Source organism: Muscardinus avellanarius, assembly GCF_963383645.1.
Source record: "Muscardinus avellanarius genome assembly, chromosome: 3".
NCBI classification, from domain to species: Eukaryota; Metazoa; Chordata; class Mammalia; order Rodentia; family Gliridae; genus Muscardinus; species Muscardinus avellanarius.
Window position 1 is genome coordinate 83,623,854 of NC_137788.1, and position 288,358 is coordinate 83,912,211.

Here is a 288,358-nt window from a genome sequence, read left to right on the forward strand (position 1 = left end):
TGTGAGACAGAAGCAGCCAGAGGAGAACCGGATTGGGGCCTGCAAGGAAAGCTGGATGGCCAGCCAAGGAATTAAATTTTTCTGGGATGTGGTTTCCGTATTCATTAAAACAATGCAAAAAGATAATTGTACAGGGCTTAGTTTTTGAACACAGTTCTGCAAGTGTGTGGTTTTAAGAGTCTGAGCCTTCTAGTACCTAGGCTTTCCCAAACTTGACAATCACCTTGGATAAAATATGATAAGTATATTTTTACCATAAATATTAGGAGTCATGAACTGTTAATCTCAGGAAAAGCTGAGGCATTGAATCATCACATTGAGAAAACCAAGTATCAAAACACCTGGGACCGGGAAGCTGTGTCCTTCTGATGCTAGAAACAGCTATCCTTCAAGGTCAACGCCACTGTGTCTCTAGGGGAAACATTCTCCCTTCTGCCCAGGCCCTCCAGGCCTCCTGGTGCAGATCTGCCTCCTCAAAGGCCACAGTGCAAGTGTCCAGGACGTCACAGAGAGCCTTTCCTCCAAGCCCAGGGCTTTGCTGCCCCACTTTTTCCTTCCTGTCTCTTAGATGAACCTCAGCAGATGGGCAGAAATGAAGCTCTGTGAGATTTTTCTGTAGCGTGCAAGAGAGTTCTCTTTTGATCCCAACTATTCCAAAATCTCAGTTCCTCAAAGAAAACCCAGAAGATTTGAAAATCTGATAGTCGTATACCTCGAACATCACTTCAGTGCTCTTATTTTCTGAACTGACTCTTTCCATTTCCTGTTCCTTCTTCCTTTTGTTTACTAACCCAGGCTGGCGGGTCTTCCACTACATGCACACATTCTCAGGAGATTTAGGTCAAGCTTCCAACTTCAATACTCCTAAAACCTAAGCCCACGATGGGTGTGGACGCTGCAAAGCCCATCTGTAGGTTGTGGAGGGGAGAATGCTTTGGTAAAGACCATTTGCTTTCCTTATCCACAGTCTTGAAATTATTTGGTGTAAAGCTGTTATTTTCTTATTCTTGGTACACTTTTATGTGACCTACAATGTGCTCTGGGAGCTACTCCCTTCCAAGGCCCCTGCAGAAGACGCACTCCGTGGAGGGGGCTCAGCACTGTATGAACAAGGCCTCGACTTCATTACATATTTACAGGGGCATGTCAGGTCTCATATCCAACCAATGATCCACTCCTCCCTGCCCATGCCTCTTTGTTTCCTGCCCTAATTATACTGTGAGGTAGGCACTCAAATAAGCTGGGCAAACCGACATGAAATGTAGATTCAGGTAATACCCACTGACAATGGGTATCATTGACATGCATTACCAGTTGGGTGTTTGCCTCAAATCCCATAAAGACTCGACATGCAACATTAAGACTAGTCCATTTATTTCCATCCTTATTGCAGGATCTTGCCATGACAAGCACACCTGTGGCAACAACTCTCATGGAGGCTTACGGCAACAACAGGGAGTTGCGCACACCCCCAGGGAACATCTGAAACTATACCAGATGGTGCACACTGGGAGATCAGTGAATAGGGAAGTTTGTGATGAGACTGCATTTTATTTCTCCTTGAAAGTAACACTTCCACCCACATCCACACCCACACCTGCACACACAAGAGCAGATCCACTTGAAATAAGAGCGATTCTGAGGCCGAAGGTACTAGTGGGCTGGACTGGGGTTCCTACTCCGGTGGTCTCGGTGAGAAAATCATTGTATCTGTTTGGCTGGGTCGGCTCCGCCATCAGATGTCTTGACTGAGCTGGTCAGTTTTGGTTTCCTACTCCTTTTGAGTTCGCAGTGTGCTCCTCGTGTGTTTGTTTTCTGCTGCAGCAGGATAGTTCATGCTGGCCAGCTGTTCGGATGATCATGCCAGAGAAAGCTCCTGTATATCAGAGTTCTTTCCCAACTATAGGAAATGAGCCATGTGGAAGGAGATCAGACCTGCAGAAGATCAGATGGGCTCTCATCATTTTGGTTTTCTGAAGAGATGGATTTTCAGATTTTAAAAGTTAAACAGTTGGCACTCTGCTCTCTGGAGGAAGCTCAGTGGAGGGCACCCTGCTTCTGTCAGGTCCTCTCCTGTGAAGTAGTCAGACCAGATGACCGCTCGGGTTGCCTGGCTCTAAGATCTGGCTGTCTGTCAGGATGCACACCCCCATGTGCAGGTGCTGCCCCCTCAGAGGGAAGCCCACCCTTCCAAAGGTGGTCTTCAGGCTTATTCTCTAGCCTAAGAAAGTCACTATGTCTTCACTGTTGTAAAAGCCAAGAAATCACAGTTCAGGTTAGTCCTGAGCCCAGAATCCCCTTTGTCTACTTCCTACAGAGGTGGCTTCTGGGAAGCACAAACATTTTTTTTTTTTTTTTTTTTTTTTTTTTTTTTGGTGGTACTGGGTTTCCTGGAAGTCCTTCTACCTCTGGGCTACACTCCCAGACCTACTTTTACTTTTTTTTTTTTTTTTGGAAACAGGGTCTCCTAAGCCAGCGTGCTCGGCTGGCTTTGAACCTGCGCGATCCTCCTGTCTCTGCCTCCCAAGCGCGGGGATTACAAGCGTGCGCCACCATGCCCGGCTCCAAGCATGAACATTTGACTGGGGATGGGGGGAGACCTGACTGGACTTGAGGATGTCAGGATTCACACTGAACTTGGGAACTATGTCCATGCTCCTTGAGAAGTGGATGCCAAGGTGACCTTCCTAACTGAAGAGACACCATCTCTAGTCATAAAGCATAGGTAGAATTCCTGAGCCAATTCCCATTATGTGTTTGAGGAGTGTGTGAAGAAAGGAGTGGGGGGCAGGCCTGCCCACTCTGTACACAATGTGGTTTATTCAATTACCTGGTTTAAAATAACACATCCTCTTAAGAAGATGACTAATGCAGTATTTAGGGTTCAGCTCACACTTTGAGGTGGCTCAAGGATCCCAATAGGGATGCAGGAGCTTCTAAATACTTATGAAACTAGCTGAAAATAAGCATCAGAAATTGACCTGAGCTGTTCTTGTTTTGGAAAGCACATGTGATGGTTGCATGATTATAACCCATGTCGGATATTTCCAAATCGACCGATCATCTGGTGTCTAGTCACCTATCAAAAGTTGAACCCTCACCTGTTTTCAAAAAACAGATGGTAGAGATCACATAAAAGTGAATCCCAAAACATCTTTTCCTAGACTGAGTGCTCTGAAGAACTTCAACATGTTCTTGATAAGCAGATCTCTAGAGAAGGAATTATCTCTGCAGTCCTTGCTCACAACCTGGGGTTGTGAGGCCCTCAGTCTGTTGCGCTTCCGGAGGCTCAGCACTCAGGTTGGTTCACCATGTGGGGAAATGCTATGAGCAGAGCCCTCTGCAGGGGGTATGCGTGAGCCTTGGGTCCCCTGGCCAACTGGGCCCAGAAGCCAAGGATGTGCCTCCAGCAGGGGGCTGAGAAAGGGCAGCATCAGTACCTTGGCTTGTTGGCTGGCTCCAGCAGCTCGAGGGTGCAAAGGGAGATCGTAAGACTCAGTCTGCTGTTTAGCAAAGTTCACAAATACCTGGAGACAGAAGAAGAGCAAGAGTAAGGAGACGTCTCCAGAAACACAGCGCCCTACACCCACCTTCCCACTTCACTCTAGATTTCCTAGTTAACATACAGCCTTGCCGAGGTGGCTCGTGTCCTGCCTAAATGGGGCTGGCACACCCGCAGAAGCCCAGTCACCAGCGCCCTGGACAGGGCTTCCTGCTTAGACTCCAAGCTAGGCCAAGGGGATTCCTGCTGGAGGAGTCAAGGGGCTTTGGATTCAAGGGGCATCAGATGTTGGAGTAACCAAGGCAAGGCAGGTTCTCAGCTAGCATGATCTAAATCTGTAAAGAAGAAACTGAAAACAAAGGTAGTTGTCTCTTTTCTGTTTTTCATTCAGTGTGCAGAGCAGCCACAACTCCTGCCTAAGGAGTCCAGTTTGGCCTTCACCTCCTTCAGGATGACAAAAATGTACACGTGAGCAGGCACGCCTAATCCTCATCCAGGAGGAAAGGGGACTGGCCTGTTTCTACTGCTTTGTATTGCGGGTCTGGGGATGTAACCCAGGGGCATTCAACATCTGAGCTACACCCCCTGACCTATTTTTTATTCTTTATTTTGAAACAGGGTCTCACGAAGTTGCAGAGGGCCTCACTAAATAGCGGAGGCTGTCCACAAACCACGATCCTCCGGTCTCAGACTCCCGAATGCTGGGATTACAAGCGTGCACCACCACGCCCGGCTTATTTTATGTAAATTATACATCAATAAAGTTGGTTTAAAAGGAAAAAAAGAGTGATCACCACAAACTAACAAGAATGGAATAACATATAAGGGAAGAGTGATGTAAAAAAAAAAAAAAATCAATGAGAACCGGGCGTGGTGGCGCACGCTTGTCATCCCAGCATTTGGGAGGCTGAGACAGGAGGATTGCGGTTCGCAGCAAGCCCTCAGCTTAGTGAGGTCCTTTGCAACTTAGTGAGACCCTGTTTCAAAACAAAGAATAAAAAATAGGGCTGGGAGCATAGCTTAGAGGCAGAATGCCCCTGGGTTCCATCTCCAGCACCACAAAAAAAAAAAAAAAAAAAAAAAATTAGGGCTGGGGTGTAGCTTGGAGGCTGAATGCCCTTGGGTTTCATCCCCAGTACCGGAAAAAAAAAAAAAAAAAAAAAAAAGAAATCAATGAAGTTTGCTGGTGACTACAATATCATTAGAAAACAATTTCTTTTTTCTTTTTTCTTTTTCTTTCTTTTTTTTTTTTTTTTTGCGGATCTGGGGATGGAACCCAGGGGCATTTGACCTCCGAGCTATACCCCCTGCCCTACTTTTTATTCTTTCTTTTGAAACTGGGTCTCACTGAGTTGCAGAGGGCCTCACTAAGTAGCTGAGGCTGTCCGCGAACCGCGATCCTCCAGGTCTCAGCCTTCCAAATGCTGGGATTACAAGCGTGCACCACCACGCCCAGCAGAAAACAATTTCTGATTTACCAAATTTTACCCTATTGGATGAGGGACAAGAGTGTGCTAAAAATTGGGATGTCACACCTGCCTCTCAAGTTAGCTGTGCCCTGTGCTGGGTTTCTGGCCCATCTCTGCACAGCCCGCTCTTGCACACCTGGTGCCCTGGTGGACTTGCCTGGTCCAGCGTGGTCTGAGTGACCGAGTACTCCTCGATGAGCAGGCTCTCCTTGTGGGAGATGAGCAGCTGGAAGATCCTGGCCAGGGAGGAGGAGGAGACCTGGAACTGGAGCATGTTGTAGTGCCTCTCCCTCTGCACGCTGCCTGGGAAGTTCCCCTGGAAGAACTGCTCCACGGGATTCAGGTCGGGAAGCAGGTCGTCCTTCGGGGATTTGATTTTCATCGTGACGATGTAGCCGTCTCCAAACCTGGGGATGCATGATGTGGTTAAGGCCTCTTAGTGGGTAGGTCTAAGACCATCCAAAATAATTACACTCATCATGCCTATTGGTGATTAAGGGCCTAATACCAGTGGCCATCTTGGTATGTTTAAAACTAGGTGAAAGCTGGGTGTGGTGACACACGCTTGTAATCCCAGTGCTTGGGAGGCTGAGACAGGAGGATCGCACAGGTTCGAAGCCAGCCTCAGCTACTTAGTGAGGCTCTCGGCAACTTAGTGAGACCCTGTTTCCAAATAAAGTATAAAATAGGTCTGGGAGTATAGCCTGGAGGTAGAAAATCCCCTGGGTTCCATCCCTAGTACCACAACAAACAAACAAACAAACAAAACTAGGTGAAAGCCAGGCGTAATGGCACACGTTTGTAATCTCAGTACTTGGGGGACTGAGGCAGGAGGATCGTAGGTTCGAGGACCATCTCAGCAAGCAGTGAGACTGTCATCAACCTAGCAAGACCCTATCTCTAAATAAAAATAAAATAGGACTGGGGGTGTAGCTCAGAGTTAGAATGCCCCTGGAGTTCAATCCCCAGTGCCACACACACACAAAAAAAATTAGGTGAAAAAAACCATGATAGTCCTTGGAGAAACTGTTTGGTACCAGTTTTTAGAGTATGTGGTAGAGTAGGACAGATGTACTTGCTAAAGTCAAAGGTGGCTTCAGTACACCCAGGCCCACTCAAAGAGACAAGTGGCTGGTACATACTGAGGCTGGACAGGGTGGACCAAAGGCTTGGGAAGACAGCACTTCCCCAAGGAAGCTTCCAGAAGCAAATTGAACTACCAGGGCCAGGGCCATTGTTGCTTCCCTCCTCCCTTTAGCAGGTGTGCTGGTCACCCTCTTGTGGATGAAGGATGGGCCAGCAGCGTGTATGTGTGGCTGTCTGGCATCTGTATATGGCTACATAAGGGTGTATCATCGCCATTTAACTTCAAAGCGCCCTCATGACCTAGGGTGTCCTCTAAAGTAAGATGCCTTTCACCTTTCAGGCCCAGAAAATGGACCGTCTTCCCTATAGGAACACCCTCCTCTCCTCCTCTATCATGGGGATCTTGAGGAATAAAAGGGAAACTGCAGCAGGTGGGCACAGGGAGTTATTGACACAGGCCTGATAACCTCATAGTCTACTGTCGCCCTGTAGATATCTATGTAGTCTCCAAGCCGTCGTTGCTCAGGAAATCAGGGTCAAATATCCATTTTCCAAATCCAGCTAATATACAAAAACTTTCTGCCCTGATATTTTCTGTGTAAGATACTTCAGTGGATTCTTAAGATAAAGCAACTCAGTATGGGTAAGTTCTGTGATTTTCTTTTCAACAACTAGCTCAGTGGCTTGTATTTTGGACTCTTGATAAATGTGTTAAATAAATGAGGGACAACTACAAATCCATTCTTTCCTATGTTATAAGGCATGCCAGAATACAGAGGAGCATGATAATATTATGATAATTTTATTCTGATTGTTAGCTTTGGCATACTAACTACGAATAATAAAAAAATTACAACAGTCTACAATTAATGGGTACAGAAAGATCCTGCTCAAGATTATTGGCATTGTTTGTTGGTTATATAACACATGGTCATTTTTTTTCAAACTCAAAAGCATAGCATATTCTAGAGAGAAAAACTGGTTCTTTTTTTTTTTTTTTTTTTTTTTTGGTGGTGGTACTGGGGGTGGAACCTAGAGGCTTTCTACTTCCGGGCTATACTCCCAGCCCTATTTTATATTTTATTTGGAAACAGGGTCTCGCTAAGTTGCTGAGAGCCTCACTAAGTAGCTGAGGCTGGCTTCGAATCTGTGCAATCCTCCTGTCTCAGCCTCCCAAGTGCGGAGATTACAAGCATGCGCCACCACACCCAGTGAAAAACTGGTTCTTAAGCCCTTTGGTCTCTTTCATTGGTTGTGGCCTTGTATCTTACACTGGTTGTGGCCTTATGTAAAATAGGCCAGGGGTCCCAGATCTGTTACTATAAACAGGGTCACGCAGCAGTAGTGCCCTTCCTCATTCCAGCCAGGCTCTGCAAATGACCTGATCTGAATCCCTCATCCAAGCCAGGCATAGAATCACAGACTTGTAATCCCAGTACTTGGGAGACTGAGACAGGAGTATTGCAGGCTCAAGGCTAGCTTCAGTTACTTAGTGAGGCTCTCAGCAATTTAGCAAGATCCTATTTTAAAAATAAAACAAAACATGGGGTTATGGTAGTTCTGAGGTAGAAAGTCCCTGGGTTTAATCCTCAGCATCATACACACACAAAAAAGAACCTCCACTTCATCCAGAGGTGGAGGAAAGCCTTCATTCAACCACAACTGATAATCCCAATAGAGGAGCTTCTTGTCAGCACAAAGGCTTTTCCGTTTGCTGGCAGAGGAGGAGGCCCAGCGGCCACTAGCCCCGCCCCCACTTGCTTACTTGTACTTGAGGTGCTGAATGGTGCCCAGACACTGAAAGGCGCCCCTCACCATGATGGCCAGCCGGGTACACAGCGCCTCACACTCTTCCATGCTAGGGGGCAGGAGGAAGGAGATGAGCGGTGGGCGGGGACTGCCCCCACCTCCCCACCCCCGGGCATCTCTTGCCTGTGGGAGGTGAGGACCACGGCTCTGCCCTCCCTGATGATGTTCACAATGGTGTTCCACAGCATGCGGCGCGCCTGGGGGTCCATGCCTGTGGTGGGCTCATCCTGTGGGGGGGTAGGGAGAGAGCGGGTCGTGGACTTGGAGTTAGCTTTTCTTGGTCCCTGGGCTGACTTGCTCTGAGCAGCTCTGGTCTCTGAGAAGAATCAGCTGACAGACACCTACATGGCTGCTCCCTAGCTGGGGAGACAAGAAGCGCCCAGGTGCCCAGTGTGGAAGGCGGGAGGTCAGAGTGCAGAAGCATGATGCCCACCTGTGGACTCATATCAGCTTGTGTGTGGACTAAGGTTGATTAAAGCAATGGAAAAATTATCCTTAAAAAAAAAAAAAAAAGCAAAAGCCCCTGCAAGTGTGTTTGTAAGGAGGCAAGCAGATGACCTATATATCTTCCGGTTTCCTCCATGTCCTGTGGCCCTGGCCGTGACAAGCCTCAGACTGCATGGTGTGTGTGTGTGTGTATGTGTGTAAGCCTCAGACTGCATGGCATGCGTGCGTGTGTGCGTGTGTAAGCCTCAGACTGCATGGTGTGCGTGTGTGTGTGTGTGTGTGTGTGTGTGTAAGCCTCAGACTGCATGGTGTGCGTGTGTGTGTGTAAGCCTCAGACTGCATGGCGGGTGTGTGTGTGTGTGTGTGTGTGTGTGTGTGTGTGTAAGCCTCAGACTGCATGGGGTGTGTGTGTGTGTAAGCCTCAGACTGTATGGCGTGCGTGCGTGCGTGTGTGTGTGTGTGTGTGTGTGTGTGTGTGTCTCCAGGCCTAGCCCAGCTCAGATGAGAGTCACAGGAGCCTTGGATCCAGGTCAGTGCTCCTGCCCACTTGGGCCCGCACAGTCCTCTCAGGTAGTGGTAATGACCCGATGCCAGCCTCCCCCAGAGTGAGCTGAGCTTCCCTGTGGTGCTCTTGTCCCACGCAAGAGGTTCTGAGGAACTCAGTCAGACTGAGCTATGACTCGTTTCCCCAAGTGCTACAAACCACACACTGGGCTGATTTGCTCAAAAGGTCTCACCCAGGGAGCAAGCTGGACCAAACCAAACTCCTGCATCATTTTCTTTTTTTTTCTTTTTCTTTCTTTTTTTTTTTTTTTTGGTGGTACTGGGGTTCCTGGAAGCCCTTCTACCTCCGGGCTACACTCCCAGACCTATTTTTTACATTTTCATTTTGGAAACAGGGTCTCCTAAGCCAGCGCGCGCGGCTGGGTCGAACCTGCGCGATCCTCCTGTCTCTGCCTCCCAAGCGCGGGGATTACAAGCGTGCGCCACCACGCCCGGCAGACTCCTGCATTTTCTAAAGCTGATGATGCAGAACACATTTCCCCGGCCTGAGAGGCAGACTTGCTCCAGTTCTTAGGGCTCTTGCCCCAGCCGGTCATGGGGCACTCACCAGCAGCACCAGTGGCGGGCAGCCGATGAGCGCGATGGCCGTGGACAGCTTCCGTTTGTTGCCCCCACTGTAGGTGCCGACCAGACGGTCTGCATAGAGAGACAGGCCTAGGCTCTGGATACTCCAGTCTGCAACCTGGGGAAGAGAAAGAATCCCATTAGGGAAGACAAGAAAGAAGGCAAACTTCCACAAGTCAGAGCTGTGGGCTCCCAGACCTCACAGCTCCAAGACAACACTGGCTGGGCTGAAACAGGGCCACCTGCTGGCTCCTGTCCTCTGGCACAGGCTTTAGGGCCAGGCAGTCTCCTCTCCACTTTCCCTTCCATCCCACCATGGTCAGGGCAGCTCAGCACTGTCAGGTGTGGCCCCCTGGGCAATGGCCTTGGGGCCAGAGATTGAGACAGTATTTCTCACCCAGTATCCCGGTGGTGGTAAGGACTGGAAGAGTAAGAGTCTCAGGGTCTCTTTGATAAGATAGTGAATCCAAGACCGATTGGTTCCACCCCTCAACAGGGTCACACCTAAAGTCTGTGTGTTTAATGCACATTTAGGGACCACCTGTCATGAACCTAGAGAATAATGGTGAACACAGCCATTGCTGCTGTACTTAGATGGTGTGTATATGTATGTGTGTGTGTGTGTGTGTGTGTGTGTGTGTGTGTGTATAAGTGGATGTCAGACAGTCATCTGATATAATAAAAACAATGACAGCTTGTGCTTGTAGCAGTGGAATTCAATAGAGAACAACAAAGTGAGGGGTTGCGTGTGCAAGCACACTCACACACAGGTTAATCCTAGGAAGCCACTGGAGAGAAGCCCGCCATGCTTCTGCCCTCTGCAGTTGCTGGGCTCTCTGTCTGGAATGTTCTTCCCCTATAGATCTACATGGCCTACTCTCCTGCTTCAGATCTTCACGTGGAAGCCAGCCCGCCTGCGAGGCGTTCCCTGGGCCTGCGTACCTGCGTCCAAACCATACCCTGGTAATTCTTCCCTGCTATGTTTTCTCCTCAGGACTTTTTACTCTCTAATACACTGGATATTTTTTTTTTACTGATTTATCTACTGTCTGTCCCTCCTTCTAGAATATAAGCTCTATTTAAACATTTAACTTGGAAATAGTTTCAAACTTACAGAAATGTGTAAGAATAAAAATAGTATGAAGAATACTAACAAGCCTCTCTCTCTCACACACACGTCATGGTCCTTTGCTTCTAAAGACTTAGGTGTATATCTTCTAAAGACTTAGGTGTATATTTTCTAAGAATAAAGATATTCTCTCTCTCTCTCTCTCTCTCTCTCTCTCTCTCTCTCTACACACACACACACACACACACACACACACACACACACACACACGTGTCATGGTCCTTTGCTTCTAAAGACTAAGGTGTATATTTTCTAAGAATAAAGATTCTCATATTCTCTCTCTCTCTCTCTCTCTCTCTCTCTCTCTCTCTCTCTCTCTCTCTTAATGGTACTGAGGCTTGAACCCAGGGACATTCTTTATTCTTTATTTTGAAACAGGGTCTCACTAAGTTGTGGAGGGCCTCACTAAGTAGCTGAGGCTGGCTGCGAACCTGGATCGTTCTGTCTCAGACGCTCAAGTACTGGGGTGATAAGCGTGCACCACCACACCTGGCTCAGGATATTCTCCTCTACAACTGCAGCTCAGTTATCAGTGTCACCACATTTAACATTGCTATGATTTTTCTTATCTACTGTTCATAGTTCAGTTTTGTCAACTGGCCCAATAAGGTCCATTTTCCCCGCCATCACAAGCTGCAGCCTAATGTCTTATTATTCATTCATGTCTCTTTAGTTTCCTCTTATCAGATAGTTTCACAGCCTTTTCTTTATCATTATAATTTTGATAAATATTTTAGAATTTTGTTGGTGCAATATATATATATATATTTTATTACATATATACATATACACATATAAATATATACATACATACATTTATTACATATACATATATACATATACACACATATATACATATTTATATATCTATATATATTTTATTACATATACATATATATTTTAATACACATACATATATACACACATACACATAAACATATATACACACAGATACATATATAATATATACATATATACATACAGATATACATATACACACATGCATATATGCATACATATATATATATATACATACATATATACATATATTTGCGGTATTAGGGATGGAACCCAGAAGCACTCTGCCTCCGAATGACACCCCCAGCCTTATCTTTTTATTCTTTATTTTGAAACAGGGTCTCAATGAGTTGCGGAGGGCCTCAGTAAGTAGCCGAGGCTGTCCTTGAACTGCGATCTTCCTGTCTCAGCCTCCCGAATGCTGGGATTACAAGCGTGTGCCTCCACACTGGCTCTTGTTGGTGCAATGTAATTATGCATCATAGTAAGATTCAGTGTGATACGTTCATACATGCACACAACATCTCTTGGTGTGAGTCCCTCCTAACCCCATTCTATTTTTTTTTTTTTTCAGTACGGGGAATGGAACCCAGGGGTATTCTGCCTCTGAGCTATACCCCAGCCCCCATTTTGTTATTTTGAAACAGGGGCTCACTGAGTTGCAAAGGGCCTCACTAAGTAGCCAAGGCTGTCTGTGAACTCGGATCCCCTGGTCTCAGCCTCCCAAATGCTGGGATTACAAGCGTGCGTACCACATCCAGCTTACCCCATCCTTTTTTTTTGTTTTGTTTTTTTGGTACTGGGGATAGAACCCTTCTACCTCTGTGCTCACTCCCAGACCTATTTCATATTTTATTTGGAAAGAGGGTCTCTTAAGCCAGCTGAGGCTGGCTTTGAACCTGCATTGATCCTCTGGTCTCAGCCTCCCAAGCACGGGGATTACAAGCGTGCGCCACCACGCCGGCACCCCATCCTATTTTTGAAGAATTCTTTCTTTTTTCTTTTCTTTCTTTTTTCTTCTCTTCTTTCCTTTCCTTTCCTTTCCTTTTTTTTCCTATTTGTTTTAAATAGAATGCTCCTTCTTTGGAGTTTGGTGTTTCTTCATGATAAGATTCAGATTACCCACTTTAGGTCAGGATTCTATATATGTAAAGGTGTATCCTTCTCAGGCTATTCCAACTCAGGGCATGGATTTCTATTTGCCTCTTATAGATTATATTAATTTTGATCACCCAGTTAATATTTTTTTCATTGTAAAGTGTTTTCTTCTTGTAACCAATAAGAAATCTGTGCAGATGTCCTTTCAAAACATTCAAAACTATTATTTATTGATGGTATTTTTATGCGATTTATCATTGCAAGATGATTTTCCAATTTTAGAACTTCACACTAAGAACTTTATGCTCTTAGCACTTGACTGTAAGCAAGATCTTTCCTTCCTCTCCTATTTATTATTACTTTTATCTATAGACATAAATTCCTACTCCCCCTACAATGTTTTATAATCTATTATGGCATATAATTTTTTTTTGTGGTACTGGGAATCGAACCAAGGGGATTTCTACCTCTGGGTTATACCTCCCTCCGTATTTTATTTTTTACTTTGAAACAGAGTCTAAGATGCTGAGGCTGGCTGGCCTGGTACCTCCTGTTTCAGTCTCCCAAGAAGCGGGATTAGAGGCATGCACCACCACACCCAGTGTATTTATTTTTGATGCTCAAATTGTCCCATATTTGGCCTTTGAGAGTCCCTTCAAGACAGTGCCTATATTCGTGTGACATGCCTCATCATTTTGTTTAAAATACATCCTTTCTTTCTGGCACAATAGATGTTCCAGACATGGAATTTGTTGCTTATTTGAAGAGTCATGGTTTCCTTTAGTGGAGCATATTATGAAGACCGAAATCTGGGCAGTAGGTGTGCTCATTGCTATGAAGAATTTTTGCTTCTTGGCCCTTTCAGAGGATAGATACATATACACAAATGTGTATGTGTATGCATATGTATGTATATGCTTACTCTAAATAAACATATCTATATGTATGCACACACACATACATATAAATATTTCATGAATTCAGTGGCCTCTTTAATGGCAGTCCATCCCCAGAGTTCTTTCTTGTTTTCCTCTTTCTATATTTGTAGTTCACTTCTTCCAGGGTGAGGCTCTAGTTCCCCCAAACATAAAGGTATTTATTGATTTATTTAATCCTGTAACACATCTAAAATTGTTTCAGAATTGCTTTGCCTATACCAGTCTAAAAAAAAAATAAACTAAAAAGATCCCAGAACTTGCTTACAAGTTCTTTGGCCCCACTCCACCCTGCCCAACACTACGGATAGTCAAATACTATGTTCCTCAGTTCTTTTATGTCTGTATGATTATGATATTTATTTGAAATAGAGCTGGTTTAATCTGTTTTAGTTTATATTTAGCATTAGGTTTTCTTTTTGTTTTCACTTAAACCCCATTCTTGTTCCCACTGATTTAGTTTTATTTTTGAATATGTAGATTCTAAAAGTCAGGGCTATATAAAAGGATACAGAGAATTGCTTTCCTTCTACCTTCCTTCCACCCTAATTCTGCTTTCTGCTTCTTATGTTCTATTTATAAAGGTAAGCAGACATATGTGTGCTTTCTTGCTTTTCCTATTTCTTTACACAAAAAGGAACATTCTACATGTTTACATGTTCTCTTTTGCACTTTGCTTTTTTTTATTACTTAGCAATATTGGAAATAAGAACTTATTGGTTCATAGTGATCTTCCTTTTTAAGAATTCATTGTGCTGGGTGTGGTGGCACACGCTTGAAATCCTTGCTCTTGGGAGGCGGAGATAGGAGGATCATGCAGGTTTGAAGCCAGCCGCACTGGCTTAAGAGAACCTGTTTCCAAAAATAAAATAGGTCTGGGAGTGTAGCCCGGAGGTAGAAGGGCTTCCAGGAACCCCAGAACCACCAAAAAAAAAAAAAAAAAAAAAGAATTCCTTGCATGTATATAGCATAAATTCTTCAACCAATCTATGTCTAAATATTTAGGTCATATTCATTACTTTTCACAAAAGCAATGAATAATCTTGTACACAACCTTGTGTATCTTCAGGGTAAACACCCAGAAAAGTAATTACCTGGTTAAAAGGTAAATACATACATCTTATTAGATATGAGACCAAGGATGTTTGCCTGTTTTGTTCACTGGTATATCCTTTGTTTCTAGGACAGTGCTTGGCACAAAGTAGACAAGATTGAATATTTGATGGAATTAATGAATGAATAATGTGCTTTAGTTTCTCACCTTTAATAAAGACATTCCATGAAATAGGCTAATGGTTTACCACATACCCATGTAGCCTCAACAAACCATTTCTTACCTTCCCAATTTCCTCTGCTGGTATACCCCGAAGCCGGGCATAAAGGTAAAGATGTTCTCGGCCTGTGAGTAGTTCATCAAGTGCATCAAACTGAGGACAGTAACCCATACTTTGATGGACCTCAGAAATATTGGTTAAAATACTGCAAGAAGAAACAGCACTCAGTGAGCTTACTTCATAGAGGGGGTAACCAGAGCCGGAGAGGCTTCTGCCAGTGGGTAAGGAGGCTCTTCTCTTTCCCACTTTGCTTTAGAAATGCACATGGCATCTGGAAGTTAAAGCAGGGACCCAGCAAAGAAGGAAACAAGTGTGAGCTCATCCTCTGTCCCATCCTGCCCATAAAGACCAGAAGCCAAGGGCAAGGGCCAGTTTTCCCTTTATGCTCTTAGCCTGGCAAAGCCAAACATCAATATACATATAGCCAATGCAGATTAAGGGGCTCCAAGAGTCCTTTAACAAACCGTTATCTAAGGAATTCAACCTGAAGAAAGGATACTTTATCACAATGGTGTTTAACCTGGGACTCAGGGGCTCCAGCAGGAACACAAATGTGCTTTAGGGCTCAGTAAACTCCCTGAAACTTTTTCCAAAAACGTGTGGAGAGAGGCAACGGGAAGCAATAGCCTATTCCTATATAGGAAGAGGGTACAGGGGTTACCAGATGCTCAAAGGAGTCTATGACCCCCAAAGAGATAAAGAACCACTGAGTTAGTGCTTCCCAGATTTTTTCAAGAATCCCTACTGATTAGGGATTCTATTGAGCAGTCTTTTAACAATCACAATTCAATTCAAATTTCCAGCGGGTGTGTCTACATCTTTGTGACTTGAGGGAAGGCCCCTACAAGGTCTCAGGATCACCCTCTCTACACTGGGACAGGGACAGGGCCCAGGGCTTGTAGGGCAGGGCACGCACCTCTTGCCTGCGACAGTGGCATCACCTGAGGTCACTGTGGTGTCCCCAGTGAGCATCTTGAATGTGGTTGTCTTGCCGGCACCGTTTACTCCCAGGAGGCCAAAGCACTAGGGGAAAACACAGAACTGGCCTTGCACTAGAGACGAAGAAGCCTGGAATACCAGGCCCAGGGCTGGTGTGTGAGCTGGGGGAGGGGCGGGTGTCTTTTAGACCTGGGCAGCCATCACAGAGGCTGCTAGCCAGGTGTGGCTACTGACACAAATGCATCTAGTCCCAACTGACATGGACCCTAAGTGTAAAACACTAGATTTTGAAGGCTTAGAATGAAAAAATTCAAGCCAGGCGTGGTGGCACATGCTTATAATCCCAGCATTTGGGAGGCTGAGACCGGAGGATCGTGGTTCGCAGACAGCCTCAGCCACTTAGTGAGGCCCTTTGCAACTCAGTGAGACCCGGTTTCAAAATAAAGAATAAAAAAAAATTGGGCAGGGGGTGTAGCTTGGAGGTCAAATGCCTCTGGGTTCCATCCCAAGACCCGCAAAAAAAAGAAAAAAGAAAAAAGAAAAAATTCAACAAAAGGTCTCATGAATAATATGTTATATTAATTACATCTTGCAAAGATAACATTTTAAATATACTGAGTAAAATTAAAAATATTGTTAAAATTAATTTTGCTGTTTCTATGTTTTTCACATGGCTACTAGAAAATTAAAAATTATACATGTAGCTTGTATTAGCTTTCTACTGGATAACTCTGTGTTAGAGGGGAGCAGGGTTAAGCATAAGAGCTGATTTTCTTTTTCTTTCTTTCCTTTTTTTTTTTGGTACTGGGGATTGAACCCATGGGCATTCTAACTCTGAGCTACACCCCCAGTCCTACTGTATATTTTTTATTTTGAAATAGGGTCTCACTAATTTGTAGAGGGCCTCACTAAGTTGCTAAGGCTGTCTGTGAACCTGTGATCCTCCTGTCTTAGCCTTCTAAGTACTGGTGTTACAAGTGTGCACCACCATGCCTGGCTAAGAGCTGATTTTCTGAAGCCCTTTCACACTGGTGTGCAGTGTACCCACCTCTCCGGGGCGGACACCAACACACAGCCTGTCCACCGCTGGGCTGGAGGAGCTTGAGTAAACCTGCAAGACCCAGAGAAGCTGAGCTGAGGACTGGGACAGGTGAGAGCAGGGAGGACAAGAGGGACAGAGAGCAAAGGATGGGTTGGGAGAAACCACGGACACTAGGCGGCTGTAGATTGGCATGGGTGCTGAGTGAGGAGCCGCGAGCACCGAGGAGGCAGAGATGGAATGAGAAAGACTGGTGATGCTCAGCCAGTGGCTTGTGCTGAAGCCAACACCCAGGGACGACGCGTGAGAACTAGATGCCCCTGGAAGATAGTTGACGGCACGGAGATGATGACTTCATAGAACATTAGGAAGACAGAGCACGGCACAGGCAAGTGGCTTGGTCTACAGAAGGAACGTGACAACACTCTGCATCTGGGGGTCCAACCAGCACCTGCCAACCCGTGCCTACATCTACCCGTTACCTTGGTCAATTCATTTAGCCTTAAGATATCAGTTTTATTTCCACCACTGGCAATTCTTTGTCTTTCTTCAGCCACATCATCATCTTCATCAACAATGGGCTCCTTCATGGGCTCAGCAACCCTGGAGGAAGGAGAAGTGACTGCATCGGTCTAGGTGCAGCATCCGTGGCCCTGTTCTTTTCCTCTGACCTTCCTCCTACTCCTTCAAGGCTCCCCTTGGGCCTCCAGCCCCTAAGGCTTAAATTCTAGAGCGGCTCCAAACAGGAAGAGCACTGAGGTGAAGGGCCCACAGCTGCAGTCAGGCCGCGGTTGCAGACCTGCCTCCCCATGCAGGGTCTTGTGCAGCTCAGTGGACCTCTCTGAGCTTTGCTTCCTCCAATATCTACCCCATAGGGCTGTGTGAGGATGATCTTGGCACAGTGCCTAGAACACAGCAAGGATGCAGGACCTGGGAACTGTTATTACTAAAACTCTTTCTTGATGGCAAGAGCTCAGTGAAGCTCAGTTAGTATCTACTAAGCTTCCTATGCCCTCCTGCCCGTAGCTGTCAATGCAATCTTTTAGAGCAGTCGTCTGATCACTGCACATCCCCACACCTTCCACCATTTTTCATCAGTCCCAATCCCTCAGCTGGAGTATCAGGCCCCACCTGCCCTTCACACTTGCTCATCTTTTGCACTCCCTCCTCCGTCACCAGTGGCATCTAGCCCTGGTCCCAGCCCACGCCGGCCATTGCTACCTCCTAGCTTTGGCATGTCTTCTCCCACTCATCCTGCTCAGGAAATCTACCCCCATCTTTAAAGATACACCTTATTTTGTGAAATCCTCCCTGACCAACTAAGTCTCCAGTCTTTCCTTCCTCCCTCACTGGCCTATACCAACCTATACATCCAGTCTATCACCAAGTTTTGTCTAACAAACTTCCTACTTTTTATCCAATGAATGTATTTTTCTCCACCTTCCAATGCCCCCATCCCTATGCAGCCCACTTTTGTCTCTTCCTGGGTACCATTATGGCTTCCTGTCTGGCCTCCCTGCTCTGGTAGGATCATGTCACCCCCCACCCCCCAAGAAAACACTACAGGGGATATCTCATGACCCAGCTCTGCCTGTGCCTCCTGACCCAGCCCCTGTCTCCCTTTACCTACCATAGCTGTCCTGGATTCCCTCCATCCCACACATCAGTCTTACCCTATGAGGCTGCTGAACCTGTGTGCTGTACCTGGACCTCTACCGAGAGCAGCCTTTCTTCCTCTGTTCTGGTTACCTCTCAGCCCACATGGCTATGAGCTTCTGGAAGTCAGAGTGTCCTTCCCTGTTCTTTTTTAGGGCTGAAGGCAGGCAGGACACACTCAATTCTGTTGGCCTCAGAGTTTGAAGCTAATGAGTTGTTTCAGTAAAAAGACCCCTTGCCCTCCACGAAGGACTCAAAAGATTTGGCCAAAGCTGTAGAGGGGCCTGCGAGGGCTGAGTTTCCCAAGGACAATCATTCCTCACACTGTCTCCATCACTAGAACCACTTCCTGATGTTCAAAGTGTGTTGATTTATTATCTCATTCAATCTTTGCAGCCCTTTGAGTAAGACAGTAGATTCATTTCTCTCTTTCTTTCTTTCTTTCTTTCTTTCTTTCTTTCTGTACTGAGGGTGGAACCCAGGGGCCTTCTACCTCTGGGTTATACCCTCAGACTTATTTTTATATTATATTTGGAAACAGGATCTCACTAAGTTGCTGAGAGCCTCACTAAGCTGCTGAGGCTGGCTCTGAACCTGCAATCCTCCTGTCTCAGCCTCCCAAGTACTGGGATTAAAAGCGTGCGCCACCATGTCTGACTAGATTCATTTCTAATAAGTCAATTCCCTGTGGTTCAAAGTGAATTAAAAAACAAAAACCTAAACCAAACCAAAAACAAATCTTAGGCATTTAAAGTTCCATATGAGAAAAAAAAAAAAAAGATTAAGAAACAAAACACTGTCAGGAAAGCTTATTAGACAGGGCCCAGTGACTGCAACTCGGGGTCCTGGGGGAGGGCACAGAAGGTCTGGATGGCAGAAGGGCTACACCCTGGAGTCCCAGGCCCAGCTTAAAATGAGGGGGCAGGGGAGTCCTGGGGGAAAAGCCTAGGGGAGAAGGGCTGGGCTGGGGCCCCAGCTGGCTGACTGCCATTGAGAGGCCCTGGTAAAGTTAGGGTTGGCAGCTTCTACCCCGCCTCCAGGGATGGAGGGTGGGTCACTGTCCCCATCCTTTCGTAGGTGCCTTGCATACACCTGGCACATGTCCCCCTGTGCTGCCCCAACTCAGATCTCTAATTAGCCAAGGGGCCCACCTTGTCTCTTTTCTCATGAACATATATGCCTTTTCCTAGCACCTTGGATACTCCTTAACCATTATTAAATAACCACTGTAATTTGCAGTGCTATCATCCAATTTTAAATGAGTATGTTGGTAATGAAATGAGAAGGTTAAAATTAAGAATCGAAACCAATAATGTTGTATTTAAATAGTTCAAAGTTGAGACTTGTCCCAAATTCTAACATTCCTTTTTTAATCTGCCTCTCCTTGTGTTGTTCAGAACAAGCCAGGCCTTGAGAATGTAAAAGCCGTCATGGAGTGGGGCTCCTGAGGAAGGAGGTGACCACGTCAGTGTGAAGGCCACTCCCGGACACACCCAGCTGCCCATTGGCACCGTCGGGGTAGAGTGAGTACTTACCATCGGGTGAGGAAGAAGTGTTGCTGGATGAGGAGGGTCAAGAGGAAGTACACCACCCCTTCTACTGCCATGGCAACCAAGTTCTTCCCAATCAGGTCCCACTGGAATGGATTTGTGGAGTGCTCCTCACCTGGGGATGGAGACCACTCTAGCTCAACAGGAATCACATCCATGCCAGCTGCCCCAGCTCATCCCTAACGACCTGGCCATTACACCAGACCCAGCTGGACTGCCCCTGTGGAAAGGGGTTAGGTAAGGGCCAAACACAAGGCTCCTCTTGGGTCCCAAGTCAGAGTAGGGAGAGGACAGCTCGCCCTTGACTGTGGAAGCAGAGGTGCCTTAATCCCTTCTAGGAGGTAGAAGGATACCAGAACAACACGGCGCCCTCCAGCCCCAGCCCAGGGTGCAGGTCTGACGCAGGAACCTCGCTGCAACCCTCCTTGTCTGGATGGATCCAGGGCCCGTGCTGCACCCACCAAACCGAGCATAGACGTCTGTCACGGCCTGGCTCAGTGCCAGGTCGATGAGGCCTCGGCCCAGGCAGAAGTGGGGGAAGACAATGAGCAGCTTCCTCAGCATGGCGTTGAACCTGAGCAGCGTCTAAAGCAGAGAGGCATGATGGTCAGAAGTGGGGGTGGCTGAGCAGGGGGCCCAGATCCCCCCAGGGCAAGGCCAGGGTAGGGGTCGCAGACAAAGGCACCCTTGGGGCTAGACTGGTGGTAAAGGATTTGTCAGACAGAACACAGTGGACTTGATGGGGATGTCCTGAAGCACTCCAGGAGGGGCCTTGGGACTAGGCCACCAGTCATCAGTTATGACTAATCTATGACTACAGCTCCCTGCGCATTACCTTTATCTAGGAGGACAACATCTTCTAAACATTTACTGTGCCTGGCACTGTGAAGAACATGCACGTTGCTGTCTAGAACCCTCAGTGCCTGCATGGACAAAGGCAGTCATCCTTGGAGAAGCAGCGGCTGTCCCGCTGTCTGTGTGGGTGGCTGTCCTGCAGACTCACGTGGCCATTGCCGGAGCCCTCTGAGGTGGCCATTAACAGGAGACACAGCAGCTGCCGGGAACGTGGTGAGGGCCTGCCTCCCTCCCTCCCCCCGCCCTCTTGCGGTACTGGGGATGGAACCCAGAGGCATTCTACCTTTGAGCTACACCCCCAGCCCTATTTTTTATTCTTTATTTTGAAATAGGGTCTCACTGAGTTGCAAAGGGCCTCACTAAGTAGCTGAGGCTGGCCATGAACACGGATCCTCTTGTCTCAGCCTCCCGAATCCTGAGGTTACAAGCGTGCGACACCACGCCCGGCTGAGGATTTCTCTTTTGGTACAGCTGTGGGCTATTTCTCTAACCCGCTCTATCTTAGCCCAGCATGAACCAAAGGGCCCTGAGCCACCTCCTGGCTCTGCTTCTCAGCTCTGCACAGGGCCGCTGCCATTGTGTAGGGGGTGTTGGGCACAGTCTCCCTCTAAAAGGTAAGTGGGACAAGCTGGGCACGGTGGCACATTAGTGTAATGACAGCCACTTAGGAGGCTGAGGCAGGATGATCACAAGTTGGAGGTCAGTCCAGGCAACTTAGCAAAACCCTGTCTCATGATTTAAAATTTATACAAGATCTGGGGATGTAGCTCAGGGAGCACCCCTGGCTTCAATCCCTAGTACCATAAATAAATAAATAAGTAAATAAATAAATAAATAAATAAATGTAAATCAATCAGTGAAAGGTAATCCTAGTACTTGGGAGCCTGAGATAGGAGGATTGCAGGCTCAAGGCCAGCCTCAGCAACTTTGCAAGGCCCTGTTTCAAAAATAAAAAATAAGCTGGGCCAGGCGTAGTGGCGCATGCTTATAATTCCCGTGCTTGGGAGGCGGAGACAGGATGATCGTACAGATTCGAAGCCAGCCTTGCTGGCTTAAGAGACCCTGTTTCCAAATAAAAATATAAAAAATAGGTGTCTGGGAGTGTAGCCTGGAGGTAGAAGGGTTTCCAGGAACCCCAGTACCACCAACAAAACAAAACAAAACAAAACAAAACAAACAAAAAAGCTGGGCTTGGTGGTGTATGCTTGTAATCTCAGCATTTGGGAGGCTGAGACAGGAGGATTGCGGTTCGTAGATAGCCTTGGCTACTACTTAGTGAGGCCCTTTGCAACTCAGTGAGACCCTGTTTCAAAATAAAGAATAAAAAATAGGGCTAGAGGTATAGCTCAGAGATAGAATGCTTCTGGGTTTCATCCCCAGTACCACAAAAAAAAAAAAAAAAAAAAAAAAAAGAAAGAAAGAAAAAAAAAGAAAGGCCTAGGTGTGTAGCTCAGGGAGATAGACTGCCCTGGGTTCCATCCCAAGGACCAAAATTAAATTAAATTAAATAAATAAAATGTAGAAGGGACACCAAGAAGGTGAAGCTGGCAGAGCTTGCTGGGCCACTGCTGTCCACCTTTCTGGCTCCTGCCTCCCCAGCCTTTGCTCCTCTGCTCAGGTTCCCTCGTCCTTCTGTGCCCTCCCCCTTCCCACATACATTTTATCTCTGGGCCTTTGCATTTGCAGTTTCTAGTACCTATTGCTCTGAGCAGGAAAAGATGTTCTTTTCCATTATGCTTTTGGATAGGTTCCTGCCCTTTTTTTTTTTTTTTTTTTTTTTTGGTCCTGGGGATAAAACTCAAAGCCATTCTATCTCAAAGATATACCCTTGGCTCTTCCTTTTTAAACAATTTTTATCTTTTTAACTGTGTCTAGCTGGGTTCTTAAGAGGCTCACAAAGTTGCTGAGGCTATCCTCAAACCTGCAATCCTCTTGTCCCAGCCTCCCAAGTACTGGGATTATAGTTGTGTACCGCCATGCTCTGCAGGTTTCTGATCTTCATACAAACTTATTTAAGCAGTCCCTTCCCTCTTAAGCCTCAGATTCTCATGGTTAAATATCCATTCCTGTTTAACAGTAACACATTCCCGTGATTATTTATTTTTAACCTGTCTACTTTCTCCACCAGGACAGAGCAAGGACTGGGTCCTAACTATTTTTGTGTCTTTCCTAAATACCTCACACAGTGTTAGCTCACTGTAGGTACTTTGTTATTTATTAAATAGGCTACTACAATTCTACTCACTCCAACCCGGACTCAAGTTGAATTTCCTCCCCTAAGAGTGTCTTAACTTCTGCAGCACAGCTCTCTGGCCCACCCTGATTGTAACCTTTTTCCTGTCTTGTTCCTTTGCTGTTCTATCCTGCACCATCTTATGGACAGTACTATACCATGGCTCCTGTCAGTTCCCAACTTGGTGTGCAGGTCATTTTCTGACTGGAACAGGAGCTCCCGGGGGCATGATGAGTGGGTCTCACTTGTTTATTTTTGCACATCTATCACACGATGTTCACTTAGTAAACAGCCTCCGTGGGATACTGGAAATTTCTATAGTGTCTGTTAATCTGATAATGTCCTCAAGTAAGGAGCCTTTCTGGGAGGAAGAATCTTCAACAAATGGTTAAATGCTCAGTAAGTGTCTGAGTGTGCCTGGGGGCGGGAGAATGTTCTGAGTTTCTTTAGGCTTGCAATTTAACTGTTCTGAAGCAACAAGCTCTCCTAAGATTTAGTGGGCTGTGAGCCTGTGATAAAAAACAGCTCTGGAGACAGCCCTTCCACCCGCCAGGATGCTCGGGCCATCAGCTGGGTCTGTGTTCTTGCCTGTGCTGCTGCAGGGATCTGATTGTGATGAGTGCACATCGCATCATGTGATGTGGGCAGGTGTGTTTCATTTCTTGCTTAGCAGCTACTGAAAGCCTGGCTAGGTCTGGGGACAACTGGCCGTCAGGGGGCCCTGGTGCTGGGTGGTGCCTGTGAGGCCTCAGGATGAATTTGTCGTCTGTTCTCCCAGCAGAGTTCAGTGCAGCTGGTGCCCACCCTCTTACCTGGGATGAGCTAGTGAGGAAAGGAAGGCTAGGAGGCACATGGGGCCGTGGGCACATGTGTGAGCCTGAATGTTTAGGACAGCTGTGGCAAGACTCAGACACAGCAGCTGGGAGTGGGAGTGTGGAGGAAAGCTGGCCCCGCAGCTCTGCCACTTTTTATTTTTGGTGGTACTGGGGGCGGAACCCAGAGGCTTTCTACCTCCAGGCTGTACTCCCAAACCTATTATATATATACATATTTTTTTTTATTTGGAAACAGGGACTCACAAAGTTTCTGAGAGCCTTACTCAGTAGTGAGGTTGGCTTCAAACCTGTGCGATGCCCCTGTCTCAGCCTCCCAAGTGTGGAGATTACAAGTGTGCGCCACCACGCCCAGCTTCTGCCACTGTTTTTAGGATTCAGTACGGCCACCTCTTTCTGGACAAGAAGTTAGAGGGTATGGACAGGACAACTGGACTTTATAGTTCATAAATTTGTACAATTGGCATTATGATTTCCTAATCCTGTCCTAGGGATTAGCAGATATAAAACAATATATGCTAGCATGTTACAATTTGCATAAGTGGAAGAATGGATATTTTTCTATTTGTTCGTATGTCTCCAGAACACATTAGAAACTGGAATAATGCTTCCTCTGGAGAAGGGAACTGGGTGAATCAGAAATAGGGGTAGGAAGGAGATTTTTCATTGTATGCTTTCTTGTTCCTTTTACATTCAGAAATCACCTAACCTACCGTGTGTGTGTGTGTGTGTGTGTGTGTGTGTGTGTGTGTGTGTGTGTGTTTAGAAAACTTGATATCCAAAGTTTCCAAGGAAATTTTCTTGAAGGAATATGAAAAGCTAAAAAGTTAGGATCATGGAGGCACGCGCTTGTAATCCCAGCATTCGGGAGGCAGAGACAGGAGGATCACAGGTTTGCAGCCAGCCTCAGCTACTTAGTGAGGCCCTCTACAACTCAGTGAGACCCTGTTTCAAAATAAAGAATAAAAAATAGCAGCTCAGTACCGGAAAAAAAAAAAAAAAGTTAGGATCATGGACGGTCACTATGGCTTGCAAAATAGGCTCAGAGCACAAAAATCAGCAAGAAGGAAAGGGCGAGAAGGATAGATGGAGGAGGAAGGAGCAAGGCTTGCCTCTGCTCTGAGCATCTACATGTACATTACCTGCCGTGGTCCTGCTTGACCAATACGTGCTCCCTAGTACCCTACGAATCCAACATGGAGGCTGAGAGAGCCACACTCACCCGGTTATTCTCAAATAATTCCAAGACAAAGGTGATGGCGCTGCTGTTGATGCCGATGAAGAGATTAGCACAAGATAAAGCCACATAGGCTGTGCTGGGGACATCAAACAGGAAGGATGCTGGGTACATCATGGGAATGACCGCCCATCTGTGAAAGATGACACAGCTCCATGGGACAGGTTCCAACTCCATCCATGAGCTCTACCTCTACATAGAATGCATTCTCCTCATGGATGAGGTCATCTGTTTGAACTGGCCAGAGTCCCAAAGGGAAAAACAGATCTTCATTCCTAGGTCTCTGTGCCTCATCTTTAAGTGGAGATAATAATGCATTTCTGATCAACTCATGGGTTTTGTGAAGAGCAGTTGAGACAGTAGCTGGGCGTGTATTTTGTGAATTATAAAGCTTGATACAACACACACACATCCCTGCAATGCTTCCCATTCTAGGCTGGATCCGTGAAGCAAAGCCAAAGATCCCAACAGGCTCAGCATCACAGGGAAGTTCACAATCACACCAGCTTCTGGCAAGACTCTACTGGCCCCCACAGGAAGGGCCAGGCATCACTATTTCCATTTTACAGACAAGGAAACAGGAGCCTAAGTGGGTGAATTGCATGTCCACAGTTATCCTGCAGCAAGATATAGACCTGAGATAGAAAGGTGATACCTTGTTCCAGAATTCAACTGGACTTATTAATCTCTGTCATCCTTTAGCCTGACTCAGGAGCAACTTTCCAGTTGGAATTTTCTATTGTGTGTAGATGACTCCTGGCCAGTACAAATAGAGACACCAGAGCTGGGAAGAAACTGAGGAGTCTTCAACCTTCAGACTTTGGTGGAGGCCACCTCTAGAGTGGAGCCCCTTCCATGGCCCCTGAACGGACAGGTCTCAGAAATACCTCCAGCAGTGGAGTCAGGAGCCAGGCAGAAGATGCTGCCCGGGCTGGATGCTAAGCTTGTGCATGCCACAACCCCTGGAAGGCCCAGGTTTACCATCAGAAGGTATCACCCACCCCGGGCTTCCCTTTGGTGGCATTACCTCGTGGCCCAAACGACTTACCCATACAGCATGAGCAATGCAATAAGGGCAGGAAGGTTAGTTGGAGAAGTGTAGGCTTCCTTCTGAAACCCGATGAAGATGCCCACCACCAGTCCTGCACTCACGGTGTAATTCATCTTAAGAGAGAAGAGGACAGCATGGAACCATTAAAACCTGTTTCATGGTCTGTAAAATGAAGGGTGGGGCCAGGCTCCTCCAGCTCCTAGGGTCTGGGATTGATCTCATTTGTTTAAACAATTCCTGGTTAGTAAACATGGTAAACTGCTCCTCGTCCTCCCACTGTCTCCTCCCTCCACTCAGGGCCCTTCAGTCTGTGTCTTTTGAAAAAAATGAATTACAAAATCCCATCAGACCTCTCACTCTCTAATTGGTCAGATTGATACTACTTTAAGCATGTCTTCAGAATTCAGAAACCTTTATTTTATTTTTATTTTTGGTGGTACTGGGGGTGGAACCCGGAGGCTTTCTACCCCCGGGCTACACTCCCAGACCTATTTTACTTTATTTGGAAACAGGGTCTCACTAAGTTGCTGAGAGCCTCACTAAGTAGCTGAGGCTGGCTTTGAACCTGTGCGATCCTCCTGTCTCAGTCTCCCAAGTGCAGGGATTACAAGCGTGCGCCACTATGCCTGGCTTCAGAAACCTTTAAAACACAGTCCTAGGCCCCGTGAAGCTCAAATAGATATGACACCCTTTCTAAACAGTGTAGTTCTGAAGCCAACAGGTCAGGCACTGAAGGGTAGGCAGCCACAGGAGGGTTAAGGCAAAGACAAGATGAAAAGTGAGGAGGCATCCCACAGAGGATGTGTGTGTAGGGTGCTGGGCCCAGGGGGATGAGGAAAATTCCTTATAGGGGCTGATCCAGTGTGGAGTATTGGAGCCAGAGGGAGGAGGACCTCCATGCAGCAGCTACAGCACGGAGGAGGGGTGTCCACACAGGGAGAGGGCAGGGTGGGGGGAAATAAGGCACTTAACACACACAGGTGTACAGCTCGAGTAGGTGGATGTTTGGGGTGGGTGATAGAAGCCAGTTTCTCACTCTTGAGTAGTTAAATGGAGCATGTTCTCATTTGCAATTGGTATTCCTTGGAGGTGCTAGTGTCTCTGTCTCTGTCTCTGTCTCTGTCTCTGTCTCTGTCTCTCTCTCTCTCTCTCTGTGTGTGTGTGTGTGTGTGTGTGTGTGTGTGATAGAGAGAATCTTGTCAAGAAGTTACTCTCAAATGACTCAGATAAAAGTTTTACACTGTACTTTCCACAATTGTTTCAAAATTAAAAACAGATGACATATAAAAAAGGAAAAATTTAAAACATCACGGATGTGCTAAATGAATGATATAAGTTGTCTTTTTGCCACTGGTTAATGAGCGTGATGTGTTCCAGGACTATAGACCCTAGACTTCAAATTCTAGGCAGGCTTTAAAATACTGTAGTATCAAGAAGCCTGCCGAGGCCACACCCACCGTCTTAAGCCCTTCACAGCCCAGTGCTGCCCGAGGTCTACTCTGCCAGTATTGCTTCTACCCCAGGTGGTCACTCTATCTTTCCAGCCATATCTCTCCACAGGTTCAGACCTCTCTCTCTGCAGCCACATACACAGATGGGTCAGTACCAAGTGGAAGTTCTATTCCTCTTCTTTAGAAAAAATAAAATGAAAAAATTAATAATAAGAGTTGAGCCTAGCTCCTTTCATGTTTAAGTCACAGGCCTGCTGTGGCCTCTGTCCAAGGAGACACTGGCAGTTTCTGACTTCACCATGCTTGTGAATGTATTTTCGTGCAGATAGAAGAGAGGGGAAAGAATTTAGTCGCCACTGGAAATTTCCAGCTTTGTAGTGGTAAGTGATAGCTCTTAATAAGTTGAGTAAGATATAAGAAATCATGTCTTTGGGAATCCCAATATTCGGTATCATTCCTAAAAGCCACATGAAGAGGGTCATCTGTGGGGGTCTCCACGTGAGCCTGACCCTTGGTGCCAGACCTAGAAAGTTCCTACTCACCAGTTATGCTGTGTTTCACAGCCTCCCCCAGCGTTGGGCTCCTAGCACCTTTCTAAGAAGATGCCAAGGGCAGCAGACACATGAGGCCATTGGCTCAGCACCTTCCGGCAGCCCCAGCAGCACGAGGGTCCCTCCCCACTATGTCCCTTCTGTCAGAGCACACACACACGCGCTGGGCCCAAGGAGGTGAGGGAAGAACAGACACTCACAATGTCCCAGAGGAAGTTGGTCATCCAGTAGGTGGTGGAGCTCACTCCACTCACAAACTGGAGGTGCTTGGCTTTATTCACTCTCTCCTGGATCAAGTAAAGGACAAAGCTGGCCGGGACAAAGGACATGGCGAAAATCACGCAGATGGCAACCACGGCATCGACTGAAGTGGTCAGCCTGTAGCAGGGCCAGGGATACGGGGAGAGAGGACGAAGAAAGAGGAGCATTAGCAGGAGATACAATTCAAGCTCTGGGAGCCCTTACCCACCTGGGTTTGGGCCTCCAGACGCCAAGCCTGCAGCTTGTCATTCCACAAAACCAGCCTGAGCAACCTGGCTCATGGGGAAGTGGGTATCTGTGGGTTACATTCCTGTTTCACGTGAACATTTCTAGACAGCCTTTCTTTCTGTTTATTTTTTTAATGATTCGTTATGGTTGTAGCATCATTCCAGATGCTTAATCTCATATATGACAATGCTCTTATAATCACTAATAATTTTTTTTTTTTTTGGTGGTACTGGGGATGGAACCCAGAGGCCTTCTACACTCCCGCACCTATTTTGTATTTTATTTGGAAACAGGGTCTCTTAAGCCAGCTGAGGCTGGCTTCGAACCTGCATGATCCTCCTGTCTCAGCCTCCCAAGCGCAGGGATTACAAGCGTGCACCACCACGCCCAGCTATATGGCTTTATTCACTCTCTCCTGGATCAAGTATGAAAGAAATTCTCTCTATTTTCTATATAGATAGTCACAGGAACTTTTAACAAAAGAAGTAAGTTATCTTGTTAAATCATATTCTTTGGGAAATGTTTCTAATGCAGATGTGGAAAAGAGAGCAGACAAACTATACAGAAGCTGGGCTCCAACCATCCTCTCTTGGATCAAATAGAAGGCATCTGATTAAGGAGTAGGTGAGGGCTGAAATCCAGCCTGAGCTTTATGTACATGCCATAGCTCTGGTGTGGAGTAGTGTCCCCCCCCAGAAAGAAGCACTGCTTCTGATCCCACAAACACACCATATGCTGCAGCCACTGCCCTAATATGACTCCAGACAGCATCATCCACATGCAGTGAGCCCAGTCCCTCAGCTTGAAGGAAACATAAAAATGTTTGGGACATAGTCTCAACTATGTAGGGTTATAGATAATAAGTTCTTGAAACCCTGTTACATAAATTTTATTTAATAAACATATACTTCTTTTTTTTGGTGGTACTGGGGGTGGAACCCAGGGGCTTTCTACCTCCAGGCTATACTCCCAGACCTATTTTATATTTTATTTGGAAACAGGGTCTCACTGAGTTGCTGAGAGCCTCACTAAGTAGCTGAGGCTGGCTTTGAACCTGGCGATCCTCCTGTCTCAGCCTCCCAAGAGCGGGGATTACAAGTGTGCACCACCACGCCTGGCTCTAAACATATATTTCTTTTTATAATCATAGACGACTTGTCTTCCCATATTTCGTATTCAAAAGGCCTGGCAGGAGGTACTGGAATTGTTAGGCTGAGTGAGAATTAACTCAGGACAATTGAGAGCCCCAGAGGGTGTCCAGCAGGAGGCTTCAAGGCCCACAGGTATACTGGGATAGTAAAACGAGGGCTCTGCAGCCTTCTAGAAGCATGCACTAATAAAGACACTCCTGCCAACTCCTCCTTCAGATAGGCTTCAACTAGAACAAACCACACCAAATGCACAAGATTGATGTCTTTACTGCCTAAAGCTGTGTGGTTAGAGCCTCAGTTTGTGGAACGCCAAGATCTGTCAAGAGCTCAAAAAAGTATGAGCATGAGAGGGAAATTACCAGAATCTAGGATGATCATGCCACCTCTGGGTCCCTGGCACCCACTTTGCATAATAGCAAAGAGAGCGTTTGCATAAGGTTCAGGAGCAATTTGTTATCAGGAGCCCGAAGGAAGAGGAGTAAAATAAAAGCTTACTTTCCAAATAAATGTGGGAGGGAAAGAATGGCCAAGCAGTTTGGGCCAGGAAGCATTTGAAAGTCTACATTCCTGTGCATCTGAGTGTGAAAACATCCCACCCAGTAGTAAAAATCCTCTTGGGTTTCCAGGGTGGTGGCAGTGCCAAGAAAGCTGGGGGCTGCGGCCTGGTGGCTTACACTGTGATCTCTGAGAGCTGCTCCTTCGTCAGGTTCAGGGGCTGGCTGATGGCTGTGATTCCGTGCTCCTCCGGGTCCCTGTCCTTGTGCAGGCTAGCCCGCAAGATGGCGTTGTGGGCCACATTCAGAAAGCTGACCAGAGCGTGCCAGCCTTTGTTGTTAAACCACACCTAGAGGCGGAGGTGGGCTTTGTTAGGCCGTGCTACCGCCTGACACCTGAGAAATGCACTAACAACAGCTATTAAGAAAAAAAAAAAAAAATAGCAACAGGAAAAAGAACAGAAGAAGGAGGAAAGGTTTGGCAGGGGGAAACCATTTCTCACTAGGTCTCAGCAGGGAGGGGGCGGGGACTTAATTAAGCTGGGAAAACAAGAATAAAACAACCAATTCATCTGAATTGTTAGCTCTAAGGCAGATTATGTAGTTAAGTACCTTAATGTTGTCTTTGGTTTCCAGATGTTTAAGGAAATCAGACATTTCTTTAGAAGCCTCTCTGGTGACAGGGCCCTAAAATACACACACACATATTAAACAAAGGGTTTTCCTTTTCTGGGGCATTCATGATAATTTCCATTAAGCAAGTAAGAAATCCTGCCCAAATGTTCAATCTGTTTACATACCCCGCTCACATTCATTATTTGGCCAAGGTCACTTAAAAAACCAACAAGTGCTTCCCCAGTAATGGGGAGAACTGGAAGCTTTCCTCCGATGGAGATTCCTCCATACCTACAAGGCAAAAAGAATTCCTCATATCCATGAGGTGAACCTCACGCCTACCAGCGGCTCTCTCAGTTTCTGAAGGAAAAGTACTTTGGGACTACTGAGCACTACCCTCCTTTTGTGTGTGTGTGTGTGTGTGTGTGTGTGTGTGTGTGTGTGTGTGTGGTGGGGATGTAACCCAGAGGCTTTCTACCTTCAGGCTACACTCCCAGACATATTTTTGTATTTTATTTGGAAACAGGGTCTCACTAAGTAGCTGAGGCTGGCTTCAAACCTATCTCAGCCTCCCAAGTACTGCGATTACAAGTGTGCACCACCACGCCTGGCTTAGTATCTCTTTCTTTCTTTCTCTCTCTCTTTCTTTCTTTCTTTCTCTCTTTTTTTTTTTTTTTTTTTTTTTGAGACAAGGGCTCACTACATTGCCCGGGCAGGTCTCGAACTCCTGGGCTCGAGATCCTCTTGCCTCAGCCTCCTGATACTGACTGAGACTGTAGGCTCCAGCCATCAAAGCAGTTATAATCCAGATTTTAAGTCTTGCTGCTCCAGGTCAAGGTCTGGACCTTCATTCGGCACACAAGCCCTTCTGAGTCTGGTCTTTGCTCCTGTCTAACATCATCCTTCCTTGGGGCTTCCCTCAAGGGACATGCTCTGGCCATGTTGAATCACTGTTTGGGCTCCAAGTGGTCCAGGCTGCCTTTGTGCCTCTGCCTGGCCAGGATCCTGGTATCTGGTCAACTCTAACATGGGCAGGTACTGGAGATTAAACCCAGAGGTATTCTACCTTTGAGCTAGAGTCCCAGCCCTTCTCATTTTTTATTTTGAAATAAAGTCTTGCTATTGTGCGCTGCTGGCCTTAAACCAGCAATCCTCCTGTTTCAGCCTCCTAAGGATTGGGATTATAGGTATGTGCCACCATGCCCTGGTTGTCATCCTTCTTTGATGTTGTGGCGGAATCTCTCCCACCTACTGATGATTCCTCCTCTGTGCCACCTCCATACTTTGGAGGTACATCTGCCCCATTCAATGACCTTCCTCTTGAACCTGGGTGCACCTCTTTTGGTGCCTTTCAGCTTGCCTGGGTTCGGCTGCCTCACCCTCACTATTTCCTGCAGCCCTCAATATCTCCTATCTTGACTCTGTGTGTGTGTGTGTGTGTGTGTGTGTGTGTGTGTGTGTGTGTGTGTGAGATACTAGGAATTGAACTCAGGAGCATTCTATCTCTGAGCTACTCCCCCAGCCCATTTAATTTTGAAACAGTCCTGCTAAATTACCATGCCTTAGCCTCAGACCTGCAACCCTGCTGCCTCACCCTCTCAAGTCCTGAGATTACAGGCACCTGTCACACCGTGCACAGCCTGCCTTGACTCTTGCTCAAGCTTCTTCACTGCGATCCTGGCTTTTCGATCATCTTCCGCACTGCTGTGAAGTCTAAAGTGATCGTGTTGAAAACACGAATCTGAGTATGACACTCTCTGGCTTAAAACTCTACGATGTAGAATAAAAGCCAAACTCTCCAAGAGAACAAAGTTAATTTGCTGGTAAAGCAAACAGAAAAGAAGGAAGCCTTCATTTCTGAGGGCCCGGAATTGCCCCTGTGTGCCTACTTTCTGCTTCAGGTCCCTCTAGAAGGCATTTCTAAAAGCTGGATTTCACTTGTGCTGTCTGGAAGCCACCCAGGAAAGCCAGTCAACATCAGCCTTGCCCCGATTCTGGAGGACCAGTCCCTGTGGGAGCCTGGGTGACAGCTCACTCCTAGAATCCTCCTCAGATCATCTCCAAGCCTCTGGACCACTTGAGCCTCCGGGATGCTCCAAGAATGAGGTAAGTTTTGGGGTGGGTCAGACCCCCTGAAGCTTAAAAGGAATGGGCTAAGGCATGTATAGACTTACAATCTGAGATTATAATTTCTTAAAAAATAGTCTCTTACCTCTGTTCGTTGACCCAGAATTTGCTCTTTAAGCTGAAAGCCAAAATAAAACCAGGCAATAAATATCACAAGCATGACAGTAACTTTCCTTCCCACTCACTGAGATGTCTAAGTCTTTTTTTTTTTTTTTTTTTTTTTTTTCCCCGTCTGGGGATGGAACCCAGGGCCATTCTAACTCCAAGCTATACTCCCCGCCCTATTTTTATTCTTTATTTTGTTTTCTTTTTCTTTTTTAAACTTTTTTATTGGTGCATTGTATTCATACATCATAATGGGGTAAAAATCTTGTGTGGACATACATGTACACATTGCCCATTTAGCCCCTATCCAATTCCTACCCCGTTCTCTCCCCATCTCTCCTTCCCATGCTTGGCTTAGTGGTTGATTTTGATATGTTTAAGTATGTTGTGTGTTTTAGAGAATTTCCTTCTTCCCCCCTCCCATCCCCTCATTTAGATTGTCTTGTTTGCTCCTCTATAGGATTTCCTTTTTCATCTAGAGTTCCTCCTATGACCCATTTCTCCTTAGCTTTCACATATTAGGGAAAGTATCCGATTTCTTATGTTTTGTGACTGACTAATCTCACTTAGCATAATGTCTTCCAGTTCCATGCATTTCCCTGAAAATGATGTAATTGAGTTTTTTTTTTTAATGGCTGAGTAAAATTCTATTGTGTACATATCCCACAGTTTTGTAATCCATTCATCTGTTGATGGACATCTTGGCTGGTTCCATAGTTTGGCTATGGTGAATTGTGCAGCTATGAACATAGATACACATGCATTAGCTTAGTAGTTTGGTTTCCTATCTTTTGGGTAGATACCCAGAAGTGGTATTGCTGGGTCGAATGGTAGATTTGTTCCCATTCTTCTGGGGATTCTCCATACTGTTTTCCAAAGTGGTTGCACTAATTTACAATCCCACCAACAATGTTTTAGAGTTCCCACTTCTCCACATTCTCGCCAGCATCTGTTGTTTGTGTTTTGAATGATTGCCATTCTAGTTGGAGTTAGGTGAAATCTCAGGGTAGTTTTGATTTGCATCTCTCTGATTGCCAATGATGTTGAGCATTTTTCATGCATTTATTGGCCATTTGAATTTCTTCTTTCATGAAGTGTCTATTTAGTTCACTTGCCCATTTTGTTATTGGATGCTTTGTTTTCTTAGTGTTGAGTTTCTTGAGTTCTCTGTATATTCTAGATATTAGTCCTCTAACGGAGGTGTAGGTGGCAAAAATCTTCTCCCATTCTGTTGGCTCTTGGTTGAGGTTCTTGACAGTTTCCTTTGCTGAACAGAAACTCTTCAGTTTCATGCAATCCCACGTATTGATTCGCCTTTTAGATTGTTGTGCCTTTGGGATCTTGTTGAGAAAACTTTTATCTGTGCCTATGTGTTGCAGTGTGGGACCTATGCCCTCTTCAAGGAGCCTCAAGGTTTCTGGTCTAATTTCCAAGTCTTTGATCCATCTTGAATTGACTCTTGTTCAGGGTGAGAAAGTGGGATTAATTTCCAATTTTCTGCATATGGTTAACCAGTTTTGCCAACACTATTTATTCTTTATTTTGAAACAGGGTGTCATTAAGTTGCAGGGGGGCCTCCCTAAGTAGCTGAGGCTGTTTGCGAACCATGATCCTCTGGTCTCAGCCTCCTGAATGCTAGTATTACAAGTGTGCACCACCATGCCCGGCAAGATGTCTAAGTCTTTAGGGACATTTTTGCATCTCCTGATATCCAAGCAATGTGGAAGCCAGCCAGTCCCGAGGCTAAGCCTGAATACCACGCAGAGAAAGGACTGGTGTTTTCCACCACTGGCTCTCCCAGTCCTACCATGCACGCTGGACTCTGAGTGGCCCTGTAGCCACTCACATGTCAGACTGGTGTGCCCAGTCTACACCCAGAAAACATGGCAACGATCAAGGCAGTGAGAGGTGAGGGCTGCCGTTCTCCCTCTTTTACCCCATACCAGTGAGACTTTGTCACCTGCACACCTGGGGAAGTTCTGACTTACTCCTCATCCCAAAGCTAACACATTGACTCTTAGACAATCAGCAGTAAGATGACAAGACGGAGATGGGCAGAAGCCAATCCTAGACCCCAGAGTTCAGACCCCTGAACTGCTATCATCATGAGCCATTAAGCAGAACATCTAAAACTCCATGTTGCAAAGCCGGGCGTGGTGGCGCACGCTTGCAATCCCAGCATTCGGGAGGCTGAAACCGGAGGATCGCAGTTTGCGGACAGCCTCAGCTACTTAGTGAGGCCCTCTGCAACTCAGTGAGATCCTGTTTCAAAATAAAGAATAAAAAATAGGTCAGGGGGTGTAGCTCGGAGGTCAAATGCCTCTGGATTTCATCCCCTGACCCGTTACAAACAAACAAACAAACAAACAAACACAAACCTCCATGTTGCAAATTTAGTTAAGAATGAGGTTTAGCGAGACTGTGGTCTCTTGCCTTACTGAGTAAGTATTCTGCACTCCGCGTATATCTTGGGTGGCAATCATTCACTTGCTAACAGCTGGCATGGCCCTGCGCTCCCAGCAGTTGTGGTCACCATCTGCAGTGCATTGTAGTCATTCTGAGGCTGTTTATCCTTTCTTTAGGGTTCTAGTGTGGGAAGCAACTGAAAGTACTACTAAAACTAGACTGTATATTTTATTTTCAAGCCTTGGAGCATGTGGGGTGGATCACACTTGCTTAGGATATGTCTTGGTAGTGTGCTTTCATCAAGCTGCCCGCTCTGATAGGGGATGCTGAGGGTCTTCCATCCCAGAGGTGGGGCTGAGAGAACCAGATACTTGCTCAAGAGTCCATGGGCATGTTCAAGGGCAGAGGTAGCAGATGACAATTTGCGCAGTGAGAGTATGAGGACTACAGCCAACAGGTCGCCCTTGCCTGGCCACGCATGTGGACCCTATCAGGAGCACCCTATCAGGGTGCTCTCCCTATCACTCTGCCTTCTTCTCTCTGTATGATATTTTTCTTTCTCTTTTTGGCTTCTTTCTTTTCCTTCTTGCTTCTCTCTTTCCCTTTTACTCCTGCCTCTCCAAACTTTGTTTTTCTTAACCAGTTAAAATACAAGGCTGCATTATTAAATAAGTGCTATGCATTTCTGCTAATACTTTTAATAGTGCCTGGGTTACACTTGCTCTAAATGTAAAAACACAAAAGGACATTCATCTCAAGTTGTACTTTACTTGTATACACTTCAATTACTTTTTCTGTTGGATGAGTCCCTCACATTAGAAAATTTTTTTTTCACCATCCAGATCATAGACACAACTATAAGAATAAATGTTCCCTCACCAACGCTGTGTATGGGAGCTGGGATGAAAAGTATCAAAGACTCTTTTCTTACCTGCTTCTTATGAGAGCAGGGTATGTTTTTACCAGGTAGTCAGAAATGTTCCTGTTCGTAAGGTCCTGTAGGATTTCGGTGCTGCGCTGCATTCTCTGAGCCAACGAGACATTCATGTTAATTACTTAGGAAGTTGAGACCTTACAATTTGTGAAACTGTTGTGCTCCAAAAATTAATTATGGACTCAGATGCTGGTAAAATACTAAATAAGCCACTGGCATCTCCCTCGTCCCCACAGTGGTGTGGGAGTCACCTTTGATCCCTCTTTTTTTTCTCCAATCCATTGACAAGGTAAGATGGTTTAGCTCCGAAATAAACCTCCCACCCACCTGCATCTCCCCAGTGCCAGTCTTGCTAGCCTGGTCCAAGCCACTACATACACCTCAGCAGGCCTGCAGAGAAACTTCATACTGCTTCCCCGGCTCCACCACATTCCATTCTTCACCCAGCTGCCATATCGAGCTTTAAAAGTACAAGCCATACACCTCAGTCACCTGGTGACCACTCTCCAATAAAGCCTAGGGTCAAACCCAATCTCACGATCGAGGCGCCATGGCCCTGGTACTCTGGCCCTGCCTCCTTCTCGGAGCAGCTGCTGCCTTCCCCTGACCTCCACTATGCCCCCGTTTCTCTCATTCCTGATATAGTTTTGTACGTGGGGGTTCACTCTGCCTGTGGAACCTCCGTGGCTACTGCTCGCTCAGTCCAGAATGGAATTTAACCATTTCCAGTCCTTCTCTACCATCACATACAGTTGTGTTATCCTCATAGCGAGCGTCTTTCCACCAGCGATTTCCTTTCTGGTGGGCCTGAATACTGGATCTATTTATTGCTATCATACTGTTATGTCTCCAGCTTCCAGAATAGTCTCTGGTATATAGCAATCATGCAAAAAAACTTTGTGAGATATTGAAAGAATTTTAACAGTGCCTTACCATTTGAAAATCTTTTTTTTTTTTTTTTTGTGGTACTGGGGATGGAACCCAGGGGCCTTCTACCTCCTACCTATACCCCCAGACCCATTTTATTTTTTATTTGGAAACAAGGTCTCCCCAAGTTGTGGAAGGCCTCACTGAGTAGCTGAGGCTGGCCACAAATCTGTGATCCTCCTGTCTCAGCCTCCACAGTACTAGGATTACAAGCATGCACCACCATGCCCGACTACAAATCACTTTCAAAATACAGCTAGGACTAGATGGTAGTTAATCAAAAGATTTTGGAGAATTCAAAAGTGCATAAACTTGGCCACCAGGGGGCAATATTACTTTCCTGTTTCATTTTTTCCTCTTTAGTTCACTTTCTTCATCTTATTCCACTCCCTGATAGAAGAGCTAGAGCCTGCTGAATGCTTGCTGTGTGCCACAAGCTATGTTAAATTCCCTACATACCCAATTTCACTTAATCCCGATACTTTTATGAAAGAGAATTTCATGTGTGTGTAGGGGGGTGGAAGTGGGTACTGGGGACTGAACCTAAGAGTGCTCTACCTCTGAGCTACACCCCTAGCCCTTTTACTTTTTTTTTTTTTTACTGAGTTGCCCAGCCTGGCTTCAAAAGAGGGCTTCTCACTTTATTTTACAGATAGAGAAACAGATTGAGAGAGGCTAACCGGTGCCAGGTCACAGAGGTGCCGTGGTCTGCCTAGCGTTGGAACCCGCATCCGTGTCACCCCCAGCCCTTGCTCTTGCTGCTCACTCTATCACCTGCTGGATCTATCTCCGTCACGCTGACAGGGCACCAGGAAGTGCCCAGCTGTCCTGGTGGAACCCAGGTGTAGGCCACTGTTGCTGTATTGGACAGTTTGTAGTAAATTGTTTTCTTAAAAGCATGTTAAAGCCGGGCGTGGTGGTGCACGCTTGTAATCCCAGCATTCTGGAGGCCTGAGACTGGAGGATTGTGGTTCGTGGACAGCCTCAGCTACTTAGTAAGGCCCTCTGCAACTTAGTGAAACCTTGTCTTAAAATAAAGAATAAAAAATAGGGTGGGGGTGTAGCTCAAAGGTCGAATACCCCTGGGTTCCATACCCAGACCTGAAAAAAAAAAAAAGCATGTTTTATCCTTGTGTGCACTAGAGGTTAGGGATGGAGCCCTCTCTCCTCAGGACCCATGATCATTAAAAAAAGGCTAGAGGCCGGGCTTGGTGGCGCACGCTTGTAATCCCAGTACTTGGGAGGCTGAGACAGGAGGATTGCACAGGTTTGAAGCCAGCCTAGGCTACTTAGTGAGGCTCTCAGCAACTTACGGAGACCCTGTTTTAAAATAAAATATAAAATAGGTTCCATCTTCTGGTTCCATCCCCAAGACTACCAAAAAAAAAAAAAAAAAAAAAAAAAAAGCCAGAGAAGGAAGGGACCCTGGAAAGCACCCTCCAGCACCATGTTCCAGATGGGGATAACCTGTGACCTGTAAACCAGGTCCATTCCCCCTGCTCTTATTCCAGGCTGAGCGGAGAGTGTGCTCGAGTGAGTAAGGTGAGGGTGTGGCTACACATGTGTGTGTGCACATGTATGTGTGAGAGACAGCAGCACCTAGCAGATGTGTGACATCCAGCTTTGCTCCAAAGAGGAAATGCAGGAGTAAAAGAAAGCAGAAACTGGCTTTTCTAGGACTTTGGCTGTAGGGGCCTATTAAATTTCTCCCCAAGGACCAAAGACCAACAATACTGAAGATAAGCTTCTAAGTTAGACAGGCAGCTTTGCAAGTGTGGTTCATTCAGGAACCAAATCACATAGAGCTAGGCTTGGCTTTCCTCCTAGCCAAGTGTGTGTGTGTGTGTGTGTGTGTGTGTGTGTGTGGTGTGTGTGTGTGTGTGTGTGTGTGTGTGTGTGTGTGTGTTACTGGGGACGGCTCAAGGGCATTCTACCAGCAAGCTACACCCCCATCCTATTTTTATTTTGAAACAAGGTCATGCTATGTTGATGAGAGTTTCATTAAGGTATGGAGACTGGCCTTGAACCTGTGATCCTTCTGACTCAGCCTCACAAGTGCTTGGATTACAAGTGTGCGCCACCACACCCAGCTCCTAGCCAGGAATTTAGGTGCAGTGGCAGCCTTGGGGGTCTTGTCCCGGGCTGTGTCTGAGCAACTGCAGCCACAGGGGCCTCAGCACTTGACCACTGCCCAGTTAAACAGGAGCAAGGCTTCCTTTTGGAGTACAGAGAACTGGGACAACCTCCTGAAGTCCTTCTGGGGTCCCTATGATGCTGCAGGGGCAGAGTTGTGACTCAGAGAGAGAATACACTCCCTGAGAAACATAAAGGTATGTGTTTTAGAATATTAAAATAGAGAGAGTGGGTGCTCATTAACATAGACTCCTTTACAGGCCAGCGACTGTGATACATGTTATGACAAAATTTAGTTGTCCACCATGATATGTTCTTCCTGCTGTCACTGGAATAGGTGTGTGTGTGTGTGTGTGTGTGTTACTGGGAATTAGATCCAGTGGTGTTCTACCTCTGAGCTACATCCCCAGACCTATTTAACTTTTATTTATTTATTTATTTATTTATTTATTTATTTATTATTATTTTTAAATTATTTTTTGGTGCTACTGGGGTTCCTGGAAGCCCTTCTACCTCCGGGATACACTCCCAGACCTATTTTTACATTTTTTTTTTGGAAACAGGGTCTCCTAAGCCAGCGCGTGCTGCTGGCTTCGAACCTGTACGATCCTCCTGTCTCCGCCTCCCAAGTACGGGGATTACAAGTGTGCGCCACCATGCCCGGCTAACATTTAAAAAAAAAATTTGAAACAGGCTCTTTCTAAGTTACTTCTCTTGTCCTTGAATTGGCAATTTTTCTTTTCTTTCTTTCTTTTCTTTTTTTTTTTTTTTTTTTTGGTGGTACTGTGGGTGGAACCCAGGGGCTTTTCTACCTCTGGGCTATACTCCCAGACCTATTTTATATTTTATTTGGAAACAGGGTCTCACTAAGTTGCTGGGAGCCTCACTAAGCAGCTGAGGCTGGCTTCGAACCTGTGCGATCCTCCTGTCCCAGCCTCCCCAGCATGGGGATTACAAGCGTGCGCCACCATGCGTGGCCAATTGGCGATTCTTCTATCTCAGCCTACTAAATTCTGGGATTACAGGTGTATGTTACTGCATCCAGGTAGAGTAGACTCCTTAGTTGGGTCTGGACCACCCAGAATGAAGGCTAGAGCCCCTGCCTCCCTGGCCAGTCACAGGAAAGTGGACATGCTATGTGGAGGCCTCTGGAAATGTTCCTTGCACACTTTTGCACACTTTTGCATACTCTGCTCTCTCTTTTTTTCCATCCCTTCTTCCATTCTCTGCCTGGAAAGTAGGCCCCATCATGTTGGCTGGCAAGGTGGAGGCTCACTTAGCATAGAGGAGCAACAGAACCTCATGGGCCACCCACATTAACTTTCACCTGGGAGAGGAACAAGTCGTGTCTTGCTTTATCTACTGTTGGTTTGGGGCTGTCATCACTTGAGCCGAATCTAATCCTAAATACTTCTTTCCCCACATCATTTCACTGAATCCTCTTAATAATACTACAGAATAAGTGCAGTTATCTCTGGTTTCTAGGTGAGGACACAAAGGCTCTGGGAGGCCCCTCTCCCCCACGCCTGTGCTTTTCCAACACTGTCTTCACTGCCTCCAGGGAATCGTTCATCCATTGACAAGTCACAAGAGGGGCTGTCTAAGGCCGCTCTGTGCAAGGCTGCTAGGAGGCCATTATCAAACTGAGCCAGGGCTTCTCTGGCCCTTTTGCTCTCTCTGAAACCTTCAGAAGAGACTCATTGTGCTCCAGGGTGCAGAGCTGCTAGAGGGGGTGCTGCTCAGGGGACCATCAGCAGCACCCTGCAAAAGATGTGCTGCTAGCTGTGCCCCACATGGCAAGCCCCCCAATTAAGACAACTAATAAGCTTGTGAATGCACTGGCATTTGGACACATTATCACTGTTTATGATGGAGAAAAATGGAAAATCCAAATACCCAACAATGGGAGATTAAATAATTTAAAATAAATCAAAACAGTGAAATTGTATGCAAGCTTTAAATGGTGTGGATGTATATTTATCAACATGGCTGTATGTTCCTAAGATGCTATTAAGTGAAAAAGGACAGGTTTCAAGATAACATTTTTAGTATAATCCTATTTGAGTGAATAAAAACCAAGTGTTAGCTTGATGTGGTGGCATGTGCTTGTAATCTCAGTACTTGGGAGGCTGAGACAGGAGGATAGTGTAGGTTTGAAGCTGGCCTCAGCTACTTAGTGAGGCTCTCAGCAACTTAGTGAGATTCTGTTTCCAAATAAAATATAAAATAGGTCTGGGAGTGTAGCCCAGAGGTAGAAAGCCCCTGGGTTCCATCCCCAGTACCACAAGTGCTATTGATGGTTTATTTCTAAGTGATAACTTTTTTATCCTAACTTATCTGTGTTTACTAATTTTCCCCATCATGAGCTTATATGACTTATATAATTTTTAAAACATTTAAAAACATCTTTTTAAAATTATTATTACTGAGGGTAGAACCCAAGGGCCTTCTAACTCCGGGCTATACCCCAGACCTATTTTTATATTTTATTTGGAAACAGGGTCTCACTAAGTTGCCGAGAGCCTCACTAAGCTGCTGAGGCTGGCTTCGAACCTATGTGATCCTCCTGTCCCCGCCTACCGAGTACTGGAATTACAAGGGTGCGCCACCACACCCGGCCTAAAAGCATCTTTTTGCTGGATGGAGTAGTACGTGTTTGGCGGACAGTGCAGGAGCTGGCCAACGACCTCCTCAATTCCAGGTGATGATGGCCCTCTCGGGAGCCCTCTGAGGGACACGGGGAGCCTAGCTGAGCCCCTCATTCATCTGTCAGTTTGAAGTGTGGTTGGCTAAAGGCTCAAGAGGCACACACACACCCCCCCCCATCTGTGACTACAGGAAGGCGGGGCCTGGCTCCCTTGGGTTCCAGGTACCTGTGGGGGCGGGAGGCCCCCTGCGCCCTCGGGGCACTCGGGCAGCATGGTGAGCTTCTCTCTGGTGCTGCACCTGCAGGAGGGTGAGGGGTTGGCTGGTGTCCATTTTTGCTTCTGGAACAAGTGGGTGACGTTCGGGGACACAGAGGGAGTCTTCCAAGGGGTTGAGTTGCCGCAGGGGTACTCCCTCAAAGAAAGCAAGAACATAGTCCACAATTGATTCCAAAGTTGATTCCAGAAAGAAGAAATCATGCCCAGCCCTCCCCTCCTCAGCCCATCCTCTACCTCAGAGCCAGGCATTTTTTTCTTATCCTCCTGGAGGTTAGTTTCTGCTCAAGAAATATGACTAGTGTCCTGTTGATTGACTACGTGTGGGGCGAGAGAATAACTCTCTAGTTTGTGAACTCTTATTTATTTATTTATTTATTTATTTATTTATTTTGGTGGTGCTGGGCATGGAACCCAGAGGGTTTCTACCTCTGGGCTATACTCCCAGACCTATTTTTTTATTAATTAATTAATTAATTTATTTATTTATTTATTTTGGTGGTACTGGGGATGAAACCCAGGGGCCTTCTACCTCTGGGCTATACTCCCAGACCTATTTTATTTTATATTTTTTATTTGGAAACAGGGTCTCTTAAGCCAGCGGAGGCTGGCTTCGAACCTTTGTGATCCTCCTATTTTAGCCTCTCAAGTGCGGGGATTACAAGTGTGTACTACCACGCCTGGCTCTCTCCCTTTAAAAAAAAAATTGTAGCAGCTCTAGCTGTTGAGAGATAGAAGAGATAAAAGAAGAATTTAAAATTAATTTCTTTTGGTTGTTCATATATTTATTACACTGGGGACAGAACCCAGAGGCATTCTACCTCTGAGCTACATCCCCAGACTTTTTATTATTTTTTGTTTTGAAACGGTCTTGTTAGGATTTTGAGAGTCTTGTTAGATTGCTGAGACTGCCTGTGAACCTATAATCCTCCTGCTTTAGCCTTTGAAGTAGTGGGATTATAGGTATGTGTCACCATGCCTGGTTTGTTTAGTTCCTTACTGATACTCTGGATGATAGAAGTGAAAATTATACGGAAGCTTTAGGATTCCTGGTAGATTTCAACTCTCCTCTCCATTCTCTATCCTTTTTTTTTTTTTTTTTTTTGTGGTACTGGGGATGGAACCCTTCTACCGCCGTGCTACACTCCCAGACCTATTTTATATTTTATTTGGAAATAGGGTCTCTTAAGCCAGGAGGCTGGCTTCGAACCATGTGATCCTCCTGTCTCCGCCTCCCAAGTGCGGGGATTACAAGCGTGCGTCACCACGCCTGGCCCTTCTCTATACTTCTAACAGTAGTTGAGAACTTGCCCTAGAAGTAATTAATGTCATTCAAGGCCCAATTGCACAACAGCATGTCACCTCTCTCCCTCCTGCCCGGGGGTTCAGAGGCCTTTCAAATAAGTTACATGGAATCACAGGTCAACTTGATATAGATTTTTTTTTTCAGTACTGGGGATTGAACCCAGGGGCATTCTACCTCTGAGCTATAACCCCAGCCCTATTTTTTTTATTATTTTGAAACAAGGTCTAACTAAGTTGTGGAGGGGCTCACTAAATAGCTGAGGCTGGCTGCGAACCTGTGATCTTCCTGTCTCAGCCTCCCAAGTACTAGGATTACAAGCATGCACCACCACACCCGGCTTTGATATAGAATTTTTATAATAAGAAACAGAGAGCTGTCCAGTGATGCAGGGGCTTCCTAGGAGGCAGGAAGGCGGGGTCTCTCCTAGCCCTGCCAACCCACACTCCACCATCAGGGTTTCTGGGGGTTCCTGTGGTATCAGGACAAGGGCACGAAGGTACTTACTGAAGCCACTCTTCCTTCAGGCAGCGGTTGCCAAAGCCTGGCTTGTTGAGGAGGACATCTGCCAGCACCTCCAGGTGCTCGCTGCCCGGCTCGTCCATGCTAGACAGAGCGAGAGAGGCTTACCTAGTGCTCATGTGGTGGACATGACCAACTTTAGAACATTCAAAAAATGGCTCCTGCATGCTTGGCCTGTACGTGGGGCACGGGATGCTGCCCTGGGACGGCATGGGTCTCCTGGGAAGGGCTGGGCTGCCCGAATATGCCCAGAGGTCTGAGAGCATACTGTCCACACCCCAGAAAGATGGAGCCTCACCTGCTTTCCCTCGCTCCACACCCTCTTTCCTTACTTCCTTTCCACTTTTGGACACCTTTCTGGGTAATGGTGATACATTAACTTCTCTTCTTAGGGCAACTCGAGGGCACCTGCCACATTGGTGGAGGTCCCAGGGATGTGGGGAGTCAGAGCCCTTCCAAGCGGCATGTGGTCCAGGATCCCCAAACCATGGAAGATAATGTGGGCCCCCTGAGACAAGTTTACGCACCTGAAGAAGGTATACTGCTGCCCATACATCCAGGGGTGAAGGGTCAAGGCAGGGAATTCACCAAAAGGCGGCACAATGATGGAAAGCATCAGAGCCAAAAACACAAAGGTGGCCGGGAGCACAATCTGCGGGGCAGAGGAGGGAGCAGGGCTGCAGCACGAGAGGCGTCCGCACAGGCTGCACGTAAGCGCATTCCTTCACAGGGCCATCCTGCCGCCTCCTATCTGGCCCTGCGGTGGTGGACAGGCTTCTGGGGAACGTCACAGGCAGAGGTGTGTGTGTGTGTGTGTGTGTGTGTGTGTGTGTGTGTGTACACAAAGGCGAGATATGCAGGACAAAACAAAGGTGGACAGGCTTCGGGGGAACATCACAGGCAGGTGTGTGTGTGTGTGTGTATGCGCGCGCATGTGCACGTGCAAAGGCGAGATATGCAGGAGAAAACAAAATGTTCTCATAGCCGCCAGAGGAACTGGATACAGGCCGTGCTTGGCCAGAGGGGAGAAGGCAATTCAAAGAGCAAGTCACACCACTCACTGCTCTTTGATCCAGAGTTTCTTTTTCTGAATGAAACACATTAAAAGAAGAAAAAGAAAAGGAAAGAGAACAGTGACCTTGATTTGTAGGGTCACGGCAAAGAAATGAATGAGAACATGACCTTACCTTTCACTGTTAAAATGAAAACATCATTGCTGCATGCCTGCAATTCCAGTACTAGGGAAGCAGAGACAGGAGGATCACAGCTTTGAGTCCAGCCTCAGCAACATAGAGACACCCTCAGCAACTTGATAAAACCCTATTTCAAGATAAATCATAAAATAGGGCTGCAGGGTCTAGCTCAGAGGTAGAAGGACCCTGGATTCAATTCCTAGTACCATAAAATAATATATAGATATAATAAAAAAGGTTTTTCTGCTGTACTAGGGATGGGCATTTTACTTCCGAACTACACCCCCAGCCCTATTTTTTATTCTTAATTTTTTTGTGTGTGTGGTTCTGAGGATGGAACCCAGGGGCATTCAACCTCTAAGCTACACCCCCTGCCCTATTTTTTATTCTTTTTTTTTTTTTTTTTGGTGGTACTGGGGTTCCTGGAAGCCCTTCTACCTCCGGGCTACACTCCCAGACCTATTTTTACATTTTTTTTTTTTGAAACAGGGTCTCCTAAACCAGCGCACGCGCGGCTGGCTTCGAACCTGTGCGATCCTCCTGTCTCTGCCTCCCAAGCGCGGGGATTACAAGCCTGCGCCACCACGCCCGGCTTTTGTTCTTTATTTTTATTTTGAAACAAGGTCTCACTGAGTTGTAGAGGGCCTCACTAAGTAGCTGAGGCTGTCCATGAACTGCAATCCTCCAGTCTCAGCCTCCGGTCTCAGCCTCCCGAATGCTGGGATTACAAGCGTGCGCCACCGCGCCCAGCTCTATTTTTTTATTTTGAAACAGAGTCTCACTGAGTTACAAAAGACCTCATTAAGTAGCTGAGGCTGGTCTCGAACCCCGATCCTCCTGTCTCAGCCTCCCAAATGCTGGGATTACAAGCGGGCACCACCATACCCAGCTTAAAAATATATTTTCAAAAAGCAATATTAACATATTCCCTACTATTCTATTTTCTCTGAGAAGTGAGATTCAATTCTTGCAAAGGTTTTTATCACCTCCTTTGGCAGGGAGGAAGCAAAGATGACTGGATCTAAGGGTGCGCTGAGGGCCTGCATGACCCCACGCGTGCGTGGAGAAGCTCAGGAGAGGATGGAGAGGGCCGGGCGCGTGCGTGGGTCAGGGCGGGTGAAGGCCCACAGCCCCGGCTCTAGCATACCTGGGCCAGGAAGTCCTTGCGGCTGCGGACAGCATGGTGGAATCGCTTGACCAGCAATGCCTGCGTGTGTTGGAGCAGCAGGCGCGAGCCGGTGTTGAGTGGGGCGCCTTTGTCCTCCGGCTCCGGAGGAGGCTGGCCCTGCTGGGGAGCTGCCTGCTCTGGGGAGCAGGTGTTGGGGGCCTGGGCAGGCTGCCTGGCCTTCTCACTAGGACCCAAACAGGGGTGTCTGAGGCTGGTGTGCTCCCTTTTCTGCTGAATGTCACCTGTTTGGAGATATTGAATCAATAATTTGGGAAAAAACACGCATAAGATCTGAATCTGATAAGCCATTTTTCTTATAGCATTGACTTCTCTTCGTTTAGAGCAGCAGCAAAATACCAGGACAGGCAGGTTAATGATCTTTCTGAAAATGTATTTTCCAGTGTAAATTCTTTCTAGGTAGAATCACCTGAAATTGCTTAAAAGTTGTCTATTGGCATTAAAGGGAACAAGATAGCTCTGAATGCACTGACATAGAGAGGGGTCTAAAACAACTAATATAAAAAATAAGGTGCAGAGCAGTCTGGGCAGTGGGTCACTTATGTTAGAAGGCTCAGGTGTCACACACACAAATGACATCTTAAGTACATACACTGGTAACTGCAAATCTCTGAAAAAATGCCACTAACTGTCAACCAAGGCACTGCCGGGTGGATGCAGTCGGGGTGGGGAGGGGACTTCAGCCTTTGAGTATCTGGATTGTTAAAACAAAAGTAATCACTATTACTTGTGTACTTCATTCAAAATCAGAGTCAGCTAGGTTCTTTCTGAATTCTTAAAGACTACTGAGAAGCAGGAGAAAGACTAGTGAACTAAGAAATAAAAGACCTGGGTTGAATCTTGATTCTTCCAAGATGTATAACTTTGGGGAAGCAACCCAAACTGCCTGAATCTAAGTTTTCTCATTTGTAAAATAAAACAAAGCCAGTCACGCTTGTAATCTCAGTACTTGGGAGGCTGAGACAGGAGGATTGCCATTCGCTACTTAGTGAGACCCTTTGCAACTCACTGAAACCCTATTTCAAAATAAATAATAAAAAAAATAGGGCTGGGGGTATAGCTCAGGGGTGGAATGCTCCTGGGTACCATTCCTAGTACTGCAAAATAATAATAAGCTGGGCGTGGTGGCGCACGCTTGTAATCCCAGCATTCTGGAGGAAGAGACTGGAAGATCGTGGTTCGTGGACAGCCTCAGCTACTTAGTGAGATCCTGTGCAATCAGTGAGACCCTGTTTCAAAAACTAAAAAGATTAAAAAATAGGGATGGGGGTGTAGCTGAAAGGTACAATGTTCCTGGGTTTCATCCCCAGTACTGCATAAATAAATAAATAAATAAATAAATAAAATTTAAAAAAGAACTTGTCACAGTATTGCTTAGAAAATTAAATGAGATAACACACACAAGTCACCAGTTACTATGTGGTCACTTACTGATGCTTGATAAAGAACTTCTGTTGTGGACATAGAGAGAGAGCACAGGAGATATCTGCATAGTCTCTACCTGCTTTCTTAATTTCCAATCCCCCAGGCAAGGGTGGCTGTATAGGGAAGTGGGTCAGCTACACTGTCCTTTTAACTAATAGCCATGGCAGCTCTGATGCACCAGGCCTGGGATGCAGAGGCCTGGTGACAGGAAGCTCCCGCCCTGCGCTCAGAGAGGTGTTCTGTGGATTCTCTGAGCACCAGGCACAAGGTCTCAGTTCTCCAGCCTCCTCTTCCTGATCTGGCCTCAGATTTGACGTCTGTGGCTGGATCTCTCCCTGAAGCTTCTCCCTTTGCTGGCTGACCAGTAAAGGGAGTCCTCTGATACCCCCGTCCACATGGAGCCCTTTTCCTGCCAGAGCCGAGGGCTCCAGGCCTGTGGCGCATCTCTGGGCTATCCCCGGCTTCTGCCTGCTCTCTACTGCTAGCTCTAGCCCTCCGTCAGTGGCACTGACCTCTTGGTGCCCAATGGACACCTACAGGTTACTTCGGACTCTGGAGACAAGGTCAGAAAATGCCATCTTCTAAGATTGACTTATCAAAACAAGTGTACTCAGCCGTCTGAAAAGTGGGAAACAGCGAGAGGGGAGAGTGGTGGACCTTGTCCTAAGACCCAGAAGCCTGTGTGGCTGTAGGCAAGTCACCCAACCTCTCTGGGCTTGGCTTCCCCCAGATAGAGTGGATCCTGCCCTACGTGCCTCACGAGGTTATGGTGACCATCCAACCACACATTGGCTGTTAGGCGCTTTGTCAAGTATGAAAATCTACACAGTCTGAGGGAGGAGGTGATTTACAAATGTGGAGGTGACAGTGTTACTAAGTCTTGATCAGAGATGACACGCATCGCTGAGACTTGGCATGCATCGTCTCAGCTAATTTCTCAAGAACTCTAAAAGGGAGCTGCTAGTACTATCCCCCATGTTGCAGATGAGGAAACACAGGTTCAGAGAAGTCCTTACCCAAATCTATTCAGTTAGCAAATTATGGTGCTCAGGTCTGATGTGTGTCCTGCCTTACTCTAAGGCTAAACTTAACCTCCACCCTTAACAATTCCTTCCAAATATCCTACTCACTGCCCATTCTGACCAAACAGTCCTGAAGGCTCAATTTATTCTCCAAAGGGGAGCTAATTATTAAAAAGGGATATAAGAGCCGGGCATGGTGGTGCATGCTTGTAATCCCAGTATTTGGGAGGCTGAGACTGGAGGATCGCAGTTCGCGGACAGCCTCAGCTACTACTTAGTGAGGCCCTCTGCAGCTCAGTGAGACTCGGTTTCAAAATAAAGAATAAAAAATAGGGCAGGGGGTATGGCTTGGAGGTCGAATGCCCCTGGGGTTCCATCCCCAAATAAATAAATAAATAAATAAATAAATAAATAAATAAATAAATAAAAATATAAGGCCCTAACTCTTAAATACAGCATGACTTCTAAGATAAATGAGCATGTTTTCATTCTGGTGATGGTTAATGTTAAGTCTTTGGCTTTGGGGAAGCTGAGGGAATTCAACTTCTGTGTTCCCAAGACTCAGAAGGAAACTCAAGCCCTGTGGTGAGTTGCTCCTACCCTCTCCCACACACACTCTGCCAGGATGATGGCCTCTTGGCCACCACACAGCCTACCTGGGTGGGCTGCAGCACATATGTGCTGGTATGTTTGGCCATTGGTGGGCATAGCTGATAAACACTTGGGAGCGCTTAGAAGCTGGATGAAAACCATATTACCTTATAAGCCGCTTGCAGAACTCCATAGGGAGGAACACCCTGCATAGGAAAGCACCACTACATGCCTCCCTGGGCAGGAGATGTAGGCAGCGGCAGGGGTGGTATAGGAACCCAAAGCAGCAAGCAGGGATTCACTGCACATCTTTGCCTATGCCAGGAGAGAGAGCGCAGCGAGGGGGTCCTATCAGTGTGGCGGATGCCTCTTGGTCTATTGGAAATGATTTGGGTTGTGGCAAATGAGCTCTTCTGCTCTTCCTTCTCTCCACCTTCCCTCTCTACAGAAAAGTCTATGGCACTCGCAATGCCTGGTGTGGCCGTGGAGTTCGGGGGGAAATCCTGGAAGGGGCCCAGGCTGACACATATAAAGAAGTGACTCCCAGAATCCACAGCAGTTTTGGTCCCCCTGGTTTTAAAGTCTATGGGCCACTAAATGAGGGTTTACGATGATTTTATCTTGATCTCAGAGGGACAGGAGACTCTGGCTGGCATCTGGGCTGTATTAATTGTCACCATTATCTCTATGCACTCTGCAGCTGCCGCACGTGTTTACAGGAATGGAGCAGAGGCTCGGTGGGGATGAGAGGAGATGAGGATGGTGACCCGGCAGGGAGAAGAGACTGGGGAGAAAGGGCGAGAAGTTGGGGAGAATGCTACCCATCTGACTTCCGTAACAATTCTAATTCATCCAGAATGTTCCTACCCAGACCTAATTCAATTTCTCATTTTTCTGATATCTTAAGCACCAAGCATGCAAAATCCCAGTTACTTGGGGATCAGACACTATGGAGAACTAGTCTGCTTTGTTGTTTTGTAACTTTTCCTGTAGAATTTCAAGTTAGAGTGTGGGGCCACACACTTGCGTACCAGCAAACAGAGGTCCCGACTCAGAATCTTCCGTGACCTTCAGAAAAATCTGTCAAGTGATAAAAAAAAAAAAGAGAGAATTTGGTTTAGGCGTTTCTGCTCTCTGAAAAAAATCTAACCCTAGTTCCATTTTGTTGGGCGTTGCTTCATCATGGGAAGAAAATGCATTATGGCTCTTTAAGAACATAATCTTCTATAAATGCAAAAATGTAAGCACACAGTGACCACAACTACGTAAAGTATGTACGTGTGTAGACAGAGGCAGGAGGAAGCAAGCCAAAACTGAAGATGGTTGCTATGCCTGGCTGGGGAAATTATGGCTTTTTCCTATTATAAAACTTCACTCTAGTGTTAGACTTTCTCAAAGGACTGCCTCCTCCGGCACCTGACAGAAACCAGCCTCCCTCTCTGCTTTACCTCTTCCAGGGGAGTGTCAGAAATTCCAAAACTGCTGAGCCCCAGGTCAGCCAGCGTCTCCTCCAGCTCCCTGAAGAGGCTGGCATATGCTCTCTGCTTGAAATTCTTATTTGGAAGTAGGAAGATAAGTTCTTGACCAATGCATTCCACCAGCTTTGCCTCAGGAACATGGTGGCAAACCACATCTACCAGCTCGTTCACATTGCCTGGGACAAGAGAAAAGACTGTGACAGCAACCCTACTTTCCAGAACACAGAAGAGTGTGATTGCCCTGGTCTTCTCTTGAGGAGGGAGCACTGTGTCATTCAGCAGTGACTCTTTCGGGGACTCATACTCCCTAAGTCTGTTTTGTTTGTTTGTTTTTAGCTAGTTGGCTCCATGATGGCCACAGGTGGAAGGAGACAGATATAAAAACACTCCCCGCTGGTAGCTGTGCAACCCTGGGAGGCCATGCAATGTTCCTGGGCCAGGTCTCTTCCTTCAATCAAATGTTCTGTTGCCTGAAGCCATGTTCTTTCGGGCAGGTCCTCTGCCAGCTTTGTCATCTGGGAAAGGGGGGGGGAATAATAGTACCCGCATTGCTGGTGCTTGTGAGAATCGAGTGAGTTGGCACAGGCAAAGCACCAACAGTGCCAGTAGGTGAGTGTTGGCTGCTACGGCAATCACCAACATCGTCCTAGGAATGAAAGCGCTTTGTCATTATTGCTGCTTATTCCCTGAAAACTTTTAAGAGTTAAGTCAAAGTTGTTTCCATTTTCTTGGTCTGGCCCAAGTAAGCTATAGGGCACTTCCCAAGACAAGTGCCTGGAACAGGTGACCCAGTGACTGAGAAGCTCCCTTTCTAAATGATACACCCATATTGGGCGTGGTGGTGCATGTTTGTAATCCTGGTGCTTTGGAGGCTGAGACAGGAGGATGTGGCTTCAAAGCCAGCCTCAGCAACTTAGTGAGGCTGTCAATAACTTAGTGAGACCCTATTTATTATTTTATTTCCAAATAATAAAATAAAAAGGACTGGGGGTATGGCTCAGAGGTAGAATGCCCGAGTTCAATCCCTAGTACATACACACATGTACACATGTACACACACACACACACACACACACACACACACACACACAAATTACATGCCCATGCCTGGTCTAACTTCTTGGAGAGCTGATCCACTTCCCTAAGGGTTGCTCTGGTTTCCTTAAACAAAACAATCTTTACACCAGCTCCCAGGAAACACAAAAGGTTGGGAACCCATGGGGAGAGGCTATTGGCGGGGTGGGGAGTGGTGTATGTAGTGGGGACCAGGGGCATATGTCAGTTATCAAGTATTGACCTAGTATTCTTATACTGTTGGAATTTTTAAAAAGTATGTGTTACTTTAAAGTTAAAAGGTTAATTTAAATAACTTCAAAACATGTACCTGAAGAGAGATAGTTTCCTAGCTCTTTCTTTCTTTCTTTCTTTCTTTCTTTCTTTCTTTCTTTCTTTCTTTCTTTCTTTCTTTCTTTCTTTCTTTCTTTCTGGTACTGGTGGAACCCAGGGGCCTTTCTACCTCTAGGCTATACTCCCAGACCTATTTTATACCTTTTTTTTTTTTTTTGGTGGTACTGGGGTTCTTGGAAGCCCTTCTACCTCCAGGCTACACTCCCAGACCTACTTTTTTCTTTTTTTTGGAAACAGGGTCTCTTAAACCAGTGCGGCTGGCTTCGAACCTGTGCAATCCTCCTGTCTCAGACTCCCAAGCGTGGGGATTACAAGTGTGCACCACCACGCCCAGCCCTATTTTATACTTTATTTGGAAACAGGGTCTCCCTAAGTTGCTAAGAGCCTCACTTAAGTAGCCGAGGCTGGCTTCGAACCTGTGCAATCCTCCTGTCTCAGCCTTCCAAGCACTAGGATTACAAGCATGTGCCACCATGCTTGGCACCTAGCACATTATTTTTGAAAGACAGATCAAAGGCAAAGGGATTCTGGGAACTTAGCACTTGACTCTTTATGCCAAGCGTGGTAGCGCATGCTTGTAATCCCAGCATTTGGGAGGCTGAGACCAGAGGATCACAGTTCGTGGACAGCTTCAGCTACTTAAAGTGAGGCCCTATACCAATTAGTGAGACCCTGTTTCAAGATAAAGAATAAAAAATAGGGCAGGGGGTATAGCTCAGAGTCAAATGCCCCTGGGTTCCATCCCCAGACTCCCCAAAAAAGAACTTGATTCTTTAGAAAACATCTTAGAAAGTTGGGAGCCGGGCGTGGTGGCGTACGCTTGTAATCCCAGCATTCGGGAGGCTGAGACCTGGAGGATTGTGGTTTGCGGACAGCCTCAGCTACTTAGTGAGGCCCTCTGCAACTCAGTGAGACCTGGTTTCAAAATAAAGAATAAAAAATAGGGCAGGGGGTGTAGCTCGGAGGTCAAATGCCCCTGGGTTCCATCCCCAGACCCGCAAAAAAAAAAAAAAAAAAAAAAAAAAAAAAAAAAAAGTTGGGAACACCAGTAAATTATTTAATTTGTTCTATTTATTTATTTTTTTGCACTGGGGACATTCTACCTCCAAGCTACACCCCCAGCCTTTTTTTATTATTTATTTTGAAGCAGTGTCTTGCTATGTTGCTGGGGCTAGCTCAAACCTGCAATCCTCCCGTCTCAGCCTCTCAAAGCACTTGGATTATAGGCATGTGCCACTGCACACGGCAAATTTCCTTGTTTCACAAGACCCATATGAAGGGATTTCATGGCTTTTACCAAAGTCCTTCTGCTTACATCTATGTAATGGGAAGGCTTATTTCATATCTGACTTGCAAGCTGGATTTGATTGTCTTTAGCTCTGGGGTGATTTCATCCTGGGGCTGGGAGTTCTCTCATGAGGAAGCAGCTCTGCCCTAGTAGCTATGTGGGGTCACGGCCATTGTTCTCTTAGGAAGGAAATGGCAGCTGAAGCCACTGGATTCCCAAGAACTGTGTCTCAGATGTGTGTCAGCCTTCCAGAAGTTAGCTCTGGCAGGGAGGTCTGTGAGTGTGTGTGCATATGGGCTAGTGCGAGAGAAAGGCCGACCCAGAAGCCAACTGGCGACTGAAGTCATCTTCCCTCCCTCTTTGGGTCACGATTTCTTACTGCAATTCCTATCATTTGCAGCATCCCTAGTCTATACAAAGAACACTTTTACTTAGAAATAAAGGAATAATTTCAAAAATCATCCCAGTTAAACAAGCCTGTTTCCAACTTGATTTTGGTGGGTTACAGTAGTTAAACATATTTGTATTTTTTAAAATAACAATTTATTGAACAAGATCCCAAGGAGGAATCTTCAGAAAGCCAGGAGAGACCCACGGCGAGGCACAAGAAACAAGAATCACCCTAAACAGATGTTTTCTGTTCCCGGGTATTGTCTGCACAGGGGGAGGGGAGGGAATCCTGGTAATGAAACTCTGGGTATTTCCCCTCGAGCTATAAACATAGTACAGAAGTACTGTCTGGTTTTCTTGTTTCACCAGATTTCACTTAGTGAATTCCTCAGGTTTAGGAAGAATCTGTGCTAAGTAGGAAACTTTTCCATGATAAGCAGACACTTTCCTTCCTTCATACCCTGGATCGGTACATAAGTTTAGTTTTGCCTGTAACCTAGGATTATAGGGCGTGTGTTATTTCATTTGCAACGATGTCTCCAAGGGAGGCTAGGGGTGGGAATCAGCAGAGAATGGGAACACTTGTTGGCAAGCTCGCTGAGTCTCCAAGCTCAGATCTCCTGGGTGTGGGATCTACAGTGGTAGTCTCTTTACTGCCTCTCTCTGGAGATGGGGGTCCCTGTGGTCTTCAATACACCCTAATTCAAAGGAGACTCACTGGAAAGTTGGAGGCTCAGGGGAGAGCAAGAGTGTCACAGGGTGTGTGATATTACAGACTTGCCGTCCCCACCTGTCAGTCTCAAAGTTCACGGTAAGAGCTGTGTGTCGCTGTGGTTCCACCAGAGGGCGCTCTGGTTTGTCTTTAGAAGCGAGGCTCTCCAGGCACTAGGGGATGTTCATGGAGAGCCTGGGTAGGAGGCCCCCAGGAGTGGAGGCTCAACATGGGTAAGGGAACAACAGTATAAATAAAGACTGGATTCTTCATTAAAGCGAGAGGGCCCTTCAGTGCGCCAATGGAGGGAGTTGAGGGAGAAAGAAAAGGAGAAAAGCTTAAAAAAAAAAAAAAGAGCAATTGCATGATTGTCTCCCACCCCCAATACACAGAGCGTCCTCTCGCTCCCATTCAAACGCATCAGGACAGGACACACTCAGCAACATCACCAGGTGAGGACCCCTGGGCCAGAAGCAGGGGGGGCCCGCCCAGCCCTTACCATCCAGGACTTGTTCTGGAGTTATCGCGTCCAGACGGGCTGGACATCTGGCGGAGAAGCCCTTAGACGCACAGCTGCAGGTTCCCTACAACAGATGGACAGGGATGACTGACAAGAGACACACTGCCTCCACGAGAGCACCTCCCGATGCTAACCGCCGTCACCACCTACCTCGTTTTTCACTGCCAAGTGTGCTCAACACAGTTTTTCTTCACTGTTTAATCTACTAACTCATCTGAGCATTTTGAGGGTGTAGCCACTTGATGTTATCCTGGGGAGTGGAGTGAGTCAGGCACAGAGACAAGCAGAACCTCAAAGGATCCTTCGGCTTATCATAAATCAAGCGACAGCCTGAGGTTCTGTCTACGTTTTGCTCCTTCCTCTCCCTGGATGTGCACTGGGCTGTGGAAATCTACCCGGGACCGCAAACCCCGCAGCATCTGGACACTTAGGCACCATATAAAGCTTGTGACAACTTGCAGGTGAGCAGGGCCTGTTTCCCAGGAGCCCAGCACACATTCATAACAAGTTATCTTGTTATCTCTACCACAGCCCTAGAAGCAGAAGCCGAGACCACTGGTTTCATTTTCCATGCGGGGGAAAAAAACTTCAGCAAGGAATTAGTTATTTGCCCAGGATGACACAGTTTGCATACTCAGCCACCCAGACCTGAGTGTGTGTCTCCTGAGATGCTGAGTGGTCTTTGCTGTCTGACATTTTGGGCTTTGTCATGTTTAGGTTATAGCTCCAAAGAATGCCTTTTCTTAGTTTTCATTTACCACTAGAATTCAGGTTTAGTTAGGGAACATGAATTTTTGGAATAATAAAAGGAAACTGAAACAAACTACGTGTGTGTGTGTGTGTGTGTGTGTGTGTGTGTGTGTGTACAGAACTGAGACTCAAACCCAGGGTCTTACACATGCTAGTAAGTGCTGTACCACTGAATCACATCCCCCAACTATTCTGAAAGCAGTCCAACTTTGCAGGATAGGACGCTCACTTCTACGCTGAACCAGACCACATGTGCAGCATGTCACAGTGGTGCGTAATAATTTCAGGGCTTATTTTTGTGGTACTGGGGATGGAACCCAGGGACATTCTACCTCTGACCTACACCCCCAGCCCTACTTTTTATTCTTTATTCTGAAACAGGGTCTCACTGAGTTGCAAAGGACCTCACTAAGTAGCCGAGACTGGCCACAAACTGTGATCCTCCTGTCTCAGCCTCCCGAATACACCACCACGCCCAGCTGTTTTTTTTTTTTTAACTAGTTGTTTCATTTTGGGTGAACAGTCTCTGTAGAAGGGTTTATCAGAAGGTATCTATCAAAATCTCCTGCAAATGGTCTCAGAAGCCAAGAAGCTGATGCTGATGGTAGGAGCTGGTGTGGGCAGCGGTGCCTGGAGAGGTGGCCCCCACCTATGCTCCTTCTCACCCAGGACCCCTCCCCGGGCAGGCACCCACCTCACAGCCACTTCTTTGGCTCTGGATGTTTTTCATCTTACGGACCAAGGTCAAGTAGAAGCCTGTGCCAAAGCAGTTTTTCAGGAAGAGCGGGGTGCCCGAGCAGTAAAGCCTTCCCTGGGAGATGATGGCGATGCGGTCGCCCAGGAGGTCGGCCTCATCCATGTGGTGAGTGGACATGATGATGGTCCTGCCTGCAGGGTGGGAGTTGAGGGAATCACCAGGTGCCTCGGGCAGGGTGTGGGTGGTGGAGGATGCACACAACCTCCTAGTTATATGGTGGCAAAGATGGGGAGATAAAGGGAAAAAAAGGGATCGATTCTGCAGCATATTCCAGGAAGCTGGAATAATAACCACAGCAGCCAACATCTCAGCTTCACGCATACTGTAAACCATGTACGCACACCGTGTCTTCATCCAGCATGGGCCTGATCCAAATAAATCACCGTGGATGAGGCATGCCTGTTACCGTCAGCACCTGTTGAGTTTCACATGCACGTTCTCTGGATCACTCAAGCTCTTATTTTTTTGTTTTTAAAGAACACACGCAAACACACCATTACCAACTGGAGATGGCATTTAAAGAAAAGAGTGAGCCGGGCGTGGTGGCGCACGCTTGTGATCCCAGCATTAGGGAGGCGGAGACAGGAGGATCGCAGCTGGAGGACGGCCGCAGCTACTGAGTGAGGTCCTTGCAACTCAGTGAGACCGTTTCAAAATAAAGAATAAAATATAGGGCTGGGGGTGTAGCTGAAAGGTAGAATGCCCCTGGGTTCCATCCCCAGACCTGCAAAAAACAAAACAAAATAAAAAGAAAAAAGTAGAGGGGATTTCAGGAAGGCGACCCTTCGGTAAAAGGCGTGGGGGAAGTCTCTGGTCTGCACAGGATCGGACCATGCTGTCCCTTTTATGGGCACTCTGAGCTCTGCCTGTGGCCTCTCCTGGATCTGAGCCTCTGGCAGGTTCCAGGGGAGAGGAGAAAGGTCCCGTTCTGAGACGTTTCCCTCTGTGGAGGTCACTCTGTGGCACATCTAGCACATCGCCCTCATTCCTGGTCCCCAACTAGGAGCTTCTTGATATGTCTGGAGGTGATCCCAGTCCCTTGAGTTGGGTGGGAATTTCATTCAGAGCTGCACCCATTACTCCTGACTGAGGGGCCGAGAGAAGTTTCTACAATCTTTTGGGAAGTAGGTGGCCCCCAGTGACTCCCTGATTATCTTTACATAAAACTCTCAGGAGAGGCCGGGCATGGTGGCGCACGCTTGTAATCCCCGCGCTTGGGAGGTGGAGACAGAAGGATCGCACAGGTTCGAAGCCAGCTGCACACGCTGGCTTAGGAGACCCTGTTTCTAAATAAAAATATAAAATAGGTCTGGGAGTGTAGCCCGGAGGTAGAAGGGCGTCCAGGAACCCCAGTACCACAAAAACAAAAACAAAAACAAAAAACCTCTCAGGAGGCTCTAACTCGAACTCAGATTCACAGACAGAGTTCCATCCGAATGTCGTCACGGCCGATGCAAAGCACCAGGCGTGAGGAAGCCCCGGGAGACACAGGACCCTGAGCAGTGGCCACTACCTGAGCGGTACTTGAGGAGCAGGTCCCAGATGGAGCGTCTGGAGTAGGGGTCCACCCCAGAGGTGGGCTCATCCAGAATGACCACCTTGGCATCTCCCACAAAGGCAATGGCGACAGACAGCTTCCTCTGCATGCCACCTAGAGGCACAAGGACGGTGGGGGTCACCACAGATGCTTATACAGAGTTCAAAACCCTACTATTGTAGATGCAGAAAAGATGAGCCTTGCAGGCTGTTCTCACATTTTAATTCAAACATCCAGACACCAATACAAGTAAAGCCCAGGCTGCTGCAAGACAGAATTCCATATGGGAAATGATTCTACGGCAGCCAGCTCGTGGATTCTCAGGGTAACGTCACAGAAGGGCTCCAATGCTTAGGCGCTCTCCGGTTACCAGCACCCAACCCAGCCACCTTCTGGGCTTGCTTGCCACCCAGGCCCTGAGCTTTCCAACCCTGAGCACCTGATAGATCCTGAGCTTCTTCATTCCTCTTGTGATGGAGGCCTGTGTCCTCCAACATGGCTTCTGTCTCCAGCTGGGCCTCCTCCCGCGACTTCCCTTTCAGCTGTGCATAGAACAGGATGTGCTCAGCCACTGTGAGGCTGCAGGGACAGGACGAGCAAAGCAGCGGGCTTAGTAATTCCATCTCTAGCACTTAATTTACAGAAATAATTAAGGATGACTACAAAGATTTAGCAATCAAGATGTTCATTGGGATATTATTTATGATACAAAAGCAAAACAAAACAAAACAACAAAAACATCTTGTCTAAATATCTAACAAGAGAGCATGGCTTATATAGTTTTTCATACAATAGAATAGTATGTAAACATTAAAATTATTTTATAAATGAATATGTAATGACATGAAAAGACATTCGTGATACCTGGAATTTAAAAAAAGCAATCTCATTTTTTAAAAATCAGGTTATAAAACTGAATGGATAATTTTATTCTTATATATATATTAAAAAAAAATTTTGCGGTACCGGATTTGGAACCCCAGGCATTCTACATCTGAGCTACACACCCCCAATCCTATTTTTTATTCTTTATTTTGAAACAGGGTCTCACTGAGTTGCAAAGGACCTAACTAAGTAACTGAGGCTGTCTAAAAACTGCAATACTCCTGTCTCAGCCTCCCAGGTATTAGGATGACAAGCATGTGCCACAACACCTGGCTCCTTTATAATTTTAAAGTGTATGCATATAGCTATACATGCTTAGGAGAAAGTTTTAAAAATTATATACTAAGGTATTATTAACAATGGTTAACATCTCTGGATGGTGACTTTTATTTTCTTCTTTTCATTTAGCTATCTTTTCTTCCTTCCACAATGACTATATATAGACTTAGGTAAGAGTAAAAATATTTTAATTGGATAAAAAAAAATTGAAAAGTCAACCCTTCATGCTATGGCTTAAAAGAGAAAAAGGAAGCATGGCTCTCCTCTCTCTTTGGTGCCTGACAGGAAGTGTTTCAGGGCTGAGTGTGGGGATCATGGGGCCCAGGAGTCAGAGAGAAGAAAGTGTCACTCTCCCTGGGGTTGGGGTCCCTCAGCTCTGAGCACTAGAGAGGTAAAGTCCCACATCCAGGGGAACAATTTTTACTGCACATTGGACAAGGACCTGGACCATGGGGGACACCAGGAAGGAGCCTCTCCTCTGTGCCCAGGCCAGGCAGCCTGAGGGGCTCTAGAGGACACCGAGCTGGGGATGGGAGAGGGGAGGCACCGCGCTTTCTGTGTGGCTTACTGATGGAACAGGATGTTGTGCTGTGGACACATGCCGAGGCTCTGCCGGATCACATCCAGGCTGGTTTCAATGTCCTTTCCCCCGATGAGCACAGTTCCTGCTGTTGGAGGCAGTAGGCCTGTCAGGATGGACCTGCAGAACACAGAAATATGGCAGAGGAGATAGCCACTAGGAACTTGTGTCAGGAGGGCAGCCCCACACCAGGGTGAGAACATCCACAGTGATTTCTGCCTGTGGCTCTGAATCAAACCCACACCCTCGTTCACCCACACCCTTGTCCAACCATACAGGTATTAGCACCAGTGTGTGCACCAAGGGCCTAATGCAGAGAAGCAGAGAAGGAAGGCAGATGGGTTCTCTGCTTCTATTGATTGCTCAGGACTCCCCGGCAAGCACCAGTGGGCCATGGGAGTCCCAGTCTCAGAACAGCGACCTGTAGCTACAGGCCCCCCAACTCCGCCACATAGCACCTGGGGCTAGAGGGACTCCATATAAGGTGTTCAGTGCATGGCTTGCTGCCTGTCTGCCGGGTGAGCTTTAAAAGACACTGAAAAGACAGACACTGAAAAGTCAGGTGTCAGCATTCCAAAGCCCAGGTAAGGCCTCGATGCTGCTGAGGAGCCCGAGTACACACAGGCATTCAGCATGCATCTGCTGACCAATGACTGATTGGAGCCAGGTATGGAATTACCAACCAATGATATAATGTTTGGATCCAAACCACAGAAAGCCCAATAGCAATGCTGTACTTATGGAACTAATGGCTTCCACCTGCTTGGGCGGTTGAATGGATTACAGTCAGTATATGTAATGCACTTAGAAAAACCCCAGAGTAAAGTAAAACTCAAAAACACTATTACCATTATTACGAAGCATTGTGTTTCAACCCCAGGGGAAGCTGCATTTTCTGCAGTCGATGAAGTCATGTGTTTGCCTGTGAGAAGCCCTGGGGTCCTGGATGGAGCTTCCAGCTCTCAGACCATATTAGTTAACAAGGAGAGAGATCAGATGGATGCAGTGCCACCACACCCAGCTCTGTCCCTGAGTGCTGATAAAATCGCAGGCTCTCTGAACTGGTACACTGAAGCTGAAATCTCTGTCAATCAGCCACTAGAGGGAAACAGACCCAAATGCTATGGCACCGGTCCACATTCCATTCACACTGAACCGCCCAAGAGCACATTCCGACGCAGGGTGTACACTGCTGTTCCTTCCTGGGGCTCCAGAGAAGCCAAGGACTTGGAGACTGCGTCATAAGAGTTGTTGTCCCCGAGAGGCCTGCATGGGAAACCTCGGCAGCCACGTTCTCTTTGGCAGATGGTGCTCAGGCCCCTTAGAGAAGTGTGGGGAGCCCCTCCCTCCAGCAGAGAGGCCCACACAGGCCCTGCATCTTTCCTGCACTTGGCCTTCAGATGCCAGGCTTACCCCACGGGCTCACATAATGACTGCCTCTTCTGTACTTTCTCCAGAAGCGTGGCCAACTTTCACCCGGCACCCTGTGCTGATGTTGAAAGCTACTTGATAATTGGCAGGGAAAGGAATGCTCTTTGAAAACCAGCAGTGCTGTGCAGACCCTAGGCACGGGGTGATGGCCATGGCTCTCACCATGGATGGGAGTGATGCAGAAATGGTTGGGAATGGGGGAAGGGTTATTAGAAACAAGAGGCCGTTTGTGGTGGGAAGACCTGGCTCATGTGCCCAGTGAGCTATTAAAGTCAGTGGCTTCAGGAAGGCCACTTACACTCTGAGAATGTCAGTTCCGGGGCACACAAAGGGGACAATAATTTACTCCACCTTCCTCTTGTTTCTTGTGAAGTCAAGCATTAAAATATATGAGTGGGCACTGAAAACCACAGGATGCTTCATAAGTTCTTGGGAATCACAACTAGAGAGTTTTATCACTAGGATCCAGTGAGAAAGAGTTAGCGCGATGGCAAGACGGCATGGTGAGCCATCCTCTTTGCCAAAAGACTCACAGGGTGGTGGTTTTCCCTGCTCCGTTGTGACCCAAGAATGCGGTGATCTGGCTCTCGTAGAAGGTAATGTTAAGACGGTCCACAGCCGGCCGGGCGCCGGCTTCATAAACCTTTACCAGATTCTTCACACACACCCCGGGAACCAACCCTGGAAGCTCCCTCTCAAAGAAGGAGTCTGAGGAAAAGAAACAGCATGATATAAATACAGCGCTTTAATGTACACACGCCATTGTTTTTGCCTCCAGTGTTACCCCCCCCCTCCCCAGGGCTTCAGCTATGAATTTGTAAGGAAGGCTAGAATAGCGATGGTAATAATAGTACTGAACATTTACTTAGCACTGACTATGTGCCAGTACCGTCCCAACTGCATTCCATGCATTTCCTCATTTCACACTTGGAACAGTCCCACAGGTAGATATCACTGGGCTCATTTCAGACACAGACACGGCGTCGCATCAGGGTCACAGGGTTCATGCGGCAGAGTTGCTCATCATAGAGCACAACTGCTTATGCACACAGCCCCAAGTTCCATCTTTGGTCCCAGGTCCTGGTTTCTAACAGTCTGTAGGATTCCAAGTGGATTTCTTGTAGCAGCTCAGGCTCCTTGTATTCTTCCTCAAACAATATTTTCCTTCAGACTCCCCCACATCCATTCCTGGAACCCCATCCTCCTTGCCAACCCTGGCTTCCATCTTTGAGTCAACTCTGACTTTGGCTGACTTCCCACTCCTCAGACCTCCGGAACAGCTCACTCCTCCTCATCCCTGTCCCTCATTTCTTTCCTACCCCTTTCTTCCCTTCAGCACAAACCCTCATTATGCTCTCTACCTCTCCCTCACCCCCAGTCTCTCTCTTCTTCAGTTCACTCTAAATAGCACAGTTTAATTGCTGTCTGAATATTATGGTTCTAAACATTTGCACCTCTGCAAAAGAAAGAGAGGAAAAAGAAAAAGAAAAAGAAAAAGAAAAACAAAACAACTTCCATTGCTTCCTGTATCTGTTTCTCCTGGTCTTATCTGTAACTAAGATGGAACTAGTCTCCCCAGTCCCCAACTGAGGCCTGTTGTACCACTTTAGGACAAGGGCTTCTAGAAGCCCAGCCCCTGCAAGCCAGCCTGTAAGGAGCTCTAGGCTCTGACTTCAGCTTTGTTAAATGGTACCTGGGCGGGGGTGGGAGGAAGCTGGATCCTTCTGTGTAAGGTCAGGCAAAGTCAGAGACAAAAGCACCTCTCCAAACCTAGCACATTAGCAGCACAAGTGCATACTCCTTAGGGGCTGAAAACCCTTGGGAAGGAAAGATGTAGCTGCAAAAGCCTGGGACACAGGCTTGTGAACCTGGTCCATTGGGGCGGCACGATTAGGTAACTTCCACTGTCAGGAAAGGCTTTTGATGGTTTGAATGAATGGGCTTCTAGATTTGTCAACCACGAGTGCAGAGAAGTCAGCTCCGCTAGACTCCTTCCCCTTACACACAGAAGCATTTATTTTTGTCTTTCCTTATAGCTCATATCCGCTTAGAGTCCCAGTGACCCAAGTCATTGTTCTTGGTAAATCCTCGGAAGTCAGCACATTCGTGCAACCCACTTGGGATTTGCTTAACAAGGACACAAATACACGACATACTTGGGATTTGCTTTCTCCAGGAAATATGCGTTAATGTCTAGGTCGGACCATGCATTCTCCATACACCAGCTGCCCCTGGGTTCCTTCTGGTTGGCAGAAGGAGGCAGCTTCCTTGGCTTCGTCGTGCCCTCATGGGCTGCTTTGCTCTGGCCCTTTCCTGGGGGAGGGGTGGGTTCTGTACCTCGTTCTGCTCTTTATTGGGGTTTTACCGTTCATTTCTCCTGGGTGTTCCGGGTCCTCCATTTCCTCTGTCAGGGGCTCAGTCTTTTCCAGGGCCCTTTCTTCTCTGGTTGAACAACCTGCACCAACCAACGAGAGTTGAGATCAGCAGAGGCCAGAAAGGTGGGGAGAAGCACCCTTGAAAGCCAAGCCAGCTTCCCCTGAGACCAGCCCCCCACCTGCCTCCTACTGGGACCCACTGCCCAGCTGTGAAGTGCTCAATCCTGATTGTGCAATCTTTGCCAAGCCCAGGGGCAGTTTTGCAATTGGAATTTCAGAATTAGAGTTTCATCTAATTCTCTTGTTATTTCTTTTTCTGTGGTGCTGGGGAGTGAACTCAGGACTTCAATCATTCTAAGCAAGGGCTCTACCACTGAGTTACCCCCAGGCCTTGCTGAATCATCTTAATGTGCTAGGAGGGACCCACTGTGTTAGAAAGTATGATTCAAACAAACAAACAAACAAACAAACAAACAAACAAACCCAAGATTGATTTGGAATCGGTTTTCTAAGCCCACCATGGGTCACTTTTCACTCCAATCCAAAAAGCATCAAAGCCGTGGTGAACCTTTGGGTAAAAGCCCATTCAAGGCGATATGGTGGGCAATCAGTTAAATTAGCTTGAGAAACAGCTCTCCTAAGAAACCCACCTATCTGGGCATTCAAGTATTTGGGGATTATGCTGGGTATGGTGGAGCACACCTGTACTCCGAGTAGTTGGGAGGCTGAAACAAAAAGATCGCAGGTTCAGCCTGTGTAATTTCATGAGACCCTCTGCAACTTAGTGAGATCCTGTTTCAAGTGAAAAATAAAATGAGCTGGGGAGTAAATCGTGTACACTGGAGGTAGATTGCCTCTGGATCTAATTCCCAGTACCCCCCCCCCAAAAAAAAAGTATCTTGGGATTAGTACCAGGTGAGGGTTCAGAGCTAGACAAGTTTTGAAGTATATATATCCCCCCAAACACATGCACACAGTGACTTTTTTTTGTGAATTTGGCATTTGGTCTAAAAGGATGTCAGGATATCCTGGAAGGGGAAGGGGAGCAGAAGGGCCAGTCACTGGAGAGGAAGCAGGGGCAGGAGGAAGCCATGGCCCCCAAGCTCCTTAGGGTGCGCGTGGTGCTCGGTGCTGGGTGCCCCAGCCCTCTGTGGATGGCAAGATGTGGGGTGAGCGGCTGGCACAGTCTGGAATCGGGGGTGTGCCACTTCCAATACTTCCATCTCTGCCTCCTGGATCTGTCAGTGCAGTCCCCAAACTCCCATGGTCATGTTACTAGGTTTCTCAGTGCGTGAACACACAATGAAATAGCACGGGGAACTAGCATTCTAAATACCGCAGTCGTTACAGTGAGCTCCCATCAGGAAACGGATCAAGTTCCAGGTTTTGTCTATAGTGGTGAGTGGGATTTATGCAAGAGACTGATGTCTACTGGGCTCCATTTCTTCATTTGTGAAAGAAGGGGGCAAGATGAAGAAACTCAGTGGGGGTTTTCTGGTTTTTTTTTTTTTTTTTTTTTTAATGGTGCTGGGATGGAACCCAGGGGTTTCTACCTATTTTATGTTTTATTTGGGAACAAGTTCTCACTAAGTTGCTGAGAGCCTCACTAAGTAGCCGAGGCTGGCTTCAAATCTGCGTGATCCTCCTGTCTCAGCCTTCCAAGTACTGGGATTATAAGCATGCACCACCACGCCTGACAGTTTTGTTTGTTTGTTTGTTTGTTTTTAAGACAGTGTTAGGGGTTTAATTCAGTCTAGCCTGTGAGACAGATGAAAAGTATTTGGCTTCTGTCAGCAGGAATAAAAGTGACTTCCCTTTTTAAAAATTTAATACTGGGAATTAAACCCAGGGCCTCATATATGCTGGACAAGTATTCTACAACTGAACTACATCCTCAAACCTTTTAAATTTTATTTTGAGACAGGGGTCTCCCTAAGTGGCTTTTAATTCTCCTATCTGGGCCTCCTCAGGAGATTAAGTTCCAGCTGTTCACCACAGCACTGGCTGCAATTTATTTATTTATTTATTTATTTATTTATTTATTTATTTATTTTTGGTGGTGGTACTAAGGGTGGAACTCAGGGGCTTTTCTACCTCTGGGCTATACTCCCAGACCTATTTTATATTTTATTTGGAAACAGGGTCTCACTAAATTGCTGAGAGCCTCACTAAGTAGCTGAGGCTGGCCTTGAACCTGTGTGATCCTCCTGTCTCAGGATCCCAAGTGCGGGGACTACAAGCGTGCGCCACCATGCCCAGAAGCAATTTACTTATTTATTTATTTATTTATTTATATTTTATTTTTTATTTTTTGGTGGTACTGGGAGTGGAACCCAGAGGCTTTCTACCTCTGGGCTATACTCCCAGGCCCATTTTATATTTTATTTGAAACAGGGTCTCACTAAGTTGCTGAGAGCCTCACTAAGTAGCTGAGGCTGGCTTCGAACCTGTGTGATCCTCCTGTCTCAGCCTCCCAAGTGCTGGGATTACAAGCGTGCGCCACCACGCTCGGCTTAATTTATATTTTGAAAGTGCAGAGAGAAATAAAAACACTGAAGAAAGGTAGCAGAAAACAAATGCAAAGAATCCTTCACATTTCCCTGGATCTCTGCTTTAAGCTGAAAAGTTGGAAAAGTCATTTGAACCCTGGAATGTGGTGACCTTCTTCTTCTTTCTTTTTTCTTTCTTCTTCATCTTCCTTTCCTTCCTTCCTCCCTCCCTCCCTCTCTCCCTCCCTTCCTTTCTTCCTTCCTCTTTTTTCTTTTCTTTTTTATGGTAATACTGGGGATTGAACAGGGGCATTCTACCTCTGAGCTACATCCCAGGCCTATTTCTTTTTTTATTTTGAAACAGCATCCTGCTAGTTTGCTGAGAATCTCACTAAAGTGCTGAAGCTGATCTCAAGCCTGCGATTCTCCTGTCTCAGCCTCTCAAGTCCTGGGATTACAGGTATACCCACCGGTCTTGGCCTTCTTTTAACAGGACATTTAATCAGCAGGAACAATCTCTTCATCAGTTCTCTGGCTAGGTGACTCATAGGGTGGGCTGCCAGGGGCTGTGATGCTGTGTGGCACAAGTGCAGAGCCCAGGCAGCTGGCTTCTCGGGGATGATACCCTTGACAACCTGCACACATCCTGCACATAGCCCCAGGAGCTAGTTTCAACCATTAAGATTTTTTGTTGTTGTTTTAATTTTTAAATAACTCACCTTCTCCGCCAAGCCAATATGACTCTTGTAGCAAGAAGTACCAAGGAAGTGGGGTTCCATAGTCCCCTAAAAATAGAAAGGCAAGTAAAGAGAAAAAGCCTAAGTAGTCTCCCTAACCCATTGTACCACAGTTCTGTAAGATCTAGAATTTATCTAAACCTCAAATTATAACTATAAATACTTATAGTTTCTAAGCCATTATATAGCTATCTATAAGCTACCAGATAAACTACTCCTACCAACATATTTTAATCCAAAAGGTCATGTGTTTTGGGTGTTACTGGCAATGCTAATACTGATGATCATGGTTGATATCAGTTTTCCAAGAAAACATTTTCTGGAAAAATTAAATCATGTTCCTTTTCAGCAGCTATCAGATAACAATAATGATGAAAATTGCTAACATTTGTTGAATACTCTGTGTCAGGCATTTTCTATGTGTTAAATAATTCAGTCCTCAAAACAACCCTGGGAGATAGGTAGGGATATAATTCTTGTGGATATAGAAACTGAGCCACACTGACTTTGAGCCATCTGCCCTCAGGTCACAGGCAATTGAGCAGAAATGCAGGAATTCCAACACAGGCACTCTGGCTCTAGTGTTATGTCAATTCTAATGAATTCAGCTGCGGTTCAAGAAAAAGACTCCCAATTTTTAAGTCGAATTCTCTTTGTAACTTTTGCTCCCTGTAAAATGTTGACTTTTGTAAAAACACCATCCTTATTTTCTTAATAGTTGTCACATGTCCTGGCTTCTGCTGCCACTGGACTCTAAGTTCCTCAGGGCGGGTCTGGATCTGTCTCTTCCACATCTGATTCCCCGAATTTGATCCTGTTCAGCCTCACACAGAGGCGCCGCTCAGTAAATAGCATTGGCCAAATCAAAGCTTTAGCGTGGCTAAAGTTAAGCCCTTGAATTGTGCACAAATTTCCCTTTTGATCCAATGAATTTTCACTTATTAAATCTCTTACCAGTGGTACAGGGAGATACAAGAAATGGGCTGAACAAGTTCAAGTGCCTTGCTCAGTTGCCTGCCATGGCTTGAATTGTGTCCTTCTCCAAAAAGATATGTTGGGGTTGGTGATACTATACAAAATGTAGTTGGTCTTATTTCCAATTTTTGTACAAGGTGACTCTGGTTAGTGCACGAAGGGAACTGGTCATCAGAAAGACCAAACACTTAAGAAAGGAACTTTTAGCCCCAATCTCCAACCTCTGGGGAGGAGGGGCTCTGGAGACTGTGCTATAAAAGCCTTTGAACAGGACTTGGAGACTTTCCGGGGTGGTGAACAGGTTTGGTGTTGGGAGAGTGGTGGGCCCAGAAAGCATAGAAGACCCTCCCCCTTGCCCTGTGCATCTCTTCCACTGGGTGGATCCTGAGTTGTATCTATTACTATAAAACTGCCCTTGAAATTAGAGCACTGTGGCAAAAGGGTGGGCAGCCTGGGACCGCCTTTGCAGCTGGCGTCTGCATCTACACTAATTCTGGATACTGTGGGGGTTGGACTGAATGGTTTGTCCGAAAATTGGTTGGTGTCTAAAAAACACACACGTTTTTGGTTCAGAGCAGCATCAGAAAAAAAAGACAGTAGAATCCTAACCTCAGGTATCTCAGAGTGCAGCCTCACTTGGAAATAGGGTCATTATAGATGTGTTTAGATAAATTGGGTGAGGTCACAATGGAGTAAGGTGAACCCCCCATCCAAAATGGTAGGTGTCCCCTAAGAAGAAAGCCAGGTCAAGACAGACAGACACAGGGAAAATACCATGTAAGATGGAGGGCTGGAAGGATGCATCCACAAACCAAGGAATGTCAGATTACTGGAAAACCTCTAAAAGCTAGCCTGAGGGAAGAAAGGGTCCTTCACTTATAGGTTTCAGAGGGAGCTTGATCTTACTTTGAATTTAGACTTGTAGGAGGCAGGCCAGTGATCGATTAATTTCTATTGTTTTACGCCTCCCATTTATAGTACTTTGTTATAGCAGACTGTTATAGTTTGGATTTAAAATGTCCCCCAAACCTCATGTGGCAGCTAGAGCAGCCATGTTAAAGGTGGGCTTTGGTTGCTTAGAGAGGGCCCTGGGGGTGTAGCTGGGGAAGTGTCTTCCTGGGTTGTCTGCTGTCACTTCCTGCTCTTCTCTCTCCCCTGAGCTGACACAATCTCTCTCCCTTTCTCTCTGCTCCCTGCCATGATGCCCTGAGGACCTGTAACCCCAGCTCCTAGGTGGAAGCTTGTCCAGTTTGGACTGAAATCTCCAAGAACCGTGAGCAAATATTTCAGTCTTCCTCTAAGTTTTGTGTGTTAGGTGTTTGGGCCACAGCATTAAGAATGCTGACTAGAACACAGTCCTAGGAAACTAATTGACCTGTGCAGCTAGGATCCAAACCCAGGCCTCTGGGCCCTGTCCAGCCATCTGTCTCTTATGTAGAGTGGCTTCCCATTCACTTCTGCCTACAAAGGCTACTCTGAGATGATCTGAAAGCCAGGAGTTTGTCCTTCCCCAGAGACTGGGTCCTGCTCACTCTCTCCCCTGGTTACAGCATCAAGAAACAGACACAGCTGCCACAACACAAGGAAGCTGTCAGTTGACGTGGAGGCCACTCAGATAAAGACAGGACTTCTCCAGCTGCAGGAAATGCTAACTTAAAGAAAAATCTGATTTTCTACAGAGGAAATACAAAACTGTGCAAATAACCAAATGTGATTCAGGAGTTGATTTTTCCACACAGCAGATTAATTAGATGTTTATTCAGTGTCCTTCAAACATCAGGTACTATTCTGAGCCCTGGAACTGTGACAGTGAACAACACAGACCATGTTTCTGTTCTCGTGGGCCCAGCTTCTAAGGCTAGAGAGTCGATAAATTCATAAAAATCTATGATGTCAGGTGATGATGAGTGTTTCCAAAAATAAAATAGGGTTAGGGGATGAAGGGACTGAAGGAATGATGTTTATATAAAGATAAATATCTTTAGTTTGGAAAGATCCCTGTGATAAGGTGACACTGGAACACAGATATGAACAAAACCAGGAGGAAGGCCTGCAGCTATGAGGGCTGGGGAGGGGGACAAAAGCTCTTAGCAGTGAAGATAGGTGTGGGTCCTGCAGAGAAAGTGTGCTCAGAGTGGGAAACATTCCAGAGGGAGCCATGGCTGGAGCAGAGAACAGGAGGGAGAAGAGGACAGTCGATAAGGAAGACAGCTGGAGCCAATAATGAAGGATAATGAAGCGGCTGATAGGCCAAGGTCGGAAACTTGGGTTTTCCTCTCAAATGAGTGAAAAGTCACTGGAGGGATTTGAACAGAGAGAACTGACACATCTTACTTAGAGTCTGAAAAACTGCCAAACACATTGCAGAGAGCACAGTGGTAGGAGGTAATGGTAGAAGGAGGAGGCTCAGACTGGGAAAGGGATGACAGGGGAGCAGATCCTAGATCTTTCTAAAAGAGAGACAACAGAATTTGCTGGTAGATCTTTGACTTCTAAATTTAAATTTCAAATGCTGGTTCCAAGAGCCCAAATTCAAAGATCTCAGAAGAGATGAAATTCAAACCACATATGTGGGGGCATCAGAGGATTGGAATATCACAGTCACCTTTACCCCAGGGAGGGAGATGCTTACCTGGAAACACCTGGTCAAGGTACCAGGCGAGCAGGCCATACAGAGCAGCATCAAGGAGCATCATCTTCATGGACAGCAGGAAACTAAACTCGTCCCCTTCCATGGGACTGTTCCCGATGTTGTTCCATTGCAGGCCCAGGCCTTGCTCTTCAAAGCGAACCAGGTACTCAGTGCCAAACCCAAATGCCACCTGAGACAGCAGGCTCTGCAGACGAGCAAATGGCAGCAAGATCATGCAGAGGGCCTCTTACCCAGCCCAAGGGCCCCCCGACACCCACAAGGCAGGAAGGAAGGACAAAAGAGGGCCCAGGCTGTGTCCAATTGGAAGGCCAGTCAGGGAGGAGGAGAAGGTGGCTTTCCCACAGGAAGAGACTTTTGGAAATACCTCTCAGAGACACTTGCTACCTGCTAGGCCACTTCTCCCGTGTTCAACAGAACATAGTTGAGTTGTAGTGTAATGGGGAAGACGAAGAAATGGCACGCAGCATACCATCAAAGAACCAAAGGGCCGTGTGTCGTCCTTTTCCACCCTTTCCCCCTTTCCTCCCTCTTTTGGAAGATCACACAATTGTAGGTACAACACCTAACTTGGTGAGAATCCCACTGGAAGGGTGCATGAAGCGTCAGTTCACGAGGCAAGCGGAGGGGATGCTGGGCAGGGCATGTTCTCAGAAAAGTGAGAAAAGCCAGATTACACGCACTTCCACCTTTCCCATCTCCACCCGTTTTCATAGGTTCTCTGTGCAGATGACAATTCAACTGAATGGGTGAAGTACAGAAGGAAGCTCTCCAGCTAAGGTCCCATGGGTGGCCTCTGACAGGGCAGAGAGGACAGGAGCCTGTGCAGAGGGATTTGCCACTCGTATGCCCTTTGCTCGAGCTCTCCCTAAAGTTTAAAAGACCCTGGGTAGAGTTCAGGGTGTCACTGCAAAAAAGTAAGGAAATCTCTAGCTATATGTTCACAAAAACCACTTAAAAAAATATCTCATTCCAGCCAACCACAGTGGCATATGCCTGAAATCCTAGGTTCAATCCTAGTTAAAAAAGAAAAGAAAAAGAAAAAGAAGGAAAGAGAAAGGAAGAAAGGAGAAAGGAAAAGAAAAAAAACTTCAGCTCAGTTTTCCTCCATGCAATTTCCGGGCCTGTGTAGCTGACTGTAGCCACAAAGCACCTCCTTACTACTTACTGGTTACCAAAGTATCCCTGCTGTGCCCACAGCCTCAGACATAAGGATCATCTTAGGAAATCAAGAGCTATAAGTGGCAGCAATTAACTTCTTATTTAACATGGGAAATAAAAGGCAGATGCCCTGGCAGCTCTGAAGCCAAGGAAGTGTGAGTCCTGAGAACAAGTTCCTCTGCCAAGAGCAGCAGCAGTGGTCCTTTCTGACTCCAGGGCACAGGAAGGGGAGATTCTGGAGGACGAGGAAACCTTCTAGGCTGAGGCCCAGTAGCTTGGGATAATGAGAGGGTAGAAATGGCCCATTTAAAAATGATTAGAGAAAATACCAATGTGAGTTTGGGAATCTTGCACTGCGAGATCTCTCAGGAGATCCTGTCACCTCCTGAGTCCTCTCCAGGCAGAGCTGTGGCTCAGTGGGCTTGTTTCTGCAGCCCTCATGCATGCATTAGGGAGCATGTTAAAGGCACTTGGAGAACTACTCTGCTCCAAGTTTTTTTTTTGGAGCGGGAGAAAATCCTTTAGAAGCCAGGCATGGTGGCACACGCTTGTAATCCCAGTACATGGGAGGCTGAGACAGGAGGATCACAGGTTTGGCCAACCTCAGCTACTTAGTGAGGCCCACTACAACTTAGTGAGACCTTGTTTCAAAATAAAGAATAAAAATAGGGCTGGGGGTGTCGCTTAGAGGTAGAATGCCCCTGGGTTCCACCCCCAGTACCGCAAATAAATAAATAAATAAGCCCTTTTGATTAAAGGAAATATCTGGATAGTAAAGGGGCAAGTTTCCTTCTGACAGATTCATCTTAAACAGAAAAGAAAGAAGGGTGAGTGAAATTATATGGCTGGTTCTTCTCTAATGGGGAAACAAAGGGGGCCATGAGCCAAACTGGCCCTTCAGTGGATTCCCAGGGCTGACTAGTCAAGTGGGTTTGGGAAGAGCAGCTCTTAGGTGGCTCAGGGTGAAGACTGCTCCCACTCCTGACCCTCTACCTTTGAGCTTCACATTAACCTTTTTATCTTATGACCTGAGCCAAAGGCAAGCGGACTTCCTCAGAGAGCAGGCCAGGCCGCTCACACCCTCAGGAAGGACAGACTCGGGTGAGCCCTCACCACGGCCTTCTTCAGATCTGTGGTCAGTCGATCCTGCCAAGCGAAACACAGAATGTGTGGCAGGTAGAGGGTGAAGTAGATGACACCGCTGCAGGCGGCTGCCAGGCTGGCCTTGGAGAAGAAGGTGCTGAGCAGGAAGCACTGCATGATCGTGGCCGTGGAGAAAGCCAACAGGAACAGGAAGAGGATGAGCGGGTCGCTGTAATGGAGGATTCTTCCGTGCTGAAACCAAAAGACGGCGTGTCAGTTATTCTGCCTGTGTACGGGGCCCCGTGTGCAGTGATGCCTTAGCAGGGTCTCTTACCAGCCTGAAGTTAGTGCTCCATTTCCACAAGACTGACTTCCTTTACTCTCATGCATGCCATTTTCCCTGGGAGGAGCAATCCATTAGGCTGCTTAGCGGTCATTAGTAATGTTAAAAAAATGTAACTGGCTCCACTTCCTACATAAGCAAACCAAATCCAGCTCTAAATAACTTAGCCAATCACGACTTGTCAATTAACCTCCAATTAGGGACCTTAACCAATCAATAGTTTTTTTGTCTTGCTTCCCCACCCCTTCGCTGGAGCCTGAGTTGTTTGTGGTCTAGAGCTGCATGACTTGACTCCTGAATTACCCTTTGCTCAAATAAGCTCTTTAAAATTTTAATGTGCCTAAGTTTATCTTTTAGCAGTCATTATTATGGGTTACATAAGCAAATATGTGGTGGGAAGGAGATAGTGTGGAGAAACCTGCCTAGAGCAAATGGAGGGAGGGTGGAGCATCAACAGCTCTCTGGATGTGGTAGTAGAAAAGAACAGAGAAAGGAGAGCTTTAAGCTCTTTTTTTTCTTTTTTTTTTCTTTTTGGTGGTCCTGGGGTTCCCGGAAACCTTTCTACCTCCAGGCTATACTCCCAGACCTATTTTTTAAAATTTGGAAACAGGGTCTCCTAAGCCAGCAAGGCTGGCTTCGAACCAGTGCAATCCTCCTGTCTTCACCTCCCAAGCGTGGGGATTACAAGCGTGCGCCACCACACCCGGCTAAAAAGCTTTATTTTTCAAAATAAGCTTTAAGCTGGGAGCAGTGGTAGACACCTATAATCCCAGTACTTGGGAGGCTGAGGCAGGAGGATTGCAGGTTTGAGGCCATTGCCCAGTAACTTAGAGAGATCTTATTACAAAATAAAAAATACAATAGGGCTGGGGTGTTGCTCATAGGTAGAATGTCTCTGGATTTATTTCTTAGTAACACACACACACACACACACACACACACACACACACACATGCTTGCGCGTGCGCGCGTGTGCAAGTTAACACTGGCTGGCCTGGGGCCTGGCCTGCTGACTAGATCATTTGTAGTTATATTCTGAGGTTGGCCTCTCACATAGGTGAAAATTGCAGTAATGAGTCCAGATCACTGGAAGTGGGTTGGGTTTTCCTATCCATGAATATCATACAAATACTTTTCATTGAATTTGCTAGTAATACTCAGTATCTTTCACAATGGCTGTGTAGAAAATAGGGCCAAAGGAATAACTTTCACTGAGTTGCTGCCCAATTATATTAAACGATGAGCTGAGAAGTTCAAATGTATTAGGCTTCCTCCAGTGGCCACTTTTCTTCTTTGTTCCTAGTAGATTGAATAACGTGGAACCTCCCCATTGTCACTGCTTCCAGCTTCTTTCCTGCATAATTGAGTTGGGGAGGAAGGGACAAGGGAAAGATGCGGGAGTTGTTCAAAGGAAAGCTCTGGTTCAGTTTCCGTCATCACTGGAACAATGTTCTGGTTCCCACAAGTAGAAACCTCTTTGTGCTAGAAAACGCGCTTGGTGAACATTCTTAGCCTCACGTCCTACAGGCTTTGAAGTCCTAACAGCCCATTCTTAGAAAGGCAGATCTCAGTGTCACTTATCAGCAATGAGTGAGGCAAAGCCTCACAGCCATTCAGCCAGATGTTTACACATGGACTCCTTTAATTCTGAGGACACAAAGTGTCTTGATACTAGGGAAAGGTGCAAACTGAAGGGCGGGTGGAAGGAGTTGCTGGCATCCTTCCCCTCATTTCCGGTACCATTTGCAAATGTAAAGCCACATTCAGGTGGGGTCAGGTTGTTTGAGCAGAATGACATATCTGCTTCCTCATTTGTTTCCATAAGACTCTAGCACAGGGTTGGGCAAAGGCTACAGCTCACTAGGTCTTAGGGCAACACTAAGAATGCAAAATCCCTGAGACTTAGGATATTTTACTTCAGAGAGAAAGGGCAGGATTTGGCTTAAATGGGTATATGTTTGTTGGTTAGGATATGTGATGGAAAATTCTTGGATCAGGTAATCACCAGGTGTGGTCCAGCTGAGATGGGAGACACAACAAGTTTGTGGGTCACTAGACTATTTTCTAGTGCAGAGAGGACACACAATACAGTGCTGGTAAAGAGGCAGACAAGACTGATGAGCCTGTATCAGAAGCTTGCAAGCATAAAGCATAAAGATTATACCAAACTGAATTCAATAGAATATCAAAAACTAAACGTATGTACTTATCATTCAGCAAGCACAAAGAACCTCTGCTTTGGAAGGGCTGAAAATGAAGTATAGCAGTACATCCTGAAAAGATGCTTTATTTCTAAGTCTAACTTTTAAGGGAGTTGCATGTTTGCAGAAAATACACTGATGCATTCTTGTCTGTGGCTATAAAAACTTCTTATCACAGGGAAAGGAGAACTCCAAATTCCTTCCTTTAAAACAAAGAGATCTTAGGGATTTTACAGGCCTCAGAATGTTTCTTATGCCCCTCCCCCCTTTGGTGAGGTCATGAATGGTCTGGCCATCATGATGATTAATAATAGTCCAGGTCTCTTCCCCTAATACCACAGAAAGGCTCTCCAAATTCCAACTGTTGCCAGTTGTTGGAATGGTAATCCCAGAAAACACCCTCTGAACTGGTTTCTGTCTTTGGAAAGAGAAGACCCCTTTGAACACACAATCACCCTGTGCTTGGCTCTGCTGATTGCAGCTTCTCCAGATAGTCATGGAATTGGGGCTGGAAAGTCTGAGCGGACTGACTCTGTGGGCAGGAAGTTGAAAATGGGAAGATACTAGGAGACAGTGGCCCCTTAGGGGAGACCGTGTCTCTCTAATTGTCTTCTACCTTGGCTGAAAGGGCTGGGAAGCTAGATATCATGCTGAACTTGATAATCAGAAGGCTAATCCAGGCATACGTTCATGTATAAGGGGAAAGGCAGAAGGAACAAAGCTATTTGAAAATTTGGGGTTGAGCATGGTGGTGCATGTTTATAATCCCAGTAGCTGGGAGGCTGAGACAGGAGTGTCACGGGTTTGAAGCCAGACTCAGCAACTTAGTGAGGCTCTCAGCAACTTAGCAAGACCCTGTTTCCAAATAAAATAAAATAGGGCTGGTGGTATATCCCAGAAGTAGAATGCCCCTGGGCTCAATCTCCAGTACCACACACACAAAAATAAATAAAATAAAATTTCTAGATCATCTTCATCTGGCTTACCATGATGAAAACTGTCAGAAGGAAGATGCTCATTGACATGATAAAGAAGCTGTCCAGGAACCAGGTACACCAGATCACTGCATTGGAGACACCCTGGTTTTTCAAAGTTTCCTTTAGTCTCAACTCCTTTTCCAAAACGATGCCCTTTACGGTCATGGAGACAGAGTAGATCCATGCCAGCACCATGAAGATAGGAAAACAGCGATTCAAGATGATCATAAAGCTAAAACAAGAGGAGAGAAGCAGAATAACAGAGTCTCCCGTACAGAATAATATAGTCCCCTTAAGGAGAGTAAATGTTCACTGAAAGAACGTGTTGAGAACAATGCCCAGATGGAGGGGCAGAAAAGAAAATCTCCACTGAATATTCAATGGTCTGGAATTTTTAAAATATTTCCATATTTGCCTTGGAGCATTACTTTTTCTTTAGAGCAAGATGGTGACTTTCTGGTTGGCCCAGATGAATGGTCTATAGGTAAAATGTGTAGATAAAGCATACTATGCATGTCACACAGGTAACTAATCAGCGTGACACTTTCAGGAGGCAAGTGATCAGTCAATAAATCAGCAGTCCAGTGGTCACTGATCCCACCAGCCATACACAGTAAATCCCTGGATATATACTCCAGCAATCAGAATAGATTTGATATGCTGGAATTACTTTATGGTGAACTTTACATATGTTTTCCCTGTGAAAGTATATACTGGAGAAACACTTGGGACTATTTTATTATTTATTGAAAGATGTGGGGTTTTTCCACTTGAAGAGCCCAATTCCAGGATGGGAGCGTTTCGTTCAAAATGGCCCTAGGGAAGAGAAGCATACATTCATAAAGCATGCACTTCCGGGGCCGGCCACCAGAGGACTCTCCCACACTGAATGACCTTAATCCCCACTTCCTCCCCACATTCACCCACTTCCTTGCCAGCTTCTCCAATTGTGATCCTAAAAGTGGACATGAGCTTTTGCCTTTGGCTGTACTTCCATCTCTGCCTCTTGTCCAAATCTAGACTGATTGCAGAATAGCACTGTTATCTCTTTAGTCTTCCGTAGAGCTGAGGCTAGAGAACTGATTGGACTGGAGTGCTGAGAGAGGGTTTCCTGTGTCCCTACTGGGCTTTAGTCTTTCCAGCTGGCAACTTACTCTTCCTTTCTTCAGGGTGTGCATGTTTTTCTCCTTCCTCAACCCACAGACACACATGTACAATGGTGAACTTCCCTGTTTTTTCCCCACCAGGAGTCAAATTCATAAGTCAACTAACTATTGGTCTCTACTCCTATCCTGGGAGTGTTTCTGACCCCATCTGCTAAGGTTAATGAACCATCCTACCTCCTCTGTCTTTCTCTACCACCCCCCAAATCCATGTTGAGCAACAGTAGAGATGGACAGGCCTGGGATGGGGGTGGTCAGGCGAGGAGGCCAAGCTCATCCAACACATTCCTCTACCTTTTCATTAAGCATACGTCATGGGAATGTTAATTAGGGAGAGAGCTGCATTATTCCAGGGATCCTAGGAACCAGACCTACTTGCCATGCAGAGTCCAAATCTGCTGATTTGGCAATCATCAAGCAAACACTCTGATCAGAATCCTGCCACATACCAAATGTGCTATGTAGTGGGAAACTGAACCAGCCCTGTCCCCTCCCCCACCCCACTCCCACAGCTCTAATTTTTCCCTTCCCTTTTGCGTCCCCAGCACCAACTCCTTCCCTTTTTGCCACTTCACTTTCTCCTTTGCACCCGCCAGGAGCTGGGGACAAGCAGGCTCTTTAGTCAGAGCTGCATACTCCCCCAGTCTGGCCCCAATCCCCGAAGTTCTCTCTGGAAACATCAAAGCCTTAGAAGCACCCACGCACACCCCAGCACCTTCTAGCCTGTCAGGGTCTGAGACTCACGAGTCATCCACGAAGCAGGGGTATGGCATCTGCTGGAGATAGACACCAATCGGAGCTTCCACTTGGGTCTGACTCCTTGTGATCCCCTGCTCGATCATGTCCTGCAGGTAGGCAAAGCCTCCCCAGATGTACCGGAGATCCTCCACAGGATCCGCTCTGGGACCGGAGTCCCAGTACCTGAGAAGACACGGGAGGGAGGGACATAGGATGTGAACGGGAATGGCCAGCTCACCCTCTTCACAAGCTCAGGGTGACCCAGAACACACTCTCTTGAAACCTTTCTCCTAAATGTTCCCAAACATTTCCTATCCAGTTCTCCCTTCTAGGTCACGGTGTAAATCTCAGTGACGACAATGAGCTACAACATGACTCCGTGATGGCACTCATCCAAGGTCTCTATTTTGAGCCATATAAAATATCTTATTTCCTCTTACTTAATTTTATTGATTTATACACGGAACCCAGCCTCAATCCCTTATCCTGTACCATATGTAATTTTCATGGGCTTTGGAGAAGGCCAGTGAGCGCTGCCTGAAACATCACCTGTCTTTGATCTTATTGGTTTTCTCTACGACGTCTATGTCCATCCGGATCTTGTACTTCACATGGGGTGGCAGGGAGCTGGTCCAGGGGTACATGTCGGGGAATACCACTCCAGCCCAGAACCTGTTTTCCTCCAGCAGAGAGAGGGCTCGTTGGGTGAGCTGAACTTCATCATCGTAGCTTTCAAACTTATCCAGAACCAGGCACTGCAGATGAGCACAAGGGTAGAGAGAGTTTAAGGAATGTTAGCCGCAGAGACTGAACCCCACACCAAAAGGCAGAGGATCAGACACTGCCCCAGGGGTGGGTCAAACGCAAGGAGACCTATAAACTGAATGCTGGCTTAACTCTGGGGTCTGGTGTTCATTTCTCAGCGTGTCTAGATGTGAGGGCACACGGGGGGCTTGGACATGCTGGCCTCCTTTTCTCCCTGCAGAGAATTAGTGAGGGCTGTGCTGTCCAGCTGTCCAAGGCTGTCCAAATAACGCAAGTCCTCTGACAAAAGTACGGCTCTCCCTCCCCAGCATGGGGAGGCATGGGAGTGAGGTCACGGTGGACACAGGCGCTTTGAAGATCAGAAAAGCCTACTGATAAAAGAGTTTTAAAGGGAGAGAGAAACATTCCTAGCGTGGAACCTGCCTGGCTCTCTCCAAACACATACGACAGCCAGCTGAGGGAGAAGAGGGTGGAAGGAAAAGAAAGAACAGAGGCCAAAACAACTTCATCCAAGAACTCATTTCCAGTGACAATTTTATGGCAATGAGTGCTGGCAAAGGAGGGATTTCCCCCAATGTCTCTTTTCTCCTCCTGGAAAAGAAAAAGGAAATAATCCACAAAAGAGCAAAACTAAGAATTTCTTCTAATTTGACCATGACAGTTTGCTCACTCATATAGACTTGCTAAAGCACTTATATTGTACTGGTGTTTGGTTTTTTCCCCTTAACTGCTTGTTCCTATAATACACTAGGGGTGTTTATGTCTATGTTCCTTTTTTTTTTTTTTTTACTGTAACTCACAAGAGATCAGATGGCCTTGTCTTGATTCATTTGTTCACTGAAGGCTTACCGAGAGTAAGCAATGTGCCTGAGCCTGCTTGGCTCCAGGGATACAAGGAGAAAAGATAAAATCTCTTCCTAAAAGAAACTCAGACCTAATGAGGGAGAGAGATGGGGTAAACCAGCAATCATACTGCAGCATGGTCAGGTTCGGGAAGAATCAAGCTGAGTGGACTGGGGCGGGGAGCGGGGGGGAGCCTAGCGGACCTAGGGGGCCCAGAGTAGAGCTCCATCTACTGGGAGGAGCCAGGGAAGGCTGCCTGGAGGAAGAGACTGCAGGAGGAGGAGCAGGAACAGGGGGAAGAGGAGGGGGGGGAGGAAGAGGAGGAAGAGCAAATAGCCAAAGGGAGGCAAGGGGTGGGGGCAGGTCAGAACAGGTGCTGGGAACAGCATTCAGGGTTTCTGGGAACCTGCAAGGCTAGAGCAGTGGCTCCCACCCTCAGCTGTGCTTTAGACCACAGAGGAGCCTTTAAAAGGACACCCAGGCCGGACGTGGTGGCGTACGCTTGTAATCCCCGCACTTGGGAGGTAGAGACAGGAGGATCTCCCAGGTTCAAAGCCAGCCTCCCTGGCTTAAGAGACCCTGTTTCCAAAGAAAAATACAAAATAGGTCTGGGAGTGTAGCCCAGAGGTAGAAGGGTTCCATCCCCAGTACCACCAAAAACAAAACAAAACAAAACAAAAAAGAAAGAAAGAAAGAAAGAAAGAAGGAAAGAAAGAAAGAAAGAAAAAGACACCCAGGCCAGGCCCCACCCCAAACAATAAAGCAGAATCTCAAGAGGCAGAGCTAGGGCATTGGCATTTTATAAAAAGCTCCCCAGATGATTACAAGGCAGAGACCATCACAGGGCAAATAGAGATGAGCCGTGGGGACCAGACCATTTGCCCTGCTGGACTTGGTAGTGTGAACAACCATCTGACACAGGGCTTTTGGTGCTAAAACCAGGAGAACTCTGGGCAAATACTACACAACCATAGGAGCCACTGTAGGTCTTTAAGCAGAAGTATGACATATGGGATCTGACTGAGTCTCCAAAAGATCACTGGCAGGAGCCAAAGGGGAAAGCAGGAAGCCTAGGTTAGAAGGCTATTGACATAACGTAGGCTTTAAGGAACAAATTTATTCCCTCAGAGGGCCTGGGAGTTAGCTGGAAACTTCATTTTACTGAAGAGGAGGAGACCAGCTTGATGTCACGCAGATGAGCGCTTAGAGCCTGGGCTCCGTCCCACTTCCTAGCTCCCGCTCCAAGGCTCCTGGGGCTCTAGGAGTTGCCAGCATAGCCCAGTGCGCAGCCCAGGCACCGTGTGGCCCCAGAGCTCTCAGTGTGCTCACAGGAGCTTTGCACAGGGGGCAGAGCAGTGATTATTGCTTATTCTCCCTTTATGGCTCAGGACACATTGGCTCCAAGAGGAAGAGTAACTTCCCTCGAGGTGGTAGAATCAGCATCGAACCCCAGTTCATTTGATTTCACAAATGTCACCAGGGAAAATGAAGAAAAGGGAAACGCGGGCAGACTGTAAGGACCTGGCCAGAGAGCCAAGCTCTGGCTGCTTTGGCAAGATGCAGGCAAACCCAGCCCATTCGCCGAAAAGCCCCACTTTTGAATCCCAACCTGGGGCATCCCAGGTAATGTTAGATAAAAAGAAAGAAAACAAAGGAAATGGCTTTTCAGCTGATACAGGCAGGAAGAACACAGGTGTAGGAGAACATTGAGAGGGCCAGTCCTGAAGAACAGAACACTTTCAAGAGGAAATGAACTTGATATTTCCTTAAGAAATACCACAATCATGGAGCTGAAGGAGACAGAGAATTTTCTTTAGTCAGTCATGTTCTTAAAAATAGGCATTCAGCCGGGCGTGGTGGCACACGCTTGGGAGGCTGAGACAGGAGGATGGCACAGGTTCGAAGCCAGCCTCAGCTGGCTTAAGAGACCCTGTTTCCAAATAAAATGTAAAAAAAAAAAAATAGGTCTGGGAGTGTAGCCCAGAGGTAGAAGGCCCTTGGGTTCCATCCCTAATACCACCAAAATAAAACAAAACAAAACAGGCATTCATTACCCAGCAGAACACTGGCCTGTTCTTAAATACACTACACACCAAAGGTTCTCAATAAAGGTCCATTGCTCCTGGACAGAAATGCTGTGATCTTTATCATTATTGGGGGTAGGTTTGTCTTACACATAGACTCTCACCACAGTCAGAGACCAAAGGTCTGAGTCCAGCTTTTTGTTTGCACTTAACAATGCAGATTTGGGCAGATAGGACTGGCAGTCGCTGCCCAGGCAAGAAGGCTTCAGAAGAAGGGGACTACTAGAACGCAGTAGGCAAATACACATTTAAATTTGCTTTAGAGATATCTTGACTTTCTACAAAGATGAAGTAGTCTCATTTTATCAGTTTGTCAAGTTTAGAGCTGCATATATAATCATGTGAAACAAGGCAGAGACAGAAAGACAAATACTACATCCTTTCACTCATCCATGGTACTTAGTAAGTCGACCTTGTAGAACAGGGCGGAAGAGTGGTCACGAGAGACCGAGGAGTGCGGGGCAGAGGAGATGGGAAGAAGTTCAGTAAGAGGCATCAAATCACTTTTGGCTCTTCTTTAGCACAGTAGGTAACTGTTAGTTAAAGCAATCTATCATATATTTCAGAATGACTACAAGAGCATGAAATTCCCAGCACATAAAGAATATTAATGGTTGAAGAGATGGAAATATTTATTACCCTGATTGGATTATGCATTGTATACATGGGTCAAGCTATCATACTGTAACCCATAAAGATGTACACATATTGTATGTCAACAACAACAAAAAAGAACTGCGTATGTAGAAAATTGGCCGTCAGAGTCAACTGGAGATTAAGTTTCTAACATGAAAAAAAGATTATTTTGGAAGATGAAAGTCCTACGCATTTCACTTTGTGAAACACACATAAAATATTTGACCACTTCACTTAAGTAGCACAAGGCCTTTGGACAGAGCAATCTTTGGCTTAGCGATCTTGTGGTCTAATGTCCTTGCTTTACTTGTGAAAAAACTGGGACCAGAGGAGCTAAGCCCAAGGTCAACATCGGTCAGAAGCAGAATCCTCATCCAGGTCCTGAGAGGGATGCTGCTCCCCCTTGTTTCTTTGGGAATAAGTCATAGTCCAATCACATAATCAGAGCACAACATTCTGGAACAAGATCTCTTGGCCTGGTTTGTCTTTTGTACCGTCTGGCAGAGGCTTTTACAGTGTTGTTCTGTATCTATCCTGACAAATATGGTAGCCTGTAACCACATATTGAAAGCAGCCACTTGAAATGTGGCTAATTCATCTGTAGCACTAGACTCCCAATACTAATCAGCTTAAATTTAAATAGCCACATGGGGCTGCTGGTTGCTGTATTGGTCAGCACAGCTCTAAAGATAGTAAGTGGGGTCCTGGCTATGTTTTGTTCATCGTGGGTCTCCCAAATGGTATTTTCTCATGATAGAGACTCAGTAAGTGTTTCCTGAGTTGAATTGGTTTAAATTTAGAACTGCTGAATTCTGCAAGGAGTGTGCAGATTCTACTGTGTTCTGATCATAATTTTGCATATGCCAGAATTACATGGTAAACTAGCAAAAACTTAATTTTTTTTTTGCTACAATGCTAAGAAGAGTAGAATTATTGAAATGGGGGGGGGAGAAGCCAATATAAACAATGCATTTCTACTGAGGCAACTTTCAGAGCTATCTAGCCCATTCTCTTCAAACTCTCGTGTCTCAAAGGGAATTCTCTACAGGAATAAGCAGCTGGTATTTTCAGTGATTGTGTGTGTGTGTGTGTGTGTGTGTGTGTGTGTGTGTGTGGTCTGGGAATGGAACCCAGAGACATTCTACCTCCAAACTACACACCTAGCCTGATTTTATTTTATTTTTTTAAATTTTTTTCTGCTTTTATTTATATTTATTTATAACCCGGATACCTTAACCCCCACTACAGGTTTCTTTATTTTTAATTTTTATTGGTGCATTATATTCATATATCATATTGTGGTAAAAAAAAAAAAACTTGTGTGTACATACATGTACACATCACTGATTTAGCCCCTACCCAATTCCCACCCCATTCCCTTCCCGTCCCTCCCTCCCTCCCTTGCTCGGCTTAGTGATTGACTTCGATATGTTGAAGTACATTGTGTGTTTTAGAGATTTTCCTCTTCACCCCTCCTTCCTCCTCCTTTAGGTTGCCTTGTTTGCTTCTCTATAGGATTTCCTTTTTCATCTAGAGTTCCTCCTATGACCCGTTTCTCCCTAACTCTCACATATTAGGGAATGCATCTGATTTTTTATTTTTTGAGACTGACTAATCTCACTTAGTATAATGTCCTCCAGTTCCATCCATTTCCCTGAAAATGATGTAATTGAGTTTTTTAATGACTGAGTAAAATTCCATTGTGTACATATCCCACAGTTTTGTAATCCATTCATCTGTTGATGGACATCTTGGCTGGTTCCATAGTTTGGCTATGGTGAATTGTGCAGCTATGAACATAGATACACATGCATTAGTTTGGTAGTTTGGTTTCTTTTCTTTTGGGTAGATACCCAGTAGTGGTATTGCTGGATCAAATGGTAGATTTGTTCCCATTCTTCGGAGGATTCTTCATATTGTTTTCCAAAGTGGCTGCACTAATTTGCAATCCCACCAACAATGTCTTAGAGTTCCCACTTCTCCACATCCTCGCCAGCATCTGTTGTTGTTTGTGTTTTGAATGATTGCCATTCTAGTTGGAGTTAGGTGAAATCTCAGGGTAGTTTTGATTTGCATCTCTCTGATTGCCAGTGATGTTGTATTTAAAAAATTTTTTAAACAGAGTCTCACTAAGTTGCAGAGGGTTCCACTAAATTGTTGAGGCTGACCATGAACATGCGATCCTCCTGTCTCAGTCTCCCAAGTCCTGGGATTATGAGTGTGTGCCACCATGCCCAGCCTAGGTGATGTTTTTTTTGACTGTTGTGATGACATGGGCCCCACCCTGGCTGGCCTGTTTTCCTGGATGTATACCCAGATACCCTCTAGAAAATACACAACTTAGAAGGTTCTGAAACACTCATTTCTACCTTAAGACATCTGACCCACTTTTGTCTCTCTCGTCTTAGAAAGTGGCAGGATTTGGTATTTAAGAGTCAGACGGACCTAAATGCCACTGGCTCACGTCATTTCCTAACTGTGTGGCTTCTGGTTCCCTAGCTATAAAACTGAGACATGCTCGACCTCAGAGGTTTGTTCTAAGGACCACATGAGAAAGTATTTGTGATGGGCTCAGCAAGTGCCTCACTGTGAAAATAAAAAGCTGGTGCTGGGCTGGTGATGTGACTCAGTGGTAGCACTTGCTCAGCATGTACAGGTTGTGGATTTTATTTCCAGCACCACAGGGGGAAAATAAAAAGAAAAGCTGATGCTTACTGAAGGTTTACTTTGTGCCTGAAACTGGCCCAAGGTTTTAAAGAGTTTTTATTTATTTTATTTTTTTTAAATATATTTTTTTGGTGGTACTGGGGGTGGAACTTAGAGGCTTTCTACCTCTGGGCTATACTTTCAGACTTATTTTATATTTTATTTAGAAACAGGGTCTCACTAAGTTGCTGAGAGCCTCACTAAGTCGCTGAGGCTGGCTTTGAACCTGTGTGATCCTCCTGTCTCAGCTTCCCAAGTGCAGGAATTACAAGCATGCGCCACCAAGCCAGGGGCATCTAACTCTGAGCTACACAGCAGCCCAAATTTATTTTTTATTTGGAAACAGGGACTCACTATGTTGTAGAGGGCCTTGCTAAACTGTTGAGGCTGGTTGAGAACCTATGATTCTTCTGTCTCAGTGTTCTAAGGACTGTGGTTACAGTCACGTGCTACCACACTAGGCTGGCCCAAGGTTTTATTTGTATTAACCCATTTCATCTCCACAACAGCCTTATGAGGTCAGCTACCAGGATCTCTCCAAGTTCACTTACAAGGCACAGGAAGTAAACTTCCTCTGGATAGTCTGCTTTGAACCACTACAATATACTCAACTGTCTCGTGAATAATGAGGACTTAATAAAGGCCATTTTTTAATGGCTGCTTTTTTGTAAAATATCTTGAATGTCAACAGAGTCAAAGGACTTTTAAGTTCTTGCCAGATTACTTTTCTTTCATGACAGCTGTTCATCAGGGGAAGGGACGTGGTGATTTTCTTTAAATAATCTGTCTATGAGCGCACCCCATCCTGAGCTGATCCACAGCACTTCATCTGGTTAGAACAATGCTGTGGGCAGAAGTCAAAGCCCATGTCCCACCTGGGCAGTGGGAGTAGAGGGGGCGCTGGGTCCCACCCCACCTGCGTTCATCAGCTACTCACTGGTCATTAGGAGAAAGCCAGGCAACTCGGCCCAAGGGAAGCTGCTGTGAAGCTAATCCCGAATGTCACCCTCACCAAATCTTGAAGTCAAGGCAGAGCGAGATGGAGGCTTCCTTGGACATGAGTCAGAAGTCCCTAGGTTTTCCTCTGGGGCATGACTCACGAAGAAGCCTTGCATCTCAGCTGGTGACCTCATTCATTCCCTTTGCTGTTGCACTGATCCCTGGAGTTTAGATCTTGGCTAACAGGCGCATGCAGTGTTGCATATGTGTGTGACTATGTGAGGGAGGCAGAGCTGAGTGCGCAAACCCTCAGCACAGAGAGGTCCTGAGTCTTGATATATGTGTTCTGATCTGATTGACTTGTCAATTATAGTGCAGTGGGTTCTAATGAAACTAAGGCCATGGCATGGGGTCTCTTGATGACAACTTTCTGGTTCTTCACAGGGAAACTGTGCCATCAGGGATGTTTGAGAGGAATGTAGGTCAACAAAAACTGGCTAGTAGATGGGTTAAACACAAAGCCAGCACTATTAGGAAAAGAACTTAAAGTGCCTCTTCAGTGACTAGTAAGGCAGTATCTTCAGGCTCCAGATGCAGGCTCAGGGAAGATGTTACAGCCATAGTTTGGAATCCCACTGAGGCCAGGCATGGTAGCCCACACTTGTAATCCTAGTTCTTTGGGAGGCGGGGATAGCAGGATTGCAGGTTCAAGAACAGCCTCCGCAACACAGTAAGACTCTCGGCAACCTAGTGAGACCCTGTTTAATTAAAAAAAAAAAAAAAAAAGAAAAGAAAAAAGAAAAAGAAAGGCCTACAAGTGCATGTAGTTTAGAGACAGAATACCTCTGGGTTCAAGCCTCAGTGCCAAAAAAAAAAAAAAAAAAAGAAGAACCTCAGTGCCCTCTGACAGAGAACAAAGCAGCAATCAAGGATGACTGCATTAGCTAAGTCAGGTGGCAGGGCCACCACCGCTTGAAGTCCACAAGTCCACCGTCCCCTTTTGTTTTGCAGGCACTCACCAGGAAGCAGAGTTCACCCTGGCGGAAGGAAGGGGTCTCAGCTCCCTCCAGCAGAGGCAGCTGTGTTTAGGACCTCCAGAGAATGCAGTCATTTGTTGACACAGCTAAGTCAACCCCCCAGGAGCAGCAGGCTTCTTTCTTCTACTGTGACCTCTACACACATTAAGTAACAGACCCATGAAATTATCTAGTAGGTGGGGAACAATGTCCAGTGAAGGCAAAGAAAGGAAACCCATCTCTTTCTTCATTTGAACTCGGTCATCAAAGCGGGTGGCTGTATTGCTGATGGTGATGCTGTAGCGTAGGCAGCCATATTTTGACTACTATACCCCCAAAGCCTCAGGGCTGAGGTGTTCAGAGATAAGGAGGCACTAGACCCTTACGGAAGTTGGCTCTGCTTCTCGCATATTCACTTCTAAGCTCGAGAGGAGAAGGAAGTGGCTGGTGAGTGCAACGGCGCCTCACGTGGTCCTGCTGGTGCTCCTGTAGACACCTGAGGTTCCTCTTGAAAAATGCCACTGGATGTGGCCAAACATCCCAGAACAAAATTTCCTGGCAGATCTAAACTGTAACACTTGAGATTTATTTCCCACTACATGGAAAAAGCCACCGAGCAGAACCACTTGGACTGTTTGGGCTGGCTGAGATGGTGAATTAGAGGACAAAGGCGCTGCAATAAATTTTATCACACACCGAGCACTAGGGCCAGATGTCTGAAATGTTCATCTGCAGAGGGTGAGGAGCGGGCCACAACCGGAAAACAGAGGGACAGGAAATGCTCGGTGATGGAAAATGGTCTCTTTCTAAAAATAAATAAATTAAATGCAATAATGAAGCAAATAAAAAGGCCAGGTTGGAGAGCACAAAGGCCCACTGTGGGGCCAAGCCGCCAGGTCATGCTTGCTATCTGGCTAGGTCTAAAGAAAAATAGCACCACCTGGCAACTCCAGGAAGTAGTTGCTGCCGTATTCAAAATATTCATCAACCAACAGGGCCATGCACTGACCGATTTGACCATATTCTGGTCACAAAACACCCAGGGCCACCACAACAGTGACAATTTCTGAGGCTGCAGCTCCAATTATCATTCTCATTGTTGAGAAAATGGCACAGCCACGTCGTCCCTTACTTTCATAGATGCTAGAGAGGGAGCCCATCCCTCACAGGGTGACGCTTTCACAAGGCATGCTGGCTGACTCTGGACACTGCTTCAACCTTGACGCTACCGCTGCACCTCTATCTGGACCACCTGCCTCACCTGAACTTGTCCTGTAGGGTCACACCTCAAATGCCCCTGGGGAGGGGGGGAAGCTGAGTGAGCTATTTGGAGGTAGGACCTTATTAGAGGAAGTTGTTTAGGATCTAGATCAAGGTCCTGGAAGTATATTGCTCTTTATTGTAGATGCCCGCACTCTGCCTAACTCTCCTTGATTTCTCCGAAGCCTCCTGATGCATATCTGGAGTCAGCAAGCAAGTCAACAGAAAACAGTAGAGAGCAGTAGGATAGATAATTCACAAATATCTACACATCTGACTCTAGAGTGTATTACATAATCAGCAGTTTTATCTTCCAAATCCTATTCTTTCTTAGGCTAGCCTAAAAAATGTGTTCCCAAGAACATTCTGGTTGGGTGGTGGTGGCATTTGGCCAGAAGCAGGCAAGGTGCAGAGGAAAAGCAGTCCAAAAAAATCTGGCTACTGATAATTTAACAAGATAATCACTATGTGGATAATAAAGAGTTATGCCCACAAATTGTGTTGACAACCAAAAAAAAAAAAAAAAGTTAATGAATGCGTGCTTTTTAAGATACGGAAAAAGGTACTAGTTTCTGGTTAAAGCACAATTTTATGCATTGATCAGAGGTATTTTTATATAAAAGTTTGGCTGAATTCAGCTTCCTGATGTGAAATTGAAGACCTCAAATTCAAATATGCTATGAAATTAAAATCTGCTGTGAACTCTAAATAGTATCTTATCTGTGCCGGGCCTGACCTTTGGCTAAACAAAGAAATAAGAGGAAGGAATTTATATGCTTGTTTTAAATAAAGGGTAATCAGAGTAATAATTTATTAAATTTTCTAAATGTGCTTTTGTGTGGTACTGGGACTGGAACCCAGGGGCATTCTACCTCCAAGCTACACCCCCAGCCCTGCTTTTTATTCTTTATTTTGAAACAGGGTCTCACTGAGTTGCAGAGGGCCTCACTAAGTAGCTGAGGCTGTCCATGAACTGTGATCCTCCTGTCTCAGCCTCCCAAATGCTGGGATTACAACCCCAACTTAAATGTGCTTTTTTTCAGAAGCAAAATATATGTGAGAGACACATACATAAAAGTTATTATTATAAATGTGCACATACACGAGTTCAAGGTATTTACTTGCCTACATGAGGCCTCGTCTGTTTTCCTCAGGCTCCTTGGATTTGGAAGAGGGTAATGCTGTGGAAGCAAACCTCTCGCCATGTAAGAGGTGAGGTGCTTCCAAGCTGCCACCACCGTCCCTGCCCAAGCCCACTGCCTGCCTTCTAGTCAAGAGGCCCGATTGTCATTTTCCCCTTTGTTTTTCACTCTGCAAAGAACAGGGAGGGGCTTAGAGGAAAGACAGACATGGGGCCAGTGAGACTGCAGAAGCCCCTTATTGGGGAAGTGGTTTGAAGATAGAAACGGTTCAGAGTCACTGGGTCATTATTCACAGAAATCCAGAACGAGGCCCAGAGCCATCCCCTTTTCTTACAGCATTGTCTGAATACAACCCTCAGTTCAATAAGGCTGATAGGAAGAGGAGCTCTACAGTCCCTGGTTGAATCTGAGGTACAGATTCATTCCTCACAGGGTTCACCCAACAGCCGTCCTGGGTGAGTGTCCCCATTATGGGCCAGCAGGCTCTCGGCGCATCCCAGAGCCGCTGTGCAGGAGGCTGTGCAGGAGGCTGTGCCGAGCCCCCTCTTGACAGAGGAGGAGCCCTGTGGAGGTTTCCTGGCACACCTGCGGACACGGGGAGTGGCTGTACTGAACTCTGAGCCTTTCTTTCTCGTATGTTTTCCTCATTGACAACCTTAGGAGGTCCCTTGAATTGTTACTTAGATTTTTTACAGATAAGAAAATTGTGCCTTAGAGGAAGAAAGTGACTTTCTCCCAGGGACACAGCAAATGAGGGGCAGAGCTCTTGATCCATTTGTCCTTATAGGACAGGTAAGAAGGCGCCTGCCAACATCCTGTAAGGCAGATGCAGGGGGTGGGGGGGCAGTCTCCAGGCTGCTCCTCCGGCTATTACTAATTAGGGCCTCACCCTAAGCAGAAGGAACCAAGGACCCTTTTCAGCCCTTCTAGTAATTTACAAAACAAAACAAAAAACCCTATTGAATCACTCTCACTTCCTATAATGACAAAAGGCTTAAGGATTTGCTCTTAATTCTCCAGAGCTCCTATTATTATTCAATGTCACAGTCAAGTGCCATATTGATTTGAGTAACATAAATTTTAATTTAAAGAGTGCATTGCTTACTTTTTCTTAAATGATTTTTTTCTCTTTTAGTATAGTCAGGGATGCGGGTACTGAGGCTGACCAAGGGGGAATGTTCCCTTCTCTTTACAGTTAGGTTACTGCAGTGGAGGCCCCAGAGGGCCTTAATCAGCCTGTGCAGGGACAAACTTGCTTCCCCATCCTGGAGAGACCCTTGAAGCCATCAGTGAAGGGTTTTCACAGCCTGCCTGCTACTGGGGGAGGGGAAGGAGAGTTTCAAAGCTCCTCCTGACTTCCCAAAACACAAGAACAAAAGAAGAAAAATCCAGGACAGAGGGCAGTGGCTTCCTTCTACACATTTTGCCTGCTTTCTTCTTCTTTCTGTCCTTTACTGCCTTATTTTTCTCTTCCTCATCCCTAAGTCCAGGAAGATCAGAAACTGTATTCTTCTACCTGCTGGGTTTCTGTCCCCTGCAAAACCATTCACAGCAATCCCTGGGGAGGCCACTGGCCTAGGCCACGCTGGCCTGAGAGCCCCAGGGTAGTCCTGGTGGCAGGATGTGATTAGCAGCTTCGTGATCCCCACTGGAACATTCAGCTTTGTGTCCAGGACTGATTAGGTAAGGTTTGTTTGTATTTTGCTTAAAGGTTTTTTATTCGCTGGGCTAGTGGTGCATGTTTGTAAGCCCAGTACTTGGGAGGCTAAGACAGGAGGATTGCAAGTTCACCATCAAAGAAACTTAGTGAGACTCGCAGCAACTTAATGAGAACTTGTTTCGAAGCAAAAAATAAAACAGTTCTGGGAATGTAGCTCAGAGGTAAAGATTCCTGGTTTCTATCGCCGGTAGCACACATATACACACCCGTTATCATTTATGAAGTACTTACTATATGACAGGCTTTGCATGAATTAGCTCATTTAATTCCCAGAATAAGCCTATCAGATAAATCCTGTTAATATCCCTGTTTTCCGGATGTGGAAACAGATAGAAATAGTAGAGATTTGAGCCCAGACAGTTTTAACCACAGATTGAATTCTTAAGTATTTATGCAGTCTATATATTTTAAGTGTCTGTGGGGTACCTGCTTCTACATTAAACACATGCTACCTGGAAAATAATCTTTAAGAAAACAAGACCTTTATATCATGATAGGAGTGTCAAGTCAAACAAAAGACAAAAGTTATTCTTTATGGCCTCATGAAAAACATCCATCCTGAGAATCACTGAACTTCATTCTGCAAGAATAAAAGGCTAATCGGGTGATATGTGCATGCATGCCCCCATCGTCTTGTATTCCACTAAGATGTATGACTACAATGTACCATTTAAAAAAAAATTGTTAGCCGGGTGTGGTGGCGCACGCTTGTAATCCCAGCACTTGGGAGGCTGAGACAGGAGAATCTTGGTTCGAAGACAGCCTCAGCTACTTACTGAGGCCCTTTGTAACTCAGGGAGACCCTGTTTTAAAATAAAAAATAAAAAACAGGGCTGGAGTTGTAGCTCAAAGGTAGAATGCCCCTGGGTTCCATCCCCAGTACCACAAAAATATATAAATAAAAAAACTGTTGAAAAACAAAAGAATAAATGCAGAGGACACTCCCCCCTTCCAGGGCCCTGCTGGAATCCCATCCTGTTGGCAGAATAACAACTGTGGGTGGTGGAGGTGGGCCTGGCCAGGAATGTGATACTTAGCAGGTAGAGGCACCATGAGAGGAGGGTGTTGTCCACTGACTAAACTGTACACAGGAACACCAAGACCCCACAGACCTAACAGGTAAGCATGCAGACTACCAGGCCCTCTTCCCTAGGTCAGGCCCAGGACACATTTTATAAAAAGCACGCAAGGTCATTCTTGTCCCATACAAGCTGGGAATGGCTGGTAACGACCTGAACTTGGGTGCTACTGATGCTAAGCCCGGCTCCTTTTGAAAAACCACCCAGAGAGCAGAGTTGCAACTTGGTTTTGGAGAGGGAGGGTCACATGCCCTGGGGGGATTCTGTTGGCTCCAGAGAGCAGGGAGTTCCAGTTACCTAACTGGTAAAGGCACTTAATCCCCAGGACCACCGGTCTGGGATAGGAGGGCTTTCTCTTGAGATCCTCAGCTTAATTTTCTCTCCCATTGCTCAGCTCATCTTCTACCCTCTGAAGGTTTTAGATGACCTTGGTCTGGTCCTGCCCACAGGCGGGCAAGATCAGCCCTGAGACAGACTTATTTCCTGGGGGTGTAAGGGCGAGAATTTGAAAATGACTAAGACAAGCTCCCTAGTGCTGAGTAACCCCATTCTATGTGCTTAGCAAGAGATGGACACACTGACAACTTATTCTAATCAAACTTGGACAGGAACTAAGAGGTGTGACAAGAAGATGGGGGAGCCCAGAGGAGTCAATAACTATGTCTATGCTAAAATAGAAGGGACACTGAGGGCTGAGTGTCAATGAATGAGTAGGCTGGGTATGATGGCACATGCTGAGGCAGGAGGATTGCGAGTTCAAGGCCAGCCTCTATAACTCCACAAGCTTCTCTCTTTTTTTCTTTTTAATACTGGGGATTAAGCCCAGGGCATCCTGCTTCTGAGCTACACCCATATCTTTTAATTCTATAGTTTGAAACAAGGTCTCAATAAGTTGCAGAGGGCCTGAGTAGCTGAGGCTGGCCACAAACCTGCAATCATCCTGTCTCAGTCTCCCAAGTACTGGGATTACAAGTGTGCACCACCATGCCTGGCCGCAAGTTTCTATCTTAAAATAAAAGCTAAAAAGAGCTGATGGTGTAGCTCAGTGGTAGACCACCCCTGAGCTCCATCCCTAGAACCACAAAAGAAATGAATGAACGAATGATGAATGAGTGGATGAGGAAAGGGAAAGTCACCTTAGGCTGCAGCAGACTATACTTTCCACCTTGAGTTTCTTGTTTGGGGGACCCCCTTCCCCACTTCCTAGTAATCTTGCTTGTAGTACTGTTCCCCCGTGGGAATGTGATGAAGGCCTCCCAGTCGGAGGGTCCCCCAGCCTCCAGGGGGGCTGGACAGGAGCCTGGCTGGCAGGGGGCTCTTGGGAAGTACTGTGCCTGCAGTGGCAAAGGCACTCCCCTCTTTCTGTGGAATGTTTGGTGTAATAGTGACCACGGAGGGCTGTCAGCAGCTGAGCCACCCCAGTGGAGAGGAGCCGGCCAAGTGCTTGGGGAATGGCGTCATTATGATTTGCAACGTGGGAGTGATGCCAGCGGATGTGTTTGGAATGGAACCCTGGTGTCTGTGTGGAGAAATGCCCGAGCCAGTGGAGGCTGGCCCCTGAGTCCAGGGAGGAAGGCGCTAGCACAGGCTAGCACGAGATGACAAGCTTTCCCATCCTCAGAGACCCCAGAAAGCAGAGACAGAGTGGGAGATACTTCGGAGGTGGAGGAGGCAAAGCCTCAGGGACTGGCTGTGATGGGGAAGCAGAGAGGCGCCAGGCGGGCTCTGAATTCTGGCACACCCAGATGTGGATTCTGTTCCCCCCTCCCAACGGCTCTGGGCTCTTACTCTGAGCCTCAGCTCCTACATCTGTGGCCATGATGATGGTGCGCACCTTATGCAGCTGCTCTGAGGGTCACATGAAGCTGATGCCTGTAAAGGCACAGAGCATAGCATTCGGCAACCAAGTAAACTTGATAAAAGCTCTTGTGGGGAGACTGAAGAAGAAAGAAAATGAAGGGTGAGCCTAAAATCCCTAGCTTGAGAATTTGAGCAAGTCCTGATGATATTAATCAGGATAGAAGATACAGGAGGATAATTTGACAGGGAGAGCGGAGATAAGTTTGGGTTTTTGATACACTGAGTCTGATATGTGTGTGTGTGTGTGTGTGTGTGTGTGTGTGTGTGTGTGTGTGTGTGTGTGTGGTACTGGGGTTCCTGGAAGCCCTTCTACCTTAGGGCTACACTCCCAGACTTATTTAATATATTTTTTTTATTTGGAAACAGGGTCTCTTAAGCCAGTGCGGCTGGATTCAAACCTGCGCGATCCTTCTTTCTCTGACTCCCAAGCGCGGGGATTACAAGCGTGCACCACCAGCACTGATATGTGTGCCCGGCATTGATATGTCTTATAGAACCTGGGGAGCAATGTCCAGCAAGCAGTTGGCCCCAGGACTCCAAGTTTGGCAGACCCTGGCCAGTAGATGGTCAGTGTATCAAAGGAGAGGGCTGGGGACAGATACAGGCTACAGGAAGGAGGAAGGAGCCAAGGAGTCACAGAACAGCCAGGAAGGAGGAGATGTAAAGAAGACACTTTTGTGAGTGTAGATAAGGTTTAGAGAACAGGCTCTGTTGGGCTATAGGAATTCTTGTTTCTTCACTGGGGAAAATCAAAGCTTAAACCCAAGACCCCTTGATTGGCTCCGGGATCTCTGGCCTTAGCAATGGGGCTGTCTCCAGGGGCTGACTGTGGCCCTCAGCTGGCTTGCTGCTCCTTACCTCCAGGTATTGATTAACCAGGCGTAGGGAGCGATCGGTGACATTAAAGATGTCTCTCCAGTCAAAGTTGGGCATGTTGTCAGCACGATTCTCTCGAGGACCCTTATAGAGGAAGTTCAGCAGGGCTTCAGCAGTAATACCTTCTTCATCAAGCTGTTTATTCAAAAAGTCTTTTACTGTTGGGTGCGCCAGGGTGTCCTTGGGAAGAAGAAACAGTCGCAGAAATTAGAAATCCCAGAGGCTCTTTGGTCTTGTTCTTAGGCTGTTTCTAATTTCTATTGATTAGGGATAGAGACGCTATGGCTCCCTAAAAAGCTAGTTTGTTTTATTGCAAGACAAACCTATCTCTACCCCATTTCCCCCTAACACAGGAGCCTCTAGAATAAGGGGAAGACACATATGGTGCACGGGGGGTATACGATATAGAGGAAGCTTTGGATTTTTATTTTATTAATTAATTTATTTTATTTTGTTCAATTTTGGGGATTGAACCCAGGGGATTCTATTTCTGAGCTAGCTACCCTAGCCCTATTTTTTTTTTTTTTTTGAAATAAGATCTCACTAAGTTATACCATGATGGTCTTGAAGCTACAATCCTTAGCCTCCCAAGTACTGGGATTACAAGCATGTGCCACTGCAGGCAACTTCTTTTTACTGGCACTGAGGATTGAACCCAGGGGCTCTCTACCACTGAACTACATCTTGAGCCCTTTTGATTCTTATTTTGAGACAGGGTCTCACTAGTTGCAAACTCCTAGGCTCAAGTGATTCTCAGCCTCCTCAGTAGCTGGGACGACAGGTGCACCATCATTTATCTCTTGGCCATTTATCTCTTGTCTCTTGGCTTTGCGAAGCTGAAAATGAGAGCACACAGACACACCTGACTCTCTCTTAGCAGTAATAAAGAGAATTGAGTCAGAGGCCTGCGAGTGAATTCACAGGAGCAAGAAACTTTAGAAAGCAAATGGCCTTATGGTAGCTTTTAGATTTCCCCCCAGAATGCAAGAAACACATTCCCTACCACAAGTCAGTGACCCTGTTTGGTAACAGTTTTCAGAACTAGAGATTTTGGGCTCTGCTAGTTGTGTGTGTTTGCCCTAACTCCACTAGTGATTGATGGGCTCTTTCCTATGTAAAGAAAACAAAGGGAACATTCCTGGCCCTGATGCCCTCCCTTCCCAGTCCTCAGGTAAGCCACCCTACTCTGATCATGGTCATCTGTGTGCTCTTGTCAAAGAAGTTCCAGATCTGGGGCCCCACTTCTTCCCAGGCCTTGACCAGCTTCCTAAGACGCTCCAGTTCTTCAAAAGTGGAATTGGCCTAAAACCAGGCAGAGAGAAAGACAAGAAGGGAGGGAAAAAAATTGAGAAAGGACCTTTGTTATCTTTCTTGCTCCTTCATAAACCCTAATGTTTAAGAAAGGCTTTGCACCAAAGTCTTTTATTTATTTATTTATTTATTTATTTATTTATTTATTTATTTAGTGGTACTGGGGGGTAGAACCAAGGGGCTTTTCTACCTCCAGGCTATACTTCCAGACCTATTTTTTACTTTATTTGGAAACAGGATCTAAGTTGCTGAGAGCCTCACTAAGCAGCTGAGGCTGGTATTGAACCTACGTGGTCCTCCTGTCTTAGCCTCCCAAGCTCTGGGATTACAAGTGTGGGCCACCACACCCAGCTAAAGTCTTTTTTTTTTTTTTCTTTTTTTTTGGTGGTACTGGGGTTCCTGGAAGCCCTTCTACCTCCGGGCTACACTCCCAGACCTATTTTATACTTTTTTATTTTTGGAAACAGGGTCTCTTAAGCCAGCTCGGCTGACTCTGAACCTGCGCAATCCTCCTGTCTCTGCCTCCCAAGCGCGGGGATTACAAGCGTGCACTACCAGGCCTGGCTAAAGTCTAAAACAATATTTTTAATGGAAAATAAAGCTAGCCGGGCATGGGAGCCCACGCTTGTAATCCCAGCACTCAGGAGACTGAGACTGGAGGAATGTGGTTCGCGGACAACCTCAGCTTCATAGTGAAGGCCTGTTTGAAAATAAAGAATAAAAAATAGGGTGGGGGTATAGCTTGGAGGTTGAATGCCCCTGGGTTCCATCCCTAGACCTGCCCCCCCCCCAAAAAAAAGAAAAGAAAGCTAAATCATGCTTTTCAACAGTGCACCTTTTCATAATTTTGATCTACTGCTTCCATCATCCACAACACAGTGCACCAACTCGGCCCTTACAATCAGAGGTGGCTAGCTATATTTGCACTTAAAACCAAAGTCATTTTACTTTCCAAGTCTATCGTTACTTCTCAGAACACTATTATTTCCCAGCCTCCTGGGTTGAAGAATCTGTCAGTATCTCAGAAGTACATGTAATATTGATGGTATTATTGTCTCAGACCTCATTAAAACTCTATTTGGGCTTCTTGTGAGCATATATTCTTCTTCCCTATCATGTTCCAGGAAACCAGAATTTAGAGATTTGTGAGTCCTTCTATTAGGGATATAATTCAAGCAGTGGGAATTCTTTGTAGGCTGCTGAAGAGAGGGAGGGCCCTGGCAGCCCACGGGAGCAGAACATTCTTAGGGTGGCCATAGATGGGGGAGGAAACCTGAGTCCATTAGCAAAAAACAAGCTGGGAACTCACTGCCAGGTGAGCACATTAAAACACACACACACACACACACACACACACACACACACATCTCTCTCTCTCTCTCTCTCTCTCTCTCTCTCTCTCTCTCTCTCTCTCTCTCTCTCCTGGGAGGTCCAAGGTATCAGGGAGCTGACCAACTCTGAGATCTTACGTTCTTCAGTATCCTTCGTGCAGCAGGGGAATCTGGAGTAAAGAGGATTTTCCCCATCAGCAAGGGCTTTGCAGCCCTCCAGGCTATTTTGGTCAAAGGATTTGACTCCAGGCTCTGGATCAATGCGTTACAAAAGGAGGCTGCCAGGAGAGAAGAAACAGATTATTATTATTTTAGAAACACCCTGCTGCTCATAACTAAACACGGTCATTAGTGCATCCAAATCACATGTCTCATTCAACTCCATGGCTGGCGGATTTGAAGAATAACCTAAATTAGTAGGCCATATCCCCCCCCACCAAGTTCATCATTAGTTAGTAACAAAATGCCACTGTGCCTGTAGATAAGGCCTCATCAGTGAAGCAAGGGCTGGGTCTGACGTGGCGCTTTAGTCTTCCTTAGAAGGAGGTGGCTGAGAAGCCTGCTGAGGATGACTGCAAGGATTAAAGGGAGTGAAAAACCAGACAAAGATCCCCCAGAATCGCAGCTTCAACCTTGACAACTTCTCATCCATTAGCTGCCCCACTTCCTTGTGGGCAGCGCGCGCAGGGCCCAGCTCCTCTTGGGGTGTCTTGTCTTTTACACTTCTAAATAGAGGGTCACCAGTTGCATTTCTTCCTCACTCCACCTGTGCTTTACCCCACAGGAGCCAAAATAGTGATAATGTGATGATGATGATGATAAAGGTGAGGATGACTTCACAGTGACGTGCTGTTTGGAATGTAATTCAGTATCACACACTGCTCTGTGTTTGTTAAAAAAAAGTTCCCCGGCTGTGTGGCCTTGCCAGGGCCCTTCAGACCCGAACTGTGCTTGCGACTCTGGGCCGTCTCCTCATTTATCATTCTTCTCTTCCACTAGAACTTAACCCCAGTTCAATCACATCAGTGGGAAGTGTCCCCTCTGTTCCCTTTCCAAGGAGGCCTTGGTGCTTTCTATGGGTTGTATGCAGAATTCTTTTACAAGCACCACGCTCCTTCTACAGGGAGAAACTCCCTGCTGCTGGACTTTCTGGGAGAAGTCTCTCTGCCCAGTGCCACTCAACAAGACCAAGGGAGCACCAACTCCAGGTCCGGTTTCACCTGGAAGTGTGAACACATCATCTGAACCAACATCAGAGGTGGATTTGCACACAGAACTCCGAAAACTTACTTGTTCTTTTGTCGTAGGAATAGGTAGGATCTTTCCTGGAGGGGTCGATCCCTAGGAAGGCCTTATAGTTATTGTCTTCATACCAGTTGAAGGAGAACACCCGAGAGCCTCCTCCTTCTGGATAGCCGCACAGAAGGTCAGACAGGATGCCCATCAGCTGTGTGAAGGTCTCTGGACCACCATTCTGCAGAAGGGGCCTGGTCACCCACAGCAAGTCTTGAATACTTGGTTTATGAAAAAACTAGGGTGAAGGATAGATTCTGAGTTATTTTAAAGCAGAACCAAGAGTTCCACATTTATATTTTACTTTCATATTTAAAAGAAAGCCTCCACATTCTCAGCAATCCTTAATCCAGCAGTAAAAAACAAAACTGGCTGCCTTCTACTAGGGACTAGGAGAATGGATGAACCTTAAATAAAATCAGTGTAAACACCAAACTATTTTAATATTGCTTCTGTCCTTTATCGCGTCCTTGGAGAAATGCAGATAATACGGCATTGCAAACCAGTACCTGGGTGTTGTCATTCCAATAAGATGGTGATTTGGGGGGGAAAATTGGGAAATATAATGACGGCGGAATGGCCCTGTTCTAGAATAGCAAGGTAAGGGCAAATTTCTTTGGCCAAATAGTTGGTTCTCTATATTTGAAAAATTATATTTTTATTAGTTTAATATTACCAAAACTGAATTCTTTCATTTGAACCAGAATATATGGTTTGTAGTTTCTCTGCATGTGTGTTTTAAAATTAAGCAAATATAGAAAAAATTAAGTCTCAATTCTTGGAAGAACACTTCAAATTTTGAGCCAACTGAGAAGAGCTTGGCGGCCTTCTCTCTGTCTGGGTACCATGGCACTCACTGGCCTTGTCCTGTGAAAGTAGATCTGTGATGCTGAGAACCACTTTGAGGATGGCTAGAGATGCCAGTTTCTTGGTTCCCATAAGACCATTTGGCTTTGCTTCAGGGGAAAATACAAAATAAAAACAATGCAGCTTTTATTCCCCAAACACACCTTATTACTCACTTTCAAAAGCAGTTGGGAATTTTAAAAACCATTAGGATTCAATCAGGTGAGACGGAAAACATTCCCCTACTGCAATAAGCGGTGTTTACCTGTGGTCTCTCTCTGTCCACATGCCAACACTCGCCCTCTGAAACCAATGAGCACCATGTGGAATCCACACAGTGAGTCACGCCTATGATCACATTCTAGGCTTCAACAATAAAGTCGGAATCTCAAATTGCCTCAACAACAGTGAGTCTTATGACAGTCTTGGAAGGGGTTATTACCATTATTATGTTGCTCACTTAATCAAAGCACTCAGAGATGAAGGGGCCATTCTAGGGTCAAATTGTCTAATATCAGTTACTATAAAATGGGCCATCTGCTTCAACCTCGTTCATAATTGCTTAGACTTGCCTTGCTATCTAGGCAGGCAAAAAAAAAAAAAAAAAAAAAAATCAACTGGAACTCCCACACTGAAGAGTGTGGATATGTTTGGGGACATTTTTTGCATTCTCTATGAACTTCAACTCTATTTTGCTGATAGGAACTTTTTAAAATGTGATGAAGGCAAGAATTTTGGAGACCCCCCTGCAGCAAGTGGCCATCAGTACGATGGGCTCTTCTCCAGCTTCCTCTGCACAGCAGTGCTCCTACTCAGCTTCGTTTTATAAAAACAGATCCTAACCATGCAGTTTCCCAACTTGGCTCAGCCGAAGTCAGCTGGAAATACTGAAGGGGGAAAAGGGTTTGGCGAAAACTATTTTTCAATACCTTGCCTCCCTTCCACAATATTTACTACACTTGAGGATAGTTGCTTATTTCACATCTCTTCCCCACTGACTGTCTGTGCCACCAGGGCAGAGACGGTGTCTAGTCATCTTTATATCTCAAGCATCAATCAACCATTGACTGGAAGAGTCAATTCTATCTGAAAGAAGACTTGGGCAATCAGATGTGAATTAAGATGTGCACATATTTTATAAAGAACACCAAAAAGTCACTTTTTTTTGGGGGGGGGGATGAAATGAGTCTATAGAAGCAAAGTACTTGGAATCATGCCTATTAAACATCATATAATCATTATTATTTGCTATTATTTTTGGTGGTATACATTCAGGTGAGTTGTTTTAGGACCATAAACAACAGGACTATCTCAATATTGAGATAACTCAGATTAAGTTGTAAGCCTTCTGATGCTGTGTGACACTAGGAAAGTTGCTTATTCCTAGTGGTATTTCTTCCTCTGTGTAAAGTCAGAAGCCTAGTTCTTTTTTTGTGTCTCCTGCCCAGGAGCACAGATAATTTAAGATATGAACAGGTGCTTTGAAATTGCTAGATGGAAAGAGCAGATGTGTTTCTCCTTGAACAGGTGTGAGGTACAATCATTTGACATAATAAATGAGACCAAATGGTGTAAAGACATAAGTACATTATACTTACTAGCATCAGGCTACTTACCTCCTGAATTCTTGGTGACATATCAGATAGTATTATTCCCCAAGATCTCAGATTGATACCTTGAGAACCACTGTCTAGAACTGTGGGAAGCTGTAATTGACAGGAAAAAAAAAAGTTTAAAAATATATGCAGTTGTATATGCATGGACACGCACTATCTGATCCCCTGTAGACTTGAAAACCCATTCCCTCCCTTGTTTCTGATTAAAGGACTTTTCCTGCAAGATTGCTTTCAGAAACAAAATTTTCTTATCTGATGAAGAAAAATCAAAGGCTCTGATTCCAAGTTGCCCTGCTGAGCTGGTCAGTCACAAATCCTTTCCTGGTGATGTTAAACACACCAAAGTGATTCTGATCACTGGTTTAGTGACAACAAACAAGACTCCTGGAAGGAAGAAAATAGTGCAGCTGCAGGGTGTGAAGGAAGGCTGCTGTGCCTGCTCACCTGGGCCTTGTAGACTCTGCCACTTTCCCCTTTGTGTCCTCAGGCAGGCGGCTCCTCCTGTTGACACTACTCTTTTATGGGGAACTTTACCATTACATCATCATCAACATATTCTCATTCTTTCTTTCTCTTTCTCTCTCTCTCTCTCTCTCTCTCTCTCTCTCTCTCTCTCTCTCTCTCTCTCTCTCTCTCTCTCCCCCCCCCGCCCCCATCCATCCCCCAACCCTTCTCTAGTACTGAGAATTGAACCCAGAGGAGTTCTTCTCTAGTACTGAGAATTGAACCCAGAGGAGGCTGGTTTAGAAGCTGTGATCCTCCTGTCTCAGCCTCCCAAGTCCTGGGATTACAAACATGCACTACCACGCCCAGCTTCACTTTTCTTTTCTTTTCTTTTTCCGGTACTGGGGATGGAGTCCAGGGGCTTTCTACCTTCAAGCTACATCTCCAGCCCTATTTTACTCTTTATTTGGAAACAGGGTCTCACTAAGTTGTGGAGGGCCTCACTAAGTAGCTGAGGCTAGCTGAGGCTAGCCACGGACCCAGATACTCCTGTCTCAGCCTCCCAAATGCTGGGATTACAAGTGTGCGCCACCACGCCTGGCTCCCCAGCTTCACTTTTCTTTTAAAGTTACTGTTGGCCAGAGTCAGAGTACACTGACCAGAGAAAGAACTCTGTCCAGAAAGAACTCTTGCCAGTTCTGCAGTCAAGAACCGTGCTCAGGTGACCCAGTGACCCAGGCCTACAGTATAACTCAGAACCACTGGTGCATTTTCCATCTTGACAGAATGTAGAAACCCTCAAGTTTGCTGCCTCCATGCCCCGGAGCCTGAGGCATACACCTGTGGTTTCTGAAAAATTAGTTCAAGTCCCGATTGACTTTATTCTCTACAGTTTCAAAATGGATTGGATCGCTGCTATCCCATAAGAGGCATTTAGGACTGAACTCTAAATGTTAAAATAGTGGTTTTCAAACTCAAGTGTGCTCTTTGAGTGGGGCCGGGGGTAGTCCTGGCATCTGCATCTGAAGCTTCACTATAATTCTCACCAGAGTGCTTGCAGACCACCAGCCACAAGTCTCGGCTTCTTTGCCAGTGGGATCTCCTGAGTAATGGCTCAGCTGGCCTAGCTTCCGGCAAAGCCCGGCAGCAGGTGGAGGCAGGCATCACACGCCTGTTTCTAGCCCTGGGTCCCTGTCCCCTTCTTTCTGCCACAGGGACAGGGGTCCTTGTCCTCTCTGGTCCTGAAACTATGGAACAGATTTGGTACACCCGGAGATGCAGCACTTCAGGCTCATTTTCTAACTGCGAAAGGAAAGGCTTTGTTACGAATGAGATACAAAGCAGACAGGGGAAGGATTTCCCAGGGGCGGTAGCTGCAAAGCCATACTGCTGAGACACACCTTCCCTTCGCTCTGAGCACTGGGCCTAGCCATTGGTCTTTCCAGGACTTCCTTTAAAATTTCTTGAAAATAGCTTCAAAGCCGGGTGTGGTGGTGCACACTTGTAATCCTGGCATTCGGGAGGCTGAGACCGGAGGATCATGGTTCGCGGACAGCCTCAGCTACTTAGTGAGGTTCTCTGCAACTCAGTGAGACCCTGTTTCAAAATAAAGAATAAAAATTAGGGCAGGGGATGTAGCTCAGAGGTCAAATGCCTCTGGGTTCCTTCCCTAGACCCGCAAAAAAAAAAAAAAAAAAAAAAAGAAAAGCCTCAATATATCTAGGAAGAACGCTTTAACTCCTGTTTTTCCTTTGGAGGGTAGGGCTGAACAGAGTGGGCAGGAAGGGAGGAAGCAAACAGGTCAAAATGTGTGCTGCTGGAAAGATAGGGCCAAGGCCCGCCATCTTCCCACCTCCCTTCAGACTATTAGAGACGAAAAGGGACCGAAGGGACCTGTTGATGCAGTGCCGTGTGGTTGACGATGATGATGATGATTACCTGGACAAACCAGCTATAACAATGGGGGGAAGTGGATGTGGTCTGGGTATTGAATAATACTGAGGAATTATTGTTAATTTGTTGGATATGATTATAGCATTGTGGTTTTGTTAAAACAACTAAGTCTAGCTGGGAATGGTGGTGCATGCCAGTATTCGAGGCTGAGACAGGAAGATCATGGTTTGCAGACAGCCTCAGCTACTTAGTAGGGCCCTTTGCAACTCAGTGAGACCCTGTTTCAAAATAAAGAATAAAAAATAGGGCTGGGGGTATAGCTCGGAGGTAGAAAGCCCCTGGGTTCCATCCTCAGTACTGCCAAAAACAAAACAAAACAAAACAAAAAAAAAAACAAAAAAAACAAAACCAAACAAAACGAACAAAACAAAACAAAAACTAAGTCTCTGTTACAGATACTTAGGAAGCATGTAAGGGTGTAAAAGTATGTTGTCTGTTATTGGCTTAAAAATTAGAAGAAAATACAGAGAACATTTAAAATAAGAACTAAGCCAAATGTTGATAATAGTTGATATTGGATGATGGATGTGTGGGGATTCAGTATATTATTCACTCTATTTTTAGATTCATTTCTTGAATAAAATGTTCTAATAATAAAAGTGTTTTCCATGTAAAGATATTGAACAAATGAAGACTAAGTTACTACCACTCCTTTTTTTCTTTTCCTGCTAAGACTGCTTTTGATCACTTATCTCCTAGAAAACGGCATCAAGATAGTCTTCTTGCTGGTACTCTGGCCTCTAGTCTTCTCCTTTCCAAAGTATTTCCCATGGTGTGGTCTGAATTACCTCACAGGCCAGTTTAATCCTGCTGCATCCCTGGCTCAGAAATCTTCCATGGCTCCCTACTGCCTTTGGGAGACAAGATCTGTAGCAGTGCTGGGCACTGCTCTTTGGCTGTCCACTCCATCCCCCCATTCTCATTTGATTGACATCACGGTTAGATACAGACTGTCCCCTGAAGACCTCGTGTATTAGTGATCAGAGTTGATGCAATTAAGTCACGAGGGTTGTAATCTCATCAGTAGATAAATCAGGGTGGTGATCAAGGCCTGTGGGGTGTGGCTGGAGACTCGTGTCTGGAGGTGTGGCCGTAGGGCTGGGCTTTTGTCTTGGACTCTCCATTGCTTGCTTGTTCTCTCTTGCTTCTGGCCTCCATGATATGTGAGCAAAGGTTTTGTTCTCTGGTCTTTCTGACCCCCGCCGCCATGCCCTGAGATCCTTAGACTCCAGCCTCACATGGACTGAACCTGGAATTTCCAAGGAACTGTGAGCAAATAAATCTTCCTTCCTCTAGGTTGTGTGGTCAGTTGTCTAGATTATATCAGTGGGAATGTTGCCCAAGACAACTGGCAAATTTACTCTTTCAAGTCTCACCTCTAACACAATTATCCTTGTGAGACACACTTGTGCTTTAAGTAGAGTGAGATGTGCCTCTTCCTCGGCCTCTTCTCACCCTTGCCCTTTTCTGTTCTTGGAAACTGACTTGTCCTCTTCACAGTGATTATTCTTTTGTTTACATGTCATCTGTCTCTCTTGCTAGACTCTCAGCCCCATGTAGACAGGAACCGTATCTGTGCTGGGCTCACAATAGTCATTCAAATAGTATTTGATAAATAAAGCTCCTCCACCCAAGGGTAATCAATGGTAAAAGTTAGTATAGAGCGAGGCATGGTGGCACATGCCTACAATCCCAGTACTTGAGAGGCTGAGACAGGAAAATCTCCCAGATTTGAGGAGAGCCTTAGCAAGTAGTGAGACTCTTATCAACCTAGTGTGATCCTGTTTCCAAACAAATAAAAAAAGATAGGTCTGGGGGTATAGCTAGGAGGTAGAATCCCCCTGGGTTCAATCTTTAGTACCACAAAATAAATAAATAAAAATAAATAAGTAAAATTTAAAAAGATTAATGTAGATTTTTCCAGGAAGGATCTAGTTTTTAACTTTATTATATCTTTCTCCTGTTTACAGTGCCACAGAACTCCATATTCTGACCACAGTTTGTAGTAATGACACCAGCTTCCATGATATGGTTTGTAGAATATACCCTATCCCAAATGATGTTCTTATTTTCTCTAAAAACAAAAGGTTCACTCTAAGAATATGAGATCAGCAGTGTCTTAGTCCAGTTTTTATAACAAAATACCACAAGCCTGGTGGCTTATAAACTACAGATGTATATTTCTCATAGTTCTGGAGGCTGGAAAGTCTGAGATCAAGGTTCTGGCAGATTTGGTTTCTGGTGAGGGCCCATGTCCTGGTTCTCTCTGGGCCTTTACATAGTAGAAGAGGCAAGCTAACTCTCTGGGGTCTTTTTTTATAATGCCAGTAATCTCAAACTTGACCTAAGGTCCTATCTCCTTATACTATTAGTCTTAGGGATGGGGATTTCAACATAAAAATGGGAGCCTTTCATACCACAGCAAGCATCTCCCCTATATTTCCATCATCTTGTTCAAAGAAATTGTTATGGTTTGGATCTGAAACATTCCCCAAAAGTGCATGTACTTGAATCTTGGTTGCCAATGCAGCAATGTGCAGATCTGGGGCTTTTAGGAAGCAGCTGGTTCATGAGGAAGCCAACCTCATCAAAGAAGTGATCCATTATGGTTGGATGGACTATGGGGAGGTGGGAAGAAACTGGAGGAGATGGGACCTAGATGGAGGCAGTGGGTCACTGGGAGTGTGCCTGGAAGGGTTTTTATGGTACCTGCCCTCTGCCCCATGCTTCCCAGCTGCCATGAGCTGAGCCGTTCCCCTTCACCACACTCTTCCGCCATAATGTCCCACCTCACCTTGGACCCAAAGCCATGGAGACAGCCAACCATGAACTGAAACCTCTGAAACCATGAGCCAAAATAAATCTTTCCTTCCCTCAGTTATTCATGTCAAGTATTTTGGTCACAGCAACGAAAAGCTAACACAGACACAAAAGGATAAAACTCTCAATTATCTATTCCATCAATATTACCCAGCACCCAGAGACTGGGCTGTGTCATGGTGATGGAGATTGATGCTTGTCTACCCACTTCTGCTACAGGTGATGATGCCTGGCTAAGAAGGGACATTCGCCAGCCTTGCTTTATACAGGTGGGCATGTGACGTGAGTTCTACTTTTGGCCAGTCAGATATCCTAGAGCAGGGCTTCTGGAAATGATGTGTTGAAGGAGGGCCCTCAGCCTTCGCCTCCCCACTGCCTGGAATGTGGGGGTGCTGGAGGGAGAGCAGTAGATGAGGAAGGGAGGAGCCTCGTTTTCTGAGGATGTCGGTGGGGCCTCCATGCTGCTCCTGGACGACCCACTGCAGGACTCTGCTTCACAAAGGAAACAAAACCCAATGGTTTCTTTTTTGTGTGCATGGCTTTTTGTTTGTTCTTGCGTGTGTGTGTGTGTGGGGGGGGTACTGGGGATGGAACCCAGGGGCATTCTACCTCCAACCTACACTGCCAGCCCTATTTTGTATTCTTTATTTTGAAACAGGGTCTCACTGAATTGCAGAGGGCCTCACTAAGTGGCTGAGTCTCTCCATAAACCTCGATCCTCCAGTCTCAGCCTCCTGAATGCTGGGAAACCTTCTCTTCGTGAAGCTTAATTTCAAGAATGTCACTGATGCGCCTTCAGCCTTATCACCATTACCATGTTGTGCGTGTGCTCGGGGTTCTCACTGGGAAAGACAGACCCTGATCCCCTATCCTCCTGCAGCCACCATCCTCCTCTGCCCTTTCTTCCCACATCTATGGAAGCACTGTCTATATTCTATGACTTCACTTCCTCAGCAACACCTTCACCATCCTGCAAGCCACTTTAACTAGGACCTTTAGTTTCTTCAAGGGGCTTAAGTTTCCTAGATATCTTTGCTTCTTACCTTTTCACACCTAGGTTTTCTCAGAAGAGAAAGAGAGAGAGAGAGAGAGAGAGAGAGAGAGAGAGAGGAAGTGTGTGTGTGTGTGTGTGTGTGTGTGTGTGTGTGTGTGTTATACCACTGGAGATTGAAATTGAAGCCAGGGGCATTCTACTTCTGAGCTACACCTCAGCTTTTTATTTTATTATTTAAAAAAAATTTTTTTTTTGGCAATGGGGATGGAACCCAGGGGCATTCTACCTCCGAGCTACACCCCCAGCCCCCTATTTTTTATTCTTTATTTTGAAACAGGAACTCACTGAGTTGCAAAGGCCCTCACTAAGTAGCTGAAGCTGTCCGCAAACCTGTGATCCTGTCTCAGCCTCCCGAATGCTGGGATTACAAGTGTGCACCACCACGCCTGGCCTTTTTTTTTTTTTTAATTTGGAAATAGGGTCTAAGTTGCTAAGGGCCTGTCTAAATTGCTGAGGCTGCTTCAAACCTGCAATCTTCCTGTCTCAGCCTCCCAAGTACGGTGAGTACAGGCATGTATTATCCTGCCTGGCTTTTCTGGCACTTTTGATCATGTCCCTTTCCTCTGTTCCACAGTGACACTGTCCCTTTGCTCTGCTCCTTCTCTGCCTTTCCCACCGCTCCTCTCCTCTCCCTGGGAGCTGAGCTTCCCTGCGAGCCTGTGAGCCTTGCTGCTCCACACTGCACACTCTCCCTGAACAGTCTTGTTTTTTTTTATTTTTTATTTTTTTTGCGGATTTGGGGATGGAACCCAGGGGCATTTGACCTCCGAGCTACACCCCCTGCCCTATTTTTTATTCTTTATTTTGAAACAGGGTTTCACTAAGTTGCAGAGGGCCTCACTAAGTAGCTGAGACTGTCTGCAAACTGCGATCCTCCGGTCTCAGCCTCCTGAATGCTGGGATTACAAGCGTGCGCCACCACACCCAGCTCAGTCTTGTTTTCTTTATCATTTAATCCGCTACATTTTTATCAATGACTTCTAAAGCTGCACCACAATCCCAAATCTCTCCCCACAGTTTCAGCCTCTTACCTCCAATTATCCGTTGGGCATTTGTCTGGATCATCATGCCCCACACTGATCACACCATCTTCCCCACGCTCATGTCTGCTCCTGGGTACCCTTCTGTCTGGGAGTTATCATTGATTCTTCCTTGTTCCCATCCTACTGTCTTGGGAATCAAGGAACTGGTGCAGGACATGAGTGTGGGCAGAGGATCCCCTCAGGTTGCAGAAGGTAGCCAAGGAACACCTGAAAGACTGTGCCAGGAGGGAGCTGAAATCAATGACCAGAGAAGGAAAGAAGCTGTGCAGCGAAAGAAACCAGGTCCCAGAGGAGGAGAAGGCAGCTAAGAGGGGACCGAAGCCCACAGGCAAAGAACCTAAGGAATCGTCACCCTCAGGTATCTAAAGAGGATGGACAAGTAAATCAGCCCCAAGCTGCTGACGCTTTCAATTCTGTGCTGGTGTTGGAAAATGACTTTGGTATTAATGTATCGGAAATTAGTTTAAAAATGTAAAAAGTGACCGGGCATGGTGGCGTACGCTTGTAATCTCAGTGCTTGGGAGACAGAAACAGGAGGATCGCGCAGGTTCAAAGCCAGCCGCGCTGGAGTAAGAGACCCTGTTTCCAAATAAAAATATAAAAAAGGTCTGGGCGTGTAGCCCAGAGGTAGAAGGGCTTCCAGAAACCCCAGTACCACCAAATAAAAATAAAAATAAAAATAAAAATAAAAAAAAAGTAAAAAGTAGTCAGGGCCTGGTTGCTGCCAGGCACTCAGGCAGCTGTTATAATGCAGAGTTCCCTCACCAAAAGTGATTAGCTAGTACACAGAAGATTTGGGACCTGGGGCCTTCATATTTTAAAGACAGGTTTACATAATAAATAACTTCTAGTAGATAGGTTAAAATCCCCCAAGAATGCAGGAGGAGGGTACAGGCCTCCGCCAAGAAGGGGGCAGATACCACAGGGATCCCTGACTTTGTTGATCATTCAGGTCTTAACAAAGACCTGGGCCTACACCGGGCATCAAGGCAGGAAGAAGGCTTTTGGAGCAAGAAATCCCCATAATCATAAAAAAGAGGCCTGCAAGGAGTTAATGGGAGGGCTCACACCTAGGTCAGAAGGTTATTGGTTGGGTGAGATGAAGGATAAGGTATCTGTATAAAAACTGTTCTATATTCAAAACCTCAGTAACTTATTTTCAAGTTACTTCACTGCATTTATATCTTTAATGCAGTGCTTTGTAAATTTCTGTCCTTTCTTTCTGCCTTTGTACTAATAAAATTGCTTAAACTTACAGCAGAAGAGTTCTGGCTATTCCTTTCTAAAATAGCTAAGAACAAGAACCCGTAGCTACGTCTCACACCGGTACAATTTTGCTGTGCCACCGTTACAAATTCCTTCCTCTTCTCTCTGACCTTTTTAACTGTCTTCCTCACTTGACAAAGGGCTAGAGATTGTCCATGGCTGTATTTTGCCTGTGTAGAAAACTTCTATCCAGCTTCTTCTTTACCAGAAGGGGATACCTAGAGAGTGGCTGGGGGTACACTCTGATCCTGAAACTTTATCATACATCCAGTTAGACATCCAGTTAGACGCCCGGCTATCAATATACATTAAGGCTCTTAATTTTGTCTTTGAAATTTGGCTTCAAGTAGTTCATTCAGTGAATGATCTATTTTGTTTTCTCAGCAATAATTATGAACGTTCACAAATGTGTCTAAAGTGGGGAAACTTGAACTGCAAATTTGATTTTGCGTTTTACATTTTATGAATACTAAATTAAACAGTAAAGTTGAACAGCATTATCTTCCTTAAATATGCAATTTAGTATTTATTAAATTCTAAGAACTTTGCTTATATTTTGGAGCCCTCTCTATTTTTCACTTCGAGTCTCAAATATTTTTGTAGGCTGAGTGCGATCTGAGCTGGTGTTTGTAAGGAGGCCGGCTGGTCATTGTGAGGGCGAGGGCAGTGACTGTGGACAGAAGGGGAGGGTCAGGATTCCAGGTGGGAGAAGAATGTGAAGAGCTAGCAAGACGTGAGGCTGGAGAGATGGCCTGATGATAAGAGTTAGCCCAGGAATCTGGGGGAGAGGGAACAGGAACAGCTTGAAGTACGTGTCTGTGCCTTGTTAATGCCTTTTTTTTTGATCTTGCCAGTAATCAAGTATGTACTAAGCTCAAGCTCTGTGCCTAGCACCCTAGCTCAGATTTCCTTCCTAGTTCTTTTCAGTGGAGGTGATAAATTATGAGAGTCTTGTACTCACATCTTTGAGATACCACTTGCATTTCAGGACAGTACCTGGCTCCCAGAGAGCCTTCCATCCCTAGCTGTTCACCAGTTATCTGACTCATGTTGCCATAAATTATAAAATAACTCTCCCAGAGCACTCTTTTTCCTTGAATTCCTTCCCCCATTATCTAGTCACATTTTGCAGGTATTGTTCCTGCCAAAAGAACCAGAAGAGAGCCGGGGGGGGGGGGGCGGGGGGGGACACACACATCTGTAACCTCAGTACTTGGCAGGGTGAGATAGGAGGATCACAGGTTTGAGACCAACCTCAGCAACTTAGTGAGACTTTCAGCAACCTAGTGAGATCCTATTTCAAAATAAAAGAAATAGCCTTTAGGCATGGTGGCACATGCTTAATTCCAGTACTTGGGAGGCTGAGATAGGAGGATCTCAGGTTCATAGTCAGCCTCAACTACTTAATGAGGCACTCTGCAACTTAGTGAGACTCTGTTTCAAAATAAAGAATAAAAAATAGGGCTGGGGTTGTAGCTCAAAGGTAGAATGCTCCTGGGTTCCATCCCTAGTACCGCAAAGAAAAAAGAAAGAAAAAGAAAGAAAGAAAGAAAGAAAGAAAGAAAGAAAGGATGGATGGATGGATGAATAAGGGGCTGGGCTGTAGCTCAGAGTTACTACTACCACCACAAGGAGGAGGAGGAGGAGGAGGAGGAAGGAAAGGAGGAGGAGGAAGGAAAGGAGGAGGAGGAAGGGAAGGAGGAGGAGGGGAAGGAGGAGGAGGAGGGGAAGGAGGAGGAGGAGGGGAAGGAGGAGGAGGAGGGGAAGGAGGAGGAGGAGGAGGGAAAGGAGGGAAAAGAGGAGGAGAGAAAGGAGGAGGAGGGAAAGGAGGGAAAAGAGGAGGAGAGAAAGGAGGAGGAGGGAAAGGAGGAGTAGGAGGGAAAGGAGGAGGAGGGAAAAGAGGAGAGAAAGGAGGAGGAGGAGGGAAAGGAGGAAGAGGAGGAGGAGGAGGGAAAAGAGGAGGAGAGAAAGGAGGAGGAGGAGGTAAAGGAGGAGAAGGAGGGTAAGGAGAAAGTTTATTCGAATGGAAATGTGGAAACTTTTCTGGAGAAAAGGTCATAGACCAAAATGGCAAGTATTGTTACACGCACACATACCCCACAGTTTCCTATACCAATAAATTCTCTGAACTTCCCAAATAACAATCCCCCGGGTCATAATTGAGCTCAGTTTTGCCAACCCAAGGTCAAGTTCTGATCTGACCTCTTAATGAAGATCCAGTATACAAATAGGGCTGTGGAAGGGATACATCTCTATCAACTATCCCTGAGACTTCATCTTGTACTTAAGAAATTAACTCAAGGCTCAGCTGGGTTGGTAGTAAAGTGATTTGGGCCCCAGGAGGTCTCTTTTTGGGCTCTTAAAAGACAAAAAAAATTAGTCTCTTCTTTGGAATTGTGTAATATTCAATACCCATGCTGAATAAAGCATATCAGTTCCTAAAAAATCTTGATACTAAACTGGGCATGGTGGTGCACGCTTGTAATCCCAGTATTCAGGAGGCTGAGACAGAAGGATTGTGGTTGGCGGACAGCCTCAGCTACTTAGTGAGACCCTCTGCAATTCAGCGACACCCTGTTTCAAAATAAAGAATAAAAAATAGGGCTGGGGGTGTAGCTCAAAGGTAGAATGCCCCTGGATTCCATCCTCAGTATTAGAGAAAAAAAAAAAAAGCTTGATACTATTTGCTGACTCTTTAGATGCAACAAGTTAATCAAATAGAAGTCATGCTTCAGCACATGGTAAAAATATCTTATTAGTTGAATATTTTATTTCTTTTACTTTCTCTGATTCAAAGAAGATACTCTGGAAACACTACTAATTTCTAAGTCAAGGATATACCCAACACACGGGGGAATTAGGTAGCCTCAGGTTAAAAGACAGGGATAGCCTGGTCTCTGGAAGGTTCTAGGGCCAGGGTTATGGGTGGCTGTCTTGAAAGCACCCAGGCCAGAGGTGAGGAGCAGACGGAGCAGGGGACAGACAGTGCTGGGCTGCCGGGTTTAGTCCTGGGCTGCTGCCACAGGAAGCCCAGATTTATCCGGGAGGGAAGTTGTTGCTGGGCAACTGGGAGAATGTGGATCTGAGGCATGTTTGTTGCAACCTGACAGTTGTTAAGCATCAGATGAAAAGAGAGGAAGCTGCTTCAGTGGTGAGGGGGCAACCAGCTCTCCAGCGCGCTAGGAAATGCGTCATGAGTGGAGAATCCAGACTCGGTCACTGGGAGGGGTGGGGGACATGCCAAGCTGTCTCCACTGGGAGAGGGGCCTGAGACATGTTGTCTCCCCACACTGGAGCAGACAAGCATCTGACTCGGGAGGTGGGTTCTGGGGTATGTGAACAGACACGTTACGGGACTGTCTCAGCTCAACAGAAAGTGGGCCTTTTTTTTTTTTTGATGAAAGCAAAACTGAGCTTGGAATCTAGAGGCAGTCAAAGGTCACTCGGGAGACAGGCCTCCACCCTCCTGCAAGGGTCTGAGGAAGGAGCAAAGGGGCTGGTGCAAAGTGGGAGTGTTCCTGCTTTGGTAGGAGCAAAACGCTTTGGGTTGCAAAGTATTTTTCCATCTCTTCTCTAACATGAATCTCATACAATTGCGTAAGAGGTGTCAAACAGGTCTTATTGTCTTGATTTTACAGATGGGGAAGATGGGATCCCTATTAAGGGGCAGCAAGTTAGCTGCCAACCCAGAGCTGGGACCCAATCTGCTGGTCACTGGGAGATGCCTGTGTGCCCTAGAGGTGGCCCGGGACTCTGATCCTCTCACCCCGGGGCCTACGCTCAAGGAAGGGGGTGCTGATAACTTCATAAAGAGAGCTAAGGAACTATCCTGTGGCTGTATTGAGAGCTTCTAGTAAAAGACACATTAATAAAAGGTAGGAAAGAAATTTTAATGCAAAACATCTCAACCCAGGGTCTGGCTTCACCAGTTCCCTGAGTCCCCATCCCCTGTGTGTCTATGGGAATTTACATTCTCCAGGGAAACGATGGATCACTGGTGTCAGATTCTTCAAGGTGATCCTAATCCACAAAAGGGTTAAGAGCTATTGCCCTATAGAGATGTGAAATGTCAGAAGCCAAAGTCCTTCTTAAAACCAGTGTATGCCAGGGAGGACCTGATGCTAAACACATCAGCTCACTGACTGTAGGGGCTCGATCTTTTCATATTTACTGAAAAAAACCCAGGAACTCAGGACCCAGTGCCCTAAACAGCAGCCTTCCCAGGGGCTTTCTCCCATCCTAAGTCACTTTATTTATTTATTTATTTATTTATTTGCAGCACTGGGGATAGAACCCAGGGGCATTCTACCTCTGAGCGATACCCCCAGCCCTATTTTTTATTTTTATTTTGAAACAGGGTCTCACTGAGTTGCAAAGGGCCTAAGTAGCTGAGGCTGTTCTTGAACCGCGATCCTCCTGTCTCAGCCTCCCGAATGCTGGGATTACATGTGTGTACCACCACGCCAGGCTACCACTTAATTTTTAAAAGTCAAAAAACTCCTATTTTTCTGGCTCGGTTTTGTTTTCTACTGACAGCCCCACTAATACTCCAGCTTCACTCTTTTTACCTTTCCCCTTGCAAAGGAGAAAGTTGACAGCCCTAAAGTTTAGACATTGGAGGCAGAGGTGAACGCGGAGTTAAGTCCTTGATGGGGCCTCACTGTAAGATCCTGGAGATTGGGGCTTTCCCAGAGACTTATGATGAAACACATAGTTGAAATTTAACAAACTGCATCAAATGGCCGCGGAGAGCAGAGAGTCCAGCCAGCTCTCGCCGGGCAGTGGGCAGTCCACCCCTGTTTATTCACGGGGCTGCAGGAATTCAGAAGCAGAGCCAGGAACGAAGCAGGACAGTGATGGGAGCATATAGTCGGGACCCCAACACCAGTCCTTTCTTTTCTGAAACTCCGTGTTCTGCCAGCCCACAGCCATAGAGACCCGGCGCACTGAAGTCAGAGACGCAAAACCCACCAAGGGGAATGGTTTAAGGAGAGGAAAGAAAGCTGAATCATGCGGACCTGGGAGTGTTTGAGAAGGGGAAAACTACAAGCCAAAAGGCCAGATTTCCTCTATCAACATCCACTGAAGAAGGGGGAAGGGAGGGAAACTCAGATTTCCCAGCAGTATGGCAGATCTTGGCACCCACCCCAGTTCCCCTGCCGAACTTCCACAAATAAACATTCAAAGCAGAGGGGACAGATCTGCTTCTCAGCAAGATTTCAAAGCTTTGCACCAGAGTCAACAGGAAGGATCATAGGGGGAGGGGATGCACACTCGCTCGCCTGGGGCCAGATCAGATGGGAAACCTCCCAAACCCTCTGCTCACCCTCCCGAAACTGACTCACCATTTTTTATGAGGTGCGAACATTGCAGGTAGTGTTGGCAGTAATGACACCCTGGGCCCGAGGTCTGGGCTGCTGGGGTCCAAGCTGGGGGCGTTAAGCCCGAGGGGCTCCAGGTGAAGACAAGTTCCTTCAAGCTTTCTTTCACAAGGGAGGTGAAACCAAGAGGGGCTAGAATTCTTTGGAGAAAACTCAGTCACCTAGTTTCTGGTTTCTTTCCCAGCTCATGTAGGGCACCAGTTCCTGTGTGCCTGCATGTGAGTCTGGGCAGCTGTGTGCACTTCAGAGCAAATGAGCGTACCCGTGCAGGTGGGAGGGGCGCAGTAAGGCTGTGGGCCCTGCGTTTGGATTGAGGATAACTGCCCTCACTTCTAACCTCTGAGGGACCCAGGGGGAAAAAACACAGGGGCTCCCAGTTGGTGCTAATGGCCATCCCTTGGTTCTCTCAGCTCCAGGGCTCCCAGGCCCGGGAGGCTGCATCCTACTCCACCCCAGCTCCTCACACAGCAGAGGCTGGGGCCATCACAGTGGTTTACTCAGATGTCCCTCTTTTCTTTTTGTTAATAAAAACTGACTTGGCATTTAATAACATCTCCTTTATATATTGGCTATGTGCACTCGAGCCAGATGGCTGGGCGCTCCCTTGCTGGAGCTAAGCATGGTCAAGTGTCAACCAGCTGCAATAACGGTCTGGATCCTGAGAGGCTGGCCATCTGCCCTGAACTTCTCTGTGCCTGCCTCAGGGCCCTTTTCCTAAAAACACTCATAGGATGGATACAGGAACAATCAAAGTAAAATCCCATCTTAATGCTTGTACTTTAAGTTTGTTATTAGTAATTTTTTAAAAAGATGCTTAGTCGCTCTATCCGCTCATCTGGTGGAAAGGCACATTTCAAGGGCACCAGAGAACCAGACAGGGTGTTTGCTCCTTATCTGGGGCCCACATATGTGTTTTGCTCAGGTCTCTCCCCAGGGAGGCAGAATCAAGAGAGGTCGGCAGGCAAGTAGAGGCGGCCCTTGGAGGCCAACCAAGGCCTCCTCTGCTGGGGTTTTCTCCCCCTGGGCCTGCTCCAGGCCCAAACTCTCTGGTGTGCCCCCTCAAGAGGAGCCTCTCCACAGTATTCCTGTCTCCTGGACCATCAAGCCAGTGGGGTACAATCATTCTTATATTCCGTCTATGGAAATCAAGATTGTAAGTTCAGTTCCCATGTTCTAGGTTGGTGGTTCTCAGCCCTGGCTGGACTTTGGAATTATCTGGGAATGCTCATAGGTTGTACTCAGGATCTCTGGCCTGGGGGCTGGGTATGTGTAGTTTTTAAAGAGCCCCAAGTGACTCCATGTGTGGCCAAACCTAGGAACTGCTGTTCTGGGGAGCAGATGTTGGTGTTGGTGCTTTTAAGCTGTGCTGCTATAAACTGGCCTCTTTACTTGTCCCTGATCTGTGAGTTTGGTGAGGGTGGGCGGCTCATGTTGGAGCCTTGGCCTCGGCACTGTGCCAAGCACCGGCAGGTGTCTGCTGCAGGCATGAGCTCATGGACACATATCCAGGTGTGATGAGCAAGCCTATTTGAGGTCAATGAGGGCATCTGGCCAAAAGTTAGACCCTGCTTTTTGAACCCAAGCACTTGCCAAGACAGTAGTACATCAGGGCAGAAGAAATATTTTCTGGTCCTTCTTATCTAAGAGGTAAACATTCTGAAGCCAATGGCCTGAGTTTGCAGGTCTACCATAGTTTGGATTTTGTGTGTCCACTGGTCCACCAAAGGCCTGTGTGTTAAGGCTTGGTCCCCACTTTGGTACCATTGGAAGATGGTAGAACCATTAAGAGATGTGGCCTAGAGGGAGGTCTTTAGGTCACTGGGGGTGTTTTCTTGGAGGGGATAGTGAGACCCACTCCTTCTTCTGTCTCTCTTTCATTACTGACCCTTAGATGAGTTGTTTTCCTCTACCACAGGCTCCTGCCATGACGTTGTCGCTACAGTTTCAAAAGCAACAGGGCTGATTAATCGTGGACTAGTACCTCCAGAACTGTGAGCCAAAGCAAACATTTTCCCTGGAGAGTTAACTTTCTCAGGTATTTGTAATAGTAATGAAGATCTGATTAACATAAGGTCCAGTCACAGTTTGGCCCAGGTGACCTTATCCTGCTATACCAGGACTGTCTTCCCAGAGTTGATGGTCATGTCCCTAGAGATAAATCCACCTATAGCAGCAGCCAAAGTGCTTCAAGTAGAGAAACAAGACCTTGTCCCCTTTATGACATGAAGGTCACAAAGTACTGACTGTGTAGACAGATGGGACCCTGCTTACAGGGTACACAGATATCCTTCACTCTGCCCCATGGAGCATGTGGGCCCTGGTTTCCCTGACAGGGAGCCATGTGGCCCTACCATATAGGTACTGGCCCTCCTGTGCTGAGTGCAGCTGCCCAGGATAAGGCATTGTTATCTTACTCTTCTGTCTGTTTCTGAAACAAAGAAAGGAGTGTGTCTAAAATGAGGTTCCTTTTGAAACTTTGGGCAGAGATGTCTGGGCCACATAGCTTTTTCTTCTTTCTGCAGCATTAGAAGCCTTGGGACCTGTTCTGGGGTCCTGGGCTCTCAGTAGTGGTGGCATCCCCAGGCCTTGACCCCTCTTCCCCACCTTGGAGGCCTACTCTGAACAGCTGGGAAAATTGCAGAGTAACTTGTAAGAGAAAGGCACAGTTTGAAAGGGATTCAGAGTAAACTCTGTCAGAAACTGTGGGATCTTGTTTTATTTTCTTTTTTTCCTTTTTTAGGAGGGTGAGTGGGGTACGGTGTTCCACCACTTAGCTACATCTTCAGAACTTTTTATTTTTATTTTGCCCAGGCTGGCATGGAATTTGCCATCCTCCTGCCTCAGTCTCTCCAGTAACTGGATGTGTGCCACAATGCCTGTTTTTAAAAAGCCTTAAGGAGCCGGGCGTGGTGGCACATGCTTGTAATCCCAGCATTTGGGAGGCTGAGACTGGAGGATCGTGGTTCGTGGACAGCCTCGGCTACTTAGTGAGGCCCTCTGCGACTCAGTGAGACCCTGTTTCAAAATAAAGAATAAAAAATTGGGCAGGGGGTATAGCTCGGAGGTCAAAAGACTCTGGGTTCCATCCCCAGACCCTCAAAATAATAATAATAATAATAACAAAACTAAAGAATAAAAAATAGGGCAAGGGGAGTAGCTTGAAGATTGAATGCTTCTGGGTTCCACCCTCACACCCACAAAAAAAAATAAATAAATAAAATAAAAAGCCTTAAGGATGAGCTGAGAGTGGGTTTTCTGGGACGAGAGAGAAATCAAAAGGTAAGATACACATTCCTCTATCAATTCTTAGTGACTGACATTCCTCACAACACAGTTCCAGAAATTAAAATGTAGGCAAAAGAAAAAAAAAAAAACACAATTCAGTGCTAGAAATAGTACATGTCATCTTGTGCTGAAGAATTCTGAGTGTTGTTCAAAGCGCAGCCTGCAGTGACCTCCACTGAATCTCCAAAGGCCATAGGGCAGTTCTGCATCAGTCTCCGGGATGGGATGCTGGGACCTGTATCTTTACTAACCTCTCTAATGATTTTCATGCACCCTGACAGCCCCTGAGCCACCCCCCATATGTGATTTCCTCTCACTGTATTCTTCAAGTAAAGGATATACGGCCAGAATCAGGCAGACTGTCTGGGATACTGCTCTACAGCACAAGGGTGAGCTAGGTAGGGGCTTTCCAGAGTTTTGAGACTAAGAAATTGTCACTGTTATTTTTGGGGGATGATTTTTTTTTTTGAGACAGGGTCTCTCTAAGTTGCCCAGGCTGGACTAGAACTTTCGATCCTCCTGCCTCAGCCTCCTGAGTCACTGGGATTATAGGTGTTTGCCACCCCACCTGGCTTTTCTGTTATTTCATCTATCTAGAAACAGTAATTTTGGGGGTCACGATCAATTTCAGAGGAAAGAGAATGAACCTCTTTTATTTTTATTTTTTGGAGGGAATCGAATCCAGGGATATCCTACATCTGAATGACACCCCCAGCCCATTTTATTTATTTATTTTGAAACAGGGTCTTGCTAAATCCTTGGCCTTGAACCTGCAATCTTCTTGTCTCAGTCTCCCATGTACTGGGAGTATAGGCGTGTGCCAATGCACCCAGCTAAGCCTTTTTTTGGTTTTTTTTTGGTGGTACTGGGGATGGAACCCTTCTACCTCCGGGCTACACTGCCAGACCTATTAAGCCAGCGATGCTGGCTTCGAACCTGCACGATCCTCTTGTCTCCGCCTCCCAAGTGTGGGGATTACAAGTGTGCACCACCACGCCCGGCCCAGCTAAGCCATTTTATGTTAAATTTTATTAAATGCTTTACACATAGTTTTTTCTGTATCTTTTTTCCTACCACTCTCTAAAGTATCATATTTAAAAATGAATACTTTTTATATTTTAAAGTATATGCTTATACAGATGAAAATTGGGGCCAAGGAAAAGTCCAGTCTCTTGCTCCCCACCAATGAGCTAGGAAGTGGTATGGCAAGAGTTAAACCAGGCCTCCTCCTTCCTCAGCCACCCTGCTGGAGGTGGGGGAGAGCACTGCACTCACAATTGGAGTGGACACACACCTGCCACAGCCGCACTGCCCTGACAGTGCCTAGTCTCACAGTGACTCCCGGGTCCCTGGGCCACTGTTCTAGAAATTCTGGATTAGAGTTAGAGATGGTCAAGAGCTTCCTCAAGGATCGTCCTGAACACCAGCCTCATACCTGCCCCAGTGTCGATTCACGAGTCCCGGCTTCCCCAAGGAATCACCTTCCGAGGCAGGAGCAGCTAAGCCCTTCCCTTACCACGCGGAAGAGCTTGAAGAAGTCCACGTTGGCATACAGAGTGTCTTCTATCCACTGTAGGGTTCCCGGGGAGAGGTAGCACAGGGCTCCCCGCACGGTCTGCGCCCCACGACGCTGGCTGAAGATGATGAAGCGTTCCAGGAGGAAGTCACTGCAGGCGATGTCCTTCAGCGCCAGGTCTGGCACTCCGTGAGCAAACTGCAGGAAAGAGGGGCAACGCTGGAAACCGCCTCCCGACAGGGGATTCCTGCCCCTCCTTCACAAAGATGTCCACAGCCTCAACCCTGGGCCAACCTGAGAGCACGTTATATTCCATGGCAAAGAGAATTAGGACTGTGGACAGATGCGGTTGCTAGTTAGCTATTTTTAAGATCAGCAGGTTATTTTGAGTTATCTGGTGGGCCCAATGAGATCACAAGAGTTCTTGAAATGCACAGAAGGAGGCAGAAGAAGCAGAATAAAGAGATGTGAGCAAGGCTTGAGGGCCATTGCTGGTATTGCAGATGGAAGGGGACCACCGGCCAAGGAATGTAGACAGTCTAGAAGCTGGTGAAGGTAAGAAAGTAGAATTCTCTCTCCCCTAACAGTAACAAACAGAGCTCTGCTGGGACCTTGACTTCTCACCTCCATGTTTGTTGTTTTAAGCCACTAAGTCTGTGGTTATTTGTTACAGCAGCAATAAGAAACCCACGCACTCCCCAAGCCTTACTTTATCACAGAAGCTCTTAAAATTTGAGAGGTTCCCTTATACACAGTAGCAAACAATGCTACATACGATCAACACCTTCTCCCTGAGGCTGAGGTGGAGGACTGGTGAGAACACACTTGTAGTGATGCCAGCTGACTGACCTCTTCCCTTCATTCTCACCAGACTTAGCACATAAAAATACCAGATGCCCAGTTCTACTTGAATTTCAGAGAAATAACGAATACATTTTTGTGTGTATAAGTATGTCCCAAATAGGGTATATATGGGATGTAATTATGCTAAAATTTTTTGTCATTTATCTGCAATTCAGATTTAACTAGGCATCTTGTGTTTTATCTGCAACCCTAAGGACTGGCTAGTCCCCCCCCCCCAATACACACACAGAGACTCTTGAAGCACTGTGCTCACAATGGCCTCCAAGAGCTAAACTGGCAGAAGAGGGGCACCGACCCTGGTCAGGGGCCTCGGTTTCCTGGAGTCATGGCCTCCCTGCAGTGGATAAGACCCTTGCCACTATGAATAAATCCGTGAGATTGTCTGAGCACTGCAGTCTCCCTAGGTTTCCTTATACAATTATCTGAGCTAGAGAGCGAGGTCTTGGGGAAAACACTTGGTTACTCTCTCGACACCCATTAACTGACTTCCCATTGTACAGTGACCGGGATAATGACAGGATATAGAGATGAACGAGCTAAGTTTCCTGCCCTTCAAGGAGCTCTCCTTGGAGCTGGAAGGGAACACAGGCATTTAAATAGCAGACGGTGCTAGACTGAACGTAGTGAAATCAGAACACAGTGGGAGCATTAAGAGCTAGTAAAAGTAACCAGTGCTTATTAAATATTCACTGTGCATCAGGCAACCTTCTATGGGCTTCACATGCATTAATTCTTTTCATCCCCAAGCCACCATGTAGACTAGGTATTTAATTATTTCCATTTACAAACGAGAAACAATCACAGAGTGGCACATTAATTTGCCTGAAGCCACACAGTTAAGTGTGCGGTCTGATTGAGATCTGAACCTAGCGCTTAACCCGTAGCCCAGCTCCTAGAGAAGAGCAAAGAGGAAGAGGGCGGGACAAAGAAGGGAGGCCTACGAACATTTTCACGTAGGAGGCAGTGTTTGAGTTGGGCCTTAAAGCATATCCACGAGTTTCCAGGGCTGGGGGCAGGGCACATATGAGCCAGAGAACTGTACTACCCTCATTGTCTAAAAGTTCCCTAAGCTGGGCGTGGTGGCGCAGGCTTGTAATCCCAGCATTCGGGAGGCTGAGACCGGGAGGATGAGGCCCTCTGCAACTTAGTGAGACCATTTCAAAATAAAGAATAAAAAATAGGGCAGGGGGTGTAGCTCGGAGGTTGAATGCCCCTGGGTTCCATCCCCAGACCTGCCTGCAATAAATAAATAAATAATAAATATAAATAAATAAATAAAATTAAAAATTAAAAGTTCCCTAGAGGCAGAGAGAGGGTGACCAGATTCCCTTTGGGGCTGTGCTCAGATGCCAGGCAGAAAGGACCAGAGCGATATTTATTCCTGAAGCTATAGAATAAAAGTTCCCTGCTTAGTTAAGAGTTAAGATAGTCAATTGCACAGGAGCTTGCTGATCCAGAGAGCATCAGCTACCCAGAGCCAGCGACACTGGATAAAGACGCAACCCCATGACCCGGCCCCTTGTTCCATGAAAGACCTCAGCCCCGGGGCCTGAAGCTCGCCAGCCAGAGCACCAACGTCATGTCAGTAGGAATGCTAGAGAAATTTCCCCGAAATTCCTTATCTCATCTCCCTTTTATTACCAACTGGAAATCGTCACGGGCACTGCCAAGACTGGAGTTTTATGAGCTGAAGAGAAAGCAAAGGAGAAAATGAGCAAATTGGTGCTGCTCAGGCCTCCCTGGGCTCAGGATGAGGGGGAAGCTGGGCAGGGAACCGGTCAGTGCTCTCCTGACTGGGTGTGGCCCCTCTCTCTTTTGGGCTCAGAGAGCACTCTATGCAGAGCTTCAACTCAGGGCTGACATAGGACCTGCCATCCTCCGTTTCTGTCTTGGTCTCTACTGGAGTCTGGAGAGAGTGCAGACCTGGCTGGGAGGTGAGCCAGGAGGGCACTTGCACCCTGGGCCCCTGCTGGCCTTCTTACTGTGCTCTTCAGATAAAACCCATGGACTTGGGAGCTGGGGCTGGGAGCCCGGTGGCTCCAGGCAAGAGCAGTGGCTCTCCACCTTTTTTACCTGAAGGCCTCCTTAGAACAGACCACGGGGCCCATCCTCAGAGCCTGTGATCTGGGTGGGGCCTGAGAACTCGCACTCCTCACCAGCGCCCAGGTATGGCTGATGCTATTGGTGTCTGGACTTGGAGAACCACGGGAAGAAAGTGGTCCAGGAAAGCAGAGGCCAGCATTCCCACTGCTCAGGAGGTGACTCCAGCACCCACAGAGACTGCGCTGCCATTCTTGGAGGATCTCTTGTTATTTTCATGGCTCCCTTCTCTTCTGGAAGGCTGCTCAAAGGCACCTCTCAGGACGTTCTTCCCTTAGCATCCCCCTTAAACTGCCTCCCACACAACCTGCCAACAACTGACAACCCACAAGCACGCTAGAGTGAGCTCCTGAGCCAGCGCTTGGCCTGCCTCTCCACACTGCATTCTAGTATCCACAACTGTCCCCAGGTCGTTGGTTAGTAAATGAATAGCCCTCGGTTTCCACAGCCCCCAGGGAAGGCTGAGCCACATCACCGCTCCGCTTCCTTCCAGTTATGAAAACCTTTGGTGTTTTAATCAGTGCCAATATCTGTGGGTCCTGTGATGGGAAAGCTCATTGTCTCAACAATCCTGAGGTATTTTTCTAAATATGGGACATGACTCATGAAATCTGAATGTGAAATCAAGAAGGAAAAGAAAAAGCCAAGGTCTCCCTTTCTTGGGTCCAGTGCTTACTTACCCCTGCCTTCCGGGGACACTGACCAACGACGCCCACCTACCTGCTCCACACGAACTTGGGAGTTCACCAGAAGGTGGGCAACTGAGCTGGACAGGCCAATGTTTTTCATAAGAAATAGTGTCAGTGTCTCTTCATCTTTTAGAATATCCCGGATTTGTATTCCTCTGCCTGCATATGAATGAGAGAATGAACAGGTGTTGAAGGAGAGATAGCCTGAAAAAAGGAAGATAGCTAGACCCAGGTGTGGTGGCTATAGTTCCAGTAGTTGGGAGGTTGAGACAGGAGGGTCCCAGGTTCAAGGCCAGCCTCAGCAACTTAGCAAGACCCTCCAAAACTTTAATAAAAGATAAAATAGGGCTTGGGCTACAGCTCAAAGGTAGAACACTCCTAGGTTTGATCCCTAGTACCTCCGAACCCCTAAAAGAGGAAGACAGCTAGAATTGACTAGAAATGTTTCTAACTCATCCCCCAGCAAAAGGCTCTGTTGTAGGGGGTCCCTGGTAGCACCTGGAAGTCCCGGATCCTATCAGTTTTCATCGCCAAAATTTGGACATAATTTGCTGGTAAGTTGGGGTGGGCTGTGTGCCAGCTGCTTTCTGGGGTTGGTTTAAGACAGTGGGTCCTCAGAGGGTGAGGGAGGCTTTGGCCAGGCAATATCTGGGAACATTTTGGGTTGTCACAACTGGGGCAGTGCGAGCAGGCAGAGGTCAGTGTATTATGTGTTCTACAATAATGCGTGTTCTTGGTTTGTGGAAGGACAACCCTTCTACAAACCAAGGATTATTTGGCCCCCAGATATTAATGGTGCTGGGGCTGAGGAACCTGGTCTAGGGAGGGAAGAGATGTGTCCCTGTCTATAATGAAGCTGTCATGAGGACGCTTCATGGCTTTCCCATCATCTCAGCTCCGGCTCCAAGCTTAGGGCACTGGGGTGGGGAAGGAGATGGGACTGCTGGGGAGAAGGGCAGCTTCCAGAAAGCAGAGGAGAGCCAGGCCTGGGCTTGCCCTGGGCAGCCTCTGTGGCCTGCTCTCCAGCTTCACTCAGGTCCTGCTGGAAGCGGAATTCCTTTGTAAGGAGGCACGAAAGACTCCTAACAGTTAGGACGACCATGGAGCAAGCGTTGAGCTTCTCTGTGTCCCCGCTGCCCAATCTACCTTGCAGGATCGCCATGGGGTGGGGCGGGATAAAGACCACAAAGCGCTTAGTGTCAGGTCCTGGAAACAGTGAGCACTCCATAAATGCTGTTCTGATGGCATGGGTGGCATTCCTATCCCTCCCAGGGGCGTCACACCAGCACCAGCTTCCTTCCAAGTGCTGGTGTGACCCAAGCTGGCCAATGCTCAATGCTCAGCTCGAACTGGCCACCGCTGCAGCTCACGAGACGTGGGCCAGAGGACAGCTGACGGGGCCAGGCGGCCGTGACACCAGGTCAACATGAGGCGGTGCGCTGGGCTCTGTGAAATGCCTGCCTGCCTCCCAGCTGCACAGGAGCCTGGCGGACTAGCTTCATCATTCAATGCCCTGCTCCTTCCTCGCCCAAACTCCACAGCAACATCCTCTCCAGCCCCATTTCTCCCTCCCCAGGCAGCTAAGAAGCTCGCCCACCCCCACCCACCCAGTGCTTGATAGCCTTCCTCTCCATTTTCAGATTGTGGCCTTCTTTGTATGACACCTCATCTAGATCAGCACTGCTGACAACTTCCTCTTGAAGCAGCTCGGGGCCACTCCACAGGCCTGCGCATGAGCCAGGACAGGGGCACTTGGTCCTGATGAGGGTCCCACTCAGCGGCCTGTCTGGCCACAACGAGGGCGCCGAGAGCTGTGCCAAGGGGGACTTCAGTGTCACTCCTTTTTGCACAGGAAAAGTCCAAGGGTTTCCTGGGGGAACCTGGACATAGGGCTCCAAGGGGGAAAGAAGACTTTGCGAGGGGCTGCAGTGTTTTTTGTTTTGGTGGTACTGGGGTTCCTGGAAGCCCTTCAACCTCTGGGCTACACTTCCAGACCTATTTTTATATTTTTCTTTGGAAACAGGGTCTCTTAAGCCAGCAAGGCTTCGAACCTGTGTGATCCTCTGCCTCCCAAGCATGGGGATTACAAGCATGTGCCACCACGCCTGGCTAGCTGCGGTGGTTTTATTCTTGCTTTCCCACAACATAAATCCTGTCTCCTTCCAAACAGCCACCCCCTCCCCCCCCTATTTTTTTTGTGGGGCTGGGGATGGAACCCAGAGGCATTTTCCCTCTGAGCTACACCCCCAGCCCTATTTTTTATTCTTTATTTTGAAACAGGGTCTCACTAAGTTGCAGAGGGCCTAAGTAGCTGAGGCTGTCCACGAACCAAGATCCTCCAGTCTCAGCCTCCCAAATGCTGGGATTACAAGCGTGTGCCATCACTCCTGGCACCAAATATTTTTTTATATGCAACCTAATATGCTCTCATTCCAGCAACCCACCCCCAGCACATACACACGCGTGCATACACACACACATATGCATACACGTGCACACAGCCTTAATCCCCTCTTTTACACTATGGGGGATTAAACACAAGTCCTTACACATGCTAGGCAAACTGAGCCACATCCCCATACTCAATCCTGTCCTAGTCTATTGCAGGTCTCCATTACTTGCCCAGACCAGCCTTGAACTTGCAATCCTCCTGCCTCTGACGCCCAAGTGCCCGTGATTACAGGGGACATGCCTTTTGAGGGTTGGGGGCTATGGATCCTGCCTTTATTACACTTCTCATCCTACCTACCAGTTCTGGGCACACAGTTGAAGTCACCTCTCTCTCTGAAACCCAGCACTGGGGCCTGACATCCAATCAGGGCCTCCATGAATGTCTTGAATGACATGAAGCACTCAATAAATACCTGCGTCCTGACCTGAGAGTCAGACCCCAATTGAGCGCTTATCTCTTAGTTATTCTTTAACACACTCGGCTGACCTTGCATACAAATACTTGCAGGGAGAAGGGCGAGACAGAGGAACTGGGAGTCCTGCCCCAGCACCGCGCAATACACCACCCAGGTGGCTGGGCTGCTGTGGCCCTGGGGAGGAGGGACGCGTTGGCTCAACACACACCTGAACAGGGTGGGGCCACCCTGCCTGGAGAGTGTGGGGTCCACAGTGTGAGAGGGGCGATACTAGACAGGCACTTCATTAGATTCCTGAGGGAGAAATGTGAACTGGGGGCCCAGGGGGGAAAAATACATTTCATTTAAAATGTGGTTCTTCTTGTTCTCTTCCCTGGGAAGATCAGAGGCGGGGAGGTGGGGGCGAGGGGAGCTGAGGGAGAGAAGCCAGGAGAATGTGTGAGGCTGGTGGGAAGAGGGGGCTTAAGGATGATTGAGAGACCACAGAGATGCTTGGAGGTGAGAGGGGCGGGTCCCCCACCCTGGTCTTTCACCATTAATCCTCCCTGCTGAGAATGCAGCGCTACAGGTTTGCCATGAAAGGAACTGCTGCCTGGCATACTTTCCCAGGTGACCAGGAAGGGACAGGTAGACATGCACACAGCCCAGCCCCCACCCGCTTTCAAGGGCTCACCCCCAGACAGTCTCTGCAATAGCCTGTGGTCCCGGGGTCGATCTCAGTCCCCAGCCTGGAGCACCTTCACACGGTGCCCCCTCCCACGGCTCTGCAGTCTCTCCTCAGCCTCTGGAGAGCCTGGCTGGCCTTCTGTGACCTCTTGTCTCTAGACCTGCGCTGCTTTAGGGAATTTCCCCCACAGCCTGGAGGCCCACAAAAGGAACCCCCTGTCTGCCAACTCAAAATGAGTCCTGCTTTGGGGTTAGGCAATATAGATTCTGATTCTCGTATACACATTGTAAAAACCGCAGAGAGATTGTGGTTTGGAGTTATTTCCCTTACATTTCCTCTAGCCAGGCTCAGTTTGATGATCAGACACTTAAGTGAAAAGTCTGAGTCAGGTGTGGTGGTGAGAGCCTATAAACCTGGTGCTTAGGAGGCTGAGATAGGAGGACAGCAGGTTCCAGGCCAGTGTGAGCTAACTTAGACACTGTTTCAAATAAAAATAAAAAGGGGTGGGGGCATAGTTTAGAGGTAGAACCTCCCCTGTTCAACACACACACACACACACACACACACACACACACACACACACACACACACACACACGTCTGTCTCTTCATAGCCTCTGCTGGATGAAGGGAGAATACAGTCTCACCAGGAGTTGGACAGCCCAGATCTGGCTTGCGTGCTTGTTTAACTTTGGAAAAGCACCTTCTGGTTATGCATCCCACTTTCTTTTCTTACCATTACAATGATAATCATGAGCCTGCCGTATAAGATCCTGTAGATGTGAGCTAACTTTATAAAATAAAAACTCTCCTATTCAGAGCAGCAAAGAATGTAGTACTTATAATCTGGTTTGAAAAAATCACTACATAAAGTACATGCTTTACTATTTATAAAACAATTAGGATGCAATTAAACAACCTTAATGTACCAATCTGAACATACTTCTGTGCTTTCTTGCTTCTATGGAGAAAAAAAGCCGGAAGGTGGTAAGATGGGAAGGGGGTCAAATCTCTCTGGAGAAGGCCCCCCTCGCAATTCCCTGTGCTGCTGTGGCCCCCTCTCCCTCTACCAGCCACGCCACAGGGAAGGGCCATGTTCTGTCCCATTTCTGCTCCTTGAATTCTTTGTGTGTGAGTGCTCAGCCCCATCCATTTTCTTACCCCCAGAGACCAGCCCAGGGCCTGCCACACAGTGGGTGCCAAATGTCTGCTGGACGGCAAAGGAGCCACACCACGTGCTGGGGAGAAGGGCTGATTTATACCTCTCTCCTGCAGAAGCCATGGTGTGTAGCCGCTCCTGCTTCTTGGGGGACCCTTCCATGGCCCCTTTCCTTATCCCTGTCATCCTCCATGTTCCTCCTCACAGTCGCTCCCCCTCATCCTAGGAGCACACACCTCCCTGCAGCTCCAACTGCTGCCTCTGAGGCCTTGCAGCTCTGTTCCCTGTTCCCCACTAGCAGCCTTTTCATGGAGGGCACTTTCCATTGCTGCCTGCAGTGACCCCGATTCCCAGGGGCTTTGCTTCTTCATGGTCACTCATTTGCCTGCCTCTAAGGGATGGATTCTAGCTGCCATGTCCAGCTTCTCTAGCCATCTACAGAGGAGCTCACTACAAATGGGACATCATTGTAACATCCACTAGTGTGTGTGTGTGTGTGTGTGTGTGTGTGTGTGTATGTGGCACTGGAGATTGAACCCAGGGCATCCTATCAATGAGCTATACCCCAGCCCTTTTTATTTTTTATTTTGAAACAGGATCTCGCTAAGCTTGTTGAGGGTCTTGCTAAGTTGCTTAGGTTGAGACCTTGAACCTGCAATCCTCTTGTCTCAGCCTCCCATGTACTGGAATCACCAATGCGTACCGCCATAGCTGACTTCCACTTATACTTTTAAAAAGACACATTGGTGTTACAGTTTTGGGTTTTGTTGGTTTCTTGTTTTTCCCCTGGGGAGGAGAGGCACTCTATTTCTCCCCGTTCCTGTTCCTGACTCCGAATAGCTCTCCTCCCTGGGTGTCCAACTCCTTCCATCTTCTTGCACAACTGCAATGTCCACATGGCAGCCCACAGCTGGCCTGTGTTCCTGTGCCTCCCCTCCATGCTCCTCCCCGTGCTCCACTTCACCAAGGCCACCCTTGTCCTCACCCATCCTGCCTGGCTGCCTTCAAAGGCCTGCATTTGAATATCGCACTCTCACATTACACCCATCGATCCTTCCATCTGTGCTCATTTGTACAGTCACTTGCACAGGCTCATGGAGCCCACTGAGATCTCTATTTCTGCCTCTTCATTTCTCCCCAGCCTATCTCAGGACCTCTGGCTTCTCGTGTATCCTGATCTTTATAGCACAATCATGTCTATCCCCTTGTCTTTGTGACCCTCTGTGATGCCTCCCTGCAAGCCCCAGCTCTCCACCTGCCCTGCCTTAGGACTTGGATGCTAAATATTACTGGAATAAATCCCATGATTGTACATTTTATGTCATGATTAACATGTGGTCTCTGACCTCTGCTGTTTTTGAGTGATCCTTAGTATTGCTTCTACATGTTTCTGGTTAGCTCTTTGCCTAGGATTCCATACCTTTACCATACCCTCCCTCCTCCACTCCTCAAAACCTCCTTCTAGCCCTTGATTCTTGTCCTGGATTCCCAGAGCAGCCTCTCTCTTAGTGTTCTTTCTGTCTCTGGAAGTAAGGCCCTTCCTGCCCTCCTGCCCAATTTCCTTCAGCAAGGTGGTCCTCATGCCTGCTCTGCAGCCTTTCCCTTCCTGCCTCCTCTAACATTTCTTTCCATCAAAATCTGGCCACTCTTCACCAAAATCTGGCCACTCTTTCCTTGCTCTTCAGTCTCTCTGATGGGAGAGGCAAGTGATAGGCAAATGAAGGTTGAGCGCACTGAAGCCCAGCTCACCTGCGATTCTCTCAGGGTGAGTCCGCAGGGTGTCCATGAGCTGCGACAAGGTGCGGAGTTCTGCCCACACCTGGCCAAGGTGCTGGCTCTCGGGTGCATCCATCAGGAGTTCTTGGAAATCTCGATACACCCTTGCCAAGCTATAGATAAGACAAAGTTTCATCAATAAAGAGCTGTCGTTTTTATAATAATAATATCTTGTGCTATTTTTTAAAGTAGTATTCTTGACTTAGCTACTACATTATGTATCTTTCTTATACTGCCACGACAAAAGGAAATAGGGAGTTTCTGGTCTTGTTTCTTGCTAATCTAGGTTAGCAGATTGGGGTGATGAGTGGTTTGATCTGTCTTCCAGTTTGGGCAGGGCAGGGTCACCTGTCAACCCCATGATCTCTGTGTCACTTGCTCTGAGAAGCTTTAAACTTGGTAGAGCTTCTCAAGGGTAACGGTGTAGGTCAACGTTATTGCAGGTTGTTCTCAGCTTTCACTCATTTTTTGGTCCTTCCCCATTCACAAGGGTAGGGTCTGACAGCCATGCTTGATCCATAAGCATGAATGTACATGCAAACACACACACACACACACATACACACACACACACACACACACACACACACACCCCTGCCAGGGCTGATTGGACAGGGTATGGTGAATTGTTGAGGCTGATCTTGAACAAGAGGATGAAGCTGGAATAATGAGATAGGTTTCCAGAGATTTGGCCAGGATGATTTAGGGATGCTATGAGGTAGGTGGCCAGGGCAGGGCCCTCTGAGGAGCAGGGGCTAGTTCTTGGAGAGAGGTGAGTGGCATGGACCCACAGGGAGAGGCAGCAAGCTGAACCTTGAAGGCCCAGACAGGAAGAGCCAAAGGAGCAGCTCCTGACAGCTCTCCAGCTCTTGTTCCTCTGCTCCTGAGACCTGCCATTACCCCTGACTCTGCCAGGAGGTCTAAATTATGTGTCCAATTAATTGTGTGTGTGTGTGGGGGGGGGTTAAGCTTGTTCAAATGGGCTTTTGTGCCTTGTAAAATAACAATAAATCAAAATCAAAACAAAAAAAAACCCATCTTGAATAAGATAACATTTCACCCATAATATATGTATAAAATGTGGATCAGGCTTTCCTAGTTCAAATACCAATAATAGCTGGAGTCTGGAGCCTCCCCCCCACCCCACCTCCTATCTTCCCTGGTAGCATATGTACCCCGGACAGTGGCGAGTCCACTGCAGCTCCCTGTTGCCTCTGCTGGCTTGCATCCGAGGCTCCCTAATCCCAGCATGCAGCCCATGAGGCTCTCTGCAGGGGCCAGGATTTCTTTTGAGGAAACTCAAGGAATCTCAAATTGAAACTGTAGACTATAATCTAAGGCCTCAAGGTGGTATCCGTAGCGAGGAGAGCCCAGCAAGAATGTCACCTCATCATCTTTCCAAGGAAGAATGCTGTTTCCTCCTCTAGCTTCCTATAATCCAGGAAGATTATAACCTAAGATACTTATCAGCAGAGACATCTCACAGACTTGCAGACCATACAGTGTGTCACAACTATCTATCTTTGCCACTGTCAGGTGAATGCAGTCATAGCTCGACCCAGTGGAGAAGGCCACGCTAGAGCATTGGGCTGGCCTACCAAATATTCTTTTCAATAATCTAAATGCAAGTTAGCTTTGGGGGAATTATACTGTTATGGTTTAGATCTGGCTTGCCCCCCAGATTCGCATTGTGTATAGAGGTGAGGCTTTTAGGCAATGATTGAAAAAAATTTTTTTGTACTGGGGATTGATCCCAAGGACATTCTACCTCTGAGTTACAACCCTGGACCCACCCCTCCTTTTTGAAACTGGGTCTTACTATGTTGCTGAGAGTCTTGTTAAATTGCTGAGCTTGACCTGTGTTCCTTCTGTAGCCTCCCAAGTACTGAGATTACAGGTGTGAGATACTGATACCAAGCCTGGCGATGATTGGATCTTGAGGACTCTGACCTCATTATTTATTCTCCACCAATGACCTCATCATTAACCTCCATCTGATGAATTAACCTATTGATAGCCGAATGGACAACTGGGAGCTGGGACCTAGTTGGAGGAAGTGGGGGCATGCCCGGAAGAGTTTATTTTCTCCTTGGCCCCTTCCCCACTCACCCCTCTCTTCTTCCTGGTGGCCAGGAGCTGGTAGCCTTCCTCTACCATGCCCTTCAGCCATGCTATTGTGCCTCCCTTTAGGCCTGGAGCAATGCAGTGGGCTGACCTTGGCCTTAAACCATGATGAGCCAAAATAAACCTTTACTCCTTCAAGTTGTTTTTATCAGTATCATGGTCACAGTGATGAAAACCAACACCAACGAAATCCTCTCATGGAAAATAGAAGTCATCAAACACCTGTTTCCATCTGACCTGGTGTTCATACAAGTGAGCACAAAACCCACTCCCCAGGAAGCCCTTGCAGGTGGCCGTTAGCTCTAACCTTGGCAAGGTGTAGCTCAAGGTCAGCACAGCAGGTAGAGCATGCCCTGCCCTGCTCCCTGAGCATCTGTCCATAGGTTACACTCACATATATCCTCCCAGTAGTAGACTCTTTTCCTAAGGGATTTGACTTGCAATTTAACGTCAAACTGGTGGTTATGAACCTGGAGTCCACACATTCCCTGAAACCACATGCACACTGTAATGATTGGTGTGCAGGTCCATACTTCTTGGGACAGGGCTTATCCACTTCCATCAGCTTTGTGGAACGGTGGTTCACCCCTCAGGCTGAGAACCGCTGCTCTCCCACGGAACCTGAGATCTTGAAGGGCACCAATGGCAATTACAACAAAGGATTTGGAACTGGCCATTTTCTCCCAAGAAGTACACTTCACCTTTTAAGCCTGATTTCATTTATATTCACAAGCTTCTTGCCATTTTTCCTAGTCCTTAGATGTTCAAAAAAGCTTTTTCTTTTTTTGTATTGGGGATTGAACCCAGGGCCATTTTACCTCCAAGCTATGCCAACTCCCAGCCATTTTTATGTTTTTTGTGTGGTACTTGGGATTGAATCCAAAGGTGTTCTATCTCTGAGCTATATTCTGAGCCCTATTTTATTTTTTATTTTGAAACAGGCTCTCACTAAGTTGCTGAGGACCTTGTTAAGTGGTTGAGAACCTTCCTAAGTTCTGGAGCCTGCCCTCACACCTGCTATCTTCCTGTCTCAGCATCCAAGAACTGGGATTACTGTTTTGAAACAAGGTCTTGCTAGGTTGCTGAAGTTATACTCAAACCCCCAATCCTCCTGTCTCAGTCTCTTGAGTACTGGGTTACAGACATGCACCACTATGCCAGGCTCAAGAAAGCTTTTAAAGAAACAGAAGTCTGTTGGCTTGACAGGATATGGAGGGTGAGGGAAACTGAACTTTCCTCCTACAGTGACTCCATGTGTAGGTAGGTAGCTATGAATTAAGTGGACACACAGCATCAGGGGAGCCTTCAGATGCCAAGGTCACAACTTGACCAATAAATTGTGTCTATGTGGCCTTTATTTGAAGCATTCTCCCTTTAAGTGCCCTGCCAGTTAATGGAATGTTCCAGAAAGGAAATCTTCTCTGCCTCTAAGTGGTTAATAGCTCAGCAGGCCATGAAGACACTCTTACGGGGCTCTGCCCTCTGTGTGTGCATGCATGGGCGTGCGCTCCAGTGTGTAAGGGAAATGAAAAGGGTGTGCAACTCCTCCCCACCCCATACAGGGGGAACCTCAGTACTTACATGGAGTTGTTATAGTTTGATACAATTCCAGGAGATTCTCCCGGGGTGGGGCTTCGAAAACAAGGATTGTTCACATTGCAAAAAATCCCCTGGAGCCATGGCAACATTCCTGCTGAGGGCATCGCCTTGTTGGGAAAATGACCTTTAAAACAGGAAATGGAGATAAGGGTTTCATTATGGAGACCAAGCCGGACACAGGCCTCAGGAGCAGGGTCTTCTCCCAGAAAGAGCACGGTCCCCGGTGCTCTCTCCTTCACTCACTGTTAGGAAGCGGGGACATCTAATCTAACCAGGCCATGCGGGTGCGGGAGCCTTTGATGGAGTGAGAACACAAACAGTGTTCTCATGGAGGAATGGACAGGAGCGTGGAGGGGGACGGAGGAGGCTCCAGTCATTTCCCGGGAGGAGGCATGGTGGGGTGGTAGCTTGAGAAGGCCGCACCGGATTGCAGATGCTCCAGGAGAGGAGGTCCATGGACCGCTTCTGCACTGTGCAGCAGGGATGTGGGATGCGGGCCCCTGGGCAGGGGTATTGAAGTCAGGAGGCTGACGGAGAAAGGGAAGCTTTCGAAACTCTCCAGACCAAGGTGCCATCCTGGCGGGGAACCAGGCACAGGCTTCCTGAGAGGGTGGAGTATGATACAGCAGGGGCTCTCATGAGGTTTGTCGTAGGTGCTCAGATGCCTCGGCGCTCCAAGAAATAGTATGTTATTAAGTATTGTATAACATCTCTCCTCATTTTGCTCTAGCACCGTGTTTAACATATCCCCAAATCAGACTTATTTTATTGGAAAATAGATCTAAGTTGGCCTATTTTAGAGAACTCATCTATAGCTCTCTTTAAAATTGTTAAGAGTTTAGGTAAGGGGGGAAAACAACAGCAACAAAACAAGAAATAATTACACATTCCTTCTGTACCATATGCAAGTATTAGTTTAGGATATGTAAGATTAAAATGTTAGAATCTGTGTGATGCTGATGCATCTACTTTATTTATTGAAGTCTTGAAATGATGATAAACGGGTGGGATCCCACACCCCAGCCCCGAGACCTGCCTACAGGAGAGGACCCTCCTTGCCCTGGGGCTGCCCCACCCCCGCCCCGCCCCTGCTCACATTCGTGCTGGCTGTAGAGCGGGTTGGCGTTCCTCAGCCAGATCAAGACCAGAAACAAAGATAAAGGCCACACGAGTTCCACCACAAAGCGAATCTGGAGAAACAAAAGAAAAACAGAAAGAGCAGTAGCACCCAAGATCTTGGGAGGCGCAACCAGAGCAGACCCACGTCCTCGCTGCGCTCTCTGGGCAGCGGGCCTTGGGGCGTGGAGCAGTCACGTGCTACCGTGTATTTTCTGCAATGATGGACCGCGCATACCATGGTGGTCCCGAAAGATTACAATAGACCTGAAAATACCCTGTCACCACCATTGTAGCATTGTGGTGTGACCCGTAATTACTCATATGCTGGTGGTGATGCTGGTATAAAACAACCCACTGCACTGCCGGGTGCATGAAAGTACAGCAGACACATATGTATGTCACAGAATGCTCCGTAGTGAGAATAAGTGACTATGTTACTTACTGGTTTCTGTACTACTATACTATACCTTTTATGATTATATATATATATATATAATTTATATTATTTATATGTACTATATATATTTATATATAGTATATATTTATAAATATTATATATTATTTATATATATTATAAAGTCATTTAAAAACAGCATATCAGCCAGGCATATTACATGCCTGTAATCCTACTACTTGGGACAGGTGGATGGCAGGCTTAAGGCTGGCTTCAGTAACTTAGTGAGGTTCCTCAGCAACTTAATGATACCCTGTTTCAAAATAAAAAATAAAAGAGGGCTGTGGGTAGCTCGGAGGTAGATGATGACCCTGGGTTCAACTGCCAGTACCAAAACCAAAACAAGCTGAGTGTGGTGGTGCATGCTTATTACCCCAGTACTTGGGAGGCTAAGACAGGAGAATCACAGGTTTGAAGCTAGTCTCAGCAACTTAGTGAGGCTCTCAGCAACTTAGTGAGACTCTGTTTCCAAATAAGAAAAATAAATAAAATAGGGCTAAGAGTGTAGCTCACAGAAGCCCCCTGTGTTCCATCCACACAACAACAACAACAACAACAACAACAACAACAACCAAAACAAAACAAAAACAAAAACAGTAAAAAACAGCATGCTGGTTGTGTTATGCAGCATCAGCCTCACACAGCTAGTGTTTACTGTCTCTTGATTACATCATTTTCTCTACTTGATTTAATCTCGTGTTGTTTTGTTCACCATGGCCCTAGGAGAAACAGTCTGTAAACACACACACACACACACACACACACACACACACACACACACACACACTTACTATATACTCATATAGCATAGGTGTGTAGAAAATGGGCTGTACCACGTAGGTTTCTGTAATTATACTCTATGATGCTCGCAAAAATGATCAAATTGCCCAACAAGGTATTTCCCAGAGCATGCTCCATAGTTAAGTGATGCATGATTATATTTACCTAAAGAACTTCCTTCTTTTGTCCCCTCCCCTCTCCCACTGCTACCAGCCAGATTTTGTGTCCATCTGAGTTTTACTCTGCCTCTATTTTAGAAAACAGCATTAGCACAAGACTGCTGTAGAGGATCGTGTAGGTCATGGGCTTGCTCTGTGAATGTTACTGTGCACGGTGGGGGGTGGATGCAGATTCTGATTTAGTGAGCCCCCCCAGATCCCGCATGTCAACAAGCTTCCAGGTAATGTCGCTGCCACAGGTAATAAAGATCTTGTTGTAACCTCTCACTCTGCAGATAAAGAAAGAGACTCAAAGGGTTCAGGTGACCTCTGCAGTGTCACATGAGTAGTGATGGCACAGGAACCAAAACCCAGCATCCTGCCTTCAGGGCTGTGCTCACACCGCCCCTCCCCACAACCACACCTCCCAGCTCCCAGCGCAAGCGGACTTGCCTGTGGTCATTGCGTGAAAGAGACTGTGAGATACCGAGGCCCATCGCAAAGTCGACAGGAATCTTGCTTACCAACATTTTACCTTCAATAATTTCTGTTACTTGAAGAAAGCAAGCCATACTGCCATGGATTTTTACCCTGGAAGAGGCCACTGATGTCGATATAGGGTGGCAAGGTGATATTTATGTTTAGATTCAGTTTAGAGTGTTAAGAATTCCTGAGTCCAAAAGAGGGGCCAGTTGATTGTTGGAGCTTGAGCTCTGTGCCATTGGACACTGTGGTAAGAGCTGGAGGTATAGATTATGGAAGGAAACAGGGAGAAAGGAATGGGAATTGGAGAACACAAAATAGTTTCTCTATTCATGTGCTACTGCAGAGACCTTAGGGAATAGAGACTTAAGAATATACCAATCAGCTAGGGGTTATTCATGAGAGAGAGAGAGAGAGAGAGAGAGAGAGAGAGGAAAGAAGAAGAAGAAGAAGAAGAAGAAGAAGAAGAAGAAGGAGGAGGAGGAGGAGGAGGAGGAGGAGGAGGAGGAGGAGGAGGAGGAGAGGAGAGAAGGGAGAGAGTGTGTGTGTGTTATTGGGGATTGAACCCAGGAACATTCTACCTTCATGCTACACCCCCAGCTCTTGTTACTTTTTATTTTGAAACAGGGTCTTGCTAGGTTGCCCAGGGTGCCATGTACCTGCGATCTTCCTGTCTCAGCCTCTCAAGTACCAGGTTTACAGGTCTGAGTCACTACATCTGGTTCTCACAGGATCTTTAATTTAACACTTTGTTGGTTTTCTTTCAAAAAAATGTGAATGTATAGGGTGAGACAGTAGGATCATGGTTCTCAGACAGCCTCAGTTACTTGGTGAGGCCCTTTGCAACCCAATGAGACCCTGTTTCAAAATAAACAATAAAAAAATAGGGCAAGGGTGTAACTTGGAGGTAGAATGCCCCTGGGTTCCACCCCCAGTATCACATACATTAAAAAAAATAGAAAGAAAGAAAGAAAGAAAGAAAGAAAGAAAGAAATGTTAATATATGTACTCTGAGTATCATGGTGGACACCATAGCAGGTACTCAATAAGTGTTGGTACCTTTCCAACAAACAAGGACAATGTTCTACTTTTTTTTTTTTAATGCTCTACTGGCAACCAAATTAGAATTATTACACATTTGCAAATAACTTGGTGAGGAAAATCATGTATTGAAGAAAGCAAACCGGTGATAAGCTTGGTGGTACATGCCTGAAATTCCAATACCTGAGAGACTGAGACAGGAGGATCACAAGGTCAAGGATAGCCCCAGAAATTTAGTGAGACTCTCAACAACCTAGAGAGACCCTGTTTCAAAACAAAACAAAAAAGGGCTGGGGGTGTAGCTTGGAGGTAGAATGTAACTGGTTCACCCTCCAGTATCACAGAAAGGAAGGATGGAGGAAGGGAGGGAGGAAGGGAGGGAAGAAAGTGAGGGGAAGGAAAAGAAGAAAGCTTAGAGGCAGGTGGTGATTGCGCAATGGTAAATTTTTACAAAATGTTTTACTTGGAATATATCTAGAGGGGATATATTAGAGGAAGCGTACACACAATTATGGGAGGAAGAGAGAATGGTACATTTCCCTTAAGTCACTCAATTTTCAAGACTCCCCCTAGTTCTCCTAGAAGGTGACAAAATGCCAGTCTTAGGCAATTCCTCCTGGGTGTTAAGGGGACTGATCCCAGGCACACCTGATGGCCACTGGAATGTTGATGGTTACCTGCCCTCCTGGGGGGGCTCCCTCTGGGGTCATTACACCTTCAAGGGCAGCCCTCCTGGGCTGTAAGCTTCCTGAGGGCAGGGGTCTAATCGGTCTTCCACTGTGACTCTGGCACCCTACGTGGGTGCACACTCCTAATTGTTTCCCAACAATACTTGTGGGATGAGCAAGCCCTAGTCAAGACTGGTCTAGGAGGCTTCTTCAGGAAGCTGGAAGTGATACTGGAGTTCAGACCATCAACAGTCTGCAGATTTAACACACGGCACCCCCAAAGGCGTGCATACTGGCTTCTTGCCTCCCATTCCAGAGCCTCCTGTCAGTGGGTAAGCCTGGGGAGCTGGTTTGGCGAGATAGCAGCGTGAGTAGTAGGTGCAAGTGATGAAACTGGAAGTTGTTCCTGGTGTCTTCACCTAGAAGATGAGATAACCCATCCAGATTCTTCACATTTGACTCCTCCTAAGACAGTCGCTTGCGACACTGGCTTTCCACCAAGTGAATGGGCTGGCCATGTCTGTGCAGGGACATCTACCTGGGAGTGGTCTGGTATGTTAAATGCTGATGATGCTTTAGGACTGGGGAGATCTAGGTTTCAGACAACTTCAGGCGTGGTTAACCTCTGAGTCGCAGTTATCTCTATCTCGTCAATGAAATGGGTCTTTGTCCTATGGTGTATACTGAGGGTTAAGAGCAGATCACTCTGGGACCACTTACTGCAGTTCCTACCCAGCCTCTTCTCTCAGCAACAGGATCTTGGGCACCCTGCTCCGCCTCTTTATTCCACAGGGTCTCATCTGTAAAAGGGGTGTGATACCAGGACCTGCCACCAGAGCAGTTGTGATCCTGAAATGAGCTGACTGCCAACACCCAGACAAGGTCACACTCAATAAGCATAGGCTTTGTTATTGCCTCATAGGGTTGTCACAAGGGTCACGGGGGGCACTGCAGGTCACCGCATGTTGAAAAGACAGACGAGCAGGGAGATGCAACTAAAATGATCTGCAGCCTCTCAGGCCTGACTGATCACACTCACATCTCCTCCCCTTCTGAATTAAGAGCAGCTTCCAGGTTGGAAACATGGAGCTTCCCGAGAAAGCAACTCCACACTGTCCCCTGCACCATACATCAAGAGGAGCTTGCACGGGGACCCACCAGTCTTGCCTCCCTGTCTCATGGATAAGATCTCAAATTCATGCTAGCATATCTCATCCTCAAGGAAACGTGAGTCTCATGGTCTTACCTACTCGCTTGCTCACCCACTCTTGGGTCTTCCATCAGCGGGAGGCAGGTCAGAACCTCCTTCCTTCCTTGGCATTGAGCCTGGTCCCGCTTTCCCTGTGCCCCTCTCCACATCTCTGAAATAAGGCTGCTGCCTGTAATTTCTGCCCTTCAAATAGTCACCTTCCTGCACCTGGGCCAGCAGCTGTCAAGTGGCGGGGCTGGGATCACACAGGGATCTCAGGCCGTGCCTGTGGGACCTCAGGATTTCTTTTTCAACACTTCTTGGGCAATTCCAATAGGTAGCCAAGGCTGAGAGCCACTGGTCTAGGTAGTGGCTGGTGATCCTTGGACATCAGCTGTTGCGAGGTGGGCGCCATTGTTCTGTGAGTGTGGGCAGGGGGGCTGCGCTGTGCACTTGGCTCCCAGCACAGAGCCCTTCTTTCCCCAGCAGCCTCTTCTCCCTCCCCCTCCACCATGCTCCGCATCCCACCCCAGAGCACATCTTTGTCCTTGACGCTCAACTGTGCACAGGCATACCCTAGGGAGAAATTCCACAGTGTAATTAAAAACATGTTTTCAGAGTGGCTCAGACTCCCCCACCCCTTCCCTTTAAACATGTCTGTAACTTTAATTAAGCCCAGTTGAAGCTCAGAAGGGGTCCCTTGGAAAAATTTTCTTACCAAACTGGTATTTCCTTGTTCTGGTTCTCTCCCCCGCCCCATCTTTTTGCTCTTCAATCTAACAGGGGACGAGGGGTTTCTGACAAGGGCAGAGTTGTGCTTGTTATTTTAAAACTTCTCCAGTTAGATCGTCTTCTCTCCCTCTCTGTTTTCAATTTAAAGGGGGTGGGGGAGGGGAGGTAGCCAGGGCTTGAAATAGCCCCATAGATCTCCCTTCTGGCCTGAAAACACTGCTGTTAGGAGCCAGCCTGGATGACTGCCGTCTAGAACCTACCTGTGGCTCAGGACTGAAGGCCACAGCTGCTCTAGTGCCCCGGCCTGGGGTCAAGGAAGTGACAAGCCCCCTACTCTCATGCACCCTTGGGCCCACCACAAATGCTGTCCTGATTAGAAGCTGGACCAGGGATGACACCCAGGGGCCCTGGGCTGTGAGCTCTCAAGGGCCAGAGACACACCTGGCGACCTTCGCGAACCATCCACAATGCGGTGCCTGGGCCACAGCCAGCGTGGGAGGGCATGTGTATTTCACGCAGTGAAGAACTCTGGTCACCAGGGGAGAAGCTTTCAGAAAAGTCTCTGCCACCCCTCCGCCTGGTCTCTTCTGAGCTCACTCCGCTCCACCCCACCCCACCCTGGGCTTCCTCCTACTCCACATCACGCTCATGGCTCATGATTCCATCAGTACTTAAGTGTGGGAGCCTCTTCCCGCCTGGCTCCGAATTCCACCAGGGCAGGGACCGTGTCCAGTCCACCTTGGCACAGGGTGAACATACATCCCAGCCTGCCAGGCCCAGTATTGGCTTACATCTATTGTCCTGGTGGGTGATAAACGATCCGGCACCCTATCCTGGTGCTCTCGTGCCCTCTAGCCTGCTAGACAGGCTTGATCTCTGGGGGCCGTGTGGTGCGATGGCCACGTCTGCCCGTCCTGGAGTCGCATGTGCTTTGACTCACAGGTCCAACTCAGGAAACTAATCCTTCTCCAGAGCCTCAGTGATCTCATCTGTACCCACAGGGAGAGCCGACATCTCTCTCCCAGAACTGTTATGAGGATTAAATGAGGCAATATACATAGCACTGTGCCAGGCGCTTAGTAATACTTTTGACAAATGTTGACAGAGGAAGAGAGGAGGGAGGAGAGCAGGGGCCTTAACACATCCATCCTAGGCCGTTAGGGACTGGGAGAGGAGGAATGGGGAAACTTGGTATCTGTTTCTACTTTTGCCCTGCTCACAACAGTAAACACCTAAAACAATGGGGGTTTGAGGAATTAAAAACCTAGGAACTGAGTTATGGGCTGGGTGGGTTGTACTTTTTTTTTAGAGTGGCCATTTTTTCTTCTTTCTTTCTTTCTTTCTTTCTTTCTTTTTTTCTTTCTTTCTTTCTTTCTTTCTTTCTTTCTTTCTTTCTTTCTTTCTTTCTTTCTTTCTTTCTTTTTTTTTTTGTGCTACCGGGGATGGAACCCAGAGGTATTCTACCTCCGAGCTATACCACCACCCTATTTTTTATTCTTTATTTCAAAACAGGGTCTTTATTTCAAAACTGGGTTGCAAAGGGCCTCGCTAAGTAGTAGTTAAGGCTGTCCTCGAACTGTGATCCTCCTATCTCAGCCTCCCAAATGCTGGAATTACAAGTGTGTACCACCACGCTTGGCTAGAGTGGCCATTTTCTAAAGGCAAAAGTTTCTAGAAGGGTTGAGAGGCAGAGAGCCCTCTCAGAATTACTGAACACATTTTTCCATCTTACCCAGACATCCTGTAGACACCTGGAATATGGTAGCCATTTGCAGACACACCAGGGACCGCCATTTCCAGGTCATAAAAATGGCATCGGATCAATGCCAGCCCAAACGAGGCCCAGCCCTGAAAGCCAGCCGGCTTGGGCCAAGGTTCCTGGCCTGGATGACTCCTTCCCCGGGGGGTAGTGCACTGTAGACAAGACAGAGTCCCTGAACAGGGAGACACCAAACCACACCAGGGAAAGAAAGCAGGGGTAGTAAGGTCACTGAAGCCAACCAGGCTTGGGAAATAGGGTTGTTCTTTATAAAGCAACATGCTTGCCCAGTGAAAGAACTGTTGTGGACGAACAGCTACCATCCTGGGGGATATTTTTTGAGAACCACAAAGGGTACATTGAGAATGAAATGAACTGAAAATCTTAATGTGTTATGGCAGAGAGAGAAAGAGAGAGAGAGAGGAGGGGGGGGAGGGAGAGAGAGAGAGAGAGAGAGAGAGAGAGAGAGAGAGAGAGAGAGAGAGAGAGAGATGGCATATCAGATTTTCCTTGGCAATCTCTAGACTGCATATGTTATGTGGGCAGGGATTGGATTTGCTGTGCTGTGTTCAGCCCCTGGCATAGTGCCTGGTGACTGTTATTCTGGTGGTTGAAGAAATTAGTGAAAAATGATAAATAGATTTAAAATGAGTCTTGTTCACATTTCATCAATATTTTCATTCAGGAAGGGAAGCTTCTCCAGGTATAGTTGCACATGCCTGTAATCTCAGTATTTGGGAAGCTGAGACAAGAGGACAGTAGGCTTGCAGCCAGCCTCAACAACTTAGCAAGACCCTCAGCCACTGAGTGAGACCCTGCTTCCAAGTAAAACTTTAAAATAGGGCTGAAGATGTATCTTGGAGGTAGAAGGCACCTGGATTCAATCCCCACTCCCACCACAAAAAAAAAGGAGGAGGAGGAGGAGGAGGAGGAGGAGGAGGAGGAGGAGAAGTAGAAGAAGAAGAAGAAGAAGAAGAAGAAGAAGAAGAAGAAGAAGAAGAAGAAGAAGAAGAAGAAGAAGAAGGAAGAAGAAGAAGAAGAAGAAGAAGAAAGAAGAAGAAGAAGAAGAAGAAGAAGAAGAAGAAGGAAGAAGAAGAAGAAGAAGAAAGAAGAAGAAGAAGAAGAAGAAGAAGAAGAAGAAGAAGAAGAAGAAGAAGAAGAAGAAGAAGAAGAAGAAGAAGCAGCAACTTCTGGAAGGAATGGAATCTTTCATTACAGTTAACACTTGGTTCCTGGGGGCCATAAATAAGTTTAGGGCTAATTTGAAGTGACACCTGCTTTGACAAAAGAAAACAGCCCGAGGACAATGGTGGCCTCAAAGAAGCAGATTCTATCTTTTCTATCTTGGCCTTCTCCTGGCCTCTCAGGGCCACACACAGGCCTTGGAGCCATCTGTGTGCACAGTTGGCCTGTGTCACTTGCTGCTCACTTTAGTGTTAGGTTTTAAGCTATTGTCCCTCAGCAGCCTCCTCACAAACCCTAACCTCAGCCCACAGACTGGTCTTCATTTCCATTTTAATGACCCCATTTTTCCTCCCTGGCACTCAGCTCTAAGGTGGGAGCTGGGGCCTGCCCGCTGCCAGCTCTGTGCTTTCTTACCACCTGCTGTGTTCAGTTCTCTCCCAGCACACCCTGCCTCAGGCCCTCACGCTGGTCTTTAGAGATTGCACAGATTCACCCTCTTTGTCCCCTAACATGCCTTCTGATACCCAGGAACCCCTTGTCCCCCTATAGAAACCCATCCTGAGCTGCTGTTGGAGGCAAATACTGTTCTCTTCTTCCCTAACAGTCACTTTCCCTCCCGGTGCCCCTCCAGAGCTCTCCTGGGGCTTGAGGGCCCCATCTTTCAAAACCCAGTCCTCCCTTCGCTCCTCCTCTCCCCCTCCCCACACTTTTCAACTCCTTAAGGCATTTGGCATTTGCAGGACACTGCGAGGCTGTAATAAAGTGCATTGTTTCTTATTTAATTTTTTTAAATTGGTGCATTATAGTCATACATCTCAATGGGGTACAAGATGGTAGAGGCACACATGCACACATCACTCATTTAGCCCTTCCCCAATTCCCACCCCATTCCCTCCTCCTCCCTCCTTCTCATGTTTGGCTTAGTGATTGACTTAGATATATTTGTGAATGTACATCTTGTACATTAGGAAATTTCCCTCTTAGGGAAAATTCCCCCTCCCATCCCCCTCAGTTAGGTCACCATATTTGCTCATCTATGATTTCTCTTTCTTCATCTAGAGTTCCTCCTATGACCCATTTTCTCCTTAACTTTTGCATCTTAGGAAGAACATCTAATTTCTTACTTTTTGTGACTATCTAATCTCACTTAGCATAATGTTTTTCAGTTCCACCCATTTCCCTGTAAATTACATAATTTTGTTTTTCTTTATGGCTGGGTAAGGGGCCAAAAACATACACTGGAAAAAAGATAGCTTCTTCAACCAATGGTGTTGGCAAAACTGGTTAACCATATGCAGAAAAATGGAAATAAACCCCACTTTCTCACCCTGCACCAGAGTCAATTCAAGATGGATCAAAGACTTGGAAATTAGGCCAGAGACCTTGAAGCTCCTTGAAGAGGACCTAGGTCCAACACTTCAACACATAGATACAGACATTATTTCTTTATAATTACCCCTTTCTAGTAAAACAATATAGGCCAGCTCGCTGTACCTGTGTTCTCTTGGAATGCTGCGGTCTCCTGTGTCTCTTGCCTACACTTCTCATGGGATATTTGGCCTAAGCTACTTATATTGCTCTGGGTTTTAAAACAGCTTCCGATTTTACCAGCAATTACAGAAGCCAGTCCAGGGGGAGTCCATTCCCTAGGCTTTTAGGTTGCTAGTCCAGCCCAGCCCCCATTTGCCCTTGAAGAGGCTCAGAAATTGCACTCATTGGATCTAAGGAAACCATCAGTTATTGATGTACTGTTATTTTTCCTTATCATGAAGAAGAAAAAACAATGTTGTCCAGTTAAACTATGACTTGATTGCATCCCAGAAGTGTTAAAATGTGAGGACACAATATGCCTCTTCAAACCTGTGAAATAGCAGCGCTGAGCTGGGAAGCCTGTTGAGGGCATTTGAGGTTTCCTTTGAGCCTGGTCTTCAGGCCTGAGGGTTCTCCCCACCCCCTGCTGCAGCTGCTCAAGGGCCTGCAGGTGTAAAGCCCAGGGCGGAAGAGGCAGGGATGAGCAGGTGGTAGATTCACATGCAGAAGGGACAATACATACATGCATACATACATACATACATGGGATGAAACAAGATGGCAGATTTATATGTATGTATTCACACATACACATGGAGGATTGACCATAGGAGCATTCTACCTCTGAGCTATAGCACTATTTTATTTTGAAACAGGGTATTGTTAAGTTGCTGAGGCTGACCTTGAACCTTCAATCCTCCTATTTCACCCTCCCAAGTACTGGGGTTATAGGCGTGTGCCATGGTGCCTGGCTGGGACAAGCTATTTTAGTGTGGCTGAGGACAGAGAAGAGTGCTGTCCTGTGCAGCAGTCAGACCATTAAACTCTGTTTTAGGGCTAAATGGGAACGACTCCACCGCCACTCACGCTCTGAGGCTGGGCACCACACCCCACACTTCCAACCTGTAGACTTGGCCTACATCTCACTTCTAAACCACAGGTGGTCACCATTACCTTTTGCCTTTTCCTCAGGGTCCAGTTTTTCCAGAGCAAAAGCTGTATCTGTCTTGTGAAGCCCATGCTGGTGGCCACACGAGGGCCAGGGGACCACCCTGAGCAGCAGTGGACGTAAACGCCCCCAGGGCACCTCCGGCTGCGGCTGCTGTGTCCTTCCCCTGGTGATTAAAGGCTAGCTTTCCCCTTCAAACATAATCCTTTTTAATTACACCTAAGCCCTTTGTTGGGGAGAGGAGGCAGATTCTGTGTTGGCTCTTTTTAAAGAAGAGAAAGGGAGCCTTAATAAGGGAATGGGGGGAGGGGACATTTAATGGGAATCCAAGAGCTTTGAGTGCCCTTCCTCATCAAGGGGCTTCTGGGGCTTCTGAGGGGGGGGGGTGCACTGCCATGTCTATGACTTTTAAGTTTGGGACACAATCTCCTTTCATTAATATAGCTTGGCATTTGTCTCTACAAGACCTAACATGAGATGACATCCAGGGTTTGACTGACCTTTCTATGCTCCCTCAATTCACTTGCCAGGACTGAAGTAACCCCCTTTTTAAGGCCCTTTATCTTGCTCTGTAGTGACATCAGGGCAGACAATCAACTAGCCATGGCTGTCTGGGGCTGTGCTGAAAGAAGCACTGGAACATCGCAGGCTCAGCAGGACTGAGTCCGCAGTGGATTAGCAATGTCTGTGGCAGGCTTGGGTGTGAGGAGGGGAGCAGGGGAGCTAGTTATGTCTTCTTGCTCCACAGGGGTGTTGGTGGAGAGTTATCAGATGATGGATCTGTGGTTCTAACTGGCAACTCCAAACAGAAGCTTTCCAGGTACTCTACCAAGGAAATATTGTCTCTATCTCCTCAAATCTCATAATTTTTTCTTTGAAAGACTCGAGACCCTTGAGCCCTCAAAGGGTTAGAGGGAGAACCAGAGTAAGAATGGATGCTGGCTTCATGGAATTCATAGTCTGGCTGTAAATTTGAGATATGAACTTGGCTAATTTAAGACACATGTGATTGGAGCCACGATGGCCTGAGCTGCATTTGGTGGGGCTTCCCAGAGAAAGACGAAGTCTGCTTCGGATGTTCAAAAGGCTCCTTGGAGTTGGTGGTATTTAAGATAAACTTTGATGAATTACAAAATAAAGTGTGTGTGTGTGTGTGTGTGCGCATGCGTGCGTGCGTGCGTGCGTGCGTGTGTGTGTGTGTGTGTGTGTGTTGATGGTGGTGGTACTGGGGATTGAGGCCAGGGGCATGCTATCTCTGAGCTATACCCCCAGCACTATTTTCTTTTTTTTCTTTTGCAGTACTGGAGGTAGAACCCAGGGGTATTCTACCTTTAAGCTACACCCCAGCCCTATATTTTATTCTTTATTTTGAAACAGGGTCTCACTGAGTTGCAAAGGGCCTCAGTAAGTAGCTGAGGCTGTCTGCAAACTACTGTTCTCCTGTCTCAGCCTCCCAAATGCTGGGATTACAAGCATGTGCCACCACGCCCGGCTCCCAGCCCTATTTTATTTTTATTTTGATACAGGGTCTCGCTAGGTTGCTGAGAGTCTCACTACTTGTTGAGGCTGTCCTTGAACCTGTGATCCTCCCGTCTCAGCCTCCCACATACTGACAGTACAAGCTTGTGCTACCATACCCGATTAACAAAATAACACTCTAGAGTAATGTAGGATTTATAAATGGCTATTGCATATGCTATTTTAACCATACTATAATTTTGTGAGGTAGATATCTGCTCTTTTATAAATGAGAAATTTGAAGCCTAATGAAATTAAATACTTTGGTCAGGGGCATACATGATAACTCTGAGTTCTTGAACAAATAAGTCATTTAAACTCTATACAAGAGCCGGGCGTGGTGGTGCACGCTTGTAATCCCCGCTCTTGGGAGGCTGAGACAGGAGGATCACACAGGTTTGAAGCCAGACTCAGCTACTTAGTGAGGCTCTCAGCAACTTTGTGAGATCCTGTTTCCAAACAAAATATAAAATAGGTCTGGGAGTATAGTCTGAAGGTAGAAAGCCTCTGGGTTCCACCCCCAGTACCACCAAAAATTATATATATATATTAAGCTCTATACAAAGGGAAGGAGACAAGAAATAGCTTGTCCTGCTCAGGAAAACCACAAAAAGTGAAGTATGGCTGGAGTGAAGGGTATGGATGGAAGACACTGGAAGAGGAAACTAGAAAAAAAGACAGAGATGAAATGGAAAAAGTAGTGATGGCAAATGATTTAATCAGGATTTGCTGAGCATGAGAGAAGTGATCTGAGTGGCCTGCGTGTGCAGGGTACTCCCAAACAGAAGCGATCTCTGCAAAGAATCGAGTCCTCATTACATGCTACAGAGGGCAGCTACCGTGTATCAGCTATGTTAATTGTGTTCTATCCTAATTCGTAAGTGGCTTAGTTTTATTTGAGTTACAAAAGAAAAAGATAAGCTATGAGCATTTTGTTATAATCCAATTGATATTACTCTAATAGCATTGTTTCATTTAACTTATGTTCTTATTGACTGAACAAATGTTTATTGACGTTGATGCTTTCTCTGTTTTTACTGTAAAATATACAGGACAAAAATTTGCCGTTTTAGCCATTTTAAGTGTACAGTTCAGTAGTATTAAGAGAATTTATATTGTACAATCATCACTGCAATCTATTCCCAGAACTTTTATTTTCATGTTAGAACACTAAAGCTCTGTGTCTATTAAATAATAACAGCCCTTGGGGGAGGGGAGATATCATACCTAAATATATGTATAATATTGAAAAATGTCTTCAGTGTAACAAATCAATAGGAAAATGCAAATCAAAACCACAATGAGATACCATTTTATACTCATTAGACTGGCTACTATAAAATAAAACAAAAATAGAGCATAACATGAGTTGACCCAGATAGGGAAATTGGTACAAATCCCTGTGCACTGCTAGTAAGATTGTAAAATATGTAGATGCTATGGAAAACAGTATGATAGTTCCTAGAAAAATTAAACCTAGAAGTACCACTTGATCCAGAAATTCCACTCCCAGGTATGCACTCCCAGGTATGTACCCAACAGAAATGAAAGCAGAGACTCAAACAAATATGTGTACAACCACATTCATGGCATTATTATTCACAGTAGTCAGAAGGTGCAGACAAGCCACATGAGCACAGTTGGAGGACGAGATAAAATGACGTACAAACACAATGGAATAATATACTTAGCCTTAAATTTTTTTAATTTGAAGGTATGTTTGAATGAAGAGCCCGCTCAAAATGCACATGCTGAAATCCTACCCCTCAGTGGGACGGTATTAGAAGGTGGCCCCTGGAAGGTGATTAGGTCCTGAGAGAAGAGCCATAGTGAATGGGATTAGTGCCCACAGTTGTTTGAAAATTGGGTGGGGGCTAAAGTGATGTGTGTAGGTGTGCCTCTCACAGCTTGTACTCCATTAAGATGTATGACTGTAAAGCGCCAAAAAAAGGTCAAAATAGCTGAGTGAGATGATGTATGCATAAAATCCCAGGCAGGCTGAGACAGGAAGGCTATAAGTTTGAGGCCAGTCTAGACAATTTAGTAAGACTGTGTCTCAAAATGAAAAGTAAAAAGGTCTGGGTACATATAATTCAAAAGTAGAGCAGCCTTGGGCTCAATCTCTAGTACCTAACTAAAACAAACAAACAAACAAACAAAACAGGAAGAAAGAAAGAAAGAAAGAAAGAAAGAAAGAAAGAAAGAAAGAAAGTCCGTCCGAATAAAATCTGTGTTCTCACCTGGGCATGGTGGCTCACTCCTGTAATCCCAATACTTGTGAGGCTGAAATAGGAGAAATGTAGGTTCAGGGACAGCCGCAGCAACTTAGTGAGAGCTTTATTCAAAATAAAAAACAAAATAGGGCTGGAGGTGTAGCTCAGAAATAGAATGCTCCTGGGTTCAATCTCTAATACAACACACACACACACACACAATCTTTGTTCTCAGTTTTTTCAAATACTTCTGAGAATATATTTAGGTATTCAAGGATCCTACTAATGATACTGTATAATTCATTCTCATTATTATCACCATTAACACTAGTTGATCAGGGTAATTCTCAAATTGACATGAATGTAGAAAAAGCAACGGTTTCAAACTAGGGCTCTGCACATGGGTTGAAATTCACAAAGTTAAATGATGAATCATATCAACCCATAGTCATCTTCAGGATAAATAAGATAAAAGCAAATGGTGAAGTTTTTTTGTTTTTTGTTTTTTTACTACTGGGGATGGAACCCAGGTGCATTCTACCTCCGAGCTACACTCCCAGCCCAATTTTTTATTCTTTATTTTGAAACAGGGTCTCATTAAGTTACAGAAGACCTCCGTGAGCCGGGATACTCCTGTCTCAACCTCGAAAATGCTGGAATCATAAGCGTGTGTCACCACGCCCAGCCATGGTGAAGTTTTAAAGATCTTGATGTTCCTATTTCTGAGAGTTAAAACCTAGCATTATAAAAGAAGAGGCACTTCTGTTACTCATACCAATTATTCTACCACCAAAAGTTCAGTTATAGAGAGACGTAACACATAAATTTTAAGAGGTTTTTATTTGGAAAAAAGTGCTGGAAAATAAATAAGTGAAACGAGTTTGAAATTACTGTAATTTTGGGGTGGAGAAAAATTTGATAATGAAACTAACCCTCACCAGATATCGAATTTGTCAGTATTTTTGATCTTGGGTTTCCAGCCTTCAGAACTCTAAATTTCTATTGTTTATAAGATACTCAGTTTGTGGTATTTTGTTATAGCAGTCTGAATGGATTAAGACAACATGGATGAACCTTAATACAACTAGATCACCATTAGTTTATTTTAAACAAGCTGAGGAAATTCTTCAAAACTTATTATTGAACATATTATGTTCCTTTGAAAATAGTGATTAGCTGGGTGCAATGGTGTGTGCCTATAACCCCAGTTCGTGGGAGGCTGAGATAGGAGAATCACAGGTTTGAGGCCAGCCTCAGCCACTTAGAGCCTCAGCAACTTAGCAAGATCCTGTTTCAAAATAAATAAATTTAAAGGTCTGAGGGTATAGCTTGGAGGCAGAATGCCCATGGGTTTGATTCCCCAATGCCAAAAACAAACAAAATAAAATAAAACAAAAACCAAACAACAGAAGGAAAGAAAGGAAGGAAGAAAATACTATTATAGGTAGGGCGGGAAGGCATTATGAATCTATGTCATGCAAAAGAAAACCGTTTTGCTTAGGACATCATAATATAAGATAGAGAGGAAAATATCTTGATTTTTTTAAACTTGTGTTTATTTCTACTGAATTCAAAACTAAATCATGGAGTGATGAAAGCCTGAAATGCCTTCAGTTATCATCAGTAACTTAAAATATTTCTTTAGCACATTCAATGATATTTAATAAGACAATGGATGGTACAATACATAAATAAACATCAGTTGCAAAAGAAAAAAATCCCCCAAACCCAAGGCTGGGTAGAAGCTGCTAGCGGGTTGGATCCTGGCTTACAATGATTCATTCTTTTTTGGAAATGACCCCAATGTCAAGGGAAAGGCCGACAATGGACTTGTTCAGACCATAGGGCCCTGCGCCCTGGCCATGGCTGGTTGGTCATGTGTGGTGACCTGACCTTAGCTGGCCTGCTGGCAGCTATTCACATAATTTTTGACTTCAGAACTAAGAAGGGTGAGTTTATCATGACAGAAATACAGAAGTTATAAGAGGTTCCGTTTGTGCCCTGTGTGAACATACTCAGGTGGTGGAGTGGGGGCGGGGGCTGGAATCTCACTCGCTTTTGCTGATCAAGTATTGGACCCTGGTGCAGGGCTGACTCCCCAGAGAAGTCGTACCCCACACACCCTCTACCTACCAAACTATGCCCGCGTGAGGCTGCCTCTACCCTGAGGAGCATCCTCTCCAAGTAGCCAAAAAGTGTAGTGCAGGTTAGCCGAGGCTCTGAGGCTGCGCTCCCGATCTTCAGTGAAGAGAATGAAGGGTGGTACAGAGAAGCTGAGAAGACGGAGCGCATGAGCCCCAGCTGCTGCCGGGTCCCTGTCCAGCTGTCCTGGGACAGAGATGTCCCCCTGCTTTCCAAGCAGCTTAGCTGCAAGCCACTCCAGTCCTTTCCATAGCATCTCTTTTATGCCTAAACTAGTTCAAGTTTGGCTTCTGTGACTTATGACCTAAAGATTCCTGACTAATGCAGGTTATTTCAGTCAAGAAAAAGATATGACCTGCACCAACTGACAGAGGGTTAAAAAAGTTATTTGTAGCCTATCGGAATGTGTCTGAGTGAAATTCCTGGGTAGGAATCACAACACTAGTAAGTAAAATAACGACTTGGTGGTATAGTCACATCTTTTTAAACATTTTTTGAGGTAGTGGGATCAAACCACTAAGCTACATCCTCAGCTTCTTTTTTTTTTTATAATACAGAATTGAGCCCAGGGGTGTTCCAAACTATATCCCCAGCCCTTTTATAAAATTATATATACATATACATATGTATAGATATTATCTATATTTTAGTACTGGAGGTGGAACTCAGGGGCTTTTCTACCTCTGGGCTATACTCCCAGACCTATTTTATGCTTTATTTGGAAACAGGGTCTCACTAAGTAGCTGACTTCGAACCTGTGCAATCCCCCTGTCTCAGCCTCTCAAACGCTGGGATTACAAGTGTGAGCTACCACGCCCGGCTTATTATTTTTATTTTGAAACAGGTCTCACTAAGTTGCTGATAGTCTTGCTGTGTTGCTGAGGCTGTCCTTGAGTCTGTGATTCTCCTGTCTCAGCCTTCCAAGTACAGAGATTACAGGCATGTGCCACTACACTTGGCTCATCCCCAGTTTTTAAAATTTTTATTTTAAAATAGGGTCTCGTTAAGTTGCTCAGACTGGCCTTGAACCTGTGATCCTCCTCCCTCAAGTTCCCAAGTAGCTGAGATTATAGGCATGCACTATGTCCAGTTTGTCATGAGTATCTTTCAAGAAAGTAAAAGAATTGATGGGTTCTAAGTTATGGGTAGATAGAAACAAGAAATTCTGGGGTACAAATTCTGGTGCAGTAGGGTGACTCTGGTAATAGATAACATGATATATACTCCAAAAAGCTAGGAAGGATTTTAAATGTTTTCATCCTCAAGAGATAATAAATGTTTGCCGGGCGTGGTGGTGCACGCTTGTAATCCCTGCACTTGGGAGGCTGAGACAGGAGAATCGCACAGGTTCGAAGCCAGCCTCAGCTACTTAGTGAGGCTCTCAGCAACTTAGTGAGACCCTGTTTCCAAATAAAATATAAAATAGGTCTGGGAGTATAGCCCAGAGGTAGAAAGCCTCTGGGTTCCATGCACAGAACCATTAAGAAAGAAATTTGTAAAGCAGTACCCAAGTGTCCAATATTTCAATCACTGTATCCTGTGAGAAAAGGTTGATAACTTTTCCAAACTTGCTAAGCTGCATGAAGCACAAGTAGAAAGAAGAGTGGCCGGTCCAGAACATGCAGCCATGATGCGTTATGAGCTGGAACTGAAGCACTTTTGTAGTTTTATCAAAACACTGACAAGTGTAGTGTATTGTTCTTTAAACACTTTGGGGGGCAGCAAATCAAGCAGGATATTTTTGAACTTTTGATTTAAATTTATTTGTAGGTCACTAAGTATTACCAGAATTCCTTGTACAGAGCCTCAAAGTGAAACTGTAAACACATTTTTCCTTTGTTTTTGAAACCAGATAGTTTGTCATCAGAGGGAAATGATGTATTGCAAAACCATTTGGCACAGAGTAGATGATTCCTCCTCCCCAGACATATAGTCTCTAAAAGTCTCATCTTAGAAAGTATCTTTGGAGTTGGGCCTGGTGGTGCACACATATAATCTCAGCTACTCAGGAGGCTGAGGCAGGAGGACCAAAAGTTTGAGGCAAGCCTAGGCAATTTTAGGGAGACCATTCCAAAGTAAATAAGTGCTGGGGGTATATAGCTTAGGTGACGGAGTGCTTGCCTAGCATGCATGAGGCAACACACACACACACACACACACACACACACACACACACACACACACACAACCTTTGGAGAAGGAAAAATGAAACATCATGAAAATTTGAGTGCAGAATTTCCCCCTACTTCCTCAGGACAGTATAATATTAGTGTCTATTGTTCTGGATTGTTAACTATATTATTAGATTTAAATTTATGTTTTTCTGAGAATGATTATACCAAAATAAAAATAATTTCTGAATTCTTATGTAAAACAGTGGCCAAACACAGAAACAGTTTTTCTAGACCTGATGCAAATATAAACCCAGAACTCTGCATTTACCTCAGATACATGTGGCTCAATTTCAATTTCAATTTTTTTTTTTTTGGTGGTACTGGGGGTGGAACCCAGAGGCTTTCTACTTCCGGGTTATACTCCCAAACCTTTCTTATATTTTATTTGGAAACAGGGTCTCACTAAGTTGCTGAGAGCCTCACTAAGTAGCTGAGGCTGGCTTCGAACCCGTGAGATCCTCCTGTCTCAGCCTCCCAAGTGCAGGGATTACAAGCATGCGCCACCACGCCCGGCTCAATTTCAATTTTTAATCAGTCTTGTCTGTGCTCTCAGTTGGCATGTTCTTATAAGGGGGCTTGGTGGATTAGATTTGGCTGGTCATCAAGACAGGAATGGTATGCCCACTTTCTACTTTGTCTTGCTAAGAACATTTACACAGTGTCATAAAGAGGTCCAGGCCCCCTCACTAATTGTTGTGAAGCAGAAATTAATGACTAAATTGGTAGAACTTAAGGATTCAGCAGTAGTACAGAAACACTGGCCCTCCTGGCTGAAAAATGAATTATTTTGAACTAAGTAAATTTTTCCTAGAAGAAACTTGCACCTCAACTGATACTAATTTAATCTTGCCTATAAGAATTTTGGACTTTTAAACTGTTATTGTTCTGTTAACACACAGATACTAAATTTTGGTGTATAAAATCATATTATTTAAAAAAGATTCCTTGAGCATTTCTATGAACTTCTTTCTTGTTTAATTAGAAAGGAAAGTTACTGGAGCCGGGCGTGGTGGCGCACGCTTGTAATCCCCACGCTTGGGAGGCTGAGACAGGAGGATTGCACCGGTTCGAAGCCAGCCTCAGCTACTTAGTGAGGCTCTCAGCAACTTAGTGAGACCCTGTTTCCAAATAAAATATAAAATGGGCCTGGGAGTATAGCCCAGAGGTAGAAAGCCTCTGGGTTCCACCCCCAGAACCACCAAAAAAAAAAAAAATAATAATAAATAAATAAGCCGGGCGTGGTGGCGCACGCTTGTAATCCCAGCATTTGGGAGGCTGAGACCTGGAGGATCGCGGTTCGCGGACAGCCTCAGCTACTTAGTGAGGCCTTCTGCAACTCAGTGAGACCCGGTTTCAAAATAAAAAGAATAAAAAATAGGGCAGGGGGTGTAGCCCGGAGGTCAAATGCCCCTGGGTTCCATCCCCAGACCCGCAAAAAAAAAAATAAATAAATAAATAAATAAATAAATAAAAATTAAAAAGCGGTATAAAAAAAAAGGAAGAAAAATTACTGCTCTTATGTCTAACCAATCTGTACTCATCTGTCCCTCTAAATACTCCAGAGCCACTGGGGAGTGGGGGAGACTCTGCAGGGGAAGAGGTCTCAGGTAGGAATGTAAGGAACTCATGGTTTGAGAACCAGTTACAGGTGTGTTCATGAAAACACCCCTTCTAATAGTGAACCCCGGAGCTGTACCGAATCCCCATCATAGAAGAATGGATAAATGAACTGTGGTATATTTTTTCGGTCAACTCTCTTACAGCAATGAGAATGAACAAGCTACATCTACAAAGAGTTGGATTATTTCCCTATACACAATGCTGAGCAAAAGAAGCCCCAAACAGAACACTCATAGCTGAGATCCAAGTAATTCAAACACAGGCAAAACCCACTGTGAAGTCTGAGGTCACTGTAGTGGTCTTTCTTGTTGGGGGATCTGGAAGGAGCCCAAGGGACATTGTCAGGGGTGCCGGAAACACACTTCCTTTAGGTACACGTGCCTTTGACTTGGGTGTGTTCGGTTTTTGGAAATTGTCAACCTGTGAAGTGACAATTGGTGCATTCCTCTGTTCTATTTCAATTAAAATAGTTTTTAACTGCAAGTGGCAAGAGAGAAGCTCATGAAGGTGCTCCATGGGCTGAGCTAGAGATGCTGGGAGAAGTCTAGAAAGCAGGGAACTTTGGAAGCCACAGAAAGAGGGTGTTTCAAGGAGGAAAGATTAGGTAGCTCAAGATAATTCAAGCCAAAGACTGGCTCTGACGGCGGACCTCCGGAAGAACAGATTTAGTGGGAGGCAGAAAGCATGCAGCAGAAGGTGGGAGAATGAGGTGCAGAAATTGTAGCTCCTCAGTGTTCAAGTAGCCTGACTGTGAAGAGAAAGAGTAACATGAAGACAGTAGCTAGAGGGCACCTCAGGTCAAGGAGGTCTTCGTTTCCTTCAGGACAGGAGAGATCGACCATGCTAATATATGGGAAAGAGACAGTTGAAAGAGAGATGCCAGTGTTACTGGGGGATGATTGATGGGGTCCTAAGGAAGGGGAGGAGGTGGAATTAGCTTGGGGCAGAGGAAGGAATATCTTACATTCCATGGATGCTGTGGGAAAGGAGGGGGCAGGTGCTGGCTCACTCGGAAGTGGAGAAAGGTGGGGTGGAGGAGGCTCACTCCTACCTTACATGTGACCTAGGAGGTCAAAAAGGACATTAAGTGAGATAATGTGAAAATACTGTGTGAATTGTAAGTTGGTAACCAATGTGGAGATTTATTGTCTTATCTTTCCTTTGCCCTCCTTTTACTATTTTTTAATGCAAAGTCAATATTTGTATAGCCATCTACAGTGGAAGATTAGTATATAATGTAGAGATCTTAAGGTGTCAAGTTGTTCATGTAATTGTTGGAAAGTTGCAGCAAAGAGTCTTACTATTCAGTTGATCATTTTACTCAATAATGAGCACCTTCTGGAGAGTCTTCCCAGCTATTCCTAGTTATTTCTGGCCCAGAAGAGCAGGGCCATCTCAGAGGTCAGCTGGTCCCTGGGAATGGAGGTCTAGCTCTGGGCAGTGTTCTCCATCTCCGCTGTCCTTCACCAGCCCCTCTGGGGTTCCCAGCCATCTCTCTGGATTGGCTCCAACCCTTGTCTCATTCAATCCAGCAGCTTCAGGGCATCTACTGGTACCCCCAAGTCTACGAAAACAGATCAACACAAGGAGAGGATACATATGGAATTAAAAACCTGGAAATGCACTCGTGTAAACTGCACTGCAGGAAGTGGAGGACGGCACTCCAACAGGAAGAACTCTGCTTTGGCAGAAAAGAGTGACATCGAGTTGTTATTAAAAAATGAGGGGGCAGGTTGCCATTCCAAGCACATTTTATGCATTCGGTTCTGAAACGGTTTAGAGTTTTGCTGACTTGACATTCAGAAAATATGGGAGAGCCCAGCAATTTTTTTCATTTGCTGGGTATGAAGTACAAAATGAAGAACTTGCCAGATAAGAGTTTGAGGGGCACATCAGGAGCCTCACAGCCAACCAGGCTGGAACCACCTGAACCTCAGTGGGGATGTCATGCGGGGATTCCTCCCATTAGATCCCTGACAGGAAGCTATTACACCAGCAAGTGACAAACTTAAAGGACAGAGGGAAAGGGAAATTCTGGTATCAAATATGTTGAAAATCAGGACCCTGGACTAATTCAGAAGAAGTTTTTTTTTTTTAATATATATTTTTTTATTGGTGCACTGTATTCATACATCATAGTGGGATACAAACTTTTGTAGACATACATGCACACATCGCCCAGTCAGCCCCCACCCGATCCCCACCCCATTTTCTCCCCATCCCTCCCTCCCATGCTTGGCTTAGTGGTTGACATCTAGTATTATAGCAATTTATCCAAAATTAAAAATGATAATCTCACATAACAATTTCATTTGTCTGATACCAAGCTTTTGATGACTTAAAGATAACATTTCAATATTTCTTTTTACTTTCTTTCTTACCAGAGAATTTTTTTTCTTTTTTTTTTAGGTGAAACTATCATATATTTATATATTTATTTTTCAGAAAAAAAATCTATCCTAATATGGAATATGGACTCTAGATACCCAAAATGATCTTGAAAAAGAACAAAGCTAGAAGATATATATTTTCTGATTTCAAACCATATAAAGCTACAATAATTGAAACAGTGTAGTACTATTCTAAAGGCAGATATATAAACCATTGGAGTTAAATAAAAGCCTAGAGCTAAATTCTTCCCTATAATGTCAAGTTATTTTTGACAACGTTTCCACGAACATTTGGTGGTGGAAATAATAATCTTTTAACTAAATATTGTTGAAAAATAATACTTACATGGAAAAGAATAAAGTTGGACCCTTACCTAATCCCATATACAAATATTAACTCAAAATAGATAAAAGACCTAGATATAAATCTTAAGACTATAAACTTTTAGGAGAAAATCTGGTTCATAAAACCTCACAACATTGAAATTGGCAGTGATTTCTTGGATGTGATTTCAATGGCACAGGCAACAGAAGAGTATACAAACTCCCTAAAAAATAAAAAAAAAAATGGTATATCCAAAGACAATGTAAACAGAGTTAACAGTTACTAATAGAATCGGATAAAATATTTCCAAATGCTATATCTGAAGGTATATTAATATTCCAACTAGAAATCCTAAAAATTAACAACAATAAAGGCAAACAATACCATTTAGAGATAGGTAAAAGACTAACATAAATAATGAATCTCCACAGATAACCAATCTTAGTTGACTGTTGGATGGAAACTCTTGTTTCTCTGGTTCTGGTGTGTGTTACCTATTTCTTCTTTGTAGTTAATCTCTTTGAGTATTTTCTCTAGCGCTGGTTTTGAAGACATAAATTCCTTCAGTTGCTGTTTGTCATGGAAGTTTCTTATTTCTCCATCTAATTTGATAGAAAGTTTTGCTGGGTAGGAAATTTTTGGCTGGAAGTTGTTTTCTTTCAGAGTTTGGAATATGTTACTCCAAGCCCTTCTGGCTCTCATGACTTGGTTTGGGAAGTCTGGAGTGATTCTAATTGGTTTGCCTCTGAATGTCACTTGGCCCTTTGTTTTTGTTGCCCTTAAGATTCTCTGCTTGGCTTCCACATTGGTCATTTTGACAATTATGTGGCGTGGGGATCCTCTTCTCGGATCCTGTCTAAAGGGAGTTCTATAAGTTTCCTGGACCTGTGTATCAACCTCTTGCTCTATGTTTGGAAAATTTTCTGCTATTACTTCCTTGAAGAGATTGTTGATCCCTTTGGTTTCACTTTCTTTTCCCTCCTCTATTCCAATTATTCTTAGGTTAGCTCTCTTAAAATGGGTCCATATTTCTTCAATGTCAGATTCCTGCTGTTGGATATTTTTTTCTAGATTAGAAACTATGCGTTCATTTTTGGAATGATCATCTTCTAAGAGCGAGATTCTGTTCTCCATGTGTTCTAATCGGTTGTTTGTGCTTTGGATTGAGGCTTTTACTTCATTAATTGCATCCTTTATCTCTTTTTGGCTCTCTCTGAGTTCTTTTCGAAGCACCTCTATTATTTCTACAGTTATTTTCCTGATTTGATCTTCTAGAAATCTCTGATTTTCTGTTTTATCGGGTTCTGATGTTGTGGGGTTGTGGGCATTCATTGCTCCAGTGTTATTCCTCTTTCCCATGATTTCGGAAGTTTGTGCCTTCTCTGGGTTCTTCCCTTGGGTCACTATGACTTCACTTAAGGTGCTCTAGATCTCGAGTCTGTAGTATCTCAGACCCCACTACTCCTTTACTGGGTTGTATCACAGAGTCTCCGACCCAGAGAGTTGACAGAGGCTGCTTTAGACTATGAGGGGTGCCAGGTTGCACGTTCTCCTATGGTGTGATATCTCTGCCACTGCCCCTCCCCCACTGGGTCAAGTCCCAGGGAGTACAGTACTGGGATTTCTCCTCTGTGGCCCGCAATTTGACTCACTGTTCTTGAGTACGCAGATGTAGCTGTACTGGATTCGGTGAATTCTCTGCTGCTGCCGCCGGTGGCAATATGGCGCTGCTGCTATGCCCTCGGCTGTGAAGCTGGCATATTTCTTGTTGGTTTTGATTTCCACTCTGAATCCCTGCAGCGTGTGCTGAGCTCAGCCACTGGGAGCTTTAGATGCTCCCTGTGCCAAGAAATCCTGCCTGGCTGTTCCGCAGCGGCTCACCTCGGCTTGCTGTAGCCATCCGGTGAATTTGCTGCTGCCGCCGGCAGTATGGCGCTGCTGCCGCTTCCTCGAGCGTGAGGCCGGTGTATCTCCTCTGTGGCTCTGAGCTCTGTTCTCAGTCCGCTTTCTCTCTGGAGCCTGGTGATTTTTTTTGTTTCTCTGGTGATGGTGTTTTCTGGCTATGAAAGGCGCTGATTTTGTGGTAATGGAGATTGGTTGTTAGCGGGGCTCTTAAGCCCCGCTTTTCTCGGTTGCCATCTTCCCGGAAGTCCCTTTTTTTTTCCAGAAGAAGTTCTTGAAGCTATCGATTTAAAATCAGTACGATAGCCGGGCATGGTGGTACACACTTGTAATCCCAGCATTCCGGAGGCAGAGACTGGAGGATCGCTCTTCATGGACAGTCTCAGCTACTTAGTGAGGCCCTTCGCAACTCAATGAGACCCTGTTTCAAAAATAAATAAATAGCCAGGTGTGGTGGCGCACGCTTGTAATCTCCGCGCTTGTAAGGCGGAGACAGGAGGATCGTGCAGGTTCGAAGCCAGCCATGCTGGCTTAAGAGACCCGGTTTCCAAATTAAAAATATACATATAAAATAGGTCTGGGAGTGTAGCCCTAAGGTAGAAGGGCTTCCAGGAACCCCAGTACCACCAATAAATAAATAAATAAGATAAAAAAAGAATAAGGTAGTAATTTGAGTAGCTATGTGGAAGGGGTGTGCTTCCTTATAAACATAAAGGAAGACTTGGCCCCTGCTCTGGGGGATTTGCTTTCGGGAGGTTGAAGACTGACATCTCCACAGACAGAGGTCTGTGGTACCTGAGTGACCTTTAACCCTGAGTGACTGCTGACCAGAGCAGGACTTGCCCCGGTGCGGTCTCAGGTCTCAGCACCGCAGTGGCCTGGAGCTCTCTTCCTGTTCACCTGCTCAATGGCAGAACCAAGCCATGACTGCAAGCCATGTCAGTTTTTCAGCGACTGTTCGTCCTTGAGTGGGGAAAACAGGAGGAAAATGGAAACAACTGAGGAAGCACTGAGTGAGGAGGTGGACGCGGCTTGGGAAAATACTTCTCATGCTTCTTGCCTACTCAGCCTGACAAAGAAAGCTTGCGGTTTGTTGTCAGATTCCTTGGACCAAATGAATGTGTCAGAGGAAGAAAAACCTCTCCCAAGTGAGAGGTCTCTCTTTGTGCAGCTCCTGAGCCCTCCCTCCTCAGCGGCTCACAGCCCTGGTGGGTGCGGCTCCTCCTCCCCCCCTCACATGGGGCCAGGAAGGGGAGCAGGGAAGAGAGGCCTACAGGCTCCACGCTCGCCTTCCTTCCCACAGGGACTCATTTCTGACTCTACCTGAGTGGGAATTCTGCATGGCTATTTTAGCAAACAGAAACTGAGGTCCAAGCAGAGCCCCAGCACTTGTCCTGGAGCGCCCATAAATAGTGTGCAAGAGGCTTCGGCCCCTAAAGGTTAAGCAAGTTTTGAGTCTCTTTATTCCTTTATGAAATAATTCGATGAAAAGTTCTACTGTGTGTGTGTGTGTGTGTGTGTGTGTGTGTGTGTGTGTGTGTGTGTGTTACTGGGGATTGAACTCAGGAACATTCTACCTCCAAGCTATACCCTCAGCCCCCCCTTTTTTTGTGGTACTGGGGATGAAACACAGGGGCCTTCGACCTCCAGGCTGCACTCCCAGACCTATTTTATATTTTATTTGGAAACAGGGTCTCTTAAGCCAGCTGAGGCTGGCTTCGAACTTGCGCGATCCTCCTGTCTCAGCCTCCCAAGCGTGGGGATTACAAGCGTGCGCCACCACGGCCGGCTTCAGCCCCTTTTTTTCCTTTCACTTTTGGTTTGGAAACGGTCTTGCTGGGTTGCTGAGTCTCACTATGTTGCCGAGGCTGTCCTTGAACCTGTGATCCTCCTGTCTCAGCCTCCCAAGTACTGGAACTATAAGCATGTGTCATTATACCCAGCTTAAAAGTGCTACTTCTAAGCCAGGCGTGGTGGCGCACACTTGTAATGCCAGCACTTGGGAGGCAGAGACAGGAGGATTGCACGGGTTCGAAGCCAGCCTCAGCTACGTAAGTAAGGCTCTCAGCATCTTAGTGAGACCCTGTTTCCAAATAAAATATAAAATAGGTCTGGGAGTATAGCCCGGAGGTAGAAAAAAGCCCCTGGGTTCCACCCCCAGTACCACCACCAAAAAAAAAAAAAAAAAACCTATAAAATAAGTGCTACTTCTAGAGTTTCTTTAGTTCTTTATGAAATTAAATTATGTTATAATTAACATAATTTAACATAAATTATGTGCTAGTTCTTGATACCATGTAATGAGTGAAGACTTGGGTGTGAGCATTATGATGCTGTGGAATGTCATGGTCTTTGGAAACAGACAAACTTAGGTTCACATCTCAGATTTTCTACTAATCTTGCTGTAAAATAATTATCACTGGCTTTCGACCTTTGGCAGCCAACTTCCAGCTAGGGAATGGCAAACAGGGCCTGAGCCCAGGGATTAATCCCAGCAGGTTGTTACAAAAAAAGCCCTCAGGTGTTTCCTCTGAAAAATGCTGGGTCAGGACTTCTAAGACACCCAGGGTAAATTCTTACTTTTCAAGACTCAGGCCCCATGCTTCAGAAGGTGCACCCATGGTTTAGATTCTGCATGTAACACAGGGTGTGACACAGCTTGTTTCTTAGGGAAGGAATGAAAGAACCCTCGGGCTCAAATTGCCTTCCTGATGGGGCTGTGGCAATCAACCAGAGGGGGATGGGAGGAGGGGCGCGCTTGCGAAGAAGTTGACAGACCTCTTGGTCATTATTACTATTATTGAAGATTGAAGAACAATTGGAGATCAGTCAGAGAAGGCCTTGACAACTCCTGTGAGATGGTCTTTGCTTTCAAACTCAGCATGCTTCTGTCGGAGCTTCCTAAAATCATTTACCTTCAGCTTTTACCACATTTGTCATGTCTGTGGAGAACCTGTGCTTTACTATCTTTAATTGATTTAAAATCAACTCACCTTTTTTTTTTTTTTTTTTTTTTTTTGCGGGTCTGGGGATGAAACCCAGGGGCATTTGACCTCTGACCTATACCTCCTGCCCTATTTTTTATTCTTTATTTTGAAACAGGATCTCAGTAAGTAGCTGAGGCTGTCCTCGAACTGCGATCCTCCTGTCTCAGCCTCCCGAATGCAGGGATTACAAGCATGCGTCACTACGCCCGGCCTTAAAATCATTTTGTGTCCTACTAGGAGGCATGTCATACTTTGGGAGACACTTGGGTAGATGAGCAAATAAACCATGAAAAGAGTGCTCATTATAGTAGGGAGCTGAAAGCTACTTTTTTTTTTTTTCCCCTATACTACTTATCAAACCTCCTGGTCCCTTTCTGGTTGGAAATAATCCTAACCAGTAAAAGCTTTTCTTTAGTATCTAAAAATACTTTCAGAGGTATTACCTCGCTTGATCCTCACTGTAAGATAAGATGGACAAACTCGGACCTCCCCACCCCCACTCAGAGCAAAGTAAGGCTCAAGGTTTAGATGACTTAACCAGAGACACACAGCAGGTATCACTCTGAATCTCACTAAGACGCAGAGCTACAATGCACCAATAAAAGTATAAAAAAGAAGATGCTGGTTAAAAATATAAGCTTTAGAATCAGACACACCTGGGTCTGAAGTTCTATTCTATTGCTTATTAGATGTCTGATCCTGGGGAAATCTTTAAAAACTTCATTGTGAAGCCGGGCGTGGTGGCGTACACTTGTAATCCCTGCGCTTGGGAGGCTGAGACAGGAGGATCACACAGGTTTGAAGCCAGCCTCAGCTACTTAGTGAGGCTCTCAGCAACATAGTGAGACCCTGTTTCCAAATAAAATATAAAATAGGTCTGGGAGTATAGCCCAGAGGTAGAAAGCCTCTGGGTTCCACCCTCAGTACAACCAAAAAAACAAAAACAAAAAAACTTCATTTTGATCCGTTTCCTCACCTGCACAATGGGACTAATAGTATCTGCTGAGCAGAGCTGTGCGCGGCAGCTGCGGAGGACTCCAACATCACGGGGCCATGATGAAACGAGGTGATAGGAAAAGCAGAGCTTGTTATTGTGCTCAGTCTACAGGAAGTGTCAAGGGATAGCTTAGGCATTGTTTTGATAAGAAATGTCTACAGTTGAGGCCTTTGCAATTTAATGTCTTAAAACCAATGACGACATGACTTGAGCTTTTAAAATGGAAGTCCATCTTGATATGCATAAAAGTATACCTGTGAGAACAGGCAGATCTATTCAAACATTTGCTATTTCCCACCCAAATGCAAAGAAAATGACACTGTCTTCTCTCTTGTCTTACTTCTATAACCCAGTAACCACTACCATTTCTCTAAATACCTTCCCAGTAGCAAAAATACTTCACATTTTTCTAGGCTTCAGATGCGTATTATTAATTCAGATCCACTAACTTACCTGTTCTTCTCAACTTTCCCCATGATGCAGGCATTATTTTCATTTCACAGCAAGGAAATACTCACAAAAAGACTGAATGATTTGAGAGGCTGAGACAGGAGGATTGCAGCTTGTGGCCAGCCTCAGCTACTTAGTGAGGTCCTTTGCAACTCAGTGAGACCCGGTTTCAAATAAATAATAAAAAAGAGAGCTGAGGGTGTAGCTCAGAAGTAGAATGCCCCCTGGGTTCCATTCCCAGCACCACAAAAAGAAAAAAAAACAAAAAGAAAGATTGAATGACGAGCCAAGGTTGCATAGCGTGTCAATAGAAAGGCTGGTGTGGAGACACAGGCCTTTTCATTCTTTCTCACCACAAGAGTCTGACAAAGCAGGAAATAAACACATGGTTGACTCTTCCCTTGACTTCTATCTCATGTTCTTGGTACCTAATGTCACGAGCTTCTGCAGAAACTTCCCCAGTGCCTCAGTGAGTGGGGAAGCATCCTGTTCCATCACCCCCAGTGCAGGAAGCAGCCATGAACTCTCTCTCCTAGACTCCCACTGGTCAGTCCCCGTTATATCCCTTTTATTCAAACAGGGAAACCGGGCAGCTGGAATGAAGCATTTTCTAAAAAGGAAAATTGAGTCATTTGTTTTTCACTGATTTCCATGCTAGCCTCCTTCTCTGCTGATGGATGGCAAATAGCTCCCAAACCTTCTGATGACTCATTTGCATCTACCGGCAGCTTGGCTGGGCTTCCAGTTCAGTCCCAGGAGTCCTAAGTTCCTATTCCACGTTTCAAGCATGGTCACAATAGAATTTTAGTGACCACAATGGGCGTCCAGGGGAGGAAACATTGGTTTGGTGTTACAAACAGTTGGGATCTTTTAATCCTAAAGGTGAAACTTTTGAACTGGAGTCAGGAGTCAGTGTTATCTCCCATCATCTTTGCAAAAGTTCAAGTAACCACCTTTGAAGGGCTCTATGTCTCAGATTTTACTCACACTTGAGAAAAAGTAAAGGAAAGAAAAAAATGGAGGAGAAGGGAGAGGAGTAGGAAAATACTTTAAAAAATGCTAAAGGCAGGCAGAAGATAAAAGGTAAGGAGGTGTGACAACGCACACCTGTAATCCCAGCACAGGAGGATCACGGGTTTGAGGACAGTGTGAGCAAGTAGTAAGGACCTCAGCAACTGAGTGAGACCTTGTTTTAAAACAAAAAATAAAATAAGCCTGGGGTATAGCCCAGAGGTAGAACTCCCCTGCTCCAACCCCCAGTATCCCCCCCCCCCAATTTTTTTTTTGAAGGAATCTTTGGGGCAGTACCCAGGCTATTTGTAAAACCTCTCCAGGTAATCTAAATAAGAGCCAAGTAGAAAAAACATCGTGTTCAATCCTGTAAAGTGCCTTCCCTCTCTGAGAATTTTAGACTTGGCTAGATAACACTGATATAAATACATCTGAAATTGGACATGTAGTAAGGAGCACATTATGAATAAAACACAAACGCAATAGGAAACAATTATGGCCTAAGAAATATATCATAGGTGGAAAAATAAAAATAAAGTGGCAAAGGTTAAGGAAAAGCCTGGACAAATTTCTGGGCAGGTTCTATTGCATCTGGTTATAGAAGAAGTAATAGATTCTGCTGTTCTTTTTTTTTTTTTTTTTTGCATTTATGCTTATATTCAGAAAAGCTAATTCTAGTTAAAAGGTAATGACTTAACTTTTGCATAATTATGATGTAAATATTTGAAACAAAAATTATACAAAGAGATTTTGTAGGATGAATGTAATTTATAAGAAAACTTTACAATATTTAATTTTTATCTTAGGATAGAGCTATGAATAACAAAGTCTTACATAAGACTGCATATGTTGTCCAGGAAAATGAAAGCCTAAATTAATACACTGTGAACATGTATGAACATATATTACATCCATGTTTAAATGAATTCTAGGTGGCCATATATCAAGTGAAAAGAAATCAAAGGTCCGAAGTCTGACTAATGAGAGGTTCTCTGAAGGGCATTGTGTGGAATTTGTTTCCCTGGGCAGTTGCTTTAGTGAACTCAATTCAATTCTAAGCAGATTTCTTTAATCCCTGCCTCTAACTGGGTCAGTGCCGTCTGATTTCAAGCATTATTAAAGGATACACATGCACAATAATTATTAAAAGAGTGCTGACAACCTTTGCCTGGAAGTTGCTTTTCCATTGGTAATGCTCAGAAAAGGTAATTTAAGTAGGTTGAAAAGTCTGTTAGGATGACTTTTATTGTACGGGGACAATCTGAGTGTAGCTGGTGATCCTCAGATAAACATGCCCAAAACTCCACTGAGGTCTTGCTTTTAATAGGCTGCTTAGGAAAAATGCCTAATTAGCTACTATATTCTTTACATCAGTTCAGGAAGATTCTGCTGGGTAATTAGAGGACATGATCTTGAAGGGAATTTTCATAGTTGGGACGATAAACACATTTTAAAATCAGAACTAAACAGAACAGTTGATTGTGTGGTTGCTTGTCACTAGAGACAGTTATCCACAGGTGGGCCGGTGGCAACAGCTCGATTCATTTAAACATGACTGTGTATAGTCATGGATATAATATATAGTCATGCATGTTCACAGCCTATCCTTAGGGGCTTTGAACCTGCACGATCCTCCTGTCTCCGCCTCCCAAGCGCGGGGATTACAAGTGTGCGCCACCACACCAGGCTCTCCTGTTTATTTTTAGATTTTCTTTTATTGGTTCTGGGGCTTAAATCAAGGGCCTAATGCATCTTTCTCTTGTTTCATTGTGTTGGCCGGTATTTCTAGTACAACAGTAAGTGGTAAATAGCAGCAGCAGGCCTTCTTGTCACATTTCTCTCTCAGGATGCCACCAATGTGGTTTACCCACTGATAATGCCACAGGCTTTTTAGGTGGCTATGCCAATCCACTCCCAGAAGAAATTATATTGATAGATTTTATGTTACAGGACCACCCAGTCATTTCTGGAATTAAGTCCAAAGTTGACAAATATAAGTGACACAGGCGGTGTATCCTGCCTGTGGAAGCTAAGGGCCTAAGGAAGCTCTAGCACCATTTTCCAAGTAAATAAACTAAGTCATAAACCAAGGAAGCGAGGACCTTATTTCATTTTCTTTTGAGATTTCTAGACTGAAAGATCATCACAGGAAATATACCTCATCCATGCCTATGGCTGTACAGTTTCAGATAAGCATGCTGTAAGACACATTTTCAGATGCCCTTACATCTTTGTGATTGAGCCATCAAGTGATAAAGCCAGGTGACACAGAGCTCTGTAATCCCTCAGACCCGGTCTCCCCCACACACCATAGCAGCCATGAGGACTTCTGACACGCAGGGGCTCCTCAGGACTCGGCTCTATTGCCCTTTTCCATCAGAGAGGTCTCTACACATTTGTGGTAGAGCACCTTCCAGACTAGTGATTTCCACAGGAGAAGTAGCAGTAGCATTCCTTGTTTACTAAATTCCACAAACTGAGAAGTGTCTGTAGACTGAGGATTATAAACAGGACAAGAAACCGGAGATCCTCAAGGGCAAGATCTCCTAATTCATGCCTGGCGTGGCGGCGCACGCTTGTAATCCCGGCCTTCAGGAGGCGGGGACTGGAGGATCGGGGCTCACAGGCAGTTTCAGCTACTTAGGGGGGACCTTTGCAACTCAGTGAGACACTGTTTCAAAAAAATAAAAGAAGACTAAAAAATAGGGCTGAGGCTATAGCTCAGAGGTAGAATGCCCCTGGGTCCTATCCCCAGTACATTAAAAAAAAAAAAAAATTCCTAATTCACCTCAGTGTATAGAGTTTGGGGGTGATGTTAGAAAACGGAAAATAGACACCAATAAGTTGTATGAATATAATGCACCAATAAAAAAAAGAAAAGAAAAAAAAAGAAAATGGAAAATAGAGACTAAACAAGAAAAAATGATGCTCCCATTGACGTTTCCCACGGAGGGGAAACAGAGGCAGGAGTTTACCAGGTAATTCCACAATATTTTCTAGCTTGGTTGTCTTAATATGTTAAAAGACATGTGAGGGTATCTTATTATATGCTGATTTTATATTTGTTGTAAATTGACTTTAAATTTTAATTATATATAATTAGAGGATATACCATGATGTTATGATTTATGAATAATTAAATCAAACTAATTAAAATATCTGTCACCTCATGTGAAAGAATTTTAAAGTGCAAAATATTAGCACTTGTTTTTATTAATAAGCAATTTAGAGCCCTTACTTTTTGACAGTTCTATGTGAGATCTCTAGCTCTGTCCATTCCTGGTTATGTGATCTTGGGCCTGTGTCTTAATTAATCCTTAGTTTTCTCATATGTGAAGCAGAGATATGGTATATATCATTTTAGCTTTAATTTAAAATTGCTTATATTCTCAGACTTTATTTACAGGGATATTCTGTCTACACATTCCTAGAAAAATATGGTGCTTGAACAAATCTGACTTTTCCAAATAAATGTAAAAATACAATCCACTAAGAGCTAACTGCCAGCTCCTGTGGTAGTAAGTTGTAAGCTCTACCAAAAAGACAGGAAAGTATGTGGTGTGTATATGGCTTTTTTTTTCTTTTGTACTGAGTATTGAACCCAACAAGGCCTTGCACATGATAGCTGAACCTGAGAGCTATAGCCCAGCTCAGGAAGTGCCTTTTTTTTTTTTAAATGGTGCTTTGTCTTTATTTTCTAACATACTGATAATACATAATAAGTTGTCATTAAATATTTGTTTATGAACCAATGCGTGCAATACAATCTAAAGCTTTAAAAATAGGCTCAGCATAGTGGTGCTCCCACTATGCTTGTAATCCCAGCATTCAGGAGGCGGAGACTGAAGGATCAAGGTTTGTGAACATCCTCAGCTACTTAGCAAGGCCCTTTGTAACTCAGTGAGACTGTTTCAAAAACTAAAAAGAAGCCAGGCATAGTGGCCCACACTTGTAATCCCAGGGTTTGGGAGGCTGAGACAGGAGGATCTCACAGGTTTGAAGCCAGCCTCAGCTACTGAGTGAGGCTCTCAGCAACTTAGTGAGATCCTGTTTCCAAATAAGGTATAAAAATAGGTCTGGGAGTATAGCCCGGAGGTAGAAAAGCCCCTAAGTTCCACCCCCAGTAACACACACACACACACACACACACACACACACACACAACTAAAAAGACTACAATATAGGGCTAGAGGTGTAGCTTGGAGGTAGAATGCCCTTGGGTTTCATTTCCAGTACAAAAAAAAAGCTTTAAAAATATTCAAAAATACATTAGTGACATTAATTTATATTAGTAGGAAGGACTGGAGAAGAACCAGAAACAGCCTGGTGATCCCAGATCCCCGGTGAAGCAGCCTGACTAGGATTGAAGTTTATTTACCTTAGAGTATTAGGCTCAGAGTTATGAAGACTTTATAAGTATTTTTTTTTTTTTTGGTGGTACTGGGGTTCTTGGAAGCCCTTCTACCTCCGGGCTACACTCCCAGACCTATTTTATATTTTTTTATTTGGAAACAGGGTCTCATGCCAGAGCGGCTGGCTTCGAACCTGCGCGAGCCTTCTGTTTCTGCCTCCCAAGCGCGGGGATTACAAGCGTGCGCCACCACGCCCGGCTTTACAAGTATTTTAAACCAATATTCTTTCATCAGGATTTCTCTTTACAATATACTTGAAGGTGGCTGATTTGGTCTGAATGTGTTGCCCCCAAATTTTATGTTATAACTTAATCATCAATGGGATGGATAGTAGTAAGAGCAAGGTACTTTAGGAGGTTGATTAGATAGATCATGAGGAACTTGTGAATAGGATTAATATTTATTAAGAGGCAGTTGTCTTACAGCCCCCTAAACTTCCTGCCATCTTGGAAGGAGAGAGCTAAACTTCACCAGACAAGGATTCTGCTGGCTCCTTCATCTTAGACTTCTCAAGCTTCCAGAACTGTAATAAATGAATTTCTGCTGTTTATAAATTGCCACTCTACTTAGGGCCTATTTCTCACCTGGACTCTTGACCTATCTCCTGATTGTGAGAGGTAACTAATCATCTCCTTCACGCTCTATTCTTATTACATTTCAGTGTCGATCATTGCAATGTTTTTCGAAGTGTTCTTCTGGGGCAGAGGGCAGAGGGCAGTGGGGTTGACTTATTAATTCTGTCATCCACTGTGCTCTCTCATTAACAGAGTAACCTACAAAGCACTATAACTCTGAAAACTTTTAGCAATTTTAGATGCAAATCTTTTAAAATGATTTTAATCATTTTAAATTTTATTTAAAATGAATAATTTTTTTCGGTACTGGGTATGGAACCCACAGGCATTCTACCTCCAAGCTATACCCCCAGCCCTATTTTTTATTCTTTATTTTGAAACAGGGTCTCACTGAGTTGCAAAGGGCCTCAATAAGTAGCTGAGGCTGTAGGAGAACGGTGTTCCTCTTGTCTCAGCCTCCCAAATGCTGGGATTATAAGCATGCGCCACCATACCCAGCTCCCAATGAATAAAATTTTATGATACACACTAAAAATAATTTTGGAGTTGGGATGGGATAACTCTAAATTTCAGCTTCTTAGCAATTAGAAAGAAAAATATAGTCTGAAAGTATATGATTTGTGGCAGCCTCTGCTGAAAAAATGAAGATGAGAGAATTTAAAAATGAGAGGAAATTAATTCTGCCTCTGAGCTATACCCCCATCCCTATTTTTTATCCTTTATTTTGAAACAGGGTCTCAGTAAGTTGCAGAGGGCCTCATTAAGTAGCTGAGGCTGTCCAAGAATTGCAATCCTCCTGTGTCAGCCTATCAAGTACTGGGATTATAAGTGTGCACCATCATGCCCAGCCTGAGAGGGGGTTTATTTATTTATTTAAAATTTTTATTGGTGCATTGTAGTCATACATCTTAATGGGATACAAGATGGTGGAGGCATACATGCACACATCACCCAATTAGCCCTTCCCCAATTCCTGCCCTATTTCCTCCCTCTCCTTCCTTCTCATTTGGCTTAGTGACTGGCATTGATGTTTGTTAAGGTACATCATGTGCATTAGAGAATTTCGCTCTCCACCCTCCCATCCCCTCAGGTCGCCTTATTTGCTCATCTATAGTATCTCCTTCTTCATCTAGAGTTTCTCCTATAACCTGCTTCAGTAAAGATGAAATGAGATAACCAGAAAGCAGACTTGTTAAAAAGAGTGAAAGAAAAAGTAAAGATGATGATGATGATGATGATGATGATTTTGTGGGTCTGGGGATGGAACTCAGAGGCATTTGACCTCCGAGCTACACCCCCTGCCCTATTTTTTATTGTTTATTTTGAAACTGGGTCTCACTGAGTTGCAGAGGGCCTCAGTAAGTAGCCGAGGCTGTCCACGAACCGCGATCCTCTGGTCTCAGGCTCCCAAATGCTGGGATTACAAGCGTGTGCCACCACATCCAGCTAGGATTTTTTTCAATTTACATTATTCAAAGGGGCTCAGAACTGGAAGTAACTTAAATCTCCAACAACATTGGGATGAATAATAAATTGTACTCAATTTAAATTTGCTCAATGGAATATTTCAGTTTTTAAAATGAAAAGCAAACTATAGTTACAAAAGTCTACATGACTAATCTCAAAAAACACATTGAATGTAAGAAACAAATTACAAAAGAATCAGTAGTTCCACTTGCAAAGGTCCAAAAAAATATAGGCAAAATTAAACAATATGTAGATAGCAAACTAAAAATGGAGGGGGCAGGGAAGATTAACATAAAATTCAAGAGTGGCAAAGGATGGTGGTGTTTTCCAGGAATTTCCAGTTACTTGGAAGGCTGAGTCAGGAAACTCAGTCTGAGACTGAGTCTGAGGGTGTGAGCAACTCAATGAAACCCTATCTCAAAATAAAATTTACAAAGGGCTGGAAATGTAGCTCAGTGTAGAGTGCTTGTCTAGAATGCTCAAGGCTCTGGGTTTGATCCCCAAAAGCCCCCTACTCAAATTCAAGATTGCAAAGAGACAGTTCCACCAAAGGGATGTTCCAGTAGCTCCTTAACAGTCTGTTAAGCGGAATGGAGGTAGGAGTTCATTTTAGAATTGTTCTTTTAATGATACACACGTATTTAAACACTTTCGCCTATATGATCCAGTTTTTAGACAAGAATCATTTAAAACTCACATTATCTGAATTATTATGTATGTGCATTTGTAGATGGAGAATCTGTAGAACTTGATTCACTGTCCTTGCCTCTTGTGTTGAATCACAACTGATTTGCTTGGCAACTGGTGAGATGAACTCTCACAATCCTGAGGAAAATAGTTGGAAAATATTTGTGACAATAGTTTTCCAACTATTTTCTGAAAATAGAAAACATAAGTTTTTGTTTTGTCAGTAGGTCTCAAAAAAATTTCCGATATAAAATGAGATACTGAGGATTTAGCAGGTGGCAATTATGCTATGTCAGGCTTTTGCCTACAACTGTACATCTTACCATACTTAGTCGATGTCCAGATTTTTATATTTCAGACTTGTATTTACTTAGTACTAGACAGAGAAAGCCAACTGGTCTTTTCATATTGTTATATAACCTCCTCTTTCAAATTCTTTAACACTATGAGGAAGACTTAAAATATCCTTTAACAAGTGGGCTGGACCATATCCAGAAACCAGATAGGTTTTCATCACCTATTGTTAGTTGTTTATATAAAAAGTCAAAGATAAACCCAAGTAAAACTTGTAACTCAGAAACATGACCAATTAGTACTTTACTCCATTTTCTGAAATGTATGCTAACTTTATAAAGGCAGAGTGAATTGGTTGGCTGCAAATATATTTTAAAATAGCATAATATATGATATGGCTTGTTAGATAATTTTATTCAAAAAGTATTTGTTACTGCTGAGACCAAATCATAACTTATTTTCTATAAATTTCATAAATATGCCCAAATTTAAGGTAAATATGTACAATCATTTTTATATTTCCCTAGTAAACTCAATATTCAATAATTGGTTATTTTCAGAAGATCATGAATTTGCTTTTTCCCTCCCTCCTAGCAGATGTCAGGGACATAGGATTCAAATGGTGTGCTCAGGATGGACATCTCTGGTTTGTCTAAGGATTCAGTTGGTGTGGTCCGGGCTGGTGTGGTATAGGTTAAGGCTTCGAGGGGCATGTTAGGGATCAGTGTAGTTAGGATCAGTGTGGCTATGACTAAGGACTTAGTGGACATATGTGGGATTAGGTGGAATGAACCAGCAGCTGGCACCATAAAGAAGAATAAAAATGACTGGGCACATGGTGTGTGCCTGTAACACCAGTACCTGAGAGGCTGAGACAGGACCACAGGTTCAAGGCTAGCCTTAACAACTAAGCAAAACCTTCAAATCCAAAATACTATAGGGCTGGGGGGCGGTGACTCAGACATAGAAGGCCCATGGGTTCAATCCCCAGTAAAACACACACACACACACACACACACACACAAATATATATATATATATATATGTATATATGTATATGTATATATATACAGATATATATACAGATATATATTTATAATTATGGGAACCAGGTTACTTTGAGAAAAGGGAGTCACAAATATGAAAAAGGAAATAGACTATAAACCCTCAACTGCTGAGGTAGACTTGAAGGTATCAATGTGAGCTCAAGGTTTTCAGCATGAATGCTTATATATAAGTGCAGATAGATGTGCGTATGTCTGTATGTGTATATACCCATGTTTTTCTTTGAGCTGCCTACCAGTATGGCTTGTAACCATTAACTTTCCAGTTAGCAGAGTCTTTCTCAGGTTGTGGCTTTCATGTATCATTTTCTATTAAAAAAGAAAAACAAAACCAAAACAGGATTCTTTGAAAAATGGCTAATTCTAGATCTGGGGTAGGGAAAAGTACAAGATGACCTTGTAACTTTTTGTTATTTATTTATTTGTTTTTCGGTGGTACTAGGGATTGAACTGAAGGCCATTCTACCTCTGAGCTACAGCTCCAGACCTATTTTTTTTTTTTTTTAATTTCAAAACAAAGTCTTGCTACATTGTGGATAAGTTGCTGAGCCTGGCAGCAAACCTGAGATTCTCCTGTCTCTGCCTCTCAAGTCCTAAACTTATGGGTGTGCATCACCATGCCAAACTGACCTTATAACATTTTGATGTGTGAAAATATAAGGAAGAACCCAAAATTACTGTGAACCTATCAAAGGGACTAAGAATCAAGCTTGAGGAGACTCCTGCAAACCAAGTTTGAGATCATGTCAGCACAAAAATATATCCTTTCAATATATTATAACCTGCTCAATAAAACCCATGAGTCTACACTGGAATAAAAATTAATAAACAGATGGAGAAGGGACAGTTCTTTCTTATAGTAGGATATTTAAGCAGAAACCATGGACTATTTGACAACCAAAATATTAATAATTGATTCAGGCAAGAATTGTCAATGTGTGGTGATGCACACTTGTTAATCCCAGCATTTGGGAGGCTGAGACAGGAGGATTACGGTTCGAGGACAGCCTCAGCTACTACTTAGTGAGGCCCTTTGCAACTCACTGAGACCCTGTTTCAAAATAAAGAATAAAAAATAGGGCTAGAGGTGTTGCTTGGAGGTAGAATGCCCCTGGGTTCCATCCCCAGTACAGCCAAAAAAAAAGAAAAAAAGTACTCAAACTAGCTGTTGCCAATGCAACAAGACATTTAAAAAGTAGTTTCTAGGAGTTTCCTCACAAATTACTTTTTAATTAATTACTAACTTTACAACTGAGAAACCCATTTACCATCCTAACCAAGTGACCAGATAACATCACCAGAAATGGGTTTATAGTGTATCTCTTGGTATGATAGACTGAAAAGAATATAGCATCATTTTTGTGTTATTTATGGAAAAATGTCAAACCTGAATCTCATCACAAGAAAACATTAGAATACTGCAAACCAAGAGACACTATACAAACTGGTCTATACTTCTCAAAAGTGACTGAAGAGCCAGGCATCGTGGTGCACACCCAGTGCTTGGGAGACTGAGACAGGAGGATCGCATAGGTTCAAAGCCAGCCTCAGTTACTTAGTGAGGCTCTTGGCAACTTGGGTGAGAGACCCTGTTTCTAAAAAAACAAAGTCTGGGACTGTAGCCCAGAAGAGTCCCTGGGTTCCATCCCCAGTACCACCAAAAACTGTTTTAGATCGAAGGAGACCTAAGAGCTAGGACAACTAAATGTTTCATGTGATTCTAGATTGGGATGCTGGAACAGAGGAGTACTGAGACAATTAGCAAAATTTGAATTTAGTCTGTGTATTAGATGTTATTATGATGTTAACATTAATCTCTTGAATTTGATGGGTATACTGTGATTACATAAGACTGTCACTGTTTACACATCCAAGTAGTCAGAGCTAATGTATGTCATACCTGCAACTTTCAAATGGTTTAAAAATATTTTGGTTGGGACTATGTTGAATCCATAAAATAGTAAGGTAGATAAACATCTTTTTAATATTGAGTTTTCTAATTTGCATATATTATAGAATGATTCATTTTAATTGCTCTTGGTATGGTCTAAAATTTTCTCATTAAGGTCTTATACATCTTTTGTTAGATTTATTCCTAGATACTTCAATTTTTATTCAATTATTGAAATGATCTTTCTGAAAACTTTCACTATTAGTTGCCGACATAGAGAAATACAACTAACATTTGCATACTATGAATATAACAAATTTGCTAAACTACAGATGTTAACTGAATTGTTTGTACGCATCATATCAACACATTAAAAAAAAACCTGCCTCCAGGGAAGAAAGGCCCAGAGTATTGTACTGACCATGGAAGTACTATAACATAATGATAGCAGGGAAGGGTAGCAACAGTACCATCTTTAAATCACTCAAGGAAATGAAATACAAATTCATTTGCTTGTGAGCTCACTAGCCATGTTCGTTACAGGGATCATGTAGTCTTCATCTCAAAAGAAATACCTTGCCTAGAGTGAATTGGAAGTAATTTAAAATAAAAAAGAGGTGCCGGGCGTGGTGGCGCATGCTTGTAATCCCCATTGTAATCCCCGAGTTTGGGAGGTGGAGACAGGAGGATCGCGCTGGTTCGAAGCCAGCCTCGCTGGCTTAAGAGACTCTGTTTCCAATAAAAATGTTAAAAAATAGGTCTGGGAGTGTAGCCCGTGGGAGTGTATCCCGGAGGTAGAAGGGCTTCCAGGAACCCCAGTACCACACACACACACACAAAAATAAAAATAAAAAAATAAAAAAATAAAAATAAAAAAGAGGTAATCTGAAATATTCATAAATTCTAGTTAAGTCTTTAGCATATAAAACATGCCCATATAGGGAAGGTAAAATCAACCTTTCACAAATATTTCTCAGAAGCCCGAACAATATGCTTTTCACAAAGCTTTCTGGTGGTCTGGCAGCTCTAAAAGGAGTCCAGTGAATGATTTCCACCATATTCCTGGGTAGCAGGACATGGAGCACACTGTGTTGGTATTCTAGAATTAGGAACCCCTTCTAGGAGGATACTGCTTAATGCCTCCAGGAAACCAGAAAGCGTTTATGGGCTCGTGGTTCCAAGTTGGACAAGATGCCAAGAAGCCCTAAAGGCAGAAAGGACACTAAAGTGAAACTTTCATTAGTTGAGGTCTAAGGGGAGACAGATAAATTACTTTATTATACATTATTTGACTAGCTTGTCTACACATATTAACACTGAAGGAATTTTAAAGTACATTTTTTAGTGCTCTGTGCATATTTGTCTTTATCTGAACTACATTATGACATGAGTATAATGCAGCAATAAAGGTGTGTGTGTATGTGTACAGTATATTTTCTTTTTTTAAAAATTTATTTTTTATTGGTGCAATGTACAGTATATTTTCTTTCTTTCTTTCTTTCTTTCTTTCTTTCTTTCTTTCTTTCTTTCTTTCTTTCTTTCTTTCTTTCTTTCCTTCCTTCCTTCCTTCCTTCCTTCCAGGTCTGGGGGTGGATCCCAGGGACATTTGACCTCCAAGCTATACCACCTGCCCTATTTTTTATTCTTTACTTTGAAACCGGGTCTCACTGAGTTGTGGAGGGCCTCACTAAGTAGCTGAGGCTGTCCATGAACCACAATCCTCAGGTCTCAGCCTCCCAAATGCTGGGATTACAAGCGTGTGACACCACGCCCGGCTTGTACAGTACATTTTCTAAGTTTTAGTAAGCTACAGTGAAAAAATTCTGGAGGACAGATGGCCATAGTTGCAGAAGAATGTGAATATAGTTAATGCCATTAACTGTACATTTAAAAATGGCTTAAATGGCAAATTTTATGTTTTCACAACAAAAAACTTCAAGTTGCATATTTTTATCAAGTGCTTCCTGATAATATTTAATAATCACATAGTCTTTAATAACCATTAAAATTTAACAGCTCTGTGTTTGAGATTTCATTCTGCTTGCTAGATCTGTGGACTGTGGAAGCATGTCACTTAATTTAGCCTCAGTTTCTCATCCATAACACATGAATAGTAAAATACTTTCTTATTCATTATAAATTGCTGTGAAATTTATGTAGGATTTGGCAAAATTCTGAGCACACAGAAGCTTGATATGTTGGCTCTGATTTTCTTTCAAGGTTTTCATAGCAATATGACTCTTATATTATGTATACAATGAGGACTAAAACCAAAGTTTCAGCATAAAATAGTTGATTATTACTTTCTCCCTTATCCCTTAATGCTAGGCAACTAAAAACCAACCTGCTGTAAAGTATTCCATTTGCAGCCGTGTGATGTATATGTCCAAGTATTGACCACTAAGTTAATGGTTAATAACCTTACAGTATCACACCCTAAGAGGCAATAATTTCAGAGAAACCACAAGAACTTGAAAAAACTTAAGTTAATGTATGTATATATAATTTTTTATCAAGTATAACATGGTCATACAAAAGCATTGACTAGAAATATAATTCACACATACAAAAAGAGGCTATTTTATTATTTTGTCCCTTTTATATCCTATTTTAGACAAAACAATGAAACTCCCCCCAAAACAGAAATGCACTTGTTCCAAAAACTGGGTATTTTATAAATGAAGGAGATCCAATCTGTACTGTCTCTCAAATTCCAAACAATAAATCGTACTGAACTGTATTCTCAGAATCAACTTAAATAAACCTTTGCTTGATTCTAATGAAATGTACATTTTCAGTGGTTGACAGTTCAGGTAGAACAAAAATATAAAATGGTTCATAAGTCAAAATATTTCATAAAAGGAATGGTTTTACCAAAACCCATACAATATCAAGAAGAAATGTATTAAATTTTAAAACTTCTGCAATAGCATTATTTAGACCATTATTATAAAAATACCAAAAAGTTTTGTTTTATTCAATTTCAGAATTGCTGAAAAAAAATTTATGTAAACAAAGCTAAGGGGCAAAAATCTAGTAAATGCATTAAAACTACCTAAAGCCAAATAAGATGTAACTAAACTATACAATTTAGAAATAGGTTTAAGTGCATTTTCTTCGTACAATTTAATTGACTACCACATGTAAAAACTGGCAATTAATTAAAATGCAATTAAATACAGATTTGCAAGCCTTTTGGCTATTATGTAAATATTAAAGTTAAGTAAACTTCCAATTAACAAAAGCTTACATATATACTATAAAAGCAAAAATGGTTGAGGATGACTATAAAATTTTGTGAAAAAAATTCATACCCAATAAAGATCTTTCAGGCACTTGCATTCAGAAACATTTTATAAATAAGCACTTAGTTTCATTCCAAAAAATAAAGCTGATTTTTCCCAACGTCATCTATTAGTTGAGAACTATATATATATATTAACAATGCATTTATATGGGCCATTTTATGGGAAAATCATCTGAACTTTAAAAAACATGACTCCGCCTGTTTTATTCACAATTTCAAACACAGAATTTAAAGTTAATTCCAGTGAAGCACAAATGTGGACCTATCAAAACATTCTCCCATTCAATATGACCAACAACAAATAGAATACAATGACAAACACCAAAATCTACACTTTGGCAATCTATACAAAAGGGACCCCATCAAAACATTCTTTCGCAAAACAAACACAATACCACAAAACAAAACAACAGCAAAAGAACACCTGAAGCTTGACAACCCTACACAAATTGTGGCATTTCATCTTCAAAACCTTCAAATTGCTGCATTCGTTTTAGCCTCGGTCTCTGGCATGTTGGATTCACATCAGGCAGGCCGTGCTCCTGAGAGTTCTCTTTAGGCTGACAACTTGGCTGCAAAGGACACGCTGACGTGTCTTCTGAGTCTGGAGTTGATTTTGCCACCTGACCCTGGGGTACATGAGCTGTGCTAGGAGCCACTGCTATTGAGGTTGAAGCTAGTTTCTCCTCATTCCCCCTGACACTGCTGTTGGGAGCATGTGGTTTATAAAATGTTGTCCAGGGCTGGGGCTGCAGTGTCCTGGGGGCTCTGACAGGAGCGAGAGGGTGGGAATCGGAGGACCGCCTCTCTGAGGCCCCTCTTGCTGACCTGGCTGGCTCCATGTCTGGCTTACTGGGCTGGGCAGCACTTTCAGAATAGTCCCCGCTGATCCTGATGCTCGCTGCCACTCCTTTCTCCTGGAGCACACTGGGCACAGTCACTTCAGTTTTGGCACTTAAGCTGTTCTGTTCACACTGTTTGCCCCAAGTTTTCTGTAGGACTTGCTGATCAAAGCCATTAAATTTGGAACAAATAGTAGAAGGGGTGTCTTTCTTAATAAGTCCATCGAAGGTAGGATTCTTGTAAAAATTGTCTGAATTTATACTTCCTACATTTCTGCTATTTCTCTCAGGAGGAGGGCTTGCAAGAAGTATTTTATCAACAGGCAAACTCATAGGTCTTGTCTTGGTCCTTGGAAAATAAATCTGCTCACTGTTTATTGCCCTATCAGATTTCAGAGTAAGTGGTTTAGAGGTCTTACAAACACCTTCCATCTTTTGTGATGCTGATTCTAACTCAAGGTCTACAGGCAAGCATACTTTGTTGTCTGAAAAAGAAAGATGTTTGTTTAACTTCATGGAGTCTGAGGAAGTTATACATGGACACACTTTCAAAACAACAGGAGTCTTATATACTTTTTCCAACATGACATTCTTAGTTATCTATATAAAGGAATTAAATACTGATATAGTATAAAAGGCATATTTTGAATTAAAACAATTAAAAAAATTTACCTAAATCAGTATAATGAATGGGCTACAAAGCCCATCTCAGGTTAGTTAAAGAAAAAAAATCAATCAAACAAACAAAAAACAATATATAACTTGTTTTATGTGCCACCCATGAAGGAATGTTTTCTGGATCAAAAGACTATCAGAATTTAAACAGGCAGATAATGACAAATCAACTTCAGAAAAATTACACCATTTTACATGCCAATCACATGTAGGTGTGTCCTGAATCCCAAGGACTTTGCTACCACAGTCTACTTTTTAGCCACATTGAGCTCACAGTGAACATAGCACAGGAGGCCTTGGATGCTCTCCAAGCATATCAATAAATAAATGAGGGACTTCCGGGAAGATGGCGACCGGGAAAAGCGGGGCTTAAGAGCCCTGCCAACAACCAATCTCTATTACCACAAAATCAGCGCCTTTCATAGCCAGAAAACACCATCACCAGAGAAACAAAAAAATCACCAGGCTCCAGAGAGAAAGTGGACTGAGAACAGAGCTCAGAGCCACAGAGGAGATACACCGGCCTCACGCCCAAGGACGTGGCAGCAGCGCCATACTGCCGGCGGCAGCGGCGAATTCACCGGATGGCTACAGCAAGCCGAGGTGAGCCGCTGTGGAACAGCCAGGCGGGATCTTTCAGCGCAGGGAGCACCTAAAGCTCCCAGTGGCTGAGCTCAGCACACGCTGCAGGGACTCAGAGTGGAACTCAAAACCAGAGAAGAAAAAATACACCAGTCTCACGGCCGAGGGCATGGCACGGCGCCATATTGCCACCGGCGGCAGCAGCAGTGAATTCACCGAATCCAGTACAGCTACATCTGCGTACTCAAGAACAGTGAGTCAAATTGTGGGCCACAGAGGAGAAATCCCAGTACTGTACTCCCTGGGAATTGACCCAGTGGGGGAGTGGCGGGAGCAGAGATATCACACCATAGGAGAACGTGCAACCTGGCACCCCCCCATAGTCTAAAGCAGCCTCGATTGACTCCCTGGGTCGGAGACTCTGTGATAAAACCCAGTAAAGGAGTAGTGGGGTCAGAGATACTACAGACTCGAGATCCAGAGCACCTTAAGCAAGGTCATAGTGACCCAAGGGAAGAACCCAGAGAAGGCACAAACTTCCGAAATCATGGGAAAGAGGAATAACACTGGAGCAATGAATGCCCACAACCCCACAACATCAGAACCCGATAAAACAGAAAATCAGAGATTTCTAGAAGATCAAATCAGGAAAATAACTGTAGAAATAATAGAGGTGCTTCGAAAAGAATTCAGAGAGAGCCAAAAAGAGATAAAGGATGCATTGATGAAGTAAAGGCCTCAATTCAAAGCATGAACAACCGATTAGACCACATGGAGAACAGAATCTCGCTCTTAGAAGATGAGCAATCCAAAAATGAACACATAGTTTCTAATCTAGAAAAAAATATCCGACAGCAGGAATCTGATATTGAAGAAATATGGGCCCATTTTAAGAGAGCTAACCTAAGAATAATTGGAATAGAGGAGGGAAAAGAAAGTGAAACCAAAGGGATCAACAATCTCTTCAAGGAAGTAACAGCAGAAAATTTTCCAAACATAGAGCAAGAGGTTGATACACAGGTCCAGGAAACTTATAGAACTCCCTTTAGACAGGATCCGAGAAGAGGATCCCCACGCCACATAATTGTCAAAATGACCAATGTGGAAGCCAAGCAGAGAATCTTAAAGGCAAAAAAAACAAAGGGCCAAGTGACATTCAGAGGCAAACCAATTAGAATCACTCCAGACTTCCCAAACCAAGTCATGAGAGCCAGAAGGGCTTGGAGTAACATATTCCAAACTCTGAAAGAAAACAACTTCCAGCCAAAAATTTCCTACCCAGCAAAACTTTCTATCAAATTAGATGGAGAAATAAGAAGCTTCCATGACAAACAGAAACTGAAGGAATTTATGTCTTCAAAACCAGCGCTAGAGAAAATACTCAAAGAGATTAACTACAAAGAAGAAATAGGTAACACACACCAGAACCAGAGAAACAAGAGTTTCCATCCAACAGACAACTAAGATTGGTTATCTGTGGAGATTCATTATTTATGTTAGTCTTTTACCTATCTCTAAATTGTATTGTTTGCTTTGATTGTTGTTAATTTTTAGGATTTCTAGTTGGAATATTAATATACCTTCAGATATAGCATTTGGAAATATTTTATCCCATTCTATCGGTAACTTTTAACTCTGTTTACATTGTCTTTGGATATACAATATTTTTTTATTTTTTAGGGAGTTTGTTTACCCTCTTGTTGCCTGTGCCATTGAAATCACATCCAAGAAATCACAGCCAATTTCAATGTTGTGAGGTTTTATGACCCAGATTTTCTTCTAAAAGTTTATAGTCTTAAGATTTATATTTAGGTCTTTTATCTATTTTGAGTTAATATTTGTATATGGGATTAGGTAAGGGTCCAATTTTATTCTTTTCCATGTAAGTATTATTTTTCAACAATATTTAGTTAAAAGATTATTATTTCCACCACCAAATGTTCGTGGAAACCTTGTCAAAAATAACTTGAAAAAAAAAATAACTTGACAATATAGGGAAGAATTTAGCTCTAGGCTTTTATTTAATTCCAATAGTTTATATATCTGCCTTTAGAACAGTACTACACTGTTTCAATTATTGTAGCTTTATATGGTTTGAAATCAGAAAATATATATCTTCTAGCTTTGTTCTCTTTCAAGATCGTTTTGGGTATCTAGAGTCCATATTCCATATTAGGATAGATTTTTTTTCTGAAAAATAAATATATAAATATATGATAGTTTCACCTAAAAAATAGAAAAAAATTTCTCTGGTAAGAAAGAAAGTAAAAAGAAATATTGAAATGTTTTCATGTAATTTTATTTTTTCAACATTATTTAGTTAAAAGATTATTTCCTCCACCAAATGTTCATGGAAACCTTGTCAAATATAACTTGACAATATATGGAAGAATTTAGCTCTAGGCTTTTATTTAGCTCCAATAGTTTATATATCTACCTTTAGAACAGTACTACAGTTTCAATTATTGTAGCTTTATATGGTTTGAAATCAGAAAATATACATCTCCTAACTTTGTTCTTTTTCGAGATCGTTTTGGGTATCTAGAATCCATATTACATATTAGGATAGATTTTTTTCTGAAAAATAAATATATAAATATATGATAGTTTCACCTAAAAAAAAAAAGAAAAAAATATTCTCTGGTAAGAAAGAAAGCAAAAAGAAATATTGAAATGTTATCTTTATGTTATCAAAAGCTTGGTATCAGACAAATGAAACTGTTATGTGAGATTATCATTTTTAATTTTGGATAAATTGCTATAATACTAGATGTCAACCACTAAGCCAAGCATGGGAAGGAGGGATGGGGAGGGAATGGGGTGGGGATCGGGTGGGGGTTGACTGGCGATGTGTGCATGTATGTCTACAAAAGTTTTCTTTGTATCCCACTATGATGTATGAATACAGTGCACCAATAAAAAATTAAAAATAAATAAATAAATAAATAGATGAGAACTTCCTTGTGGTCATATTAAGGCTGAAGAGTTATAAAAACCAAATCCCCCATGTACTTGTGGTTCCCAGATTTTCTTTCTTCTCTAATCTGGCCACATGGTCCCTGTCTTCTCTCCCAGAACCCTCAGCTCCTCACATACTGTCCTTTTTGCTGCACCTGTCCTAGAAACTCCAATTCCTGGAGAGGCCCAGCCCTGTGCCTGCATTTCTCCTTGCTGATGGGAAATAGCAAACACCTCTGTGCCTTGACACCAGTCTGACTGCAGTGTAGCTGGCCCTGAGCACAACCCGTGCCTTCTTCCCTATGACCTGGTCCTTCTTCCACACCCTTGGACAGCGGTTTGCAGACAGGTGCCCACCAGCATCCTTGTCAGCTGTCATCTCACCTGACCTGGGGCTGCTGGCCTTTCTTACCTGAATTCCAAAGCAACACTCTGGTGATCTGCTGTCCCCATGTTTATAGAGCTCCCTAAGGGATATGACCCACTGCAGTTGGAATGTTAAGCACCAGAGCATCTTTATCTGCTTCCAGCACAGTGCAGAAGAGCATGTGCTCTGCAGCCAGCTACCTGGGTCCTGGCTTGGCTTCTGCTTCACTTTTGCCCTGGGCAAGCCCATCACTGTCTCTACCTGCTTCACCTATCAACAAAGTCTCCTGCAGGCTTCTGTGTTGCCATGGTCTTAAAGATCTTGTAAGAAAAGGGCTTAGAACTACTTGGTATATAATAAACACTTGAAAACCATATATTTTTAAATGACTTATTGTTAGTTCTACTCCTAATTAGAGTCCAACTTCATGGGATAGTGAAACAGGTTAGGTTTAGAAATCAAATAGAGTTGGGCTCAAATCCTGATTGAATAATTTATTAGGTGCATGGCCTTGGCATTATTAACCTTTCTGTTAGCTATGGTTGAATAAGGTTATGTCATCTACTTTATAGGAGAGAATTGCTATCAAGATCAAATCAGATAAATGGAACCAAACAATGGGCCAGTGCTTCTCACAGAGCAGGTAGGTACTTGGCTCCCTTCCTTTTTAAACCTTCGTAGGCTATGCTCATAGATATTTGGTTATACATCAAATTTTATCCATAATAGTTATATTTTGGAAAACCAAAGTTCACTCTGCTAATATAGAATTACTGCAACAAATGGAAGCTCTTCTATCACCTCAGCTACCATTCACATCAGTAAAATTATCAGAGAAAAACAGTGAATTAAATAACCAAGGTGGGTGTGATGGCTTGTATTGTAATCCCTGCATTTGGGAGTCTGAGACCGGAGGATTGCGGCTCACAGACAGCCTCAGCTACTCTTAGTGAGGCTCTTCGCAACTTAGTGAGACCTTGTTTCAAAATAAAAGAATAAAAAAAAAAAAATAGGGCAGGGGTTGTAGCTCGGAGGTCAAATGCCCCTTGGTTCCACTCCCAGACCCGCAAAAACAAAAAATAAAAACAAAAAAACACAGTTAAGGAAATGAAGGACATGTAGAGACAGATGTGTGCTTTATGTGTTAAAGATAGGCCACATGTAGTAAGTATGTAAAAGTTTTTTGAGTTTTAAAGTAGTCTAACTTCTTATAAGCAGAACAGTACCCTGAACTACAGTACACAAAATGTAGCTGATTGTTGAACATATTTTTTTTCTTTTCTTACTTTCTTTCTTTTTTTTTCTTTTTTTGTGGTGCTTGGAATCGAACCCAGGGCCTTGCACATGCTAGGCAAGTATCTATCATTGAGCTAAATCCCTAAACCCCACCAACCCGCTCAACATATTTCTGTCTTGACTCTATTTGGTGATCAGAAGTAAAAATGAAAGTAAAAATATTTTTAGGAGCACAAAAAGCATTTATGAATGTCAAGATATAAGACAAATATAAAGAATGATATTCATTTGAATGAAAAATACTCTTAAAAGGCAACTTTCTCAATGATTAGCGAAGTTAATGAAGCTTTGAAGTTTGGACTCCTCTCAACTTCATTCATCTTGGCTTTTATTTACTTACTTATTTTTTATTTATTTTAATTTTTTGCAGTACTGGGGATTGGACCCAGCGGCATTCTACCTCCGAGCTACACCTCCAGCCCTAATTTTTAGCCTTTTTGAGACAGAGTCTCACTGAGTTGCAAAGGGCCTTGCTAAGTAGATGAGGCTGTCCTTGAACTGCGATCCTCTAGTCTCAGCCTCCCCAATGTTGGAATTACAAGCAAGCGCCACCAAGCCCGGCTTCACCTTGGCTTTTAATCATGGCTTATTTGTAAAGCTTTAAGTTAGAAAACACATTTTTTTACATAGCTACTCACCAATGAGACATGTATCACATTTTTCTAATGCAATTTGCTTGTGCTCTGATTTCTCAAATGATATAGCTGGTTCAAAAGCTTTGCTTTCGCAATCTGCAGCATGGATATCCTGTTAATGGAAGAGAATTTTCACACTTGAAATGGCAAAACACACCTCAAACGGTTCAAAGGTTGTTAACTTATTAACATAAACATTACAAAGTTCTAATGCAATTCTATAAGGGTCAAAACTCACTTCCTTTGAAGAAAAAAAGAGTGGCTTTATGGAATGTTCTGAGTCTCTTTCTTCTGGTGATAGAGGTTTTGGAGGATAGCCTTGGTCAGCCTGAGGTACGCCACCACCTGCACTACATGGAACAGCATCTTGTGGCTGTAGTGACCCATCGAAGATCTTCTGTGAGTAAGTAATGAGGAACTCTACCAAACATGCTTGATTTGAATATTCAGCAAGGGAAGAAATGGTGACAGGGGCAGTTGTAGGCCTTGGCCTCAGGAGACTTGGTCCAAATATCACTCCCAGGTTTCTGGAGTTCATCTTATTTTCTTCTGCATGTTCTACTACCCTGCAAAGGAGAATACATAAGACTGTGTAAGATTTGCCTGTTAGGGTTCTTTAATGACAGTTTTTTTATTAGTTGAGGAGAGAAAAATGGTCTGCACAAGTCCAGGAAAAGTATGTCATGGGTAAAGTTTGGGGACTAGGGAAAGGATATATTTATTTGATTAAAATATTTACTACAGCCGGGCGTGGTGGCACACGCTTGTAATCCCAGCATTTGGGAGGTTGAGACCGGAGGATCGCAGTTCGCGGACAGCCTCAGCTACTTAGTGAGGCCCTCTGCAACTTAGTGAGACCCGGTTTCAAAATAAAGAATAAAAAATAGGGCAGGAGGTGTAGCTTGGAGGTCGAATGCCCTGGGTTCCACCCCTAGACCCGCAAAAAAAAAAAAAAAAAAAAAAAAAAAAAATTACCACAAGCCAGGCGTGGTAGTGCACGCTTGTCATCCAGCACTAGGAAGGCTGAGACAGGAGGACTACACAGGTTCGAAGCCAGCCTCAGCTACTGAGTGAGGCTTTCAGCAACTTAGTGAGACCCTGTTTCCAAATAAAGTATAAAATAGGTCTGGGAGTATAGCCTGGAAGTAGAAAGTCCCTGGGGGGTTCCACCCCATTACCAGGTAGACTATACATTCAGTTCAGTACATAATCACTATATACTATTTACAAACTAGTTTGAAAGAATGCAAAGCTGAACACTAATCTGCTGGAAGAGTAAATACAAGTACATGTATAATAATATCACAGATCACAACATATGATATATTCAACAAAAGGCACCCACTAAGGGCTATAGGATTCCGATTTAAATATTTTATACCCTTTAAATCCTTTGGCTTAATATAGGGCTTCTAGCTGCGCATGCTTGTAATCCCTGTGCTTGGGAGGCTGATTGCACAGGTTCGAAGCCAGCCTCAGCTACTGAGTGAGGCTCTCAGCAGCTTAGTGAGACCCTGTTTCTAAATAAAGTATGAAATAGGTCTGGAAATATATCCTGGAGGTAGAAAGCCCCTGTGTTCCACCCCCAGTACCACAAAAAAACAAAACAAAACAAAAAAACCCCACAAAACTACTCACTACACATTGAGTTTCACAGTATTACATTAAGATTAAATTCAATCAAGTTGTTTGGCACAGGGGCAAATGCCTGTAATCACAGTACTTGGGAGACTGAGACAGGATGATTGCAGGTTTGAGGCTAGCTTCAGCAATTCGGCAAGACCTTGTGTCATAATAAAAAATAAAAAGGGTTGGCAGTGTACCTCAAAGATAAAATGCCTCTGGTTTAATCCCCAGTAGCACACACACACACACACACACACACACACACACACACACCATCAACAACATCATCATCATCAAGTAAGTACAAGAAACAAAAGTTTTACCAGAAAAAAAAACACCCTAATAATTGCTCCCCTCCTACTATGGAGTATATGGTATATGTTCTGGGCCCTTACCCTGGAAACTGAAACATCACTGTTACTCGCTCACTGGCCACAGCTAGCTTTCTAGCCTCACTGATTGTCTCAATATTTCTCTCTTCTACTGCTATTCTTGCTGCTCTCATTGCCTTCCCTTTCTATAACTATTCAAAAAGACCTGACTGGTGTAGTAGTAAAAGCCTCCCACCTCCAACCCATTTTTCATATTGTTGCCAGAAAGATTTAATAGGCAAATTTAAACACATGAAATTCCTGGCTCAAAATTCTTTAGTGGGTACAGAAACAACACAGCAAACTCATCTATGCACGAGTTTCTTATCAGGCCTCCAGCTAGCTCAGGTCCTGCTACTGCTTACTATACTATAACCTAAACCATATTACTTAAATTTCTCATATGAAAATTGTTCTCCCATATTTCCATGTCTGTTGTCTTCTGCTTACAATGATAATCTGCATATTTCCCCCCATCAAATCGCTACTTAGTTCTTTACATCTGATCCAAGGGCTGCCTCCTCTAATTTTCCCCTAGCTCCACCTTCCCCTGAACATTAGGCCACGTTATGCACAACTATATGAACAAGAATGATGCTGTACTGCAGCTGTATGTAGGTCTGTCCCCCAAGATATGAAGCCACAAATGGCAGAAACCATATTTGCATCCTTGTTTCCCCAGACAGAGCTTGGCACAGAAGAGGCAGCTTAGGGAATAATATTAAGCTGCATGAATGTAAATATGTCTCCAGTTCCTGACACATATTTAATAAAAATAAAATTCATTTTGCTTTTTTTTATTTTGGTAATGAGGATGGAATCCAGGGACATTCTCCCACTGAGCTCTTTTTATTTTTGAAACAGGGTCTTGCTAAATTGCCTAGGCTACCTCAAACTTGTAATCCTCTTGTCTCAGCCTCCTAAGTACTGAGGTTATAGGTGTGTACCACCATGCTTGGCTGGAACATTCACTTTAAAAACAATACCACAACAATGTGAATGCACTACACACTACTGCACTGTATCCTTAAGAATGATTAAGATGGTACATCGTATTTAACAAAAAATGAATTACCAACTCACTAATATATCTCTGCCCATATACAATTCTTACCGCTTAAGATGTATTATGAGATAATGAAGGCTGTTAAAATTTGATGCTGGCAATTGTCTGAGAAGGTCCTTGCATCTTAGAAGAATTCGGTTTATTTCAATTAACATATATTGTTTGTCTTCAGGGCTATCCTTTTTTTTCTCTTGTTCTTCATTTATACATTTAATCTTTTTTGCAAGGTCTATAAATTCCTTGTATAATCGAAATAAAATAATTGGTTCTGGGAGCTAAAAAATAAAATTATGTTAGGAATATTATTTGTTTTTCCTTTTAATAGTTAACTAATATTAACAGTTACTCAACAATCTAGCATGTCCCTTTACATTAACAAGATTTAATGTTAGTCTTCATTTTTGTAGCACTAAGGCTTAAACCCAGGGCAAGTACTCTATCACTGAGCTATATCCCCAGTCCATAAAGGCCATCTTTAAATGTACATGTTTGCTACTGATGGGACTTATAAAGAAAATAGGGAATCATCACCATAGATTATGTTTATATTAAAAACAAGTTATGAGCTGGGCGTGATGGTACACACTTGTAATCCCAGCATTTGGGAGGCTGAGACAGGAAGATCACGATTCGTGGCCAGCCTCAGCTACTTAGTGAGGCCCTCTGCAACAGTGAGACCCTGTTTCAAAATAAAGAATAAAAAATAGGGCAGGGGGTGTAGCTCAGAGGTCAAATGCCCCTGGGTTCCATCCCCAGATCCCCCCAACTCCCCCCAAAACCAAATTATCAAATAAGTAAAACTCTAAACTTAAAGCTCCATGATGAGATTTAAAACTTTGATATATATGCTTTATTTATTATATTCATGAATGCCTCATAGTTAGCATGATCTTCAATGGTTTTACTGCGATAAACCCAGGATAATGCACAAAATAAGATGTATTAGAAAAAAATTTTATTGGCATGCAGGAGATAAAACAAAATGCTACAGGGCCCTTGTGTTTTATTTGGGCCAGATTAAAGATCTGAACCAGATAATATATCCTATAAAAATACTGTCAACATTTTATTTATCTAAGTTTTCATTACAGGTTGACTTGCCATGAGTAGATCAAAGGAAAAAGTTCTTCTCCCAAAGTAACAAATACCTGCTACCATAGTCAACTTCAATATTTCTACTACTTGACAATGGAAAATACAGTGTACCTCTAGCTATCTGATGTCTTCTATTATCTGTGGAAAGGTAGGTGTCACCCTGTGATCAATTTCTACCTCCATCACTTGGGACTCTTGGAGTTTTAGGTTTTCCAAATGAGCAAAATGAAAGCTACTCTAATATTATTTTAAGAACTAAGCATGGTTTCCTACATGAAAGAAGTGGGTATGTAATATTCCTGAAACAGAATGAGAGTTCAGAGTATTGAATTTTCATTCATTTCCTCTGCCTGACTGGCTGGAAGAAAGGATGATACACTTTGAGATTTATAGTCATTCAAAGGTGCTTAAACTCCTTTTCTCAGTTGAGGGTTCTGTAAAGAGTCAAGGTCTGTATATGTTTTCTTTCATATGTGGAAGCGAGAGGAAAAGTAGTAAACATAAGGACTTTAAATAACCTGGAGAGAGACCTATAAAAAGGTGGAAGGGGACTGGGGTAGGGACTTGGGAGGAACTGAGGAAGGGAAGCAGTTCCAATAATACTATGGCAATATATGAAGGTATCACTACAAAATGTTAATTTCACTAACATGTACAGGGAGGGAAGAGTGGGGAACAGGGGAGGATGCAGATATACCACAAGCATGTATGTTTGCACCATGCCGAACCTCACTATGATGTGTAATTGCAATGTACTAATAGAAATACTAAAAAAAAGTCATCAATATTTTCCTGGACTAACATGGCAGATCCAACAACTATATTTAATTTCTTTTCCCTTATTCAATGAATACAGTAGGCCCATGAGGATTGGGAAAATAGGAGAGAAGACAAATGCGGTATCTCAAAGCTAAAAAGCAGACCAACAAGTCCTAACTCAACAGCTTCAAGAAAGCTCACCTTCTATGAATCAACATGATTTACAGAATCCTAAGGAGCTTGGACCATTAGCAGTAGGCCCTTTTTGGGACAAGATGCGTAATAGGCAGGCTATCTGAGAAGGCTTAGCTCTAGATCTCTGTCTTTACTTCATGCTTTGGAATAATCTAGAGATGTTTTTTCTGGACAGTGTAAAATATAGTATCTCTGGACAGGCAATTCCAAGCATGAGGAACATACAGCAACTGCCTGAAAATGGGGACTTGTTGGCTACATACACACTGAATGTGGAGATTGTACAGCCATTTTATTCTCCGTGACTCCCAGAGTACTGCCACCACTTCTCCAAGTAAGGGAAAAAACAAAAACAAACAAACAAACAATTTCTAAGGAATCAGACCAGCCTAAGAGGAGGAATCTAAGAGACTTATACATCAGGTGCTTCCCAAACAGGCTACCTAAACTACCTTACTATAAAACTCAAATTTTTAAAATCCTTCACATATTCAAGAGCTTCCAGAGTTTTCCAAAGTCTAATGTTAAGCAGACAACCATGGAAGACAAAAATCAAAATCAGGAGAAAAAGAACAGTGTAAAGTTCTAGAACTAAGCTGTCATTAGGGTGGCTACTTGCCATGTATGACAGAGCACTGATACTTTGGTCCAAATTGAGATGTACTCTAGCCGGACGTGGTGGCACACGCTTGAAATCCCAGCATTTGGGAGGCTGAGACATGAGGATTACAGTTCGAGGAAAGCCTCAGCTACTAGTTAGTGAGGATCTTTGCAACTCAGTGAGACCCTGTTTCAAAATAAAGAATACAAAATAGGGCTGAAGATGTGGCTCAGAGGTAGAATGCCCCTGGGTTCCATCCCCAGTACCCAAAGCAAAAAACAAACTGAGATGTACTCTAAATGGAAAACACACCAGACTTCAAAGACTAATAGCTCAAAACAACAACACCCCCAAACCTCATACTTTAAAAAATACTTTATGTTCAAATGATAATATTCAATATATTAAATGAAATACTGATATTAACTTTACCTGTTTATTTTGACTTATGTGGTTACTAAAAATATTTAATGTTATATATGAGGCTCATGTTCTAATTCTATTGAACAGTTAGAGGACAAGTAAAAAAAACCCTTAAACAAACAACAACAACAACAACAAGATAGTAAATAGAAAAACATTACAGGTTGTCAAGTATTTAAACAAGAGTTCCAACTAGGAGAATACAGAGGAGAAGAAATAGGCAACAAAATCCAAAAAAGTTCCAAGAATCAATGATTGACAGTTAACAAGACTGGCCGAGTTCCTGGAGTGCACAGAATAGTGGATACAAATATATCTACATCTAAGTAAGTCACTATGAAATCTTAGGATTTAACAGAAAGAAAAAAAAGAAGACTATAATCTTTCAGAGACACAAAATAACAGTCCACATACAGAGAGTTAGAAATGAAATAAAGATTTTATGCTTCACAGAGACTAAAACCATGCCTTCAAAATTCAGAAGAATAATTTCCAGCTTAGAATGCTATAAACTTCCATCTTTTTTACACTATTCCATCTCCATCAGGAGAGTAGAATAAAGTCATTTACAGATGAATAAGGTTTCAAGTATTTATTCATATTCTACCTTGCTCAAGGATAGACATAGACAAAACAGAAAAATAAACCAAAAACAAAGAAGATAAGTGTTCCATCACAAATGAGAGATCACAGGATGACAGCTATATACCATATCTAAAAGTATCCACACTGGAGCAATAAAACTCCAGAGAATGCCATGGAGAGGACTATCAACACTATTATTGCTGTCATCTCTTCATTTTCACCCAAGGACAGAATGCCAGCTGGGCTTGGTCCAAATTTTTTTTGTACTTGGCTCATGACAATGTGCTGATTAAGTTCCTGTAACCCTTTCTGTAAGCTGCTGCCTGAAGCCAGTAAGGCCACTTATTTCACCTCGCAGATGTGTTTTCTTTGGACCTACTCCTGAAAACTGCAGGTACAATGTGAGTATAGAAAAATACAATATAGGACAGCCCATTCCCTGACCATATTCCTACTAAGCTGCTAACAGGAAAGTAAGCTGATGCCTACTGATCTGCCACAACAGCTACTTTGGCTTTGCCTACAGACCTCCCTAATAGCTAGTTGGAAATATCACTGAAGCAAAGCCAGACTGAGATCCAGGTACTGTTTTACCTACTGAATCTTCACAGCAGTGTGAACACTGGTCTTTTTTTTTTTTTTTTTTTGTGGTACTGGGGGTGGAACCCAGAGGCTTTCTACTTCCGGGCTATACTCCAAGACCCATTTTATATTTTATTTGGAAACAGGGTCTCACTAAGTTGCTGAGAGCCTCACTAAGTAGCTGAGGCTGGCTTCGAACCTGCGCGATCCTTCTTTCTCAGCCTCCCAAGTGCAGGGATTATAAGCATATGCCACCACGCCCGGCTAACACTGGTCTTTTTTATAATGCTAGATTTATCCTTTCAGATCAGTTTTCCAAAAGTTAATGATATGAAGACTCAGTAAGTCTTTATGTTCAGGACATGGTTAGATCTGCTAGGTGGAGTCGGGAGGCTGCAACCTGGAAGAAACACATGGATATCTCATGTAAAGGATAGTAATAGTCTGCTTTTTAAAGCTGGGTGATGGGAAATAAGTTTGTTTTTATTATTATTCTTTATATAATCTTTGATTTGCACATAAATAATTAAACATCTATCTGGTCTATTCCAATGAAAATGTATGTGTAGATTATGTTATAAATAAAATACAAGTCATATTATTGCTGTTTTTTACTTGATGGTAAGTTTAAAAAGTAAAACCTTACCTGTCGAAGATATAATTTTAAGACATCACAGATGTCATGTGAACTAAATTCTGAAATGTCTACCAAGTGCATTCCATTTTCCAAAGCTTGACACAGTTTTTCAGTTTTTATTTTGTTTCCACAAACACGATAAATTCCCTTGAATAGAAAAGAAAAAAATATTCTGCTTTAGTACCAATGACTAAGTGCATTTAAACATACTTGACATATCTATCTTAATTTTGTTAGTATTTTAGAGAAGAACTATTTAGAACCAAATGGGATAACAATTTCCAAATAAATCTGAATAAATTCAGTTATTACAAATGGTTCAAGTCTACATTTCATTAAAACAATCACAAAGGCATTTATAATTAAAAAATTTTAAGAGTTACACTGTACCTGTAGACACAAAGCTCTATTTTCAATCTCTGAGGCACATATTTTAAGTATAAAAGGAATGCCATCTGGTTCCTTTTTTGCAAGTTGTGAGAATTCTGCTCCAAATAAGTGTATTTTTCCCAGAAGTTTCTGATGACCACAAACGATGACTAAATTTTCCAAACACTTTCGATGACAAACAAGAAGACACTATAAGAAAATAACAGTTTTAAACTGGTTAACTCACCTTGAGACTATTCACAACTGAGCAAACTACAGGAAGACTAGTAACATAACAAAAATTAACTTAAAAGGTATTACTTGTGGTGTATGAAATACATTTAATGACAAAACAAAATACCAAACTATAGAATACACATTGTGGTACAATTTATTTAAAATATATTTGTAGAGCTAGGTGTGGTGGTGTATACCTATAATTCCAGCTACTCAGGGGCTGAAGTACAACAATCACTAATGTAAGACTAGCCTGTTCTTAGTGAGACCCTATCTAAAAACAAATTTTAAAAAACACTGGGATGTGGCTCAGTGCTAGACCACTTGCCTAGCATGTTGCCCTGGTTTCAATCCCCAGTACTCAAAGAACAATAATGACAAACACACATGATTCTAATAAATAAAAGCAATAAAATTATTACCAAAAAATATACAGTGAAAAAAGCAAGGGGGCCAATGCCATTTCTAAAAGATCTTACCTCTTCACATTCAACACCTTGGAATACCACAATGCCTTCACAATCCCTGCATTTTGTAGGGGATCTCAATTTGCGGAACTTATGTGTGACAGCAGCCTTTGACATCAATGTTTTCTTACATGTCCCAAGGGAATTGGGTCCTTATAAGAGAAATGTTACTATATAAGAATGAATGGTAAGATGACAAAAAAATTATGCCACATGATATGTACTTTTAATAATCTTTAGACTTTGCAATCATCCATATTATAGAAAATTATCAAATTTCTAACATGAAAACAAGCATCCAGTTTATAGATCTCTTATAAAGCACACACTTTATTCAAGCATTTTAGCAATGAGTAAAATATACCACCATGCCAGTAAGATAATTCTAAGAAGTCATGGCATGTTTTCAGAATCGGTAAACTTATACTTTATTAAAATGCCTTTTGTGGAGTTGGGAAGTATGTTCATAAGTGGCATTACATTTTTAGAGAAAAACCTGATAAACCCTTCAAAGAAAAATAGCTACATGAGAATAGTACGTTAGACTTATTTGCATTAAGAATAAAGCTATTCTTATATCATTATAAAATTATAGCTAATGCTAGCTATTCATACTTTAATATTATGTTGTTGATCAGATACTCCATTAATTTAGGAAATTACGTCAAAACAAGTATCTGGAGATATCAAATGTACAGAAGTTTATAGGAGTTTAATGTATAGGAGTTTGATGCAAGTAATTAAGATAACTGACTTTACTTTTATATCCTTCAGTATCCACAACTTTCCTTCTTGTCAAGAAATATACTTATCTATGTTTCCTGGTTGGCTTCTTGCACTGTTTCTTCAGGAAGAGCTTCTAAAGAATTTCTCATACTTTGCCACTTTTTTTAGTGTGTGTGTGTGCATGCACGCATGTGTGTGTGCATGCGCTAGTGCATGTGGGCGTGAATTGTAAGTTAGATACTAGAGATTGAACCCGGGGCATTCTACCACTGAGCTGAACCCTTGGGGCTATTTTATTTTGAAACAGGTCTTCCCTAAGTTGCTGAAGCTGGATGTGAACCTGTGATTCTCCTGTCTCAGCTTCATAAGTACTTGATTATAGGTGTGTGCCACCATGCCAGGCTTCAGCTAACCTTTTAACAGCAAGTCACTATACTGGGTTTATGAATGAGTACCTATCATTTTATTATCATAACAATACATTACAAATCTAATAATTCTACTCCCCCTGCTTTTTTTGAGGTATTGAGGATTAAGTCCAGGGCTTTGCACTTATTAACAAGCACCCTAATCCTGAGTGACATTCCCAACCCTGCTGCTTATTCTTCTATTTTAAACATTTGGTCAACACATTGCTTACCCAAACTTGTACATAATTATTGGAATATACTTAAGTTATTGTGATGTTTTGTTTAATAAACAGCAAAGTAATGATTCTTTAAAATTATAATATTCTTCTAATATCATGCAGTGCTACTACTTCAACTAGTTAATGGATCTTAATTTAGGTGACACAATACCAGTTTCTGAAGGGGAAGGTGGCTCTCTTTCATCTAGATCATCTGCAGAAGACATGGTTCCACTAGACGGAGTTCGTGGAAGTTTTCGATGAAAGTCTCCTAAAAGAAAATTGTGAACACCATTACCTGACTACTTGTAGAATATCAGAAATGAGTAATAACATTTTTTAAATTATTTAAATATTACTTTATTAAGCTTCAATTAAAAAATTTGCTTCTATTCTTATACTCTGGATAGCAGGGAATTCTAACACTTATTCCTGGAAACAAAAGGAATTTAATCAAATCTGACTTCTCCCAACAAATTTAAAACTCAGGATCAAATATTTCAATGAGACCTAACTGCCAACTCTAATAGTAATAGTAAGTATTAGAGTTTGTAAAAGCCCCTAAAACAGATAATTTTCTTTTTTTTTTATTATTATTTTACTTTTTTTTGTGGTGCTAGGGATGGAATCCAGAGGCTTTCTACTTTCGGGCTACACTCCCAGACCTATTTTCTATTTTATTTGGAAACAGGGTCTCATTAAGTTGAGGAAAGCCTAAGTAGCTGAGGCTGGTTTTGAACCTGTGCAATCCTGTCTCAGCCTCCCAAGTGCTGGGATTACAAATGTGCGCCACCACGCACAGCTCAAACAGATACTTTCTACTTATGCTTTCTATCTATATCTGAAAGAGTGGTAAGCATGACAATAAAGTTGTCATTAAATGTTTGTTGAGAAGGGAGACTGGGAAAGTAGGTGATGGGAATCCAGGGGAAAAAAAGAGGGATGGAAAAGGGGAGAAACTGGGCAGTGAAAATGGCCAAATTATGTTATAGGTATAATGTATCATAATGAACCCACTATTCTGTATAATTATAATACACCACTAAAAGAGAAAAATGGTTGTTGAATTAAGTTATAAACATGTATGATGTCGTCTAAAACTTTCTAAAATACACAGCCTTTAAATCATATACTAGTAAAATTGATTTATGTTACTAGTAAGACCAGAGATGGGAACTAGAAACACAGCTCAGTGACCTCTGGCTGGGAGCTAAAAACCACAGGATGCAAGCTATGAAAAGAGGATATAAAGTAGAGGATAATTGTTGGCGATGAGCAGCAAAGCATGCTTGGAAGGAGCTAGATTAGGAATGAGATTTACTCAACAAAATTATAAACAGCTCTATATCTAAGTAAAGAATTTACTTTAACTCAAGGTCTAATAGTCTTAGAGTTAAAGTTAGTAATATATTTTACAGATGACTTTAAACAACACCTTCGGACTTCTGGGAAGATGGTGACTGAGAAAAGTAACGTTTACGAGTCCCACTAACACTCAATCTCTACTGCCACAAAACCAGCGCTTTTCATAGCCAAAAATAACTATGAGCAGAGAAATAAAAGGAACAGAGAAAAAGAAGACTAGAAGAACAACCAGAGACCAGAAAAGAAACCAGCCTGCATTGCGGTGGTGGAGCCGCCAGCGCCATCTTGCCTCACAGCATCAGGCTCCAGAGAGCAAAGGTAAAAAGGAGCTGAAGTGAGCAGCTGTGGATCATTCAGGTGTAATTCTGCAGTTCTTTCAGTGCAAAGAACGTCTAAAACTCCCAGTGGCCAAGCTCACCACGCCCTCTAGGGACTCAGAACAGAGCTCAAAACCAGAAAAGAAATGCGCCAGCCTCACAGCCGAGGGTGTGGCAGCAGCGCCATATTGCCAGCCAGCAAGTTCACCATGCCTGCAACAGCTCCAGATCAGCGCACACAACAACCGTAAGTGAAATTAAGGCCCCTACAGGAGAAATCCCAGCGCTGCACCCCCAGGGACTTGCGCAGCTTTGATAATCTCCCTGGGTCTGAGATTTTGCACTCCAACCCAGTGAAAGAGTAGCAGTGGCAGAGATACCACACCCTAGTCACAGCTTCCCGTGGGAAAACGCCCAGCCTGGCACCCCCACGGTCTCATGCAGCCTCGATTAACTCCCTGGGTCTGAGACTTGGCGATACAACCTAGTAAAGGAGTAGTGGCAGCTGAGATTACCACAAACTCAAGATCCAGAACACGCTAAGAGAAGTTGTGGTGACCCGAGGAAGAACCCAGAGAAGGCACAAACTTCTGAAATCATGGGAAGGAGGAACAACAATGGAGCAATGAGCTCCCACAAGCCCACAATATCAGAACCTGGTAACATGGAAATTCAGAGATCTCCAGAAGATCAAATCAAGAATATAACTGTAGAAATAATACAGGACCTTCGAAAAGAATTTAGAGTCTAAAAGAAATAAAGGATGCAATCATTGAAGTAAAGGTATCAATTCAAACTATAAACAATCAATTAGACCACCTGGAGAATAGAATCTCGCTCCTAGAAGTTGATCACTCCAAAAACAAACGCATAATTTCTAACTTAGAAAAAAAATCCGACAGCAGGAATTTGACATTGAAGAAATATGGGCCCATTTTAAGAGAGCTAACCTAAGAATAATCGGAATAGAGGAGGGAAAAGAAGGTGAAATCAAAGGGACCAATAATCTCTTCAAATTAGTAATAGAAAATTTTCCAAGCATAAAGCAAGAGGTCGATACACAGGTCCAGGAAACTTATAGAACTCCTTTTAGACAGAATCAGAGAAAAGGTTCACCACACCACATAATTGTCAAAATGACCAATGTAGAAGCCAGGAGAGAATCTTAAAGGCAACAAAAACAAAAGGCTAAGTGACATTCAGAGGCAAACCAATTAGAATCACTCCAGACTTCTCAAAGCAATTCATGAAAGCCAGAAGGGTTTGGAGTAACATATTCAAAACTCTGAAAAAAAACAACTTCCAGCCAAAAATTTCCTACCCAGCAAAATCATCTATCAAATTAGATGGGGAGATAAGAAGCTTCCATGACAAACAGAAACTGAAGGAATTTATGTCTTAAAAACCAGTGCTAGAGAAAATACTTAAAGAGATTAACTACAAAGAAGAAATAGGTAATACACACCAGAACCCGAGAAACAAGATTTTCCATCCAACAGACAACTAAGCAAAGAAGAATAAACAGTATTTCAAACAGAAATAAAATCTCAACATGTTAGGAATTAAAATTATCTCTTAATAATCACACTGAATGTAAATGGCCTCAACTCCCCAATAAAAAGACATAAAGTGGCAAAATGGATTAAAAAACAGAATCCATCTATCTGCTGCTTACAAGAAACTTTCACACCTTACAAGTAAAGATTTCTATCTTTTTTTTTTTTTGCGGGTCTGGGGATGGAACCCAGGGGCATTCAACCTCCGAGCTACACCCCCTGCCCTATTTTTTATTCTTTATTTTGAAATCGGGTCTCACTGAGTTGCAAAGAGCCTCACTAAGTAGCTGAGGCTGTCCACAAACCATAATCCTCCGGGTTTCAGCCTCCCAAATGCTGGGATTACAAGCGTGAGCCACCATGCCTGGCAGTATTTCTATCTTTTAATAAACTTCTTTAAATCTTCAAAAAAAAGAAAAACAGAAAATCTTCAAATAAATAATCTAATGACACACCTCAAAGCCCTTGAAAAACAGAAACAATCGAATCCCAAAGCCAGTAGAAGATAGGAAATTATTAAAATCAGAGCAGAAATTAACGAAGTAGAGAATAAAAAAAAAATACAGAAAATCAATAAAACCAAAAGCTGGTTTCTCGAAAAAATTAACAAGATAGATAAACCACTAGCCAATCTAACATAAAAAAGAGAGAATCAACCCAAATTATGAAGATAAAAGATGAAAAAGGAGATATTACTACTGACAGTACAGAAATCCAGAGGATTATGAGAAATTACTTTGAAAAACTATACTCCAACAAAATGGAAAATCTGGAGGAAATCGACAACTTTCTAGATAAATACAACCTTCCTAAACTGAGTCAAGAAGATATAGAACACTCAAACCAACCAATAACAATCAAAGAGATTGAAACAGCAATAAAGAGCTTACCATCAAAGAAAAGCCCAGGACCAGATGGTTTCCCAAGTGAATTCTATAAAACCTTTATAGAAGAGCTAACCCCAATACTACTCAAACTATTTCGGGAAATAGAAAAAACCGGGACTCTCCCAAATACCTTCTATGAAGCCAACATCACACTAATACCCAAACAGAATAAAGACAGTTCAAGGAAGGAAAACTACAGGCCTATATCTCTGATGAACTTGGATGCAAAACTATTAAACAAAATACTAGCAACACGCATTCAAAACCACATAAAGAAAATCAAACACCATGACCAGGTAGTACTCATCCCAGGGATGCAAGGTTCGTTCAACATATGAAAATCAATCCATGTAATTCATCACATAAACAGAATCAAAGACAAAAATCACACGATCATTTCAATAGACGCTGAAAAAGCATTTGATAAAATTCAACATCTATTTATGATAAAAACACTGCATAGTGTTTGAATAGAAGGAATATATCTCAACATCATAAAGGCAATCTAAAATAAGTCTACTGCCAACATCATATTAAATAGGGAAAAACTTCAAGAATTCCCCCTAAAAACAGGAATGAGACAAGGATGTCCATTATCACCACTTCTTTTCAATATAGTACTAGAGACTCTAGCCAGAGCAATAAGGCAAGAAAAGGAAATCAAAGGAGTACAAATAGGAAAAGAAGAACTCAAACTTTCACTATTTGCAGATGACATGATACTATATTTAGAAAACCCAACAAAAACTCAACCAAAAGGCTACAGAACTGATCAACAAATTCAGCAAAGTGTCTGGATACAAAAATAAATCTTAAAAAATCAGAAGTTTTTCTGTACACCAACCACAAATCTACTGAAAAAGAAATTCAGAAAACATTTCCACTCAGGATCTCCCCCCCCACACACAAATACTTAGGAATAAACTTAACCAAGGAGGTAAAAGATCTCTACAAAGAAAATTATAAAACATTGAAAAAAGAAACTGAAGATCTTAGAAGATGGAAAGATCTTCCATGTTCATGGATAGGCAGAATAAGTATCATTAAATTGGCTATCCTTGCAAAAGTGATCTACAGATTTAATGCAATGCCCATTAAACTACCAAAATTGTTCCTCACAGACATAGAAAAATCAGTCCTTAAATTTATCTGGAATAACAAAAAGCCCAAAATAGCCAATGTAGTTCTCAGCAACAAAAACCATGCAGGAGGAATCACAATACCTACTACAAAGCCATTGTAATAAAAACAACGTGGTACTGGCACAAAAACAGATACATAGACCAATGGAGCAGAATAGAAGACCCAGAAACAAGTCCACACACTTTCAGCCAATTGATTTTTGACAAAGGGGCCAAATCATACACTGGAAAATAGCCTGTTCAACAAATGGTATTGGCAAAACTGGTTAACCATATCCAGAAAATTGGAAATTAATCCCACTTTCTCACCCTGTACAAGAGTTAATTCAAGATAGATCAAAGATTTGGAAATTAAAACAGAGACCTTGAAGCTTCTCCAAGAGGGAATAGGTTCAACACTGCAACACATAGGCACAGATAAAACTGTTCTCAACAAGACCCCAAAGGCACAACAAATTAAAAGGCAAATCAATATGTGGGAGTGCATGAAACTGAAGAGCTTCTGTTCAGCAAAGGAAACTGTCAAGAACCTCAATCGAGAGCCAACAGAATGGGAGAAGATTTTTACCACCTATGCCTCAGATAGAGGACTAATATCTAGAATATACAGAGAACTCAAGAAACTCAACACTAAGAAAACAAAGCATCCAATAACAAAATGGGCAAGCGACCTAAATAGACACTTCATGAAAGATGAAATTCAAATGGCCAATAAATGCATGAAAAAATGTTCAACATCATTGGCAATCAGAGAGATGCAAATTAAAAGTACCCTGAGATTTGATCTAACTCCAAGTAGAATGGCAATCATTCAAAATACAAACAACAACAAATGCTGGCAAGGATATGGAGAAGTGGGAAGTCTAAAACATTGTTGGTGGGATTGTAAATTAGTGTAACCACTTTGGAAAACAGTATGGAGGATCCTCAGAAGAATGGGAACATATCTACCATTCGATCCAGCAATACCACATCTGGGTATCTACCCAAAAGAATGGAAACCAAACTACCAAACTAATGAATGTGTATCTATGTTCATAGCTGTACAATTCACCATAGCCAAACGGTGGAACCAGCCAAGATGTCCATCAACAGATGAATGGATTATAAAACTGGGATATGTACAGAATGGAATTTTACTCATCCATTTAAAAAAAATCAATTACATCATTTTCAGGGAAATGGAGGGAACTGGAGGACATTATGCTAAGCGAGATTAGTCAGTCACAAAAAATAAGAAATCAGATACGTTCCCTAATATGTGAAAGCTAAGGAGAAATGGATCATAGGAGGAGCTCTAGATGAAAAAGGAAATCCTATACAGCAGCCAACAAGACAACCTAAATGAGGGGATGGGAGGGAGGAAGAAGGAAATTCTCTAAAACACACAATGTACTTAAACATATCGAAGTCAACCACTAAGCCAAGCATGGGAATGAGGGATGGGGGAGGGAATGGGGAAAAAAGAGAAAATAAATAAAAATAAATAAATAAAAATATTTTAGTAACAGGCCAAAAAGAAAAAGAAAAAAGAAAACCAACACCTTCTCCCCAAAAGGATTTTTCTCCTCAATATGCTTCAATGTGGGTGTCTAGTTTTTGCTTTGAATGTATTCCCAATACTAAGATATCACAGGTCACATGTCCTACTTTAGAACTCTTGTAATTATAAACTAGTTCCCTATCTTACAAACAGAAACTTGCCTCTGCCTGAATCCCAGTCTTTGGGAGGCTGAGATAGGAGGATTTCAGGTTTGAGGCCAGTCTCAACAACTTAGTGAGACCCTCAAGCTTCTTTAAGGAGATGGGAATAAAACTTTTAAATTATTTATTCAGCTAAACATAGAAATAAATAGCAACAGTATAGTCATTAATTCATGTTATGGATAAAACTTTTCTACTATAACCTCAAAATTTTATTTTGAGAACCTGTTTCAAAATAAAAAATAAAATAAGGCTTAAGTTGTAGCTCAGGGGTAGAATGCCCCTGGTTAGAAACATGGCCAGAAAAAGCAGGACACAGTCTTCAGTGGTGAAATTAGGAAAGAATGTGGAAATAAGAATCTCATGGATTCAGCTGGGTGTGGTGGTGCACGCTTATAATCCCAATACTTGGAGGCTGAGACAGAAAGATCACAGGTTTGAGAACAGGCTGAGCAAGTAGTGAGATTCTCACCAACCTAACAAGACCCTTTTTTAAAATAAAAATAAAATACGGCTGGAGCTGTACGTCAGAGGTAGAATGTCCCTGGATTCAATCCCCAGTGCCACATATATAAAAAAGAATCTCATGGATTCAAATGCTATAATCTCCTGCTACCATCTCTATTTTTTATGCTGGATTCCCCTTTGAAGCCATTGAAGGAGAGTTCACTCTGCTTCGCTGAGGATTTTGAGACAATTTATATCAAGGCATACAAATTGGCACAAGGGTACTGTTTATTATAATATATAATTAACTGCAAAAAAGCCGGGCGTGGTGGCGCACGCTTGTAATCCCCGCGCTTGGGAGGCAGAGACAGGAGGATCGCGCAGGTTCAAAGCCAGCCGCGCGCGCTGGCTTAGGAGACCCTGTTTCCAAATAAAAATGTAAAACTAGGTCTGGGAGTGTAGCCCGGAGATAGAAGGGCTTCCAGGAACTCCAGTACCACCAAAAAAAAAAAAAAAAAAAAAAAAAAAAAATTAACTGCAAAACAACTTGAGGCTGAAAATGATATTTTAGTTCACAGAATATGGTAGTGAAAATAAAGAGTTACATCAATATGGATCTCAAAAAAAAGAAGAGTAGGGACATGTATGAATAAAATCATAAAAGAATAGTATTTCATTTGAATAATACCAATAAGAGTGCAAACCCCACTATATATAGGTACTAGCAACATTTAAAGTATCTGTGAAATACTTTTTTTTTCTTCTTTTTTTGGTGGTACTGGGGTTCCTGGAAACCCTTCTACCTCTGGGCTACACTCCCAGACCTATTTTATATATTTTTATTTGGAAACAGGGTCTCTTAAGCCAGAGAGGCTGGCTTCAAACCTGTGTGATCCTTCTGTTTCCACCTCCTAAGCATGGGGATTAAAAGCGTGCGCCACCACGCCCGGCTTGTGAAATGCTTTTTAAAATTCAGTATAGTGGTTTATTCTGGTAATAGGGCAATGTTATCAAGATGTGCCCAAAGTTGGGCATGGTGGCATACACCTGTAATCCCAGTATTTGGGAGGCTGTCAGGAAGATTGCAGGTTTGCTGTCAGCCTCAGCAATTTAGAGACTTTTAGTAATTTAGTGAGACCCTGTTTTAAAATAAAAAATAAAAAATAAAAAGGACTGAGGGTACAGCTTGGAGGTAGAATGCCCCTAGGTTCAACCCAATTCCCGTCCCCCCAATGCAAAGAGTACTCAGGAGGCTTTTAACATACTAATACTTGTCTACTTCTTAGGCTGGGTGGTAACTATATCAGAGTTTGTTAATCATTATTTTTCTTTAAACTGTACATATATGTACATTCTCCTCTTTAAATCTGCAACAGTTCATTATAAAAATAAGGTAGTTAAAATACCCCCCCATGACTATTTTAATCTTTCATTGATTTTCACTGCTAACCTTAAATATTTATGTACCTGGACTTATAGATTCTGAATCCAGAGATCTAGATTCACTGCTCCCTCCAGTACTCTCAGAGTCACTAAACATCCCAAATGTCCATGATCTTATGAAAGAAGGACCTTTAAGAAAAGAATATTCAAAGTCAAAACTTAGCTACAAGTGGATTTCATATGATAAAATAGAGACATTTTATAAAATGACAATTCCAATTTCTTTAACAATGACCAATTATGGACTTCAAGATAGGCATGATGGTTCTAATTGTAAAGAGATTGCATAAAGTTACAATAGAAAGCTTGATCTTCTAATTCCATAGCGTTAGTTCTGGAGCTCCATTTAAAATCATATGTGAACAATCAGTTCTTTTGATAACAAGTGTTCTCTTTAGTGTGAGAACTACCTGTTACGTCTGCATTGTTAGAGCATCTGTCCTCTTCGATTTTATTACAAGTGTCAGGAAGGCGCACAACATCCTCTAAAGAGTCAGCAGGTCCATACACAGATGTCTGGGGACTACTTAATTGCTTATTTACATTCCTAAGAAAGAAATAAGTAAAGCTGTTTAAATCAGTCTATTTTATTCCATATTCAGAAGATTTGTTAACTTGATGATTACAAATAGAGTAACTAGCAATTAAAAGCAAACTATATTAAGTGGTTCAGCTTCTTTAAGGAGACAAGGATACAATTTTTAAATTATTTACAGTGTTACACGTGGAAAGAAAGAGCAACAGTAGAGTCATGAATTAATGTTAAACTTTTTTAGTATAACCTCAGTGGAAAATGTAGGTAAAATTTTGAGGACATTGAAAATATGTATGCTCATCATTTTCCACTCCCAAAGTATTCTTAAGTCTTACAGAGCAGAAATCTGTGTCAAAATGGAAAGCTTTACTCTCAAAAGAGTTACATAATTCCTTAAATATACTTAAGAAACCATAAATATAAAAAAAATTCATAAAGTTTTAAAGTTAATTCCACCAATGTTAGAAAAGATATCTCCTTATGCCATATAGAAACATAGCAAAGGTTCTATCTGTAGAAATAATTTCATTTATATGTTATTCTCACCCATCAACTTTATCTTCTTCGGATGAATTTGTAGACTTGACAAATTCACTGTATTCTTGCCCAGGATCATAGAGTTTGGCATTATCACAGAGAGAATGTAAACTGTTTGCAAGGGAGGCAGCCTGCAGATGCTGCATCTGGAAGAGGTTAACTGTTACCTATAGTCACAGAGACAAAAGGCAGAAATAAACCATGATATACAAAATGCTATGTAAGTATACATGTATTTCAATGATTCCAAAAGAAATTCTCCTTTATGATGAGACAAACTGTGGTGCAAGGAGTAAGAGATTTGACATTCCTGTAGCTTTTTCTCTTTATTGTCTCCCACTTAATGACTGAGAATTGATGCCTCTGGTTCTCTGGAGAGCAGCAGGTACAGTTCTCAGCCAGATAACCATAAACATGGAAGCTGCAAAGTGAACCTGTCTAGATCAAATTCTCCTAAGATTAAAAAAAAGTCATCATTCAATACAAGTTATAAAGAACCCAGACTAATATCTAAAATGTCAAAGATATCATCCAAAGCTACCTGTCATACAAAGAACCAGGAAAATCTCAATATCTCACAACAGAAAAGACAGTAAATAGACACCAACACTGAGCTGACTCAAATATGGAGATTATCAGATGAAGATTCTAAAACAGCTATTATAACATATTCAAGAAGTAAGGGCAATCAAGAGACAGTCAAAGACATAAGGCCTAACAGAAAAATGGAAGCTATAAAAAAGAAGGAAAAAGAAATTTTACTGCTGAAAAGTAAAATTTCTAAAACAATAATTTGCTAAAGGATTATATAGAAAAATGGAGACAGCAAAGGAGTCAGTGAATCTAAAGACAATAGGACAATCTAGATGTTCTTCAACTTAGGATGGGGTTACATCCTGATATATTCATTCCAAGTTGAAAATGTATTTAAAACCCTGAATAAAGGTAAAAAATTTAAGCGGAACCACTGTAAGGTGGGGAATGTATAAGAAAAATCAAATGAAAAAACACTGGGGAACAAAATAGGATCACCCAGACGTGTGAGCACATGTGAATCAGGGAGTCTTCGAGGAAGACTGAAAAAGAGAGTGCTGCAAACAAAAACATCGAAGAAACAAATAGCTAAAAACAAACCAAATTTTTCAAGAGTCAAACTCCTAGGTTAAAGAGAAACCAAAACAAGAAAAACTCAGCAAAATCCACACGTAGATACAACTTAGCCAAACTGCTGAAAAGGAAGCACAATGAAAATAAAACCTTGAAAGTAGCCAAAGAAAAGCAACACATATCACATAAGGGAACAATGACTCAGATGATTGCGGATTTCTCATGAGAAGCTTTGTAGACAAGAAGGCAGTGTGTGTGTGTGTGTGTGTGTGTGTGTGTGTGTGTGTGTGTGGTGGTGGCTGAATTTTGTATTTAGAACTCGCTACTTCCAGCGAAAATGCTCTTCAAGATTAAGAATTAAATATATTCTCTGCAAAGGACAGTCAAGAAAATTTGTTGCCAGCAGGTATGCTATAAAAAAATGTTAAAAGAAGTTCTGTTTATAGAAATGTTACCAGAGGAAAGATGCAATTCTAAGAATTTAAGGAAAATGAACAGAAATGGAAAACAAATGGGTAAATATAATGAACTACATTTCTCGATTTCTTTATATGTATGACTTCTAAAAACAAAAGTTTTAAGATGACCAGGGGAGGTTTTCAATGTATCAATGTAATAAACATATGCCAATCACAATACCCAATGTGTAAAGGGATTTATTTATATGGTGTTTTACATTACACTTCAAATGGTTAAATACTAATTTGAAGTGAACTGTAAAAAATGAGGCATAAATATCCCTTGGTATTCATGACATCGGTCCCAGTACACCTCTCAGATCACCAAATATCAGATGTTCAAGTCCCTTATGTAAAATAGCATAAAATTTACATATAACTTATACATATCTCCCATATACTTTTTTATTTTTTATTTTTGTGGGTCTGGAGATAGAACCCATGGGTATTTCACCTCTGAACTATACCTCCTGCCCTATTTTTTATTCTTTATTTTAAAGCAGGGTCTCACTAAGTTGCTGAGGGCTTCACTGAGTAGCTGAGGCTGTCCACGAACCTCGATCCTCCAGTCTGTCTCCCGAATGCTGGGATTACAAGCGTGCGCCACCACGCCTGGTGCCCAATATACTTTAATCTCTACTTTATTATAATATCTAATATATTGCTATGTAAGCAGTTGTTATGCTATATTGTTTAGGGAATAATAAGGAAAAGGTGTCTACATATTCATACTGATATAGATGCAGGGTTTTTTTTTTTTTTTTGGTGGGTCTGGGGATGGACCCAGAGGCATTCAACTTCTGAGTTGCACCCCTGCCCTATTTTTTTAATCTTTATTTTGAAACAAGTTCTCACTAAGTTGCAGAGGGCCTCACTAAGTAGCTGAGGCTGTTGGTGAACCGCAATCCTCTGGTCTCAGCCTCCCGAATGCTGGAATTACAAATGTGTGCCACCACGCCAGGCTTTTTGTTTGAATTTTGATCCACTGTGGGTTGAATCCATGGAAAAAAACCATGTATACAGAGGGCCAACTATTACATATAGCAATTGCCAACAAAAACCCAATATATAAACCAGACAAAATAGGAATAAGCATTTTAGGTAAATTAAAATGTAATTTTAATAAAAATAGATTAAATCTATAATACATAAGCTAAATAGGTAAATATTCTATTATGTTATCCATTCAATTAAAGGAAAGCAGTAAAAGAGAAACAAGGCATAAACAAGAAAGAAACAAAATAAACTATATCTCAGCATATATTTGCATGAAATAAAAAATTTAAACCCTTCACTTAAAGAGATTCTCTTTCGCCTGGCATGGTGGCGCACGCTTGTAATCCCCGCGCTTGGGAGGTGGAGACAGGAGGATTGCGCAGGTTCGAAGCCAGCCATGCTGGCTTAAGAGACCCTATTTCCATATAAAAAGTATAAAATAGGTCTGGGAGTGTAGCCCGGAGGTAGAAGGGTTTACAGGAACCCCAGTACTAACACACACACACAAAAGATTTTCTTTCTATATATGTATATAGGGAGATGTGTGTGTGTGTGTGTGTGTGTGTGTGTGTGTGTGTGTGTGTGTGTAATATATTATTTTTTGAACTGGGAATCTATACCCATAGCCTTTTAATTTTTTATTTTGAAATAGTGTCTTGCTAAGTTGCTGAGGGTTCACTACCTTGCTGTGGCTGGCATCAAACCTGCAATCTTCCTATCTCAGCCTCCTAAGTATTGGAATTACAGGCCTCCTAAGTATTGGACTACCAGGCTCAGTCTGATTTAAAAACAGACTTTTAAATCAGAATAAAGTATATGCTATCTATATGCTATACTGGAAACTCACTTTAAATATGAAGTTAAAAATAAAAATATGGAAAAAGGAGCCAAGCATGGTAGCACATGCTTACAATCACAGTACTTGGGAGGCTGAGACTGGAGAATTGCAGGTTCACAGCCAACCTCAGTTTTTAGTGAGGTCCTCCACAATTTAGTAAGACCTTATTTCAAAATAAAGAATAAAAAATAGGGCTGAGGGTATGTCTGGAGGTAGAATGCCCTGGGTTCAATCCCTAGTATCATAAGCACTCACACACACAAAATATGAATAAAGGTATACCATGTTCAAAACAATAAGGAAAAAAATTATGTTCACAACTAAGAAATTTTACAAGGACAAAGAGATACTTCATAGGATAAAAGATTAATTTACCAAATGTGGAAACAATTAACAACAGAGCTCAAAATACATAAAACTTTTTTAAAAACTGAAGGAACTAGAAGTACATATGTTGGAGACATCAAAACTCTTTTCTCAACCGTTCATAGATGTAGTTAAAAGTAAGTAAATAAAAAAGTAAATATAAATACAGAAGAAACCAGGCAAGGTGGTGCATACTTGTAATTTCAGTACTTGAAAGGCTGAGAGAGGAGGGCACCAAGGTTCGAGGCCAGCCTAAGCAATTTAGCAAGCAACTCGGCAATTTAGTGAGACCCTGTTTCAAAAAACAAAACAAAAACAAAAAACAAAACAAAACAGGGCTGAGGGTGTAGCTCAGAGGTAGAACACAGAGGTTCGAGTGCAGCTGCTATGGATATCAAAGTGGAGATTCCTCAGAAAAATGGGAATGGATCTACCATATGATCAAGCTGTAGTTCTCCTAGGTATCTTTCCAAAGAGACTCATATTGAAATATTATAGTAATACAAGCAAATCCATGTTTATAGTAGCATTAATTCACAATAGCCATAATATAGAACCAACTTTGGTGTCCATCAACAGATGAATGGATTGCAAAATTATGAGATATACACCCAATGGAATTCTACTCAGCAATAAGGAACAAAATTATGTCATTTGCAGGAAAATGGGTGGACCTGAGGAACATTATGTTAAGTGAGATTAGCCAGTCACAGAAAGTGAAGGTCATGTTTTCTCTTACAGAGAAACAGAAGCTAGGGAGTAATCAGGGTACCAGAGGGGCTGTGGGTAATGGAGGAGAAATCCCAGTGGAGAAATGAAAGTGGCCTAGAGGAGAGTGGAGAGGAAGAGAGAGAATTAATAAAGGGACCACTTTCATTGACATTATTTACATACATGAGAAAACCACTGTCTATCTCAATACTCTGGAAGGGAGTCAGGAGGGAGCCAGGGAAAAGCTAACAAGTGCTGTGTGCATGCATGTCACTATCATGATGTACTACATTATGAAGTGAGATTATAATGCACCAATAAATATAGAAAAAACGCCCCCCAAATAAATTACACTATAAACCAACAGGAACTGATATTCAAAAAACACTCTAGACAAAAACAATAGAATGCATGTTCTTTTCAAGTGCACATATGAAACATTTACAATTGATCTCTTCCAATAGTTTTTAGTTTAATTGATTTTTCTTTTCCCTTTTTCATTTTTATTGATGCTTCTTTTTTTTTTTTTTTTTTTTTTAGTGCTACTGGGTGTGGAACCCAGAAGCGTTCTACCTCCGGGCTATACTCCCAGACCTTTTTTATATTTTATTTGGAAACAGTGTCTCACTAAGTTGCTGAGAGCCTCACTGAGTAGCTGAGGCTGGCTTCGAACCTGTGCAATCCTCCTGTCTCAGCCTCCCAAGCACAGGGAATACAAGCGTGCGCCACCACGCCCAGCTGATGCTTCTTTTTATTCTTTATTTCTGTTTTATTTTTACTCATCCTGGGTTATAAAATAAACCATAACAAATTTAAAAGAACTGAAATCATACAAAGTATTTCTTCAACCATAATGGAATTAAACTAGAAATCAATAGCAGAAAAATATATGGAAACTCTTCAAATACTTGGAAAATTAAATGATAAACTTCTACATTATCCATAGATCAAAGATGAAGTCTCAAGATTTTAAAATAATGACAATTTGTAAGATACAAATCGATAATGCTAAGGGAAATTTAAAGCATTAAATATTTGTACTAGAAAATCAGAAAGATCAATGGACATTGTAAACATTGTTGCTTAAACAATGCCTTTAAGTTACTTAAAGGCATTAAAAATCAGTAAAAAAGAATTTTTTAAAGATCAATAAAATGTACAAACTTCTTGCCAGACTGGAGGTGGGGGGAAGGTAGAGTAGAAGGAGGGATAAATGAAGATGATCAGTGTCAGAAATGAAGTATCAAGATGGGCATGGTGGTACACGCTTATAATCCCAGAATTTGGGAGGCAGAGACCAGAGGATCAAGGTCTGCTGAAAGCCTCAGCTACTTAGCGAACCCAGTGAGATCCTGGTTCAAACATAAAAAGAGCTAAAAAAAATAGGGCTGGGGGTGTAGCTTGGAGGTACAATACCCCTAGGTTCCATCCCCGGTAGCGCAAAAAAAAAAAAAAAAAAAAGTATAAGTATCAACTTATTGAAATATTAAAGAATAAGATAATACTATGCAAATAAATTCAGCAATTTAAGATAAAAAGGAACAATTCCGTACAAGCCACAAACTATCAAAATTCACCTAAGAATAATTAACTTTAATAGGCCAATATAAAAAGAAATTCAATATATAGAAAAAATTCTTGCAAAACCCCTAAGCCCAGATAGTTTCACCAGAGAATGCTACCAAACATTTAAAGAAGAAGCAACACATATATGGAGCAAACTCTTCAGAAAACAAAATAGGAGGGAACATTTCATTTTACAAAATTGGAATTGCCCCAAACCAAAACCAAAAACAAAAACAAAACAGTATAAAAGGGGATGAAAGAAAAAAAAGGCATACCATTATCATTCATCAATAAAAAAAATACTCAACAAAACATTATCAAACTGAATCTAGCAATATATAAAAGAAACAATGCATCACAATCAAGAGGGGTTTATCCCAGAAATGAAAGGCTAGATGGACATTCAGGCTAAAGAAGATAAACTACACGATCATATCAGGTGATGTAGAAAAGCATTTCATAAAGATCCAACACTTTTATAATACAACTCTCAGCAAACTAGCAAAAACAAGTTCTTTAACTACATAAAGTAGTACATCTTCAAAGATTCTACAGCTTTTATCATATTTAATGATGAAAGACTGAATAATTACCCCCAATAGAGAATAAGGCAAGGATGCCTTGTCTGTCTGTATGTCTATATCTTTTGGTGGTACTGGGGATGGAACTCAGGGGCCTCCTACCTCTGGGCTACACTCCCAGACCTATTATTTGGAAACAGGGTCTCTTAAATCAGCTGAGGCTGGCTTCGAACCTGCGTGATCCTCCTGTCTGAGCCTCCCAAGCCCAGGGACTACAGGCGTGTGCCACCATGCCCGGTGAGGATGAGGATGCCTTCTCTTACCACTTATATTCAACAATGGGAATCTCTTCAACTGGGAGCCCTAGCTAATGCAATAAGAAAAAAGAAAATAGAAGGAATACAGACATAAAAGAAAGATTTAAAACTATCCCTATGTGCAGATAAAAGTTTTCTACATAGAAAACTGCAAGGAATCTATAAAAGCTCCTAAAACAAATAATTGAGATTAGCAAGTTTGCAAGATGCAAAATCCATATATAAACATTAAGAATATATACAAATATTATTAAACTAGAATTTGAAATTAATTGAAATATATACATACACATACAATTTATATAAGTGCATGTATATAAATATTTTGTAAGAGCTATCAAATACACACATATACAGATTTAAATTTTAAAAATTTGTGATTTATATGTTGAGAACTATAATATAATTTATTGGTATAAAATACTAATTTTTTTTTTTGTGTGTGTGTGGTACTGGGGTTCCTGGAAGCCCTTCTACCTCCGGGCTACACTCCCAGACCTATTTTACATTTTTTATTTTGGAAACAGGGTCTCCTAAGCCAGCGCACGCGGCTGGCTTCGAATCTGCGCGATCCTCCTGTCTCTGCCTCCCAAGTGCGGGGATTACAAAGCGTGCGTCACCACGCCCGGCTAAAATACTAATTCTTAAAATTCAATAACATAGGCCAGGTTTGGTGGAACACGTTTATAATCCCAGTACTTGGGAGGCTGAGACAGGAGAATTGAGGTTTGAAGCTAGCCTGAGCTACAGAGTGAGGCCCTCTGCAACTTGGTGAGACCCTCTTTCAAAATGAAAAACAAGCAACAACAACAACAACAACAAAACACACACACACACACACACACACACACACACACACACACACACAACCCCAATAACCTAAATAAATGGAGAGACAGTGCTCATTGATTTAAAAACTTCATATAGCTGGGCATGGTGGTGCATGTGTGTAATCCTAGTACTTGGCAGGCTGAGACAGGAGGATTGTAGGTTTGAAGCCAGTCTTAGAAACTTAGTGTGGCTATATCATCAACTTAGCGAGACCTTGTTTCCAAATAAATAAATAAATAAATAAATAAATAAATAAATATTCATATAGTTAAGATGCTATAAAAACAATTAATTTCATTACAATCTCCTCTAAGAGTTAAGATAATTTCAACTGAAATATTGGCATTTTTTTATAGCTATAGACAAACTGATTTGAACATTTTTATGGAAAGTTAAAGGATTTAATTTTTTAATTTAATTTTTTTTTCTGGTACTGGGTATAGAACCCACGGATATTCTACCTCCAAGCTACACACCCAGCCCTACTTTTTAGTCTTTATTTTGAAACAGGGTCTCACTGAGTTGCAAAGAGCCTCACTAAGTAGCTGAGGCTGGCCACAAACCGCAATGGTCTCAGCCTCCCAAATGCTGGGATTACAAGCGTGCGCCACCACGCCCGGCTAGGTTAAAGGAATTTAAACATATAATTCTGAAAAAGAATAAAGTTGGAAGATTCACATTCCTGATTTTAAGATGTACAATAAAGCAACTGAATCAAGACAGTGGCGATTTGGCAAAAGGACAGATACAACTATTAGTGGAATAAAGTAGAGAATCCAGAAATCCACACAAATATGGTCAATTGATTTTTTTTTATAAAAGATGCAAAAGCAATGAACAGAAATAGCATAGTGTTTTCAGCTAATGGTATTAGAACAAGTGAACATCTCTATTAACCATGTTTTTATTTTCTGTCTTATGATATTTAACATTTTAAAAAATATTTTCATGTCTTAAAAAGAATGCTGGACAGGGAGAAGACTTCCTTCTTGAGTTAGTCAATTCTTTGGACAGCCAAGGGCTCAGCTGAGATCACATATCTGTCTTATGTGAACCAACTAGTCCAAATTTGTGTCCCCAACCAACTCCCTATATAACTTTTCCAGCAAGCCAATTATTTCCTCTATCCTAAATAATCTGAGGGCCAAGTGTCAAGCAACTAGAGACTATCCCTATATTCCATAACTCACCAGAATTATTCAATTTGGCCATTTCTAAACAGTTGCTTTGCCTACTTTGCCTTTCCTGAGAAAATCCAATAAAGACATTGTACTTAAGCTTCCTCTCACTCCTACATCTGCCTGTCAAACCTCATGTTTGCTTTGTGGTCTCGTGTAATTAAGATATTTCCCCTTTTTTCCAGAAAATTCAGGCAGTAATTTTCCTATCAATGGCACTGACCTGTTGGTACTCAATGACTACCACAAGTTAAAATCCTGTATAGCATTTATGAGCTAAAAATGAACGTCAGTCTAAACCTTACAGCAAACACAAAAGTTAATTCAAAATAGATCATATATCTAAATGTCTAAATGCAAAACAATAATTTTTAGGAGAAAACTTTGTGACCTCGGGGTAGGTGATGTACCTTTAGGTATAATATATAAGCAAGGCTTATTTATAAAAGAAGACCCTAATAAGCTAGAATCCATCAAAATTAAAACATTTTTCTTTCTGAAAAACACTGCTAAAAGTATAAAAAGAAAAATCTTTGAATAGGAGAAACTATATACAAGCTCAATAATGAGAAAATAAACTCAATAAATTTTTTTAAAACAGCCAAATTCCAGATTACAAATAAACCCTTGAAAAGATTCTCAATATTAGCCATTCTGAAAACACAAAATAAAGTCACAATTAGATAAAGCCACACATCTATTAGAATAGGTAAGATTTAAAAACAAGAAATGACAAGTATCAAGGACACAAAACACCTGGAATTTTCACACAATGTTGATTGCACCCACTTTGAAAAATAGTTTGGCAGTTTCTTACTGAATTCCACATGCATTTAACATACCAACCAATAATCCTACTCCTCGGAATTATTTACTCTAAAATATAAAAATTTAAGTTCAACAAAAATCTGTAAATAAATATTTACAAGAATATTGTTCTAATCATAATTACTCCAAGCAAGAAACAATACAAATATTCATCCAGTGAATAGATAAAAGTGTGCTACAGTCATACTGTGGACTACAACTCAGCAATACAAAGAGACAAACTGCTGACACACACATTACCACGGACAACACACAAACATGACATGGATGAGTCACAAAGAAAGGCTGTGTAAAAGAAGCCTATCTCATAAGGTTAGGTTATATACCACGTGATTCCATTTATATGACATTCTGGAAAAGACCAGAGTATTAAGACAGGAAACACATCAGTACTTGCCAAGGGTTAGGGGTAAATGGAGAATTTACTACAAAGGTGCAACATAGAAGAATGTTTCTTGTTGTTATTGAGGATTGAACCCAGGGCCTTGTACTTGCTAGGCAGGCATTCTAGCATGAGAGCTACATACATTGCTATCTATCCCGTTTTAAATTTTGAGGTAGGATCCTGCTAAGCTGCTCAGGCTGGCCTCAAACCTGAGATTCTCCTGAACCAGCCTTTTAAGTAATTGGCATTATAGGTATGCACCAGTGTAGCTGGTGAAAGAATTTTTTTTGAAGTGATAAGACTGTTCTGAATCTTGAATTATGGTGGTTACACAAATTTGTACATGTGTTAAAACTTGTGAATTGTACACCAAAAAGGTTTTGTATGTGTTTTTTTTTTACAAAAAACATTCTGAAGAGGTAAATGAAAACACATGTGGGCCAGATGCTTTGTGTATAAATAAATCACTGGATTCAAATTTAATATTTAGTTTAATTGAATTTTAGAAAGTAGATCTCACAGAGCTGATAGGAATTTCAAGGGTCAAATCAATTTTATCAACCAAGGCAAGAAAGATAGTGGTTTAGAGGCAATTTGAAATTCATACTGCTTTAACCAAACAAATCATCAAAGGGACGGGGGAGGGAGGATATATCAAAGTAGCTCAAACTACGTCATACTAAAAACTGAAAGTCAATTTCCAAACACATTCCATTATTCTCAGAATATAAATCTCACAAGAATCATGACTCATCAGACATCCTCTTCCTTCTGTAAAGAGTAAAACATGTTGCTCCACAACTCAGCCTTCAAAATACTGAAGAAATTACTTACAGCTTTAAGGGTAAGATCACACCGGAAAACAAGTGTTCGAAGTTGTGTTAAAATTTCTCTTTTCGTATTTTCTAGATCATTCCGTCTTTCTTCAACATTTGTTACACAAACTTTATAGAGTTCATTTGCTTCTTCTACCTTCAGGAATATCACAGAAAAAATGCTGATCAAGAATTTATATTTTAAATTAAATGCTTATTTTAGTAAACCTAATTTTATTTTATTTTTTAGGTGGTACTGGGGTTCCTGGAAGCCCTTCTACCTTTGGACTACACTCCCAGATCTATTTTTTATATTTTTCGAAACAGGGTCTCTTAAGCCAGCACAGCTGGCTTCAAACCTGTGCGATTCTCCTGTCTCTGCCTCCCAAGCATGGGGATTACAAGCGTGCGCCACCACGCCCGGCTAAAGCTAATTTTAAGTAACTGAAAAGTATTCATAAAAATGTGAAATATTCTATCTATATTTTAAATAGAGTATTTCTAAACATAACAAATAGTAATCTGTTTTGGTCAGTGATTCAAATACACTTGGTTTTAATGAACAGTCAAGTAAGATTTATAACTGGTATATTTTATTTAGAAAATAAGTATTTACTTTTATTTAAAATAGTGTTTCCTAATTTTATTTACCATTTATCTTATAGAATTTGCTTATCAAATTATGTTTCATAAGTAATATAGATTTAGCCTATCCTTGCTAGCAGATACCAGAATTAGCACACTTACAACACACATATTTGCTTAAGAATTAAACTTTCTGAATAATCTAGTAAAAAATCTTTAATACAAAAAAATAAAAAAAATCTCTCAGACTGTGGGTCTCCACCAACATCAGCATTACGTGGAAACCTGCTGGAGATGCATGTTGCTTGGACTGCACCCTTGACCACTCACTGATCAGAAACTCTAGGGGTGGGGCCAACCATCCATTTGAATAAGCCTTTCAGGTGATCTTGACGCATGCTGACATTTAAGAACCAAACTCTTTAACTGATGATTGCCAATTCAACTCCAAATAACAAAAAATATTACTTTTTGAAGTGCCTCCTCTTCCAACCTTCGCTTTTTTTCTAGTTGCTTGTTGAGATTTTTTGCTAATCCACTACTTGAATACAGATGCTCCTCTTCTGCACGAAACATGGAAGACTTTGCTTTTTCATACTCATCTTGACGTTGCATACATAACAATTTTGCCTTTTTGAGAGCAGTCTCTGTTTCAAACTACACAGAAGAGGGAATTAAACATAGATATGAAAAACCCTACTGTACAAGTTTATTTAACGTATTCGTGAAGGCAGTTGAGGCAGTATTTTAGAAAAACTACAGAATAAGGTAGGTGATCGTATGCTACACATTATTTTAGATGTTCACAAACAGGTACATGAAACTCCATCATAATACTAACCATTTTATTTTGTTCCTGTTTCCAAAGTTCTTTTATTTCTTTTCTTTGCTTTTCCATTTCATTTTTTCTCCCAAGTAGAGGCTGTCAAGAATATTTTTAAAAGAAATAAAAAAGCTGTTTTCTAAAGGTATGATACTATAAAAAATATGTGTACTGCACATATACATTAATTTTTACCTGCACAAATTTGTTGGCTTGGAGAGCTGCAATTGTTTGTTGTAAAAGGTGACTGCTCTCTATATCTTTAAGAAGAGCACTGGTAAATAGAGACTGTAGTGGCATAAACTTCTAGAATTCAAAATTGAAAAGTAAATTTTATAACAGAAATGGCACTAGAATTCCAGACTCAACACTAAATTTAGAGAGAAACTCGAAACTTTAAGTTTAGATTTTCCCCAAGAAAACTGATTAGTTATAAATGTGACTATGCAAAAAATACCAAAGGAAATTAATCAAAAGTTGTAAACTAGTTAGCAAAATTAGCCCTATCAAGATAAATTTATAAGAAACTGAATTTTCTAGTCTTTTCCACAATGAACAACTATTTAAATTTAAAATAATTTTATTTTGGCAATAAAAAGATTAGCAATTAAGTTCTTTGCTAACCAAAATTTTATTTTGCAAGGCACTTTTTGGAACTCATCTGAGTATTATATTGTTATTGAACCCTTGAAGTACACAGAATACATACCTGTAGTCGGATGTTAGCTCTAGTTGCCTCAGCTAACTTCACAATATTTCTAGTGGACTCCAATTCTAAAAAGAATGAAGAAGGTATCAGAAGACAAAATTAACTTATTTTCTCCCCTTGATAGTATAAAATTATTTCTAATTATCCAGTTAAAAATGATCACACAAACTGTTATTCATCTTGACATAATGTGGTGATTTTTAATTATAAGTTCTCATCAAAATCAATTGGGGAAAATTTTTCCTCTCTGAGGGAATAAACCTATCTGTTTGTGAGCTATCCCTATATAGGGCTATTCATGTAGTTCTGATTAGCATTCCCTATTTAAAACAAATGCAGTAGAAAGAGCACAGAGCTTGGTACTATCTTTTTTCTTCCAGTTATGCTATATGATCTTATGTAAACCTGCTATATAAACTAAAAAAATTGCTTGTTTGGTGTGTCCCAGCTTTCAAATGGCATTAAGGATCCTTGTCTTGCCTACTTTCCAGGGTTCTATAGAACTAAATGAGATAATATGAAAAGATTTTTTCAACTGTAAAAGACCTAGAAGATGTTTCTTAGGGCTGTGGTGTAGCTCAGTAGAAGAGCAACTGGGCAGCACGCATCATGCCCTGGCTTTGATTCACAGCACTATGAAACAAAACAAAACAAACAAAAATGAAAAGATGTTTCTATCACCTTCTGCTTATACATCTATTATTGCTTTTACCTCCTTTTACCATATTACTTAACTGCCTTTCTTTTTTTGGTGTGTGTGTGTGTGTGTGTGTGTGAACATGGTACTGGGGACTGAACTTGGTGCTTTACCTCCAAGGTATACCTCTAAGCTCTATGTATGTATGTATAGTGGTACTGGGAATCGAACCCAGAGGCATTCTACTTCCCTGATGCCCCCCAACATTATTTTATTTTTTATTTTGAAACAGGATCTTGCTAAGTGGCTGTCCCTGAGCCTGTGATTCTCCTGGTTCAGCCTCCCAAGTATTGGGATTACAGGCATGTGCTACCATCCCTGGCCTAACTATATTTCTTTTCACCCATCAGAGCATGATTTCTTTAAAGGAAAGAATATTCTATTTGTCTTTATGTCTTCAGAGTCTAATGGCTGTCCCACAGTAAATATTCAAAGGGTTTAACTAGTGTAAGAAAAGTTTTTATTACAAGAAGGGAAATAGATATTGATTTTCTTTATTATAATGAAATAACTACTAATTTGTAATCATAATACTCAGCTATAGAAAATGAATCACAATTTAATTAATCAGATACTTCAAAGGACTACTTACCCATATTAAGCTTTTTTTCAACCCATGACACTATGTTCTTTGTATATTTTGACCATGTTTTAGCATATGATAAAGCCAATTCTATACAATCAGTGTTCTTTAGCAGCATACTGTCTAGTTCTCTAGGAGAAAAATTTCCTGAAAATAAAAATATCAGGTTAAGAATACATCAAATAAGATCACATAGCAATTCTAAACAAATAAGCATTAAGATCCCTAGTTGTTATTTAACAAACAGGTTTTAAGAAATTTAAGTGACAAATTTATAATTAAAGAAGTACAATTTAAACTAAAAATGTTTTCAAATTATAATTTTTGGGGTCTTACTTTGTATTTCTATTGTTTTTCAAGTTACAAAACTTTTGTCTTTTTCAATCAGTTTATATCATCAGTTATCTATCAACTTAAGTAGACTTTTCCCTTAACTTTTATATGTAAAACTTTATGTATCATTTTATGTTCAAAATAAACCAGATTACATCAAGACGTGATTAAGTAATTCCAAGTGTCTAGCAAAAGAAACTGCAAAATGTGTAAAAAAAAATTCCAACCATCTTGAGCATTACCTTTTTCATTGGATGAATCCACTGAGTCCACAGAAATGTTTTCAAAAGACTTAGAACATGGAAGAAAACAAATACAAGATTAGAGCAGAAGACCACAAGTCTCTATCTCAGAAATTTTCCATCGCAATTTGTTACTCTGACATAACTCCTGGTAAAGAATTTCAAGTATTTAAAACTCAAAAAGTGCCTAAGAAGTCTGTTTAAATACCAGAACACTTTATAAGAATTATATGGCTTTTTACACCAGCAGTTCTCAAGATCCAAGAATGAATAATCTCATTGTTTACTAACAGCATTAGTTAACAGTAAGAATCCATGTAAAACCTTAAATTCTTCAGATCCCAAAAATATTAGTCAGGAAGTAGAGGTAATCTAAATAGATTACAATCTAAGCAGAAGACATAGATCTGTCTTGTCCAGCCAACTTTTACTGTTTTATTATATGACAAGCACGCCCTTGAAAGTTTATTGGACAACTTGGCACAGAACTTTCTATAAGGATGGAAATAGTTTACATATATATTATCTTGAACAGTAGCTACTTGCTACATGTAGCTATTTGTTTAAAAAGTGGCTAATATGCAAGAAAGTAAAAAATTTATCTAAGTATTAATTTTTAAATGTAAAAACATGTGACTAGTGGCTATTTTAATAGTGCTGGAAAATACCATCTACCAAAACTGTTAGATAGTAAATATGATCTCCTTAGAGTATACAGAGATTAAAAAGCAGAAGAGATCAAAGAGACCTAGATCTGAATTCCATCTCTATTACTAGCTATATGACATTGGGCTACATATAGTTTGCCTTTCTGTAAAAAGGCAAGAACTATTTTCATTTGGCTGTTTTAAGGATTAAGATGATGTAGCATGCTGGGTGTGGTGGTGCACACTTGTAATCTCAGCATTCGGGAGGCTGAGACAGAAAGATTGTGGTTCGTAGACAGCCTCAGCTACTTAGTGAGGCCCTGTACAACTCATTGAGACCCTGTTTCAAAATAAAGAATAAAAAATGGAGCTGGGGGTGTAGTTCGGAGGTAGAATCCCCAGACCCACAAAACAAAACAAAATAAAACAAAAAATGTCCTTCAACAAGCTGGGTGGTGGTGCACGCTTGTAATCCCAAGCACTTGAGAGGCTGAGATCACATAGGTTCAAAGTTAGCCTTAGCTACTTAGGCTTTCAGCAACTTAGTGAGCCTCTGTTTCCAAATAAAGTATAAAATAGGTTTGGGAGTATAACCCGGAGGTAGAAAAGCCCCTGGGTTCCACCCCAGTACCACAAAACAAAACAAAACAAAACAAAACCAAAAAACCCCTTCAACAAGAAAAGTATTATTATTATTAGGATTACAGTATCATGGTCATCTTTCTAATTCCAAATCTAGGGCAAATTAAAACTTCATAAGAGGAAAAACAAAGTGCAAAAATTTTAAAAGAGGAAAAAGTATTTTCCTGTTAAGATTCACTATACAATCAGTATACAATAGAAGCACAGGAACAGGAAATATGATTCACATCTAAAATTTAAACTTAAAATGTGGCACATTTCCAAATATTTATTGAAATCCTCTCTAGATCTAATCATCCTTAATAGGAAATAATCAACATATATCCCTGAAGCAGTTTGTTTAAATTTCTTGTATTCAGTGAAAAAAATTCAGCCAACTGAAATATTAGTACTACTATTATGAATCTTTAAAGCAATATTTTTCATACATTCCTCATGTCCTATTATTCTATAGAACAACTGAAATGATCTCACAAAACATTGAGACCTATAGGATTATTAAAAAGCATTTCAAGATAACAAAGTGCATGATGTGTGAAGATTAACATCCTCCTTACTTTTTCTATTTTTTTCCAAATTTTACTAGTTATTTAAGATCTGTGGCAATATAAGCAAGAAATAGTTAAAAATTTCTTTAAAAATTTTGGATCTAATAACATATGGATTCATTAGATATAATGCTAAAGAGTACTGCTTGTCAAAAGTATAATTTAGCCAGGCGTGGTGGCACACGCTTGGGAGGTGGAGACAGGAGGATTGCACAGGTTCGAAGCCAGCCTCATTGGCTTAAGAGACCCTGTTTCCAAATAAAATATAAAATAGGTCTGGGAGTGTAGCCCGGAGGTAGAGGGTTCCATCCCCAGTACCACCACCACCAAAAAACAAAACAAAAAAAGTATAATTCATTCATTCATTTTGTGGCACTGGGGATAGAACCCAGGGGCTTTCTACCTCCAGGTCACACTCCCAGACCTATTTTATATTTTATCTGGAAACAGGGTCTCATTAAGTTACTGATAGCCTCACTAAACTGCTGAGGCTGGCTTCGAACCTGCATGATCCTCCTGTCTCAGCCTCCCAAGTACTGGGATTACAAGAGTGCACCACCACGCCTGACTAAAAGTATAATTTAAACTGCTGCTCAGCAAATTGACCATATTTAAAATAAAATGGTCTGGTTTTCTTGCTGTAATATGGTAATTTATAAACTTAACTATCAAGAAGTAATGCCAAGATTAAGACCAGAAAAGAACTAAAATATTAATTTAAAAATATTAAAGGGTTTGCTTTCACACAAACTTAGCCTACCTTACTTTCCCGAGAAACAGGCAGTCGTAATAATGAATCATTGCCTACATCTCCCATAAGGAAGTTTGTTAGGCTATCCAAGGAGGTTAAAAATAGAAATAAAAAGACAAATTATATTTCTGTCATAGGCTATACATTCATTATGTCATCTGAAGTTAACTTTTAATTAAGAACCCCCCCAAAAGTCTTAGAAATCTTGTCACATAAACCACATAGTCACTTGCAAATGACTGTTGCTTCTAAAAAGCTACAAAGATACCTACAAATATAGTAATAAGCAACAAAGAATGTAGCTTTTCCAAAGCTGTAATAAAGTTATAGTAGTTAATATTTTATTCTCTATATATCTTGCTGGATTATGCAACATATGCTAAAACACCTATGCAAAATTACTTTTAAAGACAGCCCTTGGGCTGAGGATGTAGCTTAGTGGTAGAGTGCTTGCCTAGCATCTGTGAGACCTTATGTTTAATCCCCAGTAACGCAAAAACAAAGCATCACTAAAAAGACAGTCTTCTACTTACATATTTCCAAAGGTAAATGCCAAAGTTTCAATAGAAGAAAACACTTCTTGAAATAGATCGTTTTTGTTTTCTTCATTAACTTCTGTAAAGTTCACAGCTATAGAGAAAGGTTGGTTATATTAATGGAGAGAATATTTGAAACTAGATTTGTACAGTTATTTAATTCTTTAAAAATTCACCATTACTTCAAGAAGCATTAAAAGATTTAGAAACTGAAAATCCTAATTAATAAAATGAATAGGATGTTCAGGTTCTTTGTTAAGGAAATCATAAAAGATCAGTCTGTATAACAGTAATTGGCATTCCAAATTGACTATGCATGACATATCTTAAAAGTGACTCAATGTGAAATCAGTGTGTCTTGGGATCAGAGTCCAGATTACACTGAGAGTATTCCAGATAGGAACTCTTCTACACTGTTGGTGGGATTTCATATTAGTGAGGCCACTATGGAGATCGGTGTGACGATTTCTCAGAACACTGGGAATGGATCCACCATATGATCCAGCTATACCATTTCTGGCTATCTTTCCAAAGGGATTTAAATCAGAATATGATAGTGGTACATGCATATTCATGTGTATAGCAACACAATTCACAATAGACAAATTATAGGATCAACCTAGGTGTCCATCAACGGATGAATGATTACAAAATTATGAGATATATACATAATGGAATTCTACTCAGTAATAAAAAACACAATCATGTAATCTGCAGGAAAATGGATGAACCTGGAAAACATTAAATTAAGTGAGACTTGCCAGTCACAGAAAGTGTAGTGTCATATGTTTTCTCTCATATGTGAAAGCTAGGGAGTAACCGGGATACAAGAGAGACTTTAGATACTGGAGGAGAAACCTCAGTGGAGTGAGAGAGGTGGGCTGGAGGAGGGTGGGGAGAGGGGGGATCAATAAAGGGAACACTTCCACTGACATTTGGTAAATACATGAGAATACCAATGTCAATCTCAATATGCTGCGTAGAGAAGCGTGGGGTAAGGAGGAGGGAGCCGGGGAAAAGCCCACCAAGAGCTGTGTGCATGTATGTCACCATCACTAAGAACTGCATTATGATGTGAGACTGTAAGACTAGAATGTCCCACTCTAAGTATTTTTAAAAGTGTTCTGTGCTATTTTCTCTTGCTTACTGCTTTCTGGCATTCTTTTTTTGGCAGGGAGGGGAATGAACTTAGGGGCATTCTACCTCTAAGCTACATTCCAAGCACTTTTTAATTTTTGTTTTCAAACAGGGTCTCACTAAGTTGCTGACATCCTAAGTTGCTGAGGCTGGTTATAAACCGGCAATCCTTAAAACACCTAAACACATCATGAATCATTGAAGTCAATATAAAAATACATATAAACTACCAATAACTGAAGTCATATATACATTGGACATACCATAAAACCTGTAACACAACATATCACATTTAACCCAGTGCACTAAAAATTTTAAATTCGTACTTATTTATAGCCTTATTTCTTATAAAAAGCTCCTGGGCTCTGAGGTCCATGCTAATTGACAAATAGTTGCCTTTTGTTTACAATAAGGATGCACCTTGTTCATAGAAATTATAAAACACAATTGAAAAAGTTTTTAATAACATCTGTATCACATCTTGTTAAGAGAAATTATAAGACACAATTTAAAAAGTTTCTTTTATAACATCTGTATTGTACTACTATTAAAAGCCTAATTTATGTAGACAAAATCTGAAGATGAAATTGGCTTCTTTAAAAGTAAATCATCAGCCGGGCGTGGTGGCGCACGCTTGTAATCTTCACGCTTGGGAGGCTGAGACAAGGAGGATCACATGGGTTCGAAGCCAGCCTCAGCTACTTAGTGAGGCTCTCAGAAACTTAGTGAGACCCTGTTTCCAAATAAAATATAAAAAAGGTCTGGGAGTATAGCCCGGAGGTAGAAAGCTTCTGGGTTCCACCCCTAGTACCACACACACACACACAAAAGTAAATCATCCCCAGCATTCGGGAGGATCGTGGTTTGTGGACAGCCTCAGCTACTTAGTGAGGCCCTTTGCAACTTAGTGAGACCCTGTTTCAAAAAATAAAGAATACAAAATAGGGCAGGGGGTGTAGCTCAAAGGTCGAATGCTCCTGGGTTCCTTCCCAGACCCCCACAAACACACACACAAAAGTAAATCATGCTGCTCAGGCTGGGCATTAGGAACAACTGGTTCCCTATATCCCACCCTTTATAGTAACCTTACCAATAAAGGGTAGGTAGAGAAACCACATGGAAAAGAAGGTATCTTCTGCTTTTGTGGGGGTATAGAGGGTAAGGAGGACTAGAGATTGAACCCAGAGTTTCTACCACTATGATACACTCTCAGCCCTTTAAATTTTTATTATTTTAAAATAGGGTCTCACTAAGTTACTGCACACTGGTTGGTTTCAAACCTGTGATCCTTCTGTCTCAGCCTTGCAGGTACTGAGATTATAGGCTTGCAACATCACTCCTGGCCACCATCTTCCACTTTTACCAGTTGTTTTAAATCTTTGATGGGGAGTTTTAAAAATAATGTTGGCGCTATCACCCAAGATTCAGATGTCAGAGGTATGTAGGAAGTTTTTTTTCTGAGTCTTCAATCTACTTGACCTTTGTGCAACTTTTAACACTTCTACCATGTAATCTGTATACAATCATGGTTAAACTTCTCTCTATGCCCCAACTTCCAATGAGAGCTGATATAACAATAGGATTACTCTCAAAAAATTGAGTACTACGTAGCATAGTCTGTGTAAAGTGTGTCTGACATACAGTATGTCAATCTTAAAAAATGTTGGATATAATTACTAAGTATTACTTCCTTCTTGAAATACTCCGCTCTCTTAGAAGCAATGTATTATATGTAGTAATAAAAGAAGTAAGGCTTTGGAGTTTCAGACCTGAGTTCAAATCTAGCCTCTACCACTTCCTGTGTTATTCTGGATACATTATCTAACTTCAATTTATTTATATACAAAAATGGCACATTATTGAGAATTACTAAGAAAACAAATGCAAAGTACCTAGTGTATAGTGCTTATTATTCAGTGAACATGAATGCCCTCAGTTTTATATGTATCTGTGGGTGATCTATATTCCAGAGGCTTCCCCTCTCAGCCTAGAATTCTCATTTTGGATTTCTCTATACATTATACCCTCAAAACTCCATTCAATTCCATACCGTTAGGAGACTAAAATCTAAACCAGCTGTCTCGTTTTGGAATCTCTGAGCCTCAGGCCCACATTTCCAATAGTTTCTTTGACAAGTTTCTTTTCATACTTCCTACCTGCTTCCCCACGCCCCCAAATATTCCTTAGCTTGCTAGCTTTGCTTTCAAAAGCTTCTAAAATATTTTCATTCTTTCTATTTCAATTGCCACTGACTTAGTTGAAAAGCCCACATTTTCCCTCTCGTCTAAACCAGTTAGCAATCTGCTCATTGGTGTCTTCTCCACTCTCTTCCCTTTATTAATAGTTTTTCAAAGCCTCATCAAAATTTTGCTTAAGTTTAAACAGGTATCTCTTAGGTGTCCTACTAAATGATAACACTAAGCACTAAGACATTTAGTGTCTATTAAAAAAAAAACCACATATATAAAAGCAGTAACTTTCCAACATTTTACCACAACATATAGAAAGAAATGTGTATCAAAATACGACCAAGTATACCTAACATACATAAATGATAATCAGTAAGCCAGGCGTGGTGACACATGCTTGTAATCCCAGCATTCGGAAGGCTGAGACAGGAGGATTACGGTTCACGGACAGCTTCAGCTACTTGGTGAGGCCCTCTGCAACTCAGTGAGACCCTGTTTCAAAATAAAGAATAAAAAATAGGGCTGGGGGTGTAGCTTGGAGGTGAATGCCCCTGGGTTCCATTCCCAGACCCGCAAAAAAAAAAAAAAAAAAAAAGATAACCAGTAATAGTAATAATAACTCACATAAAGTTTTGAAACATATTTACGTCTTACATAGTATGTGCTGTACTGATTTTTCTTCTGTATTCCTTTTTATATTTTCAAAATACTGGTCACAATAAATTCACTAACTTGATGCCATGAGTTAGGGCTTACAGTTTGAAAATCTCTCAGTGGAAAAAATGTCACCATTTGCATGAAAGGGAAAAAACTGAACAAATACATAGAGGAAAAAAGTCTTAAAGCTAAAAAACCTACATAATGAAACTTGTTTCTAAGGAACACAAAAGACAACTTGAAGACATAAAATGCATATTATATTCTGGAACAGAAATGCTAAATATCTTAATTCTTTTTAATCTGTAAATTTAACCCAAATCACACTCAAAATGCCAAGAGATGGGCTGGGCATGGTGGCGCACGCTTGTAATCCCCGCGCTTGGGAGGCAGCGACAGGAGGATCGCGCAGGTTCGAAGACAGCCGTGCTGGCTTAAGAGACCCTGTTTCCAAATAAAATATAAAAAAAATAGGTCTGGGAGTGGAGCCCAGAGAAGGGTTCCATCCCCAGTACCACCAAAAAAAAAAAAAAAAAAAAAAAAAAAAAAAAGCCAAGAGATTATTTCCAGAACTTGGCATGCTAAATCAAATTCCTGATAGTAGGAACTACCCCTACTAAACACACTATAACACTAAAATAAAACAGTATGGTATTAGCATATATCAAAACAAATCAATGGAATAGATTAAGGTCCAGAAACGGCTATAAACATATATGAGAATTTAATGATTTATAATAAAGGTGATATCTCAAGTTAGTAGAAATAAGATGAATAATTTGATAAGATATTTAGACACCTATGCTTTACAACATGTCAGACTTAAATTTAATAAATGATAACATGAAAATATCAGGAAAAAACTGGAGAATTCTAAAATTTCAGAACAAGGGAGACCTTTACAATACTGCTATTAAAAAGAGGCAGAGATGCTAATAAATTTAAATGCAATAGGAAATCAGAAAAAAGAGTAAAGGAAATTGCAACTTTTAAAGGCTAGTATTACTTATACAAAGAGAATTTCTACAAATTAAAAAAGACTAACTACCAAGATAGTATCAGATAAAAGGTCAATTCACATAAAAGGATGTACAAATGGCTCAGAAACAAATACAAAAATACTTGACTGCACTCAAAATGAAGAAAATGAAAATCAAATCTACATGGAGACACCAATTTTCATGATCAGGCAGGATTACAACTTGTGAACCAGCTCAAATAGAAAAGGTACATGAAATCAGCCTCTTTAAGCACTGTTATCAGAAAGGCAGAACCCCTACGGAAGACATTTGGGGGGAAAAATACACACACACACACACACACACACACACACACTGCTCTCTGATCCAGGAATTACCCATGTAGGAATCTGCATGGTTATTTATTGAAATCATTGGTAATATAAAAAAACTGAAAACAATCACATATCTATTAGCAGTGAATTGGTTAAATAAATTATAGTAGAACCACAAAATAAAATGTTATACAGCTTTGAAAAAAAATCAAAGTAAATAGCAACAATAGGAAAATCCTATATATATATATATATATATATATATGGATAAATGAGGAAGGAGCAGAATGTACCATGTGTACAAAAAGAAGGTATAAAAAAGAGAACACATTCGTGTATTTGCTTGTATATGTGTAACGCATCTCTGGAAAGATACACAAGAATGAAGTAATAGTTGTTATTTATTTAGGGACAAGGAATGGGTGAGCTAATGGTCTAAATAGAAGAAAATTTACTGTTGAATATTTTCTTGTACCACATACATTTTTAATTGTGTGAACAAAATACATATTAAGAAAGTTTGTAGAAAAGAAAACACAAGGCTTCTACAGTGTTGAGGGGTAATTAAGGCTTATTTTTCTGTTTGTCAATAGGATAAAACATAGATTGTAAAAAATATAAAGAAAGCATTATTTTCATTTATGTTACAAATAAAATTGACCTAAATAAATAAAAATACAAATACTAAGCAAACATAAATTACTGAGTTTTGAAGTTGTCTTTATCTGCTTCAAAATAGGCTGTATCTCTCTTATCACATTGCAAATATTTTGTCAGACTGAGCTTCCTGCTTGGAAACAGGAGGACACACAGGAAATACAAATCACTACTATAATAAATGAGGAAAACTAAGGATTTTTCCTTTAAAGTTATAACAGGGTAAATCTCGAATTTATAATAAAAAACCAGGGGAGTTAAAAATTCTAAATTCTCATTTCTTATGCATAGGAAGTGGATACAATTCATGCATTAAAGCATGTGGTAAGAAAAACAGATTATACATCTCTGATTCTAAAGTTATTCTGTATCATGCTTTTTTGTAGCAGTTTGGTAAAGTTAAAAAATCCATTTAACAGTTAAGACCTCAAAAGCAAGTCACTGCTGTTTTTAAAAATGTCATCAGGGGGTTAAAACTTAATAATATAAATGATCTCTATATTCCTATAGCTTTTTGGTCCTATCATATAATAGTTTTTTAAAGTTTATATCTAAAATAAAAATAAAAATATACATTTATACTTTTTTTGCAAAGACTGAAGTAAGCAAAATTGCTTGTTGCCACAGAATACACATTCAAAAATGGTGTCTACCTATCCCTTGCCTTTTCAGGTTTTGAAAGCTCAACTACCATTAAAAAAAAAAAAAAAAAAAAAAAAAAAAAAAAAAAAAAAAAGCTCTAATTTGATCTCCACTTTGCAGGTCACTGATTATTTTTCATCTGTGTTATCAATATATTTTTAGGGGAGCTCACCATTAAGAGTAGGAACAGGGTGGAGGTTTAATTTGAAAACATATAAACTTGCCCCAGAGAAAACCTAATTTTTATAGTTTTCTAGTCTCATAGAATCCTATGAAACAGAGTAAACTTCCCAACAAGTAATCTCTCCCTTTTTAAATCTCATCCAACAAGAAAGCAAAATAGTAACAATATTCCCAAGTATAAAGACAGCCACTGTGGGAAATAATATTCAAAAGATTGCTTTACCTGAAAGATAAAAAAGACTCTCAAGGCAGCTGAGAGACTACTCTCTTCAAGTGTGTTTCTGGAATGTGTATAGCACACAGCACTCCTTCCCCAGGACATCCTGACTGCACACAATAGCCACTGACAACAATTGGGCTAGGTTGCTATTTCCAAGCATGGAAATTTTACTATCTATAGACACAAATTTCCCTATCTAAGTAAAGTTAAATGGCACTTGTAAACAATATATTTTTAAAAAACAACTATGGTTACTAAGCACATTTTTATAAGTCTTATAACAGAAGCTGCCCATGTTTCCCACTTAAAATTTTTTTCCTAATGTTCAAAATAGAGAAAAAAAAATGAAACCATACAAACAAGATATAATCTATATCAAAAAGAAGCCGAGGAGGGCCCTTAAGTCTATGGATTGTATTTTATCGACAAGTTTGTTTTTCTTTCTGCCTCATTCCTTGCCCTTTGCCTTCTCCAAATATGAGTATTTCGCCAATGTCACAAGTTCTTCACATCCAGAGTTCTTACACAAGGGGCCTATATTACAGCCCCACTTCAGCTAATGCCTGCACTTGACCTTTGAAATTCAGGACATGGAACACCTGTACCCAAGTCAGTCTTTCCTTTCCTCAGTCAACCTAGGATGGGCTGCTCACTGTCTTCTCTTGGTGCTGTGTATATTCTATTACAGCACTGATGATAAGACTGCTGTGCCCTTGTCTGTAACTTCACTACATCAATAATATCCAAATGTTACTTTTTAAAGTTCCATTACTTAAACCTATTTTGCCTTATTGGTGGCATTTTACACTGATGATCAAGTCTTAAAAGCCTGTACTTTTAAAATTCCATGACACTTTTCTTCAGATCATTCTCCTACCTGTTAGATGTTTATCCAGATCTCCTATCTTCTCTCTGTCCCTGGATCTCACATCAGTCTTCTATTTACTTTGTACATTCTGAGTTAAGGTCATCCTCTACTATCTCCTTCCTATACAGCAACAATTCTCAAGTCCACATCTTTAACTTCAAAGTTCTCCTTACCCCCTACCAATCAACCTGTCTTTATGTTTTGTCAAATTGACATCCATCCCCTCTAGATGACAACCAAGAATCTACTACCACATCCCAGCTTCTGCCTCACATCAGACCTTCAATCCTTACCTTGCCCATTATTTCTAACAATCTTTCAATTGACCAAAATATTCAGTTTCAATATTTCTTATATATTACAGCTCAGAATAATTTTTAGCAATTTTAAGTGGCAAATCATTTCAGCAGATAATGTTCCAACTCGTGTGTGTGTGTGTGTGTGTGTGTGTGTGTGTGTGCGTGTGTGTGGTACTGGGGATGGAACCCAGGGGCATTCTACCTCTGAGCTACACCCCCAGCCCTATTTTTAATTCTTTACTTTGATACAAGATATCACTAAGTTACAAAGGGCCTCACTAAGTAGCTGAAGCTGTTCTCCAACCACAACCCTCCTGTTTCAGCCTCCCAAATGCTGGGATTACAAGCATGCGCCACCACTCTTGGCAATGTTCCAACTCTTGATTCTGTTTGAGCATGTATATGCTATGTAAACACACATACATACATATGATAAACTTATTTTACAATTTTAAATTCATTCTTGTATCTTAAAATAAGCCTTCCTTTTCTCCATTTGGTTCATCTAACAAACTAGAGTCACTACAAATGACCATTTTCCAACATTACTTGTCTTCAAATAACAAAGGATTCTAATAAATGACCTCAAAATAGCATGAACTCATTCACAAAACTAAAATTTTAAAAATCAGTTGTTTGTCTTGAGGATTTTTACAGTGTTTGCTGCTAAGTAAAGTTTTAATTTTTTTATGTGTATTCAGGTACTGGATGGAGATTGAACCAAGGGGCATCTACTGCCAAACTACACTTATAGCCTGTCTTAATTTTTGTTTTGAAACAGGTTTTCACTAGAGTACTGAAAGGCTTGCTAAAGTTTTTTTTGTTTTTTTTAGTACTGGGGATGGACCCCAAGGGGGCATTCTACCCACGCCATTCCCCCAGCCCTATTTTTTATTCTTTATTTTGAAACAGCGTCTCACTGAATTGTGGAGGTCCTCACTAAGTAGCTGAGGCTGGCCATGAACCACGATCCTCCTGTCTCAGCCCCCCGAAAGCTAGGATTACAAGCGTGCGCCATCACGCCCAACTTAAAGTTTTAATTTTTAAGAGGAAGAAATTTTTAGGTGTGACTCAGTATTTAATATTCAAATATTTAAATATCAAAGTATATATAACTCTTCGCTGACACACATCATACAAATTCCATAAAAAGATATGGCTATATGGTCATTATGGGCGAAAATGTATCACGTGGATACTTTTTGCCCACAGCAACCCACTTTTAACATATTTTCCTTACCTTTCACTTTTGTAGTAAGCATTTCTGCTGCATTCTGAAGATCAACAGAATTGAGATTCTGGTGCTTATTCATTACAGACTTTAAAACACGGAGAAGTTCATCCAGACGTATATGAATGACTTCTTTATAGCAGTCTTTAAAAAGAAAAAAAAAATTTTTAAATTTGTTTCCAAAGTTCCAGAAATTAAAAATAAAAAAGATTGTGTTGAACCACATTTCAAGTAGAAAGCACTGGATCCACAATTTTTACCTACTATACACTTCTATTTTCATAATTGCAATTCTATACAATTTATATAACCTTCAGGAAATCCTTAGTCACTTAAATTCATTAAGAATTTCAAAGGCGCTCACAGTTATAGTCAATTTAGCACTGCTTTTTTCAGTTTTCTCAGTACACATAAACTCTCCAGATTTCCTTTGAGGCAATTATACACAGTGTTCCCTGTCTTACAGTTTTTACTATTATATATTTAATACACATGTAACAAAGTGAAAAGCCCTAAAAAGTCTGATAAGTTAACTGTTTTTTGTTTTTGTTTTTTTGCAGTACTGGGGATGGAAACCAGGAACATTCTACCTCTGAGCTACACCCCCAGCCCTATTTTTTATTCTATATTTTGAAACAAGATCTCACTAAGTTGCAAAGAGCCTCACTAAGTAGCTGAGGCTGGCCACGAACCACGACCCTCTGGTCTCAGCCTCCCAAAAGCTAGGATTAAAAGAGTGCACCATGCCAGGCGTGGTGGCGCACGCTTGTAATCTCCAGGCTTGGGAGGTGAAGATAGGAGTATTGCGCAGGTTCAAAGCCAGCCGCGCTGGTTTAAGAGACCCTGTTTCCAAATTTAAAAAGTATAAAAAATAGGTCTGGAAGTGTAGCCTGGAGGTAGAAGGACTTCCAAGAACCCCAGTACCACCAAAACAAAAAACAACAACAACAAAAAAAAAAAATGCACCACCACTCCTGGTCTAAGTTAACTGGTATTTTAAAAAACATATATGAAGTTTCTACATTAGACCAGATCTTTGCATTAATTATCAATTATTAGAAAAGTTACCCATGTGTGTGTACATATGTCATCATTTGACCTGCACATTTAAAAAACTATAATATAAATCTATATTATAAGAAACACATCTTTAATGAACTTTCATACTTTTTAGAAAAACTTAGTTACTTGCTAATGATGAAAAGTTAGGGGACCATTTTAAAATTTCTGGATTTCTGACAATCCTTAAAAAGAATGATTTAGTTATACCAGGCCTACCTTCTTCCTTAGCCACAGGGGTGAAACAAAGCAGTGCGGCTCTCTTAGATGTGTATTTCCTCCAGGACACACTAGTCTAATCCCAGCCTACTCTGTTCATTTATCCCACCCCTGGTGAAAGGGATGTAGATAAGAATTTCAAAGCCTCTGTAAATATGGTGACCATGTAATTCATCATTCAAATCAGAATATGTTTGTAAAAAGGAGGGTGCTATTTGTTTGTTTGTTTATTTATTTATACTGGGAATGGAACCCAGGGGCATTCTTCCTCTGAGCTAGACCCCAGCCCTATTTTTTATTCTTTATTTTGAAACAGGGTCTCACTTAGTTGCAAAGGGCCTCACTAAGTAGCTGAGCTGTACACGAACCATGATCCTCTTGTCTCAGCCTCCCAAATGCGGGGATTACAAGTGTGCGCCACCACGCCCAGCTGAGGGTGCTCTTTATAATCATGCTAATACAACAAACATATTCTAGATTATCATTCCAAGCAAACTAGAACATTCAATCACCCTACCTTTAAAACCCTAAAGTAACCCCCACAAATTTGAAAAGATAACCACCTTAAACATAGTATTCTGCTATAATTTTCCTTTCTGTAGCTTTACACAGCTCTGGTATTTAATAATGGTTAACACTATTAGGTGCTTAGCATGTGCTAGGCATTCTTAAAAACACTTAAGGGATATTGTCTGATTAATGTTCACATCAATATTATTAGGTAGATAATCTAAAAATCTCCATTGTATAGATGAGAAAACTAAGGCATATCTGGGGTTATCAAGTTATTAAACTACAGAGACAGAATCTCAACCCAGGGCCTGTAATTCTAGAATCCAAGATCTTAATGTTACATTGTCTCTTACTGAAATAGCCTAAAAAAACATTTTAAAAATATAGTGTAATAATTATCACCCTTTTCCAGAAACACTCTAAAACAATTGCCAGAAAGAAAAATTGGAGGATAAAAAAAAAAAAAAAAGAAATATTCTACCATCATCCATCAAATACTCTTCATTAACAGCACTTTTTTTCCCCCCAAAATTGATGAAAGTTTTTGTTTCTTAGCTTGGCTATTTTAGTGTTAAATCAATTCACATTTTTTCTTGCTCTTCCATGCCAGTGGGGAGAGGGGGACTGATTAATAACATTCTTTTTTTTTTTTTAGGGTAACATAATTAATTCTATTTTGGGTATACCCTGCAATTTAACAATTCCACTTCAAGAAATAAACCCCAAGGAAATTCTTGGACATATATTAACAAGATACACATGGAAGACTGTTCACTGAGACATTGTTCATAACAGCAATAATCTGGGAATAACTCAAAGGCTCATGACCAGGAAAGTAGTAGTAGTTATTCCCAGCACTAACCTGGGAATAACTAAGAGCACTTTCAAGAGTGAGAGAAATCTATAGGAAGAGAAGAACAAGTAAAGTGGAGGCAAGAGAAGGAGCCAGGTGTATCAGAGCAAAGAGTATACCAGGCAGAAGCAACAAAGAAGAGTATTCCAGGTAGTGCTGGAAGCAGAGAGAACATAGTACCTTCCAGGAGAAGATCTGATTCTTTACCCAACAAATTTTACTTACGGGGATTGGCGGGGAGGGGGGGGGGGAATAAGTGCTATCCTAAGTAACTTTTAAAAATGAGTAGTCCTGCCGGGCGTGGTGGTGCATGTTTGTAATCCCCGTGCTTGGGAGGCAGAGACAGGAGGATCGCGCAGGTTTGAAGCCAGCCGCATGCACTGGCTTAAGAGACCCTGTTTCCAAATTAAAAAAAACAGGTCTGGGAGTGTAGCAAGGAGATAAAAAGGTTTCCAGGAACCCCAGTACCACCAAAAAAAAAAAAAAAAAAAAAAAGTCCATAAGACAAAAGGCAAAGGAAATGCATAAATGCATATGAGTACTGTATTCCAGATGAAAATGTTTATTCAGTGGAAATTTGGGTTTACAATCTTAGCACTGCTACATATGGATACCAAATATGAACAACTGAATAAATAGATGACAGATGGTAGGAGTCTGGGATCTCACTGTTGGAGTGGAAAGGTAGAAATAAACAGGAGAGGAGTCCTTAATAGTTCATGTACTGATGGATTTAAATTGGATATTTCAGCTGGGCGTGGTGGCACATGCTTGTAATCCCCGCGCTTGGGAGGCTGAGACAGGAAGATCGCATAGGTTCAAAGCCAGCCTCAGCTACTTAGTGAGGCTCTCAGCAACTATAGTGAGACCCTGTTTCCAAATAAAATGGAAAATAGGCCTGGAGTATAGCCCGGAGGTAGAAAGTCTCTGGGTTCCACCCCCAGTACCAAAAAAAAAAAAAAAAAAAAAAGGATATTTCAGTAAGAAGTGGTATTTAGCTTAATACAGATACAGATGGCTACATAAAAAATATTTATAGGTATGTGTATGGACACATGGGTTAGTATGCACATTATGCATTTCTTTATTCTGTCAGCTGAGAGGACCTACTCTAGTAGTAACACACACATACCTAGCACAGATCTTAGTTCCTAATACCACTGTTCAATAAAAAGAACCAGAGCTCCTTGGAGAAATGGATGATTCTAAGACAGGGGCAGGAAATGCATAAGCTGAGTCAAAAGCATCTTGTAGTTCCAGAAAATAAAGAAGAGCCAAAAAAAAAAAAAAAGTGAGCAAAGTATGTCAAAGGTGTACAATAGTCAACTGAAAGAGTTCCCACTGAAATAGTTAAAGAAATAATCTAGTATGAAGTAAACATCTATGAGTTTATCTGATATAAATTACTAAATAATAAATGGAGAACAAATCTCTTATATAAAGAACACTAAGCACTTTATGTAGATACTTTGTCCTCAAGGAAGTAAAGATAACTCCCTTTGTGGATATACTTAGTAATTTCTTCTGGGGTACAGTATACATGGGAGGACAAAACCAGTAACTTTACAGTTGAGAAACTTGACAACACTACCTAAAATAGTTATCAAGGTCAACAACAATAATGTTGACAGCAAGTACCCCTGATATGATGTGATAAAATGACACTTTGTATCTGTGATCTCACTCCTAATGTTTCATAACCCCAGTCTAATCATGAAAAAAACAAAAAATTCTAATCAAGGGCATTCTCCAGAATATCTGTCCAGTACTCCTTAAAATGTTCCTTACCAAAAATGAGAAAAGTTTGAGAACTTAAGAGCCAAGGAGGACCTAAGGAGACACAACAGCTAAATGTAATAAGATAGGATTCTGAAAGAGAAAAAGAGAACAATATTTAGAAACTTTAATACACTATGGGCTTTAGTTACCATTACTGGTTATGATTAGATATTGGCTCATTAAGAGCTGGGAGTGGTGGCGCACACTTGTAATCCCAGCATTTGGGAGGCTGAGAAAGAAAGGTCACGGTTCGAGGTCAGCCTCAGCTACCTAGTGAGGCCCTTTGCAGCTCAGTGAGACCCTATTTCAAAATAAAAAATAAAAATATAGGGCTGGGGGTGTAGCTTGGGGGTAGAATGCCCCTGGGTTCTATACCCAGTACTGCAAAATAAAAGAAAAAAAGAATAATAATAAAAAAAAAAAGAATAAAAGCATTTCTCCACTTTCCCACAGGGGATTCATCACACTTTCCTGGGGTAACCCAGTATTATGTCTTGAGCCTTATTTTTTTCAGAATAGTCTATTGCTACCCAATAAATGGGAAGGTTCTACACCATTAGCCTTTTTCATTTATTTATTTGAAACAGGGTCTCACTAGGTTGCTGAGTCTCACTAGATTGATGAGGCTGTCCTCAAACCTGCAAATCCTCTTGTCTCAGCCTCCCACTTACAGGAATTACAGGCCTGCGCCACCATATCCAGCTTATTAATTCATCTTAAACTCTCCAGGAAAGCAATGAAAACAATTAGGAGGGGGAAAGTGTCAAAACTCATTACTAAAAAACTCCTTTTTCTATAATGATTTTTAAATTTATTTTATTATATATATATATATATTATTTATTATTTCTTTTGTAATCATACATCACTTTGGAATACAAGACTTGAGAGGATATACAAGCACATATCATCCAATAAGCCCTCATCTAATCCCCATCCCATTCCCTCCCCCTCCATCGATCCCATGCTTAATTGATAATTATCTTTGATATATTTGTTTACACACCTCATGAGTTTTTTAAAGAGATTCCATCCTCTCCCATCCCCTCCCCTCTGATTGGTCACCTTAATTGCTTCTCAATAGGGCCTTTTCTACTACTCGACCTCCTCCTGTTACCCTTTTCCTCCTAGTTCTTGCTAATTAGGGGAAGCATCTGGATTTTATTTTCTGTGCTATTTCTATGTGCAAGCCACATTGCAAGTACCGATCCCACTCTTGACGGCCCCAGTAGTGGCCTGGCCACCCAGGGGACTCTTATCCCGACCTAGCTGGCTCCAGCACCGGCTTTCCTCATGGGAGCCCCTGATCCTGGCCTCGCTAGCCCCTGCACAGAACTAACCCCTCAGCTGGCTCAGCTCCCGGCCTTAGAGGCCCCAGCACCGGCCTAGACTCACAACAGGCTCCAATCCCGGCCTCGCTGGCCTTGGCACCAGCCTTACCCCTCTGCAGAGTCCGATCCCAGCCTTGGAGGTCCCAGCACCAGTCTTGCCTCACGGAAGGCTCCAATCCCAACCTTGCTGGCCCCGGCACCGGCCTAACCCCTCGGCTGGGGCCGATCCTTGTCTCGGAGGCCTCAGTAGTGGCCTTGCCTCACAGCAGGCTCCGAACCCGGCCTGGTTGGCCCTGGCACTGACCTCACCCCTCGGCAGGCTCCAATCCCGGCCTTGGAGGCCCCAGCACAGGCCATACCTCAAGGCAGGCTCCGATACTGGCCTCACTGGCCCTGGCACTGGTCTAACCCCTCGGCAGGCTCCTATCCAGGCCTCGGAGGCCCTGGCACCGGCCTTGCCTCACAACAGGCTCCGATACCGGCCTCGATGGCCCCGGTATTGGCCTAACCCCTCGGCAAGCTCTGATCCCCACCTTGGAGGCCTCAGCACTTGCCTTGCCTCGCAGCAGGCTTCGATCCCGACCTCAGAGGCCCCAGCACCAGCCTTGTCTCACAGCAGGCTCTGTCCCCAGCCTTGCTGGCCCTGGCACCGGCTTAAACCCTTAGCAGGCTTCGAACCTGGCCTCGGAGGCCCCAGCACTGGCCTTGCCTCATGGCATGCTCCAATCCCGGCCTCGCTGGCCCCGGCACCGACCTAACCCCTCAGCAGGCTCCAATCCCGGCCTCGGAGGCCCCATCACCTGCCTTGCCTCATGGCAGGCTCCAATCTGAGCCCCCTCTTCACCCAGCAGGTTATCCCACGTTCCCGAGGTGCGTGGTGGTAGTATCCCACCTCTGAGGTAATTTCTTCAAAAGTTCCAGGTGTATTACGTCAGATCTCTGCCTCCCCTGAGTACTTTCCGCTGCCAATGAGACTGTCTCCACCCTTTCAAATCTTTCCCAAGCTCTTTTCCCATACTGCACAATGTCCAGTGTTCCAAAGCATGTGTGACAGTAGCATTTGACCTTTGGGGTAATTTCTTCAGAGGATCAGGGTGAGTTGGATCAGATGTCTTCCTCTCCCAAAGACAAGTCTCCACCGCCATTTCGGCCACTGCTGCCGCCACCGCCTTCCTCCTAGGTCTCCGCTAGACTCTCTCCTTACAGGTGATGTCCAGGATTCTTAAAGATGTAGAGAAGCCTCAGTCCTCCTTCGCGGGGAATTTTTCCAAAAGTTCCAGTTCAGATGTTTATGTTTTGTCTGCATCTCCAATATTCTAGCTGCCGCCTTGGCCATCTTAACCCCTCTGAATATTTTTCTTTTTTCTTTTCCCTTTTTTTTTTTTTTTTTTTTTAAAGAAGAGAGTATGTATGGTTTGGGGAGGATGTGAGTTCAGGCACTTGGTAATGATGAAAAATTTTTTTCATTCCGGGTGTGTGGGGTAGGGGTCGCCTAAGGGTGCCCTGCCAGCGCCTGCCCATCCACCCACGGACAGGGATAGGCGACCCCGATTTTTAAATTTATAGGATAAAAATGAAGCACCAGGAACAGCAGCTTCATCTAGCTACCTGGTGACTATAAAAATAATAGACAACACTACAAATAAAACACTCTTTTTTTACATATATGGATTCACTTAGTCTTCACAAAAATCCAGTGATGTAGATACTATTATTTCTTTTTAACAGATGTAGAAACCGAGGCACAAAGAAGAGAAAAACCTGCCCTGGGTTACAGATAAGCAGCAAATGGCAAAAACTTCATATATTCTGGCTCTAAAAATCTGCAATCTTATCCATTATGATATATTGCCACATGGTTAAGAAGAGTTCAATGACAGATACTCAGCAATGCATAATGTGACCAACTTTAATGAATGACATTGAATATGTAGTTGCTACTATAAATCGTGTTAAATTACATAAACAATTCTAGGCAAGCAAAGTGAGGATCACAGTCCCCTAAGAACTGGTACAGGTACAATAAACGAGCTGCCTCCATTTCATACTTCATTCCTCAAAGATCTATTTGACATTTTCCAGTCACTAAGCTAAAACCTAGTAACATCCACATTAACTTCTCCTAAGTGATTTCTTTTAGAAATGTACTTCTAAAAGACAGAGCAGGGCACATCTGGGGCCAGCAACTTAACGTTTCTAATATTTCACAAAACTTGTGGCACACTGTAAGGTTGAAATTAAGAGCTATCAATAGTAAAATTAACCTCACTGAAATTTGTCTAAAATATTTATCTATCTTCCTATATATTCATTAACCCTAGGAAAAATGAATTAATCTAGATTTCAAATTTAAGTACAAACGTATGCATATTCTTTGGCATCCAAATATGCCATTTAATAATACTAAACTTTTCATATAACTCTTATTGTTCCAATAAAATTTGCTTAGAAAGTTAACATAATTCTGACTACAGTTATCTAGCTGTAACTACTATAGTTTTGTAAGTCTATGACTTAGAATTCCTAAGTATAGAGTTTATGAGGTCAGAGATATTTTTACAAACTTAAATTAGAAGGCATTTTCTTAAAAATTAGAGAATTTAAGTAGTTTATTTAAAATTGATGACAAAAGTTTATTTTCCCTTCTAGCCTACTTAAAACCCACCAAACCAATAAAACCACCTCAACAACAAGAAAAAAAGTTTATCTTCCCTTCTTAGCCTATTTAAAACCCCAGCAAGCCAGGCAAGGTGGTTATAATCCCAGCATTTGGAAGGCTGAGACTGTAGGATCGTGGTTCGCAGACAGCCTCAGCTACTAGTGAGACCCTCTGCAACTTAGTGAGACCCTGTTTCAAAAATAAAGACTAGGCGAGGCATGGTGGCACATGCTTGTAATCCCAGCACTTGGGAGACTGAGACAGGAGGATTGCGTGGGTTGGAAGCCAGCCTCAACTACTCTGTGAGGCTCTCGGCAACTCAGTGAGACCTTGTTTCCAAATAAAATATAAAATAGGTCTGGCAGTGTAGCCCAGAGGTAGAAAGCCCCTGGGTTCCATCCCCAGTATCACAAAAACAAAACAAAAAAAAAGAAGAAGAAAAAATAGATTGGGGGTATAGCCCAGAGGTAGAATGCCCCTGGGTTCCATCCCCAGTACCACAAAAATAATAATAATAATAATAATAATAATAATAATAATAATAATACCCATCAAACCAAAAAACCACCTGAACAACAAGGCATCATAGTCTTTACAGTAAACTTTCAATGAAATCCATTTTTAAAAGGTACCAGCTAATCAAAAAGGCAAAACTACAAGAAGTAAAAGGTGCTTTTTCTAACAACTATTTTATAATGAAAATTGACAATTACAAACACTGAGTAGCAAAAAAAAAAAAAATTAGGCATTTTGCATCATTCTTTCTAGTTTAATTAAAAAGCCTTGCATTTCAAACTCACAGATTTTGAGCTTCCTTGAATGATGTTTTCTATTTGGAAAAAGGGCAGTATATCAAAGACACGCATTAAAATTACTGTGTAAGCTAAAAGAACATTTAAAAATCTGTTATGTGGAATTTTGAACACATTATTCCTTGAGAGGGGCTACTATAAACCTGAATTGGTACTTACGCTACACATATACTAATCTACAGTATTATAATTAAACACAAAGTGTGTATTCATTAGTGAGTACCTTCAGTGTTTTAATATAATATGCAAACTTTACCCCTGTAATTATTCATAATGCACCTTAATGATACTGGATAGAGATCTAAAGATTCAAATTCCATATCAGCTACTTAAGTAAGACTATGAGGTAACCTCTCCCTGGAAGTAAGTCATGGAAAGAGAATCACTATCAGTTATTCCATCAAAATAAGAATAAACTATTTTCTTAGTACTCATATCTCTCACAGTAAGCTCTTCATTTTATATGTAAATTTTAAAAATTAGAGAAAAAATATCTCAATGCTGTTGCTTTGATGGGAACATTTTTTTTTTTCTAATCAGTTCCTCTACAACTACTATATTATAAGCTTCTTAGTCCCACTTGGAAAACTCTCATAAACACATTTAACATATAGCTATCATAAAAATCACAAACAAATACTTAACTGTCTTCTTCAGTTCCAACTATTAATATTCAGAAAAATGTACAATCTCCAATTCTAGTTAAATTTTTATATTTTTATTTATTTATTTACTTATTGCACTCCTGGGGATGGAACTCAAGGGCACTGTACCTCTGAGCTACACCTCCAGCCCTAATTTTTTAGTCTCTTTACTTTTGAAACAGGGTCTCACTGAGTTGCGAAGGGCCTCACTAGGTAGCTGAGGCTGTTCATGACCTGCAATCCTCCTGTCTTAGCCTCCCAAATGCTGAGATTACAAGCCTGTGCCACCACACCCAGCTACAATTTCAGTTAAATTTTCAATCACGAAATTATAAAACTGATATCATCTGGTGCAAGTGCCTCATTCTTAATAAAAGATTAAATGACTTGCTTAAGCCATATTTCAAAAGCAATACTAGAACCAGGAATACTAGAACTAGGCCTACAACCTAAATAATGTAAGCTCTTTCCAAGCATTTTCTGACATCCTTTACTACCAATTTAACCAAATTATATAACCTAAGTTGGAAATGCTTTACTGATACAAATAAAGAAGGAAATAAAAATAATGTATATTTCCATATACATCCAGCAGTTATTTTATTGCTCCAAAAGCAATAAAAAGAAGGGGATTCCAAATAAACTATTTCCATGTAAAAATTTTAAATATTTGCTTCAATAATTTTGCTAGATTTCCTTTAAATGCTACAGAAATAAAAAAAAAACTTTATAATAATAAGTCTATACCTGCACTATCCAAAAGAAATTTCTGAAATGGTGACAATTTTCTGTAGCTTCACTCTCCAATAAGGTAGTCACCAGCCACATGTGCTCCTGAGCACATGAAAGGTGAACGCTATAATGGAGGAGCAAAATTTTTAATTTTAATTAAATTTAGGTAATCATGTCTCATAAGGAAACTGAGCAGTGTTTATAATTTATAGACTGCTTGCCTTGTGAAGCAGCCATGATAGCATGGGAAGAATATACCATTCTGCATTAAAGGCCTCTAGGCTCCAAATGAGGCCCTTATTTATCCGCAATTAGAGGTTAACAAAAATTATATAATCTTAGTTATACGTATACCTCATTAGTGAAATATGGCTAAAAGTACCTGCCTTTGTGAAGACTGAGTGATTAAATTTATCTATTATGTAAAAATATTCTAAAAGTGAAAAGAGCCTCATGTAATTATATAGGTTGACTATCCCTTACTGAAATGCTTGGGACCAGGGTGTTTCAGATTTCAGATTTTTAAATATTTGCATACACTTGGCCAGTTCAGCATCCTTAATCTGAAAATCTAAATACAAATCCCAAATGTTCTTTTGAAACTTTTTGATTTCCATAGTGCTCCAAAGTTTTAACTTTTTGGGTTAGGGATGCTCAAACAATACGTCATATCTGTAACTAGTTTGGGGAAGAAAATATATGGCCATAAACCAATCATAAAACTATTAATTTAAGTCTAGCCTCAAAGGAATGGTTAAACACCTAAGGCAACAAACAGCCAAGTGACTTTTCACATTAGTGCCTCATTACTATTACAGTATAAACTTTAAAATGGTATTCTGATTAGACAAATGGTAACTTAATTGTCTATCCATATTCTTTTTCTTTTTCAGTACTGGGGATGGAAACCAGGGGCATTCTACCTCTGAGCTACACCCCCAGCTCTCTTCTTATTCATTACTTTGAAACAGGGTCTTGCTGAGTTGCAAAGGGCCTCAGTAAGTAGCTGAGGTTGTCCTCAGTGATCCTTCTGTCTCAGCCCTCCAAATACACCTGGCTCCACATTCTTTTTTTTTTTTTTTTTGGCGGTACTGGGGATAGAACCATAGAACCCAGGGGTATTTCACCTCTGCACTACACCCCCAGCCCTAATTTTTATTCTTTATTTTGATTACTAGTGGTACTTCTAGCTTGCTTAATGAAAAGACATATATTTTATTTCAGTGAATAAATATATTTCCATATACATCCAGGTATCTCAAAGGATAGTTTCCTTCTGTATCTTATTACCATTTTTCTCTTTTATCACTTAGGATCAGCTTTCAATCCTCTTCTTTCCTAGTTTCTGAATTGCCTACTCATAAATTAAAACGCATAAAAATTTTTTTGGAGATAAAAAGTGGTCCAACTAGTCTTCAATTGCCACCGTGTTAAATGTGTGAAACAAGGAGTACTTCTGTAAAATGAGGATTTTAAAGGATCTAAATCTCCTAAGGAAAATAAATAACAACAAATAGAAATCCTAACTAAAAATATTGCTTATATTATTAAAAACTTATTTAAACTCATACCTTAAGTAAAATCATTATTTTACTCTAAACTGAGGTAAACAATTTGTCAACTAATAGATTATTTTAAATTTCACTTTAAAAATGAACCCAGTAATATTATCCATCAAAAAAAATTTTTACTAAGCCAGGCGTGGTGGCCCACGTAATCCAGCATTCGGGAGGCTGAGACTGGAGGATCGTGGTTTGCAGACAGCCTCAGCTACTAGTGAGACTCTCTGCAATTTAGTAAGACCCTGTTTCAATATAAAGACTAGGCCAGGCGTGGTGGCGCATGCTTGAAATCCCAGCATTTGGGAGGCTGAGACAGGAGGATCATGGTTCGACAACAGCCTTAGCTACTACTTAGTGAGGCCCTCTGCAACTCAGTGAGACCCTGTTTCAAAATAAGGAATAAAGGCTGGGCGTGGTGGCAAATACTTGTAATCCCCGTGCTTGGGAGGCAGAGACAGGAGGATCCCACAGGTTTGAAGCCAGCCTCTCTGGCTTAAGAGACCCTGTTTCCAAATAAATAGGTCCGGGAGTATTGCTCAGAGGTAGAAGGGTTCCAAGAACCCCAGTACCACCAAAAAAAAAAAAAAAAAAAAAAAAAAAAAAAAGAATTTATTGCAAAGCTACATTTTTCAAGTAAATGGAAGATGTCATTTTGATAAGAAATTTGTTACAACTATAATGATTAATATATTAAATATATCTTTTCAGCTGGGCGTGGTGTCGCACGCTTGTAATCCCGTGTTTGGGAGGCTGAGACAGGAGGATAGCACAGCTTCGAAGCCAGCCTCAGCTACTAAGTGAGGCTCTCAGCAACTTACTGAGACCCTGTTTCCAAATAAAACTATAAAATAGGTCTGGGAGCATAGCCTGGAGGTAGAAAAGCCCCTGGGTTCCACCCCCAGTACCTCTGTTCTAAAACTATTTACATATTTTCAAAAGAATGACATGTGATTGTTCTTTTAAGGAAAATTTTGAGGCATCAGTTACTTGGGGAATTTTAACTTGAAAATTATAGCTAGGCTAAAAATAAACCTTTAAATTTAGTACAAGTAAAAGATATGATTTTAGATTCTGTTTATCAAAATGCATATTAAAAATAACTTATACACAGAAATACTGATTGAAATCTTACAAATTTCTATGAAAGCCCAGGTATTATAAGTGCCCCTGGAAATCTTCATTTTCTATATTTAATCTAACATTAGAAATATGAAAATAAACTGCTACTTATCACAAAAGAATAGAAACTGTCTATTATCACTGATATAAAATTTAGATATTAAAGAAATACTAAAAGTTGAAAAACTAAGGTACTAAGATCAAGTAAATGATGTATATAGTCAAGTCCCATTTTCCATTTCTAACAAGACAGAATAAATTCTGTGATTATCTCTTAATTCAAGAAGAGATTATATAGCAGCAAAACAGAATTAAGTTTGATTGTTGGGGAAAATTCTGTCATTTGAGATTCAACATGGCAAAAGACCGATGGATACGCTGTGTTGCCATTTGCAAGAAGGTTAAAATTCCAGTGGTATCCACCTATGTAAACTGGACCTAAATGCTGGGAAACAAACACTGATTTTTCTTTTTTGTACTCTTATTCCCCCATAGTAACCAAAGTACTTATTATGTACTACACTATTATCTGATTATAAAATGGTTTACATTGTGAACATCAAACATTTGCTGCAAATTAAGTCAACAAATAAATAAAGCAAAATAATATCCCATTTCTACCATTGTGTACACACTTATCTGCACCTAGATTGACATTTAAAATTTTACGAACCATCTAGTAAGAATAATAGGGGAAAAAAAGTTGACAAACCTGAAAGAATGGCTTCTTTCAAATATAGTAACATATGGGAGAACTTCCTGATATCATTCACCAACTCCTTGATGTAATCCGGATCAAAAATGGAGTTGGAACTTACAGACTTGAGCCCCATTTTAGAAGTTGTAACATCAGTAGACAGTTGGCCTGATGCCCAAACACGTTTTTTCTTTGCCTTTATCTGTTTGTGAGCAATCATTCTCTCATGTAACAGTCAGAAAAACTGAAATCCTGAAAGGGGGCAAAAACAAAAACAAAAAAGAGAGAAAGACAGACAAATCAGCCAGGAAAATATACTAGGTTATCACAAATAGCCCACAGCCCACCACAGTATTGCATTTTTTATTTTAAAAAATATTTTATTATAAATAAAAGCAGCTTCAATTTATTAAGTGTCAATAATTCTGACAACTCAATGATATGCAAACTACCATTCTTTTCATTTCACAAGTGAAGAACCTAAGGTTGAGAGGTTAAAATCTGTCTAGACTCTCAACTGATAAATGATAAATTGAGAGTTAAACCTAGACCTGTCTTAACATCACAAATTAAGAAGAATTAATAATTTCCTCATAATTACTATGTGTAGATTTTTTTTTCTTAAAGTGGCACAGGAATTGAACCCAGGGGCATTCTACCTTGGAGCTACACTCCCAGCCCCATTTTATTTTTATATGGAGCAGGGTCTTAAATTGATGAGAGTCTTACTACCTGCTGAGACTGTCTTCGAACCTGTGATTCTCCTGTCTCAGCCTTTCAAGTACTAGGATTACAAGTGTGCGTCACCATGCCTAGCTTGTAAAGAATTTTTTTAATTGTAAAAGTTGTCCTGAAAAATCACTTACTAGAAGATAACATTTCACTCTGTAACATCATCTTCAAAATAAAGGTAAAATGCAGACTTGGGAAACAGAAATGCTTTCGAAATCCTCATCACTTACTTACTGTATGACCTAACAAGTTGTATTTCAGCTATTCACTTTGGGATGCTCAATTAGAAAATGGGGAAAACATCCTGACAATACCTACCCCAGGAGATTATTTTAACAATCAAATCAAACAGTGGTATAAAAATGTCTGTTCAGCAGTAAAAGAAGTTCAATAACATTTATTTTTCTAATACTGCATATACATACATTATTAAGAATCTCAAAAATATTCCTCATTAAGGTTATCAAGTCTCATAAAGATATTTTGTTGCTGAAAAGCAAGTTCTAAGGATGTTTACAAATCTGATACATTCTGGTTTAAACAAATAAATGTAAAATTATCAGAGTAATATATATATATATATATATTTTTTTTTTTTGCAGGTCTGGGGGTGGAACCCAGGGGCATTTGACCTCCGAGGTACACTCCCTGCCCTATTTTTTATTCTTTTATTTTGAAACTGGGTCTCACTGAACTGCAGAGGGCCTCACTAAGTGGCTGAGGCTGTCCATGAACTACCATCCTCCGGTCTCAGCCTCCCGAATGCTGGGATTACAAGCATGCGCCACCACACCTAGCTCAGAGTAATATTTGTTCATTTAAGGATGGTATAATCAAAAGGCAATGTATAGGTAAAAGAAAACTTTAGATTTCAATCCTGGCTCTAATGGTTTCCAGATGTGTGTAACATGCACAATCTGCTTACAGGTTTATGTGAGGATTAAAATGAAGCACTTTTTTTTTTTTTTTTTTGGTGGTACTGGGGTTCCTGGAAATCCTCTACCTCCGGGCTACACTCCCAGACCTATTTTATATTTTTATTTAGAAACAGGGTCTCTTAAGCCAACAAGGCTGGCTTTGAACCTGTGTGATCCTCCTGTCTCTGCCTCCCAAGCGCGGGGATTACAAGCGTGTGCCACCACGACTGGCTTGAAGCACAATTTTTTTTTTCTTTCTTTTTGGTGGTACTGGGGTTCCTGGAAGCCCTTCTACCTCCGGGCTACACTCCCAGACCTATTTTATTTTTTGGAAACAGGGTCTCCTAAGCCAGCGCGGCTGGCTTCGAACCTGCACGATCCTCCTGTCTCCGCCTCCCAAGCACAGGGATTACAAGCGTGCGCCACCACGCCCGGATTGAAGCACAAATTTTTAAAACTAATTATGTTAAACATCTAATTCTGGCCCACTGTGATGCAAGAGAATCTTAGTATGTAAAACTTCATCTTCATTTTACCTTTCCCAAATTAAAAGTCCTAATTTTGTTTGTATTTCTTGAAATAAAAAAAAAGAAACCAGAGTATTTGGCCCAAGCATTATCATTAAAAGGTTTTTGAAATATTTCATCTTGAATATTTACTTTCAAAATGAAGCTAGGTGTGGTGGCCCATCCCAGCAAGTAAGTACTGGGATGCTGAGACTAGAGGATCACACATTTGAGGCTAGTCTAGGCAACTCAGGAACAACTTGCTTCAAAATAAAAAATAAACAGGACTGGTGGGGGGAGGTGTAACTCAGAGGTACAATATCCCTGGGTCCTATCCGCAGTACCTCACCCACAGATATATTCTTTTATCACTCTTACACAATACCTGACTCTATCTTTCTTTTCTCCTTCCTGATTACAGTTCTCAAATCTATCCATTACTATCTACTGCTCATAGTAATGAATTACCAGCATTTATTGTCTGAGCTGTTACACTAATTTTCTAATGATCATTCCACAACCATTCCTGTCTCATTACACATGTATTGAGTAAACTTTTCAAACATAAATCTCATGATGTCATTTCTCTGCTCAAACCCTTTCAAAGTACGTGGTCTATAAGACTCTAAAGTAAGATCTTCTCCTATCTGCCTCTGCAATGTCATCAAGAGTCACACTCTGGACTTTCACCTCCTCCACCACCACTACCACCACCACCAACACACACACACACACACACACACACACACACACACACACACACACACACCCTTTTTATTCTTAACAGTATTCCTTTACTCTTGCCCACAGCATGAAACAATATTACAGCATGAAACAATATTACATCAAAACCAGCGCATACATTAAGCATGCTATGTTTGTGTGTGTATGTATGTGTGAAACTGCATTTGTGTTTCCTAAAACACAAATTCTGGCTAAGAATCCCTGTGATGTACTGGGATGTTTTTTCATTCTATCCCATTTCAGGCTTTAAAATGCTGGCTTGAAGCCGGGCGTGGTGGTGCGTGCTTATAATCACAGTATTCAGGAGGCTGAGACAAGAGGATTGCGGGCGGTTCATGGGCAGTTCACAGACAGCCTCAGCTACTTAGTGAGGCCCTTGGCGACTCAGTGAGACCCTGATTCAAAAAATAAAAGCACTAAAAAACAGGGCTGGGGTGTAGCTCAGAGGTACAACGTCCCTAAGTTTCATACCTAGTACAAAAAAAAAAAAAAAAAAAAAAAAAGCTGGTTGAGGAAGGTACATCCATACATAAAGTTATCATTACTGATCTCACTAGCACGTATAGTGAGAAAGGAAGAGGAAGCAGGTTGGGACAGGCAGGGAATACAAAAGTGATGTGTGCATGTATTTATACATCGCTTTGAATCTCACTACTATGCAAAAATACACTGCACCAATCAAAGTATAAAGAATATCAGCTACAACTCACTAATTTGGCTTTATTCACTTAATGTGTCATAACCCTATAGCTTGAGAAACACTGGATGTTGAGCTCAGGGTCCAGTCTCTATGCGGCTCCACTTGCCCAGCAGACTCCTTTATTAAAGAAACATCAGTGCTACCCCCACTGCCTTTAAATACCGAACCAAACATCAGCAGAATCATTTGTAGATAGATGCTCCACAGCAATGCTATACTTTCCATCACTGCACTTATCACAGTTCACACACATGATTCTTGTCTTCCCATCTAGACTAAATATCTGAGGAAATTAAGATCATGTCTGTTTTGCTATTTATCCTCTGCTCACAGTGTACTTTCCTCTGCTCACAGTGTACTTTGTATACAAAAGAGGGACTACTTAAAACTATTGGCAAAATGAATTATGACTGCAGAAAAAAATAACAGTTATACATTTATGAAGTTACAATGCTTTTAAAATATATCTCTAAAATGTTATCTTCAAAAAAAGCACATGAAGCTAAGTGAAGGCAAGAATACATCAACTAAAATAAAAGCTGTATTTCTATGATTCTTCCTTCTGATTACATAAAGTGCCCGGTAATTTTAAATAGCTTTTAAAGTTCCTTTGTTCAATATCCTTTGGTTAACTTTAAATTGCTTCTGAGACTATAATTCCTACACGTAAACCAGTTTCAAGCCTATCTAACACGAATCCCCATGTGTGTAAATTCTAAAATGAACCTAGGGCAATACTCAAGCACTTAGGTACTTATTATACCTAAGTCTCTCCACTAACAAAATAACAAAAATTCAAGTGCCTTTTTGAGCTGCTCTTTTACAAATCACGAACTGAGAAGGCTATTAGCCTAACAAACCTATCACTGTTGTGGTTTCTTTACTTAATAAAGTCATTCTGTTTACATTTGGCAGCTTTGTCACTGTAAAGATGTTTACAAAAATTAAGAACATATATTCAAATAAAAGAGGGTTTCCAACAAAAGTGCTCACCTATCTGAGCAAAAAGACTTTAAATAACATCAAATTAGCAACCCAAAGTTATAAAATAGGTTTCAAAAATTCTTGACCATTTCTAGAGAAGACTTAGAAAATCTGTTAAACACACACACACACACACACACACACACACACACACACACACAGGCACACTCACAGGGAGGGGGCTAAAAAGATTACATTCCACTTCTGTATTATGATTAATGTGCTAAATTTGTTCATCTTTACTATTTTTCACATTTAAAACAGAAAAAAGTGGCACATGCAGAAACAGGAGGATCACAGGTTCAAGGACAGCCTCAGCAGGGAGGGAGACTCTCATCAACCTAGTAAGCCCCAGTTTCAAATAAAAATAAAGTTGGGTGTGGTAGTGCAAGCTTATAATCTCAGTGTTTGGGAGGCCAAGGCAAGAGGATCATAGGTTTGAGGATCACAAGTTCACGGCCAACCTCAGCTACTTAGTAAGGTCCTCTGCAATTTAGTGAGACCCTGTTTCAAAGTAGGGATAGGGGTGTAGCTCACAGGTAGAATGTCCCTGGATTCAATTCCCAGTACTGCAAAATAAATAAATAGATAAGATAGATGGATGGATGGATATGTGTGTGTGTGTGTGTGTGCGCGCGCGTGTGTGTATTATTAGCACATGCTTGTAATCCCAGTACTTGGGAGGCTGAGACAGTAGGATTGCAGGTTTTCCGCCAGCCTCAGTTATGTAGTGAGGCCCTCTACAACTCTTTGAGACCCTGTTTCAAAATAAAGAATAAAAAATTGGGCTGGGGATGTAGCTTGGAGATAGAACGCCTCTGGGTTCAATCCACACTATTGCAATAAATAAACAAATAATAAAAGATAAAAGACAAAAACAGTCTGAGGGTGTAGCTTGGAAAAAGAATGCCCCTGGGTTCAATACCCAGTACCCCCATACACATACAGCCACACACACGCACACACCCTGAAAAAAGGAAACATTACAATTTTAGAATAAACATAAAACAAGCTTCCATAACTGAACTATGACAATTAGTTAAGTCTGGGCAATGTATACTTTCTATGATCATATACACCACCTTCCCATGTGCCAAAATGAATATTCTCTGGTTAGTGGTAACATAAAATGTAGTTAATAGCACATTGTAACTGACAATTTAATTAAATTAGGTACTAATAAATGGAAAGTACTTAGCATAGTTTCTGGCTCATCATGAAGATTCAATAACTGTTAGCCATTACGACTAGCAGTGCTTTATTGTGAGAAATTGTTTTTGAGCACACTTAAGTAATAAAATATGGCTTTGTTACATTTATAGATTGTGAAGAAGAAATACCAGGCTGGAAACAATTCCAGAGACTTAACTGACTTCATGGAAACCTACTGAAAAGCTTCCAAGTGAAGTTTGAGCTGTGCAAACAGATTGTTGAGCAAAATATTTATTTGTGAAGCTCTAATTCATATAATATCTCTTCCAATTCCAAAATATTAACATTAAGAACATGTATCAAAGAAGTCTGTAGTTAGTATAAAACTACTGTGCAAAGCTACTTTCTGTTTATTCTAAATTCTAAGTAATACATGCATTAGAGACGGGGAAACAGGGTAGGGTTAGCTTGGGATAGAGCACTTGCCTAGAGTGTGCCAGGCCCCAGGTTAATTAAAAAAAAAAAAAAGAAAAAAAGAAAAGGGAAGGAAAGTATGGCCTCAAACTTCCTAGTCCCCCAAAGGTAGCTTTTCCAAGACTTCAGGAGTTTGTGTCAGCCAGTGTTCCCTGTATACCCCCCAAAGGCAAACATTATAAAACTATTTTCATTTTAGACACTGGGGTATAAAAATGTCCCCAAATATCTGTACTTAGTAATTGCCATCTTACTATTTCTGCTTGAGGAAAAATTGCAGCTATTTCAGAAATCTGCTATTTCAGCAGAATTTCTAATTTAGTAAGAATCTCTTTAAAGATATTGAAGAAGTATCAGAGGAGTCTGAAAGTATAGATAGATTGTGTGTGTGTATGTGTGTGTGTGTGTGTGTGTGTGTGTGTGTGTGTGAGAGAGAGAGAGAGAGAGAGAGAGAGAGAGAGAGAGAGAGATAGATAGATAGATAGATAGATAGATACTGGGGGATGAATACACCCCCAGCTCCATTTTTTATTATTTTTATTTTGGAATAGGGTCTCACTGAGTTGCAAAGGGTCTCACAAAGTAGTAGCTGAGGCTTTCCTCGAACTGCAATCCTCCAGTCTCAGCCTCCCAAATGCTGGAATTAACAAGTGTGCTCCGCCACGCCTGGCTATATTTTTAAAATATATTCTGCTAGACTGGGTGCAATGGTGCACACCAGTAATCTTGGTACTCAGAAGGTTAAAGCAAGAGGATAGCAAATTCGAGGTCGGCCTCGGGAACTTAACTTTGTCTCAATATGAAAAAAAAAAAAAATGACGGGATGTAGCTCAGTGGTAAAGCACCCCTGGAATCAATCCCCAGTACCGCAAAGCAGAAAACTAAAATACAACCCCCTCTTCCCAAACAGAATAGGGACATGTCAGTTTTATCAATTACAATGCAAACAATTTCTAAAGGAAGGCATGCAACACACATAGACTTCATTCCTCTGCAGTTTGAACCCAGTACGCTTAAAAAAGAGGAAGCCCTGCCTCCCACGCCTCCAGAATGTCTAGCATTCCTGGCAGACAAGCTTGTCTCTGATCAGCCAAAACTACTCAATGCCAAAGAGCACGTTCCCCATCCTGGACTTAAACACAGAGGAAAGGGAAGGGAGAAAGGAAGGGAGGAAGAAAAAGAAAGAAAGAAAGAAAGAACAAAAGAAGGAAAGAAAGAAAGACTGATAACAGACAAAAGACTAGCAGACAAGAGAGATAAGGCTGGGCTGTAGCTCAGTATTAGAACGGTTTGCCTAGTATATAGCAAGAGGCCCTGGGTTGAATCCCCAGAACCACGAAAATAGAGAGAGAAAAGTCAGAGACAGAAAGGGAAAAGGTGCACAACTCCACCCTTTTGCAGCAACATCCTGCCCTCTGAAAAGGTATGTGGCCAATTCCCTCTTGGGAAAGAGAGTGTAAAAAATAAACAGAGACACGAGGTTCCTCAGTCATTAGGGCTCCACCTTGAAACTTCTCAGTCTTGACCTCACCCGTTCAAAGAAAGAAGACTTTTAAATTAAAACCATCCAACCCCTAAACACAAACAGGATTCTGGACACCCCCTGTCCAAAACAGGAATGATTCAGACAAACCACATCAAAACTCGAAAGATGAAAAATAGAAAACTCAACAGAATTCCTAGAGCCCAAGCCGAGGAGCACTGCCGTCGGGTAGGCGGGAGCGGGACGTGGGGCAGAGGCCAGCCCGCAGCCCGCAGCCCGGAGCCCGCAGCCCGCAGCCCGCGCAGGCGCCCCGAGCGCGGATCCTGGAGCAAAGGCGCCAGGTTCACGTCTAGACGCTGCCAATTACTAGTCTGCTCTTGGGCAGGTTCTTAACCTCAAGTTCCGGGTGTTAAAAAAAAAAAAAAAAAGAATAACTCTGGACCCGCTGCGAGAACTAAAGAGGTAGAGGGTTAGCGCTCTTAGATCAGGGTGGAGCCGGAGGTGCGCGCAGTTCCGCGGCATCCTCTCCGCTCCGGGCCGCGCTCCCGCCGTCCGCTCGGGGCCACCGCGTGGCCGCTCGCACCCTGGACGGCAACTCGAACCCGAGCTCGCGCCGTCGTCCCAAACTCACCACAGGGCTCCATCCTGCGTGCCCGGCGCGGCCGCCCGCCCGCCCGCCACAGGGCCACAAGCTCACCGCCGCCGTCGTCTGGAGCTCGCCGCCCCATGCCCCACGCGCCGGCGGCCGCTGCCGAGCTGCCGCAGCCACGGCGACCGCGCAGGCCCCGCCCCGCGCCCGCCCCCGAGTCAGCCCATTGGTCCGTGCCCGCCCTAGGGCCAGCCCATTGGTCCGCTGCGGGGGGCGGGGCCGGCGCTGTGGGCGGTGGGCGGGGCCTCGCGCGGGCGCGCCAGGGCTGTCAGCCGCGCGGCCTCTCATTCCGGCCCGGACGTCGCGGGGCTAGTTGGCCGCGGTCGGACAAGAAGCATCTGAAGCCTGGATGCGGCTGGTGGACATTCTCAGGCGAACAGTTCATACTCCTATGAGGTACTTCTTTGGACCACTTTTATCCTCCCTCTCCTACCCCTACGAAGGGAAAACAGCGGCAAGGGGCTCCACACAGGTACAGTGCGTCACCGCCCGGCCCGTCCCCTTTCCAGAAGAACTAGCCACCGGAAGCCAGAGGACCACCCTGCCGCCTGCGGAGGGCAGCCTTTCCCCCTTGGCCTTCCTTTCTTCATCTGCACTCACCTCACAGGGAGAAACAAGATTTAGGAGGGCGAATTAAGCCGGGCGTGGTGGCGCACACTTGTAATCCCAGTGCTTGGGAGGCTGAGATCGGAGAATGGCGGCTTCACGGACAGCCTCAGCTACTTAGTGAGGCCCTTGGCAACTTAATGAGACCTTGTTTCAAAATGAATAAAAATTAGGGCCGGGAGTATAGCTCAGAGGTAGAAGGCCCTGGGTTCCATCCCCAGTACTGCAAAAAAAAAAAAAAAAAAAAAAAAAAAAAAGGGAAGGACAAATATAATATTTACTGCTCCCTCAAACATACAATGCCATTTATCTCAGTGCTGGACACTCAGAAAAACTAAGTGAGAAACAAAAATAAACATGGGGAGTGTGACTCCAGGGGCAGAAAGAAAAATGACCACACAGGAGAGTATGAGAAGTGGAAAGGAAATGAGGATGCAGAGTGAAAGACCAAAACGAAGGAAGACTGAAACAAGTGAAGGCAGAAAGAAAATAAGAAAGGCCAGGCATGGTAACAAAGGCAAAACCCCTGTAATCCCATAATCCCAGTATTTGGGAGGCTGAGAAAGCAGGATCATAAATTCCCCGACCAGCGAGTAGTAACTTAAGAGATCCTGTTTCAAAAAAAAAAAAAAAAAAAAAAAAAGGGTGGTGGTGAGGGGAGTAGCTCAGTGACACAGTGGCTCTGTGTTCAATCTCCAATCCAAGACAGGAAAGGAGAGAAGAGAAAGAGAGAAAGAGGAGAGAGAGAGAGAGAGAAGAATGACTACCCAGTTGGACAAAAGGACCATAATAGGTCAACAAGTGGGATAGTGAGACAGGAGGAATAATCCATTGTCAAAGAAAGATAAGAAGGCGGCCTCTAAATCTTTGAACCATTACAGAAAAAAAATGCTGGAGAAATAAAATAAATGTGGCTCCTCAAGTGCTACCTGGTTATCTCCACACAAAATTTTCAGACTCACAAATTTTCCCCTTCAAACCTCATACACAACAATACCAAGTTTGTACCACAAATACTCAAGAAGCCTCAAAACCAAACTTCCTTTAAACTGCACTGAAAAGGAAAAATGCACCAAAGACTCTTACCATAGAAACTGATGATGCCTGCGCTGAAGCAAACTAGTAAGAGGAAACCAGTCTTTGGGCCAAAGGAGGACTGGAGTGGAGGAAGCACAGTTAAATCATAAATAAGGCCTTTGGAAGGAAATATTAAGAAGTCCCTTAATGTCACAAACACCCCCTTAAGTCTGTTTTAAACTATATGTTATTTTTTCACTGCCATTCCCCTTAATAAAGATCATGTTCCTGACATGATCAACTGACAATATCATGAACCAGTTCCTGATGGAGAAGAAGGGTGTGTGGGAAGGACTAAAAGGAAGAGATAGAGGTTTGGGGGAAGGGAGTGGGGAATTAATGTGAATTGTGAAGGGAGAAAGAGAGAAAGAGAATAAAGTACAGCCAATAAGATGGGAAGGTGCAAAGACAAGGGAAAGCAGGGAAAGAGAGTAAGATGGTGACAGAGATAAGGAAAGTAGACAAAGAAGTGATAAAGAGAAAGGAACACCATTAACTGATAGAGAAAAGGAGGACACTTCTCACATGCAAAAAGTTCTGGGAAGAATGAAGCCAATTAGGCCCCTAGTTTGTTATAAGAAAAAATAAATAAATAGAACTTTAGGGTCCTTGATTACCTGCTTCCACAATTACTCTTCAGATTTAATTTAAAAAATTTTACCCATTGGAAGCTTACATAATTGTACCAAAATCAATAGCATTAATAATAATACTGAAGACACCTGAGGATTCTGAAGGCCAATGAGGGTGGGAGGCAGGGCAATACTCAGGGAGTTCAAAGGAGCAAAGTTTGCCCCTAAATCTGTTCAGGGTTATTCTTAACACCTTCCACAACAGATCTGCCTCTGATGCATTCCAAAACAAACAATTATTGTGCATTAAACCTGCCATAGTATAGGCACTTGATGAATATTAAATGGTTAAATTCTAAGTAGACTTGTTATTTAAGTAAGAGTTATTTAGATAAGTTTCTCAATCTCAATCTCTTCCTCAATCTTTCTAAAAATACATTATCTGTCATAATTCATCCAGAGGATGATGACATTTTCAACTATACAAAAAAAGGTAGTTCACTTTTAAATTAAAAGGGTTATTTTATTAATCTCCCCCAACTTATATTTTATTTAAAGAAATTTTATATTGTGCTTTATTATTTCAGTAATGTACTTTTCACACTTATTACTGAAATAATACCTTTCTGCAAGTCCAAAATTCTTGGTTTATGGTAAAATTATAAAGTCACAGAAAAACATTTGTGAAAGCAACCTATACTTAACAAGAAATTGCTTATTTTTAGCATTTTACATTATTATTGTCTGTAGTATTTTTCCTTCTCAAATGGAAATTCACATACTATGTTGCTTTTGAGTCAGCCATTCTGTGAAGCCTTAGCTGAAATATTCCTAAAATCTTTCTATATGTTCTCTTCAACTTATCTGTAGTACCAAACTGTATATACTTTTTTACCTTCAGTGGTGACATCACCCATATTGTTAGTTTTGCTAGATAGATGTCTTCATATTCCTGAAGTAAATTCTGTAGCATAGGTAGCCTACTTTTGATAGCTGAATACATGTCTAAAAATGTTTGACAATATTTGTACATGGTTTTTTGATTGTGGCAATTGAGGAAGGGGGTTCTACTGACACCTAGTGGATAGGCCAAGGATGCTGGCAAACAGCCTACACAGAACTCCCACTGTCAACAAAGAATTATCCAGATTTGGGAATGGTCAAAAAGTTGACTCCTTATTTTAGATCCAACTACTACTTTATAAGCTCTAGGACAGAGGAACATGTTAAATTATACCACAGGAAACACGCAACAAAATCTGGACTGTGGGCCATTTTGTAGTACAAACAATTTCTTCAATAAATAGATTGCAAAATAAATAAAAGGTAGAAAGACAAATCTCTAGATTACAAAATCCTTTAAAGATATATCAAGTAGAGGGATAAATAAGACCAGACTTATCCTTCCACTGTAGTAAACTAGAAAACTGGCAAATATATTTCAGACACTGAAATATAGCATAGAACTATAATCCCTGAGAGACAGAATCTCAAACAAATGAGGTAAGCCCTACAACTTCTACAACTTTCTTCCTAAAGACACATTCTAGACCACAGCACAGGAAGGGAAAAACCAGGCAAAGGGTAAGGACTCTTGCTAAGTTGAGGAAACAAGGACCATGGCTCTGGAAGCCTGAGGTAGCTGGACTCTGTAGAACAGAGTACCAGAGAGGGAGAAGGCAAGAGGAAGAAGAGCTCCAGGAATTTGCATAGGGAATTCCTTAACTCTCTTTCTGAATACTAAAATGAACAAGCATAAGGCAAAATTCCATAAGGACAAACAAAGCATTTCAAGGGAGCTGCAGCTGAACAATTCCCAGGTTCTCCCACAAAATTGGGAGACTTCTGAGTTCTCATTTGCCAGAGTAGAGTGATGAAAACTACCCCAATGTTGCTTCAAAACAAACACACTTTGTAATTTTTTAAAAGCAATGTTTTAAACCTAAGTAATAACAATATATTGTGGCATTTGTAACATATTGTCCCCTGAAGGTCCTTTGGAAGCCAGCCAGATACACATATCTAACAGACTTAGCAAAATCTGAAATCATGCTGGTGCTCAATAGATATCAGAGAAACAATTATAAGCAAAATTATGGGAGGTTCTGCCTGAATGGTCCCTAAAACTTTTCCCTTTCCTAGTACTTTCAAAACATGTTATTTCCCACCTCTTCCTTAGAAAGAAAGATTATGTCATTAAAACACTTTTTCAGCCAGTGTGGTGGCACACACTTGTAATACCTGCACTTGGGAGGCGGAGACAGGAGGATCGCTCAGGTTCAAAGCTAGCCACCCTGGCTTAAGAGACCCTGTTTCCAAATAAAAATATAAAATAGGTCTAGGAGTGTAGCCCAGAGGTAGAAGGGTTTCTAGGAACCCCAGTACCCTCCACACACAAAAACCACTTTTTCAGCATATCCTGAAATTTTTTTGTGTGTGTGTGATATTGGGAATAGAACCTAGGGGCATTCTACCTCTGAGCTACACCCCAGCCCTATTTTTTAGTCTTTATTTTGAAATAGGGTCTTAATAAGTTGTGAAGGGCTTCACTAAGTAGCTGAGGCTAGCCAAGAACTCTTTGCCTCCCAAGTACTGGGATTACAAGCATGCACCATCATGCCTGGCATCCTGAAACATTTTTTTAAGAAAAAGAAAAAAAATCTAGGGAGTTCATATCACCTAATGCCTGCCCTCTGAATGAGGTGGCTCACTTGCTTATCACAGTAATAATAAAGACAAAGAATAAAATGCATACTCTCCACAAAAATCTTTATCACACCAAAATGTGCTCCTAATCTTTCAAAATCCTCTGTTTTTCTTTATACACATAAATGTGCCTTTGTGTATGGCTTATCACCATGCTAGAGGTAAGTGGAAAATTAAAAATCAATAAGCAAACAAAACAGCACTCAGAGCTTCAAAGCAAAAACATTTAAGTTGGATCAGTAACATCCTAGTTGTATTAGAGATGACCAGAAATTTTGGACAGGAGGGCCCTTCTACCTCTGTGCTTTCTAAAAGTCATTCTCGTATCTTTAAGCTCACACAAAATACCACTTTTTCCAAAAACTCGTTTCATTCCCTCTGCTGAAAATATCATTATCATCCCTCTACTTTCCCACATGAGATTCATCACACCTCTCTTAGGTAACTCATATTATATCTTGGGCCTTAATTTTTTCAGTATTGTCTATTACTACCCAATAAGTGGAAAGGTTCTATGGGGCTCTGTCTAGCATAAAGTGGGATCATACTAACTTTGGAATGAATGCAGAATAAATTACCAATGGCACAGGTATCAAATCTTTCTGGGATTTGTTCAATAATAGTACTAATGCGCTGGGACCAAGAGCAGTTGCTCTAACAGCCCACATTCTTGGGTCAAGGGCTTTTACAGCTGGGAAGTGAAGGTGCTGATAATTGAGGTTCTATTTTGGGAAGGTAGAGGGAACTTTCTTTAAGTTCACTCTTAAACTCTTCTCAAAATCTTGAGACCAGAACTACATGTATTGTAGAGCTAATAAGACTTATGTGTCGGGGTTCCTTATTTGCACAGTTCTTTCAATAAGAAAGCATTTCTGGCCAATTGCCTAAAGAAATCACTGAAGAATGGGCCTAAATCTCCAGGAGTACTATATTTTTATTTATTTACTCAGTATTAATATTAACCTGCTTTTGAATATCTAATTTTATATTTATTTATTTATTTATTTTTAGTGATCTTGGGGATGGAGTCCCCCTGGGGTTCCTTCTACCTCCGGGATACACTCCCAGACCTATTTTATATTTTATTTAGAAACAGGGTCTCTTAAACCAGCTGAGGCTGGCTTCGAACCTGTGCGATCCTCTTATCTCCGCCTCCCAAGCACGGGGATTACAAGCGTGCCTCACCACGCCCGGCTGATTATCTAATTTTAAATTCTTTTTCGTGAAGACAGGACCACCTGTCCCACACTCAATAAGGAAATGAAGTTAAAGGGAAAAGGTAACCATAGAATGAAAAGCTAAGGTTTTGAGCTTTTGCAAGACATCTAACACTCCTCCCAACCCCCCACAAACCACCAGTAGAGGTTGTCAAAGCTCCAAACAAGAGCTTGAAACCCCACCCTTGGACTCCAAAGAAGGATAGTGGTGGAAACGTGAGATAAACCTGGAATTCGGTATGTGTCAGGCGGGCTTAAAGACAAGAGTCCTGAGCTGCTTGGTTTGGGGCGAAGCAAAGCTGCCCCAGGACAATACATTTCAATCACCGACAAGGTCCTGGGCCTTCCAGAGCAACAAACTCTAGAAAATGTTCTCGTAGTTGCAGCAATCTTCCAGCTTATCAATTCTGATTTTTGCAAAACACACTACTTGCCCTAGGGCCATGGCTGGGAAAAGGTAAATGGAAAGGGAAGAGTCAGCAGCACGGTGAGGAGAGCAAAGCACCAGAGCTGCGGACACTCGGGGAGAAAAGGAAGAAGGGTGTTCCTGCACCTTTAGGCCCCCTCCCCCAGGCCGAGATTAAGTGAAGTGTGTTAAGAAAAAGTAAACACGGAACACGAGATGCCTGTTACTTTGCCTCAGCCTCTGCATATTTGTCAGACTGAAATTTCAGAAAACGTCACCAAACTTCCCAAAAGGATTCCAGCGAGGAAAAGAGGAAACCCGACCTGAAGACCTGGGTAAAGCAGAACACGGGAAGAGAAGAGAGAGAGCCCTGGATTGGGCAGGGAGCGCTGAGCGCGGGGTCCTGGAAGGGGGCAGGGCCCGGCGGGAGGACGCTCGGGCGCCGCCGAAGTCCCGCCGCCCGCCCGCAGCGCCCGGCCCGGCTCCGACCCACCCCAGCACCAGGCCAGCCCGGGACCACCCCGTGGCCGCTGGACCCCGGGCGGCACCTGGCCCGCAGCGGAACCCGAGCTCCCGCCGCCGCACACTCACCGCGCCGCTCCATCCCCGGCCAGGTTCGCGGCCGCCGGCCACACGCTCCCCGCTCCCCGCGGCTGCCGCAGGAGCTGGGCGGCCCCAGCCCCAGCCCCCATCCCCCACCCGCCGCTGCCGCCGCAGGTGGGGCGGCCACACGCCGTCCCACGGTTGCGGGACAGGTCCGCTGCCTCCCGCCAGGCGAGCGACTAGGGGAAAAGTCACCTTTTGCACACTCCAGCAGTGCGCAGTCTTCTGTTCTTGTTGTTTAATTGGACATCTCCCAAGTAGACACCATGGATTTCTTCCAGTCAGGACTTTGTGCTGCGACTTGTTTTGTCGCCCTTCTTCCCCACCTCCTTTTCCCTTCCCAAACAAGGATACATTATGAGCCTATCTTTAAAACTTCCCTCATTTTTTTATTTCTTCCACTGATTGTCATTTTCAGAAAAGTAAATTACTCAAAGCATCAGTTACTATAAATGCACAATACTTAGTCAGATGGAGGTGTTCAAGAAGTACTAGCCGACTACATGTCAATCTAACTTGCAACTTGGCTTCTTATCATTAAATGCCCCTGATTAATGAGATTCATCAACATGGGTAGGTAAGGGGAAATGAAAAACCTCTAAAGCATTTACCTAGATGTTGGATCACATCATGGGAGCAGATTGAGGGAGCACTGTAGATCTATTCAATAGAGTGCTCTACATAGTAATTATACTACTCTACCAAGAATATTTCTCCTGTTGTCTGTGCTAACATATAACAGGCATTCCATGAAGATTAGCTAATAAATGAGTAAATTTATTAAAGGGTATTTGGGAAAGTCCTTCAACCTCGTCTTCCTCTTAAATCTTTTCAGACTATAGAAGACATCTGCCATATTTTCCTTCATTAATCACAAGAAGTAAGATATTTAAAAATATTTCCAAAGAAAGATGGTAGTTCATTTTTACAATAAAACAAATGCAATTATTAACTAATAAAAATGGACATAAAAAATCTGCATCTGTGAGAGATGACTGCATTTGCAAAGAAACTGAGAAATAAAGGGCAATACCTCAACCAAACCCAAAGTGCCCCAGAACGTGCCCTGAATTATCCTTATGAGCCACCTATTCATTTTTGTCATTTTTGCCAATAAATGTTTCTTAGTTTTTTGCTGTTTTTTTCCCCAATAATTGTTTCTTAGTTAAAATGGCTCATAATCAGGGCTTTGAATGACAAGGAATAACAGACAATGAGAAATCAGAAGCATAACTGGAGACTGGGTTAATGATAAAACATTCATGACAGATGATGTAGCATTGTTTTTATGATTACAACATATGTTAACACATAATCACTCAGCTCATTGATATGTTCTTCATTCCTTCCATGATAAAGAATAGCATCTCTACTCTGATATCTTCCTTTCCTCTCCACTGAAAATTGACCACCCCATTTAACACTGTCTGGCACATGGGGCACTATTCTTGCAGCACTATGGTTCTGGGTCATGTTTATTTGGTAGTATTTTGTCTCATGAAAGGGATTTTGCTATGTTGCTCAGGCTGTTCTTAAATTTGTGGGGTCAAGTGATCCTCCAGCTTCAGCTTCCCAAGTTGTTAGGACTACAGGTATGTGCCACCTCACCCAGCTATTTGCTAATGTTTATACTAAGTAGATTTGGAGTTCTGTAGTACTGTATTACCTATTTGTGACTGATAGACTCCCACTAAGAGTATGTTCTAAAGAAATGTTGAAAAACTGATCAGTATATTATAGGAATAAAAATTCCAACATGTTACTTATTTCCTTAATTTATTACTATAAGCTTTGCTCAGCTTGGTAATAACTAGTAGAACCAAATGCAATGACCATTAAAACCTCAGGCCTTCCAGTGCTTTGGAGGCTGAGACAGGAGGATAGCACAGGTTCAAAGCCAGCCTCTGCTACTTAGTGAGGCACTCAACAACTCAGTGAGACCCTGTTTCCAAATAAAATATAAAGTAGGTCTGGGAGTATAGCCCGGAGGTAGAAAAGCCCCTGGTTTCCACGCCTAGTACTGCCAATAAATAAATAAATAATAAAACTTCAGATCTGAAGTAAAGCCTGTCTCAGATCTCACAGGGCCTGCCTGTAGTAAAAAGGGCTGAGGATCATAAAGGTGTATGTTCCACATGGGCAGTGGCAGTAGAAGTCCAGGCCCTCAGTGGACAGGTGCTCATCCTTCTCAGCCATGCTTTCATGGTCGTCTGTTTAGAAGGGTGCAACATTGTCCATCAGACTTACCATATTTTTATTCCACAAATATTTATTGAGTATCTCTAGTGTGCCAAGCATTGTTCTAAGCATAGGAGATCTACTAGGGAGCTTTAAGTCTCCTCTCAGTTTCTCCTCAACCATGATTAAATGACTGGAAGAAGGGAAGAAATAATGGACACAAGCAGGGGTGGCCCAAAGGCAGGCAGGCTTCCTGGACTGCTGCTGCCCTTGACCTCACTGCTGGGTCATTTAGAAAGAACGACAGAACTCGACAGGCCACACTGAATACAAAGCCTCCAGATTCCAAAGTGGACAAAACTCACCAAGCAGGTTATTAATCTTGATTCCAGGATGGTTGTAATTGAGAAACAAGGAATCAATTCAGTCCACATGGTGGAAATAAAAGACACTGCAAACATGTAAGGAGTCTGTGCTATCATGAGGAGAGGGAACTGAGTAAGACTGACTAACAAAAACAAAGAAAACAGTGAGAATATTGGTATGATATACTCAGTTATGATTAATTAAGACATTGCCTTTATGATGTAATTTAGGTATTAATCTTTTTTATGGTGCTAGGGGTTGAACCAAGGGGCATTGTACCTCAAATATACACCCCAGCCTATTTTATGTTTTATTGAAACAGGGTTTGACTGAATTGCTGAAGCTGCCCTTGAACCTGAGATTCTCCTGTCTAAGACTCCCAAGCACTAGGATCACACCTGGATTTTTTTTTAATGAACCTGGGTCTGTGAGCATGCTAGGCAAGCACTCTCCCACTAAGCCACACCCCCCACACTCCCTCAATAAAGAATTTCTGCTTGACTTTATGAAAATTGACATTAACATAAAGTAAGTTTGACCACACTTTTCTTAGAAAAAGATAGTGGGGATCACTCCTCTTAGTCTACCTGCACCACCTTGTCCATCTTGCTCTGCCCCAGGTACTTCAAGGTCCTTCTTGCCCCAGTGCATTTGTCTTTGCTGTTCCCTTTGCCTGGAATGGGCTCCTCCTGTATATCAGGATCACTTGTTCCTTGCTCCCTTAAGTGGTCCATATCAATGATGTGTTTCACTCTGAAAAAAACAGTCCTCCTGCCCGGCGTGGTGGCACATGCTTGTAATCCCTGCACTTGGGAGGCGGAGACAGGAGGATCCCACAGGTTCAAAGCCAGCCTCACTGGCTTAAGAGAATCTGTCTCCAAAAAATATATATATAATAGGTCTGGGAGTGTATCCTGGAGGTAGAAGAGTTCTAACCCCAGTACCACAAAAACAAAAACAAAAACCAGTCCTCCCCCTTTTTGATGTCCCCTATCTTCCTTACTCTGCCACAGCCTTTACCATACCAGGTATCCCTATGCTAACTTATCTGGAGTTGTTCTTTTATTTGTGTATTTTCTATTTCCCATCACTAGTGTGGGAATGTAAGCTCCATAAAAGAAGGGACTCTTCCTGCTTTGTTTACCACTCCAAACCCAGGCTCTGGAAAAGTACTTGGAATTAATCAATCAATGAAATGTTTGAAAGAAAATAAGAGTACCTATGCCCAAACACTAGATTTATCTTTCAAAAAGATTAGTTTGTTAACATTTTAAACAATTTCATCAGATAAGGAAACCATATTGCTTTGACAATTTTACATTAGCTGCTTGTAATCAACATACTAACACATGCCAAGTTTAATTACCTCACCAAATCTTTATCTGAAAGAACCATAAATAACTAGAATCTTAAATTATTTCCTTCCTTCTTTAAAGTAGAAGGGATGAATATTTATTTTCTTTTATTGTTTTTCTTTCATCTATTTCAACAAATGCTTATTAGCTAAGAAGTAAATAGAACTACTCTTAACCTGCATATTTTATTCTGTGATCCTTACAAAAATCTTGTAAATGGTAAGATGAGGTCTATTTTTCCCAAGAGAATTTAATAATTTTCACAGTCAAAAGATATGTTAGGACTCATCTTCTAAATTCGCCTTTATTTTATAAGGAAAGCCACTCCATCTTTCCTAAAGATCATAGGTTTGCCATTGGCCTAACTGGATAGGAACTAAGGCTAGGGCTCCTTGGTATTAACTAATAGATTAAGGATTTAAATCTCTGTAAATCTATGAAATTAGATCAGAGCACCTATCTAAATCTGAATCTTTTTTTTTTTTTTTTTGGTGGTACTAGGGTTCCTGGAAGCCCTTCTACCTCCGGGCTACACTCTCAGACCTATTTTATACTTTTTTATTTGGAAACAGGGTCTCTTAAGCCAGCGAGGCTGGCTCCGAACCAGTCCGATCCTCCTGTCTCCGCCTTCCAGCCAGCATGCGCCACCATGCCTGGCCTGAATCAATCTTAATGAGTAAATATTGAACCTTTGCTAACATGTTTAAATATGAAATTTGTTCTGTATATATATGCCTATTATTTTGAAATCCGGCTTATTGTTGTTACTAAAAATAATGCCCCTAAAAATGGGTAGCTTAGCATAAAACCAATGAGGAGCTTGATTTGCTCTTGAAGCAGAAAGCTATCCTGAGGCATTCTGGAACACACACACATGCATGACTACCTTTTTCCTAGGGATATGGCTGGCTGGCTTTAGGAAGGAGTCAGGCCCAATAGAAACATTGCTAATCTCTTTCTTTATCTGCCCACTAAACAAATATCACTGAAGGCTCTGAGAAACAATGCTACCAGTAGTGACTTTAATGAGTGTTTATCTATCTAACTGCATATTTATAGGGATGGCTGCCTATGGCATGCTTGCCAGAGGATTGGGAAGTAACCGCTTGTAAAAGTTGAAAAATATTTGGTTTACAAAAGCTGCTTTTAAGTTCAAGAGTACATTACATTTCATAGCATCAAAATAACTATTATTATACAACTATTATTGCAGCATACCTGGATTTAAATAATTTTATTCTGAAGTTATCTCAATAGCTGACAATGTGTAAATTAAATCAGAAGAAAAAAATGCAAGAAAAAATGGTATATGAGTTAATTCTATAGTGTTGTCTAGAAATCTCTATAGATACTTTTATTTCAAAAATTTTCAAAAATATCTACTGATGGAGGGAAGTATTCCAAGAGTTATGTACATGTGTGTTTTTATCACTCTATACCCCAATATGATGTATAATTACAGCGCACCAAATAAAAATATAAAATAAATGAGTAAATAAATAAAAATATTCACTGAGGTGTCTATTTAAAGGTTGCTGCTTATGCCGGGCGTGGTGGCGCACGCTTGTAATCCCCGCGCTTGGGAGGCAGAGACAGGAGGATCGCGCAGGTTCAAAGCCAGCCGCGCGCGCAGGTTCAAAGCCAGCCGCGCGCGCTGGCTCATGAGACCCTGTTTCCAAATAAAAAAGTATAAAAAATAGGTCTGGGAGTGTAGCCCAGAGGTAGAAGGGCTTCCAGGAACCCCAGTACCACACACAAAAAAAAAAAATTAAAAAAAAAATAAAGGTTGCTGCTTAAAAAAACAATAAAGCCGGGCATGGTGGCGCATGCTTGTAATCCCTGCGCTTGGGAGGCGGAGACAGGAGGATCGCGCAGGTTCGAAGCCAGCCTTGCTGGCTTAAGAAACCCTGTTTCCAAATAAAAAACGTATAAAAAATAGGTCTGGGAATGTAGCCCGGAAGTAGAAGGGTTTCCAGGAACCCCAGTACCATAAATAAATAAATAAATAAATAAATAAATAAATAAATAAATAAATAAATAAATTGTCCTCAGTGGATTAGTATCTTTTACCTTATTCTGTTTGATGATATATTCAGATTAGAATGCTCATTTCTGAATTTAATTTTGTCTGGGAGCTACATGGTATTAGAGTATATGAAACCACAGACATAACGATATATCCTACTAGCCAAAAAACTGATGAAATAACTGTTATGTAACATCACTGAACCATCAGCTTAGTATATTCAGGGTGGAGAAAAGATGGAACAGCAAACCAGGCATCACGACAGCTCTTTGCCTTGCTCAGGAATTAGCCTAGGTCAGGCAGAGAGGCGAAACATGCCTTAGATCTCTTCTGTAAGTACAGCTTGGGTTGAATGGACAAGGCCAAATCAATCTCTAGTAACTTCCTTCTGGGTAATGACTAAGAACAAGTGTGGGGGGGATAAGAGCTCCATTCAGGAAAAATGGTTTAAAATAAAAGGAATTTAGGCCAGGCGTGGTGACGCATGCTTGTAATCCCCACGCTCGGGAGGCTGAGACAGAAGGATCACATAGGTTCGAAGCCAGCCTCAGCTACTTAGTGAGGCTCTCAGCAACTTAGTGAGACCCTGTTTCCAAATAAAATATAAAATAGGTCTGGGAGTATAGCCCAGAGAGGTAGAAAGCCCCTGAGTTCCACCCCCAGTATCACCAAAAATTAAAAAAATAAAATAAAATAAAAGGAACCTACCAAGAAACCAGAATCTAAAGAAATGAATAGACTGGTAGATCTTAGAGTTGCTTAGAGACTCAAAGAAGCAGACTAGGTACAATGGATGTGAATAAAGGGACACTGGATTTTAGAAGGAGCCCTTAAAGATATTTCCCAGAGAGCTATTACTTTAATTTACACGGGCTTTTCTTAAACACCAATATATTGGTGAAATGAAGCTGTCAATACCAATAGCAATACTGTACTCAGGAGTGAGTGTATGAAGCTTTATAAAAACTAAAGGGGCAGGGGATGAGCTGGCCCAATGGTAGAGCACTTACCTTGCATGCATAAAGTCCTGGATTCATTCCCTAGTACTGAAGGAAAAAAAAAAAAAATAGTTGGGCGTGGTGGCGCCTGCAAGCTTGTAATCTTAGCATTCAGGAGGCTGAGACAGGAGGATCGTGGTTTGGGGACAGCCTCAGCTACCTAGTGAGGCTCTTTGCAATGCAGTGAGACCCTGTTTCAAAATAAAGAATAAAAAATAGGGCTGGGAGTGTAGCTCAGAGGTAGAATGCCCCTGTTTTCCATCCCTAGTACCACAAAAACAAAACCAAAGAACTAAAGGGTCAGGTGGTTTTGGTATTAGAGGCAGGACAAGATTATGAGGAGAAGGAAAAGATAAAGGAGGTAGAGATGGAAACTTAGGGGAAATTCCTTGAGAACAAAATAACCACTGATTTATCCAGCAGTGTTATGGCTGAATTGCATCTTTCCAAAATTCATATGTTGAAGTCCTTCTCTTTAGAACTTTAGAGTATGACTATAGGATATTTGGACATAGGGTCTTTAAAGGCATGCTTAAATAAAAATAATGTCATTAGTGTGGCCCTAACTCAATGGCTGTTTACCCTGTAAGAAGGTAGAACAGTATACAGAGAAAAGTCAGCTATCTGTATACAAGCTGGGAGAGGCCTCAGAAGAAAGTAACCATGCCAACACCTTGAACTCAGACTTCTAGCCTCCGGAATTTTGAGAAAATACATTTCTGTTGTTAAACAAGCTGTCTGAGGTACTCTCTTATGGCAGCCCTAGACAACTACATATAAGGCAATGCTATCTAAATTCTAGGAATTCAAGAATAACTACACTAATGGGTTCTAACTGGACCAAGACCACTCTTCTCTACCCTGTAGGAATAATAAATCCAATTGTGGCTAAATGTTGCCATTGTCCAACTCTTTAAATGGAGTATTTCTTCTTCAGAATACTCACAACTCACAATGAGCCAGTATCACTCCTACTCTGGGGTGCGGGCCAGGATGCAGCATCATATCCATTGTAATATTGTCATTAAAATCAGGAGGCAGGATGTTTACAAGCTGGGTGTTCTGTAAGTATTTTCAGTGGGAGGAAGCCTATTAGTTTCTGCTTCAAGTTAAAGGGATGCCCTGGTCTCTTCATTTGTATGTAACTGGGGAAGATTTAGAGTGGCAGTTTTAAGAATACTATTGCTGACACTGCAGTTGTTATTGGTAACTAGCTAGTCATTAATAGTAACTGTGATAATATAAGCTTGATAGGCATTAATTTATTTTTCTATTCTGTTTGGTTCTTTAGCATTTCATAGCATACAAAGCTCAGCCACATACATTGTCTTCACTAATCTTCAGAACAAGTCTGTGAAATATGAATTGTTGTCGTCATTCTTGAAGCTGATAAGAAAACTGTATCTATAGGAGCATGAGTTAATTAGAGTTGCACAAGTTAGTACCAGAGATTATAATCCAAGGAAGATCAGCTGTCTCCTCAAGCTCTTCAGTATGCTCTAGATAGCTAGATATTTCTATTCCATTCTATAACTTTAAGACAACTAGCTTTAATCAAAGAATGGTACTTTCTGTATTCACCAAATATTCCAGGTATTAACAAGTTTTAACACTTACCATACAGATTGAATCTACAAAGATTACAAGAATAAATATTTTCACATATAAAATGGATGGAGGAAGAAATGCCTCTAGAATCTTTTTGTAAGTTATTTCTCCCCCAGCTATCCTTTCTTCAGAATTCCTAAAGAGAGAGTGTTTAGAAGATATCCTCTTCAATAAATACAGAAGTCCAATTTAACCAGTACCTAGGTATAGATTTAACAGAACTAATCTTTGTGTGTGTGTGACAGGGTCGGAGAAGACACTGGGGATAGAACCCAGGGGCATTCTACCTCTGAGCTATAGCCCAGCCCTATTTTATTTGTTATTTTGAAATAGGATCTCACTAAGTTATCACTCATTGGCCTCAAACCTGGGATCCTCCTGTCTCAGCCTTCTAAGTGCTGGGATAACAAGTATATGCCATTGTGCCTGGCTTAATCTTTATACAATCTATGATTTATTTTTTATTTTACTTTGAATATGTATCAGGAAGGTAGGGAGGCAAAACATTATCTCTATAAAAGTATGCTAGATTTATAAAATTTTAGAATACAATCCATTTATAAAATGGGGACTTCTTGAAAACTAAGAATTCTCAAAGAATAGATTTATGTTTCTATCAAACCAGTCCTTTCATGACTCAGAAGGAACTTTAAGAATCTTGTAATGTCTTTTTTTCAGTACTGGGGATGGAATCCAGGGGCAGTCTACCTCCGAGCTACTCTCCCAGTCCATTTTTTAAAAAATTCTTTATTTTGTTTTCTTTTGTTTTTGTTTTTGTTTTTTGGTGGTACTGGGGTTCCTGGAAGCCCTTCTACCTATGGGCTACACTCTCAGACCTACTTTTTTATACTTTTTATTTGGAAACAGGGTCTCTTAAGCCAACAAGGCTGGCTTCGAACCTACGCGATCCTCCTGTCTCCGCCTCCCAAGCGCGGTGATTACAAGTATATGCCACCATGCCCGGCTTAATTCTTTATTTTGAAACAGGGTCTCACTGAGTTGCAAAGGACCTAAGTAGCTGAGGCTGGCTGTGAACCCGGACTCTCCTATCTCAGCCTCCCAAATTCTGGCATTACAAGCATGTGCCACCACACCCAGCTATTAAAATGTCTTTAAAGTATTACTATGACATGTGTGACAGAGCTCAATGATACATGCTTTATAGGTGCAAAGAAGGGCTAGTTAATAAGACACAGGATGATGACAGATTGTTGATATTACATAGATAGTACTACACTACTGAAATTCTATCAGAACTCCTGATGACAGCCGAATAAAGTCCAACTAATTTGATATCTTACTTTGCACATTTTTCTTTTCAGAGAAAGAAGAAAATGGTATAAGCCCAGATCAAAGATTTTGGATTCTGGTGATGGAAGACCAGGTATTAAGGATGGTAGAAGAAAGAGGGTGTTAAAAGGTCTACATTCTGCTGGGTGCGGTGGCACAGGCTTGTAATTCCCGTGCTTTGGAGGCTGAGACAGGAGGATTGAGCAGGTTCGAAGCCAGCTGAGTTGGCTTAAGAGACTCTGTTTCCAAATAAAATATAAAATAGGTCTGGGAGTGTAGCCCAGAGGTAAAAGGCCCCTGGGTTCCATCCCCAGTATCACCAAAAAAAAAAAAAAAAAAAAAAGTCTACATTCAAACCCTAAGAGGTAAAGGAAAACTGAGAAAAACAGATTCCCTACAGAAAGCATCCATTCTTATGTAGCTCCAGACCACTGAGGTCTTAGATGAGGGACTGACCACACATTCCCATTTTCCCAAGGTACACTCAGTCAAAACCTGGTGTTCAAAGGCCAGGCGTGGTGGCACATGCTTGTAATCCCAGCATTTGGGAGGCTGAGATCAGAGGATCACAGTTCACGGACAGCCTCAGCTACTTAGCCCCTTCACGACTTTCAAAAAATAGGTCTGAGGGTGTAGCTCGAAGGTTCCATCCCCAGTACTGCAAAAAACAAAACAAAACAAAACAAAAAAAACCTGTTGTTCAGCGTAATAATTAGTATAGTTCCCTCACTCTCAAAAGTGTGCTAATTTGCATAAAAGGGTAAATAGGTACTCTAGACACAGGAGAATTCAGGCTTAATATTTTCTGGTCTTCAGCTTTTTTTTTTTTTTTTTTTTTGGTACTGGGGATTGAACCCAGAGGCATTCTACCTCTGAGCTACACCCTCAACCCTATTGTTTATTCTTAATTTTGAAATATGGACTCTCTGAGTTGCAAAGGGCCTAAGTAGGGAAGCTGGCTGAGAATTGCGAATTTTCTGTCTCAGCCTTCCAAATACTGGAATTACAAGTGTGTACCACCACGCCCCACTGGTCTTCCAATTTTTAAAGCCAGAAGTTTAGATTTATGTAGACATCTCTAGATTTTTATTTTATTTATTTTTATTTTTGGTGGTACTGGGGGTAGAACCCAGGTGCTTTCTACTTCTGGGCTATACTCCCAGACCTATTTTATATTTTATTTGGAAACAGGGTCTCACTAAGTTGCTGAGAGCCTCAGTAAGTAGCTGAGGCCGACTTCGAACCTGTGCAATAGATCATCCTCTCTCAGCCTCCCAAGTGCAAGGATTACAAGCGTGCACCACCACACCCAGCTGACATCTCTAGATTTTAAATGTGGGCAATAGATTCCAAAATGTTTAAATTATCAAGGCTAAATAAAACTAATGAGGAGCAGAAGTTGGCCTGAGAGCTGCCAATTGGTAACCTTTAGGCTAAAACTGGCTGATACTAGAGAGCTTTTTATTTTGGGGTGGGGGAGTATCTCGCTATGTTGCCCAGGCTGGTATTGAACTCCACGCTCAAACAATTCTGCCTCAGTCTTCCAAATAGCAGATACTACAGGCACACACCACTGTACACAAACTTTATAGAGGCTCGTTGGTTTGCCTCTTTTGGTTTCACATAGAGGGTTTTAGAGTGCTACCACAGCGAGAGAGCCTTCTATTCTGGGGAGTCCAAGGGGAAATCAAAGTGGGGGGCCAGGAAATGAAAGACCTGATGTGGACAGTTTAGGCCCATTCCCTAGTCCTTAGTAATAATCATAGCTAGAGTTTCCCTTGTACTACATAGCGAATCTCATTTACCTTCACAATAGCCCTATGAAGAAGATATTACCATTCCATTGTTCTAATGAGGAAATGGAGACTTCAAGAGACTAGTTTAAACAAGTTCTCCCAATTAGTAAGTGGCAAAACCAGGATCTGAATTCACATCAATCTTGACTCAAAGCCTACACCTTTATCCTTCATCCTCTGTTCTACTGCTTCCTCTACTAGAGGGATCAACTTTCTCTTTCCCTTGGGGCATTTTTCATTTGGGTGAATCCTTTTAGAACTCTTGTCAATTTGGAAAATTATAAAGTTTTGACTCTGAGTCTGTAAAAAAGATATTTTATTGTTATTATTCAGGGATTTAAACCAGAGGCCCAATAGGTTAGTCCAAATTTCTAGATACAAGGGTGCCTGTTTAGAGCCAAGATTCCTGTTAGTCATAAACAGGGTCTTCCCTCCCTTCCTCCCTTCCCTCCCTCCCTCCCCTCCCTCCCTCCCTCTCTCTCCCTTCTTTCCTTTCTTCCTTGTTTTTCTGTGATACTGTGAATCCAAGGGCATTCTACCTCTGAGCTACACTCCCAGCTTCATTTCATTTTTATTTTGAAATAAGATCTCATTAAGTTGCTGAGGGCCTCACTAAGTTGCTGAGGCTGACTTTGAAACTGTGATCTTCCTGTCTCAGCCTCCCAAGTACTGGAATTACTGGCATGCATCACCTTGCCTAGCAAAAATGTTCTTTAGCTAGGTATTCCTTCTTCCTAGATCCCATGGGAATCTGTGCCAATGATTAGTAGCTAGCCAAAGATTTGAGGTTTTACAATTCCTCTGTAACCCATTTTCATTTTAGAGATAAAAAGTAATAAATATACTTTATCAACAGAGATTGCAGGCAACCATCACATGCTGAGAAGAGGCAGGCTAGAATTCTTCTTTATAGACTTCAGAGGGATGATGGTCCTTGATTTTGGACTTCTGGACTCTAGAACTGTGAGAGAACGTATTCTGTTTTTAAGTCATCCAAGTTTCTGGTAATTTGTGAAGGCAGCCATAGGTCACTAACACACATGTTGAATTAAAAAAACCTAAATACTGTCATTCTCTTTCAGGATGGAATGTAGGAATCTGTATTTGATATTTATTTTATTTAATTATTATTATTTTTTTTGGTGGTACTGGGGTTCCTGGAAGCCCTTCTACCTCCGGGCTACACTCCCAGACCTATTTTATATTTTTGAAACAGGGTCTCTTACGCCAGCGCGGCTGGCTTTGAACCTACGTGATCCTCCTGTCTCAGCCTCCCAAGCGCGGGGATTACAAGCGTGTGCCACCACGCCCGGCTGTGTTTGATATTTAAATTCAGAGTTTTCAAGTCAAAAACTCAGAAATTAGCCGTGCATAGTGGCGCACACTTGCAATGTCAGTACTTAGGAGGCTGAGACAGGAGAATTGCAAGTTCATGGCCAGCTTCTGCTACTTAGACACTCCTCAACTTAGTGAGATCCTATTTTATTTTATTTTATTTTATTTTATTTTATTTTATTTTATTTTATTTTATTTTTACAATACTGGGTATGGAACCCAGGGGCATTCTACCTCCGAGCTACACCCCTAGCCCTATTTTTATTCTTTATTTTGAAACAGGGTCTCACTAAGTTGTGGAGGGCCTCACTAAGTAGCAGAGGCTGTCTTCAAACTGCAATGGTCTGGTCTCAGCCTTCCGAATGCTGGGATTAAAAGCATTCACCACCAGCCTGGCAGTAAGATCCTGGCAGTAAGTTTTAAAGTAAAGGATAAAAAATAGGGCTGGGGGGATAGCTAGAGGTAGAATGCCCTGGGTTCAAACCCCAGTACCCCCCCACACCCCTCAGAAATTACTTCTTAACCTATTGTTAGATAAAGACTAAACTGTTCAGAGAAGAAAGTTTCACAATGCAAAAATTCCACAATGCAAACCCGCCTGTGGAATTTTTAGTCAGGGACAGTGTTTTAGTCATCTTTTTCATTGCTGTGACCAAAACACCTGACAAGCACAACTTAGAGGAAGAAAGGTTTATTTGGGGCTCATGATTTCAGAGGTCAGTCCAGATCAGCTGGGTCCATGGCAAGAATCTGATAATAGCATTTCAGGGCATGACGGAGGAAGAAAAGATGCTTTCACCTCATGGTGGCCAGGAGGCAGAGAAAATCAGAGAAGGGGGCCAGGAACAGGGCAATTATCCAACCCCTTCAGCCATGTCCTACTTCTCAACCCAGCTGCATAGCACAACACATGAACTTCTCTGGGAGGCATTTTATATCTAGACTATAACAGCCAGAGACATCTAGAATGTTAATTCAATATGGCTTAATTCTAAGCTAATCCTAAAATTTGCTGTGTTGGGAAGTCCATCTACCAATCTACCACCGTTTGTCATTCTATCCCAAGCTTTAAATTTGTTAGGTGTGTGTGGTGGGAGGGTAGGAGGGGTTAGGGGCAGGAAGAACCATGGGCATTTGAACATGTAATATATAATAACAACCTTTCCCTATTCTCTGCCATGCTTTATCTATCTGACTGGTTGCTGATTCAGTTTCCCTTTTGGGGAAACTGAATTCTGACAACTTTTCCAGCTCTCATTTCCCTGTCTTACTCTAACCTGTCTGGGGCTCATCCTCAAAACAAAAGGATTCTCTGCATTTTAGAGGAATCTCTTACTCTTTCAATTCACAAAATACCCATAGTTCCTATTGAGGAAAGCTGGCTACAAGCTTCTGCACCCTTACCTCTACTGGTTCAACAAAATTTGCATGCCTGATCCAAGGCCAGCTCATCCATAGGTCTGTGGGCATTCTATGACATAATCAGGCAAGGGAGCTCGACCTAATGAAGAACAGGGTAATCAGTGGCAACAACAAGACCTTCTGTCCCAGATAGTTTAAATAGAAGGCTTAGAGAGGTGGGGGTGCTGCTGTTGATATATGGGACAGAAGTTGGAAAGACACAAACAAAGCAGAAACCATGAGGTGGCAGACACCATTTGTGAGCAGAAGCCAGGAGACATGAAGAATAAAGGAAATTGGTTGGTCGAGCAGAATCAGAGACTGAGAGCGACCAGTTCATACAAGTGGCAGAGCACTAGAGTCAGGGCAGCTGATGCTGGCACCGGGGGCCACAGGAATGAATACACTTCTCATTTTCAAAGGATATGCTGGCTTCAAAGATGCCCCGCAGTATCTGAAACAGAGCTTAAGAATTCCCTGACTTCCTTATATTCTCATGGTTCCTACAGCATCTCCTGATTATGCCTATGCCACCATTAACTAGGGCAAACAGATTTCTGCTCTTGAGACATTAAAATACCAGGCCACAAAATCTCCTTCTGCCACTGCCAAATTCCTTCAGATTAAACTTCTCAGCTATCACGCCAGTGATCCTGAATGTCCACTGGCCTCCTCCTCTGGCACTGGGCCACTCCTACTCTCCCTCATCTCTGGTGCCTCCCCTTTCCCAAGTCACCTGCACCAGAAGCTCTGTCATGCTTTATGAATCTAAGCATGTGAACTATGATAGCACTGACTGCATTTAATGTAACTTCATTTCTGTAATTAAACATGATGAAGTAATACATACTTGTCTGTGTTTCTTGCAACAAGTTTGGGTCTCATATACCTTTACTGTGTCATGTGTACAGGTTAAGCATAGCCACATCTGAACAAAGTTAAAGAAGAATTCAGTAATAAAAGATTTGGGGTCTTATGTTTCTGGCCTTTTTCCCATGAGAAACTATATACTTTTCTAAAAAAAATTTTTTTTTGGTGGTACTGGGGATGGAACCCTTATACCTCTGGGCTATATTCCCAGACCTATTTTATATTTTATTTGGAAACAGGGTCTCTTAAGCCAGCAAGGCTGGCTTCGAACCTTCACTATCCTCCTGTCTCCACCTCCCAAGTGCAGAGATTACAAGCGTGTGCCACCATGCCCAGCTACTTTTCTCAAAATTTGAGGCACAATTATAAATATTGCTTAAAGAGGCAAAAATCTTCAAATGTAATGAATTCCATCTCCTTCCCTATTTCACCTTGGGTTTTATACACCATGTTTATGTTTTCTGTTTAAAATTCTACAGATTCTTCTTAGAAAATTGGTAAGAATTCTAAAATAATCTATAATATAATTACCTAAGAAAGTAATTATTAATGCTTTCATATTCCTTCTTTCAGTTATTCTTTCTGTGTGGATATATATAAGGTGTTTTTATCAAAATTATTCAATGTATACCACTTTGTGCTTTGATTTTTTTCCACTTTGAATTTTACAACATAAGCATTTTCCCATGCCACTTAGTACTCTTCAAGAGCATGATTTAGTGTGGCCACATAATAGTTTGTCTTCCAGAAGTTTTTTCCTTTAGAAGGTTCATTTGTCTACCGCTGAATGTTTGTATGGTTTCCAATCTTCCTTCAGTATAAATAACATGAAAATGGCCTTCCTTGTACATAAATCTAAGTTTACATCAATCTTTATATCTTTAGATCTCTCAATGTAGAAATATGTGGTCAAAAGATATATTTACTTAATGGCTCTTTCTAAATAATGCCACATTGATCTCCAAAGAATGTACCTATTCACAATGTTGGCAGAAACATGTTAGGATGGTTGTCTCACTACAGCAGCTCTTAAGTTCTTTCTCCCATGACTTGGTATAAGTCTCATCAAGGATCAGGAGTCCTTGCTGGGTCACTCAGGCCTCATCTGTTAGGTTCTGTACTGATCCTCAGTTCATCTCCCTGTGCACAGCCATTACCCAGCCACCCAAAGCTGTATTTTCCATCTCAAGACTAAGAAGACCCTGGCTGGGAAGAACATCAACAGCCATTGTCCTGCTGGTCGTGGAAATCTAAAAATGTTCTTTGGTTCACAAGCTGAAACCTGAGACCCAGGTGCTTGAATGTCTTTGAGCTGTTGTTCTCCCTAAATATCTCTGGATGCCAATCTATGGCTCCCTTCCATTTGCTTCTCTTGGGCTCTTGAGTTTACTTGGGGGAGTTCCACTCTACCATTAAGCTCATACTCATATCTGCTTTCCCTCCATCACCCCTGCCTGCTCCATTTCCTGGGGCTGGGCCATCTCTTGCTCTTTTCCACTTTCTATCTTCCCTAGAAAAGTTAGTATTTTACCTCTTAATCCTTCATCTCATCACTGGTCATTGCCAGAAGCTACTAAGGCCATTCCCTTATGCTGCTCTTCTGAGTTAGCTATCCCTTTGACCTTAATGTCTATATTCCCTAAGCTTTGTTTGGTCTTGGTTTTTCATCGTGATCTTCTCCTTTGAATTGCCATTTCTGCCCTAGCTTTGCCCTTTATTCAGGTGACTCCCTCTTACTTTGGCTCGAGGTTTCTTTTCTGTTCCCAGCATGCTCTGGCCCATGTGTTACAAGTTCAGTGAGAAACTGACACTTTCAGGCCTTGCTTCAGGATATTAAGGGAGTGTGCTGAGTGTGCAGACAAGAACTGTGGCAGTTTGCCAGTTTCATCTTAATAAACACTACCCTACTCCCTAGACATGCCTTCCCTGCTCTATTTCCATTTGGTCTTTTCTCCTCCCATCTGTTTAAGTCCATCTGTAGCTTCAGCATCTTGGTGGACCTTCACTCTGGCCTCTGCCCACCATATGATATCCCAGTTCCCCATGGGCTCTCCCTGGTCCCCTGCCTTGGCATTGCTGGCCTGGTCTGGATTCCTTGTGGGCTGTATCTGTGAGCTGTTCTGAAAGCATGGCCTAGCATTCCTGCCGGCTCTGCCTCCTCCCTGGCTCTGGCCCTGCTCCAGAAACTCTACAGATAGGATATTTAACCCTTGCAATTTTAGTTTCCTCCTGAGAATATAGGATAATCCTTGCATATGGGTATTCCAAGTTCAAACCACCCATCTGCTTTTCAACAAACTCTTTCCAGGGACCTACCTTAGGAAGGAGGGTAGAGAGTAGGGACAACTACTTAGAATTAAAGGAACTTTAAGAAACAAAATTTCAATTACTGCCTAGAATGTTCCCCAAACTCCAGTGACTTTTCCCTTAGACTGTCGGTTGAATTTCTACCATTTCCTGCTTCAAGGATGGGGGTAGCTGGTTTCCTTAATGAGTTCCACAAGGATAAAAGTTATTTCACCAGAGGAAATGGGGGGGGGGGCACCACAAATAACAGGTAAGGCTAGCCCTCTTGGTTTATGGAAGCCGAAGTCCCAAAATGCCTGAGGATGATGCCTCTACCCTAGCAGCTGTTATAGACTTGGCATAGCACCAGGCATGTGAATGCAGGGAGATAGGGAAGAAACATTTCTCTTGTTTCTGGCCTATTTAATGAGCCAGCAGGACAAGAAACTTGGTGGTGTTCTTTCTGGTCAAGCTGCTTTTGATTAAATGAAACTGAAACCTACTTACAGTTCAGGCCATGAGAACAAGGGATAGGACTGGTCCCTCCAAGGTAAAGTTAGCAGGGAAGTCAGGAATGACAGGCTGATTAGCTGACATGTACAGGGCAGAGGGTCGGCTAGACTTGAAAGCCAGGCACCAAATGAACACTGGCCATTGTTGTTCTGCTCCTTCTATGGCATGCTTATTCCTGGCTTCCTCCAACTGATTCCTATACTACTCCAAACTCTGTTCTTAACAAAGTCAATATTTTTTCACCTCTAGACATGTTAGGGAGTCTTCAGAGCTTTAAATTGGTTTTTGAGTCTCCTTTCCTGATACAGGCTTTTTCTGAACATTATGTTCACTGTACTAACCTAAGAGCTAACACTGTCTCCTTTCTCTCTCTTTTCACCTCTACTCTTCTCCCCACTTCATGATCTGAGCATCTTAGTGCTATGACTTTTGCTTCTTTTCACCTGCATTATGGTGGGCTCTAGTGGGGAGTACAGAGAAAGGCTGGGAAAATCCACTCATTCTCAAAACTCTGGTACTAAAGGGGACCCTTTAGGTGAAGGTACCTATATGCCTTTCCTTACTAAATTCATGGTAATTTACTTGAAGTTTCTCATCCTAAGCTTCCTGACTCAACCTTTCTGGTTCTCTTCAGATTCCAGAGACATATGCATATGTCAGTTGTTTGTGACAACCAATCATTAGCTCCTGGAGTAAGCACACTCATCAGCATCCTTTAAGCTTTACAACTTTGCGTATCACACACATTAGGAAATATAAGGCACATAGAGATGAAATGACTTGTCCAAGGTCACATGTGTTAGTGGTAAGGCCAGGACAAGAACTCAGATTTTCTGCCCTCAATTCATGAATCTTTCCATTATGCTATCATGCCTTCCTCAGATTATGTTTATCTTTTGCTTGTGCAATACAATATCTTGGATCAAAATTATTTCCATAACTTAGAAATAGGCCAGTTGTCTCATTAGTATTTTCTTCTGGCTTTTTACAAAGGAGCTTCAAAATACTAGGGCCTGTTAAGGTAGAGAACAGGGGTATCATGAGGCCATACTCAACAGATGTATTAGTAAACCCATGTCCTGGGAAGTCTCTGTTGGGATGTTCTCAATTAAGACAAACTTTTATTTCCAAAGGCTACAGTGTCACAAGTCTTTTTTTTTTTTTTCAACCCAGGGGCATTCTACCTCTGAACTCTACCCTCAGACTGATTTTATTTTTTATTTTAAAACAGTCTAAGTTGCTGAGAGCCTTGCTAAGTTCTGATGCTTGAATCTGGGATCCCCCCATTTCAGCCTCCCAAGTACTGGGATTATAGATGTACGCCACCATGCCTGGCTTCCACAAGTGTTGAATATGGGTTATAATCATGAATATCCTTGAGTGAACCGTGTTAAGTTCTGGGATCAGATAAAAGAGCAATGTGATTGTCAAATCCTAATTACATTTCTCCTCTGCTCTTGTAAAGATTTAATTCACCTATGTTTTTCCCCCATTGTAGACAAGAATGTAATAGTAAAAAAGAAAGGAAGAAAGAAAGAGAGAAAGAAAGAAAGAAAGAAAGAAAGAAAGAAAGAAAGGAAGAAAGAAAGAAAAGTAGTGGAGATATGCTAGAGGCAAAGAATGAGATAGTGGGATCTGATACCAAATAAATCTGGAATCATATCCTGACCTAGCCTCTTGTTAACCATGTGACCTTGAGAAAATTGCATAACCTCTTCCAGACTCAGTTTTCTCATTCATAAAATGAATGTTATTTGAAATCATTATATAAAATAATCCACAAAACCCCTTATTACTGAGCACCAACAGCCAATGCACCAAAATAATAATTTTTTTTTCTTTTTGGTGGTACTGGGGCTCCTGGAAACACTTCTACCTCCGGGCTACACTCCCAGACACCCATTTTTATATTTTTATTTGGAAACAGGGTCTCTTAAGCCAGTGAGGCTGGCTTTGAACCTGTGCAATCCTCCTGTCTCTGCCTCCCAAGCGTGGGGATTACAAGCGTGTGCCACCATGCCCGGCCAAAATAATAATTTTAAACCATTGCATTCTATTGAGCTACTTCAATTTTCACTACAGAATAGGATATCTTGAATGCTCAAGTTGCTATATAAAATAACTGCACTTATTTGGTATATTGGTAGTGCTAATATTTGTTCTCTTACCTTTTTCTTCTTTAGTTCTCTTGGTTATTTTTTACACTACATAAACTTCAGCTTAACATAGCCTTCTCCTGGCAAACATAAAAGAGCAATTAATAAATTCACTACGTACAGTTCAGCTTAACGTACTGATTTTTAAAATACTTACGTCTTAGTTCCAATATTCATTTTTAATATCATCATTGAAGCTCTTAGTTTAATTTAAATATTTGTATCACATGGTACCATGGTTTGGATGTGGCTCATCCCCCAAGGGTTCATGTGTTCAAAGTTTGGTCCTCAGTGAGGTAGTGGAGCCTTTAAGAGGTGGAGCCTAGCAGAAGGTAATTAGGTCTTTGGAGATACTGCCTTCAGAAGGGATTAATGTACCTCTCACAGGAACCCAGCTGGTTCTCAGAGAGTTGTTATAAAAAGAGCAAGGCTGGGCCCTCTGAAGTCTCTTGTTTCCTGTTTCACCATGTGATCTTTCCCTCACATGGCATTTGACTTACAATGTAGTCAAGGGGGCTCCCACCAGAGACTGAACAGAAGTAGTAACATAACCTGGGAATGTCAGCCTCCACAACTGTAATATAAATATATCTCTTTTCATTATATGTTACCAAGCATTGGATATGTTGCTATAGCAATAGGAAATGGACTAGTACACACAAAAAGATCTATAGGTAATATCTGAGGTAATGATTTCAAAGACATTCTCTTTGCTAATTTTCTGCCCTTCTTTAAGTGTTCTATAAGCTTCCACCTTCTTCCACAGCTAAGATTCTACTGCTCCAGAAACTTACTCTCCCTCTCTTACTACTGCCATAACTCCCATTTGCACTTTACACTCCCAAACTACCTTACCCTGCTAAGATTTTTCCCATTGCATTTTATCACCATCTAACATACCACATAATTTTATTGTGTTTATTGCATGTTTTTGCATGGGTGGGGGTCTCTGTCACTCTCTCTTCCCTCCCTCCCTCTCTTCCTTCCTTCCTTCCTTCCTACCTTTCTTCCTTTCTTCCTCCTTCTGTTTTAAATTTTTTGTAGTACTGGGGATTGAACCCAGAGGCATTCTGCTCCCCAGATACACACTTATTTTTTTGTTTTTGTTATTTTTTTTGAAACATATTTTTTATAGGTTACTGAGGGTCTTGCTAAGTTGCTGAGGCTATTCTTAAACCTGCAATCCTCCTGTCTCAGCTTCCAAAGTACTGGGATTACAGGTGTGTGCCACCATGCCAGGACCTCCTCTCTCTTTTCTTTTCTCTCTCATTAACATTTTTAAGTCCCTAAAATAGTACCTTGGTATGTGTTCAGTAAACATTCCTTGAATGAATACAGTGGCCTCTATTTAAAATAGTCCTACCAAATTACTCCATTCTTTGTCAGGCCTTGTGCTAGTATTATGATTATCTTCTGTGATAAAAATATCGGCAAATCCTTGATCTATCATCTTCTATTTGTCTATTATAATTTTTCTGCTAAGTCAAACTGGACTTTAGAAATGGTTATATATGTGTGTATGGATATACATATATACGAATCTATACATATGTAAATGCACATACATATATGTAAGAAGATTGCATTTTTTTTTCATGGTGCAGTAGCTTTCAAGTTGCTCAACAGAGTATAATATTTTTCCCTCTTTTCTATTTTGGGACAGTGTTTATTTCTAAAGAAAAAGATTCTTCATCTCATATCCCACAGAGCAATGAATGCCCTGGGGTGAAAGTCCAGAAAAAGTTTCTTTTCAAAACTCCCAGAGTTGAGTCCAATTTTTGCTCAGACTCCAGTTAGACAGCTCAATCATTTACCACAGTGCTTGAATATGCGGCATAATTTTAGAGTGAATCTCAGCAAGAATATGTTTTTATCTAAATTAAACTCGCTAGATGTTGCTTCACCCTGGTAGGGTGATTTGATTCATATACTCATAAACATTTATTTAATTAACTTATTCATTTCCCATTCTTTGTTAGGCATTGTATGAGGTCCTAGTTATATATGATAAAAGAAAAAATTTCCTTTCCCTTAAGAACTCTAATCTAGGGGAAGTAATAGACAAGTAAAAAGGCAATGATAATGTAGTATACCTTCTACAGTTGACAACAGTACACTGAAGGAACAATAGAAGTTACAATATATTCATAATCATTAGGAACCCAAACCACTACAAAGTTCATCTGTAGGCAAGAGGTTTACAGGATTAAACCAGCCCTTCTGTCTGCTCCGAGATGGCAATTGCTTGTGGCTAGAAACAGAGGAGGCAAAATATATTTTTTATTATTGCTATTTGTGCTAATAATGGCAATGATGGTGAGGAAAAGGCCATCTTGCTACAGAACAAAAAATACAATTTTGCTTATGGTTAAAGTAATGCAAATTAAAATAATAATAGATAAGATTTTTTTTTTTGTGTGTGTGGTACTGGGTATGGGACCCAGGGCCCTTCTACCTCCAGGCTACACTCCCAGACCTATTTTATATTTTTTATTTGGAAACAGGGTCTCTTAAACCCATGGAGGCTGGCTTCAAACCTGCGTGATCCTCCTGTCTCAGCCTCCCAAGCATGGGATTACAAACATGTGCCACCACGCCTGGCTAGATAAGATTTTTTTAATAACAGAGAAGCTCTGTGTGCCCAACTCTTATAGATGCTGAGGTCACAAAGGAGGCTAAAATTGACAAAGCTATAGTTCTCAAAGAGCTTCTACTCAAATTGGAGACACATAAAAAATAAATAAATAATAGGCAGGTGCATGAACTCATAATTATAGTCCTGGTTGAAGTACAGTTTATATGGGGTCCACAGAGCCCAGAGATCCAGATAGAGATAATTTTCCTAGTTTCCAATTCTATAGTCAATATTAACATTCATGGAAATTGGAGAAAATCAAGGATGGACAGAAATAGTACAGTTTTGTTCCAGTGTTAATTAAGCTACTCTTTGTCATAATATACTCTGAAAAAGGGAGGTGGACCATCTGGACTTCCTCCAGAACATTATTACATTGGTAGCATCTTGCTGATACAACAAACAAACAAACAAACAAAATCCCAAAATGTTTTAGAATACTGGAGGCTTGTTGGTCAGATACATAAAATTCAGAATATGGGGGAAAATCTCTATAAAGATTCAGGAATCAACCACTTCAATAAAGTTTAGAGGGTCAAATGATTATGGTGTGTTTGGATATGCCCCCCAAAGTAAGAGACACATTGCTAAGAAAGCACAGGGCATAGTAAGTGCTTTGGGTTCTGGAGAAAATACATTCCATACCTGGGAATACTGTGCCATGGTGTCATAGAAGGCTGCCATCTTTGAGTGTACCCCAGAGCAGAAAAAGGCTCTGCAGCAGTTCTGGTACATACAGCCCAGCTGCTTGGGTCATAAATTGTGGCAGACTCATAATAGTGACTATGTCAGTGGAGTATATGGTAAGTCCCAGTGTGAGAATCACAATCCAGACCCCTGGAGTACTAAAGCATAGTTGTGCCATATGCAGCTAAATGTTACCACTTTTTGAAAAACAGTTTTTGATATGTAACTGAGCTCTGGTGGACTTGGGATTCATGATCATGGGACACCAAGTCCCTAGAAATACCCATTATGGGTTGGGTTATTCTGGGCCTGCCAAGTCATAAA

General features: G+C 42.7%; 2 protein-coding genes across 4 annotated transcripts; both read right to left on the reverse strand.

Moving 5' to 3' along the window:
- Nucleotides 1–1,771: 1,771 nt before the first annotated feature.
- On the reverse strand, nt 1,772–146,627 carry ABCA4 (ATP binding cassette subfamily A member 4; the record flags this gene model as incomplete). The annotated part of the gene is made up of 50 exons (XM_080691475.1): nt 1,772–1,846; nt 3,441–3,527; nt 5,129–5,378; nt 7,823–7,915; nt 7,990–8,093; nt 9,425–9,559; nt 14,739–14,880; nt 15,652–15,758; nt 16,723–16,785; nt 17,196–17,316; nt 19,905–20,034; nt 20,381–20,504; nt 25,063–25,210; nt 26,126–26,241; nt 28,331–28,508; nt 30,445–30,614; nt 30,877–30,951; nt 31,065–31,170; nt 33,092–33,124; nt 36,449–36,543; nt 42,385–42,571; nt 44,243–44,341; nt 44,785–44,909; nt 46,598–46,860; nt 50,706–50,754; nt 51,123–51,328; nt 55,449–55,533; nt 56,914–57,107; nt 58,490–58,627; nt 58,953–59,092; nt 60,246–60,377; nt 62,222–62,396; nt 64,054–64,143; nt 67,272–67,337; nt 70,897–71,101; nt 73,189–73,410; nt 76,689–76,911; nt 78,587–78,763; nt 79,130–79,335; nt 95,489–95,686; nt 96,692–96,808; nt 98,287–98,426; nt 99,439–99,679; nt 101,904–101,993; nt 120,666–120,863; nt 124,350–124,477; nt 130,760–130,899; nt 134,492–134,633; nt 135,606–135,699; nt 146,562–146,627. 50 exons carry the CDS (start codon nt 146,625–146,627, stop codon nt 1,772–1,774), a joined length of 6,888 nt encoding a protein of 2,295 aa, XP_080547601.1.
- Nucleotides 146,628–180,422: 33,795 nt separating this feature from the next.
- Nucleotides 180,423–249,226, reverse strand: ARHGAP29 (Rho GTPase activating protein 29; the record flags this gene model as incomplete). Of its 3 annotated transcripts, none has more annotated exons than XM_080692599.1 (22): nt 180,423–181,309; nt 187,341–187,449; nt 187,576–187,903; nt 190,449–190,675; nt 195,287–195,424; nt 195,668–195,856; nt 196,363–196,502; nt 197,877–197,975; nt 206,590–206,694; nt 206,976–207,112; nt 207,647–207,777; nt 218,574–218,711; nt 219,608–219,796; nt 219,981–220,061; nt 220,158–220,268; nt 220,672–220,736; nt 221,961–222,098; nt 222,527–222,575; nt 225,124–225,196; nt 225,648–225,744; nt 235,037–235,171; nt 249,022–249,226. In XM_080692599.1, 22 exons carry the CDS (start codon nt 249,224–249,226, stop codon nt 180,423–180,425), a joined length of 3,771 nt encoding a protein of 1,256 aa, XP_080548725.1. The 3 variants fall into 3 exon arrangements, with proteins under 3 accessions (XP_080548725.1, XP_080548724.1, XP_080548723.1); XM_080692598.1 differs by having other exon boundaries at nt 207,647–207,804; XM_080692597.1 differs by having other exon boundaries at nt 207,647–207,804; nt 248,983–249,226.
- Nucleotides 249,227–288,358: the final 39,132 nt, after the last annotated feature.